Source organism: Zosterops lateralis, assembly GCF_965231275.1.
Source record: "Zosterops lateralis genome assembly, chromosome: 9".
Lineage (NCBI taxonomy): Eukaryota > Metazoa > Chordata > Aves > Passeriformes > Zosteropidae > Zosterops > Zosterops lateralis.
Genome location: NC_139769.1, coordinates 14,495,909 through 14,735,941, shown reverse-complemented (window position 1 = coordinate 14,735,941; position 240,033 = coordinate 14,495,909). Strand labels below are relative to the sequence as shown.

Genomic DNA, 240,033 nt, shown 5'->3' with positions numbered 1-240,033 from the left:
TCAAGTACAAACCAAAATGCAATTCAAATATTTTATTCAGTTTTCCTAAGTTTTTTCAATTTTTAATAAGAAATCAAAATTCTTCATAGTAGTGGTAATTCTTCATAGTAATGAAGTTACTGATTTAATCTGGGTTTATGCACTGTTGTGCTAGGCAGATGGTTTTTTAACACTTTCATAGGCAGTTAAGGAAAGTTCTTAATTTCTTTCTGAGTGACTTAATCTAGAACAGGCACCTTGTAATAAACTGAAGAGAGAAAAAGCATCTTCTGTATTTTTAAAATTTCTGGTCAAGAATTAGAAATCTAAGACATGGAGCTGAGGCTGTCTAGAAGGCTTCAGTTCTGTCCATTTTGAAAACATACTATTGTAGTCATATTACACACAGATCCCTACAGGACTGTGCCTTGATTCAGAACAGATCATGTCTGTGAATGAGAACTGTGTGATGTTGTTTTAATCTTCATCATTCAACACCAGCTTGCATTGAGTGCTTGGTTTTATGCCTACTATGCTTACCCATTTATTTTCCTCTATAAACTATTTGTCACAGAAGGAACAAGCTATTTCTGTGTAGTGTTGTTACAGCATTTCTTTTAATGTTTAGACTTTTCAGCGTGCTTGAGCTGAAGGACTATCAACTTACAAAGAGTAAAGGCTCTTGTCTTGAATGAACACACTACTTCTTAATGATGTCATCCCTTTCACAAACCTTAAAGGACAAAAATAGAGCATAGCTAAGCACACAGCATTAGCTGGGAGGTAGAACTGAGTCAGCCATGGGAGAGAAATTGGTTCTTTTCCTTTTTTGTCCAACTTCCTGGGGGTATGAGGCATAATTGAGTTGTCATGGGTAAACAGCGTTGTATCCCCTGTCAGTGTAACAGCTCAGTTTTCAATGAACACATTCGAATTCTAAGTTTTGCTGCATTTATCTTGGCATTAGGAATTGTTGATCCATAGAGGAAAAGAGGGTCATGCCACAGAATGTGTGGCTGGCATTGGTCCTTGGAGGCATGCTGGACCAGTTTTTGTTACTCCAGTCAACAATAGAGTTTTACTCTGCATTAGAGGAAAACTCAATGTAGAAAGTGGGCTCTAGTCTGAAGCAGTTCATGGATTTCTAAGTTCATGGGAGTGCTGATATCAAGTCCCCGCTACGTGTTGTGTATCAGCATAGCTGGGATTCAGTCCTTGCCCTGCCAGATATGGCTGTTCTCTGTTGACATCTGTAGGAGCTGAGAATGTATAGCACCGTGCAAGAGCAGGCTTTCCAAGTGTAAATATACAGCTGTGATGATGTAACTTAAGGCCCAGTTTAGTCACAAACATTTCATTCTGCTTGAAGTCCCACACTCTTTTCCTGAAAACATTTATTCTTCTGCCCTCCAAAGGAAAAAATATCTTGAATTGATGTTTATGTTGTTGCTATGACATTCAGTTAAACTGTATGCAGATGCAGGTTCTGTTAATAAGAGAAAAAGAAATGAACTGTGTACTTCAGTGAACAAAGATTACACTGTGTTTGTATTAAAATGTTGCTATGGTAGTGCATATGGTTTTATTTGCTGGAAATCTGTGGTGAAATGGAAAGAAGTCACATGTATGCAAAACAAGAAATGGCAGCAAAAATAACTCAAAAGAAATACTGAAACTGAAAGGGAAGTTACAAATGACATGTAAAACCAGGTAAAAAGAGGCATAGTTGTTCTACTGTCTGTCTGTGATTTGGTAACAGAAGTATATTCTCACTGTGCCCCAGCAGCTCTCAGAGACCCATAGTACAGTGACTTTGCTCTAGTGATGTTTTTGTTGTGAGAGCTTCTTTCCCTCACTAGTCCTGTGCATTGTAGCTTTTTTGTTGTTGCTTTGGAAGCGAAGTTCTCTGGTCTGCCCTGATTTCACCACCACTAACTTTTCCTGCAGAAAAGCATTTCTAGGATATCTTCCTATAGTAGGCTTTTTGGCAGGAAAAATCAATAGGGTGATAAAATATGGAAAGCCACTAGAGCTCTGCCTGCCTATGGGGTAAGGGAAAGTCTTTGTGAACTCGCGATAGAAATGGTGGATTTGATTCCTTTTTAATTGACTGTCACAATAGTCCTTGTATTTATCTAATACATTTGCATGAGACTTCTTTTCGTATCAGCTGCATCAGTACAGCTGTTCATGTGGTTGCATGACAAATCAGAATGAGGTCAAAATAATCTGCTAGAGAAGGAAGAATAGAAATGAGAAGGGAGAGGGAGTCTTTTTTTAGAGAATAAATGACTGCACTGCGAGCTGGCTGGTTCCTGCATCATTTCAGCTGGTGGAAAAGCAAAAGTGTTTTTAAAATTGCATTGCCACTTTCTTCCCATCATCCCTGTTCTGCCTCAAGGGGAAGGAAGAAACGACTGTGAAAGCTGCTTTTGCCTTTCCATTCCTTGCTTCTGGGTTCTCTTCTGGGTCTGTATTGTAGCTCCAGAACTTGCCTGTTTTGCCAAGAGTGTCAGAAGGGAGTAGAGCTGGCTAAAGTGGGGTAAACATTAAGTCAGTGGATGAGATATAGATACTAACAAAGAAGAACGGATGGGTGGCATTAAAAACTTGTCAAAGAGTCCCCATCACTTTCATACAGCCAGCAGGGGCAATCACGTCCTGGGGACATCAGGCCCAGCATGGCCAGCCGGGCAGGGGAGAGGATTGTCCCCTCTGCTCTGGGGTGGCCTCACCTCAAGTGCTGGGGGCAGGTTTGGCTGCCACAATGCAAGAAAGACATTTAAAGACATTAAACTATTAGAGAATGTCCAAAGGAGGGAAACAAAGATGGTGAAGGGCCTTGAGGGGAAGCTGTGTGAGGAGCAGCTGAGGGCACTGGGTCTGCTCAGCCTGGAGGAGACTGAGGGCAGAGCTCACTGCAGTCACAACTCCCTCCTGAGGGGAAGGGCAGCGGCAGGCCCTGATCTCTGCTCAGTGACAGCACCCGAGGGGTGGCCTAAAGCTGAGCCAGGGGAGGTTCAGGTTGGGTATCAGGAGAAGCCTCTTCACCCAGAGGGTGGCTGGGCACTGGAACAGCTCCCCAGGGCAGTGCTCACAGCACCAGCCTGACAGGGCTCAAGATGGGCAATGCTCTCTGGTACGTGGTAGGACTCATGGATTTTCCTGCACAGGGCCCAGAGTTGGACTAGATGATCCTGTTGTATCTTCCAGCTTTGCATTTCTGTGATTCTGTGATCTAAATTCTCAGTGGTATCTCTTTGTTGACCTTTTTTCCAACCTCTACTTTCAGCTGTGCTTGGGCATCCATATTGATTTTAGTATCATTGTTCCACTACAGTACAAATACATGCCTCTGTAGAGAAAAACGCATTTTCCTGTTTGAAGTTCCTAATAGACTGCTGTTTTACAGCCATGACATCTTGATGTCTGATTTTGTCAAGTTAATAGACTAAGTAGGAGTTGTTCTCAAACCTGGTTAGTTTGAGATGCTGAAGGAAATGAGTAGTTTCAGAGAAACTGGTGCCTTTGACTTGGCTGGAATACTGGGCTTCTTTTGATCTGACCTTCAGTGGACTCAAAACGCTGCTGAGCTGAAACTGCCATGTGTCAGGAGGTGTAGTAGTTAATGTGTATGTCCCAGCTGGATTCCCATCTGGGCAAATGTGTTTACCCCACCTTTGAATTTCTGACTAGAAAACTTACAAAAAATTGTGTAATGTTTTCCTCCTGGATGGTTGTTACATTCCATCCTGTAAGTGGTTGTACTTCAACACAGATGAAGTTGCTTATGTGAATGCTGCCTTGGGGTCTTTCAGGATCTTCTCCAATATAAATTGTGTACATAGAAGTCATAGCTGTGTAGTTTTATGGGGAGAATCATAGCATAGTGGATGCCATCTATTCAGTTTCTTGGTGTTTGGTCAACATGATAGACAGATGCTTGTATCATTCTGTTGGTTAGAGGGGTTTTTTTGCAAGATTTATATTTTCTAGACACCAAGACTCACTGCAGTTCAATGCATTTAAATTGTCTATGCATTGGAGTGCATTTCTGTGTACCTCCAAAGCTAGTTTTATGTTACTGCTTTCACTGTGACACCTCCCTGTTTCTGTGTGCTGTTTTATTTGTGGCTATGCAATATGCAGGAAAAAAACTGTGAAGGTGAAAATGGGGACATGTCTACATGAAAGAAACTGGTTTGAGGCAGAGCAGCTGGTAAAACTATACAGCCTTTCCTTGCTGTGTGCTAAGCACTTCGAGCCCTGAATCAAAATAGTTTCACTGATTAAACAAGTGAGCTAAATTGTGCACATGCATTTCTGCAGGATCAGCTCAGAAGGGCAGGCATCTAGCAAGAGCAAGCCTCTGGTGTGACACATTTGAGTGCTTCTGTGTAGGTAGGTAGGTTTGACTTCCAACCATGAATGACTGCCCACTGCAATTTTTTTTGTTTCAGTCCTCAAGACGTGTGAGGGATTCATGCAGGTTCAGTGGACTGGAAATCCTCCTGCAGCAATCCCACTGATCAGAGGGTCACTGCCTGTTCCTGCATAGCCCAGTGGCTGTGCAGGAGTAGCAGGGAGATGGGCCTGTTCCCAGACAGTGTCAGCTGGAGAGTCAGACACCCCAGGGTCTGATCTGCCACGGGCTCTGCAGTAATTGATGTGTGCATGAAGAGATTCTCACAGCCCCACGAGAGTTCAGTAGTAGCTTGGTTGTCCCACTTCCAGTACATCAGCTTTTCCTCCACCTGCTGCTGGTTCAGGAGAGCAAGCTGGCAGCATCCCTCAAGGACTTAGTGCAGTCATGGAAGTCTGGCTGCGTGTTCCTGCTTTTGTTGTGTTTCCTGTCGTGGAGCACTTATGGAAGCTGAAACTTTGTCTTCACTGTGTTGCCTTCAATAGTAGGGAAGATTTTAAGTGTAACCTTGGTATTATAGTGCTTACCACCATCAAGCCCCTGTAAATAAGCGGGTGGAATACAAGGCCACGCATTCCTTCGATCCTAAACCTGTAGTGTGAGAAACGCTCCTTGTGGCGGCAGCACCGGATTCGGCCGAGTGCCCCGTCCCGGTGCGGGGGACAGTGCCAGCGGCTGGGAAAGGAGCAGCTGAGGGGCCGGGGCAGACAGGAGGGGGACAGGCAGAGTGGCTGCAGCAGGGCTGCTGTGGAGGGGACAGTGCTGGAACCTGCGCTGAAGGCTGGGACAGTGCCGCTCTCCCTCCTGGCGTGTCTGGGCTCCCCTGGCTCTGATCAGCTCCAGCGAGCTCCACACGGTGCTGGTGACTGTAGTTTCAGGGTTTGAATTCGCTCCAAATGCACAGCGTTTTGGCATGTATATTATTTATCGTGTTCCTAACTCCTCGTTTCTTAGTATTCCTCTGGAAGCAGGATATTGATAATTTAGTTTTTGAGAAGAAATACAATTACAGTTGTGCTCATTACTTTACCTGTAAGCCCTGCTGCTTCACTTCACGGAACCTGAGCTTATAATCCTTTAAATACCCACAACTACTACTTAAGGGTTTGGGGGTTTTTTATGCTGCTGGAACAACAGAGGATACAAAGATTACACACAAAAAATGACAGTGATTCCTTTTATAGTGTTGTAAAAGTAGTTTTGCCGTGCAGTTGTGAAATGCAAAATAGAAGAGAGGACTATCTGGATGATGACCAGTTGATGTGACAGCCCCACTTTGGAAGATTTGCAGGGTGTTTTAGTGGGATTCATTTTACTCTTTGTATCAGGATAAATTAACTTAGTATATTTTACTCTTATGTTTATCTGATCTGCTTCTGCAGCCCTTCTTCTCCCAACACTGCGTTTTTCTAGTGAGCAGGATACAGAAGCACCCTTAACATGGAAAGCCCAAAGCACAGGTTGTAAACCCTGTGCCCTGGCCAGAGGCACACTTAGGCAGGAGTCAGCAGTGTGTCCATGACGTGTTACAGCCGCGGGCTCTGTGTACAGAGCAGTTACACCTACATGTGAATTCTGGGGAGCTGTTACTTACGTTAGCTAAGATGGATGTCATTCAAGTGTGGGTGACAGTGGCGATGGCGAGGAATGTGCCTGCAGCTGCTGGCTGTCTGGGAGCTGTGTATCCCCTTCCTCTCCTCACAATAACCCAATGTGTAAACCCAGTGGTTTCTCAGTGAGCAGCTGATGTAGTGAAGTGTTCAGTGCTGGATCTACATAGAAGCCAAGCAGAAGTGCTTCCTTGCGTTTTACTCTTCTGCTGTCAACAAACACTGCACAGACAAGTTTAGGTACAGCTGAGACTGGTGGCCAGGTGGTGAATTCCAAAACTCAACTTTGGAATGCCTTCAGGGAGAAAACTTGACTGAGCAGAAAAGAGGGAAGGCTGTAATTTCTCAGACAAAACATTAGCTGCCAGAGAAAAGCTTCTCAGATATTTGGCTATTTATTTTACTGAGATATTTATGTCTAATTAATAAAAAATTGACCGTTAACCAATTCTGCTTCCTGGATGACACTCCTTCACAATTCTAAAACCTCAAAATCAGTTATTTGAGCAGTATCTTTCTTACTAAAGATTGTGGGAGAATATTTTGACAGAGAAATACCCACACAAAGAGAAGAAAACAATCCCCTGTTGCAGGTCTCCTGTCATTCTTATCTGTAGCACAGCTTTAGGCTAACCAGAAGTGTACAATGTTGGAGGCTTTCTGAGATCCTGCTGTAGTTCATTTCTTTAAATGTCATTTTTTTACTGCATGCCAGAGAGCTCCCCTGCTTAGCCAAATGTCTTCTGTGTCCCACAACCGAAGTGTAATTGCATATTTAAAAAGTGGGAAGGGGAAGTGAGGAAAAGAGTAGCTCCCTTGCTTTCTACTCTATGGGACAAGTACTTGAAATTCCTCACATTCTTCTCTTGTTAACAGTATGTTTACTTTTCATCACTGGGTTATTAGGATTAACAAAAGTCATTGCTTCAAGCTCATTTAATTTGAATTTAGTGAAAGCAGACTACCTCCTGCAGCCTGTAGGAAGCATTCCTCTGCCATAGAAATGTACTAATTTGCAAAAAGCAGCCACCAAAAAACGTGAGACCTGATGACCATTTTCATCCCAACATTCAACATCACTGTGCATGCACTGCATTCTAATGAAGTGCCTTATGTTGCAAATTCCAGGACGGTTTGAATAATCTGACAGTCTAATTAACATTACAGTCTGTCAAAGATTTGCATTCAGTGCCAAGAAGCTCTTTCTATGTATACTTTCTAGAGCATGGGATTGCAGACTGCAGAACCCCTTCAAAACACCATTTATCCAAAGAATTAGACTTGGCTATTTATTCCATTTCTGCATCTGCAGTAGAACTTGCTTTAATTTTTCAGAGAATCCAAACTGTTCAGAATTCAAAGTTTTCACAGAAACCTCTTGCAGGTGCTGTATTTAAGCCTGTTGCCTATCAGAATGCTCTACTAAGAGTAGTTAGGTAAATATTTCTTTATTAAATGATTAATTCCATAAATAAATTCTTTTAATTAATTGAATATAAAATTAAAATCATTTACAACTTATTCCAGTATTACAGGGCCTGGAAGGGGTAAAAAAAACTCAGAGGAAACAAACGAACAAAAAGCTACAGTTTGATAAATAAAATACTCAGCTTTAAAACAACTGATTTCTGTTTGCCATTAAACTACAGTTGGTACATAATAGCTGCCACTGTGAACACCCCACAAGTGCCCACCTCAGGAAGGAATGTAACTTCCAACTTAGTTGGGAAAGGGTGGGAGAAGATGGAAGGGAGGAGGAGAAGCATAGTGTTAAACTGAACAGGATAGAAAAGTTTTCATAACCGGAACAAAACATTAATCTGATCACTTACAAACAGAAAACAGTATATAATTAGATAAGGTGCTCCAAAAAGAAGCAGTAAAGTTGCTCCAGTATTATGAAGCTTTAAGTATGCTTAAATCTCTGTTGCATTAGTGTCCAGTTGCACAGTGCACTCTTGTAACATCTTGATGTTGCCCTCAAATGGGCAAGGCACCACTTCCATCAAAGGTCCTTTCTCCATGGCTGGGTACTTCAAAATTCTGTTTTGCATCCCACCCCCAAGACACCTTAGTCCCTAAATTTGTGGATGTCGTTGACTAGTCTGTAGTAGGGGTAGGCTTCATTTGCATGCGGGCAGTTGTAGCTGCAGCGGCAGGACTGGATCATCATGACGCTCTTGGTGAAGGTTTCCCCGTCATCGCAGCGGAACCTGACCTTGACAGTTCTGGTCTGCTGGGGCGTGCAGCACCTGCCATCCACGCAGGAGCCACAGTACTTGGGCCGGTACTTCTTCACACTGGAACATCCAGCATAAGTGAACTTCACCGGGGAGGGGGACTTCCTTGTCTTGGTACACTTCTTTCCCTTCTGCAAAGGAAAGGCAATAACATTATTAGCAGGAGATTCTTTTCCAGCCTTTACCCCCTACCTGAAGCAGCTTAGAGAGAAGAGGAACCCCAGAAGAATCTGTATTTACCTTTAGGGAAGCGTAGCTGGGCTGGCCACATGGCCTCACTTCACATATCCTGGTTTCTTTGATGAGCTTGCAGTCAGGATTGTCATTTGTCACCCTTGTGGAGATGCCAGTTCCACACGTCTTTGAGCACTGGGACCAAGAGGTTGTTTGCACAATGCATTTGGGATTCTCAAAAGTTCGGCTTTGTGGCTCGGATCCAAAAACTGGAAAAGAAAAGGAAGGGTTAATCTAAATATATTCTCTCACTGCGTTTATTTATTTCCCTTGAGGTCTAAGGAGTCATATAGCCACCCCCTGGCCTCCTCCCCTTAACTGTCACACAGATAAATCCACACTCACCGGGTAGCATTTTCAGGCCTCCCTTCACAATGGCAATCAGCTCATTGTTCCTGGTTAGTTCGCCTTCGGAATCATCCAGACCAAACTCTTTGCTGAAAAAGCCTTCCAGCTCCTCCAGGGCATCCTTGCTTTCATCACAGACCCACTCCTCGCAGCACTGCCCGGGGACTTTGACCAGCCGGGGGCTGGAGCAGCCCAGGTTGGGAAGAGAGAGCTCCTGCGGGCAGAGCGGGATGCAGCCCACAGCTCCATCTATGCACGTACACTGGTGTTTACAGTTCGGCTGGAAGCTCTCGCCGTTCTGGTAGATTTTGGAGTTATATTCACACGGTCTTCCCTCGGACTGTGCTGCAGAAATCAACAGGAAGGGAAAGAGGGGAGTGAGCAGCGGGAATGGCTGGTTTAAGCGCAGGTATTTGCTGGTCTGTTAAACTCAATGTACGGCGGAGCTCCCTACAACCCCCCGGGGACGCGGGGCCAGAACAATAACTTAGTCAGGAATCACTTTTCCTTATGTGCGTTTAGCGGAGCCCAGACATACTGAATCGCATTCCAGACTGCTGAAGTCATGTGCCTTTCTGCCAAGCTACCGACAACAAAGCATAACCATACAAGGGCTCGAAGTTCCCGAACCCCGGGGGCGCGGGGCGCGGGGTGGCCGCTCACCTCTGCAGATGCCCTTCAGGGCGGCGGGGCTGGCCCCGAAGTTGCACTCCAGCCCCTTGGTGTGGTCGCAGGGCTGCGATCGGCTGCAGTCCTCGTTCAGCTGCTTGGCGCAGACCTTGCAGCAGCCGCAGCCGTCGGGCACCAGCCCCACGCCCGGGGCGCACTGCGGCGGGGCGGCCGGGCACTGGCACACGGCGGGGCAGGGCGAGCCCAGAGCCTGCGGAGCGGAGCGGAGCGTGCGGTCAGCGCCGGGAGCCGGCGGAGACACCCACCCGCCTCCTCGCCCTCCCTCCCTCCCTCTCCGGACCGCGGCGGGACCCGCGGCACTTACCAGGCGAGCCAGGCAGAGGAGAGCGGCGGCCAGAGCGGGCCGGGTGCCCGCGGAGCCCATGTCCAGCGCCGGTGCAGAGCGAGCCGTGTGGGACCGGAGCGGGAGCGCGGCCGGCGCGGTCTGAGGCGGCGGCGGGCGCCACCGCCTTATATAGGGCACGGGGCCGCCGCGTGCGCCGCGGCGCTGACGTCGCGCGTTCCGGGCCGCGGCCGCGTCCAGCGCTCGCGGCATCCCAGGAATGCGGCTGGCGCGCGCCGCGGCCGCCCCGCCCCGCCCCGTCTCCCGGCACCGCCGGCGCGGCCGCGGGGGGTCCGGGCCCGGCCGGGCCGTGCGGGGGAACCGGGGCCTCTCCCCGGCCCGCGGGGTCTGCGCCCCGCTCACACCAGACCGGGCTGTCACCGGGACGGGCCGTTCGCACCGGGGCCGGCCCCGCCATCCGCCACCTGCGCGGGCAGCGGCGGGGGAGCTCCCCGGGCCGCCCTGAGGGCCCGCGGCTGTCCCCCGCGGTGACACGGCCCGCAGGTCACCGGCCTGCCCGGTTCGCTCCGTGCTGCTGCCGCTGCTGTGCCAGCGGGCATCCCAGCGATCCCCGGGAACCGGGCCGTGCCCGGCGGGCCGGTAACGGGATGAGCAGCAGCGAACAGCCCCCTCGGCCTGGGCATCCCCGGGCTCAGCGCCCCGCACTCGGGTTGGGCGCCCTTGGATTGTATGGCCTCCTTGAAGTTCAATATTTGGGGATAGGGAGGAGAGTTTTAGCTTCTGTTGTGGCGTCTTTTCTTTTCCTGGCTGTAAGTATTTCCAGATGGGATTTGGACCCCAGACGTAACAATATTTCCATATTTGGTATAGCAGTAGCCCGCATTTTTCACATTTTTCTGCTCTGTTATCCAACCACAAAGCATTCTTGACAGCTTCAGATGTTGTTAAATATAGCCTTAACTTCTGTTCCCAGGGCAGGAAATTCTTTGGAATTCCTGTTTTTCACGCAATCTGTCTATCATGATTTAGGAGAGCTGTGCTGGAGGAGCCAACTGGCGTTCTGCTGCAGTTCTCCTTTATTGAACAGCCCAGCGGTTGGGTCTGCTGCCCAAAGGCCTTACAATCACTCCCCATTCCAGGCATTTTTCTTTGCAAATGAGATTACTGTTCCCAACACAACTTTGGGGTTTTTCTTGTCGCCTTCAAGGCCGGAAGGTAGAGAAGCGGATTCAAACAGAGGCGAAAACTCGCAAAAACCCCTCCAAAGGCCGTGAAAAGTGGCGGGGGAGGGGGCGAGGGGGACAGCGGGGAGGGAGGGGTGCGGAGAGGAGGGATGTGATTAACCTGGTCCGGCATTCCCGTAGAGCGGTGTCCCTGCGTGCCGCCGGCCCGGGACGGGCACCGGGGAGGGCAGGGCAGGGCAGGGCAGGGCAGGGCAGGGCAGGGCAGGGCAGGGCAGGGCAGGGCAGGGAGCCGCAGCCCCTCCGCTCGGGGAGCCGAGCCCGGTGGTCTCATCCTCTGTCCGGTGCCGCGGCCGAGGGTGACAGCAAGGACCCTTTACCCAGCGGGGCTCCGGTAAGTGCCGCTCCCGGGGCCGTGTGCTGTCCCTGTGCCTTCCCACACCAGCGGGAATGATGAGAATGATGAGACACCCTGTGGGACCCCGCCGGGGCCGCAGGACGGGGGAGCCCCTCCGGGGAGGCGGCAGCGCCGGGTGCTCTGACCCCGCCACCGCGCACCTGCCGCCACGGGGCCCTGGGGACAGCCCGGCTCTGTCCCGGCTCTGTCCCGGCTCTGTCCCTGGCTCTGTCCCGGCTCTGTCCCCGCTCAGTCCCCGCTCTGTCCCCGCTCTGTCCCGGCTCTGTCCCCGGCTCTGTCCCGGCTCTGTCCCCAGCTCTGTCCCCGCTCTGTCCCGGCTCTGTCCCAGCTCTGTCCCCAGCTCTGTCCCCGCTCTGTCCCCGCTCTGTCCCCAGCTCTGTCCCCGCTCTGTCCCGGCTCTGTCCCAGCTCTGTCCCCAGCTCTGTCCCCGCTCTGTCCCCGCTCTGTCCCGGCTCTGTCCCCAGCTCTGTCCCCAGCTCTGTCCCCGCTCTGTCCCCGCTCTGTCCCGGCTCTGTCCCAGCTCTGTCCCCAGCTCTGTCCCCGCTCTGTCCCCGCTCTGTCCCGGCTCTGTCCCCGCTCTGTCCCTGGCTCTGTCCCGGCTCTGTCCCAGCTCTGTCCCCGCTCTGTCCCAGCTCTGTCCCCGCTCTGTCCCCGCTCTGTCCCGGCTCTGTCCCCGCTCTGTCCCCGCTCTGTCCCGGCTCTGTCCCCAGCTCTGTCCCCGCTCTGTCCCCGCTCTGTCCCGGCTCTGTCCCCGGCTCTGTCCCGGCTCTGTCCCCAGCTCTGTCCCCGCTCTGTCCCGGCTCTGTCCCAGCTCTGTCCCAGCTCTGTCCCAGCTCTGTCCCCGCTCTGTCCCCGGCCCCCCGCGGTCAGCAGGGCCCGGGCCGGACGGGGTGGGCTCGGACGGGGCGGGGTGGGCGCTGTGGGCTGTGGGGCCTCCCCGCAGAGCGATGCCGTGACCCCGGGGCCGGGGCGGTGCGGGGGGTGTCCCGCAGGGGATAGCGGTGACGCTGCGGGCCGGGCTGCGGAGCGCGGCTCTCCTGCTCCGCCTCCTCAGGGGTGTCCCCGCGGCCCTGGCCGTGCCCGGCACAGCGGCTCGTGTCCTCGGCACTGCAGAGCCTCCTCCCGGCCCCTGCCCGGGCCAGGCCTGATGGAGTTCCCGTTGTAGGGTCTTGCCTCTCCTCAATTTCTTTCTTCATGTTTTTTTTTTATTTGTTTGTTTTTTGTTTTCTGTTTGGGTTTTTTTGGGGGGGTTTTTTCGGGGGGGGGGGTGTTGTGTTTTTGTTGTTGTTGTTTTTGGGGTTTTGGTTTTGTGGGTTTTTTTATTCAAGTAAATTGGCTTGACGTTTTACTTTGCGGTGGTTTGGAGAGTAGGGAAAGGTGCTGGGATGAAAGCTCCAGGCACACTTTGCCCAGAACTTGTGCTTCAGAAAGCGGCAGTGGTTTTGTTCACTACTTATGTGCCTCAAAATTTGGCCAGAAACAACAGCTGAGAGGGAAAATTAATCCTTAGTGATACACAGCTCTCTGGAGACTGCCAATATGCACCACGTAGTGCCATTCCTGATGACAGAAGTTATTTTATGTGGCCATCAAGAATTGGAGAGAGACCACCAGCAGGCTTTGATGGCTACCAGGAATGGTAGTAATGACTTTCCATCCCTGGTTTAGCTGAGCCCCAGCTGGTGACACAGAGGACCAGAGCTCTAGACTTCAAGCCATCCACTGTGCTGGTCTTCCCTTAGTTTTACAGGTGTATGGGTTTTTCTGTGGTATTTTAGTTTTAAAAATCCAAAGTACTTTTTTAGATAAAGAATCTGATTGCTACTTTTTTTCCCAGGATGAATTTTTACATGTCATCATTATGATGAGGAGGAAAACACTTGTGATTGAACACCTTGATTAATGAAAATTTTCAAAAAAATTCAAAGATTTTGAAAAATAAGAAGCTAACACATTATTGAGTGTGTAAATTGGTCCGTTTTGCTTTTCAGGGATTTATGCAAACACTTGTTTCTTTAATTACATCTAAATTAAGGACATGCACCAAACATTTTGCTTTGATCTATGACTTTCACAACATTCAGCAAATGCCACAAGAAAAGTCAATGAATAGCACCTTTTCTCACTTGGTTTCTTGTTTTACTGCACATTCACACAACTTTGATGGGAAACTAACTGAACCTACATTTGCTCAAGAAAAGGTCACTTCGAAAGCTTTGAAGAACCTTTTAACAAACCTGTCCTGAACTTCAAGTAGTTGACAACACTTGAGATAGGTTGAGTTTCTTTGGAGTTCAGGTTAGACTGTAACCCTTCCCCTGCACACACTTTTCTGTCTCAAACTGTGACCCAGCATTTACACTCTAGGCTGTGCCTACATATCCTGGATGTCCATCAGGAAACAGGAAGGAGTTTGGAGTATCTTCCTTTTTTAGATTTTGTTCAGTGAAATGTCCTGTTCCAGAACTTGTTTGTCCTACATGAACTGGGAAATAGCCCCTGCTTCATGTCATGAAGAGTATTTTACTGGTTTCTCACTTTTTCTGCTGTAAGGAATTGCTGGGACCTTGGCTAATGCGAAGCAGGAATTTGACACTGTTGGCTTACGTAGCATCTATTACAGATTTACTGAGTATATCCTGTCATTTTCACAGGACTGTGTGTCTCCAGGGAAAAAAAAATCAAGAAAAAATAACTGGCTTAATTTTCCTCCACCCAGCAACAGTTTTTCATAGCTGTACATAGGGACCATGGAGCAGCATGAAGGATTGTATGGGACACAGGCTCCTCCAGGTGCTCCCACTTGCAGTAAGTATCCCGCACCAAACTGGAGCACATCAGAGGTTTACAACCATGTGGACTCTGGAGAAATATCTTACTAAATCCAGCATCCAGCTTCTGTACTGTGTTTCATTGCCTCTTTCACATTCTCTCTTTCTTTTGCTGATCCATTGCTGTGTGTTTCTTCCAATCTCTCCTACTCTTTCTTCTGTTTTTCTGCTGTTCCGATCTTTTCACCACGTCCTTCCCTTTTCTGCTATGGGATAAAGTTAATTTTCCTTCTAGTCGCTGGTACATTGCTGGTTTTGGATTTAGGATGAGAAGAATGTTGATTGCACACAGTTTCAGTTGCTGCTGAGCAGTGCTTGCCCTAAGTTGAGGACTTTGCAGCTCCTTTTCCCACCCCACCAACAAGCCTGGGAACCACAAGAAGCTGGGAGAAGTCTCAGCAGGGACAGCTGATCCCAACTGGCCAAAGGGACATTCTGTATGATAGGACACATGGTCAGTATGTAAACTAGGGGGAAGCTGGCCAGGGCCACTGCTTGGGAACTGGCTGGACACTGGTCAGGAGGTGGTGGGAAATTGCGTTGGGCATCACTTGTTCTGTATGTTCCTTTTCATTGTTACTATTACAATTATTATTCCATCCTTTTCTGTTCTATTAAACTGCCTTTATCCAAACCCATGGAGTGTACTGTTTCCCAGTTCCCTCCCCCAGGCCGCTGTGGCTCTGTGGTGTTCAGTGCCTGCCGGGTTAAACCACGGCAGTGTTTACCTACCTCGGGCTGGGCCTCTCCCGCAGCCTCTGCCAGGCCGCCGGTTCCTGCTGCACTAAATCAGTCCTCCCAGAGTCAATGGCTCCTCTCAGTCACTCACAGGAGGTGCAAATCCAGTGGGGCAAATTAAGCATAGCAGTGCACAGGCGGAGCAGCCAAGTAGCCAGGAGGCTTCAGCAGCTAAATTCAAGTGGGTTCAGAAGTTTTCCTTGCTTTGATTTGCTCAGAGTTTATGCTGAATTCTTTTGAGTATGGCATTTCCTATTTGTTTTCTTCCTCTTCCCTACTGCCCTCCCTACAGCTATGCTCATGCCTGTCAGTTTTTGTACAGTCTGTGCCTTGCTTGTGGTTTCTAATATGTGGGGGGTTTGCTTTGCAGTATTTGTGCAGTGAGAGACACTGTGCTTTGTAAGCGTGCTGCATTTTCCTCTGGTTGCTGTCAAGGTATTGTGGAGGTTCCCATTGTGCAAGGGGGACTTGTGAGCCTCCTCATCCAGCAGGGAAACAGAAGGAAAATCTGATGTCATATTCAGTTGTGCTTATTTCTGCTTTGGTGTGTGAACTGCACGGCTCTACCTGCAGCTTACAAGGATACTTGCAACTTACATGGACATTAGGGACACAGCAATGTGACAGAGGCAGGAAGCATCCCTACTGATGGTCAGGGCTGGCATGCTCCTGTTGAACCCCTGTTGGGCTGTGTGTCTGTACTGCATGGCTTCCTCACACCAGGCTGGATGCAGAAATGTGCAGTGCAGCAGTTAGAGCCAGCTCCTGCTTAGTTCCTCCCATCAGAAACTCAAAATTTCTTTGCCGTGGTCATTCAAGGATCTGACATTAACTTTATTTCAGCACCAATGACTACCATTACCTCAGTGAGATGGGTGGATTACTTACATATGTTCACCTACTCTCATGCAGGTGTACTTCAACACTAGGCTACATACAGAAGATGTAGTTTGCATCAAGCACCCCCTATAGCTGAAGTTTGCAATGTGTCACTCCATGCCACAAAATAAAAGTCATCAGGTGGTCCTAACTACACCTGGCTGCACATGTATTTCTCAGTTATATCTGTTTTCATCCCTTGCAGTCATGAAGCTTGCAGAAGGTAGCAATATAGCCTGTAATCTCTGTAAATTCCAGAAAAGAATTCACAGTTGTGTCTCATGACTTTTATGAAGGAGGGTGAGGTGTCAGGCATACACAGGTTCTTTCCCAGCATCTGTTGAGATAAAGGTTTTAGACAGAGACCTCACTGCAGATAATTAATCATCCCAAATGACCTCAGTAGAAATATCTTAACCTTAAACTTTGGTCTTCAGAGTGCAGGATTTCCCAGTGGAGCAATGCGTGTGCACTGACATCTGCAAAGACAAAACAACCAAGCTCAGAAGAAAGTTGGTTGTGATGGCAAGGTGTTACTGGAGCCAGCAGAACCTGAGATTGCAGTCAGTTTGGCTGTGCCCAAGAAATCCTTGATCAAAGCACATTTCCAGGCTGTGATCCATAATGGTTGTCAGCTGCTGCCTGCCTTAGTCTACAGCTTAACTGCACCTCGGAGACCACCAGCTCCTGCTCGTATCTGTGTTGTGGGACTGTCTGCCCAGAGCACACTCTCTTTGGTACATTCAGGTTTGTTTGTTTTCTTTTCCTGCATTTGAAATACATTACAAACTCTTCTTTTCCCAAAGGTGCTTTCTTTTGTTATAATTAATAATCACAACTACATTTCCTTAAGGTTAGTCTGCATTGAGGGCATGGGAACCCTTTGCCTTCCTGCTGATGCTTTCCCTCCCTCTCTCCCTGCTGTTTATGACCTGACAGAATAGTTTGCTGTCACTGATCTGTGGACATTCAAAGCAGTTGCCTAACCTTTGACTTTTATTAACAAGTTTTTGTAGCTGTTTTCTTGAAAATATAAGAGAGTATTGATTAATTTTTTTTTTTTCTTTGCACGCACATGGGAGGAGAGGCCTGCTCTGGCAGGATGCTGAACGTGCTCTGCCACACAGTGCTTTCTGTCACTTACTGCGCTTTCCAGGCTAGCTGCTGGAAATGTCACAGCATTAATTTCAGAATCCCCTGAGGTGCCTGTTGGCTTTGTCCAAAATCATTACTCATTCTCTGCTACGTACTCATTTTCTGTTACTAAAACACAGTGAGATCTTAGCTGTGTTTGCTGCGTTACTGTTCATTTCTATTCTGCTCCATCTGGACTCCCATCCTTTGCCCCCCAGTATGTTATGTGAGCACCTTGCAGTGGTAGCTAGCTGTGGTTTTCTCTTGGGCATGCTTATTTCATGAGCTAAGTGATGCAAGGAAGCCAGCCACAACCTCCTCCAGGGATACTCCACTGCTGGAAATTAGTTGCTTCTGCCTCTTTCTTCTAGTCTGCGATAGTGCAGTGGAAAAAATCAATAGCAGACAAATAATTAGACACGATGTCATCCTTGCAGATAGGGAGGACTTGCAGACAGCAGATCATGTATGTGCCTTAAGAATGCTTGTGGAGATGGAGTTATGATCCAAGAATGTGCAAATAGCTGCCCATCCCAGTGTTACATGCCTGTGATGGGGAAGAAGTGCTAAACCATCTCTAGAATTGATTAGCATCCAAACACCAAAGATTTGTCTTGTTCTGGGGAGCTGGTTGTGATGATTTTTCTAGGTGAGCAAAGAAGAAACTACATGAATGGAATCTTTCTTTACCTTTTCCCTGATGGGGGCTAAAATAAAACTGGAGAGAGCCAGCTGGTGAGAGCTGGTGGGCTGCTCTGAGGAAAGGTCCACACATGGACTCCATCCAGCAGCTGTGTGCAGAGCCTCAGGGAGAAGGCAGCCAGGAAACCTGTATACTGCCCTCTGTTTTCCCCATGACCAATATTCTCAGGAAATAAAAGGTTAGCAGAGGCTATCAGCAGACTACTTTGGTGCAGAGACCTTTTTATAATTGCATTAACATCACTTTTCCTGTTGTTGTACATAAGTTATGGCTCCTAGTGTCAGTGTTGAGATGAAAGCAGAAGCTCTCCTGCATGGAGCAAGCATTAATAGCTACCTGATACACTAATTATAAAAGAAAATTAGTGATGGCCACCAGCTATTTACTTTCAGATAAGTTTGCTTTTGTATTTTAATTTTTTTAACACTTCTCATCTGTGTCTATTCTTTTGTGCACAGTCAACCACGAGTTTGCCACTGTCCTCTCTTACTGCCTAACCTAGAGTCTGCCTCTGTAACCCGCCCATGAGCTCAGATCTCAGACTTACAGGATAATTTAGGATTAGAGAAGAAAAATGGTGGATAAGATGGGTCTTTCAGGTGAGGAGTGTGTGATAACATGAAAATGTTTGTAACTGGTTGTGAGAGGAGAGCCTCTGGTTTCAAGGATGTACCCATGCAGCCTTTAACAGTGCCATGCTGAAATAAAAATCATTGATTAAAATTGTGCCTCGCTTGTGCTGCTAAAAACACTTCTAGATTATACACACTGAAAACAGTAAATATTTAATGTAGAGGTTTACTTTTCCTGGTTTATAGAGAGTCAGTGGGCCTGACAGAGCAGCGAGACAGATGTGTTTATAGCGCGCTCCTCGGGCAGGTACAATGCTGCAGTGTTTGGCCTGGGAGCTCTGCAGGGACATGCTTAAAAAAATAAAAGTGTTCCATTTACACTGGGGGGAGGAAAATCCTGAGAATGTTTCTATTCATGGTGTAAAAGCCCAAATCCTACATTTCAGGCCTAACATACTTCAAAAATAGAGGACTGGATGGTAAGGATGTGCGGTATGAAGTGTTTCCTCACTTATGTAGCCAGGGAAAGGGACAGTCATGGCAGTTCTGGCAGGAGATGGTTGTTGCTGAAATGCCCCTGATGAAGGTGGGGTGTAAAATGAAGAGTTCAGGACAGAGCAGAGCAGGGCAGCAAACCCTGTGCATGGGGAAGCGTGGGTAGGTGGGGGATGCAGGCCAGAATGCAGTGCTTGTGGCTTTCCATGGACAAGGAGCTGGTGCTCAGGACCGTGGCTGAGATCCTGGATGTTTATCAGGAGGCACATTTCTTAAAGGTGAGAGGAACCAGATGCTGTGGGGAAAGCAAAATGTGCAGAGCCCTCTCCACCCCACAGGTTGGACAGACCTCCCACACACATGAGATACTGACAGGAATGATGAGGAACCCACTTCCACCTTCAAGAAGATTTTTTATATGTTAGTTTTGACATTGGTTGAGTTATTTTCTAAGAACTAGCTTATCTTCAATTATACTGCCATTAAGGCAAAATTAGTGCATCAAAATTAATGGCATCAATTAGTTAGCACACATTGATTAACTGAAACAACTGACGTTTGGGTTTTGGAAAATTCCCAAGGAATGGGTGTCTGCATCTGCCTCTCTCTGATTTCCTCAGAAGTTATCCTTGGTTGAGAAGTGAGTTTATTTCAATAATCTTATTAAATAGTTGGCAGCTCTTGAAGAAAAAAAAACCCTAAACTTTTAAAAGGAGATCTCGGGCTGATTAACTTCTCAGAAAAGTTTTCTGTTGAAAAAAAAGTAGAGTTAGGAAGCAGAAGCCTGTCTTTGGGATAGCTGAGCACTTTATGATTAAATATATGCAGGTATGTATAAAAAAAAATGATAGTCTTCTCAGGTGAATGAGAAAGCCAGATGTCCTGGTGAAATGGTTTTGCTTTCTCCCCAGCTTCACCTGCCAAGGACACCTTTTCTGACTGCAGGTGACCTGCCATCCTGGTGACACGTGGGGATGGGGCCATCCCATGGGTACCTGTTCAGTGCAGTGCAGAGCATCATCCTGGTGAAAGCAGCTCAGCACCCCTCCTTCCTGGGGCCATCCAGCACAGGGCTGAGAGGCTGCCTGTACCTTTAAGCCCTGCTGCAGCTCACCTTGCCTGCCAGCTCCTTTTGGGACAACGATGCACAGGCCACCCCATTGCCCAGGGAGCACCAGGAAAGGAGGGTGCCAAGAGGAGGGGGATCCTCGGCCGAGGACTGGCACTGCCACAGCAGCACTCAGGGTCATTGCACATCCAGGAGCAGGGGCAGAGTAGCACTGTCTTTTTTTCACAAGCTGAACCACAGCCCATTTTTCATTTATGGCCCTCTCACACCTCTTTGCTGTGCATCAGTTCTGAGCCCTGACTCAAGTGAACTCGGCCATCCTGGGCTCAAACTGAGAGTCACTGATTCTGGCAGTCCTGCTGGCCTGAGGCAGCCTGCTGGCTGCTCCCTGGAGCCACATTCCCTGTATTTATGACCCTCCTCACATCCCTTGATCCTGGAGTGGCACACAGGGCTGCAGTAAAGCAAAGGCTCCTGCCTGGGCCCCCCAGGGGCAGCAAACAGCACATTAACCCTCTGTGAGACCTGGCAAGGACTGGCGACTCTCAATGGGTTTTATGGACACTCTTGCCCAAGTATCACACATTTAGGAGGCTGCAGAGTTGATGCACAGTCAGCTCCTGAAGGGCAGCTGGCACAGTGACAGTAGCCTTAGAAAATGAACTAATTGTCAGCTCCAGTCTGGATGTCACCATCATTTTAATGTGAATGGACTTTTTCCTCAGCCCTCCTCCTGTCTGAATGGGGAGCACAGAAACATCCCAATATTTATGGGATTTTAACTAGATTAGTTACAAACCTATAAAGTAAAGAAAGAGACAGTTCATCCAGTATTGGGGAGGGGAGTGTTAAAAATGCCACCTCAGATAAAATATTATGGGAGTTGAGTAACTGTAAATAAGAACTTCGTCTATGAAATAGCTTCTTATGTGAGCTTGGGATGAGGGCCAAGAGAATGTCTAGGGCTCAGGGAAATTTATTAGCCCAGATCAACAGGATTTCTGGGACTCAGGAGATGGAATGGCAAAGAATTTACCTGTTGGAGTCTGCACTTACTCCATTCATGCCTGAAGCAGGAGTTTCACTAATAAAACTTTCAAGATGGCTCATTTGCATTTTTTACATTTTCTTGGTTCTCATTAGCAGCTGCAGTTCTGACCTGGAACTTGGGAGAGCTGGGTTCAAGCTCCGAGTTTCCAGAGTCTGCCAGCATGGTCTTGGACAAGTCATTCATCTCTCTGTGCTTCAATGTCTCTCTGTAGACAGGAGATAGATGTTACTGCCTGACTCCTGTCGATCTGGAGGGTATGCTAAGGACGAGATACCTGAAGCAGAAGTGAGAATACAATGGGTGCTTGTGAATGATAGGAGCATATGCAGAGCAGTTACAATACATAGGTTGAACCCTCTCAAGAGGAGGAATGGTATTTTTGTGGGGAGCAATGGGTCTTCCCTTTGATTCCAATAATTTTAGTCAATGTCATCATTTTCACTAGTCAGGTACCTTTATTTTGTACTCTGCCAGAGCAAGCTGGCTGTCCTGATTGGGTCAACGGTATCCTGATAATATTAGGGTCATCTTGTTATGGGTTTATTTTTAAGAAGGGCACATGTACTTCAATAGCACACAATTTGGGAACCCACCACCTTTTATCCCCCCATTTTGCATCTCTCTGTTTCCCGTTTACATCCTTCTGCTATTCTTTGCCTGTATCCAGTTTTCTGTCTGCATTCTTCCAGATGTGTCTTCCCTTTTGTCTTCTCTTTGGTATTTCTGCTTCCACCTCCACCCTCACTTCCATATTTTGTCTGTGTTTTATTTTTCTTATGTTCTTCTTGAAACCCATCCTTGGCCTCTCCTATATATTTCCCTTTTCCTCTCTCTAGAGCCAAAAGCTTTTCAGTAAACAGTGTCCCTCTCCCTTCTGACTCATTTCCCACTGACAGTGGAAAAATTTCATTATGAAAGTGATGTAAAAATCTCCCAGTTTAAAGTGCAGGGTAGGTTAGGATGACCTTGCTCTGCCTGTCACGGGAAGAGCCAAATTCCTCAGCCAGTGCTCATTAGCCAGTGTATCTCTCATTCAGTGGTCCCTTGCTCCCACAGCAGTACAAGCACCTCTGAGTTGTGGGGACGCTGCACCATGCCCTGGATCCTCCTGCTCCTGTTCAGTGGCTGTTGGTAATGTACTTAGCCAAAGTGTGGGAAAACTCTCAGACTTGAACTTTGCTTTGTATTTCCATGCCATATGAAACTCATTGAATATTTGCCGTTCCTTCTCATGGCTGCTGCTCTTGGATTGCACTGACATATGTAAAATCTATTTGGTCCCCTTTTTAATATGCTGCTTACATTATAAATACAAAAGCAGGCAGTGCTTCTGAAGAGAAATAAATGTAATTGTGGTGGTGGTTGTTGTTATAAATAGTGTAAAGGATTTAGAAGCTATTTAGTCTTTTTGGGCAGGATCCACAAGTGTTCTCTTTATTATAACCTTAAAGCTCTTGTATTTAGCTATTGAAATCCTCCCAGTTGTGATTGGTGCAGTTCACTCATTGTTTGGCTCCAGTGCAGGATGAGGATGCTCTGCTCTTCACAGGAGCAGAGCTTAGCCTCCAAATCTGTGCTGTGCTAGATCACGTCTGACCTGTACATGCACACAGTACCTTAATCATGCATTTGCATGTGCAACCAGTCTATTTGCATAAAGAGCCATGGTATTTCCACACAGGAATTTTTGAGGTTTGTTCCCAAAATTAGTGCTGCATTTTTCCTCTGCTGGAGTGAAATGCAAATATCTATTTATTGACAGAGCTGGAGCTGATAGTTTTCCCTGTCCAGGTCTGAGATGTCTGTTCTGTCAGATGAAAACAAGTAGTATTCTGATTTATTTTTAAAGTGCATTTGTTCATAACTGCATTTAAAACAATTAGTGCCTGCACTCTGCCAGTCCCAGCAGAGTTCTATATATATATTTGTGTGTGTATGTATATCAAAAGGGGCTGAACGCCCAGAAATTCTCTTGGCAGCCCTGCTGTCTGGTTAGAAAAGGAAGTGAGCCACAAAATTTGAACATTCAGTTCTGAGACTTGAAAGCTTTCTGGATTTTATTACTGACTCAACAGGGTTTTCATTATGTATGTGGCCAAGAGGAGAGGTTTACGCAAGAGGAACATATTGTAGTTGAATATGTTTGTAATTTTACACATTGTTAAATAATTGGGATAACTAGATGTCTCCTAAATGGACAAAATAAATTAGGTGTTAGTGGCAGTGTCACTGTGGCACAGGCAGTCAATATGAAAGCGTGGCTAGCCCCATCCAAAAGCTGATTTCCAGTGCAGAGGGGGCCTGATTCAGTTGCTGAGGGACATTTTGTTGTTGTTGTGAAGGAGAGCCATCTTTCCCTCAGCTTGTCTTGAAGCCTCTAGCTGACTCTCAGACTAGCCTCTTCTACTCCAGATGATAGCATCTTCAGTTGCTTTTTTTTTTTTTTTTTTTACTTTGCTTTTTAGTAACCCAGGGCCGTTCAAACAGCAGTTTGAAGCTATGTTTCTTCTGCTCTCATTTTTGTGTTAGTCTTAGGAAGAAAAATATTGTGGGAAGCAGATTATCACGCGAAGAAAGAAGGTGTGGGATGCATGGAGTAAGCTGTAAACACAGTCCAAGGCCACGTCCCGCTGTCCTGGTTGTCTCCTGCAGCAGGGGATGTGCTGTTGGATCACACCCTGTGGCCAGTCAGCTCTGCCACAAACCAGCTTGACAGCAAAGTGAATTCCTGTCCCATAGACAACACAGCCCTAGCTAATTTTGCACTTGTTCATGTGATGGATATTTATTCTTCATTGTCTTAAAAAGGTACTTATTTTTAAACCTCTGTGGTCTCTGGTGCCATACAGTCTTAGTGCATGTGTTCTACTGTCAGTGGGAAAAGCTGGCTGTATATGTTTCTGCATTTTACACGTGGGAAGCCAAGCCATAGGGAAAATAGAAGATCACTGGATAATTCAGGCTGGAATTCCGAACCCGGCCTGAGCCTCTTTCATTCCTGTTTATGCCTCGTGTCCCTCTTGTGTGCACCACTGTGATCAGTCTGGCTCTGCCTTATGGATAACACTCCAGAGGTGCCAGGGCTGCTTTGGGGGGGGCTTTTCCATGGTGACAAGCACCCTTCCCTCAACCCAGCCATGTTTGCTGCTGGCTCCTACCCAGTGTGCATGCAGGGAGCCATGCCTGCATCACTCCTCACCCCTACTGCAGCCCCCAGGGCAGGGGAATCGCTGGTCCCCTCCAGCAGGGACTGTGATGCTGTGCTGTGGCTGCACCGTGCTCCTGCCACTGCCTTTGACAGCAAACCCCATGGTCACTACAATGTGCCTAACCTCATTTTCTGTCTATTTAAAAATGATATAGCTTTGGGCATGTGACACCTCCAACATTGTAAATAGAGCTGGGTAACCTCCTGTTTCTGCATCTGATCTGTTCTGTTTATTTTGTCATGTATCTTCATGGTGAAACATTAGTCTCTGTGCCCTTGCAAGAGATGAATGTGAACCAGTGTTTAGTGCAACAACAGTCCATGGCCCTAACCCATGTGCAGGTCAGCAAAGCTCAGTGTTTCCTTGCTGGCACTACATAATTAGTTTCACTGAGGGTAAGCACCATATGCAAAACAGATCCACTTTTAATGTGGGAAATGCAGTGTGCGCCTGCCCAGCTGTGTACCAAACAGATGAATTTACCAGCCTTTTTCCACTCACCCCTGTAGCTGTGCTGGGTGACCTGTGGACTGGCTGGGATGCTCGCTAACCCTCACACCCACAGCAGGAGGTGGAACAGCAGGGCCTGCACTGCTGAGCTTTCCAGAGATGCAGGGGTAGCTTGGGAAGCTAACAGTGCTGATGTCCAGGGAGGTAACTGGGAGCCATCATCACAACTCCCTCCCTCTCCCTTGCTGCCCTGAGTGCTCAGAGGTGTGTGGTACATGCCCAACATCTCCTGGCCCTGAGAAAGTTTTCATTTGTGGCTTCTAGTCTCAAGGATGTGGGCTGCTCCTGCTTTATATTTAATGTTTATGTAAAGTTGTTATGCTGGCTTTCTTACTATAGACATTTTTGTTAGTCACTTCTGCCTGCTAGTTTGCCCTCTATTTTTGAGTCCATGGAATCTGTTTCAGCCAACCACGCAATGGAAGTATTTGTTTCCGAGAGATTAAGCCAGAGGCAGAGCCCAGGAAGAGAAGGTGGGGAGCTGGGGGAAGAGGGTGTTGCCAATGCCCTGGGAGAGCTGATGGCCTGAGCCCAGCTCCAGTTAGAAGCTGGAGGAGGAATCCCAGGTGGGAATGCAGAGGGAGAGGCCGTGAACACCCTGACCAAAGAGAGTGTCTCCTTGGTGCTCATAAGGTCTTCAGACACTGGAAAGTCCAACCGCAAGACACAAATCCATAGGAAATGAAGTCTCATTAGTTCTACTGCCCACGACTTGCTCATGGCTCCACCAGTGCTTCCAAGTGTTTGGTTTGGTAGAAGAGCTACTGGAAAATGGGCACACATTTTCTCTGAGTCACCCTACCTTTCCACCTCCCCAGGGTCAGGGTGTTTCACAGGCGAGGGTGCTGCTAGAAAAGGTGATGTCCAGCTGTCTGTCATCATACAGGCATCCAGCCTGCATCTTGTGTGCTGGCACGTTGCAAGCCATGCAGTTCTTCATGTTTTTGCCAGAGATTTTACTAACCAGAAAAATGTGGCATTATAAGAAGGCTGTACCAGCTTGTTATTCATATCCCTTCCCTGGCAAGAAAGAGCCAGAAAGCATGTTTTAAATGTAGCCCATGGTCAGATGGTGTGGCAAGTGCTGGAAGCTTGGGATGGTCTGGCAGAAAAATAATTTCCCCTTTTAAAACCACTGAGCAGTCCTTGTTCCTCCACACTCCAGTTGGTTAGCTTGGCTGTGCTGCCCGGGCATGGAGACGTGGCTGGACCCACCCCAATGCCTTCCAGCACCCCTGGGTGAGCCTTTGCTGCTGCAGTTTGAAGGAAGGCTCTGCCTTGCTTTTGGCTGCCAGAGAAGCAAGACTGGGGCAGGAGTTCATGGGTGTCCTTTCCTCTTCCCTCGCTGGCATTTTTGCAGCTCGTTTGTGATGCAGAGAAACTGTGGGGGGTGTTAATGTCACCGTGGGAGGGTGAGCATCCACGCTGGGAATAGAGCCAGCAGAGCTCGGCATGGAAGAGGGTCAGGAGTGCTGTGGGTGGTGGTGCTGCCTCTTGGGGTTGGGCTCCTGTTGGGACATTTCCTGCCACTCAGTGCTGCTGTCCTCAGGAGAGTGATGGGAGGTAGTAGTGCAGGACCTGGGAGATGCTGTGCAGCAAAAAAAAAAAAAAAAAAAAAAAAAAAAAAAAAAAAAAAAAAAAAAAAAAAAATAGCCCTTCAGGAGTATTGCTTGGGAAAAATTACCCGAATGCTTGGGCAACCACTGCTCCGTCCATGCTAACAGCAGCTCAGATTTTGTAGAGCTGAAAGCACTGCCAAGATTTTTCCTTCTGCTTGTGTAAAGTTGCACTTCTACCTCTTGTCTCCCCCCTCCAGGAACACAACAGCTCTGTGACACAGAGTTTTCCAAATGTGATACATTTCTCTAAAACTGCTTTCAAATGTTCCTAACAAGAAACTGTACTACTCATTTTGCCCATGGTCCCACACGGCCACCAGCAGCGTGGGTGCACAGCAAGGCTGCGGGTACAGCCCTGCCTTGGGCACAGGGAGCTGCCAGCCATCCCAAACAAACATCCCCAAAGGGTAGGTTATGGCTGGGGAGGTGCCATCAGTGCCCTCTTTGCCCTGCCCGAGCTGTCCTTGCCTGCTGGCCACCTCGCTGCTGGTGTGAGTGCTGGTGTGAGTTCTGTGCCCAGCTGGAGCAGGCAGCCAGCAGCTCATGGCCAAACTGCAGCCCAGAAATGACACATCTGGACAGGGCGTGTGAGCTGCTCCTGGGGATGAACTCATGCACAACCTGGGCTGAGCCAGCTCACCCCTGCTTGCAGGAGGGGTCCCTGGGAGGGTTTGAGAGGCAGGAGGGCAAAGGTAACTGGAGTGGCTCCACAGAGTTAAGGAATTTGAGTGAAATGCTAATGCCATCCTCTGATGCTCCAGCCCTCTGACCTTTCCATCTTCCTCTGTAAATAAGCTCCTTCCTAAACAGGAGGGGAAGGCAGCGCTTCACTATCTAGTCCATTAAAAACAAAATGATGGAGAGATTTACTTCCTCTGAGCCCACCTGTCAGTGTTTACAGTTTTACTATGATATTTTCCAACATCTTCCCAGTGTTTTTCTCTCCTCTGTTGCTGTACACAGAGCCAGAGGAAAAAATGAACCAGGTTTTCTTAGATGTTCTAATAACAGCCTAAAAAAGCTTCACACATTGATCTCATGCCATTTTAGTCATCAGAGGCCTTATTTACAATTATAGCTTGCTTAAAAAAAAACCCAAAGCAAAAGCACTGTAGACCTTCTGTAAGTAAGTACAGATCATGTAGCTGCTTAAACAAAACAAACAAAACAAAAAAAAAACCCTCCAAAGAAAATTTTAAATAAGTTCAAAACAATATTGTTTGTCTGTTTTTAAAAAAACCCAAACATGAATATTTTCTGTAGGAGAAGATGGTACCATTCAAAAATGCTAAATTACTGTTACAGTACAAGTACCTTTGTGGGTCTCCTGGTATTGTTTAAGGATTGTAAATATTGGAATCCTTTGATGCATTAGTCCTTTACAGCAAAGCTATTAGCCTGGAAGGGCTGCAGCCACCTGGAACCCACAGGGTAGTCTGATAGTTCACAAGCAGGGACTTTAAGGAGTGAGATTTGTAAAATCTTTTTATTGCAAAGGAGCATGAGTGGAGGTTGGATGAGAAGGATGGACAGAAGGCAGTGGTGCCAGCAGGCCATTGTGGAGCTGCCTGCCTTTGGCAGGCCCTTGCAAGGGTCTCCAGCTGTCCTCATGAACTGCATGTGGAATTCCTTATTTAGTTTGCCTGTTTGAAGGTAAAAATTAAAACTGCTTCACTGGAGAGGACTGAGGGGGTGGATTCTGATAGCCACAACAGTGCAACAGGGAGGATTAAGCAGCCTCAGAGGATTTGGAGCAGTGCTAAGACTGCTCTAAATTTTTCAAGCTATTAACAAATTGTAGCAGTTGTCATCCTGGAGTGCACTGGGGTGCAGCCAAAATCTCCTTGTGTCCACTGAGCTGCTGGCAGGTTCTCTGCTTGGTGATGGCACAGGATCACATGCAGTAGGGCATCACCCCAGTGTGGGCCAGAGACACAGATCATCTGTTTTGGCCTGCCCCAAAACTCCCTGGTGCAGAGGATGACACAGGTGTTTTTTGGAACATTCTCATTTCAGTTAGAGGAAACAAAAAAGGTCAGAAGGCAAGAAGATGAGGTGATTACAGCATGTGTGTAATCAGATGTCACACTGAAAAGAGCCAGCATGAGATTCTGAGTTCATCTGGAATAGAGAGCAGCAGTATTATATGCAAATATTTTATTTCATTAGGATAATTAGCATCTAATCTGTGTGGGAAATTGTAAACTTTGTTTCCACAGAAGTCCTGCTTTTTAAAAAGTTTTGTTTGCCATCATATGCATTGTGTTAGTTAAAGTGAAGTATTTTAGTCAAAGCAAATGTGATGCAGAAGATTCAGGGTGCCATTTGATAAACAATGGGCTGCAAGTTGTCAAGGGGGAAAAAAGAGACAAGTCTGGCACATGCTGAATCCATTCCTTTCTGTGCAGGAAGAAAAATAACAATTTCTTTCCCATACAGCTGAAGTCTTTCACAATCTGCATTGCTCTAAGTTCAACACTGGCCAGCAGCAGCAGGACATGTGCCTGTAGGAAAGCTCTTTGCAAGGAAAGGCAAATCCAGTGGGACACTGCCAGGGACTCCAAGACCCTGTGGCTGATACAGGGGTTAGAAGCAATATTGGCTGCATCTTGATACAGGGTTAATTAGTTTTTTCTGCCAAAAAGCAGTAGGCAGCATCTGAAACACACTGAATGGTTTCTGTTGGGGCCAGATCTACTCACAGTGCCTGGTGTGGTCAAAGTTTGTTTCTGTGCCTCATATGCCTAAACTGATTTGTTTTACAGCATTACCAATTACTGACTCAAGATGGTGACACAAACAGTGCAAAGTTTGGATCTCATCTTTGTCATGTTGGCTGACAAGTTACTCTTAAAATAGCAATTACCTAATGGGGAAAATCCCACAGATCTAGGCAAGAGGGCTGTAAAAATAGGCACCATTACTGGTAAAAGTCCCAAAGTAATTTTTGAACCATGCTGTGGCTAAAGACTGTGAACATGTACCTGTTATCAAAAATAAGGAGTGAAAGGCTGGCAAGAATTCCCTTTTAGTCTGCCTGGCATCAGTGAGTACCTGCAGGTCAGCAGAGAATATATTTATAGTTTTAACCACATGAAGCGAGAAAGCCTTATGCTTGCCCTGTATTTTTCCATCAAAGAGGTGAAGTAATTCAGAGTTTGTGAATAGATCACTGTTCTTGGACCTTCCTTTTTGACCCTGAATCCCTTTATATAACAGCCTTCTGTTCCTCTTGTGGATATGTTTTTGTACCAGGAAAGTTATTTTTAGGATGATGGTTTATAATTGATATTGAAGTATGCAGTAAGGCTTTTATATATATTCTCTGTGCTCACACTTGTTTTATATAATCACCACCAAAATTCAACCCACTTGCTTTCAATTTTCTTCCCCTGTTTACATCTGCTTTTCTTCCCATTATTAAGTGTTTTTCAAACATCTTGGACATCAAGGGTTCAGTTCAAAGTCCAGAGCTCCAATTATGTCTGTTCTGTTTGTGCACAAGTATTGTTGCCTTAGTAAATGAATTGTCACATGATGCCATCTACCTGGGCTTTTTGTTCGGGGGGAAAGCCAGGGAGCTGTTTTAATGTGTTCATATGCACTCAAAGAGACAAGAGAATGAATCAGTGCATGTTCAGGACCTATTCTGCTTCACCCATAAACACCAGAAGGGAAGGTAGAGTGAGGAAAGAAAATTCTTTCTATTCAGTTTGTGGAATCTATCCTTCTTACAAATAAAGACCAGAAATCCCAGTCTTAAAGTCCTCATGTACAGAAACAGCTGAAATTTTACCAGACTGGGACTTCATAGCACAAAGCCACACCAGTTTTACATAAGAACATTCTGTCTATCTGCATTTGAAGATACTGTCAAAATGCAGGAATGAAAATACATTCCAGCAGGAGGATGGAGACTGGGAGCTTTTGCTGGGAGGGTGCTGTTAAATAGAGGCATGTTTTCTTTGCCTCATTTCTCTGCTTCTCTGGAAAAACCTAATAAACACAGCTAATTTTTCTGTGGGAACTGATACAAGGTCTTCTAGCAAAGGGTTGGGGTTTTTTTAATAAAAACTGTACTCAGACTGCCAGTAGTATTATGATCCTAAATCTTACTTATCCATACCATCAGGTTGGCCTTGCCTTGCAGAAGTATTGAGTATGTAAGTTTCCCAAACTCAGTATGGGGTTCAGAAGCCTTAAGAATCTTTAAAATTCTTGACTTCTGCTTAAATGCATTAAGACCTGGAAACTAAATTTATGGAAAGCTCCACCTTGTTTGTAGTCAGAAGAATGCCTCTTTTAAACAAAATCAGGTCCAATAATACATAAATGAAAAAGTCCTGGAAGTTCATGATGTCAGTGACTTGTCTTGGGCAATACTGGTTTTCTTTAAGGAATATTTTTACTCTTGTTTTGTTTCCCAATTCAAGAGCTTTTTTTGTGAATGAGATAATCTGTTATTTTCAAAACTACAACTCGGTACTTTTTAGACTGTTGATTTCCAGAGCTGAACAGATACTCTCCAACAGGTGGTAAAGTAATTTTGTCTCTAACGTGTATATAGATCATTACAGACTGCATCCCAGAGCAGGTGTTCATGGATGGGAATGACCATTTTCCATCTGTTTGTTTTATTCCCTGTCTTATTTGTCACTATTAAATGATTACTGCAGTGACAGAACTTCCCAAGTATGCATTACTGAATTTCTATTTCAGCCTGGAAGCAAGATGATAGCCCTGTGGCATGCACACTGTCAGGGGAAGACAAATATGAACAAAGTGGGGCTTTCAGTTCTCAAATCTTTGCAAGATCTTTTCTTTAAGCCTTACAGAGTTATTTTAGTAATGAGCCTCTGCCAACACAGGCTCAGCTGCAAAGCCATCGAGGGCAGAGGCAGAGCTGAGCAGAAAGCAGGGCAGGAGAAGGGTGGAGCTGGAGAAGGCAGGAGAAGGAGAGCTCTGCAGGAGATGCTGTGCCCAGGGAGCAGGCAGGGGGACAGATGGACACAAACTCTGCCCAGGCACGGGAGCTGCCTCCCACGTGGCTGAGCCTCTCCCTGGCCAGCGTGCCATGGCCATGCTGTGAGGAGCAGCCAGCTCTGTGCCTGTGCTCAGGGAGGAGAGAGACTGGGAACCTTGTCCTGGGTCCTGGTGAAGGCAGTGGGCACAAGCTCAAGGCACCAGTTAAGTTCAGCCTAACATGTCAAGCTGGACTGATTGAGCAAAATTATATAACCCAGCACTACTTCTTTCTTGGTTACCAGTACTGTCAATTAACAACATAAACTTAAGTTATAAAGTGTATTTTTATTCCACTGCTCTGTTCCATTTGTCTATAAATATTCCACAGTTTTAAATAAATGCCATTATAAACTGAAGCTTCTATAAAAACATGGCATTATTAAGGACCAATCCTGATCCCTTGTCCCTAAAAGCATCTGTTGTTCTCAGAGTGCAGGTAAGAAGCAAATAACCAAACATGCACCAGATTTAAAGAGCAAGCAGATTTAACTGTCAGTTAGCAATGTGACACCTCACTGAAATGGCAGAGCTATGGGTTACAGAAAGTCTGGGCAGGCCAGCACCTGGCTGGCAAAGTGCTCCAGGAATGGTGGGCCAGCTCATCATCAGGGCTATGAGATCCAAGGGACTGGCACCAGCTGCTCTTTTTTTTAGGGTCCTGAGTCAGTGTAGCCTCGAACGACATGGGCTGGTTGGTTTGCCATTGACAGCTGCAGGTGGAAGAGCTGGCTGTTTCCCACGGAGAGGAGCTGCTCCCCATGGGCAGGGGCTGTCTGGCCAGGGCTGCAGCTTTTTGCAGTCCAGAGTAAAGCAGCTAAGAGAAGCATGAACTTTCCTGCATCCCAGTACACCTCTGGTGCTTGGGTTGCTGGTGCTGGTTTTGCAGAAAGGTGGGAACTGTTGGCTTCTGACACGTATCTTCAACTCCATGATGTATTTCTCCTTCCAGATATATATTTTTCATAAATCTTAGATCTTTAGAAATGACAGCATAAAGTTTGATTTCTGTTCAGCAACTTTTTTCCTTTGTGACCCTCTTCCCTGCTCCATTGAGCTTGAAAGCCAATTGGCTTTCCCCACAGTGGAGGCATGGGGCAGCAGGAGGGCTGTGGATCTGGGGGCCAGCAGCAGGAGCAGCCATCTCCTACTGGCAGCCAGAAGACACCTCTGCCAGGGCAGCAGGGAAAGGAAGGAGCTGTGTGCCCTGGCATGGGATGCATTAGAAATGAATGTCACTGAGGGAAAAATCCATGGGAAAGATGTTTGCACAAAACACCTAGAAGCCTTTCATGCATTTTTTGAGGTGGGGACAGGAAGGCATTGGGGAAAAAAAATGTGGGTTGGAAATGTATTTCCAACTATTTTTAAAGTAAACAAATTCCTTTTGAAGTTATGGGTTTGTTGCATAAATTGTGCATTTGACAGAGTAAGTGGTGGGATGTTATGGTAATTACTAATGTCCCTTGAATATTTGGTTAACCACTATATATAATCCCAAATGCAGTAGCCTTTCCAGGGAGAATTTAGATCTACCCTTTGGGCAGGATTAACTGATACTCTCTTGTTTCAGCAACTTTTCAATTATTTGATTCTAGTACAAGAAGTTTTCCATTTTGAGAGGAAAAAGGTGTCCTTTTGACATCTGACTTTTAAAAATAAGTTCCATCCTGTATCTGTGTGTGGTGGACTCTGAGGTGACTGCCTGGGTACTGGGTAGGAGGGGTGGGAAAACTGTCCCAGCTAAAGACCCCCAGCTCTGTTGCAGAAATGGATCCCTGGATCCAGACACAGAAAATGTGTTACTGCAATGCTGAGCTCTGTGTTTCAGGTTAGATTCTTGCTGAGGTATTAACACTTGAGAAGATACCCATCTCTAACCTGCTTCTCCTAATGGCAACCAGAACATATCCACCCTGTCTCCACAGTTTTTCTTTTGCCTGTTATTTTATTCTCACCCTCCTTGTTCAGTTTTTCTTAGGAAAGTCTCCCTTGAGTCAGCACCAGTATGTGTAGGCTCAAGGCAGAAAGGTGATCTGCTCTTCCTAAGCTCAGTTTTCTCTGTAGGAAATTACATATCCTTGGGCTATCACCCTTGCTTTGTCAATTTAAAACATTGCTTGAAGACACAAACAAATACACTTAGGGGATTACCTAAATCAGAATTTTGCTTTTGTGTATTAAAATGCAGAGAGAGACCTACACTTTTAGGGGACTTTCTAGTCTGGATCACTTGCCTAAGCTGGGGCTCTAAATGACACCAGTATCTCTCTGCTTAGCTTTAGAGCATGCTTTTATAAATTTTATTTGTATCCAGTTGTTGCTATTCATTTTCAGCCCATTTGCTGCCTGGCTGGGATACTCATCTTGCTCTTCATTACTGATGCAATAAATGTCTCTCAATTTGCAGGTCCCATGGTGTGTCCTCCATGTGTGGACTCCAAGCACTCTTCCCACATGGGCTCACTCATCCATCCACAGCCACTTCTTCCCTTGTTTTCCATCTTCATGACAGCTTGTCTCATAAATTCACTCAGGCATCACTGGCACATCTCACTACTGCTCTAATACCAGAGAAGAAAACATGTCTGTGATGCCTTGATTTTCAGGACATTAACTACAAATAAAATAGCACATTGCAGCCACTTGCCAAGAGAAATCCTTATAAGCAAGTTAAAATAAGATCTTACTCATTGGAGTACAATTTGAAGCTTAAGAAAATGTCAACCTTAAGTCTTCTGTATAAAATAAACCTGGGTCTAGTTTCAAAAGAAATACAAATTAAATACATATTTCACTAGGGATAGACCTTTTCATAATCTGCAGAGGTTACAGGCTCAAACCTTAAGTTCAAATATAGAAACTGTGACAATAGCTCTGCTGTGTTTTTGGGTGTAGAGCAGGAAAACAATACAGTGTGCAGGATTTCAGCATTTAGATATCTGCACTAGAAATCCAGTAGCTCAAATATTCTAATATGTGGCTATCTTCTTGTTTCATTCTCCATTTTCACATGCTCAGCCTTGAAGGCTTCCAGCACTGGTGTTTTCAATTGGTCTAAGAGGCAGTCAGCTGAAATGATACATAATTCTAATCACACACAAATAAACTGAGCATAGGAATAGTGTCACTCCTAATCAGCATGAGTAAACATTTATCAAACACTGTAAACAAATTTTTCCAAAACTTGCTCGGTGTTTTCAGAGAAACTCTCTTACTGGAAATGGCACAAATTTCCTGGCCAGAGAGCCTAATACTAAAATTTTAAGCATGACCAAGAGCTCACAGAAGAGGGGATGAAGAACCTGGGGATGGGGGCCATAGTGGCACTAAGTGATATGGGTAGCTGGGAGAAGTGTTTAGTTCCTTCTCAGCCTTCCCCTGTGTTCAGGAACCTGTCCTGTCCCCAAACTTGTTCCTTTGGCACCTCACCAGGCAAGCACCCAGGGCAAGAGTTAAGTCATATTGCAATGTGACATAAGGCTGAAGCAAATAAGCTGGCGTTACTGTGTTTGCATTGTGAGCAGGCTGGTGAGAGAGAGTTTGAGGAGGGATTTAAAAGACAAGGTGTGATAAACTGAGCAGAATTAGCAAAACATTTCCTTATGGAGAGGTGGCACAGAAGAAAGAGAAGATAACATCAGCCTGGGTGAGCCTGGAAGGTGCACCAGGGGTGTGTGTATATCAGAGATGGTATTAGAGTCTGATGAGGCCAGGGCTGGATTTTCAAAGGAGAAGCAAGAAGTAGATCTGAAGATGGTAAAGGCATTTATACTGAGCTCACAGGAACCTAGGGCAGCTTCCACTGACCTCAGGCTTACTCTGAGAAGCCCAAACCTGATGAAGGTTGGATGAATCATGGGGAGATGTGGCTTTGAGGGATCCCAGAGTTGGGCAACTAGAAAAGAAACATTACAAACCAGTGGGGTGGCCCAGAGCAAGGGTGGCAGAAGGGGTGCCATGCCCCAGTCATGACCAGATCAGCCCAGACTTCTCAGTAGAATTGTAGAGAAATATTGGAGCCTAGACACATTTTGGGAGGACAGAAAGGGTAAGGAGAAGTGGAAGTTACCTGAATCAGAGACCTTGAATGGAAGGGAGGTGGTGAGTCTACTGGCAGGAATGGAAAGGAAGAGGGGGCGGAGGAGGCAGGTGAGCCAGAATGCAGTACAAGGCACAGCTGCTTCCCACTACTGATTGCATAAGCTTGGAGAACTTTGGTGTCTGTCATCCCACAGCCTTTCATCAACTCCAATCTCAGTCATAAATTTTAAAATATATTATGGCTCTTGTATAAAAGTAACTCCATGCTACTTTTCCTACATATTTCTAACTAATTTTCATTAAAATAGCAGATTTCCAGCAAGTACTGGTGTTCAGCACATGTGTAAGGGAGTTGGTCTCCACTAAACAGATGTACACAAAGCCCAGCTGTGAAGGTGTCACATTTAGAGCAGACATCTGTGCTATTTAACAGGGATAATCCCATGCACACCAAGCTACCATGCTCACAGCTATGCTGGATGCTCAAATGTTATGATTACTCAACAGAAAATAATGTAAAAATTTCAAAGCAGGTCTTGATTCTAGGTTGAGTGAAGGAAGTTCATTTGCATTTAAATACCCTTAAGCCCCTGAAAGAGTTTGAGGTTTTCATTATGTTTGGTACATAGCTTGTGCTTCTTTTCTAGGCCTCAAATGTTATTCTCTTATTTGCAACCAGCCCTTGTTGTTTCTCTGCAAGTCTTCTCATCCATGAGCTGGTCCTTTGCATGCCACTTCTTTCCTAAGTTGGCCACCTGTAGACAGAAGTTTACATATTCTCAAACTTAGCTGTTTGAGAATTTCTGTAAACAACTTCTTCCCTATGGTATGGCAGGTTTTCTTAGACCTTTCTGAGACTGCCTTCACTTGAAAACTTTTTCTTGTTTTGGTACTGCTTGTTGTAGACTGCAGAGCAACAGTTTATGGGTGGGGTGTTTATCCTGGTGGGTCCTTTGTGATACCTCACTTAAAACGGCTGTTTGTGTTTGCCAGGATGATTCTGTGTTAACAGGTTTTTATTATGAAAAGCACAGATGACCTTTAAAGTCCAAAGGCCATATTTATGAATGACTCAGCCTGTTCTCAGTGTGGCTGAAGCTTACAGTATGCAAACAAAAGCCAAAGCATACTTCTCCCATGTAACTTTTTGAGAAAGCAGTATTTGCCTCTGGCATTCACCAAGGGAGCTTTCCCTTTGTGTGCAAGAGGAAAATTGGGCAGGCTACAATAAAAGGCATTGTTGGTCCCAGCATGCAAAGAATGATGATCCAAGAACTGAAATAATAGAAAAGTGTCGGGAGGGAATTTATTTCACAAACATGTCAAGATAGCTTCAGGCTTACTCAAGTTTTGATTCAAGCTTCTCATTCTTTTTAAATTCTTTCCAGGCCAAAATGGATTAAATAGTTGCTAATCTTCAATCATTCAGCATTTCCTTGGGATCAGGGTTTGAGGATGGCATTGGCATGCTGACATTTCAGCCTCCGGTTCCTTAATGACAGTAAACCCCAGGGAACCTCAGAGTATGTACTCTTGCACTGTGATTAGGGTCTCTCTCCTCAAATTCCATTGTGAAGGTCTCTGCAGGAAGGGCCTTCTTGCTTTGTGTCCTGGAGTGTATCTGTCACAATAGTCAGCAAGCATGATAGATATTGCACCCAAAATGTTCATAAGAGGTTATAAGCTATCGCTTTTCATGGAGCTGGTTTCCAGACCCAAATATTGCCTGACAGCAGTGCTTACAAATCATTGCAAATAGGAGAAGAAAACTGGTCTTGCTGTGACATATCTTTACAGATACTGCCAGCCCTAGACCTTAAAAAAAGAAAAAATAAATAAAAATTGTGTCTTTTGGCACACTAGTCCTATTGGGATGTTGTCCAGTTGAACTGACAACAAAACAAGAATTGTATTAGTAAAACATTCCTATGTAGACAGTATTAATTCTTTTTCCTAAACCCCTTTTTTAAAAAATAAAGTCTCCTAAAAAGTTCAGAACACGTATTTTTCCCCCCTCTTCTTCCTCATCACTGCTGGAAAATCTCTAGGAGTTAATGTCAGTTAAGAATTTGCAGTAGCAGCTAAATGTAAAAAACTATGTTGTTTATGTCCTGCGGCCCTATCAAATGTAACTACAAACCACGTTCACAGCACTGCAATTACACAGCACTTCACCAGTGTGAGATATGGCACCTGGCCTATTGTGATAGATGATCCCACATCTAGAACTGACTGGGATATTCATATTTTTTATGAAATAGCAAGGCATCCTTTTGGTGCCTAACTGATGAAGGACAGCTGGTCTTTTTCTCCTTCATGGAGAATTCCCCTCAAGCTTTATTTGCAATGGTTTATGTGCATGTGAATTATTTGTATTAAAAGAGAATCAGTATGGCATTTATTAGTGACACAACATACTGAGATGAAGTGAAATTTTTAACTACTTTTTGCATCAACAGTAGTACCAGCTGTTCAATATTTTTCCTTTCTCTGATAGTGGAGACCATTTTCATTAGCTCTAAGGTGCCTCTGTGCTTCTCTGGCAGTATAAATTTGTTCATGCCTGCCTTTAAGGCCTCTCTGCCCTTCCAGAGCAGTGCACCAGAGGCTGAGAATAAATTGCAACCAAAATGCTATTAAAGTGACCAACAAAAAAAAGTGTAACACAAGCAAATACTTTATAACATTCATAATACTCTTTTTAACCTTCCTCTTCCTTAGATGTAAATTAAAAGGTGGCTCACAGGGACTGATGGGTTCCCTCTGGCCCTTTCTTTTCTCCCTTGATGTTTCCCACAGCTCTAGTTGTTACTTGGTGAATATTGTTGAACCCTGTTCAGCTAGTCTTTTTTAATATAATCTAACCATTTTGTGCATAAACAAACTGATTTATACAACAGGATGTTTTGGGCAATGTGGTCTGGAGCTGTTGAGCTGACTAGAATACTATATTGCTATATTGCCTTTGATTATTTGGAGCTTTTTAGACCCCTTGCTCTTGAATCCATGGATACTAAATGGATTTTCCCATTATAATTCATAAATAAATGTTAATCATCATGATAAAAGAAGAGGCCTAGGATTTAGTGGCTCTTTTTATTATCATAGTTTGCACAGCTTCACTAATAGCATTAGATTCAGACCTGATTTATGGAAAACTTCTGGAAAAAATGCATATTTCTGTCAGGGACAATTAGGAGGAATTCCTGGAAACTGTTTACACTGCTCAAACTCAGCTCTCCATTAGTTACTTTTATTTATACAGCTCCAAAAACATTCCAGGAAAATTAAAGTAATTATAAAATTCTATGAGAAATTTTTGCTATATTGTTCTTTATAAGGGATGTAAAATCTGCTCTTTTCTTAGAACTCAGACCTGCCTCAATTCACAAAAGATGGATGAACACTGTAATTACAAATACATAAAATATTTGGCTTAATTTCCAAGAGAATCAGACAAGTTCATCAAAATGCAATCGGTCTCCACTGCCTTTTGCAGGCTCTCTGCAGGCCCTGCCGTGCCTGCCTGGGGGTTACCTGCCCATGCAGGTAACTGTGGGTGTCCTGCACACACAGTCCATGCACAGTCTGTCAGCACTGCACCTCAGACACAGCCCAAATGTGGGCAGCAATGCAGATCCTGTGCAGCCAGGGTGGTGGCTGGAAAGGATGCAGGGAAGCTCAATGTGAGCAGAAGAAACAAATGGCCAATGAACGAGTAGTCAGGAGGGCAGTGATGAATGGGAACTGCCCTGAGCAAGGGAGGGTAGGCTGAAAAATTCAATGGGAAGTGAAAAACACTGAAAATGAGGTGGATGAGGGAAAACACTGCCCAGAAGGGCCTCATGAAAAATCTCTGTGTGGCACAGAGGCTGGTGACCACCACAGAGCATATGTAGGGCTTCGGGAGGATTCCTCACTGGTGGGGCCAGGTGCAAACAAGGATTTATTTGGGAGTTTTGTGTTAAAATATACATCAGTGCTAGCAACAGCAGGTCTGACTGTAATGAGCTTAATGAATGTGGCACAAGCAATGTTTCAGGTAGAAGGCGAAATATGCGATTTCTTGTGTGTGTAATTAGGACACTTGGCAGCTGGGTAAGCTTTAATTGCCATCCAAAGCTCCTGATCTTGCCAAAGAATGAAGACTGCGAACAGAGCTATTGATTTCCATCTGGACAAACAATTTACTTTTTAGTGCTCATCAGCCTGATGTGTATCTTCATTCCCTGTCACTGCTGTGATCAAGCTAAAGCTGCTTTCATCGGCAGATTTCAGGTGGGATTTCAGCTCAATATGTGGTTAGAATTGCAAGGCGTTAATGGTAAAAACTGACTCACTTACCGCACTGGCAGTGCTCAATGTGCTGTTAGTTTTGAAAATCTCCACCTATCTAGGTCCTCATATAAAACGTCTCTTTGCTGTAATGTCCAGTTGCATCCCAAAAATAAAACAGGCACAGAAAGAGCCTTCTTCTCTCCCTGCTCAACAGGAGAAAGTTAATATTGATTTTATATGATGCATGTTTGTTTATAAATGTGGTGTTACTGAGCAGAGGATTAGATCAAAGAAGTGGATTTTGCATTTCACTTTGAAGACACAGATGTCCATAGTCAACATGATCACTTTTGGGAGAGGCTTCCAAATTTCATGGGCTAAATGCCACATTTTTTTCCTGTCCTTGACAGTTTCATTGTTCCAGGGGCATGTAGCTGATGCAGGTCATGATCTTGAAAGAAAGACACAAAGGGAAAACTATTATGTAGTATTATGTAGCAATGCCACTAGGAAAAAAAAAAAAAAAAAAAAAAAAGTGAAGTATTTTGGAAGGAAAAGTTGAGGAGAGAGAGGGAAGGTAGAATTATTTTTGCAAAGCTATCAAAAAACCCACACTTGCTGCAGTTTACAATATGCAAATAGCATCATTAGGCACCAACATTTTTATACAGCTACTCAGTCTAACGTTGTGCATGTAATGGAAATTGCTGTGCCCTTGCAGGGTAGATGCATGCACAGCTTTTTCTGTGGAGCACCTCTCCTATGAAGACAGGCTGAGAGAACTGAGGTTGTTCAGCCAGCAGAAGAGAAGGCCCCAGGCAGACCTCACTGTGGCCTACCAGTACTTAAAGGGGCTTATAAAAAAGAGACAGCAACTTTTTACATAGGCAAGATAGGGGGCAGGAAGGAATAGTTTTAATTTAAAAACAGAGATTTAGATTAGATGTTTGGAAAAAATTCTTTACTGGAGGATGGTCAGTCCCTGGAACAGGTCATGCAGAGAAGTTGTAGATACCCCATCCTTGTCAGTGTTTAAAGTTGGATGGAGCTGTGAGCAGATGTCCCTACTCATGGCAAGGGAGTTCAAACTAGAGGATTTTTAAGGTCCCTTCCAGCCAAGGACCTTCTAAGTCTCTTTCTATGAATTTATGAAGTGTCTAACTTGGATTAATATGATTATTGACTAGCCATATCTTGATGTCTTTTTTTTTTTTTTTTTTTTCTTTAAAAAAGACTTAACTTGATGTGTAGGTAAAAAAGAATCAATTTCAAATAGGCCTTATTGAAAAGAGTGGTTTTTTCCTGTTGACTTCAGTAACTAACCCCATTAAAGTAGTCTATTGTGGAAAGCAAGCCTTATATGTGAACAAGAGAATCGAGATTAAAATGGTGAAATTTAGATTCATATTTGCCAAATTTAAAATAGGAAAATGACGTCTTTTCAGTTGGTTGATCTTGAATAATATCTTCCATATTAGAATACTTTAGAATCACAATGTTACTTTTGTGTGTGTATATATATCTCCCTTTCTAATCAGGTGACAATGTACACAGCAAAAGTAATCTGGTACCTCACACAGCTGTCAAAATACAACAGTTATTGATATATCCCCTTTGCCAAACAGGGTTGGGTTATAGACTCATTTTATACACAGCAGTTCTACTGTTGGTTACAAAATGCTTCCCACATGACACTGTCTTATCGTCTTCACTGTTACTGGAGAGATTTTGAGAAATGAGTCATGGTGTTCTATGTCCTACTTAGGGTACTTCAGATGCTGCTTTTTACAAGGTGCTTCCCCAAGACTTTGACTTTCAGGTCTTGAAAGAAGACTACTCAGAAGTGGAATCACCTGAAACCATTAATTATCTTTAAAAACGTGTCTTTCTCCTGTGGAAAATAAATGAAAGAATGCTTTCCCCTGTGTTACTAAAAAGCTGTTTTATATTACTTGTAACTGAAAAGAATAAGTATATAGTTCCATTCCTGCTGCTAATGCATCTGTTAAAGTGAGCAGATAATTATACTTTGAATCTATCTATCCATTCTCTACAAGTATGATAATAATCATTAAATAATTATATTTTATATAGATGCATGATAGAATTTCTTCCATTCCCACTTACTGTACTTATTACCATATGGTATTTCTTCCTTGATCCTGAAAGGAGTAAGAATATGAGCATTTTGAGGCACTAGTCTATATGTATTTATAGCAGTAAGGAGTAGAACTGCCAAAGTGCATGAAATTTTCTGTTAGAGCTTTCTGAGAAATCAGTGAGAGGTCTCTGCATTCATTGCTGATTTCTTTGCAGTTAGATTGTAAAAGGCATTACTGGTCTTCTGTATTTGATTTCACAAATACATTTCAAACAGGACTGAATTTATGTGGTCACCAAAGTTACTGGCATGTTCACTATGTGAACTGATTTCTCCTAGCTATTTATTAAGACACCACTCATTCCTTTCCAATAATGTGGTTAGCAGTGTCTGTATGTCTACCTAAAATTAAAGCATTTGGATTGCCACAAAATAGTAAGTTGCTATCAAATGTAGAAGGACAGAGAAATCTAAATATCACAGAAGTGTAAGATTGGTGCAGAACACTTGCAGCACATAGCAAACAGTAATTTACAGGTCATCACAAGTCCTCAGGATTTCAGGGGGAAAAAAGACTTGTAGCGATCACTTTCAAGACAGCACAAGAGAAGGTGATTGAGATATTTTACTGGTGTAACTAGACATAGGTCCCTGGAGCTAAATACAGGTATAGTTCCATGGAACTAAAAGGAAGGAGCTGATTTTGCCTACAATTCTTCCTAACTAAGTGAAAGGATAGGAAAGTTGCTGTTGATTTTAACAGCAGTAAATCAGTTTAATCTACCTTTTTCTCTTTGTAGTTTGAATATACTTGAGGTGGAAATCTGCATTTTTAGTTGTACTGATTGGTGGGAGAATTCAGACGGACCCTGTGAAAATTGAGCACCAGGCTAACAGCAACTTCATGAAGGTCAAAAAGGAGAACGGCAAAGATTTGCAAATGGGTAGATCTGTACACAATAGGAACTAACCAGGAGCCCTGCAGAAAAAGATCTGAGGATTACTGTGGGCTCCAGGTTCAACATCAGCAAATATGCAAATAATGTATCGAGCTGCACCAGGATGATCATGGCCAGTAAACCGAGAAATTGTTATCCCCACCTACTAGATACTGGTGAGGCCATATCTGGAATACTGTCTCTGGTGTGGAGCTGCCTCATGAAAAGAGAGATTGAGAAACTGGAGATTGCCCTGCAGAAGACTACAGTGACAATTAGGGGTCTGAAACATGTGTCATGGAAAGAGATTTGGAGAGCTAGGCTTCTTTGGTTGGGAAATGAGAAGGCTAAAAAAGGAACTAGGAGCAACCTATGGGTACAGTTAAAAGACAGTTAAAAACATAACAGAGACAAATTCTTCTCAATAGACATCGAGGGTAAATCAGGCAGAAGTTATCTCTTGAGTGGTTCAAATTGGACATCATGACAAAAGATTTTGCTCTACAAGGATACATGATTCTAATACCAAATACACAGAGATAAGCTCTGGTCTTTTTACTGACATTTGGAAAACAGACCTTAAAGCCCACAGATGCTTCAGCTCAGCACCCCTCCAGAATTAACCATTAGGTGTATCAAGGATACAGGTTTATCTACTGAAGACAGTGCCCTGCAGATTCATCTGCTGCAGATTTATCTGCTGCAGGCAGTGTCCTCTGTGCTGCCTCGGATCTCTGTCACATGTGGTGGCACTACTTGCCAGTGACATTGTTGAGAGCAGTTTTGCCCCTTTTTTGAACTGCACCTCAACTGCAACATTTCTCCATTCTATTTCAGCTGGTGAGTTTGAGGTATCCAGAAACCTCTTGGTTAAGTGATAAGAAACAGCAGTTCAAATGACACGTGGATCACTGATCACCCACTGCCACTTCAAGCCTTCCAACTGGTGTCACTCACTGTATACTGTCTGCCTCCTATGGAAGCACCTATCCATTGAGCTCCCATGGTGGGGCAAACAGCTGTTAAACATTCCTCTTTGAAGAAGACAGATCATTTCAAGCCTGTTCTGTGATGAATTATAGCAAGAGTTATTGCCACCTGGATACACTAATACTGTAGCTGATACATGTATCCTTCATTGTTTTATAACTTCTTAACTCTGACACTTAGGAAAGCATATTAATAAACTTGGTAGAAAAGCCTATTGGAAATCTTTAACTTTCTTAGCTTGATTTGCAACATATAAGTCTGCTTGTTTGTCTCTAGCACTAATCTTGGTGCTGAGGAAGCTGGCAAAAGAATTCCTTGCCCTTTGCAGGAACACAAAGAAAATCACGAAGTTGTTGGCTTGTGTGCATATAGAAATGTGTCTATCTATATATATGCACGCATATATTGTTTCATGCAGATATAAAAGCTAACTCCACTTTAACAAGTTTCATGTAAACGTAAAGCTTCATAGTTGCATTTGCAAGTTATTGACCAAGTCAACACAAAAAATGTACAAAGCTTTTATAAATCAAGGCAAAAGATGCCTAACTGATAAGAAAAGATGTGAATTAATTCTCAGGCAGCTGGCTCTTAGAAGGAATGAGAAATGCAAACCATGAAAAGCAAAAAACGCTACAGCCAAAAGTCACTGCCTCTTACTGCTGAGCTTGCGAGGGCTTTTCAGGCAATGTGAGGGAAGGACAGCCTGCCACACCTGCGGGGTGCTGCCAGCTGGTCAACTGGCTCTGCAACAGGAAAATGGAGTCTTAGGATAAACATTAAAAGAAAACTCAAGTCACGTTGCAAAGGGCTTGGATCCTTTCAAAAATATTAACTTGCATCCATCAGCATTTTTAAGCGTTTGTTTTTTTAGGCAATCAAGATATATTTTTGATAGTAGATATAAAGGGAAGGCAAGGACACGCATATGCATTTTTTTCTCTTGTATCACTGCAGCCCAGTTTAGCAGCCAGGATTTAGCAAAGGCTTTATCCCACCCTTCCCTCAGCAAGCCCCACAGTGGGCACTTACAGCACTTCACAGCAGCTGGTTTTGGATTCATGAGACCCATTGAACAGTAGCTGCATAAGTATGAATGGCATTTTCATTCCCATGGAATGGGAATTTCCCCTTCTACTGCTAGAGCTGATGCTTTCTTGCCAAGCTTATAAAACAGCATACTTTATTAAAAATGCTGTTGATAGCAGAAATAGTTTTATTGTTGTGTTGCAGTCACAACAAGAACCATTTGCAAGGCACTTATCCCAGTTCTGTCTCCTCCTCTTAGCTGAACTAGCATTTCTGGCGTATTTCTGGGAAGTCTGTCCATCAGGGACATGAATGGTGCATTTCTATCATTTTCTGTAAGAGATACATTAACTTATGTAATTCAGTAAAAATTTCCACAAGTTACTAATCTCATTTTTTTATCATGGTCATACCTGTGGTACCTAACCCATACTTTAAAAAAAAAAAAAAAGAATCAATGAGTGACTTTTCTGCTGCGTAGAAAGAAGGATAAAATTGGTCATAAGGCATGGTGAAGGTGAGGAGATAGGAGCACAGAAGGTAAACAGTCAGAATCCTGCAGCTCTTGCCTCAGTGATCTGTTTGCTCAGCCAAGTAAATCCAGAAGTTGATTCTGGTTGTACACAATAACTGCAATCTATTGTAACAAAACAAGTGGGAAGACTACAAATGTGAGGAATGCCCTGTGCCTCTGCATGTTGTCCAGGCTGCTTGGTGCCCTGTGTCACGGCAACAATGCTGCCAAAGCTTGCAAAGAATCACCCTCTGACAGCTTTGTCTCCCAACAACTGTGTAGCTGTCAGTTCTTGGGAATTCCTCCTTCTCTGCAGGATGCAAAATGTCAGCTGAGGAAACACCCAGATCATTATCCCATAACAGACAAAACAAATATTGTGTTTCCCCTGAACCAGCTATATATAGAATTTATCTGACCCTGGTAAGGTTCTGAGATAGCATGGGTTCAGCTCAGGCAAAGGAAAATGCTGCTCCCCAAAAGGATTTCTCTACAGGCTGGCAGATGCACTGTTGATTTATGCCATCCAGAAGAAGTTCTGGATGGCATAAATGGTCTCTTATTCTGGTCTGGTCTCTCTTTCCAGAAGTGATCTGTTATGTAAAGAATAGATGGCAAACTTCCGTTCAGCATTTGGAAAATGTAAAAGCACTTGGGAGTTTGTCCATGCAATGGGGTGAAGTGACTTCTTGCCTTCCCAACATCTTCAGCTTCTCTAAATGAGGAGCCCAGACACTTAATTATTTAGTAGAAATACTGTCTCACTGAGTCACTGTGGTTTTTTACAGTAGAAGAGGAGAAAGAGAAAACTTCTAACAATTACCTGGGTGAAAACTCCTTTGAGTCGCTGTTTGTGTATCTAAGGCATGATTAAAGTAACATTTTTCTCTTCGATGGCTGTGAGTAAGACCTGGTCATGTACCTCTTCTAAGAGAATGATGCATTAATCATAATGGGAGCTTGTCCAGCAGATCAGTGTTAATAATGGCATTTGGCTGTGCAGTAGTTGCATAGTTTTCTATTGAGCTGAAGAAATCACTTAAACCTGTATTCCTTTTCAAAAGTGAAATTCAGTGTCTCACCATCTTTCTGGTGCAGATTCCCTTTGTTATAGTGGGATGTGCTGGGAACTGAATGGTTCAGTTTCTGTCTTGTCCTGGCTTTTCACTCTCTAGAGTTTCAAGTAGCATTTCATTAATAGTGTGAGAGATGTCCATTAAGGTTTTAGGGACAATGTGATGTTCCAGCATTTCCAAGCAATGGGAAATGTTTTCCAACTTTGCAGCTGCCTATCATGCCTGAGCAATTGCCTGTGTGGTATGCATTTGTATTCAGCAGTGATCGAAATTCTCTTTTGTCATGGTCACACAAACTGTTCAACAGCAGTGGCCATCTCTGACCTTCAGTGTAAAGGTTATGTATTTGCTACTGGGCATGTTAGACTCATTATTGCATAGCTGTTTTCACTAAAATGAGTATCCAGTGTAAAAATAATAACTGAATCACAGGACTGGAAGGGACCTCTCCTTATCCATCCTTCTTCCCCATCTCTGGCTTTCCGCTGCTGGCAGATGTTTCTTTTTCTTAAAAACACCTGGTAGAGAGGCTGCACATTTTTACCAGGCAATCTTTTTCTTTGCTCTTTATTGTTAGAAAGTTTTCTGTACTTTTCCTTGATACAATTTAAGCCTGTTGCTTGCCTTCTGGCTTGTGGAAATTACTCCCTTCATCTTTGTGGTAAATTTTACAGAGATGCAGACTGTTCTCAAGTTGTGGCTCTGAAAAAAAACATAAAAATCTTATTGATATGCTACTTTTTTTTTGTCAAATGGATAAAACTTCACTCTCAATACTCAATACTTTTCTGTCAAAACTTCTAAACCATGTCTCCTGTTTCAGTACCTATTCCTTTCTCTGAAAGTGAATGCACTGTCCAGAAATGCACCCTCAAGTACATTTGCAAAGCAATTTTCTTCTTCCTATCACTGCCAGCAGATGACTCTGTGCAGTGCAGTCACAAAACACCTGGATTTGCATCCTCCTCTGTATGAAGCATTTTCTCCTTTCCAAATATACCTTTCTGTGATACTGATTAAGTGGTCTGTAGTCCATATTCTATTAGAAGCACAGTTTTCATTGTTCTGGATGATTTCCATAGTGTGACACAGCTTTTTTTTTTTTTTTTTTTTTTCTGGGGGGCAGCTTTGTTCTTTTCTACTAATCTCTCCAGCAGGACATAGTTACAGGAAAATACTGGATATTCAACAAGGTAGACAATATTTAAATACTATGTTGTTGCCTGTAGCTTACCTATTTTGCATTACTGCATATGATGGATTTTAACAACACTCCCATAAGACTATATGAACACATTCTATTTTGTAATGTTGATTTCTGAGTGAACTGATATTTTTATAATTTTACTATAAATATGCACAATATTGCTCTGGGTGCATCTGTTCCTAGATTGTTAATGATGCTCTTCTATTCACCATAAGTCATAGAACAATAATCATAATCAGAAAACACATCTTAATTTGTATTTAATCTGCATAGTTTTATACACTTACGAGAATACAAATTACTTTTTTACTGTAGTCATTAGTTCCACAACCTTGTTTAAAGCTACTATATGTATTTTTCAACACACAATTGTGTGTTGCATCACCTCATATCCTGTAATTTCAGTGACATCTAAAAATTGCCATCACTTACAAATTCATAAAGTGATTGCGGATGTCAAAAACATCTGTATTGACTAGAGCTTTCCAATCCATTGGCTGCAGAAAAACTATTTTCAATACTTTTTCTGATAGGAACCCTGCAAGTTTTAAAATTACTGGATAGTAGCCCTTTTTCTTCTGGCTAAAAGTAATGCTAATTAAAAGAAAACCAAACTGTGCCAGTGGCTATATCCCAAATATGGAATAAGTCCAAATAGGCTCTAAGGATGGTGGAAGGATTACATGTTATACCAGATACAGTGCCATACTACTTGTAGCGGTTTTTCAAGAATTTGAAATGTCCTACATGATAGCAACTCAATTATCTACCCATTTGTTTAAGCAAAGTAATATTTGCACATTATTTAGTGAATGACTGTTACTCAAATAACTGCACCTGTGCACATTAAGTAAAAGCAGCCTTACAGAATATTTGGAGAATGTGTGGAAAACGCAGATGAAAATCTAGTGAGCTGCCATTTTAGAAACAAACTTTGGTATTTCCTTTGGGCTATTCATTAATCCTATTCCCAAATGCTGAACATCAGCAGGTATCTGTGCCAGCACGCCCAAGGCAGCTGCCTGGGTTTTGTCTGAGCTCTGAGGAGGGAACACAGAGCTGTGTGCTAGTGGGGTCCCCTCCACGACCAGAGGGACACTTGCAAAAGCCTTTTGCCAGCAAACGCAGAGCTGAAGGATAATTCATATTCCTTGTTTTTTCCTGTCTGCTCTGGTGAGGACAGACCTTGGGTGGCTTGGGAGCAGGAGCAGCGCAGCTGAGGCTGGTGCTGTGGATGGTCCGGCGCGGCCTCATCTGCCTGGGAGAGAGAGAGGAGCTCGGGCAAGGGCTGGCCTCCTTCAGGACAGCCTCCCGTCAGGGTAAAACTGGGGAAAATGGAACCGGGAATAGTGTTTGTTTTAGGGAGAAGTGTGTGCAATCCTCATTGTTTCAGTCCCTGGGGCGGAGGTGGAGCAGAACACCGGTGTCCCTTCTACTCCACGGAGGCGAAAACCTTCATAGTGTAACGGAGTGAGAGCGGGTGGACACGCTGGGCAGGCGAGTGGCCTGTGGAAAGCCATGACGAGAGCGTCGGCTGGGCTTATTTCCTTAGGATTTGTGTTTGGACTGCCCTTGTCATGGGATATGACACCACTGGTTACCCACATGAACCGCCTGTGCCAGCAGGGAAGGCGAAAGTAGCGGCAAAGGGCTCGCAGGTGGCCAAGCCAAGGCACCCTCGAGCAGGAGGGTCATGAACCCTGCCCACCCTGGCTGGAATGGATGTAAGAACGCGCCTGCACTCGGGGGTTAGGACGCTGTCAGGGTGCTCTCGCCTTTGCGCAGACCGGCGGGCTCGGGGCAGTGCTGGCCGCCCCTCAAGCCACCCGCGGGGGCGGGGCACGGGGCCGCCCGGGCCCGCCCGCACAGGTAAGCGGCGCCGCGCGGGGGGCGGCCAATGGCGCGGCCCGGCCGCCGCCGCCAGCCAATAGGGGCGAGGCGGCGGCGGCGGCCCCATGGAAATGTGCCTGGTGGGGAGCCAATGGGGCGCGGCCGGGCCGCGGGCGGCGCTTTCTCCGCTGCCGGCGCCGTCCCCGCCGCGCGTCCCTCGCGTGCCCCTCCGCCCGCCGTCCCCTCACCGTCCCCGCGCGCAGCATGGCCGGGCTGGGCGGCGGCCTGGCCGCCTTCGGGCGCTGCACGCACGCCGTGGTGCGGGCGCTGCCCGAGTCGCTGTGCCGGCAGGCGCTGCGCAGCTCGCCGGGCCCCGAGGTGGATTTCGCCCGCGCGGAGAGGGAGCATCAGCTGTATGTGGGCGTGCTGCGGGGCAAGCTGGGGCTGCAGGTGCTGGAGCTGCCGGCCGACGAGAGCCTGCCCGACTGTGTCTTCGTGGAGGATGTGGCCGTGGTGTGCGAGGAGACGGCGCTGCTGACCCGCCCGGGCGCGCCCAGCCGCCGCAAGGAGGTGAGGAGCGGTGCGGTGCGGAGCGGGGCGGGAGCGGGGTCCGGGCAGGTGAGCTCGGGGCGGCCGCGCCGTCGGGCGTGTCCCCGGGCCCGCCCCAGCCCGGCGGAGCGGAGCGGTGGGAGCGGAGCGCGGTCGGAGCCCCAGCCCCAGCTGTGCTCGGCGGGAGCGGCCCCAGCCCCAGCCCCGCACCCCCCGGCCCGCCGTGCGGGGAGCCCGCCGCGCTGGGCTGGCGGAGAGCGATGCTGTGCTCCCGGAGACAAGGGGATGGACAGTGTAAACTATGACTCATCCATTTTGGGGCGTGCGGGCTTTCGCTCCGTGCCAGCTTCGGCCGTCCGGCGGGATGGGTGACTGCAGGACTGTGCGGGTTTGTGTCCACGGTGCAGCCCTGCTCAGTCCACAGACACCCTATTCAGAGCACCTTGTACCCGAGGTCAGCCCCAGCGGTGCATCACTAGCGCCTGCGATAGTTGTGTCTAATGGTCTGTGCCCAAGAGCTGATGTGTGTTTTGGTGTGCTTGGTGTCAGCCTTAATGCCCTTGAACCGAATGTCTCCTTCCCTCTGCAACCATTGCGGACCCCCTGCATCTATGGGGGGCAGGCTGTCTCACTGGAGAGAGGTGTGGAGGATACACACCCACAGGAGCCTTCCTTTAGGTCTTCTTAGTACTTTCTTAATGTCCTCAGTCCATTCATAAACTAGTTCGTCAGGCATTGATGTGCCACTCAGTTATCTCCTCAATGAACAGTGACTGTCTGCCTTCCTGTAAGCATCTTTTAGCATAACCCTGCTCATGTCTCTTACAATTCCCATCTTTAGTAGCACAGTGCATTGTGAGGTCCAAAGGTGTATGCTGTTGTGCCTCTGGGACTGGCTGCTAGATCTAATACAGCAGGAGCTCCTCTTGGCCATTCAGAGCGATGGCTGAATTATTCCACTTCATTTTGGTGTTTTTTACATAGTGCCTTTCTCTTATCAAGTGCAAAGTTTTCCTAAGTTCTCCCCAATGGTGTAACATCTGAGATACTGCCTATAACTTGTACACATGCACTTCTTGTGCACAACCATGTGTATTTACTCTTTGTAACACACCTGAATGTTCTTTAAGATGACAACACCAGAGTAAAGTGTTTACCACATGTTACTCTCAGAAGCAACTGTTTCTTAGCCAGAATCAAAGCGACTTTTCACTGGTCCTTCCCATGGCACATTGGTATGCAGCTCAGTGGGTCCTGCTGCCATTTGTACCATTTCCCCTTCAGGAGGAGGGATTTGCTTCTTTCCATGGGTCACTTTTCCAGGCAGCGTCATGAACAAGAGAGAGAAGGAACTTTCAGGCATAATTTGAACATTATTAGTGTTCTTGAATGATGGAGCAATCCCTCGCTTGAGTTTTCTACGAAGTAAAAGCAAAAAAATAATTTAACAAGTATCCTTTTAAGGCTATAACAATGCATGACACTGCAGTGTGGTGCTTGTCTGAACATTTAACTCTTTTTACATCAATTCTTCCTCCTGGTAACATCGTTACAGCAGTGTTTTGTGGAAAGGGGCAGAAGGTGTCATTTCTGCAGGATGCTACCTGCCTGTTCCTGATCCCTTCCCTCTCCAAGGCATCCTCCCCTTCCCAGCATGGTTACTGTCAGTTTTGTTTTGCTGGAGTGTCTGTGTTGAGTAGTTAGTGACCAGGATGTTACATTAAAAACAGTGAAATGACAAAGGCTTTAGAAAGCAGGAATCCACACATGCCTACCCAGAGCTCTGTATGCTGTGGTGGAGGGCTTGGTGTGTGCCTTGGACATCTTGGCAAACATCTGTGGTAATGTCACTTTCATGGAGCCCCCCAGAAAGAGCTGCATGAGAGGCTATTTCCTATTATACCCAAAACTTCTCTGCTCTTATTGCCTCCAGCTTTGGTTCTGGAGGTACCAGTCACAGGTGCTTAGGAAGTCCAGGCACTGAGGTATGTGGGCACCCTGTGCTGAGGGAGCCCAGCACCTGCTCCTGACCCTCCTGCTAATCCCAATGTCTGTTAGCAGCCTCCCAAGATATTTTTCTGAGGTTTTTATTCAGTCTCTGAATTCCCCATTGAAATAGTTGCTGGAGTCTGGTGGCGAGTGTTGTTGCTGCAGGGTCTGTCCTACCATCTACCCTGCCAAATGCCTTTATGGGTGGCAAACTCCTGGAGGAGTTTGAGGCATCTTTATTGATCTGTGAGTTGCCCCAAACTGGGGCAAGGGTGAGAAGTGATGCCATTGAGGTCTAGGCTGTGCAGAGGGTCCTTACCAGGCTGAAGAAAGGGAGACCTCATGGTTGAACAGGGACAAATCCAAAGTGCTGCCCCAGAAAAGGATGGATCCTGCATCAGTTGGCTTGGACAGCCTGTTACGAAAGTGAACCAAGGCTATTGTAGTGCGCTCTCACTTGTACTGGGTGAAGGGAAAGAGGGTGGATGCAGTCTATGTAAGCACTAGTTTCTTAAACTGCAATCTCTTATTCTTTTTATGTAACATAAGTGCAAAGCCATGAATATTTTAGCAGTACAGTTGGCGTACGCTTGGCTTAACCCAGTAAAGCCCAGCTCCTGATCATGCACTCCTGACCTGAGCCTCTCTATAAGGCAGGACTCAGCTGGACTTGTCTTACTGGTCTCTTGACTATTAGATTATTTTTATTTTTTAAAATTTTCTATTTTTATTTTTTTCGTCCAGAGCAGGCAGGAGCAGAAGAAGAAGGAAAGGATGAGGGAAACAGGGTTATAGGGCACCGTTTCTGCAAATAATTAATAGAGGGAGGGTTTGTGTCCAAGAAATCTGCCAAAGAGGCATGTGATAGGTTGAGCTCTGAAGCCTAATCAGACCAGTGAAAGTTGAAGAGCACGGGGGGTTGCTGAGGTGCATCCCAAACACAACAGCCTGGCTGCATACAAATCTGGAGCACTGCTGTTTCAGGTGTGTTGTGCTGTCTGATAAACTGTCTGCCAGATGCAAGAACTGAGTAGTACTGTCTTCATCTCCTCTTTCATGCTACTGAAAACCTATAATGCAGTATTTAAAAAGGATATAGCTTTTTCTTTCACTGACTAGACTCCTTATTAAGAAGGCTTGTCACCAACTATGGTAACACTATGCAGTAGACAAATTTCTGCAGTAGTTTGTTACAGCATTGATTGAGCTTTCAGGCTTTATAGATATTACTGCTTATTCCCCCAGCAACACTGGATTCTTTACTGATTGTCTGTCTGGAACAAAGCAAAATAAAATCTAGGGTTATGTCTGTTCTTGCTCCAAGTTATTGTAAGGCGAAAAAAAGAATTGAATTAAATTTGGTCATGTTCAGGCAGTGCTGGGAAAGAGCCCAGTATTTTTTTAGTAAAGTAGAAAAATTAGTCATGCATTTAATGATTTGTTTGCAAGTCAGACTTATTTCAAGGCATTATGTTTCTGTGTTATCAGCTTCTGAGCCTACTTTAAAATTCATAGTTTCTGTGGAGTTTTGAATTTGGCAGAAAGGTAAAGGCTTTTGAAGTGAGCCAAAGGTAGATTGCTAATATGTCTGTGCTGGTGTTTTGCTTAGCTGTGTGCAGTCACCAGTGCATTTGATGGTTAAGTTGAGTAAGTCCAGTGGAAATGTTATGATCACTGATCAGATTGCCAGTTCCAGCACCTTTTGTTCCAGCAGTATGTTCTCAATTGTTTATTCCTCTAGTGTAAACTCTCAACGTCACCTTCTGCATAAGCAGGGTTAGTTGCTGTGAAGAGCCCTCATCAGCACATTGCTCTTGCTGCCTAAGTTGTCTTTATGTGCTTGGGATAGCACAAAACAACATTTCCACCATTTCTGTGCTTATGCAGACAGATGGAAACCGAGCAGCTCAGCAAAATGCACCCACAGTGACCTGGCCTCTTCTCAGCTGTCAGACAGGGAATAGAGAATTAGTTGGTGCTGAGAAAACTACAGGAGCTGCTGCAGAAGAGCTCAGAGTATTTCTTTCCTTGTTTAAGAGGAAACTTCTACCCAAGGCCTTTGTTATTCCCTGCTCCCTCAAGACATACTGGGAACACTTGTGACTGCATTCATGTGGTGTAGGATAGCTGGTCCTTCAGCAGTGAGGGACAGAATGAGCAGCAAAGGACTATGTTTGTCAAATCCCATCCTCTCAACAAGAACTGGAGAAACCACCTAATTGCTTTTTCAACATCTCTGGGTTCCTCTTCCCAAATTTACTTGCTGTGTGGCAGGATTTTGTTCATAGTAGTCCTTCTGGAGAGTTTCCAGCTGTGCTGGGCCAGGTAACCTCTCCTCAGTGCTGAGCACCCTCAGCTGCCACCCCCTCCCACCCTGTACAGCTTCTGTGTCTGAACCACAGCGTGCACCCTACACTGGCCTGTTGTCCCAACCACAGCTACTGCCTGCAGGGATAAGTCTCAGACCAGGAGGTGGAGGTTTTTAAAGAAAACAGAAGGCAAAAAGTTTTAAGTTATTTATGTGTTGTATACACTGAGGTAATACAGCATATCTGGTGCTAAATTTAAAATGCTTTCTCCACTCTGTAGGTATAGATGGTCCTGCAGGTTAATGGTGTCTTTTTCAAAGTAATAGAAAAGCTAGACTCAGGAGAAAGCAATTTAAGGCTCCTGAACTCATGTTATGGGATCTTTGTTTTACATCATATACCAGTACAAGTAAGCCTGTATTTAGAATCATAGAATCCTTTAGATTTGAAAAGACCTTAAGATTGTAGAGTCCAACTGTTAAGCCAGCACCTCTGAGTCCACCACTAAACCATGTCCCTGAGTGCCCCATCAATGCATCCTTCAAATTCTATTCCACTACTTCAATCCTATTCCACTATTTCCCTGGGCAGCCCAAAGCTTGACAACCCTTTCAGTGAAGAAATTTTCCCTAACATCTAATCTAAACCTCCCCTGGCTGAGAGCCTTCCCCCTTGTCCTGTTGCTTGTGATCTGGGACATGAGACTAATTCCCACTTCACTACAACCCACTTTCAGGTATTTGTAAGGTAGTGAGGTCCCCTCTGAGCCTCCTTTCCTTAAGGCTGAGATCCCTCAGCCACCCCTCTTAGGACATATGCTCCAGACCCTTCCCTGGCTCCACTGTCCTTCTCTGGGCTCACTCCAGCCCCTCAATGTCTCTCTTGTCATGAGGGGCCCAGAACTGGACACAGCGTTTGAGGTGTGACCTCAGCAGTGCCCAGCACAGGGGGACAGTCACTGCCCTGGTCCCCCTGGCCACATCAGTGCTGATGCAGGCCAGGAGGCCATTGGCCTTCTTGGCCACCTGGGCACAGCTGGCTCATGTTCATGTTCAGCTGCTGTCAACCAGGGCCTTCTCCTCTGGGCAGCTTTCCAGCCACTCTGCCCCAAGACTGTTGTGTTGCCTGGGGTTGTTGTGACCCAGACACAGGATCCAGCACTCGGTATTGGTGAACCTCATAGAGTGGCCTTGGCTCATCAGATCCAGCCTGTCCAGATCCCTCTGGAGAGCCTTCCTACCCACAGGCAGTTCAGTAATACCTCCCAAGGGATTCTATCAACCAGTTCCTTAAACAGGCCAATTTCTCCAATAATCAAAAATTGTTTCATGATTGCTGTGCCTAGACTGGCCTTCAGCCACCAGGTCACTCACCAGTCCTTCTCTGTTCACAATCACCATATCCAGAGGGACCTAACACATCAGTGTTTGCTTTGCTGCCAAATGGGTCTGCATCCCCTGCTTCCACTGGGACACCAAATGGAAGGACCTCACTAGCACACCATCCTTCAAATATTGGTGTGCTGCCCCCAGGCTTTTCTCCAGTTAGCCTGGTTTTTATCTCTTTTTCTCTTCAAATCTAGTTTAAAGCTCTTTCAGTGAGCCCTGCTGACTCCTCTGCAAGGAGGCAGACAAGTGTCTCCAGTAGACCTGCTGTTGTGTAAACCTACCCATTGTCAAAACCCAAAAATTCTGCTGGTGACACAAGGCTCAGAGCCAGGTATTGATCTGCTGGCTCTCTTGTTTCTTCACTCATCACCCCCCCACAGCTAGAGGAGGATACTACTTGTGCTCCTGATCCTTTAACCAGTTGCCCCAAGGCCCTGAGGTCTGTTGATTGCCCTCAGATGTTGGGACTTCATTGCTGCTCATCTGAAAGATCAATAATGGATAATGAACTGAGGGCTGTATCAGAGGAGGAAGCTTTCTCTTCCGTCTTTAACCAGGGCCTGAGGAGTCAGCAGGCTTCCCTAACAAGTGTGTCTGGTCTGCATGGGGGGTCTTCTGTTCTCTTTAGAAGGGAATCTCCTCTGTCATGTCAGTGACCTGTCCTTTTTTCCTTTTTGGAGGTGGTTTTGATGTTGGACATAAGCTGACTGAACCTCAGTGACACTTCCAAGCTGACTGAACCAAGCAGAGGAGTTCCTGTAGCTGGGCACCCCTCTCACAGGGATGCTCAGTGCTGCTGGCCAGTGCTGGGGGAAGGGTGGGGCACTCCCTGCAGCCCAGCTCAGGGTCACAGTGAGCTCCCTTTGAGCTCTGTCTGGGCAGCTCTGTCAGTCATGTGGGTGCAGAGCTTAGCGAGGCTCTGGCTTTCTGCTGGGGGGTTACCATTGCTCCCTGGTTGAGCTGGCACTGTCAGGGATCTGTCTCCTTTCCATGGACGATTAGCACTGGCTGGTCACTAGAAAAGCAAGAGATTAAATGTTTTATTACCATTTTAAATCATTCATGGTTCTTTAAACTGTCACACAAATTGTGGCAATCTTTCGTTTTCACTGACCCCTTTGCACATCCTTATTGTGCTTTACCCTTGACCCAGACCACCTTGGTGTTCCACCTAGAAAACTTAGAGTAGAAAGCACAGAGGTTACCGCAGTACTTAGTACTTAAAACAGCAGGTATGTAAACATGGGCAAACACTTTACATGAAGGCTGGCAAAAATTAGAGATGGCACTAGGTACCTTTCCACCTTCTTGTTAGATTGGGGTTTTTGATACCTTTCCTATTCTATACTGAGCCATATATACATGCCCCTTTAGCCTATATTTTTCATCATGTTCTCTGTCTAACCTCAAAATTAGAGTGAAAGTGTGCAAGATGCTGTCAGCATTTTTTTTCTGTCATACTGAAAACAAGTCGAGAAGTACCAGCCAGACTTTGGATGAGATGTATACCTGAGTTTTAATGTGGGACTTGGTTGTTCTTTGGGCCTACAATTGGTAAACCCAAATGTAATGATCTTCTACAAAGTTAGAGTCACTTGGAGACTTTCTCCAGGATGATGAGTGATGCCCATCGTGGGTTACAGAACGCAGCAAAGTAACTCATATCAGAATCTGCTTCAGTGTTTTCTTTTATCATATCAAAAGCTTTAATTTTCAGTGTTTTTTGTATTAGTACATTAATTAACTGAAAAGCATGCAGTAAAGGAGAAAAGTTTCTTAAACAGTACTGAGAAGTTTAAAAAACCCCAGTCATTTAGGCAACATCAGGTAGACCTTTATCAGGAGCCAATGCAATTATCAGTATACATAAGAATGGGTGTTCTAGCCTCCTAAAGCAGACTATTTAAAAAATCATCTCCTTCACAGTTTAAGTGATGCCTTTTGTTTTGGGCAGGTGGTTTTTTGATCTTAAAGTTCATTGCTGATATAGCTCTGCCCCTACATTAATAAGGCTAACGCTTTAGATGAACTAGCTATGCCAAGAACTGTATTTTTTTGTTTTCAATTTTGCTTCTGTGATCCCCAGTTTAATGAAAATGTTAGGAAGTCGCTTCTGTCAGATCAATATAAGTGGAGAGTATTCATTATAATTGGTTTCTATCTATAGAACTGTAAAACAATCTTTAAGGACAGTCTAGGAGCAGCTTGGGTTTCATGCATTTCTAGTAGAAACCATATTTAGGCTTTGTAATTGAATTGTGATGTCAGGATTCTCAGAAATATCCCAGTTGCTGACCAGAAGATTAAAAAAAAGTCAGAACCCAAATTAAATGCCTGTTTTTTAATCTCTTGTGGACACTTGATTATTATTGTGCAAGCCCTATATCATCAGCTTCTGTGCTTTGTTAATCAGTGTTCCTTTAGCTGTGATAAATGGCCCTTGGTGAGCTTATGGTTCAGTGCAAATGCTAAGTGGTTAAAGGTTCCAAGTAACCATAAGCGTTTCCACCAAGTAAAAAGATACTTTGCCACTGCTCTGACTTATACCTATGGCTTGGAGGAGCCCTGTTTGTTTGGTGGGGTTTTTTTTGTTTGTTTGTTGGTTGTGGTTTTTTTTTTTTTTTTTTTTTTTTTTTTGTAACTGCCTTACTTAAAAGCATTGCAAAAACTAGTTTACAACAATCACTTCTGGAATGTTGGTTTTAAGATTCAAAGGTGGGTTTATAACAAGATAGTCTCTCTGATGGGCTGTGCACTTAAACTGTCTCCCATCATCCATCTTGGTGAGGTGACTGGGGCATGTAACTCTTCCGCAAGCCTGGCTGATCTTAGCACTGATATTTTTTATTAAAATAAACACATGTGGACTTTAATTTCTGCCACTATTACTGGTTGTTTTGAAGTGATTCTGGAGCAGGTACTCTGTTGCAGGCTCAGCATGACTCTGCTGAGGATGCTGTGGGAAGTGACTGTATTTAGCAAGTTTAACTTGCAATACTCCATTCATGCTGAATATTTGATGAGCTTAGCAGCTCAGTCTGGGAAAGCAGCGTCTATACTTGTGTTGATCAGTTTCCAGAGGATTTCTTGTTTCTGTCAAAAATCTCCTGGTAAATAGTGCTGGATCAAAAATGTAGACCTGATCATTAAATGCTGACCTGAAACAAAAGTTATGTATACAAAACATTAATCATAAGTTACACCAATACACACATACATCTTTGTAGAAGTCATTGTTTATGGCAGGCTTGCCAACTAGAAGTTGTGACTACAGAAAATATGTTCCTAAAGAAAGAAATTACTGTCAGTGATTACTGATCATTCACCCCTTTGAAAAATAAACCATTCTGCTTTCTTTGGTATTTATTATAGAAGCATATCCCTAATCAAGTTTATGGTGTAAGAGAGCTTCACTCTTAGTGTTAGATCTGGTCAGTCATAGTTGTAGGGTGAAGATAAATGATGTATCCACAGCATCAGGTGGCAATATCTTTTATTGCTGCCCTTTTTATACCAGTATTAGGAGTTCATCTTCAAAAAAAAAAAAAAAAAAAAAGACAAAAAGAAATGTTTTATGGTTGGGATGCACCTGAGTCAGGTCTTGCACTCATCCAAGGCTAGTGATCACCTGCACCACTCTGATGTGCCATTTTTCTGTCACTTGGAGTCAATATTAAAACAACACAAGTAGATAAAAATCAGCTTGTTCAAGACATGCAGAACTCATTTTCATGTCAATAGAGATTCAGTATTTGGCATCATCTTTAAAAAACGATTGTGATAATTTGTTTCTGGAGGGTTCATTATGTATGTTAATAGTAAAGGATCTGGCTATTCACGCCTGTTTCCAGATGCCAACTGAAGTTCCCTGGCAAGATGAAATCATCTATCTCAGCTCAGTCCCAGCTGGCCACTGAAGCAAACCAAAACAAAACTGCTACATAATTGGACACTGTTGACAATGTTGTGATTGATTTTGCATTTCTCTTTGCTTTTTCTGGGGCTTTTAATGTAAGAGCTGTCAGGAAGCTGAATCTTGTATCTCAGAAGGGGTGATCTTGCAGGATAAGAATCCTGCTCGTGCAGATGTCTCTGCATTTCAGTGTGGTTGGTGTCCTTTGAGCTGCAGGCCAGCAGCCATGATGATGGTCATCTCCATGCAAGCCCAGCCTAGAAAGACAAGTGTTTTAGAGATAGAGCTGGTTTTTGGCCTGCTCTCCAGAAATAGCAAGCTATGTTTTAAAAAATAATTTAAATATGTAGTGGTAAATTGCAGACCATGCCTCTGTAGAAGTAGAGACATTTAGCAGCCCTATAGAAGTTAATTTTGCAGACAGTAAAAGCACTCTGGAGCATTTCACCTACCCAAATACTGAGTGTGCCTGTCATCACTGTGCTTAAAATAGTAAAAGTGATGAATCTCATGACATTTTGCAGTGGCATGGCTATTGCTAGTCAGTAGGTATTCACTGAAGTTTAATGAACTAGCTCATGTCTTTGAAACTGTTAAAAACCTCTGATGGAAATACTTGTGCCTGTGCTAGCAAGTGAGCAGTGCTCTTGAGAGGCAAATGTGAACTGAAAGAATCAACAAATAGTGATGGAGGATGATATGAATGGAATGCATGTATTTTCCAGTAGAAGGGTCTGATTGAGGTCTTCTGCAAAGTTTGCCAGGTGGTTTTGTTTTGGTTTTTTTTTTTTTTTTTTTTTTTTTTTTTTTTTTTTTTTTTGCAAGGTGGTTTTGGGTGACTCCTGTAGCCACATGTATTCAGAAACTTTGAACTATGGTGCTTTCTTGGAATAGAGGGTGTTAGGCAAGAAGGCGGCACAGGGTTGTCATAACCCTTTTCCACATTGCTTCTGGCTGCAGCAACTTGAAGTGTGTGCAGAGAAATCTGGTTTTGGTCTAGGTTTCTAAAAAAAATCAGGCAGACACTACTCTGGTATTGGCCTTACTGATAATTGTCCAATAATTCTTGATCCTTTTGATCTGAACTGGTTGCAAGGAAGGAGGAAATTGGAAGGTAGCCCCACCAACACCAATGCAGGAAAAGTTAAGACAAAAGTAGGAGAGACACACTGTCAAAGAAAGGAATGAGGAGTGACCTTAGTGTCTACATGGGGGAAAGCCCTTGTCAGCACTTCATGCATCCTATGGGATGCCATGTCTTCACTGATGCTGGCAAGTCCAACTGTGACAATCCAATCCATACGAAACGGAGCTTCTGCACTGCCATACAGAAATCTCTTACTTTTATGACCCTTATAGCAAGTGTTTCTGATAAACTTCATCTTATTCTGGGATGTGATCTTATTGTCATGCCATAAACCAACCAGCCTGCCTTGACCACAGAGCTCTGGTTTAGGACAGTCCCTTCTAAATGAGCACTGCATACCTCCAGTATTACTGAAAGGCCATTTTCTTGTCTTGGCTCAAACTGATCATTCATCTGGACCTGAAAGGCTGTGTGGGTTTCTGGTTACCCATTTTGGAAATGTAGGATAAGCAGAAAAGGTGTATGTATGGATGAGAAGACCTTGCTGCAGTGGAGGACTGTTCCTGGATGAAGTACCACTAATTAGATAAATGCCTTCAGCTCAAAGTTATTTTGGGTATGGGAGGGGAGAAATAGGAGAGTTCTACAATATCTCAAATGGTACAGAGCAAATGAACTGGGACTGACAGTATGAAAATGACATCCAGAGAAGTACCCAGGCAGCAAATTCCAGCAGAAGGAAGTACTTTGTCATGCAGTACACAACTGAACTGTCAGAGTCATTGCCAGGATGTTGCAGGGTTGCGGCAGGCGGGGGCAAAAGTACAGCTGGATGTCAACTATGAAAGCAATACATCAATAGCTGTTTTAACTCTTTGATCCAGATGCAATAGCTGGCTTTGGAAATATGTGCATTGCCTCTTACAATAAGCTGGGGAAAATATACCAGAGACAGCAGCACTCTGTACTTGTCTTCTTGGTTATTCTTTCCTTACGCTGCCAGTCCCGGCTGCTGTTGGAGGCAGGCTGCCGGGAGATACAGGTCTCTGTGACCCACTTAAGCTGTTCATGTATTATGGATAAGCTGTAATACTGATAGCTGTTTAGCAGACTCATAATGAGTCACTTGCTGTGATCCTGAAGGTCACGAGTTGTTCCAAGCACTGGCTGTTTGGGAGGCAGATGCCCTGTCTTAACCTTGCACAGATCTTGCTAGTGTTTTCCTCCCACCTGGCGAGGGAAAACTCGTGTTCAGGCTTTATCAGGGTGTCCAGTGGCATAAGATGGGCCATCACTGGCACCAGCACTGGGTGGTTAGATATCAGATGTTGATTTATTTTTTCTTCCATGCCTCAGGATATCCATCCTAGAACAGATAGAAGGAAATGGAATGATTCCACCATGAAGACAGTCAGAGGTATTTTATGTCAACAGTATAAAAGAATTCTGCAGCCTCCCCAGCCCTTAGCAAGTCAGATTAACCCAAAGAAACAGTGCACACTTTGTAAAGCAGATATTTCTCATTGGGAAATGTTGTTTCTAGCTTTTCCACATCAGCTGTGAAAACATACTGCCATCCAAGCTTTGCAAAATGATTCTTAGAAAGGCCTAGCAGTGAATGCTTGGCAAATAGAAGTTTAATATATTGAGAGTCAGGCTTAAAGGCTTAATGTTATGGAAGAGAGTGTCCTAGAAGAGCCTTTGCAGAAAGCTGCCAGGGGAGAACAGTCTCCTGTGGAGTTTGGGGTCTGTTTTGTTGTGGGACAGCTGATGGCAGCTGATAATCTGCCAATTTGTGCTGTGGAAATGATCAACAGGTTTTTCCTGGATAGCATGTTATAGAATAAGCCTGAAAACACCAGCCATTGGTAATAGGAAATAGGTATTCATTTTCTGGGTGCAAGGAGGCATTTGGGAAAGGTGCCACTCTTTTCTGACCTTGTGCTCTGGCTTCACAGGTAATCCAATCATGGAAAATTTTAGACTATAACTGCTGATCTTTTTTATGCCTGTGAATGGCAGTAGCAAAGCTGTTTTTGGGTGGATTTGATGAATTGCAGGCTGCCAGGAGTGGCATCCATCTTGTATCTGAGATAATGCCATGAACAGCCTGAAAGCCATTTCTGACAGGAGAGCTGTGCCTTGTGCAGGGCTGACTGGAGAGATTTTGCAGGAGCAGGACTAGAGCTGGAGTGGCCAGGGTTGGATGGGTGAGCATTTTTCCAAATGTTTCCGAAGTCTTCACAGACATCAGCTCATTGTGTCGAAGCCTGGTGTAGACCAGTGACACCAGTGATGCCCTGATCAAACTGGGGTAACGAGAGCCTTGGACCTGTGGGTGTTACAGGGCAGGGAAGATGGGCTCTTGTGTTGCAACTCTGCTTTGGTGCCTGTTACTTGGCTGCAGTAACCCTCCCAATAGTTTTGCCTGGCCCAGTAGCTGGAGCTGTGGCTCCCCTGCAGCCCACACGGCTGTGGCTCTGTGTCCTGGCCATTCAGGTTGACTGGGGAGTAGCAAAAGTAAATGCAGGGGAAGATGAAACAAAGAAAGGTGACTGCCATCTAGGCTCTCAACTAAGACAGCGGTGCTTGTGGTACTGATGGGAAATTACTCCCATGACTGTTCCCCCCTTCCAGCTGCAAGCATGTCCTGTCTCTCCTGGGGCTTTACTATTTCACATCCTGACTTTGATATTTCCTGAGCATGACTTTATCCTTCTCATTTCTCCATCCTTAGGGGAACTTTGGCACAGATGTCAGCAGCCACCAGAAACCGCCAAAAGCTTTTGTGCAGTAAAAATGTGCTCTGTCCACGCTTCATCTTAAGGACTAAAGGCACTGCTTATAATTCTGCACCAGACTTCTCTGAATTTAACCTAGTTTCCACTTTGTTTAGTTTCCTTACCCTTGATACAAGATTGCTGCACACAAACCAGAAGCCTAATGGGAGCTTCTAAAGGTCTGCCAGTGCTCTAACATGCTACAGTAGTCCTAACATTTCTTAAGAGATGGGTTTGTATTTTTCTGAATGGAATGTAAACCAAGGGCTGCTAATAATAATACAGTGTGTAAGGTCTTATTCACATTTATATAAACCGTGAAACTGTGTCTAAAAATAGTGTATTGTTTTGCATTCTTGAAAGCAGCTTCACCACACACCTACATATGCCACAGAGTGCTATGCTGGTCACAAACTGGACTTCTCGGGAGTTGTATGAAAAGTGCTGAAAACCTATTTAAATTTTTAATTCTACAAAGTACACATGGACAATCATGTTAAGTATGGTAACAGTTGGAATGAACTGCAGCTGTGGTACTAGCAGGAGGCATAGGGTATGGGAATCATCCTAGAGAAGTGTTCATCAGGGAAGTGCAAGCATTCATTGCCTGATCTGGAACAGCAAGGAGTGTGGGGCAGCTGGATGGAGATTTAGCAAATGCCTTCAGACCAGAAGGAGTGAAAGAATAAAAGCAGGCAATTGGTACATATTCTGTATGTTATGTTAGGTTTCAAGAGAAGGGACTTTAACTGTAAGGCTTGTGCTTATGACGCAAGTGTGTAAGTAGATGGGGCTTAATCCTGTAAGGTGACAGTGCTTAATGTAGAGCTTGTAATCAGTCTTACTTGTTTAAAGCACTTAAACTCCTTCCTCCCTTGTGTCTGCTTACTTACCATCTCTCTAAGCTGGTCTCACGGTCATGTTTTTCACTAGTGGAAAGTCTGAGGTAATGTAATGTTTGAGATGTGGCTGTAGCTTTAAAGTGTTTCTTAGCCTTAAATATTGACTAGGCAATTTTGGGCTGTAGTGTGGTGCCTGTGAAAGTGTGTGGTTAATAGCACAATAGAACTCACATCCATAGTAATCTTAAATAGAGCATGTAGCAGTATGAAATATATCCTGTAATTAGTTTTAAGAACAAGCTAACTCTACTTGGACTGTGGTTTTTTAAAGAACTCATAATCTTTGCCCCTTGCTTTTTGCATTTTCTCCAGGGCTGGGAAAGCTGTCACTTCATTGCTGATTCATAAAGCATCTGTCATGTCTCCTGTATGCATTGACTGCTCTAGTAATGAGATTTTCTGTAGTTTTGCCCCTTTATACCTGGTAGAAAATGGATGCACTCATTTAGCTTTTTGGGAAGGTACTCCAGAGGAGAGGAGGTGACTGCTGTCAAAATCAGCTTTCCTTGTCTTGCATACCTTGTCTGGTGCAAGGCAGTAACAGACACAGGCATAAGAGATAAATCCTGTCGGTGAGATCATCAACAAAATGATTTTAAAGTGTTTTAACATGCCTGAATAAGTGTCCTCTTACCCATGGCTAGAGAGCCCTGAATATCAAATACAGGCTCAGCACCTCTGAAAGTCAAGCTCTTTTCTCCTGAGCCCTGTGCAGGATTTAGGAGCCCAAACCAACTATAAAATCTCATATTGGGAAGTTTGGGGCTCTGTTTCTAAACTCATCCTAGAAATGTGAGCTTCCTATAGGCTAGGAGTGGCATTTTCGTATTTCACAAAAAGTGCTCTTGCCCTCACTTCCCCTGCTTTTGTGACTGTAAGAAAGCTAATCATGAGGCAGAGGAGCATGCAATCACATGCTGGAGGTTGGAAAGGTGATTGAAAGTATCTTGACTGCTGCTTGTATCTGCACAGCCTGTAGGAAGCTGCATTTTCAGTGAAAAACTAGAAGAATGTCTGAGGGTCACCCATCTTGAAAGGTGCCAGGACCTTCCAGTTTCTATTGTGGTCTTTCCGTTGTGCCAGTGGCATGGGCATACATCCACACTCCATCTACTACAGCGTGAGACCAGGGATGAGGAGAAGGTATTTGTTTGAGTGCATCTGTATGTGACCCAAATTCTGAATTTTCAGCAAGGCTTTTCCCCAAGATGATCTGTCAGTGGGGATTTTATTGGTCCAGCAGTGATACCTTGAAAAATGCTCTCTGAAGTACAGGTGTGAGCTGTAGCAGCCTACAAGTGTCTGAAATATTTAGTGTGAGACATTAGTCACACTGAGGAATGGCCTTGTCCAGCTGTAGTGCAGGCTTGCATGGCAATTTAGTAGAAGAACCCAGAAAATATGGAAACTTTGGCTGCCTTAGTTCATCAAACTCTGGCTGCCTTAGTTCATCCTGAGCAGCACTTAGAGGAATATGCATGACAGATCTCTAGGTCTTGCCTGAGGCTCCTATGCAGTTTTCCCCAGCTGGGTCATCTTTATTGAAATGCTTACTGGAAGTATCCCAGGACTTGTGGAAAACCTAATTCAGTGTACTTGGAGGGTCAGTCATTTGTTCTTTCCATAGTATTTGCTTCTCTGGAGCAAACTGCTCCCCATCCCTACTGTGGTGTTGTCCCAAGCTGTTTTCTGGGAAGCAAATTTTTTGGTCATACCTTCAGCACTGTAGTTTCCAAATTCAGTTAATCTCAGTGGAAGCAGTCTTTGAGCATGGAAGCCAACCAGACACTCACAGCAGCAGAGGGAAGAGCTATTTTAAAATTCTAAAATTTAAAAAGTATTTTTTTCACTTGCATTCCTAGGTCTTGGCCTGAACAAGGAATAGAGGTGCCAAAATACTGCGAGAGTGTCTGTTGTTGCAGTATGTCTGGCTGAACCAGAAGCAGGAAATTCTTGTGAGAGACTGTCTCATCAGATTGCCAGCCAGCTCTGAGCCTTGTTGGTTGTGAGTGTGAGTTGGTGAGGTGGGAATGTGGTTGAGAGAAATACTTGAAGGTAGGTAAAATGGTTCATTGGAAGTGATAGCACAGTGTGTATGTGAAGCATGGTGGTGGTTTTCAACATAAAAACCAGAAGTGAATACATGAAACAAACTTGCATCACCCTTCTTCTTCCAGTGGAGGAGGAAATAGGGAAAACTCCCTGTATGGGTTGAGAGCTTCTCTGCCAGAACTGCTCTGCTTCTGTGCTCTGCCTTTGGGTCTCTCTCTGGCTTGAAGGGGGCCAAATCCAGCCCTCTGGTTCATAACTTCCTTCTTAAACTTGCAGGTCAGGAATTTTTTCTTACTCTAGGCTAGACTCTGCTCTAAAACTTTCCATGTTGTTGTGTGCAAAGCTGCCTTGGCAGGAGCAGGGATGCAGGCGCTGCATTAAGAGTCCCAGAGTTTAAACCCCTGACCAGTAGAATTATTCCACCTTGGCTCCATTTCAAGACTGTTTAAACTGTAGCCAGTCTGTGCTGCCGATTTCAGCATTGCTGCTCCTGATGGAGCTGTAGCGGTGCGAGACTTTAAAGAAAAAGGACATAATGGAAACTGATTAGAAAAGCGAAGAAAGTCTTGGGATACAATAAAGCATTGCTTAAAGAAAGGCAGGAAGGTGGGTAAGGTGAGCCCTTAAAAGGCATGTATTCCATCACAGCAGGGCAGGAAATAGCTTTAGGAGATTTTTTTTCTTTGGTCCATTCATAACCTGGTTTGTACCTCATTAACTTTCTGTTAGTGCTTTTTTTTCTTCTGAAATCCAGGGTAGCTTATTTCCACTGAAGTCAATGTAAAGAGTCATTCAGCACCAAGCACATGAATCCTTTTGTGCAAATTAAACAAGAGAAGCTCCCAGTGTTGCTTTCATGCTAAAGGGAGGAGAAGCACATTGAGGATGTGCTGATGATGCGTGCTTTATTTACTCTGTTTCCGTGGAGCTACAATAAGCTTCCCAGAGGTGCCTTTTCCAGGGTGCTTGCACCATTTTTCTGTCATTTACTGGATGATCAAATGACAACCCCTGTGAAACCAGTTGCACTCTTGCCTGTGGTTGCATTAAGCCTGTTAGACTGTTAGAACCTCCTGGTTTATGAAGGAATTGCCATAAAAGCTGCATGGCTTAAAGCGTGCCTGATAGAAAAGTGTCCAAGATCTTAAACACTGTCAGCCATTCCCTGCTTACCTAAAAAGTGCTGGGTTTATGAACTGTTGTTCTGCAGTGCTAAAATTTGATTCCAGGTAGCTGAAACTGTGCTTCATTGTATCCGTTAAGAAAGACAGCTGGGGTTTTGTCTTGCTGATGAAGCCTAATTTGAATGACTTTTCTCATCAAGCCCATTTAATTAAAGATTCATTACATTCTGTATAGTGTAACAGTGAAACACAGAATTGTCCTCTGGGCAGCCAGCTGCCAAAAGGGAGGGGTTAGCTGGAGCTAAAATAGGGTAAGAAGTTGGGGGATTAAAATGCAGCAAGATGCAGATTTGAAGCTGGGGCAGAATGGGAGGATAGTGAAGTGTCTGTGTGTCTGGGGCCCTGGAGGGAGGGTTAGGTGTGCAATTATTGGATGTACTTCCCCTGCCTGTGCACAAAGGGTAGACCTCTCACTGTCTGCTGCTTTCTAAGAAGATTTATTGTAGACAGAAGAAAGAGGATGGACTCTAGCAGCCTTTTGCAAATCCTGTGTGGTTTGCAAACCAGAAGATGTGCAATGGAAATCCATAAAATTATGCTCTGAGTTTGCAACAGGAGCACTGGTTGTACGCCAACTCCTTGGCTTAGTTTTTGTCCCTGTATCACAACTGTGTTTGTGAACAGGGAGAAGACTGGTTTGTCAAGTAGCTGTTGGGCAACAAACACTTCCAAAGACACTGAAAACATTTTGTGATGGGATCCTTGGTGGCGGTTGGCTCTGCACTGGAAATGCTTCATACAATTCCCCTGGATAGTGCAGTGATACCACTGGAGCATCCATACATGCTACATTATAGATCCATCTGCTGCCTCAAGGCAGAAATGAACAGTTATGTGTTGTTTGACAGCAGAGGGGCGTGGGTTAGGGATTTTTTTTTTGCTTGAAAAGGAATATTGTGTGCATCTTTCTTATATTTGAAAAGAGGAACAACTAACTTGGAGAAGAGCGTTTTGCTATAAATCTCATAAGCCTGGAAAAAATTCAAGGCTGCAATTAAAGAGCTTGTTTGTACTCTTTCTCAAGTGCCTGTTCATCTTGTTTGCTCTGATCAAAAGGGAAAATCTTACATTAACAAACAAGCCATCAGAAAGTCTACCATTGCTCATCAGAGCTGCCAATCTGTAAGGAGCCCACTGAAAAACAGCGCTTACTTCTTCTGATCCCAATTCTTTCTGTCTGTTGAGGTTTTTTGTTTAATTGAATATCCCTCCGTATTCAGAGCAACAAAACAGTGGGCACAGGTTCTTCTCTAACATGAGCATTATGGCTCTCGCTTGGTTCCTTAGCACCTTGGAAGGTGCTTTGGTTCTCTGCCTGGATGAGCCACCAGTCGGTGGCCAGGCTTCCCCCTGCCAGCTCCCTTTAAGCAGAGCTGAGCACCTGTGGCTTCCCTTGACTGAGTCAGCAGGGCAGGGATGGACCATTTTCTATCTATCCCTCCAAAATAATGAAGCTCCTGAGCTGCAAAGCTGGGGAGGAATCATTAATTTCTGTAAGAGCACTTGAAAGCTGTTGTTTTATGTGCCAAGTGTTTGTTGATGTGACACTGGAGTTCAGCTTCAATTGGGAATGAAGAGACAGTTATATTTTGGTTCTGTAATCTGAGCCTTCCACAGCCAGTTTCTCTGTCTGAGCTGAGGATGTTCACAGTGTCTTCAGGGGTCTTAGGATCTCTTGGGTTCTGGTAGGTGACAGTGTGCAGAGAGCTTCATGTTACTTTTAATGCTGTAACAGTCAGTATTTGTGGTCTGATTCGGTGTAGCACAAGCCCCCAGTAATTTGGATTAGAGGGCAGAGCATGAGCTTGTCCAAAGACCAGCACCACTGTTTTTGTCAAGGAAAGATTGTGTAGCATTTCATAACCAACACTGGAGCTCCTGTGCTGGAAAGCTTAACCTGTCATACATTTTTAAATGAGATTTTCTTAATTTTATTTTTAACCAGATGAATGGAAACTATCAGAGTCCCAGGCACAAGTGCTGCTCCAGGTGCCACTCCGTGGAAGAGTGGACAGTGGGAAAATTAGGTATCTGAAACTTTTTGTAGCATGATCTGAACATAGAGATTTCAGCTAGAGGTAAAGAAAACACAAAAATAGTGTTTTTCTGTTGAAATCTCTGGCATAGTACAGTGACAATGGCATGTGGAGCATCTCTGCTAGCATGGGGTTACATCAATTGTGGCCCTCTGTCTTGGGCTGTTTCCTGCAGACTGTCTGTTGTATGCAATGGGAACTTGCTGTTCCAGGAAATACTGAAAATTATGTGACATATCTTAGCCTGTGAAAGTTCACTTTTCATTCCCATCCCCATCTGAAGGGATCTTGTCCATACATATCTGTGTTTAGATGTATATATGTATCCATGGGGTATGTAATTATATATATATGTGGCTCTTTTCATTTCATGACACTGTAGAGGTTCTTTCCTGCAGGGAACTCCTCATATGTGCTAATGTCTGCTGAGAATTGAACCTGTCTTTGAGAAATATTATTGCTCTTGGTCTTAGGCACATCTTAAACCTGGGACTCAAAGGTAGGAAGAGGACTGTGCTAAATGATGACTGTAGCTAATTCTCAGAAATAGCATGGTGTTCTTTCTGCCCACCTTTCTCTTTCATCCTTCTCTTTGACTCTATTCCAGGACATCTTGTGGAAAAAGGAAAAGTCGTTTCCGTTAGAACTGGCTGTTTTTCTTTTTCCATAGATGTTTTTTTACCCCTCTACTCTCAAGTTAAAGGGGAAAACAAAGTATGCAGTATTTCTGCTGCAGAGTTAAATATTGATGAAGATTAAGATGCATTAAAAGACTGAGGAAATTCATGGGTCAGGAATAAAAATAAGCAAAACTCAGAAAATTGAAAAAAATGTTCAAGTGTATGAATAGCTCTTTATCTTTCCACCTTCCAGCATTACTTCCAATAAAATGTTTCAGCATCTTGATGCAAACATTCCAATTTCACTGAGCTGGGGACAAGAAAGTGCTGTGCAGTAATAGTTATGGGGGGAAAAATGTTCTGTGCTGTGTTGGTCTTGGACTTCCTCAGAGTATTTTTGTTCCAGATGTTAAACTGCTATTTTTTTCAGAAGCCTTGTTAAGTTGCCAGAACATTAGATTTTTTTGAAGGATTTTCCGAATCCCAGCTGATTATCACAGCACACAAGAATCCAAACTTGGGCTTTGCTTTGCTGTGCTGCAGCAGCTGCAGAAAATCTGTGCGAAGGCGCAGGTTCACAGCGCCATCATCGAATGCCCTTATAGGGTAAAACAGGGAGTGAGGGAATTCTGCTCTGCTGCCTCGTGCAACGCAGGATTTACGTCAGCCAGTGAGTAACATCAAGTTCCCCAAAGCACAGATACCCTCACATACACACTGTGGCCAAGGTGGTAGCAGAGCTCCCAAAAGAGCTACAGCAGAGCAACTCAGGGATGGAAGTAATTATATCCCATCTGCCTCCATCCAGGCAAAGGATAATAGTCTGCTTATAACAGAGGCAGAATCAGTCCCTGGTGTATTTTATTTCTAGATACAACAGCACTTTTTCTGGCTGACAGGACGTGATGGTGCTGGTAGTACAGGGCACAGATCACGTGTTGCTGCTTGGCTGAAGTCAAAATGTCACCTTTGACTCCCTGACCAAGGTGCCTGTGCCCCAGCTCCCCCTGGCCCTGTTGCTCACATTCTTTTCAGCCCTTTGATCTAATCCTTATGGAAATAGATGGAAAAATCTCCTAAGCTCTGTTTTGTCTAGTGAGTGTTGTCAATAGGAAACTTCTCCTTACAAAAGCAGTAAATGGATAAGCACCTTCTACTTTGTACCTGCTTCTCTCCTTACCTATCTAATTTTTGTCTTTGTGCATCTACAGAAATTCTCAGCTATGGTATTTTTGCACTCGATATGTCTTCCCAAAACTTACAGTACCACCCCTGCTGCCTTCATTCTGCTTTAAAGGATTGTCAGCCCATATGAGCAGAAACCTGTGAATATCCTATTATTAAAGACAGCATGGAACTCAATGTGTTCAAATTCTTTTCCCTAACCACAATGCTGTATTTAGAGGTGAATTCTGCCAACCAACCTGGGTGACACACTCTTCTGTGCCAAAGAAAGCTATTTACTTAGCCAAGCATATCTGCCGGAACAAGGCTCCTGCCTTCTCTGGGACACATCCCCAGTCTGCTGGTGGCTGGGGCAACACTGGGCTGCCAGGGCACGTTGCCCAGGTGGTGAACAGGTTTAACACCCGGCAGTGTTTCATTGTCTTGGGTCTGAGCCTGGTCTGTGAGGACATTCTTTCCTGGGAGCGATGTGGGGTCACAGCACTCATGAGGTGCCTGGGATGGAGGTGCAGGTGGGTCTCCCACTGAATGGCACCAGGTTGTCCCCTGCCTCAAGAGAAAATCATAGAACAAGGCCCACTGAAAAAAATGGCAGGAAAAATGGCTAAGAAGTCTGTATTTTGAAATGGGGTTTTGTTTGGTGGGTGCCAAGAGAGTAGCAGCTTGAGGCAGTTAAAGTAGGAAGATAACAGTGTCATCTCTCTTCTGCTGTCAGTATTGATGTCTCAAGGAAGGGATGATGAAAAATAGAGTCCAAAATACGAGAAACGAGCAGATGCAATGGCTAAATCACCATAAAATAGGCTGAAAAGCTTTTCAGATCACCAGAGCTGAAGTTTATGCCAGAGATCCAAAGGGCCCTTTGCTGTAATGGCATTAAGATGAGAGTGTGAGGCTAGATGTGGGCTGTCCCCATCTCCTGGGATCAGGCACTGTTGTTCACAAGGGGTTTCACTCTGGTGTCTCGTGTGCCACAGGAAAAGCTCTGCTCATGATTCATGCTTGTAGCTGAAAGGAAAGAGTCAGTGACTTACCCTGTGTCACTCTGTGCCCTCTTTGTGTGGGCCTAATCCCAGCAGAGCTTTTCTAGTTTTGTTTATTTTTTTCAATAGTATTTCATAAAGGATTTGCTTGAGTCTGGTTTTGTGTAGGAAGATAGCCACATGGAAACCATAGAGGAAACTCTTCCAGAGGAAAATCTGAACCTTGGGGTGAAAACTGGTCAAAGAAGGCAGAAATTTGGCTGTAGAAGTACAAACAATCTTATCTCTGCTGTAGCAGCCTGATCCTCAACTGGGCTTTGGAGGGTGGTAAAGAGAGGATAGCAATGAGTCAGGATAGATATTTGCACTCTGTCGAGGTCCTTCCTGCTATTCCCCTCTGACTCACGGATTGCACAGAGATCTCTAAATATTTTAAATGCCGGTGGCCCCTGCAGCAGTAGGCGTGAGATTAAGCCTATTTTTTGATCAATGTGACTGGACAGACTACCCCCACTAGCATCCTCCCAAGTCTTCCTGTTTCAAAACAACAGAAACAGAAGTCATCGCTTATTTACACAAACTGATGTATTTGAACAGTTCTTCTTGAAAGGTACAATTCCTAATTAAGTGAAAATAACCACCAAAAAGTCTAAATTACCTTAAAATCGAGATGTTGCGGTTCAATTGTATTTCCAGACTTGGGCAAGCTGCTGGAATGCATGCAGTTCAACTTTCCTCTATGATATAATAGTTTAAAAGAGATCAGGGTACATTTTACCATAGTGTCTAGCAATGTGAGTTTATTCAGACTTTTGGCAGGCAGTTCTGCACACTCTTGCTAAAACTGTGAATCATCCATTGTTGGCTGATTGCACTCTAGTTGCTAAGAGATCTGTCAAGTGCATACTGAGGCTTAATTCTACATTTGCTCTAAGAAGGGCTAAATGTATTAAATTGGAACATGTCACATCCTTCCTAAACAAGTAATTAAGGCACTGCTATGAGCCTGTCTGATGGAGAGAAGGAGCTAGGAACAGCTGGAAGATTTAACTTGTGTTGAGGTTGGTCTCTTCTGTCTGGGAACACTCGACTTACTGCGTGTTGGATTTTCGCAACCTGATGCATAGTGGAAATAGAAAGGAGAGGGAGACATTAAAAAAATAGAATTTGCAAAAGAACTTGTTTTTCAGTGTCCTTATATAAACCTCTTTAAATGATCTAATGCTTTTTCACAAAATGTAATATTTAGTAATGGAAAGACAATACGTCAGTGTTTCCCAAGCTGCCTTGCCCCCCGCCCCCTCCCAAGTGAACTCTACCGCTCACACTGCTCCTCCCCAGTTATCCCATCGCTTGGATGTGTTGCAATACGTATTGCAGATGCCATGTGCTTTCATTCAGGAGTGTACTTTAATATTCCTGTTTGCTAAGTACACCAGCAGAAGTGGAGAGTAAGTAATACTACAAGATATCTTTAGCCACATTGTCTGTCCTAAATAGCCACAAGCTTTTCCAGGAGACCTTTTGCTATCCACAAGGAGAAAAGAGATCCATTTATAGGCAATAAACAGACCACATTGCCTGTTTCTGTGAACATGCTCCTGCCTGTGCAAGGATGTGTGGCAGCAATTAAGAAAAAACAAAAGTAAATGAAAAAAGTTCTTTAGTAAAAAATTTTTGACGTATCTGTTCCTAAAATTACATCATTTGCTCTGACATTAACCATGTTCAAAAAGTGGCTTAGTTTCTCACCAGCCTCTGTGTCTTCTACCCCCTATCTGCTTGCTGCAGCCCAGCCCCAATATAGGTGGCCCTCTGCTTGGGCTCTAAAGAAGGGAAAGAATTAAACACAATCCTTACTTTGTTATCTAAATGATAAATTATCTTCCTTTTAAAAATAAAAACACTATTCCTGCATCAACCATGGCTAATGGTTTGCTTATACAGCGCTTCTAGGTGCTGTATTTTGTCAGAGCTTGTTACTGAATTTTGCTTCCGTGTGTAGGTCTTCATAGATACTACTGAAGGCCTTTATAATCCTCTCTTTGATCATCTTTGAAACAGATTGAGCGCTGTGAATGCTGTTTGATAGGGATTTTGGAAATGGTGCTTTCTTTCTGGTGGCTTCTCTCCAAGCTGCTTGTGACTGTTGGATGTTCTTGGTGGTCTGGATGTGGTACTGGGAGCAGCTGTGGCAGTGGCCCACGTTGGGATGGTGGATCTGTCCCTACAGTGTTACCTTGCTGCTCTGTCCAGAGAGGTCTCTAGTTGTGGGGTAGTGGTTGAAGCCCACACGCAGACAATGACCCTCTGTGGTGGCTTGGCTCCCAAAACTAAACAGATGGCCCATCCTCTGGCTGTGGCCTGAGGCCCTCCTGCCAGCCAGGCAGCCCTTGCAGGGGCCATATGGCCGTGTGGGTTGGTCACTTGTACCTCCTGTGCTGTCCCTGCCTGTGACCTGGTTTGCTCAGAGTTTAGCACTTCCTTGGGGTCTGGCCAGTGATGACTGTGTGCCCTCAGGCCATTTCTAAGAAACTTGAGTGACCTTGCACTGAGGGGTTTCTGTTTGAAACACCTATTCAGCAATGATTTTCATTCTCATCAGGTCTTGAGATGTGTGAGAACATTCTGCTTGCATATCAGCAGCAGTGTCACTTGTATCCTGCTTAACCTGGCACACCAGTGCTATCACTGCTAGTTATGGTCAATGTTTCATCCAAAGCTGTTTTAAGCTGTGATGAGATTGACTTGTTACAAACACATGATGATTGGTAGTAATTATTTTTTCCTTCTATTCCTTTTAGTCTCTTGTTAGTAATTTTGCAGATTGTTCTAGCATCCTCATTAGTCTGTAAGGATGATGAATGCTACAGAACTCTTCCATAGGTAGAAATCATCTTGGGTTGCTCTTTTAAAAGTGCTTGTTAATAACTGCTGTGTAATATCTTCTTGTGTTATGGATGGGATGAAAATTACTCTTTAAAATACTCCCTGAATATTTAATTGGCTTTTTACCCATGCAGAGCAGAAATATCTTCCTTCTTGGTGTGAATTTTCAGTTTCACCTTTTCTAGGTAGTAGTAAATCAGCACTACTGTTGCACTTCCTGTTGTTCCTAAGTTAGGGAAAAAGAGGTTCTCATGCATATTGGTTCTGATATCCAGACGTTTTGCTAGGTCCTTTTTCTTGTATAAATTCTCCTAATTTCTGATACATCGCACTAAAACTTGCCATAATTGTTTTGGGGATTATATCTGATTTAATTTCATCTCTATACCAATTAACTTAGACTTTACCTCTGATCCTTCATCTAATAAAGCATTATTTTTCACATGTGAGAGTGGGTTTTCTGGACATGTAATGACATTTTCTTCAAACTGCTCCTAGATATCACATATTTTTAGCATACAAATTAGCTGCTTAGTGATTTAGCTCAACTATTTCAGCTTTATGAAAATAAAGCTTTTGAAAATTATTAAGTCTGTGTGTTATGTAACTACTTTTACTTATTAGGAACATCCATTTTGTCTGTTAAATGTGTTACTTGTTTGGTGGGTTTTTCACTTCATCACTTGGTCTGCAACTGAAAGGGCACAGAGTATCATCTGTATTCTGAACAAATTGTTGTGCCTTTGTAATGTATTATACCCTAACCATGGGTTAGGATTTTCAGGAACATCATTTTTCTGGTCATTGTGACAAGGGGTTTCTGAGGGAGCAGCTGAATGTCTTCCATGGAAGCCAAGGGAGTATTGAGAAGTCTTGATGTGTTCCAGTGTGTTGGAGGCTTGCTTCCTACCTTTGCCCTTTTTTCAGCCTATTACCTGCTGAAGTGAAAGCTGAATGTGGAGCAGGCCAAACAAAATATCATGTTCTTTTTGCTCTGACCTCGCAGACTGTATTTTTTTCTTCAGCTTCTCTTCACTGTTGCATGTCTACAGTTACAACTTTCTTTTGCCAGCCAAAACAGGTAGGAAAACAACATTTCTTAATTTGCCTGGAGCACTTATGACTTGCAGGACATGAGCAGCATTCAGCAGTAGGTAGAGACAGTAGGTAGTGCTGACATCTACAAAGAATAAAGCAGTCATTATTTTCCCAGGTTTCCACCTCATTGCTTGACCCCCAGATCTGTAAGAATGCACAGTGTGAAGTCAGAAGACCCTTCTTACTGAAGATCCTAAAAAACTTGCTGTACAACATATGCTTGTCTCTGGTCTCTGAAGTGTAACTCAGTGAGTGTGAGGAGTGAATGAGAAACTCCTGAGCCATCTTCCTTACTTGGGGCTGCATAAGTAGCAAGTTTTAAAGCTATTTTTAAAAAATATTTGTTCTCCAGGATGCTTGCAGGAGATGCACTGAGTGCTCAATGCCACAGTCAAAGGCAGCTGTCCATAGACCAGGTGCTCATGTTAATGTCCCCTGTGCTTGCAGCATGGTGCAGGCATTGTTTCCCTCCTCCTAGGCTGGGTGACAGGGCAGGTACACAACTGAGTCCCTTTGGTGGAGGGCTGGGGCTTGCCTGGCTGGGACTGTGGTCCTCAGGGCGTCTCAGCCCCCTTGTACAGCAGTGATGGCTTCCCTGGGAGGGCAAGGAGTCCCCAGCAGTCGAAACCAGAAACAGCTGCCAGGTGCTCCTCATGGCAGGAGTGTATTCAGTGGTTTTCATTTGACTTTTTCATGGGTGACTGTCACTTTAGCCCCAAGCTCACCTTTTTGCAGCAGATAGCTGCAGGCTCTGGCATTGTCCTTGCCTGAGAATGCTACAGTTACAAGCTCTCTTCCATACCTCTGATGGTGTTGATAGCATCTGCTTAGGTAATAGTTTCCATTTGGTTACAAATATATAAATTTCAGTGTTTCTCTTTATTTCTGTATGGTGGCGAAGTTGTGTCGGACTGCTCGGAGAAAGGAAAAGCCATTAGACTGACTATAAAGTAATACTAGAGTCTAATGTATCGTCAACTCTTGGCTGTTATTCCAGCAGATGTGCTCCCTATTCCCACGTGAGTCTGGAATGGGCTGATACTGCTCTGTATCCCTGTCAGGCACTGCTGCTTGCCCCGTGCCTGCACTGCTGCTGCTCAGCAAAGGGCACTGACTTGGGTGCAGCAAAACATGCACATGTTCTGCCTCAGATTGAGGAGGCATAATTAGGAAATGTAGGTCAGCAAAAGCAATTAGCCCAGTGCAGTGTAGCTGGGAAGAGTTCTTACTGTATTTACTTCCTCCTCAGGGTAGCTCTTATTAAAGAATACTCTAAGTGAAACCGTTGTTTCTATGATGCACTTAAAAGCCTGCAGGAGATGCTTCCCTCCGAAAATAGCTGTTGCAAAATTAAGGAGGCAGATACTGAAGGAGCTGTGTCCACAGTGCCCCAGGAGTGGGATTGCTGAGTGAGTGAAGGAGGGAGGGCTCAGTTGGCAAAAACACACCTTTCTAAAGGAGCACGATTGAGTTAAGAGTCTCACATCTAAAATGTCTTTCTACTACAAGAGCTTTAATTACGTAGAATCTTTGAACAGTTGCTTTTGACTTACCTGTTTTTCTTACTTCAGGGTTTTTTCCCTCCATCTCTCTGCATTATAAGCTTCCCTTTGTTTAAATCCACTTGTATTTTATGCATGAACACTGGAAGATGTTTCTACAGCGGCAAAGTGCAGACTGAGTTGCAAACATGGCTCGAAATGTGGTTTTTTAAAATGTAATACTGTTTCCACCCCTGATTTCTCTGTACTACTTGCCTGAGTGCAATATTTAGTTCTGTTGAAAGAATGTGGTCTCAGGATCTGTAAAAGTGTGCAGCAGCTTGTTTGGCAGGGAAAGGAACGAAACAATGAACCACATTGCACCTGTTAGTGCTCTGAAAGTGCTTTCCTTACAGGCATGCAGACATATGCATTCTGCATTTATTGTGTAAAATGTAAAGGGATATCTTGGGTGGGGGAGAATTCATCCTCTTCTGCCTGCCTAGAGCTCAGGTCCTGTGTTCAGCTCTGGCCCTTCTAATTCCCACCTGCAACTAAATGCTCTCCTGACAAATCTGTGTGGAATTGCAAGAATATTTAATGCAGGTAATCAAAGCGACAGTGTCCTCTAAAATGACACTGACTTGAACTTAGAAGAAGCACCTAAGCAGCTTCTTTCTGAAAAAGCAAAAAGGTGTAGTATTCTAATCTAGGTTTTGGGTTGAAACTTGATCAGTACATGTCCATCATTGAGTATTAAAAGGATGTGTGCTGCATTTAAAAAAAAAAAAAAAAAAAAAAAAAAAAAAGTTTAAAATTCTCTACCCGTGTTCCTATATTGCAGAAATTGTTTGGGCAAATTGTTTAAATGTCAGTGCATTGAAACTCGTGTAGACTTAAAGGTATTTAAATGCATGGAGGCCGTCAAGGAATTCCTTTGGCTTGCCTTTTGTTAATATTTGTTGCATAGCTCAGGGCTGTGTAGATCAGAGTTTGTATGTGTGCCCCTTTTTGGTTGGGTGAAACATCACTGTGTGAAGAGCAGGTGACTGTCCCTTCTCCAAAGATTTAGATGCTTGTCATAAATAAGAGATCCGCAGTTTTTCAGGAGTGCTGCTGATGTATCACTTAGATCCAAAGTGATTTTTCAGGGCAGACACGTGCCTTTCACAGCGCTTTTAGTGGGAAGGTTTTGGAGCGGCTTTGGGAAGGCTCCCGTGCTCCCTCCTCAGGGCTCAGGCCACGGTTCAGCATCTCGTAGGTTGTTGTCCTCTCTAGGGCAGGAGGACTGAATGTTGTCACGTAGGAACAACCATGAACTCCCTGTTCTGTAACTCTCTGCTCTTGTAACTTTTCTGAGCAGCAGGGTTGCAGCTCCCGTGAGACAGTCGTGAGGGAGGAAGGGGAGGCAGGGTTTGAGCAGGCTGGTGAAAAGCAGGAGCTCAGTTTTCTTAGCGCTGTGTTAATGCAATTAACATGTACATTGCAGTGAAGGTAGTCTATGCACGGTTGTTGATGCTTTTGAATGAATCATTGTAGTTTTATGGCTTAAAAATCCAAAAGGTGTGGAGAAAGCATGTACTGCAGTCCTTCTGTCTCAAGAGGAACAGGGGGGTGAGGAATGTCCTGGCAAAGCAGCCCAAGAGGTGCCATTGTCCCTCTCTGCATTTGCAGGATGCATAGGAAGCTTCTGGGGGACAGGGGCTTTTCTCAGCCCAGTGCTGTAGGCTGGGCTGAGCACAGGGTGAGCCTGCAAGGAAATGCAGGGCAATACACTGATAAAAGTTTCTATCTCTTAAAAGAGACTGCACCAACTGCTGTACTTTGCATGTGCTCTTCATGTTTTACTGCTTGCTGTTTTATCCTTGTTCCCTTCTGATGACTGTAAGCCTCAAGTTGGGCTGAAGTTGGTGCTGAAGCAGGATTTGGAAAACAAGCTCTTTCTTTTCCATTGTCACTGTGAGTTCAAGGAACAATAGCCATATGACTTACTGCATACTTTTCTTTAAGAATTTATTAAAACTTGTCAGGTAGACTGGTAAAGATTATTTTCCGGTCGAAATGTCCCTCCTAGCTCTGTAATGGCAAATTTGATCATTAGATGATTTTCTGTTTGCTTATTTATATTGAGATGTATTATTGACTGTTGAAAACAATTGGTTTGTCTTTGAGGATTTAACTCCAACTTCAAGCAGTTAACTACCAGCAAACTTCCATAGTCCTGCTGGCATGACACTTTTCTTACCTGCCAATGGAAACCCTACTAGAACTAGCTGGCAGATGGAAAATGGTCAGAATTTAATTTTTCTGCCATTATTGTTGTTATATATGTCTAGACACTTCAGGGCACTCTTGCAGGATGTGTTAGCATAGCTGAAATACAGCAGACAGGTCAACTTCTCTGAAAGCATGAATGAAACCTATTATTAGAGGGGAAAAATGCTGGGTTAGTATAACCTCTGCCCGAGGGGCCCTTGTTATAAAATAACATGGGAGCAACCAGCTGCTCCTCCGTGAAAGGCCGTCCATTGAGTGAATTCAACGTGAAGAAAAATATTCTTTGTTGCCTCTGATGGTGGCCATTGCTCCTTGAGCTGAACTGTCTCAAGAGAGCCAGGGCTGGCAGGTGCCCTCTGGAGCAATTGCCTCTCCTCCCTGCCCATCCTTGGTATGTGGCAGTGGACATGTGGTAGCAATCACTGAGTCTTGTCTGGAGCTTCCCACGAGAGAGATTTAATGGGATCAAATGTTTGTGATGATGATTCTTGGCCATTTGTGCAGCTGAAATCTGCAGGTTGGTTCCCTCAGAGAGATGATGGGAAGAGTCAGAGCTGGAGAGTGATGATGCTTCCCTTCTGGGATGGAGCTGGGTGAGAGCTGCTTTTCAGCAGTGTTAGGTTAGTCAGTATAAAATTAAAGCTTTTAAATACCCTCTGAGAAGCACACTGATATGCTTTTCAGTGTTAAAAATCACAAAACTTGGAGCCTTATTGGTACAAGGACATGTGGACGCAGCAGATCAGCAGACAATGGCAGACATGCCAGCAGCTTGACAACTGTGAGGAATCTAACAAAATCCGTTTTCATACCAAACAAATACTCTTAAAGTTTTTTTTTCCAGATTTTTAAAATATTTGATTGATAAAAACTAAGGTTTAGTGAAGGAAAGATGAAGTGAGTTGCTGAACTCAAATGAAAATTCATACCAGACTGAGCTTGGCTGAGCACTAGGGAAGCCTGGAGGTACTCATACCATTTACCATTGTGTTTAAATTGTGGGCACCTTGTTCAAAAAGCTGCAAAGCCCCACATTTCCCTGTTGAGAGTATTTAATTATTTTTCATTTTTCCTCTGAAAAGACTTCTCTACCTTAAAATAAGTAGAGTATCCTTGCCAAAGATCTTTCAGCCTCTTTAGAATAGGGCATTTAGATTACTGGGGACAAAGTGAGTGTCTTGAATGCTCTGTGTCAAGGCACGAACAAATGGCACAGAAACAGTAGTACAGTACAGAGTGAAACCTGACAACTTGGTGTTAAAGGAAAGGAATGCTACTGTATGGTTCGATTGTGATCAACTTATCTTCAAGTGGGTTTATTAGCAATTTAATGGAATATTGGTTATTCAAGAGCCATAATAGCCCTGGTTGAAATGTCCCTTCTGCACGGTTTTCCCATACCCTGTGGAATGAGCAGAATGTGACAGTTGAGCTTTCAACAGGCTTCATGAATTTTAAATACTTTTCAGCTGTAAAATGGGGCACATGGCGTTTGGTCAACGATGGACAAGGAGCTGGCAGCCGCTGAGGGTATTATGGGATATTGAGTGTCTGGGAGATAATGAATGCTTGGCTTATCCAGGTGCATTCTTGGCCTGCTGTGCATGTCCAGACAGAATGGAATATATTTCTCTGTCCAACATTTAACAATTGATCATTTTGTAATTGTAAGCAGAAAGTATTTAGAACATTACTTTCTCAGCATGCCTGTGTACGACTTAAATTTCATGTCATCGTCTTTATCCGGCAAAATCTTCTCTGTTTTTCTCTAACAATGCATTCATGCTACTTAAACTTTTCCACTGATTTTATGCTTAGTGGATCTTAGAGAGTCCATTCTTCTTGTGACTTTAAATCTCTGTCTTTTTAAGCATCCTCTTTTTTTCCCCTTGGATTTTTTAAACCTGACTGAAATTATTTCCAATTGCTGTGGGTTGAAATTTCAGCCCAACCTTTTGTAGCAAGTGAGCTGGTTGCTGGCTCATGCTTTTGGGAAATAGTGTCCTTGCATTTTAAAGGCTAAATGGTGAAAGAGATAAAGGAGAAACTCCTGGTGAGCTGTGTAAAGTTGTTCTTATGCACTTCAGTTCTGCTTAGATATTAAAACACAACATGTTCAAAGGATAACCAGATTAATTGTGGTTTTAACTGTATATACCTGAAAGAGGAGGTTGCTGCTTGAATTTCTGAGACCAGTCAGATTGGAACTCCCCTCTTGCTTGATCAAGAAGCTTTTCTAGGACAAGAAACCCTAGAGGCCACCCTCTTATTCTGGTTTTCCTATATGTGCCAGTCCCAGCTTTTTCCATGTTTCCCCTTGCCTGTTAATCCCTGGAGTGGTACTGTGCTCACCTCAGTCTCAGGTCACTCTCCTGGGGCCATGGCCACTCTACACCAGGTACATCAGCACATCCCTTGGGACTGTTTCAGTAGTAGGGCAATAAGTGGGTTTGGATCCATAATTAGCAGTGCATGGGCAGTAACAAATGGGATCATTATTTCTGTGGCCCTTTCTGAACTCCGTGGTTCATAAATCCCTGAAATTTTGCTAGAAACTGCACCTGCTTAGTGCAAGCTTTGCTTAAGCATGGAATTGTCTCAGGGTTGCAATCTAGATGTATTAGTGTGGGATCTGTGTATCAGGAGAAATTAACAAGTTGTTTTCTCCTTAAAAATACAGTTCCGGAGTCCCTTGATATTCCTTCTTCTCCTTCCTGCAGCCTCGTTTGATGAAAACTGGTTGAGGCATGAGGACAAGCTGTGCTGTCTGTGTGCTGGTTGGTGTTCTGGCACAGCCACTGAGCCAGTGGAGTCTGATGGATGCTACTGTGTAACCGCCCTGCCACCTGGGTAAGGGCCTGGCCTTGGACCTCCATGTTGGCAGAGTGGCAGGCTATGAGCAGCTGAAATGCCAAAAGATCTTTTTCTGGGTATGTGATGTTCAGCCCAGTTTAGTGAAGTCATGCTCAGATTACTCAGAACTGAGCAGTCCAGATGTGATTTGTGTGGGTGTTTTGGGAGCAGCATATCCGCCCGTGTTATCCAGGAGTTTGCTGCTGACCAGCTGGTGGTCCACTTTGGGACCAGGCAACTGCTGGTCCTTTTCTCCCCCTCTCAAAAGAGGCAGTGAGATGGACACAAAGACCCTGTGTGGGTGAAAAGGGAGATTGATTGCCAAAGCAAATCTGTCAGCTGGTGGAAGTGGGAATGGCAGGTAGAGAATGTCCTTACCCAGGGTGTGCTGGTGGCTGTTTGTAGGACAGAACTAACCTTTTTTGTCTTGCTCTTAACACACTCTTACTGCATGACCTTCACTGAATAGTTCTGAGGCGTCGTGTTCTTCTGCTCTTTTCCTGATGAGCTTTCAAGAGCCAGGCTCTTTCTGGTATCAACACTAGGAGCATGAGTTGGAAACTCCACCACAACCCACATCCCACAAATTTCTGAGATCAATATGAACAAGGGTGTGCATCTGACCTACTTAAAGCAAGAAAACAACCAGGAGTGGGTTTTTCTTCTCAAAACTCCTCAAAACTATTACAGCACTGCTTTATTTTCTTTGAAGCCTGTGCAAGTCCAGAAGGGCAGTGCTTATCGTAAAAAGGAGACAGATGTTCCCTCATGCCCAAACAGAGCAGATTCAGGCAGGCAAGAACCTGGATTGTGACCAACATTGGTATCTGATTTTGTAAAACTGCAGTCTACCCTTTCCTGGCTCTGGATTTGTCCATCTCTATTTATAGCCTTTATTCAGAACCTTGCTGAAAAATGTATTATATATTGACAGTGGCACTTTGTGAACTCAGAGCTAATGGCTCCAGAAATAATCACCTTTGAGATTATTATAGTTTAACTTTTGAACATGTTAGGTCTGACATTTGCTTTACACAGCTATGAATGCCTGTTTAAAACACAATTAAGTAAAGTCTGAAATGCAGTATTTGTGATTTAACAAGCTGGAGAAATGGGTGGTGGATGTAAACTTTCAGGAGACAGTGCAGTAGTGTGTCTTGGACTGAGAGCCCTTTTTGTTAGAGCTGCATTGGTCCCTGGAGAGCTGAGCTGTGAGCACATGGAACTGAGCTCTGCTGGCTTAGAAACCTCATCTCATCTCTGGGTCATGGGATGGTCTTCTGCCCTCTGAATCTCTTTATCCTTTCCTTTAAGAAAGGGCTGGAGGCACCTTCCCCCTTTCATCACAAGCTTGGAGACAAAGGCAGATGGGTTGTTGCAGTCATTAGAAGATGCCTGATTTGATACCATCCACAACTTCTGCCAAGCACCAGCTGTGCCCCTGCCCATGGGGCGTTTTGGGAGCCTGAGTGGCGCCTCACCCATGGCCCCACCACCCAGGGGAAAAGCTGCACTGCTCTTGGCAGGTGTGAGATGGTGGCTTGCAAAATCATTTCCCTGTTTCCACTGTCGTTTGAAAAGATAATTTCCTTCTTACTGTCAATAACATAAATCCCATAATATGGTTAGTGCACAGGAGACCAGTAAATAATTTAGGAAGCAGCCTATGTTTAGAGTGCATTAAGTACTAATATAGAGAAGAAAAAAAAATCCCCTCACATCAGTTACAGTAATTGGTGGAAGGCATCAGTCCGAAGGGTAATGAGCTCCATTTTTAAAGCACAAGGAAATTAGATTTTTATAAATGTCAAACGCAGTTATTGTCTTCCTTCCTTGAAACAGAGCTGAGCTGGCTGGAGCCCATTGTCTCTCAATCAGCTTTGCTATGGATTAGACACATCCCATCTCACACCAGGAATGTGCTTATTAGAAAAATATCACTGCACAAAGCATACAAGCTTTAACACTCAACCCATGTACTAATGGATACATGTACAATGAAACCCAATATCATGTTACAAACCTTAAGCTGACCTGAGATAATAAGATACAGAAATCTGAAAGGATACAGATGAGTGCTCTCTTTGTGTGCAAAAGTTCTGACTACCTGAGATTTTAGTTTTCAAATAAAGGAGATAAAATGAGGGAAGGTGACTTTTCCTCTTGGCTGCTTATGAAAAAAGCAAGCAGTGTAAGTCTTCTTCGTAGTGACAATGCCTGTAATCAGGTAGTGTCCAAATATTTTGTGTATTTTACTGGTGTCTTCTGGGTAACTGCAGTTTTACAGAGGACTTTTCTATCCACTGTTTTTTAGTTCTTTCATGGAAAAAAAAGCAAGAAGTGGTTATTTGTTTATACATCAAAGCTGGCTCTGTGAGCTTTCATTCATAATGAATGAAAATGTCACCAATATGTGTTAAGACACCACACTTCAGAAAATGGCTATCAGTTATTTGGAGAGAGTAAAGTGTGAGCAGAATAGAGGGCTTTGTAAAATCAACCCCATTTCCTACATCCCCTTTTTAAACATACTTGAGGCTAACAGTCACCTGTCGGTCTTTAGCTAGAGATTGTATCTTGTTCCCTCTGCGTAGGAGCTCTGGTAGAAAGTAGCACAATCGTTCATGATGTGAGAAGGTTTAAGGGTGGAGCCAAGCTGTAGATTCCCTTTTGTAGTGTTGAGATACAGATTCAAGCTACTTGTGTGGACGTGACCTCATGCTACCTCAACTCTGGATGCTGCATGTGCTGTTTCCAAGGTGGTGCTGTGTCAAACACGTTCCATGGACATGCTGTGTTGGAGACCCAGCTCAGGACTGCTTTAGAGGTGGGATCGTGGGGATCGTGCAAGTGACAGTCTGTGCTGTCCCCTCTACAGGAAACTCAGCAGATGGACTATTCAGTCATAGTTTGTTTTTCTGGAATCCTTTATTTACAAATGTGCTTCTTTATGGATTTTTTTTTTCAGTTGCCTTTTTAATAATGTCAAGTTTTCCCTCCAGTCTTCTTCATCTCAGCTTGTGCTTTTTTCATTTCTGCTTGAACTGATTGAAGTTTCTGGTGTTGCCTGTAGGAAAAAGAAGAGTAACTTGAGACTTCTATTTTACACAAGCAAGGGATATTGAAAGATATTCCTAGCATGCATGCATCAGCAGACATGTGAACAGCACTTCCCAATTAAAACTCTTAAGAATTTCTACTGGTTGCTTAAAGTCTTTACAAAACAGTGTTGCATAGCTTGAATCCATTAAAACCCATCACGGAAAAGCGATCCAGCTATTTATATGGCAATCGTTTTATTTATTTAAATTTGGTTTTATAACCTGAAATGAACCCAACTGTTGGAGGAAAGCAACGTGAGGGTGTTACAAATACCTTTAAAGCCTTGGACACTGTGAAGCAAATTAAACTAGTTTTCTGTGACTTTGGACAACTTTTAGTTCTGATAACTTTTCTTAATGTCTGTGCTACAGCTGCATCAACCCCCGTAAATTAAGTAAAGAAACAATTCAAGACATCTCTGATGTAGCTTGGTACTTAAATGGTAATCAGCAGCTGGTGATTAAAGCATCCATATGATTCAAATCACAAATCCAAAGTCAGCATTTACATTCCACTAGCCTCATTAGCTAGGCGCTTTAGTTAATTGTACTCTAGTGCAAGTGTTATTAGTTGGTCTTCTGGACCAGGGATGTGAAGTGCTGCTGCCTCCCTGCCTGCCCCTCCCTGGGGAGCTCTGTGCTGCCCTTGCTCAATGCAGTGGTCTCTCTTCTCAGCACTGAGCACGGTTTGCAATGCTCAGGTAAAAGCAGGTTTGCCACCTGCTAAAGGGAGCTCATACCCACATTAGTGACTGGTGTGTATTTCTCTCATCACAACAACTGCTGCCCATCCCTGGTCCTGGTCCCAACTCTCATCACAACTGTTGCACATTCCTGGTCCCATTGGGTCTTCAGGAAGCCTTGAGGCTTGAGCCTTCACTACATGAGGCACCTTCTCACATAGTGTCTGCAGGCTGCCCGGGTTTTACACCTCTTTGCTCTCTCAGGTGTTGTTCTGTGGTCCAGAGAAGCTTTTGTGTCTCCCCATGGAAGGTGGGTATGGTGGTCCTGTGCCACAGTAACATGCACAGCTCTGCTGATGCTTCTACTTCTGGAGACATTGTCAGGGAGGAGGGCAGGAGTGGTGTAGGGAGCAGGTGCATGGCAGGGGCAGCCACTGGCTTGATTTCCCCTCCAAGCCCAGACAGCTTCTGTTGGGAGCACCTGCTCGGCAGCACATCTCCTGAAAGGGCTTTCTCTTCGTGGTGTTCTGGCTTTGGGAGCTGCTGCAGGTTGTAGATTAACTGGAGATAGGTGACCACGCAACAGGATGGGTGAACCTGTTTTTTCTTGTTATTTGTTCTTCTGCCTTAAATAATCCCATCTGATGGTTTTATTTATTTATTCTAACTGCCTGTGACTGGTGTCCCAATTGGGAATTTGCCTGTCTGCCTCATGTCGGCGCAAAAGAGTGAATCTGTGTGTTCTTGGAACGGAGCCTTGCTTTTATCATACTGCATCTCCATTACTCCATATTAAACAATTGTTTTCTTCTTTGGGGTCTGTTGATTCTTACTCATGTAGCACCTGTGCAGTAAAACCCACTGGGCTTCACAGACAAAAGAAATCATTCTGCTGTCAGCATATGGATGTTATGAAATATTATCATGTTTGTACAACAGCAACTTTCCAGTATTACCTCAGCTGTTCCCCATTTATTTTTTAAACACTGCATGGGTCCAATCCTCATTATAAACCTAATTTTAAAGAATGCTGGAGGTAAAGCAACAAGACTAAGAAAGATGAAGGCTTTCTACTAAGTCTGGAGACTCTTGAGTGCCAGGCTCTGCCTGAAGTCATTTTCGCATCAGGTGAAAGACAGAAGAACAAAAAAGAAGTTTTAATTGGAAAAGGCATGCTGTAGGCTCATTCCAGGCTGCATGCCAAGACCTTAGATGGTCTTTTGTGTGGGGAGGATGAATCCCCTGCTGTCAGAAACCCTGTGAATACAGTTCTGAGTTGCAGCATAACTCATCAGAGTTCTGCAGGCAGCACAAAAATCTGTCACCGTCCTTCACAAGTTTAAACTGAGGCACCTACTTTAACAGGGTGCTTGTCCAGGGTTTTATCTCTGAAGTGTCTGGAGCATGAGAAGATGTTAGAAAAGAGAAATCTCTAGGGAGCAGATGAGGCTTGGCTAAGGTGCTGCCCCAGTGTATCCCCCTCAGACCTACATCACCTTCCTGACAGCCCATGGGGACCTGCCCTTGCCTTTCAAGCCTGGGCTTTGAAGGTTTAATGGGATCACTCACAGTCACTGCCACATTGCTGAGTCATGGAAAAGGTAGCTTAGGTGGATCATGTCTGTCTCCTTCCTTACTCCCTAAAGCCAGCACTACTTTTAGGAAAGTGTGTCAGCCAGACTGTGCTGCTCTTGCACTGGGGCTGCCACAACGAGTGTTAAGGACCTGTCACCATCATATGTCCTTCCTCTGCTGTGGCACATGTAGTTTTGCAGAGCCTAGGAGTAGGGCTACTAGAGTTGCTTCTGTTGTGTAGTGCTGTAAGACTAGTATGGTGTTACCTGTTTTAGCTTCCTGTGGGTTTTTTTTTTTTAGAAATGCTTAATTTAGCACTTTAAATAGATGAATGACCTGTGGGTCATGCAAAAATATAAAAAGGAGTTCACTGTGTTTCCCATGTTTATTAATGCTTTCTGGGCACCTCTAGTTAACCATGGTGAGGAAGTTTCAGTGAACATGAAGACACTGCTGTGTGGGATCAAGTTCACAGGTTTCTGTGGATGAGCTCTTATTTTTATTGACATACCCACAAGTTATAGGTTTATGCTTTTGGTCAGTGGTTGGTTGTGTGTGGGTCCTTCTTTTGGCTTACAAGGCACCACAGCGATGTTGTTTGAACATAGTGAATGTTGGCCTCTGTTCTGGATGGCCAGTGATATGAGCCTCTATAGAAACAGATTCTGTTTTAGGCATCCTCAGCAGCCCTTACTGGGAAAGAAGGAACCTACTGAAGCTGCATTCCCTGCTCCTAATACAAGCTTCTTTCAGCAGGAAACACGCTCTGACTTCCAGCTGTGCATGTGGCTCTCCATACCAAGCAGTAAGCCCCACAATGTATAGGCATGAAATGTCTTGTAATTCCAAAGCAGGGTAGCTCAAACGTGCAAGGAGAACTAGTGCCTAGTAAAATTGCAAAGCCGTAAGGAATTTGAATGTTTACTGACTAGGAGATTTTTTTTCCCCTACTGACTGAAGAGGGGCTTGTGGTAGAGCTCCCACCTCTGTGTCCGGCAGAGCCACCTCTTGTGTCTGAGCAGGGTGGAAGGAGTGAACATCACTCCTCTGCTGGTGCACATTCTGGCCCACATCCAAGGGACAAGATTTGGAAGAGGATGTTACTGTGCACAGGGACTGGACTTAACATGTGGTTTGGACCCCTTGTCTGTCCCTCCTGAATGTTGCATGGCTCCTGTGCAGACAAGAGCCTCATTTCTTCCATTTGCCAACCCATCCCCCCAGACCACAGAGGTCTGTGAAGACAGGTGGGGAATTGTGACGGGCAGGGCCACAAAGGACCCTGCCATCCATCTTGCTAAAGGTGCATTAAAAGGCTTTAATTCCTATTAATTATATGTATTTCTGGCAAGTTTTAAAAAAATTCAGCAGTACAATATGTCCTTAATAACTTTCTTCTAAACAGGTTGAAGCCATGAAGAGGGTACTAGAAAGCCTCAACCTTAATATAGTTGAGATGGTGGATGAAAATGCAACCTTGGATGGTGGAGACGTCTTATTTACAGGTATAATGGTAGTGAATTTGCTGTTTACATGTTCTGACTGCCTTAAAGACTGCATGTTATCTGATACCAGCATAATAAAATGTCATTCCTGTGGTTTACTAAATCAGTTGTTTACTAAATGTCACAAAGGCAGCTGAGAGATGAGTTCTTGGTGCAACCCTCAATGTCCTGCCTAATACCTGAATAAATGGAGTAGCAGTACACACACTACAAAGAACAGCACTGTGCATACAGATTTTATTTTAGCTTGTAAAGTCCCAATAAGAAAATGTTTTCAGTAGTCAGCTGTCTGGGGTTGTTTCATATTTCTTATTACAAGCAGCTAATGTTCACCAGACTCATTTTCAAGACTTGTAAAAGCTTGATGCAGACAATTGTCACTAGTTCAATTAATTAAATGCAAAAAAAGGGCATTTTTAGTTTATCAAGGATGTTGTGGAGCTGCCTGTCAGATGTCATGAGCCAGACACCTTACATGCATGGTTGACTTCAAAGATGAAGATACTGCCTCTGTTTTTTATGTCATTAAACCCATTAGGCATTTTCTCACATCGGCTGCACACAGGGTTGCTCCCTGCCTGTGCTGAATAAGCCTGTTTGTTTTGATCAGCATCACAGCAGACTGGCTGCTTGCCTTAGTGCACCACAGGGAGGGAAGGGTCTCCTATAGAGGCAGACCAGGAAGGGAGGCCTTCCTAAGGCAGTGCAGATCCAGCACTGATTTTCTCTGGTGCTGGAGGATGACGATGACTGCAGATCTGCCTTGAGACCAGAGGAAATCTCAAAGGGAGAGGGAAATAGTCAATCAGTGGTGTGCTAATCCAGCCCACCTGTTGTCTTTCCTGACCTAATGACCACTGCAGAGATTTAGAAGAGGAAGCTATTTATGCTTCTGGTTAAATGTGTCTTCTGGAAAAAGATTAATTGCTTTAGATTACCAGTTCACAATTGCAGGTTGCATTATTTTATGCTGAATTTTCAGTTTAACTATTCTGCTTGAGAAAAGAAATGTAGAACATGAAAATCCATGAAAGATTGTTTCAGAATGTCTCTAAAGCTAGTCTACTTTTTCATTCCAGGCAGAGAATTTTTCGTAGGTCTTTCCAGGCGGACAAATCAACGTGGTGCAGAAATTCTGGCTGACACATTTAAGGTTTGTAGATTCCTTCAGGCCACAGGAAATACAAACTGTCATTCACTGAGCTAATTGAACAATTGTACTGGCCAAGATGTTTGTCATACTCATGTACTTTATTTGAGCCCTAATTAAAAAACCCAAAGGTACAAGTTGCTGAAAAGGTTGGAGCATCCTGTAAAGTGATAGATGCTGAAGTTGCATCTGAAATGTGAGATTGCTGCATAAAAATCAGTTGGATAGTGGGAGGCTGTTATTTTTTGAGAGCACATAAACACTCACATTCTTCATGTTCTCATGTATCAGCCCTGTGTTCTTATTGCCAGTCCCTGGAGAGGTTTTATGTACCTACTGTTTAATTAAGTATTTTAATGTATTTCTTTATGGTTGCAACAATAGTAGTATTTGAAACATGTTCTGGTTTTCATTCCAGTCTCCAGACAAGACAAGCTGGTCCAGAGGAGAGAGTCATTCTTAAACAGTTGACACTGTGCCCTGGGGTTGATAATTTGCAGAGAGTAAAATTAATTATGGAATGTCTCCATATAATTATGGAACTAGGACACTTTAAAAATATTTAAAGCACTGTTCTTAACTCCCATACAGGATTATGCTGTTTCCACAGTCCCTGTTCATGATTCTTTGCATCTGAAGAGCTTTTGCAGCATGGCTGGACCAAACTTGATTGCTATTGGATCAAGTGAAGCTGCACAGAAAGCCCTCAAGGTAAAGCACCTAAGAAAATATTCTAAATAGCATATCTCTTTCTGGTCTTTTTAAAATGTCTACTTAAGGATGCTGGTATTTTAAAATACATATAGATCAGTGAAAGAGGAAACAACAAGTACATGTTAGGGTCTCCTGTGTATGCAAACCATAGAGAATGTCTATATCAGGCAAGAGAATGGTGATGTAGATTTAACTTTAGTTATCTTAAGGAAATAAACAGAATATTTATTAGCAGGTTATTATTTACAGCTTTGTGGACTAAAAATCTGGTAATTTGGTGTTAAAAGGGAGGAAGGGAGATATAGTCAGACCAGTGGAGATATTTACTTCAGATGTTGCCATGAGGAAACTTGTCTTTAGAATTCACAGAGAGGAAGTAAAAGTTCTGTCATGAAGGAGGAGGGAGAGGCCCTATACTTGTATAGAGTGTTTATAAACATGAGCAAAATTCAACTACAATACTGGTTGCTCAGTGCTGCAATTTGAATTTGAGCCTGGGCTAATCTGAGAACTCAATCAGTTTGATTAAACCCTTCTGCACAGCTTGCCTAATCATGTTGCAGTGCATCAATTTAGCTATTGTAACCAGAAACATTTTTTGTCTAACTTGATCAAATATTGCTGGTAACTAACCATTAAGTAAACGCCAGCATTAATCAAGGTAAAGTAATAAGCAGATACATTTTTAAAGGAACATGATAATTAACAAGATAATCTAGCAGTCTCTGATTGTTGGTGGATATATTTTTAAAAATAAATCATCTCTGTCGGTTTTCAGTGTGTTTCTCTGCAGTGGACATTTAACAGGACATTTGCGTCTGTCTGAGGGTAATGTTTGCTCACACCCTGCCAGCTGAGGTTAGGGAGTGTAGTTTGGAGCAAGGTTTTGTCCCATGGCACTTGCTTTTCTCGTGCTCTTAGAGAGCTGACAGGTTACATCAGGCAGCCGTGTCACAGCAACATATGGAGTTACCCAGAACATGTTCCAGTGAGTTGGGTTTGGCTGTTTCTCCAGGAGTCCAAATCTCTTCAGAGAAATTATTGGCAAACAAATAGGTAAATTGTCTGTCTTGAAAATGATGGCAATTACAGTGTTGCTGATCACCAGCATCCCTTAACATTTGGATTCTTGCTTTTTGACAATATATTTGTATTTGTTTACTTGCCACCAAAGCAAAAAAAAAAAAAATCATTTGGCAATCAGCTTCTTGCAGTCTTGTGGAAATGCAAGTGCAAGAGGACCTTGGAGGTGCTGATACTTGGAATTAAAAGCCACTCCTTGGATTTCAGCAGCTCAGCTGAGCTGTAGCAGTGCTGTCAGCTGTTCTCCTGTTACCCAGCAGAGTCTGTGGCAGTACAGTCCCTGAGCTTCTGCCAAGTCTGTTGCCTGGCACAGCCCAGCATGCCACTCCTTTATTGTAATAGCTTGTTATTTTAAACCCTTCCTTTATGTTGCCATTTTTCATGACTGGAAATGCAATCATACAAGCAAGATGATTGAGTTGTCTTTAACTATCTCTGGTAATAGAGTTGTTTTCGTGTGTCATGTTAGGCAACTACTATGAGTAGCTGCTGCTACATCAGGCTATGCCTAACATTTTACATTTAAAACAGGATTTATCTGCTTACAATCTTGTTTGAAATAGAGATTTTTCTTGATTGCTCTTACTGGTGCAACTTATATATCTTTACTATACTTAAAAAAATAGAAAAAGAAATTGCATCTAGTGTTTGCATATGGCCAAATGCAATTGATTGTGAGTTCAGTGCAGTATGTGTAATGTAAAGCACTGCAAATGAGCTGGGAAATGAATCCACAGAGTTCAGGATAATAGACCACATGCTAGAAGCAGATAATAAATCAGAAATGACATTTTAACCATTAAATCCTCTTCAGGCCTTGGCAAGTGTAGTGTATTTATTTGGACTGCAGCTGAAAAGTGGCACTTGAGGAAACTCAGTGAAAGAAAGAGACAGAGTAAGTGCAGAAAGTACTGGGGCCTCTGGTGACTATCATATCTGAAACTTTAACTTCCCTCTGCTGTTTTCAGCATGCATTTAATTCCTTCTCGTAGTTTAACCTGTTTATAATTCCATACATGTAATTCCACATTTGAACATTAGCCATGGCTGTTGAGATGATGAAGCCTGGGATTATGTTTCAGTTCCCTTGGTGAGGCCAGGATTTCCTATAAACATGTCACCTTTGGGCTCTGATCACACACTGTCAGAGTTGCTGACCTTTACTGTGAACGTGAATGAGGACAGATTTGGGCTGTGACAGTGCAAGTCCCAGTGTAGGAAGTTGATGTGGCAGTGCTGCAGGTGAACACTCTGCACCACTTTTTCCCCAACAAGGGACACAGCCCTGGGGTCTTGATGGGACAGCAGAAGAGCAGGAACTGACCCAGGATATAATCCAGTGCAGGTTCCAGCAGCAAAGGCAAAAGCCAGGCAAGGTGACAATGGGAATTGTGACTCAGCAACTGTTGCACACTCTTTTCTGTATTCTTTTGCACTATACTAAATCCAGAAAAGCCACATTTGTGGCTGTTTGTATAGGTTGATACAGAGAACAATTTCCTTCCACTTTGGGATGTGTGAGGACTTGGACAGCAGCAGATGATTGTGGACACAGTCCTTTATCAGACCATCTCTGTCACCCTTTGGATAACTCAGTGTAATCCCAAGGGATCTGAGGGTTGTACATGTTGTTCCCAGCTTTGACAAGCTCAACTAATCCCTTGCAAGCAGTATGGATTGTATCTGTAGCAAGTTCCTACTAATAAAGTTCTCTTGTCTGGTGAGAAATGAGTCTGTCCTTTGGGTATGCTCTGATACCAGGCAGTGACCAAAGGACCAGCCCTGGGGTCTCCCACAGGACTGGTAGAGAAAGCCTTGGTGCGAATCCACTGATTGGGGTAATGCAGGGTGCATGGGGATTGCTGATGGATCTTGGAAGGGAGGGCACATCCCACCATATGGCCTGACCTCAGTCCTGCAGTCAGCTGAGTCTGGCATATTTCCTCTGAGATCTGGAATAATGGAGGGTCATGTGAAACATGTGGGATTTCAGATGGTCGTTTGAGAGGAGTGTAGGCTAATTACAGAGGCAGTGGGGCCATGGCAGAGCTCAGGACTGAGTGGCATTGCCAGTCAGGGTGCAAGGCAGAGCAGGTGACACAGCTGATACTGTAACTCCTCGTGTCCCCTCACAGACTTGTCCCAGCAGGACCCACAGCAGTGGTGACATCTGCACTTTGGTGCTGGTTCTTGGTATCTTGGAGTCCAGCCTCATTACTCAGTGGGATTTCTTTATGTTCAGGACTCTGTTGGAATATCTACAGTAGTGTAATGCCATGACTTTAGCAATATACCTTGCTTTTTTCCTCTGTTTTCAGTAAAAGCTTGGACATGATTGTCCTGCCTTATTCTTGACTTTCTCATTCAATATCTTCTCTTGGGAGTGGAGCTGTTCATTCATTCCCTAAATTATTCCCTGAGGATGCTATTGCTAATGCAGCTGTTTTCACAGTGGTCAAGGGAGGCTTATCAAAATGACATCTTAGGGATAATGTAGAAAGGAATCTCTTTGGGGTAACTATGCCCTTGGTCTGTATCCAAGCTATGATCAGAGCGGAGCTTTTAAAGACTTGAGCACAAGGAGTTGTTCTCACATTGGCAGTTGCCCCCATTCCTTTGATTAAATGCCTTTTGTTCTTACTCCGTCTTGTGTAACTGAAGTCTCTGCAATGTGCCAGCTTTTGAAGAGCTGAGTACTGTTTCCCTGCATGGGAGGAGGGTTATAGTGCCTGGATAAAGCAGAGGGGTTCCCAGCTCTGCCACAGAAGTGCCTCCAGACACCTAAGGGAAAACTTCATCTCTCTGGTGTTCTTAGAAAACAGCCTGTACTGCCATGCAGCAGGAAAAGGCTTGGCTAAATCTGCTTTTCCTATTGTCTGTATAGCAACTGTCTTTTCTAGTAATGCACAAGTGTGCATGAAAACATTATCTCTTCCTTAAGAATTCATCATTTGTGCCTCTGCTTATTCCCCACATGAAGTCATAATCCTCTATTTATGCTATCACAATGGGTTGCTGTGGAAATCATTACTAATATTAATAACCCAAAGAAGATGACATCAGGTAGGGAATTAGCAGAAAGTGCAGATGAATGCTGACTTTTTTTGTAATGCAGGAACAAAGAAAGGTTAGTGAAATACAAAGAACTGTTGAACAATAAAAAATGAGACTTTGCTTCTCTCAGCCTTGTAGATAGGAAAATTAATCAATTTATGATCAAACAATAAATTCATTTTAAAATTCTATATACTTTCTTTATCTCCTTCTGATTCTTCATTACGTTATGAATAAGGGGTATACATCATCTCAGAGCATGTAGGTCTTCACTGAGTGCCAGATGACCTCCTACCTTAAAAAGTCAACTAGTTGTGTTTTAATTATTTTTAGATGATGTCATAGACACTGCACTTATCTGAGTGTTAGTGCTGTTCAGTTTGCATATGTGCAGAAGAATCTTTGGAAGATAAAGACTCAAAAGTATAAATGTATAGACTAGAGATTATTGTATTAATCGATTTTGTTTGTTTGTTTTTAAAGGGTGAGGAAAGTGTCCTTTTCAGTATATGTTTTCCCTCACCAGTAAGGCTGTCAGCCACAGGAGCTGGGTCAGAGGCTGACTGAGAAGATGTCATTTGCTTTGCGTAAATGGGGACTCATGTTTCTATTCCTTTGCTTCTTTTTTTTCCCTTTGACTGTTCTCTCCCTGGGTTCCTGTTCCAAATGACAGGATGTTCGTGCTTTTGCCTTCTCAGCTGAAAACAACAGCCCACGTAATCCACTTCCTTTTCTCCTTCTCAGGTCATGGTTTCCCTTTGCAGTGGTCCTGGGCAGGGCTGGCAGGCAGGTGACGGTGTGGCCATGAGGGATGGTGGCTCAGAGGGGCAGAGCAGTGCAGGTGTGCACATGAATGACACTCAGTGCCCATCACATCTGTGATGATGCAAAAGGTGTCCCGCGCCAGGAAAAGCCGAGGAGCAGAGTGGGAGAGGTTGCTTAAAAGAACTCCTCTTCTGGAAAACATGACTGAGAGGGTGCATCAGGGAGGCAAAGCCCAGCTGCTGAGACTGTGGGTGGTAGGTGGAAATTAAAGCAACACCCTGGCTGTGTATGGGGTGAGAAATTTGGCATACTGACCATGGCAAACCAGGACACTGCTGGCTTCAAAGAGATCTGTAGTGTAATTTCTGTCTATAGGTCTGTGCTGTCATATCCTATATCTCTATCAGACTTCTCAGTGCCTGACAAGAAGGCTTAGATCATTCTCCTTTGATTTGTGTTGCTCATAGTGGCTGTGATGGTCCCCTCCTACTGAGCCTTCTATGCTGTTGTCTCTTCTGCCTGTCTGCATGTCAGGGGGAACAATCCTGATAGATCTTGACATTCCAGCAAGGTTGCTGGCTTTTCCAGCTCTGCTCTTCTGTCCCCTCTGGCCAGCCTAACCAAGTGTTTCATGGTCACTGCTTTGTTTCAAGGAAACTGTGAGAAGCTGCTGGGTCCCTGTATGAGGCACATTGTGGCACAGCTCATCAGCCCCACTCTGTCCTGCACTTGCTTGCATGGAACCCAAAGGCTCTGCTTTCTCTCTCCAGTGCCAGTTGTCTAAATATGAAGAAATGAGGAAAGAACTTGAAGTACATTCAGGGCAATAAATCAGTGAATGAATTTCATTTACAGTGTAAAGTGATGTGCAGCTGGGACAGAGAGAATGACAACTCTAATGTTATTCTGAACATCATGTATGAAATGTGCTCTGACTGATCATTACTGCAGAAATTAGATCCTGAGCTTGTTGACATTTCTAGCTCAGCTAAAACCAAACGGAGGACATCACTTTGCCACTGATAAAGCTGTAGTGCATCTGCATGTTGTCTGTTGTGTGCACTTTGCAACCACAGACCCTTCATTTCAAAAAAGGTGAAGTATAACTGGAAAGATTCAAAAAAGTTCCATAAGGGCTGAGAGATGCCTGGACAGCTTGCCTAAGGAGACAAACTAAGCAAGCTATGACTATAACCTGGGAAAAAGACAACTAAGATAGGATCATAGATGCCTAAAAAGTCAGGAATGATGTGGGAAAGATGACCGGGAATCAACTGTTCACCGTGTCTTCCAGTGTAAGAATCAGAGAAGCTCTAAAAGTATGTAAAGGTAAGCTCTAAAGGGGGAAATTAAAAAAAAAAAAAAAGGAAAATAAATGTTTCCTTACACAGTACCTGTCTGAACTCTGTAGCTGCCTTTACTACAGGTTCAAAAGCAAACTGGGCAGACTCCTGGGCCTGGGACAGTGCTAAGCTGGTATCACTCTGTATCGCAGCTGATGAGTTGAGGTTCCTGGAAACCATGCACCAAATCTTGGTTACCTCCACTCCCTATCTTGGGATGCAAAAGTGGATACCATTACCTCTCACCTGAGACTGGAGACACCTTACCACGCAGCACTAAAAAAGAAGCTCTTCCGGGTGCTGCAAGAATTTTAAAAAAGCAGATTTGGCACTCAGCAGTATTTTCCACGTGGCCAGCACTAATTTACCTTTCTCAGCTGTCCCTCTAGATGGCAGTGGACTGGCCAGGTGCCTGTCCTCATCTTTTGCCTTTGCTGCATAATGGCATATCCCGACGTTGTTGCCAGACAAGTGGTCTTTCCCCCAAGCAGAAAAGAAACATGTTGACCTTCCAAACTCCTGTCCAGCCTGGGGGCATATGACTGCCTATTGCTGTTACTCTTCTCATCAGTTTTAGTTGCACTCCACCACAAAAACTTCATTTTTGTCATTGTAGGTGAAATCTTGATGTAGTTTAATCTTTTCTCACAGCTTTCATTCTCTTGGATCCCAGGCCAAAGGTTGCTTAAGCATCAGTGTCAAGCAGGCCAAAGTTTAATGTGATTGGGAAGAAATAAAACGGGTGGGATAGAAAAAATATCCTAAATACTTTGACGTGACTAGTTTTCTTCTAAGAATACTTTGATTTGAAGGATTTAAGAAAGGATAGCTGAAAGCTGGTGAGGGAATGATCCCATGGATGTAGGGCTACATACACTCGACTCGAGCTTAGATTTGATTTTTCTTTTAAATGTTGGCAGTCAGGTGAACAGTGGCTAATCAATACAAACATCAAACCCTGGAAATCTGGGCTTCTCTGTCAGCATCACACAGCCATTTTCAAGTGTGGTGTTCAATGCCCTGTTAGCAAGAGGAACATTTAGTTTATGTTTGGTTTTGCTTGTGGGGAGTTGGAGATAAAAATGTGCATTGCAGACGGGTTTGGTCACTCTCTGTCCTGCAGCAATCTGCATATGAGTAGGTCTCAGAGTGGGTAGTCAGCAGGGCTCAGACTAGGGCCTTCCTCATGGAGGGGGAAAAGTTTGTAGCTAGGCTTGGCCTCTTTTAAAAGTGCATGCAGTCATCTTAGTTCTGTCAGTGATAATAGACCCGAAACGCATTCACATTTTTCCTTCGTGCATAATGCTGCTTCATAGTTAGGAATATTTAGCTTATCCATTACCTCAGTTGTCTGAGGACACATTGTAAAAAAACTATAGAAAAGGCATTTTAGGCTATGTGAATGACTTCAACGTAAGGAAAGCATGACTAAGGGCTGAGAGAATGTGCAGTCAGAATTACCCTCTTTAAGCTGAAGAAAATTCCCAGAAAAACCAGGCATGCGGGAAATGCCTGGCTCTTAACGTAGCTGGTTGTACAACGTTTGTGGACAGAAAGCCAGCCCTCTATAAATGCATCATATTTTGGGATGTATCTGATAGAAAATACAATTAAAGGACCTTGCTTTTATCTCCTTTTCTCTGCCCTGGAGTCTATCTGGCCAGGCACATGTACTTAATGACTTCACATAATAGAAAAACAGAAAACCACATGGCTCTGTAAAGTACCCTGATCATATTGGTGCATTTCTGCTGCGTCCAGAGCCTCCCTGTGGGGCAGGTTTGGGGTGTTATTGCCTGGGCACTCTCTCAAGTAAGTGGTTTTTGAAATTTTGCTGCAACAGTCAGGCATAGTTATAACAGTGATGAAAGCTTACAAATATGAATTCCTTTTTATCTTAAGAGCTGAGGAAGAGAATAATTTTGTACTGTCAAACCTCCAGTTAGTAATAAAAGCTTTCTTGTGGTGTTGTTCTGGCTAGCTGAGATCCCAGTCCCACTATCACAGCTGTGTCCTCGAACTCCTGTGCTGCATTGTCTCACTTTCTCACTCAGGTTTTCTAATTTGTTTCTGAACTAATTCACCCACCGTTTGTGTGCTTTTTAATATTGAAAACAGTACTCTTAATGTGCCCTTGGCATCGTCTCCCAGGCTTCCCAAAGCCGGTCCTTGAGGCACTAGAGCCCTGCCACTTGTCCATTATTTCTGCTTGCTGCTCTAGTTCCCACTTCAGCATTTTGCAGAAGCAAATGAATGGGAGACTTGTCTTCACCCTTCTGCTTAAGAATTCTTTTGTAAGTTCATATGGAAGTGTTTCACAGTGATTCACAATATATTTCTGACGTTCCTACAGAAAACCTACAATATCAGAATTCTGTTTCCAACAAACAGTAAAGAAAGAGAAACTGTTCAGGAGCTTAGTGAAATTCAGACATAGTGGCTTTTCTTCTACTGATACATGTATTTTAGTACAGATTAAATAAATGTTTCCTTAGTCAAGACTTAAAAACATTGTATAGGAAGGAAGAGGCAAGCTGCAGGTAGAGGACCTGACTGCTGACTCTGGTTACCATGTAGAAGAGCCACACTAGATGCAGGATGTCTGCAACATCAAGGAAAGCAGAACAAAAGGCATCATAACAAAAACAAAATTATAAAAAAGAAAATCAACTATGCTAAGTATACGAAAATACAAAATTACGTCTAGAGAAGCAAAGGTGCAAGAATTTTTGCCCAGAACAACACATTAACCTTTTAAGGAGGTAGATGTGTCCTTGGGAACTTGGAAGAATTTCATAATACGAGAAGGAACGAGAAATGACAATCTGATAACACTTCCTCAAGAATGCATGGCATTCTTTGTTGTGAGTTTCATGTTCTCCACGGGATGTGGATGACTCAGGCTAGAACATAAAAAATGTAGACCTATAAAGGAATTACTTAGCATAGGTGTGGGCAAGCATGAGTTCTTTGTTGCTTCCTAGTTGTTACAGACCCTGTTATAAATCAGCTAGTATTTCTTTAATGAATGAGAAGTAGTACAGATGAATGACCTTGGAAGCAACTTAATGACAAACTTAACTGTGCCTAAAATTGAAGTCTGCTTTCTGCTATGTGATGTAAATCTCTGGGTTCTCGCTGAGAAGGGAGTTTAGTTGAAAAGTCTTGTTAACAAAAGACCAGATTTTTCTAAAGATAATATGAGGTTTTTTTAAGCTGAAAAAAAGAAGCGCCTTTTCTTTCTGTTTGCATCTTTGCAATGTGTATGGGGAACACAGGTAGGCTGGGGGAGAAAGGGAAGCACTTGCATTTACTTAGGCTTTCAGTAAGACCAAAGTTTTGGACTTTGAGCCTTGTTCAGTTCTGTGTTATTCTTGGTCTCTGTGAAGCTGAAGCTGATGTAAAGCTGAAATGCTGCAACTGGGAGTCAGGCATCTTGTCTTCAGGCTTTTCCCATCCTTACTAAAACAGATCTGATCCAAAACATGGGATTGCATGCTTGTCATGTCCTGAGAGTCTCTGTCTCTGAAATTCCAGCCAGCCAGGGTTTACATTTGTGTTTGAGCCTTATATTTATAACCCAAACCTCTGAAACCCAGCAGCTCTTCTGTTGCAAGGCGAGTATTGTGTTGTCCCCTTGGGAACGAGGATTAGCACAGACGTGCCTGCTCACTCCCCAGCACAGGTGCCTAGTGAAAGAGTAACTGCTTGCAAAGCAGAAGGGAGGTCCTTGAAAAGAATTAAGATTGGGCTGATATCCAAGCTGGGAACCATTCCTGTCCTGTTTGGTTTAATTCATACTCATTATATAAATATTGAACAATGGTTGCTTTTTTTGAAGGTGCTGAGCACCTATAGTCTCAATCAGTGTCAGGAGCAGTTTTGCATACTCAGTGTGCAATCCTTGAGGAAAAGACACCACAGAGGATGCTTACCAAATGCTCTGCTTAATCCTGCTGCTTGCAAGAACCATTTGTACAAAGGTTTTCTACTGCTCCTTTCAGGAGATAGTAGAAGGTTTAGTAGATTCTCCTGTAAAGACAGAGATAAAAGGAGATATCTGTACTTGCTGCGTAGCAAAATGGCCCTTCACTGCCTTGGCAATCACAATTAGCTATTTCTGAAGTTTCTCTTCTCCCATTACTTTGGGACTGCTAAGGTGTTTGATATAAATAGCTGCATTTTACATCTCCTGGCAGACCATGCAACAGATGAGTGACCACCGCTACGACAAGCTGACAGTGCCTGACGATGCCGCAGCAAACTGCATCTACCTAAACATTCCCAGCAAAGGGCACGTGCTGCTGCACCGAGCCCCCGAGGAGTACCCGGAGAGTGCCAAGGTGAGAGCCACCCCGGGGTGCCAGCCAGGCCTCCAGCAGCTCCCCTGCTGCACTTTGGTGTGTGTGAGCCCCAGGGCCAGGCAGCCACGTGAACTGTAAATGTTTGTGGTGGTTAACAGGGATGGGATGGCTTGGCACCCGCTGACAAATCCGTGTCTGATCGTTCTGTAAATACTTAGAGGAAAGGGAGAATGGAGGTGTAAAGTGTAATGATTTTCTCTTATGTTTTCTTTCCTGAACAGGTATTTGAAAAGCTGAAGGACCACATGCTGATCCCAATAGCCAACACAGAACTGGAGAAAGTAGATGGATCACTCACCTGCTGCTCTGTGCTTATTAACAAAGCTTCAGAATTATGAGTTTACAGAGTCCCTCCCTTGTAACTGGCAATAATGTTACACACAAGGTAGACGAATCTGTATCCACACTTTTATTGTTTTTATTGACAATCTACTGTACCACTGTGCTACTAACCCTTGTTTACAAATTTTTTGCATTGTGAATTTTTATTATGTCCTTGCAGATGGTATTTAAGGTGGATGTAGGGTTTGTTGGAGCACATAAATCTGAAGTAAGTTAGTCCAATGGGCTAGCAGAAGACAATTATAATGGCTAACCCTTAGCTTTAGTGATTTAACATATCTGTGTGAAAATTTAATGAAACCCAGCTAATTCTTAATATTTCAAGCACCTCTGTTGTCTTTACACTGTTCTCTTCTGTCTTCTTTTCTCTTGCTTCCTTGCTCTACATTTTTTTTCCTTCCTCAGTCTTCTACTTTCAGTGGTGCAAAATATTAGGGGGACTGAAGAAAACTCAGTGGGCTCATGATCCAAGTACCTTTTGTGGTAGGGAAGCTTTCCATACACTAGCTGGAGCAGTGGGCAGTGGATTGTGCTCACTGTCCTGGCCACATCATGGTGCTGCTGCTGGGCAGAGTTGTGGCTGGAATCCATTTCAGACATCAGGTACCAGCTTTGGAAAAGCTTCCTCTGATGAGGGTGTTCATGGGCAATGGCTGCCTGGGAAACTTGAATGATAGAAGAAGAGAGTAGTGCAGCCATACAAGTTGTCTCCTGCAAATTCAGGTCCCAGTTTCCTGCTAAAACCATGACTTTCCATGTGGTGAGAGTGGGAGAGGAAAGGTCAGATCCTAGGAAGCCTCTGAACCACAAAAATTAAATGTAGAGATGCAAAAGAAATCTGAAGTATGGAGGAGTTAAATCTCTTTGTTTACATCTTAAAATTCGTTTCTCCTTTCTGTTTTCTCCTCTTTTGGAGGTCACTTACTAGCAAAATCCAAAAGAAAAGGGTGATAGAAGGAGTTGAAGGACAGCTATTCCTGGATTATGCCCATGAATAAGGGAAGCTATTTTTTCCTGGAAGATTGTCATTTTTTCTTGATCTGCCCTTGGGACAGTTTTCCTTGGAACAATAACCATCTTAAATTTTTTTTTTTAGTAGCATGAATATTCACTGTGGTATTCAGTTAAGGCAAATACAATTTTTGTAGCAAATTCCTCAACATGTTTACCCACTGAGTCATAGCCTTTTTTTTTCCACCACTGCAAAGTGAAGCATACACCATTGTATTCACATGCTTCTTGTTAAATCACTTGTAAACTAAGGATGGGAGCAATTCCCAAACAGAGGCAGTAGTGGGAACTCTCCAGAGACTGACAAATAGTCTAAACATGTTATCAGCTTCCTAGACATCTCTTCTATGTTTTTTGAACCACTTGTGGCATGTTGCTGAGGTACAGTAGGAAGTGAGTGAGGGGGCTTGGGCAACGTGGTGTGCTGGAAGGCAAACAGGATTAACCAAATGCCCACTGGGATATCCTTTGGAAACCTGCATGCTGCTTTGTGTGGTCATAAGGGAGGAAACACACGTGCTCATACTCGTAAGTTCTCTCTGGCATATCTCACACTGCATCTCAGTGGTAATGAGAGGAAAACTTGCTGGCAGCTACCAGAGTACACCTGATGCTTCATGGGTGCACTGTTTGCTGTGATGACACAAGATATCATGGAGAAGAGAGCAGTGATGAGAAAATATATTGTATGTGAAAGGAACGTGTCCCAGAGGAAGTTCTTCAGCCAGCCAAACAGCAACTTTGGGCGTTTTTTCTATTTATGACTCTTCTGTCCCAAAGGGTTATCCTAATGTTTCCCCTTTGTCTCCTCCATTCCTATGCACCATCATTTAAACCTGAGCCAGGTGATCAGGCTCTAAGGATATAAATGTTGCAGTGGGGAATCTTTTTCTGCCTTCCCTTGGTGCTTTTTAAATATTTGATAAAGTATCACGCATTTCAAAATAACTTGACATTAAACAGTGATTTTTGTGCCAAAAAGTGGCCCTGCAGTATTGAGCTGTGAGCACCTAAAGGCAAGCTGTACTCTGTTAAAAACCTGTGCAGCCATGGGAGCTGTCAAAGCTGAAACACCCCCCACCCCCATCCCAACCTGTCCATGTACCTCCTGGGGCCTGACCCCCATCCATGTCCTTCAGTCTCTCTTCCCTCCTCTTGCTAGGGAGCCAGAGCATCCAGCTACACTGGGAGTGTTAGGCTGTAGGATTTCTATTTTATTTATCATTAAATATTTCTGTAGTGTTCGTTTTGGTTTTTTTCTTCTACTCTCTCTCACCTCTCACCTGTCTCCTTCCTCAGCCTCTCATTTCCAGTTTGCTTATCAAGGCATGATGAGCACTTTTCTCTTTTAATCTCAAGTGATTTTGCCTTGTTGCCTCAGTTCTTACTTGAGTCTTTTTCACCTCTTCACTGTTCACTCCACAGTATCCCAAGCCATGATGGACTATACTAAACTCACTCCCTCCTTGAGTAGGTGCCAGCAGAGAGGGATAACTGAGGGGTCTGCTTTGGGTCTGAGCAACTTCTTTTGAGCTGGAAGAATGACAGTCAGCAGAAGCTGTAGATCCAGAGAGTAACAAGGGTGACTCCTTTTTTTAAGATTTCTCCAGAAAAAATAAAAACATTTCTAGTGATGCTGCTGTTACCCTGTGTCCTTGAGAGCCCTAGAATGGGCAACAATGAATTCCCCTGGCTCCCTAGAGGAGGGAGAGGAGGAGTTGGGATTTCAGAGCTGAGAAACAGCTGTGTAGATAGAGAGGTTGGGTTTTCGTCTCTTATCATTTAGATTTCCTTGGCTTCAGAGCTGCATTTTGCAAGAAAGCAAGGGAGCAGCTGAGGGACCTGAATTCCTTCAGTTGTTTTGTTCAAACTGTCTCACTTCAGGCACAAAATTTAGGTGCTCTATAACCACACCTGCTTTCTCTCCCTTGGCCTCAGTAGGAATCACAGCCTCTTAACGTAGATACTCTAAATTATGTCTTAGTCTGATGCCAAAAGTTACCTAAGTTGATTAGTGGGATCACCCTCACCTCACAGCTTCTCCTGTTAATCTTTATTCTGGCATTAGAGAGAAAAATATCATGAGCACTTCAGTTTATGTATTTGCAGTATGGTACTAAAAACTAAAATCATGCCAAATGCTTCTTGTTCTTGCCGTTTGCTGTTTATTTTTCTGTTGCCCAAACAAAGAGTTCAGTTGTGAGGACATTTCTGCAGTGACACACGTGCATCTAGTGCATGTCCTGTACGTTTTGTCACCAGAACATTTCTCAGATGCCTGATATAAATCATCATTCTTGATTAATATAAATAATAAAATAAAATCCCAAACCAAAAAAGGAGATGAGACACTGTACACTGATAGTTGCCTACATAAAACTCTTGATAACAACTGTCAGGCTGTATGACAGAGTGGACCAGTACAGAAGTTTTTGTGGTAATAGCTCGGCAAGGGGGCTTGAATTACTCATCAAAGGATTTTTCCTTTTAGCAATCAGTTTAGCTCAGTTGAAATGAAAGAGCCAGAATGTGCATTATAGATATTTCATGGATGTTATCTTTGCTGAGAGTTTAGGGAGATTGGTGATACGTGGATTTCTTTCTTCAATGGAATGTGAATACAGTGTCTCTCTCTGTAATGAAAATGTGAATGCATACTGTACCTTATGAGATAAACTTGAATTCTTCCATTTATGTATTTTTGTGTTTACCATGCTAATATTCAGTTTTCAATAGATGCCACTGTGTGAAGCTATGCTCTTGATTTTTTTGGTGATTTCCATGTGATAGGAATAGAGGTCATAGGCACCACTATGTCCAGTTTTGAAAACAAAAAGGCAGAATACAGAATGCTGTTCACAGCAAATTGGAAAATATGGGGGAAAATGAGCTTTTGATTTTGTTCAGCTTCATATATGTTTTATCAATGAAGTCAGAGCCAAATTAATAGAAAACATCAATATCCACATGGACCCATTTGAGGAAAATAATTTACTATTTAAGATTTTCTATTTTTGCTTTTATCAATAAGGAAGCTGAAAAGATAAGCCTGCTTAAAGAATGGTATTTGTTAAGTGATTGTGAACAAAGTATCAGTGGACCTCATGTATTTTCAGAGAAGTTTTAACTGGACGTGTGATGTAAATTGTATAGAGTTGTATGTGAATCGTGTTAGTCACTGTTTTACATTGTATTGTTCTGCAGTGCACAAATGTGACTACTGAGCACGGAAGCGTTACATTCATTAAACTTAATCTTGTTGCAGTATATAATTCCCCACTTTTTGTGCCAAAAACATCAGTACATTCCATAATCAGTTCTAATAGAAGTTTGCACTTTGATTTAATTTTTTTTTTGTGACTCTTGCAGTTTCAATACTATATATCTCCATCATGAAGGAATAAAGTGTCAGTTGTACCGTGCCCTGTGTACTTTGTGCTTCCTGTTTTGGAACTGAAAGTATATGTTTTTATTTTAATACTGTTTAATGCTGTCTTTTTATTTCCAAGCTTATTACATACCTAGAAGTAAAGCCAATTATAGACACTAGCACTAAACCCCTTAATTCTGTTAGGAGAAATCTTGACTTTTTAAAAACAAATTATATTTTAGACTCTACATTTAAGAATAAGGTGTAGAGAGGAGATACTGCCTGTGAGTGGTCATGATGAATTTTATTGCTGTCGAAGGTAACCAGATATTAGCATGCACAGTATGTTTCTCTGTAGTGCCTGTGTTTACTGTCACTTAAAAAAGGTGAAACTACGAAGCTTTAGTGGCATTGCCATTATGGTTAAATTATTTACACAGCTCTTGTGTCTTTTCTCCCCCACAATCTCAGGAGAGGTGACTGCACTCCAGACATTGTTTGAGGTAACATGACAGAGAATTGCATGTCTTGTATCTACAGACTCCCTGTTGTGTGCCACAAATAGTGCACATGGGGCAACTCTCTGCTTGCACCCTTGGGCTCTAATGCCAGTAGGTTACAACATTGGGATCCAGGAGCTGGGGAAACGTGCAGTTACTGCGGGCTCCTTGTCTCTGTGTGTGTGTCTGTGAGGGCTCGTGGGCCATCAGTGCCATCTCCTGGCAGGAGTCAGTCGTTCCAGCCTCAGTATTGTTCTTTCAGCTTCTTGAGAAACCCAAGATAATTTAACAGAGTAGGAATTCATTAATAAACTGTAGCAAAATAATTACATTACTTTAAAACTGTATTTTGCTAGTATAATAGGACTTGAACCAAACCATAAGCTATTATTCTCCTCATCAGAGAAGCAGGGGCAAAGGATCTAAATACAGCCTTTATATTGATTTTACAACACTGGTTAAAAGTATGATTTTTCTACTAATATGTTTAAATCAGTGCTGTGCCTAATGTGAATACATTGAGTGTGTAATTAATATTTAAAACTATTTCATTTACATGTGTACCCATGTCTACAGGAGAGAGTTGGCATCAATTTACTTGAATTTGTTTCTAAATGGCAATGATTAAAAATGAGAAAGTATAGACAAGCCACACCCACTTGCCACATTAAGAAGTTTCTTATAGAATATCAAACCCAAAAAAAGCAAAATCATAGTAATTTAACAAGGGGTGTTCTTTGCAAAACTTGGCTGTAGGATATTACTTCATCAAGTAGAGGCTTCTACACTTGAGTGTACAGATTCAGTCCCCACTCTAAGTACATGCTGCTTAAAAAACACCAGTCACTGTCTCCTGCATCATAAAGCCCAGACATTCTGATGCTCTCAACAACCTCATCCCCAAAGATTCATGGCCTGTAGGTTTATTGCTGTGATTTAGTAGCTAAACATGCCAGTGGTTGCTGCAGGTATCTGTTGAGTGTGGGAAGGGCCCTCGATTGTTCACTAAACAAAACTCCTTCCCTTCTCTCTGCCTGGGAGCTTTCCTCCTCCTCCCTAAGGAATGGTGGTGTGGAGTCCCACAGCTCTCACAGGGGCTGGGCTGTCCTGAGGACCCAGACCCCTGAGCAACGATCAGGAGGAGAATGGGATGGGAGCACATGAAACTTCCAGGGCGAGGCCCCTGCTCAGCACTAAGGACACACTGCCTGGAGAGGGCTTGATCAATGAGGGCAGAAGGGGAAGAAAACCTGGAGCCAGTCACAGCTCTGAAAAGCTGACCGACCTCTTAGAAAGTGTGACAGTGTTAAAACATCTTTTTTGCCTTTACACGAAATTTTGTAAAAACCTCTGGGTTGTAAACAGTTTTCAAATTTTATTTTAGAAATTTAGTATAGAAATATATGCTAGATGGACATTACATATGTGTACATACTCATGAAACAATGCAATGTCCAAAGTCTTCCCAGATGCCTTGAAGAAAATGACCCCTAACTCACTGTGCATTAAGGCTCACTTCTGAATATCAAGTGGCTGTTACTCTCCTGAAATGAGTTTCATGCAGAGAGTAGCCTTCTTCCTGCTGCCTGGACCATTAAATCCTGGAAGGGTGTTTTGGCATTAAGTCTGCTAAAATATATTCTCTTCTTGTATTCTCTAACCACATGCTCACTTCCTAACTGCTGAAGTTAAATCATTCCAGTTTTTCTCCTACACGGCTCAGGAATCAGCAGCCTAACCCTCCAGACATCACATGGCTTTGAACTGCACCTCTTGCTGAGCAAGGTTATTAACAAATATTCTAAATCCAGAATGCATGATAATGTTTTTATCAGCAGTGTATGGAGCCAGCAAAGTCCACAATATAATTAATCTTGAAGAGGAAAACTGAAAAGCATGTGATTTAATAAACAAGGGTGGGAGTCAGGGGCTGGGAAGATGCCTGGCTCTGCTTCAGAAGTGCCACAATCAGTTCTCTTGGAAGCATCAGAAAAGCTGAAAACTTTCCATGTAATTTGGGTTCATAGTACAAATTAGGGAAGATCAGCATAGCCACTTGAACTTGGAAAAAAAAAAATGGTCTGCCCTGCAGCCCTCTGAGCAGGAAAATGGGAGATAAATAGTTTATTTTGTAGAGATACACAGCTTTGAGAAATTCAAATGCACCAGAGCAAAGAAAGGCTTCCTGGGCTGGGAATAACACACAGGAGGCCATGGGCTGTGAGCAGAGGTGTGCCCCCAAATGAGCAGCAATCGGCTGCATGGCCGGAGGAGCCTGGAGGAGTTTTCCCTGGGCAGAGCTCAGAGCTGCCCTTCTCAGCAGCGGCAGGAACTGGGGCCGGCTGGGTGTTCCTGGCAGCCAGTTCGGGGACTGGCCCTGATTTTAACCCCCAGCTCTGCAGCCCTGTCACCAGGTGCCTTGTCCTTTACTTTTCAATTGTTCTGGGCAGGATCTTCGTGTTTATTTTAAGCTGGGACTGATAGCACTGTAAAATAGGTATTGTCACAATTAATATTCCAAGTACGATTGCATTAACAAAGCACGTCAATCAAAACCCTTGCAAAACTGTAAAACTACCAGAAAAACTGGCAGTTTTTCCTTCCTGACAGCAAACATTAGTGTTGATCGCTTCTACTTTATGTTCATCTGCTGAAACGAAAGTTTTCAGAGTGCATGAATAGCCGAGTTCCACCCGTGTCAGCTGCAAGAATACCGATTATTGAAGTTCCAGGGGCTCCCTTTTCCCGGCGGGGCAGCGGCTCCCTCTGGCGCTGCCTTGGAGCGCAGCCCTGTGCAGGGGAGGGGCTGGAACACGGTCAGTGCCCGAACCCCGCGGGCATCCTGGGGGCATCCTGCTGACACCCTGTGGGCACCCTGCGGGCACTCCGCGCCGCCCGGCACCGCCCAGGCCCCAGCGCCGCTGTCACGGCGTGCCGGGAGCTGCGGGCCCCCACACCGCTCCGCACGCTCGAGACCCTTTAGCGGAGGGGCTGCCCCACGTCCCCGGGAAGGGGCAGCTCCGGGGCAGCTCCAAGCCGTGTCCCGGCGGCACAGCGCTCCCCGCTGAGGGGCCGAGCCGGGCCGGGCCCAGCCAGACAGGCCGGGAGTGCCCCGGGCCCGCTCCCGCTCCCGGGGCCGCCGCCCGTGCGCATGCGCCACCGGGCGGGGCCGGGGCAGGGCGGAGCCCCGGTCCTGAGCGCCCATTGGCGGGCGGGCTGGGGGCGGGGCGTAGCGCAGACCCTGAGAGCCCATTTGGCGCACCGGGGGCGGGGCGGGGCTGAGCTGGGGCGAAGTCTCGGCCGGGGGCGGGGCGGAGCGCCGGTCCTGAGCGCCCATTGGCGGAGGCGGGCGGGGCGGGGCCCGGGCGGAAGCTCCGCCCCGCGCGGGTTTCCCCAGCGGCGCCGCGGAGGGTTCGGCCATGGAGGGCCCGCGGTCCTGGCCCAGCTCGGGGGGCGCGGGGCGGCCGCTGACGGAGGACGAGATGGCCGAGGTGAAGAAGGATGTAAGTGGCGGCGGGGCCGGGGGCCCAGTGCCCGGAGCGGGCGCGGAGCGGCAAGTGGGGCCCGTGCGCGGGCGGGGAGCGGAAGCGCTGCGGGAGCGGGCGGGGGACGCGGCGCGGGGGCGGCGGGAGGAGCGGGAGCGGCGCGTCCGGGGAGGCGGCGGGGATTTCAGCCCTGCTGTGGGGTGTGGGGCCATAACGGCTGGGGAGCACTTATCCCGGGCCCCCGAGTCCCGCTGTGCGGTGTGCCCCCGCCCCGCGTGGGCAGAGGGCACAGCTCCGGGGCCCGGCCCGCCCGGTGCCCGCGCCCGGGGGGCGGCACAGAGGGGGGACGGGCAACGTGGTGCCCAGAGCTCGGCTGGAAATGCGTGTGCTGCTCCTGGTGCCAGTTACATTCTTTCTTGGAAAGCGTGGATATCTTCGTTAAGTATACTTAGGTAGTTGTTATTGAGGCTTGTTGTTCTGTATTTTCCTTGGTATTCCCCTATACTTTTTCACTGATGTCGGGAATCTAAGGGAAGACTTCATCCTGATTCATTCTGGATTAATTTATCTCATCGTGAGGTTGGGGAGCAATGTGCTGACCAACCTCAACAAATGATTGCTTAATTAAAAAAAAAAAAAGTAAAATCACAGTTTATCATTTATTTATTTATTGCCACTCCATGGTTCTGTTTGTAATTTACAGTGTCTTATGTTTGACTCATTGGGGTTTTTTAGTGTTCTTTTAAAGTACAGTGAAGACTCCTTGCAGTTTGTTTCTTTCTAGCTTTATGCTTAAGTGATTTCCTTTAAATGCTTTGTCATAGTTCTGTGAGACATGTTTGTCAAGCTCGTACTTGTTTCTGTGGAACCATAGGCTAATACTGCAATACGTGGCATTGGGTATTTACACCAAAAAAGGGTAAAAGCTACCTGAGTCAGACAATGTAGGTATAACATGACGAGTATGTGAGTCTGGGTCAGTGTCTGAACCCACAGCTGCATCTCACAGAAGTGCACAGTTGTCACTTCAGCCCTTAACCTTACAGGTTCTCCCATAGTCCTTGGAAGAGGAAGGATGGAAACCTTAGGTAGAAACAAATAACATTCATTTTATCATCAAAATGCAGTCCCATAAATCTGACTTTAGAGCTTCTGCAGTCAGATTTTAAGATGTTGTGGCTTCACAATCAATATGCTGGTTCAGTGTAAATTCACTCTGCTCTCAGAGCTGTTCAGGTAACTTTGATGGGATCTCTGCAAGGCAGGGTGCTGTGTTAGCAGAAGCACTGTGTGTGACAGGGGACAGCACACCTCAGGAAGCTAAAACTGGCAAGGACATCTTGGTCTGGGCAAGCTTGTCTTGAGGAGTTACAAAGGTTGGATTTGTGCAGTTGAGAGCTGAGAAGGGTGAGGGTGAGCCATATAAAATCACTCGTACAATGGAGTAGGGTTGCAAAAGACAAAAAACAGCCACTAATGTTGTTGAGAGTATGTACATTTATAGATGAAAGTGGGTATCTTTTGGATGTCAGTAATTTGTTGAACTTGTCAATAGTGGGGTTTATTTACAGACCTTTTGAACTGTGAGTATATTCATGCTGTTGCTCTGAGACTGCTTTTGCTCAATGTACAGAAAACACCAATAACTGCAGTATTTTGGAGTTGTGCCTCAAGGATACAAACAGTATGTAAATGTGGCAGTCAGATGATCAGTGAAAATGGGTGTATCTGTAGACAAAGTGAGTAGGTGCCACTTGGTATAATTTCATTTTTACTTGACTGTTTTGAAATGTGCTGACCTCAGACCTTATGTAATCACGTTTTCTATAAGTAGGCCCCTTATTTCTTAACAAGCATTGGAACTCCTGAGTTCAGTCAGAGTTAATGAAAAAGATAATTAGGTAACACGGGTTTTTTAAAAATTTTTACACTGAGAAAAATCTCAACTAAGTAACACAGTGGCAGCCTTAAAAATTTTTTTGCTAACCTGTATCAAAATAATATGGGTTCCAATTACAGCCTTCTAAATAATTTGCAAGGTTGGCTAATACTAGTTTGTTTTGTTTTTCAGGCCTTAGAAAGGATGCGTCCTTACCTGTGTGATAAAATCATAGCCGAGAGACACTTTGATTACCTGCGCTCTAAGAAAATACTCACTAGGGAGGACACAGAAGAAATCTCTGCTCGATCTTCCAGCAGGAAGAAAACTGGGAAGTTACTGGACTACTTAGCAGAAAATCCAAAGGGACTAGATACTTTGGTTGAATCTATCAGACGAGAAAGAACACAAAACTTCCTGTTAGAAAAGATAACTGATGTAGTGTTGAAAGTCAAAAATGAAAAGCTTGAAGCCCTTAAAGGTAACACATTTTTAATAATGTTGTGTAAGGCATGGATTTTGAGTGTATGCAAAATTAAAATCTTCCTCTTGTATTTGCAACAACATGTTTGGAAATATCACCAGTTTGTGTTTAAGATCCTAGTGTATGTATCCTGGCTTTACCTTTTTACTACCTGAACACATCCATCATAAGTAACAAGTTGGAAAAAAAACCCTATTGTATTGTTAGGATGGATAAATCTGTCTTTGTGTTTTAGTTTTGCTTTTCACAAATGGGTGGTTGTCTTCCATCTTGCATTTCTCTTCAAGCTATTTGCTGCAGTGGCAGGATGCTCTGGCTTAGTTAAACTTTGTGCCTCAGCAGAAGATATGCTAACAAATGCAGCTTGAAGGGAGTTCCCCTTTATGCCTTCAATGCCACAGCTTAAAAGCAGGCACTGTAAATACATGTGCATGTTTTTTCATACAGGCTTAGAGGTTTTGTTGACACCCAAACTTTGCAGTGACTATGTGTACTCATATTTTAAGGCAGAGGAAGAAAGTATAGGCTTTCTACACCAAAAGCATTACTTCCCCTTCTGCACCCATCAAAAGGCAAATAAAAAAGGAAGAAGTACATTTTAACTGTAGAGATGAAGGGGCCTGAGGTTTTCTCTGGCTTCAGGTAAAATAGCCTTCAAACGCTGTCCACTTCTGCTGGAGCAGAGCCGTCAGGTGAAGGTCATAAAAGTTTGAAGAACACACTGAGAAAAATCTAAAAAAAGTTGGGCCAGAGGGCTCAAGTGACTTTTTAAAATGAACTTTGAGTTATGGTGCATCTTTGTCAAGTATTATCTGGTACCGAGTACAGAGAGACCATTCACATCAGCCTAGATAACCTGTGTTTGTTCTTTAATTTGTCAGGAATTCTGGATGTCACAGGTGAGGTGAAGGGTTAGTCTGTTAAAAATATGGACAATTGATTTTTGACAGTCATATTGATGTTAAATCAGAGCACAGTTTTAAGATGTCCTCATACTGTAATCAAATTCAGTATCTGTTTTTTGTCTTAGGTTTAAGCTGCAGTACCTGTATGACCTCACTATATGGAGGAACAAATAATCTCTCTAGGTCATTTTCTGATGAATCAAATTTTTTGGATAAAACAAAAGACAAAGAATCTACCCAGATACATCACCCAGAAGAGGATTATAGCACCGCTGCGTTTGTGTCCGCTGTCTCTCTCCATTCAATGAATTTACCAATTGCAGAGATGGGAAACTCACAGTGCAGTGTTTTCTCAGCCACCCTCCCAGGGCCTGGAGACCCTGGTGCACCCCCGCTGCCCCCAGAGCTCCAAGACCAGCAAGAGCCATGTACTAGCTCAAGTGACAATTGCTTTTTGCCTTTAAGATCACGTTCTGTTCAACCACAGTGAACGCCATGACTTTCATCCCTTCATCCGAATGGTACTGAAACCTTGTGTGAAGTCTCAGAAAGGCTAAAACATGTTTTTGAACTGTTAGAAAAATTGGAGGAAATCATCTATGCAATTTCTGGTTTAATTTTGTAATTGTGTGATGCCGGAGCTGCTTGGCTTTGTGTTTGTTTTGTTCTTCAGGGAGCTTTTTTCAAAAGATTGTGGTGTTACGCCAGCAAATGTTTGTTTTTTAAACCAATGTGTATAAGAGTTCACATTTAGTTGCAGATACTTTAGCTGGAATTATAGAACAAATGGGGTTTTTCTCTCTACAGAAACTAACAAATCATCTTTTCTTAATGTTTCTGTGTTGGGTGAACTTGAAAAGAGGGTTAGGAAAAGTACTGAGTATGGAAAAAAAACGTGAACTGAAAGCTTAAGCTTACTTACCAAAAAGCTTAAACTCAGTTATCAAGTGAAATGTTTCTCACTAGGATAAAGTTTGCTCTCCGTGTGTGTGTGCTGCTCCATTTGCAAAAAAACCTCACAAATCTGGCCAAATCCATGCTTGTTTAGCAAGGAGTCTCTCCTTGTGTGAACTTTGTCCTCCTGGGAAATCAAAAGGCATCAGTGTCACAAATACACTTCTGCAGGCTTGGCATACTCTGCTTGTGTATTAGTTAAAGATTCCTGATTTGAGATGCACTTTAAATACAAATTCTCTTTAGTAGTAGAAAAGGAATGTAAACTGCTCTAATGGCATCATGAGGGCTGTAAGAAAACATTATTATAGGATGCTATTAAGGAACAAAGCTTGTATGCTTTGTCCCACTAGGGAAGTGGAGGCGAAGTTGTGTGACAAGAAAGTATCAATACCTGAAGAGCTCTTGGAAATATGGTACTTCAAATACCTCCTCTTCAAAGCAGACAGACAGGTTTACATTTCAAATTGTTTAGAGTCAAATGCATTTTAAACTGTTTCAGCATGGGAAGGTTCTCATTTCTTGCCACCATGTAACATACTGTATTCCTCTCGTACTCGAATTCTAGCCTACCTTTTGTGCAGGTGCCTATAATCATTTCAAAATGACCTGGTGGGTTCTTAATTTGACATGTGTACAGTTGTGTTCTGCAGTACTACACTTTAAAGTGATGGGATGTTTTTAGTATATTGAAGGGTAGGTTTGTATTTAAGGCCCTGAATTATTTTGGCTCTCATACTGTGTATAGCCCTGTAATGCCATTCCAATGCACACACGGGTAATATTACTAAACTGTTCTCCTTTTGTGGAGACAGGCCACCTGCAGGACCTCAGTACAATCTCTATTAATTGTTTTTCATTATTATTCTGGTCTTGGAAGTAGATTAAAATAAAATGCAATGTTCAACTACATTCCATCCTGAGTATATGAACATTTTACATGTGAGAAAGATGTGTTTATAAAAATCCTTGCTTTTCTTGTCTACATCTACAATCATAGACTGTCTGGACAGTGAAAGTGCTTTTCAGTGAAACTGCTTCGATTAGATGGCACTCTGGAAATTAAATGCCTAGATATGCAAGCCAAACTTTGCTCTTTAACATGAAATTAAGGATAGGGTGAACTTGTAGTTGCACATACTTGGGATGTCTAAAAAGTGATTTGTCTAAATGCCCACTGTAACCACTTAAAGAGCTGTGCTTAGGCTTGAGTCCCTTCCTGGGTTCTTGTAAAGAGAAGAGAGTGAGCACAGTTGGCCTTAACAGAGAAGATGCATCAGCTCAGGGTGGAGGCTGCCCTGCTGCTCCCCATCCTGCCCCGTGCAGTGTGCAGCCTGCAGGGAGCCACTTCTGCAGGGACCACTCCAGTGGAGCCTACAAACCTGAGACCTTCAATGAATGTATTATCTTAACAAATGTTTATAATGTGCATTTTTAAAACATATTTTTATCAAAACTTCTGGAATAAATTCTTTTGTATAATTGCCTGTTTTTCTGTCTGTCTCTCTCATTTTTAAAATGTACAGGTTGCAAGAGCAGTTCATGCCGTTACCTTGATGTGTGGTTTTGGTTTTGTGTGTGCGGGAGGCTTTTGTTCTCCTTGTCTTTTTAGAGAGGTTTGTCTTGGGTGGAAAGACTGACTTAATGTGAAACGCCTGTGCTGGTAGGACTGCACTCAAGAGCAAAGAGCAGTCTGTAAGGAAAATATGCATGTGAAAGCAAGAGCTCTGCTGCTTAAGTAGTCTCTGCAGTTCGTGACTACTATTACTAACCTGATTCTTGCTTTTTTTCAAATGACTCTATTGCTCAACTTCCTACGGATGTGTGGAGGGTTGCTTCCAGCCACGCATATCTTGATTTCATTCTTAAATTAAGATTTTTATTTTTATTAATAGCGGGGGAGAAACAAAAACTTTGAGTGCTGAGAAGCATGACTCAAAAAAGGATTTGCAAATGCTGCAGGCACTGTGGTGTCTCAGTTCAGTGCTTATTTTCATTGTAGTTTGTGTATAGGGCTAACTTCAAAATAATGATAATTTTTTTTGAGAGATCAGCTGGATATGGTTTAGTATCTTTAGAGTAAAGGAAGTGATCATAGTATGATTAAAACCCCTTCCTCGGATCTTATCTGGTAGTATAAGTAATCTGAACATAGAATGAATAAAATATGCTGAGTTGGAAGGGACTCACGGAGACCCCCGAGTCCAGTTCCCAGCCCTGCCCAGGACAGCCCCGGCAGTCACCCCCTGTGCCAGAGCCTTGTCCAAACCCATCCTGAGCCGTGTCAGGCGGTGCTGTGCCCGCTGCCCTCGGGAGCTGCTCCAGGGCCCAGACACCCCCTGGGGGCAGAGGCCTCTGATACCCAACCTCAGCCTCCCCAGCTTCATCCCGTCTGAACAGCACCACTGTTTTAGCTGAGGCAGTAATCTATGAATGAGTCAATCACAAGGGAGGTCTAGTACAAACTTGGTCCAACGAATTTGAAAAATCTGTTTGGGTAAGATACCTCCTGGACAGGTGAGGATCGGCGCAGTGTCTGCCCTGGGTTAGCCGCTGATCAGACATTCGGGAAAGCCTCCACTTAGGGCTGCAGGTGTGAAAAGGGAGAAATGAAGGCTGGCCCGGTTCCGTGTCTGATTTTCGGTGTCTGGTGACTGGAAGGGAAGGCGCCCCCGCTCCCGCCGTGCCGCCAGTCCCGCTGTGGGCCCGGGCCGGAGGCGCCGCGGGCCGGAACCCTCGGCGCGGGCGCGGTTTCCGCGGGCGGTGCGAGGCGCGGCCCCGCCATGGCGGCGCAGGGGGAGGACCCGCTGGGCTATTTCGCGGCCTACGGCAGCTCCAGCTCCGACTCGGAGCCCGAGGAGCCCCAGCCCGACGAGCGCCCGGCGGGGGCCGGCGAGGCCTCGGGGGGCAGCCCGGGGCGGCCGCGGCTGCCGCCGCCCGACGAGCTCTTCCGCCGGGTGTCGCAGCCGCCCGCCTTCCTCTACAACCCTCTCAACAAGGAGATCGACTGGGAGAGCCGCGTCCTGCGGGCGCCCGAGGAGGTGCGGGGGGCGCGGGGTGAAGCGCGGCGGCGCTGGGGCGGCCCCGAGCCCCCCGGCCCGGCGTGACGGGCGCTCTGCTCTCTCCCGCAGCCCCCCAGGGAGTTCAAGGTGTGGAGGAGCAACGCCGTGCCCCCGCCGGAGACCTACAGCCCGCCCGAGAAGCCGCCGCCGCCCGCCCCCGCCGTGGACATGGCCATAAAGTGGTCCAACATCTACGAGGACAACGGCGACGACGCGCCCCGCCAGGCTGGCAAGGCCAAGTTCCTGCCGGACGAGGAGCAGGAGCCGCTGGAGTCGGGTGAGGCCCTGCCTGGGGCAGAGTCACAGGCTGTGTGCGCTCCAGAGCCCAGCCGGCCGGGCGGGCGGGCTCCCTGCGCTCCTCCCGGGGCCCGGAGGAAACTGCCGGCTTCTCCTGCATCCACTGCTGCCCAAGGGCAGAGCTCTGGCTGCAGGAAGGGGGGGACTGGGGTTTTGCCTTTCCTGGAATCAACACAGACCCTCGGGCAGTCTCTGCTCCTCTCCCCGCTGTCATTAGCAGGGAAGCATTACAGTCTGTACCAGTGTAGTTCTGTGAAACCAACAGGTTCAGTCATAGTGCTACTAGAACAGAAGGTGGAGTGAGAGCTTCAGGTGCTGCTGTGTTGACCTTAGTCGTGGATGTAGGTCAGATTATTTTTATAACGTTTGCAAAATTTGGGGTGCAAAAGAGGAATAAAAATAGGATGTCCATTGGACAGATTACTGAAGAAAATATTTACTGTCCTCTTTGCCTTCAATGATGGTATAAGGTGTAATGGTAATTTAGGAAGTAAAGAAATATTTGATTGGTAGGAGGATTTTTTTTTTTCTTTAAATTGCTGGAGAAAGAGAATAGCCAGCAACAACCAAGAGAACAGAACCAGAAAAATAAATTCTGGGCTTTTGGAACACACAGTGCTTTTGTTCATTGGTAAAGTTGTCAACCAAGCTTTTCTGAAAGAAGGATTTTTTTGCTGTCTTCCATGTTTTTTGGTTCTGGGTGTTCTTTCCCAGTAGCAGTTTTAATGTCTTGCTCCATGTCTTCTGTATGTTTGCCCTGTCCATGCATTTCTCTTAGTCAGCCTTCATCCAGAGGAAGAAGGTTAAAGGTTAATTGATCTTGACATTATTTCCTGCTTCAAAATTGTCATTTTCTAGCTTTTTCTATTATTTAGTCAAATAATATTTTTTTAGAACAGGTACTGTACAGTAGCATAAAGTCTCTTTTTAGCTAACCTGCAGTGATTTGTGGCAATAATAAGAAGTAACCATTCCTGCTTTGTCCACATATTGTCTACATTCCGTAAATGAGGATGTTGTCAGTTAATGCTGCAGTGTCTTTTTTCCAGCCATCTCAGATGTGGTTAGGTCAGTTGTTTTGAGACAGGATAGTGTTTAAGACAAAAAACTGCCTCTGCTGACTTTGATTAACTGTTTCTTTTATTTAAAGATGATGAAAAAGATGATGAACCAGCTTCTGCTAAGAAACGTAAAGTGGAGTCTGGAGAGCAGGCAAAGAAGAAGAAGAAGGTATAAACAGGGCGTTTTGGATTTAGACATAATGAGAATTTCAAGGAACTTGGATTCCTCTGCTGGAGCGGGGAACAAACACGTGTTTACTGCATTTCTCTCTCGTATTGGGTAGGGAATTTTATTTCTGTAGTATGCTTGCCTTTTGGAAAGCAGAAAATTAAGTGGACAGTGTTGTGGTAGAACTCATTTACTGAGCAAAATTTAACCCTGTTTATTTAAAACAAGGATTTAAAGGAGAGATCCATTGCCATGGATACTTGTGCTCATGCAGGTTACAGGGCTTCACAGTATTTTTGTTTATCAAGAAAACCTGGTAATATGTGTTTTCCTGGACTGACTTTTCCATTGTGTCAAAACCTTTTATAAAGGAGTATATACTAAAGATTTTTTAGGTACTGGTCTGTGATATGTTCACATAATGTTGTTTTTAAATGTATGTAGAGACTGCAAATAGTCACTGGAATAAAACTACATTTGAAAACATCTGTGGTATAAATACTGCATTGCATGCTTGGTGAATAGAAGCAATGAATTCTGTATTATATGCCATTCACTGATGTGTGACTTAACAGATTTCTCAGGGCTTTTTTGTTTAAATAAATACACAACTACAAACTGAAAAAAGTGGACCTAAAAATGGAGTTTAATATTGTATAATTATTTCAATGTTATGGGACCTTCATGAGTGAAACATGAGAATTAACTGATGGAGAATCGAAGCATGTAATATATTCTTCCTGAAACAGAAAATAGAATCAAGATATTTATGTGGACAAAAATTATGACAAAGCTGTGATAGAGTCTTTGCTGCCAAATTGTATTTATTTCAGTACAAACAGTTGGTAGTCTTCTCCAAGTGCTAGTCAGTATATGTTGCATTTGTGGTATGCTGCTGAATGGGTTTTTGGGTCTGTGTATGACAAGGTACCAGCTTGTATTGGATTGGAGAAAAGGTTGCTTTATATTTTCAGATAAATATTCTGTGCCTTAGAAAATCTGCAGTGAGTTTAGCACCTGCTAATAGAAGTTTATGTAATTAAATTTTTAATGTAAAAATTTGTGGTTTCTATTTTCCTTCTGTCCTGGACTAGTTTTACTTTGGCAGAACAGATTCTGTATACATATGTGCTAATATAATGTTAAATTTTTTTAAGTGATTTTAAGAATTTTTTTTTACCTCAGTATAGAGAAAAGTATATTCATTTTTTGTGAATATATGAAGTTGTTAAGAAATTACGCAATTCTAACCTTGGCAGTGTGATAATGCTTTCTCTGGATCCTTGTCTACCTGCAGACTCTGCAGCTGCTCCTTACCAGTTTCCCAGGCTGTGGGGCCAAATCTGTGATATGTTCCCCCCTTCTGTGCTGTTAGTCTGGAAACAATTCAGAAAATGGTTCTGGAAACAGCTGAGGCTCCCTGTGTCCACCTTTCCTAGGGCACACCCAGGTACCAGACACTGTCCTAGCAAGCTCCAGGATGAGGGATACTGTCATGGCAAAGCTTATGGAGTGCCAGCCCTCTGTAGACTTTCTCAAAATACAATTTTGAATCTTAGAGTAGTTCTGCTTGTAGTGCAGTGCTCCTTTAAGAGCGTTACAGCTGAAGGTTAATGTCACCAGCTCTGGAAATAGGATGCATTCTGATGACTGCTGTGACCAAGGAGGCTTTTGTCCCTTTATTTTTTGCTCTGCTGTTCCACAGAGCTACTCAGGAAGTTACTGTGCCAGTTGCTGCTTTTGTTTTCAGACCATATGATAAAGGTCGTTATCTACTGGATACACAGATCCAGTTTCCTTGAAGTTAACACTATTTGATACTCACTTGCCAAGGAGAAAACCAGCATGTCTACCCTGGGAGAAGAACAATTGTATTATTTGTAGGCTGAGAGAATCTTCATGCTAAGCAGTGACCATGGCAGCTTCCCTGTTCAGGAGAAATGGCATAAACAACTCTTCACCTTTTTCTGAAGTAAGACATCTGAAACAAGGGCATGAGAGCCTGTGTGAAGCTGAGTTATCTGGGTAGGTTGGTTCTGTAGCTGGGAGTTTTTTTGGTAGAGATTCTTCAGTGCATTGTCTTCAGAAAGAGATTATGAGAGAAGTGGTACAATGCTGCAGCTTCTGAAGCAACTCAAAAGACTTGAAGAAACAGACTTGGAGGTTTTCTTCAGGTTTGGGCAGCAAATAATGAAAATTTGTTGACACATCAGGCTCTATGAAACATGTAAGTGAACACCAACTGAACTGATAGCTCAGATGTTCAGAAAATCTCTAACTATATAGAACAGTTTATCCTGGATTGTCTTTCAAGGGAAGACAGTGACAGGGAACATACACCCCTGCTGACAAATGGGGAAGATTGCCTCTCAAAATTAGTGCTCTATTAACTCATCATTCTACTGTTTTTATGATGAATCAAATTTGATCACAATCATTGTGTGTAACAAAGAAAAAAAAAGGCAGTAAAAATGCATACAGGTTTGATGTGATGACATTCTCTTTAAAAATTGTTAAAATCAGAAAAACAGTATCTAGAAGGAAATGAATTTGCAATCAGCACATTGTGTTGCTTCAGATGCTGGCACAATAGCAGCTGCAGTACTTGGCTTTCCAAGAGACGCAGGATGATCTGGAAAAGAAAAATTCACGTCAGTATAAAAGTGCAGCTGTTGAGGGCAATGGCAGGCAGTGCTTATTCCCAAAAGAGCTGACAGGGAGGTTGTGATGAAGCATCCCTCTCTACTGTGCTGTTCCTGTTCTTGATGCAGACTACTGTTCTTGAGGTGCTGATTCGTTTACAAATAGTTTGGGATAAGTTTAGTGCTGCCAATATGAAAGTAAATCTAGAGAAATGTAGTGTGTTCCCTAAAAACTGTTGTGAACCTGGAGTCAGCACAGGAAGAGGTGTTTTTATCATTGGAGAGAAAGAGAAGCTGTGTAGTGCTGGCTCAGTCTGGTGACAGGAAGCTCCTTTCCCAGCTTGGTAATCATGGAGAATCATGGCAGAATGAGGACAAAAAGATGCAATGCATTCAGTCACCAGCACAATAACATTTGGATTTTCTTTTCAGGCTTGAAAGGTTCTTGTTCCTGTTTATGTGTTAGCTTGCTGATTTTATCCAAGCCCCTTTGGTCACTGGTCACAGATGTTTGTGCTTTTGCTTGGGCTGTGGATTGGATGTGAGAACAGTGCAGGACAATCTTAAAAGCATGGAAGATGATTACAGCTGAGCTGTGTGTTCTTGTAGGATAAATCGTTGTGCCAGTTGAAAGGGACCCTGGCAATGGCTATAGCTATGCAGCATTTACATTTTGAGAAATGTTGTTTAAGGACACCCACAATTCCTTGTAAGATTGGAAAAATCTGAAAGGTTGTTTTCCCAATAGCTGGACAAATCCCAGGACCCTCAGCCTGGGCACAAGCATGGTGGTACCTGTGCCCTCCAGAGATGAGCTTGCTGTCAGGCCAGTTGCTCTTGCAGCAGCTGAGTGGGAATGGCTGTCCAGGCATGCCTGGGAGGAGATGCCAACCCCTCTGTAATTCACAGGAGGGCAAATGTTACAGAGGAAAAGAATTCTCAAAAACACTAGCATAAGATGTGATTAGAAAACCCTTGAGCAAATGGAGGCACCTTGCTAAGAAATCTGATTCCAAACGCCAAAGGCGTTTTTCTGGCTGCACTGACTGAGGTGAAGTTCAACAAATGATGTAGCAAGAGGCAGTGATTAGCTGGGCAGGCTGTAGCTGTCTCAGAAAGTCAAGACTGAGGCAAAAGCAGGATTTCTGTACGACAAAATGTTGGCAGAATACAGGAAACTGCTGAAAAGAAATACTGTGTTTTCATTGCATAGGAGACTTCCTGTGAAACGTGTGAATCTCAGGGAGTAGTTGTGTTGAGACTAACACATTGGTAGCAGTGGGCTGCTTTCTCAAAGTTTAAAAGTCATATAATTAGGAACCAAGAAATAGCAGGAATAATGGAGGGATAAAGGTTGCAGTGAGCTAGTTCTTTACACTGAGAGTATCACAGACCAAAAGACCATCATCTTCAGAGGAATCCACAGAATTTGTGTCACTGTTAGAAATGTGCAAAGATCAGTTGGGGCTGGAAGGCAGAGTTACAGCAGAGATTGGAATGGGTTTGTGCTGCTGGTTCTTTTGAACAGTTTTCTTCAGGGCACTTCTGAAAAAAGCAGGAATTTTCAGGGAAGTCAGTGCCTGTGGAGCTGGATTGACGAAAGAATGTAATGCATTCAATGAATGGAGATAAGCATTTTTAGTCCTTATCAAATAATTTTATCAGGGCTCTTCATTTAGAAGATGAAGTGGTCTTCATCTTTTGAATGCTTTAGTCTTGGTAGCTTCAGAAGACAAAGACATATTTGCTTTGCTGTAGCTGTGAGCAGCAGCAACACAAGAACTCTGTATTTTCTTGTTTTCTAACAAAGCAAACTTGTTTTTTGGAGCAAACCCTGATTTTCCATCCCTTCCCGTAACTTCTCCGACCATATGTTTCTTGCTGCAGATGGACTGATAGGAAAACAAATACAGGATTAATGTAGGGTAACCCCAGGAAAGTGTAATGGGGAGTTAAACCTAAACCACAGCACTTCTCAGGGGAGGGTTAACACACTCTCCTCAAACCACACCACCAAACAAACAATAACCTTCCAGCAGCAGGCTCACAGCAGAAGTCATTGGGGAGTCTTTCTGTTGGAAGCAGAACATGGTCCAGTTTTGTTAAAAAAGTAACCTCTGGCACAGGCTGATGAGGGATGTTTTGAGGAACCAGGCCAGGTAATGTGAGAGACTAATTTCACTTCTTTTGCACAAAGGATCACTACTACTTAATGAAGAAAGGGGTGTTTTGCACACAATAAAAAGTTTCTCTGTTAGACTTCTGATCTAGAAATGTGTCACTTTCTTTGGTAATTCCTTCCTTAGGACTGATGAAATTTTATTTTGTGATGCTAAGAGCTTATACATTGTCTGAAATGTTTCAGAGTTGTATTATTTGATGCAATTACAAGGTTGGTAATGGCAAGGACTAGTTTAAAACATACTGTTTTAATAGTTAGGAATACTGGGGTTTGTACAGGATCTAAGGTTTGCTTACCAATAGTGACTTGTTTTCACAGGAACCTTTGTGCATGGCTCTCAGATCCTTGTAAAGAAGCTGTATCAATGGCAACTGTGTCACCACGATCTTTGACAATAGTAATGAAATACTGCTTCCCCCTTGAAAACTTTCTCTTTTTAAAGTATTTCTATAAAGGCTGTTTGCAGGTTTTCCAGCTGTGCTGCTCCAGCAGAGAGCGCTTTTGTCACCATTGGCACAGAGCCTGTGGAATCATCTGCGGCTCCTCTGCTCTGCAGAACCCAATTCCCTTCTAATTTTCTTTCTAATGCTTAAGTGTCTCATGAAATAGTACACATCTATTCTGTACTTCCTTGATATCTTGCTCTAGACAAAGGCATTTTAAACAGCTTTTGCACTGTAAATTTCACGTGATTTTTAAATGCTGTGTGGGGAGAGTTACCGTAATCCTTTCTCTTAAAAAATAATCTTATATTGATGGATCATGACGAAAAAAAATTACTTGGCACAAAATTTTAGTCAAATGAATTTGTCTCAACAAAGCAGTGAAAATCAATATGAAAGTAATCAATGGTTAAATGTCATGCTAAATGTCTATTTCAGACAAACTACTGAGTTTCAAAGTTTCTAACTTAAAACAGAAAAGCCCAAAAAGGAGCTTTTGATCTTGTGCTTGTAAAAGGTATAGTTGGTTTAAATTTAAGAATACTCAAGAAAAACTCTTCTTCCTGTAAAATAAGAAAGTGAGGAAGAATTGGCTTTGAAAAGTTGTATTTTTCTTATAATAGCATGGACTTCTAACCTTCTTTCATAGAAGTTTACAAAAATAAGGCTGGAATGTGCCTTCCCAAGGTGACCCAACCCACTGGCTGCCCCAGGCCAGCCAGGCCCACGCCATTCCTGTCTTGGCTTAAAAACAGTGCTGGAAGGGGAGACAGTGATGCAACCAGCCCCACCAGCCCTTCTGCCTGTGCTGGCAGCTTGGTGCTTTAGTGAATCAGTAAAAATCAACAAAAACATGCAGTTAAACAACAGGGTTTAACTTTCTTCATTTTGGGAAAGCATATTACCCTCTCTAGGAACTCCATAGTCTATAGTTTTGTGTTCACACAGAGCAAAGACTCCTGTGTAAGCCCAGGTGTACGTGGCTCAGGATGACATATTCAGGGTTATAAAATGTGATTTACCTCAGGATTTGCCTTGGCTCTTTGGTTGTGGTGTAGCCAAGGGAATATAAAAACATTTATTGCAATTTTTAAAATTAACTAATTCTATACCAAATTACAGAATTATAGCAAAACACATGATTTCTGAGGCCAATTTGTCTGGTCACAGAACCTGCTACAGTGCACTGCATCCAAGTTTCCTTGGAACAGGCTTCTGCTGAGGATTGTTAAATGCTGCTGAATGACAGCATTTAACACTCAGGCCCTGCAGTTCACTCAGAAGTTAAATTTGCCCCTAAACCCAACTTTTTTCTCAAGCCTATTCAAAAGGAATGAAAATGCCATTATACTTGAGAGAAGCAATGGGGGTCCTAGAGATGGAATTGACCCACTGTATGTGTTTAGGATTTTAATTAAAAAGACCCCATTTTATTTTTCACAATATACAAAGCTGAAAGATAATGGTCTTACTCACTGTGAAAATACCTTGTGTGGTTTGTTTACAGGACAAATGTTTCCAGGGCTGGATGTGCCACATGGTAGGAAACTTCACTTGATGCCTGTTTTGGCTGCAGCAGGACAGTAATGCTGGGGGTGTCACAGCTGTCTTCATGGATTGCTCTGAAATTCAGAGTTTGATAAATAATGTGAAGGGGCTTAAATTAATCAGTCAGTTTATATTTGGAATATATTTTAGATGCTGATTTTTTCTTTTCCTTCTCATGCTGGAAAAATCCCTTAGATTTTAACAGCATTCTGCTGAAGTTAACCTGAAGAACTATCACATTTAATAACAGCACTAATTCCCATGAAACTCTCCCAGATCTTCCATCAGAACTATGTTTATATCCCAGATTGTGCATACACACTTGAGCATTAAGAACCAGAAATACTAGCAGCTGGGAAATTTGCTTCCTTGCCACTTGGGAAGTAATCCATTTCCGGTGATCAGTTTCATCTTGAACATTTGTTTGTTCTTTCAACTATATTGCATATGGCTTTTGTTTACTAAATCAGTAACTCTTCTGTTTTTATAAGAATAAGGTTTACTGACTCCTGGTTAATGCTGTAGGGTTTTGAGGAAGCTCTCTGTGACCGGTTCTATTTCTGATGCCATGCTAAAGGATGCTCTTTAATCTGTGGCTCCATCTGCCTTAGTAAGTCGTTCAGCACAAAAGGAGAGTGCCTGTAATGTGACCTAGGCCGTGCTGTGGGCTCGCTCGGCTTCGCTCCCACAGGAGCAACGCCCAGCAGCAGTCCAAGTGCATTCAGTGCACTCCTAGAGTACATCCTCTGATTTGAGTTTCATCTGAAAGGAATCCAGCTGGTGCACTCTGGAAACCAGAGTGGAGTCTGCCAGGCTGATAGGGAGAGTCACTTCAAAAGCCGCCTCCTGCTCCAAACAGAAATACTTGGGCAGGCACACCCTGCCCGTGCGAGGGCCCTGCTCGCTCAGCACCCCAGCCCCTCCAGCACACGCCTTTCCCGCACAAGACACCCTGCTGGGGAAAACACTGTGCCTTCAGTGTTTCTGCTCTTGGTAGCATGCCAGTATCGCCTTCTAAAGTCAGCTCTTCCCTTGCCTTTGATTGTGTCTTTCATATTAATTGATTTGCTGGTTTTTATATTACAAAGGTGGTGGAGAAGAGTAAATTGCAGCCCTGACCATTGCTTGTAGGTTCCCAGAATGGTAATGTTTCTCCTTAGAGATGCTGTGTTCATTCCTGCAGGAATCTACTCGTGTGGATGAAATTCAGCTATGTATTAATGCCACCAAAGGCAATGGAAAAGCTGTTGTCTATGAGCTAATTGCACATGAAAATTTACAGTGCCAGGACAATAGCAGTGAGCCTCTGTTTCTTGATGGAGGGCTGTTGCCTTGTTGTGCACCTTGCAGCAGAGTAAGGAAAGGGATTTGTGGTTTTTTACTCCTAGAAAAAATGGATTCGTTTAAACCTCTATGCTTTCTTCTCAGGAAAACTTAACTGAATTTTGCAAGCTTAAAAATGCCTTTTTTTTCATTTTAATATAGATGTCTTAAAAGATTAATTTCTCCCTGAAGACATTTGGGCAAGGTGGAGAGAGATTGATCATTTCCAGATGTTCTTTGCTGACAGGCAAGAAAAATTCTGGTTCGGGTTAACACTTGTGATTTACTTTAAAAATATACATTTTGTATACAAAATGTGCCAGAGGAGAGCACAAGCCAGTGCAGCAAGGGCTGAGATGCACAGATTTGCAGTGTCATAGCTGCATTAATAAGGTTGGGCTTGCCCCTGCTGACCAGGCTAAAAGCCTTGGGAAGTTCCCTCCCTGTCATCTCCTGTGGGCAGGCAGGGGAGATGGATGTCCTTTTCAGACAGAAACACCACGTGCACTGTGCTTTGAGGTAGACACTTGGCTCCACGGTGTTTGCTGAATCAAATATATTAAAATAGATAATTCACTGTTTCTTCGATGTTTTGGGAACATTTCATGCCGGGATTCCTAAACATTGCACACTAAATTCTGGCAAAACTTGGCACAGTGAATGGCAAGTAGTTTGACTTCAGACTTCTGGGAAGTACCCCAAATTAGGGAAGCAGGAGGAGCTAGTGTTCTGCATGTCACCTGGGAGGACAGCCAGGCCCATGGAGCAGCTGGGCACTGGCATCCTGCTCCCTGTGTGTCCATCTCACTTCCTGCAGCACATGAGCAGCACTCCACATCACACCTGCAGTTCCTACCCCTCTTGCTTCTGCACAAGCAATGGAGGCTCACTCTGATACTGGCTGTCTTGCCTTGCAGTAATCTCCAGTGGCTACAACATGAGGACTTCTTAGTGATGAAGGATAGACATCAATCAGTTCTGTAGGAAACCCTGATGCCTAGGAAGTGCAGATTCTTTTTCAGGTCGTTCTGGTCTCTAAGGCAACAGCAGCCTGAGCATGAGAAGTAACAGAGCTCATGCCTGTCAGCAGCAAAGGAAACGCCTCCTTGGGAAGCAGTCCTTCATAACAACTGTTGTCCTTCTCAAATGGTGTGTGGAACCAGAAACGCCACTGGAGATCAGGATGCCTTTGTGAGTCACAGGCTGGTTTTCCCTGGGTGGGCAGAGGAGGTGGAGGCAGTCAGCGGAACCAGCCCCGCGTGGTGCCTCCTTGCGCACATTGAATCCTGAAGGAATAGGTTTCCATTGGAATGATCAGTAAACCTGTCTGCTTTCAGAGGTTGCTGGCTGCTAAGACTGTTTTAAGTAACTGAGAGACAAAATACTGATAAACCCATTTTCTTATCTAGAGAGGACTCTGCCCCTTTGAGTGGCAAAGCTCAGGGCCCTGGGAGCATCATGGGCAAAGCCCCTCTGAAGGCCCAAGAAACAGATGTGTGATGACTGCAGTGGATGTGAGGGCTAGAGATGGTAAAAGTCCACTTCAGGAAATGAATCTTCCATGGAGCTGTGTCATGGCACTTGTTCCAATGTCCCAAACCTCAGCTATGACAAAGTAAGAGAAGGGAAGACAGGAGGTAAAACTAAGGGGGCATAATTCTTTGGGGTTTTTCAGGCAAAGCAGGTAAATATGTAAGAGTCTTCATTGAGCCCCTGTGCTCTTTAGAAAGGAAAAATACACTAGCTTAGAGCATTAATTGATTTCTTGTGTTTCAGAAGCAGGCAAAATGAAGGCGGAAGATGGCTCTGAAGTCAAATTTTGGAGTGTTTTCTATGAGAGAAAGATGTTGATAGGAAGGGGGGCAGGGCTGGGGAAGAAAAAGGAACATTCCAGTTTTTGTTCATAAAGAAGGACAATGTGCTGTGCAAAAGAGGGCTTTGAATCCTGAGACAAGCTGTTGATGATATTTAGGTGTTAAAGCTCTGAGATTTGATACAAAGTAGTTAACAAAACATCCACTTTAATGCCTCAGTAGTGTTGCTGAACTGATCGGTCAGTTTTGGGATTGTCCATAGAGCTGTGCAGGAGGCAGTTTCTGGTGTTTGCTTAGGGTTCTTTCTTTTCCCAAAATACATGTATGAAGATCTGAAGAAGCACGTTCAGGGTTTCTTAAGGGTTTTCCTTTCTCAGCCTGCTTTGCCACACCAATAGCTGCCCAGGTGGGGTCCTGCCTGTCACACGTGTGTGCAAGGTGCCAGCTCAGAAAGGTAAACTGGTAATGGGATCTCACTGCATCATTTAGCCTGTGACACCTGATGAACTTGATACATGATTAGCATGTGCTATTTGGGGATACATCTTCCAAAGGGATGTTATAATTGGCAGCTTTACAATTTGACCTGATTTTCTTTTGTTGCTGGTTGTGAAGACAGAAGCCGCTACACAGTTAAAATTGTTTTGTTATGTTTGATTGGATTTTATTTTGGGAAGAAGTGGGATAATTTTAGTTCTTCAGCATTAAAAATTAGATCAAAATCCTGGCAACTGTACAACATAAACGAGCAACCTTGTAATAAAGGCATTTTTGTCACCTTGGAAACACAGTTTGAATAAGCTACTCAAAGTAATTTTAGTTTCAGACTTCCCTCTGCCCTTGTCCCTCCCATGCAAATTCTGTTTTTACACTCAGTATATCCGGTTTAAATGTGTTTCTTTCATATATAGACAACAGGGAAAATTGCCAGACAAAAGTGGAAGAACACTGCAAATGACCTTGCACATGATGTTTCAGAGCAGAAACCGGTGTTTGGAAATATACAAAGTTAAACCCATCCAAAAATAGATTTTAAAATCCATAATTTTAGATCTCAGAGCTCAATGTAAAAAACCTAGAAGCTTAACTCTAAATTATTGTTTTTTATATACCAGTGAGTCTTGTTATACTGGAGAAGAATATGGCATTAAGGAAACAAGTTTTAGCACTAAGAAGCAAAGTTGAGGGGTTAAATAAGGAGAAACATACATTGAAAAAATGATGTAATCCATTAGATATACATGGTCTTTCAGAATCTCCAGTATTGCGATAGCCATGTGAAATTTGTTGTATTTAAATGCTGTGGGTCTTTGTTGTGAACATTACACAGATTATGCTGTGGCATAGCTGGAAACTCAAGTAATTAGAGAAGAGATTAGGATAAAGTAGTGCTTCTATCCACTAAAGAATGTAAATATTTTGAATATTTTCAATAGCTCACACTTCTCTAACAGGTCTCACCTGAAGAGTGCCCTTACTGTGAGTGCCCACTAGAGAAAGCACAGAAGCCTTTGTAGCCTTTGCTGAATACTTGGTCAGCTGAGATACATTGACTTTTCACTCCCATGGAGACAATATTTCAAAGTGAAAAGTAAATGGATTTTCAGTTATTTAAAAGAGTAAATTGCATTTGAATGTATATTTTACTGTCCAGGTAATATTCCTGGAAGCTCAGAGGAACCCATGCAGGACTGGCTGTTGTTCCCTGTACCGGTGCCTGGTGTCACTTCTGCCTCCAGCAGTGTGGTTTGCTAGGCTGGGCAGGGAAAGATGCCACCCAGGACCACGTGCCATGGTCTGAGCAGCCACAGAAGACCAGCAGGAAATTACACGAATACATCACAAGACATGATGAGATAGAATAGTTGACTAACATTTGGGTTAAACACTTGGAAATGCTTCCTAACTACATGACCACATGACTGGGGTGAGGTGGTTGGGATAATAATAGGACCGTATCACTCGAGATATTTAAACCCAGATGGATATGTGTATGAGCAAATGGAGGACTTGTGTGATTAAGGGAGCACAAATGAGATTCTAAATCTATTTTTCACCTCCATTTTCATGGATTCTGTTTTGTCTCCCAGGAGTGACTGAATGTTATGATGGACATCAATAATTAAAAGAAGCTTGACCATAGCACCTTCCCATGAGCTGCTGTGCTTTTGCCATTCCTTGTTATCACTGCAGTGAGTGCTGGGAGCAAGCTGTCAGCAGATGGTAGGCAGCAACTCTGGCAAATTTGCAAATAAGGGACTTTCCCCACTGCAGCCAGCTGGCTCAAGTATTAATCTCCTTGCTGCACTGCTCTTTACAAGTCAAGAAAGCTCATCAGGTCAAAACATGTATTCTGTACTGGCTGTCCAAAGCAGGAAAACCTTTTTCTCTGATGAGAAAGTTTTACTTAATAGGTGCATTCCAAAAAAAATCCCTCCATGGTTCCTCACCATTAATGTCTCCTATTGGTCCATTTGACATACACACAGTGGAGAGAAAGAAGAGAATATTTCACGTCTGAAATTCCAGAGATCTCTCAGCAGCCTGTGGTGATAGGCTGTGTTTCTCTGGCTATTTTTTCCTCTGATTTATTTTGGCTTTGTAACATACAGGATAACTATAATGAAATTATCTTATATGCACACATGTAAAGTTTTTTGACTAATAAAATTATTTAGGTTATATAAAAGAGAAAAATATACTAGGTCCTTTCAGCTTGTGAAAGTCATTGCCAGATTTTGCCTACAGAAACATGTGTTACTTAAAATTTAAGATTATGAAAACACATCTTTAAAGGATCTTTGTGATTATCTTAAGTCAAGTACTTTGAGCACAGCACACTATATACAGTTTTTAAAAAAGATCAGTCTTTCAATTTAAGGATGTTTCCACTTTTCTTTCTATATATTGCTTTTCCTGATACCACATTTAGGAGTCTCTTATACTCTGCTCTCATGTGAAACTCAGAGTCTGGAAGTTGATGATTTGAAAAATTGCTATTTCTAATGGTAGAAGTGGAAGAAAGGGGAATCTACTTTCTGAAAGATGCCTAAGAAGATGCTCATTAACTGTGTTTCCCCAATCTGGCATTTTGTTGGCTGATGGTAGGTAATTGGAAATCATTCAATATACAACTTACAGTGTTGTAAGTTTTGTAGGATTTTTAATAAATAAATTTTTTGCATATGCAGCATGTTTTAAGGCCCTGTGCATAATGTGATTTATGATAGATGAACCTTTTAAACATCCCCTGGGCTGTTTTCGGTGGCCTGACAGAGCCAGCTGTGCTAAAGGTCTGCAGGTGTTACAAGCTCCTGTTCACTACTAACAGGGGCTGCTAAAGGACACAGCTTGAAAACCTTGTATCTCCAGCTAGGTGGGGGGTGAGAGTCACAAATGTTACATTTAATCTAAATTTGGATTAACAACCAAATCCTGTGAGAGCCTGAACGCTGGTGGAGACTGTATGAAGGCACAAGTCCAAGGAGGAAAGATGGACCACAGGGAGACGTGGATGAGAGCTTGCTTCTTCACTGTCCTCCTGGGGCAGAAATGGCAGGACCACAAATATGGTCCTGGCCTAAAGACATAGGACAAAACAGACAGAGAAATGCTTAGTTAGTGATTTCATTTCCTTCACAGAGAACCTCCTGATGTTTTGAGCAAAAGTTTGAGGCTGTTTTTCTTTTGACCAAATGTATTGCACTATTTGCTGGTATTTACTTTCACTTCATGCAAGGCTGAGTGCCACCAATCTGCTTTTTTTGTCTCCATGTTAGGAGAAGGTAATTGTGATGGTCACGATACCGACTATTTTTACTCCATGGGTCATGCTTTGGCTTCTTTATACCCAAAATACTTTGGTATTTTTAGCATATCTTCAGTGAGATTGACATCCTACCATAGCACTGGCATGTTGTAAGATTGCAGACAGAGGTGGTAATGACAGCCCTGAAGTTCAATGACATGTTTTGAAAAAATCATAGAAATGTTAACTTGCATTTTCTCAAAAGTCAAATACTAACTTTAAAAAATAAGCTTAAGATGCTAACACGAGCATTAATTACTGTCTTATTTCTGCTTAAGCAAAGCACAGAAAGCAGAGCTGTGAACATTCTGGTACTTAAGTTAGCTGATAACTATGAACAGAAGAATTTCCATCACATTGCTAATTTGAATCTAGGTTTATCTTATATGACTCTTAAAATGCTTTCCTGTTTAATTACAGTTTAACAGGACAGGTAGACCATACCCCTGAAAGCAATAGACTCAGCACTTCTTATAAAGGCAGGGTAACCATCCTGATGCTGTGGGTCACATTTCCAGAGCCCAGGTGGCCCATGCCACTGGAGTCAGAGAAGAATTGATGGTGGCAGTGGCTTCTCAGAGGTGTGTTACCTCCTGGTGAGAAGGCACCCACGTTTTGTTGGACATGGCCAAGCAACAGCAATGCAGGTGTAGCACACCAGGTGTAAGATCTCAACAGTGGTGCCTCTTAAAGCAGTTTTGGTTGAGGAAGGTGTCTGGCAAGGATTATCTCTAGAAGGAGGCAGTGGTGGGAGCCAAACACTTCACTGCTCTTGGAGCCTCTAAAATCTGTTTTTCAAAAAGGCAACTCCAACTGCAAATATTTCCAGTGACCAGGGAGCAGATGGTGGACCCATTTTGATAGTGAATGCCTTCAGCTTTGTCCAGCCTGTTGTCTATCAACCTCCTCAGGTTTAGAATATAAATGTTTTATTCTCCCATTTGGTTTGTCTTCCTAAGATAAGCAGCTGTATTCTGGGCCTCTGGAGTGCCTTGGCTGGCCAGTTCAAAATAGGGTATAGGGGTAACAAAGGTCTGGATGGCTGTAGTGGTGTCTGTGCCTGAGAGAGATCAGTCATTTGGCAGGCTGGAGATAAGACACACAGCTATTAGCTGCCTGATAGGGTTTCATGGGACTCTTATTTCAGTCCATTTTGATGTCAGTGAGGCAGACGCTTTCAACAAAAAGAGTGCTCATAGATTTTATTGGGGCATTCAAATGCTTCCAGTTCCCAGCTGTCATCAGCTCCACTTTAGTCATATAGTTGTCACTTTATCCCTCTGTCTGTGACAGGTCTTGAGAGAAGAAAGATACTGATTTGTTAAGCTTTAATGAAAAGGAGACTCATTCAAGTTTCCAGACACTTTTAGCTTTACTCACACAAATGAATCCCACCAAAGGAAAAATAAAGTACATCTTTCCACAGGTACATCTGAAATTAATAAGAAACTATTATTTCAAATACATCTGAGGAGATCTTGTATGCTATAAGGGATGAAATTTTCTGAAGTCAGACCAGGGCAGTTCAAAACCAGTCCCCAAATGTGTACAGAAATTAAAGGCTGTGTACTTAGGAAAGCACAACTTCTTCAACCTATCTGCTAAGGCAGAGCTTATCTCTGATGCTGTCAGCAAGGCTGGAAAGGTTATTTTTCAATATTTTATGAGGAAATATTTAGCTTCATAATATCATTATTCAACTATATCAGTGCCCAAACATTGCTACCTATGCACAAGCATCTTCAGGGATAACCTTCTAACAAATACATTTTTTTCCAACTTAAGTTGGACTTTTTGCCTGTCCAGTTATTTACAGTTCTCACATTATCAGTTTGGAAAAAGTTAGGTAATTGGTGAAATCTCAACCTGTAAATGAAAAAACTTTTAAAACCATTTCTCTTTGTATCATCAGAAGAATACTGTTTTCTCTTTGCTAAAAGTTACACTGTTTAACTGGTCCTAAATATTTGCCTGTCTCCTAACAAGAAGCCTCTTCAAGTCCATGCAAGCTCTGGTCCCATTCTCTTAAAGTAGTTTTTACGTTTTGTAGAAGGCTGAGTAAAAAGACTCAAATTCAGCACTGTGTGTTTTGCAGCTCCTGAACAAAACAGGCTGAGCTGAAAACAAAAGCTCAGCTTTGACTCTTCCTCCACTGGCTCAAGTTAGTTCCAGACAGATCTTTAATGTTACTTTATCTGCAGGGTTGGTTTCTTTTTTTGTGCAATCAATGCCAACACTGTTGGGCAAATACAGGATGCATAGGGATTAAAAAAAAATCCAGCTGCCAACAAGAAAAAGTGCTTTGTAACCACAGTTTGGAATGGAAACAATTTTCTAAGATACAGATCAAACTGTGTTTATAGACTCAACTATTGGCAGCTTTTCACCAAGCTATTTCCTGTGTGCCTATTGCATAGAGGAATAATCTAAGTGCTTAAACTAACATTTAAAACCATACAGAACATGAAGGAAATACTTTGTGAAGCAGCACAGAAAACACAATGGTGTTGAATTTTCTTTTGTTTCCATAGCTAATACTCATGGGAGAAGGCTGTAAGTACTGCACACCAAATGCCAGTACTCCACTTCTTTGCATGATTGGGTCCTTACTCTGGCCAGTACTTACTTGCTACTAATACTGTTTTTATTGCTGAAATATCCAAATAACAAACATTTTCAAAAATGCCTCCTAAATTAGACAAACTTGCTAGAAGTTACATAGTTACTTTAAGTGCAGCAAGTTATTATTCCTTAGTAAAATAATTCAGACACTCAAGGGCACACAGGAACACAAGAAATCTGATTTCCCATTAGAACAGGTGGAAAATCTGAAGGTCTGAAGATAAGAGTCAAAGTAGATGTAAACTTGTTTGCTCAGTTTATAATGGTTGCAACAAGTGTTTCTTGCAGAAAAAGCCCAGAATTCAGCTGCTAGCTATTTAGAATCCTTTTGGTGTTTTTCAGTGGGGCAGGTTTCCTTTCCCAGGCTTCAAATGCACGCCCTTTGCTTCAGGCATGCATGTGCTGGTGGCACAGCTCACCTCCTGATAGCATCAGTAAGGTCAGGGCAGTCAGGCTGTGGTGCCCATGCAGAATTTTAACGGGGTTTTTGTCGCTGATGTTCTGCTTGGCTGGACTTCATTCCTTCCATCCAAGTCTCAGCAAGGGAGCATGGCAGCTCCAGCAGAGGAAAACTTTATAGTTAGAGTAATTTAGGTTGGATGGAACCTCTGGAGGTTGTCTAGTCAGTCCCTATACAGAGCAGGAGCCATGTAGGTGACTTTGGCAAAGGCCAGACAAGTTTCCAATGTCTCCAGGATAGAATTCCCACAGCTTTTCTGGGCAACCTGTTTTGGCATCTAATTATGACATGCACAACAACATCAAATTTGTTTATACATTTTTTCTTCAACCGTATCCTTACAGATCAGTTCTGGGAGGTATAGTAAAAGGCTAAGCATTACATACTGATTCCAGCTAGAAATCAAACATTTGTGTTGGGAAAGAAAACCACCTAAACAGGTAAGATCAATTCAGGTGAGGTGGCACCGGGTTTTTCCTTTATCTGCGCCCTAAGGTAATGAAGAAAACATAGATGCATGTTGGAGATGGACATGGACTGTACACAGCAAGTGTGCAGTCAGAAAAGCATTGACAGTTTTGGATTTATGCATTTCTTGCACACCAATTTGCCTGAGATGCAATTCCAAACCCAGTCCATGGGTGCTGCAATGCAGCTGCCAGAGAGAGCAGGATCTGAGGCTGTGGGGACAGAGGCCAGGCAGATCCACTGGGACTCACAGCTCCTCATCGGCACAGCAGTGAGTGTTGGGACCATCTCAACCACCATCTGGGATTTTTCCCAACCAAAGGCATTTTGGAATGATTTTTGCTCTGAAACCCATACACAGATATTTCACAATATCTGTACTTAAAGGACTGCAAATGGTTTCAAAAGACAAGATGGCAAAATAGCATTTCAAGTTGTTGTATTGTGACATACGATAACTATTTTGAGATTTATTTTAGATGAAGAGAAATCACAACTACTCTGTAATGAGTTGTTTTTACTTTGTAGAAATACAGGTATTACTGGTTACTACTGTTGGTGACTCACATGTAAAAATTCAAAAAATTTAATCTAATTTTCTAATTTTCTGAAACGAAGATTTTGTTTCAGATGAGCAAATTGTCAGACCTTCCTCAAAATTTGGTGAGAGGAAATCTATGAGTATGTGTGATGCTCATATGCGGCACATTGCTTTCTCTAGAACCAAGTGAGCACTTTAGGATTTGAGTGCTGTGCTGGGTATGCAGAATGCATGGAATGCCTGTCAGCACCTGGCTGCCTTCCACAGTGAAGTGACAGCCAAGCTACAGCCAATGGGTAGGAGATGGCAGTGGGTCCTCTGCTCTCACTCCACGAGACAGGCATACTGCAGATTGCTTGTTATGCCACATGAAAAGCTGCAAAATATAGTCCTGAAACTGTTTATAATGAAATTAAATGTAGGAGATGTAGACTCGGGTACAAATTAATCAACCAATCTCTCAGTACTTTATCTTGGTAAAAAAATCAATGCTATATCATCTCCTAAGATCGGTTTTGAAGGGCTGTGCATTTGCTAATGGAACCAATGCACGATGTAGCTGAGCAGCACGTACACCAAAACTGGATTTTTGCCCACTTGAGCAGCCTCAGCACATTATTTGCCCTGTCCTAATGCTGCCTGCCTTCCACCCGCGTGGCGTTTGGGCCGGGACAGTAACAGCTGCTAAGAGCGAGGCCAGGGCCAGCTCCATCCCCTCACACCAGGCCCGCGGGGTACCGGCCCCAGGCACAGCCTGAGCCCAGGGGGCAGAAATAGGTTTTCAGCTCACAGATTTGTTTTTTTGGGGACGGGGGGAGGCAACATCAAGGGAAAAGAAGCATTTAAAATATGCTGCGATTCCTTTGGTCTTTGTCAAGAAACGCTAGGCACATGGCTGCCGAAGGAGATGATGACACCGGGGGCCGCCGTGGGGAAGGGGGCACTGATGGGGAGGCCGTGCCCGCCCGGGGCCAGGGGTCCGGCATTCCCGGGCCCTTCCGGCGGGCACGGCCCGGGCCCTGCGCGGTTCTGAGGGTCTAACACTCCCTCTGGGGGCACAGCGCGGGCCCAGCGCGGCTCTGAGGGTCCCGTCCCGTCCCGCCCCTCACCCGGCCCGGCTCCCCCGGGGCGACCCCGCGCGCGGCGGGCGGGGCGGGGCGGGGCGCGGCGCGGGGGCGGCGCATGCGCGGCGCGGGCGCCCTCTCACCCCGCTCAGCTATGCCAAGTATGTGCGCGGCGGAGCCGGGGCCGGGCGAGCGCGGCGGCGGCGCCATGGGGCGGTCGGGGCCGGGGCTGCCGGCGGGGCCGCCGCGGCGCTCGGGGGCTGCGCGCTCCCGCGGGCCGGGGGCCAGCGCCCGCTGAGCGCGGCGGGGAGGCAGCGCTAGGCATGGCCGACCCGCTCCGCAGGACGCTCTCCAAGCTGCGGGGCAGGAGGTCCCAGCGAGGCGCGGCGGCGGGCGGCGGGCACCGCCACGGCGGGGTCTGCGCCCCGCAGGGTAAGTGTGCGCCCGGCTCGGCCCGCGGCCGCTCCTCCGCCTGCAGCCGGGCCGTGCTGGGGTGCGCCGTGCCCGCTGCCCGCCCCGGGCCGGCCGTGAGGGCTCTGGGGCCGGTCAGTCCCCGGCGGCGGCGGCGGCGGCGGCGTGCCCGCGGTACCTGCGCCTCCTCTGGGAGCGGGAATCCCTCACCACAGCGGGAGCTGCTGCGGCTCGGAGCTGCCCCGTGTGCGCCTCCTGCGCCTTGTCCTGTGTCCCACATCTGCCTGTCACTCCTCCGCTGCTGTTTGCCCGCTGCGGTTCGTTGGTTTGTTCGCTTTTTAAAGATGCGCTGGAAACATTACAGATCGGTTTGCTGTTTTCTCGTTGTTCCATTTGAATATATAGTAGTTATAGCTTATACTTTTGTTAGGAAACTTAGTGAAAGAGAACACGTTTAAATATCAGGCAGAAGAAGTGAGAATTGTTTGATCCATATATGGAGAAGCTGGATAAAGCTGTTCCCTCTTCCATGCCATCGGCAAAGCAGGGCATGGTATTGTAGTGAAGTATTTGGTGTGCCCACGGAGTTGGCATGAGGTCTGGTTTTGACTTCAGCTGAGGTGAAACATTGACGCTTTGATTTCTGAGCTTACACGTGTTGTTACTATCATGGCTTAACTTGAAATACTGACTTATTTAATTTTTTGTCAATAGAGTGAAAGAAATACCTGACTCTTTTTTTTTTCCCCTCTTGAACACTATATAGAAGCCTTTTAAAAAGGAACTGTTGTCATGTTTGGTATTTGTGTGGAGGCATGGTCTCAACTATATTGAATATAATATTAAATATATATGTGAAAATGCTAATAGCAGGCAGCATTCTTTGAATGAAACAGAAAGTAGGTTCCTGACCTGTGTGTCTCTCAGAGCTTTGTATTTATTTAAAATTGACTCACTCCTGCAGCAGCTAACAACATTGAAAACTTGCTCTGTGATATCGAACCACGGGCTGTGCAGATACTTGTATGTGAAGCAGTTTGTTACTAAAATAAACACAAGGCATAAGGGCTTTCAGGATCAGGGCCAAGTTCGAATAAAGGGGAAGCAGCGCTTGCAAATACTGCTAGCAATTGCAGAAACTGCAGCTGGGAGATGTATTTGTAAGTGTATCACTTGGGCAGGTCTCAGTGGGCATTTCCAGTGGATGCCCCTGGCACATGTGGCCCATCAGAGTTGGGGTCGTCCTGACTCCTGTGGGAGGTGTTGTGACCCTCCCTGGTGGAGGGGGCTGCAGGCTCCTGCTCAGTGATGTTTCTGCACCCGGCTTTTGCAGATGGCTCCTTATCCAGATACCTGGGTGGATGTTGGAAACAAAGTTTTCTGCTGCTAGGACTGAAGGGTAGCCTGAGGACGACAGCAGATGTGTCCTGGGTGTTTGTTTAGGCACAGTGTACTGTTAGAGCCCTGTTGTTTTGGGAATTGCTGTCCTAACCAGTGCGGAAGGACCCATGTTTCTACAGCAAGGCAGGAAGTGGCAGATATTTTTGTTTGTGGAAATACAGCTCTCGGATGCTCCATCTATTTATGTCACCAGAGCGGGGACCATCCTTGGAGTGAAGCAAGGACTTTGGGATAGTTGTCACTGGCAGGAGGATGCCTACCTGAGAAGTCCCTGATCCAAACAGTCTTCTTGGAAACATAGTCATAGCCCTATGTCCATTGCAGATTATTTTCCTATCCTTTTGGTTAGTGCTTACTAGAAATGGTAGTGTGACAGTGTGTAAGGAGGAACCATTAGAGCGGCATGCTTCCATTTCTGGGCTGTGGGTGGGGGAAGGAATATAATTGCTGCCAAATCCCTGAAACTTTGACAGAGATCTTCATTCACATTTTCCTCAGATTCTGTTACCTGACTGACTTAGGCCCTAGTGTAGCAAATCTCTTCAGTGGAGGTGTGCAAAGGCTTCAGAAAGAGCATGGTTAATTTTGTTAATTCTTTAATTCTTCAAGTCACAAACAGTGATAATACTGCAGTTTAACTGAACAAGCAAGCTGTACGCTTTTGAAAAATCACCAAATGATGAATCTTTCATCAAATAAAATGGTGGTGTTTCACATCTTATCAAGGATCTCTTCTATCATTAAAGTACAAACCTAAAAATAGGGTCAAAGGGAAGGTGTTCAAATGAGGTTTTTCATGTCTCCCTTTCTACAGCAAACTTGGCTGGATTTACAGAGAGCTGCTCCTTGAATCCTCCAGAGAGGTGTCCATATTTTAACATCCATTATTGGTCTGTAAATAATTCTTTGCTGAGAATAATGTTCAAGCAGTAACAAATAGCTGCTTCCATCTGGAATTTCCAGTTGCAGAGGGCTTCATGTGAAAAGAGGTTGTGTGTTTCATGCCAACCCAGTTATCCTCGTTCAGCCTCAATGGCTGAGTGAGCCTGGTTTGGGTTGTCCTGTGCAGAGCAGCATGAGGGTTGTCTGACCTGTTCCTTGTTTTTAATTTGGATGTATTTGCAGCTTTTCTTCCAGTCCTAGTGCAGTGGTTGCAGCTCCCTGGCCGACATGTGCTGCAGCCAGGGGGGTATGGCACTGCTGTGCAGTGGAGCTGGGATGTGCTCTGATGGGGGGCTCGAGTGTGAGCGGCGCCTTCCACGCACAGTTAAATGTTTGTCTCTTGCTTCAATGAAACTGGCAAGTTTTGGGAACAGTCAGTGGAATTTGTTTAGGTGTTGCATGAATTTTTTGTTGATTAAAAACTTTTCTACGTTTCTTCTTTCTCCTTCCTTATTTTCGTGATGGTGTGTTTTGTTTTATTTCCCCCAAATCAGGGGATGCTTCTGTCTTGATTGTAGGATAAAGCTGGTGAGAACGGTCCTTTCTGGAGGTTTTTGTGCAAGACATATCCTCACCTTTATTTATACAGAAATCTAGGAATGAATATTGTGTGGGGGGTTTGTAGCCATTTAAGCAGTACGTTGGAGCTGTTTCTTCGTTGGCATGACTAAACTGGAGAAGTACTTGGGAAGTACTTTTCAAATGGATTGCACCTGAACTTGGCAGAAAAAGGCAGCCATTTCTGTGGAAGTATGCGTGACCTTTCAGCAGAGCTGTCCCACCGCCATTTATCTAAATTACGCGGTGTTAAAAATACAGCCAAACAAGCCTGGCTCTTTGTTAGCTATGTGCGCATTCTGCTTTGACAGGCTGAAATCTAATTTTGTGATCATATCACCTTATCTTTTGTCCTTTTGGATGAGGTCTGATGCAAGTGTTATATGACGGTAAATGTGTTCATCTGTCAAAAGCAAAAAGATATTCTAAACATTTTTCTTTCCCTCTCTTTTTGCCTTCCTTTCTGGGAACAGATTTCATAGAAAATGTTTACATAGCTTCGAGAAGCAGGAAGGAGCCCAAGTGCCCCCAGGCCAGCGAGGTGCCCGAGCACAGGCCGCAGGTGAACAGCATAACCGTTTCCAAGAAACGCAGCTGGCTGCAGCAGAGCACCCACCGACGACCTCCTCCTCCTCTGGAAGGAGAAAATGCCTGGAAGGAAGAGCACGGGGCCATCATCCCGGTCCCCAGATCTCCCATCCCGCTGCCCGAGCCCGCGGTGCCGTGGGCTCCCTCCATGGTGGCGGCAGGGCGGGAGCAGCCGGCGCGGAGCTGTGCCCTGAGGAGCGCTGCCCCGGACTGCGCCGAGGACGGCGACGCCGACGATGAAGGAGAAATATGGTACAACCCCATCCCTGAAGACGATGAGCCCGACCTGCCCGGGGTCCCCCCGTCTGCTGTGAATAGCCTTGTCACCGTGGGCTCCCCATCAGTGCGGTACAAAGGGCACCCCGGGGGTGACTCTGGGGTGGCCACCAGTCCCCAAGAGGGTCCCACGCGCTCCGCGGAGGGCACGGGGAGCGGCTGGACGGCGCAGCCCGGGGAGGGCAGTCCAGATGCCGCGCCGCCCAGGGAACACGCGCAGCAGCACCGGCACAGGTTTGCCTGCAAGGCTCCTGGTGTGCCAACAGCAGAGGACAATCCTGCCTTCAAGTGCCCTTCCACAGGTAAGAGTGTTCAGGAACTTAAGTGTTTGTCTTTTAGAGGAATAATAAACCTTTGTTACGTCTCTCTTTTCTCTTTCTCCGCCTCTGATGTTATCAAGCAAATTTTTTGGTGGAAGTGCATGTCAAGTGCATTGAAAAGTGATTCAGGTTTTGAGACTGATGCCTGCTAAGTGCAGCAGAGGTGCTCAATTGTTTCTCAGTCAGTTTGGTCATGGCATGTCCAGGTGTGGTTGGCCTGTGTTCTCTTTGGCCCCCACCTCACTGAAGACAAAGGTTTCACTGAACAAGCTTGCTGAAGCCTGGTAATGTGAGGACACACTGGGTTTCCTTTGTCAGCTGGTGTCTAGCCCTGGCTTTGGATTCCTGCCTCAAAGCTACTTAATGTCTGGAGAAGTTTCTTTAACTTGTTGTCTGGGACTTTTTAATAAAGACTTTTTGGTAGACCATATAAATGCTATTCATCACTTGCTTTCTGTAATTACTGTCTTGTTGACTGTCTCAGGCTAATCTAATAGACTGGGGAAGAGTGGTTTTCACTTTCAGAAGGCAGTTTCTTTGTTCCTTGTTATCTTTGGCTGAGTGTTTGATAGTCTTGTTTCCATAATTCCATTAGTGTGTGAATTCAGCATCATATTAAGGATTTTTCCCAGTCTGTTAAAAAACCCCAAACAAATATAAAACCACACCAAACAAAAGTAAGTAGAAAAAACCCTCCCAACCTTTTCCAAAAAGGTATTGCTTTTAATTACTTATGTGCCTCATATTATCTCGACCTTAACTGTAGTGTCCTGTTCAGAGTTAGAAACGGCAAAGTTCAGGAGACAGGGAATTCCAAGTTCCTTTCTTTGGAGAAAGGTTACACTTTACACTGACATTTAAGAGCCTGTATTTCTGCCTGGTTCATCAGAAGGGAGCTGAAACATTGGTGTGGGAGCCCAGGTGTGCATCACCTTCTGGAGGGGCTTCTTTTTGAGTTGTCTCCATTCAGCCTCATCATCCTGGCAGCCTCTGGCCCCATGTCCCTGTGCTGGGAGCTGCTGTGTCTGGATTCCTGGTGTAGAGATTACTTCTGGGAACAGGGTTTGTTTTCAAAGGCACCAGAGCAACTGCTGTAAACAGCAGAAGAAAAAAACTCTTGGTCTTCTGGGGGCTCACATTTTGTTCTTTTCGTAGAAATGCTGCAGATACAAGCATATTTGTAGTTGCAAAGTGTGTTAAAGTTTTTGGGCATTTATTACAAATAGCTCACTTTATAGCTGTTTTAAATACTTAGACCAGTTTTATTTGCTTGCAAGACAGATGAGATAATATGTTCTTTGGTAGATTTTTGTCATTGTTGGGGCTCTAGATGCTTTGGAGAGGTCAGTAAGTGTGGTTATTTAGGAAGGCTGTGTTTGTCCTGCAAACTTCTTGACCTCCATTTAGTTAGTTAATCTCTCTATGTGTGGGTGACTGTTTCTTTTTTTAGAGAAGTTAGTCCCTTTCTGTAAGAAGAAAAATGTCAAACTTGTTTTAATACCGAAGGTTAATTTATTTCTGAAAGCAAAGTTGTCCATTTCAAGAGTTTTCTGAAACTGAGAGAGAAGTTACAAATTTCACCTGGTTGTTTGTTATGCATTTAGTTAATTAAAGTACTTCAAATGCAGCTCTCCTTCTACATGTGTTGGGTGGTGATCACACTGAATAGATTAATTGATGATGAAGTGGATCCCTGCTGCTCAGTAATTGGCTTTATTATGGAGAAGTGGCTTAGTTCTTTTTAATCCATTTAAAGTATCTACAGTTATTTTCAATCAAATTTAAAATGACAGCTCATCCATATAAAATTACTCCATGAAGGGCACCATGGCCAATTTGACTTTATTTGTGTTAGGACCTTGTTTGAATTATACAGCTGGTATGAAATAGATGTCTCTGTTCGTAGGGAGCTAGGTACATTAAGCAGTAATTCCTGTCAAATAAGAAATTAAAGCTTTGGGGAAAATTCTGCTGACCTTCCTTATTGATATGAGTTATATATGGCAATATTAGTTACCATTGGAGCCTCAGTGTTAGATTTAGGAAGGATAGACAGAAAAAAGTGGGGCAGTACAAAATCCAACTATATATATATTTTTTTTTTTTTTGTTCATTTTGTCACTTGCTGTTTTCTTTGGACAATGAAAACAATTTTACCTTTAAAACCTGAGACATTTTTGCCTTACTTGGATTTCCAACTTTGTAGAGAGAAAATAGTAATGCCTTTTTTTCTTTCTGCTTATTATTTTGAGTTGTTATTAGTCAGGAGATTTTTTTTATTAAAAAAAATAAGTGATAGAATTCTGTTTTTGTCCAAACAGAACACCAAATAGGCATTTCCTGTAGCTAACTGTTACCAGTACAATGGATCATAGTTGTAGAGGTGCTAATTTGTCCCATAGTCTTAATTTACACTGCTAGCTCCTGGTATTAATCTGGTTACTTTCTACAGTAAATACCATTTATGTTAATAGGATTTGTCAGGTAATTCTTTGGTGAATAATTCTAGTCTTGTTGGCTTTAAAAAAAACAAACTGATTAGAAATAAGGCACCCTTATAGCAGAGCTTGGGAAAATAATTCATGTATGTTTTTTATAACACGTACCCAAAAGTTAGGAGTAAGAAGGTAGCTTGATTCCAAGTTATTAATGTAGAAACAGCCCAGCTTGGGCACTTAGGTCTGTGGGAGAAGAATTTAAGTGGAAAGAACTCCGGAGGCTGTTTTTAATTATGTGTCTCCTTACACAGGCAAGATGGTTATATTGAAAAATAGATTTTTTTTTTTTTGTTACAAATAAAATATGAAATTTTTTTCCCTTAAAAATGTTAAAGTCAATTTTTTTTATAACTCTTTGGAACCGAACTCCTAACTGTATGTTTTTATAAATGTGTATATCACCTGCAAATTGTTGAAGAAAAGCACCCCTTTCTAGTGTTGGGTCCTGAGACAGATTTACACCATGGGGCTCTGAATAGTGTCTTCTGAAGAATTTGCAGTATTTTTGCTTTTGGTGAGAATTACTGTTGGTATTAGTGCCTACCTAATGAGTGGAATCATCTAACATATCTGTATCTGAGAGACATCCTGGTAGGACCTGTGCATTGAAGGTTGCCAAGACCTGGATTGTGCTTTTGCTACTAAAAATGTACTTGAGTTAGCTGTCTGGGTGGAAAATCCTGGTAAGAATCACTGTAAACAATTTCTTTCCAATGTTATGGCAAGTGAAGATGGATCCCATATTCCCACTTAACCCTGGTATGTGCCAACTGGAACTTGGCTTAATTCCTATTAAAACTACAGGGCTCTTTCTCCACTTAGACTGTGACCATTATCCTGGTTTCCAAATACATGTTTTGAGGCCAATGCATGCAAATATTTTGCATGCTTACATGTTGCAGGCAAGCTTCCAGCAATATACATAGAGTATACTGGGCAGCAAATGCTATCTACTCCTTTCCTTCCACATGTTACAGATATTATTTTTGAAATTTAATGGTTTTTTTCCCCAGATGGAAGATGCTTTGTGGTTTACCTGTTTCTCAAGTACAGGGAGCTTTGGTTTCACAAGACAGAAATGTGTCAATGTGAAATACTTGCATGATGTTTGAGATGCTGGAATGGTTAGGGATTTGGCAGAAGGATCTCTCTGCTCCCTCTTTCTCCTGCAGAGGTGAAAGCAGTTTTTTGGTGGGTTTTTGGGGAGTTTGTGTGCATGCTTTTGGAAGTCAAGGGCTTATTCATGCATTTGTTTTGGATTCATGGCGTGACAATGCCATAAAGACCTGCTGGTGAAGGAAACAACAGGCTGTAGCACTGTGGAATGGAAGCAGTTCAGTCAAAATAGTTACTGCCTTTTTCAGTTCCTGATTTGTCCTGAGTAACTGTTTATATCCTCTGATGGGGAAAATAGGGCCAAAGCTGCTTTTCATGCTGTGAAAGACCCAGTGAGGAGGAGAGAGATGTTCGTGAGAGCAGCGTGAACAGACAATGCTTGGCCCCGCCGTGGTGCTCTGCGAGTGCCTTGGTGCAGCTCCAGCGTCTGAGCAGAGCTGCCTGTGCTTCATGTGCAGGGTCATTAATGTTTAAAACATCTGCAACAAACTCATGCTGGTTTGGAGATACTGAACTCTTTAAATCTGGTCAGTAAAGTGCTGCTACATGTGCTTGCTCCTCTCTGCAATGAGGTACCCCACGGTGGATGCTCCAAGGATCACCAGCAGGATGAGGAGCAGGCACTGGTCACCCCCTTCACCTCAGCCTTGGGGGGGTTCTGCTGTAACCATCTCCCATTTCAATTAATGCACTATTTTAAGCAGTGTGTTTGCTATCTTTTGCTCCTAATAAAAGTGATCCCCGGGTTGATGTGTCCATCACAATTTTATAAATGTGTATAGTAATGAAAGAAAACAAACTGTCTTTACATAATTCTGAGGATTTTTTTTAACCTTTTTTATAATTTCTCCATTCCTTGACTCTGAAGCATTATGCGAGCTAGGGACTGCACTGGTCAAAGTAGTAATTTATATAGAGGCAAAAAAGACTTTTCTTTACATGTTAAAAGCAGAGATTCTTCCATTCATTTAGATAAGTAATTAAGATGTTACATAAAAATAATTGCTTTCTAACACAGTTTTTTTAAGTGCTTTTTCGTTTTTAATTTTCTTTTGCCCAGTTGCTGATGCAAATAGAGGTGATGCTTACCTTACATCTTAATTGAAGTTGCTTCAATTTGATGTATCATGAGTTGTTCTCTCACTGCCATTTGCAGTTCTGCTCTGAAGTTTTATATTAGAACAAGTCTAGAACTGTGCCTGCACCTGAGATACTTAACAGCCTTTGACATCGATAGGGCTGATGTACAGTTTATGTCAGCTGAGGATCCAGATCAGTATTTCTTGTGGATTCTACCACAGAAAAACAGTAGCCCTCTTTCACCCATTGTTTGCTACAAATACAATTTTGAGATATTTGGGCTCTTCTACTTTGATTTGCTGCTTTTTCACTTTTAATACATTAATTCAGCACTTCCATTAGGTGTGAGAGTGGCTGTTTGATACTTCAGTAGCTTAGTGTAGTAAGCAACGGATAGCTTTCTGACCAACTTAGTCACCTCGACTTGCAGCCCAAAAATAAATTGCAGATTTTCTGAGTAACTTTAAAATAACTGAGAAACCATATCTTAAGCAATGAGGAATGTGACATATATAACAGGGTAGTCAAATGTGCCTGTAAAACAGCATGTGTTGCTGGCAGTGTGGGTGACAGTAATGTATGTGCCCAAACATATATAAACAGCATTAAACAGGATGAGACAAGCATGTTTACTGTGCTAAATCACTGCATATGTCTGGCAGGGGCTGTGTTGTAAGGGCTTGAGTCTGAGCCCTCTCTTCCCTTGGCAGTGTTGTGTAGGGGCAGATCTGCTCGGAGAGGACACTAGTGACTGTCCTGTGGACACCTGTGGGATCTTCATGTTTCTGTGGTCATGGAAAGGCTTTATGCTTTCACAGATCCACAGTGCTGAGCAGAGTAAAAGGTGGCTTCATACTCAAGCTGAACCCACAGCTGATGTTACACACAGGTACTTAGGGTGTCAGTTCATTTTGACTTGGGTTGCATTGTCCTCTAAAAGCTTTTTTTTCCCCCTGTATTTCTATTGCTAACGTGTCACAAGGCACAAAGTACATACATTACAGACAATATAATAGAACAACCCAGCCTGGAGTGGGCATCAGTTGATCATCTGGCTCACCCTTCAGTGGAACAAGGGGCCTAAATGAGACTACCTACCCCTCCTCTTGCAGTTGCAGCTTGGAAGCCTGCAGTGGTGAAGACTCTACCACATCCCTGGATGTTTCAGGGATTGAATGTTCTCACTGTAAAATATAAATGTTTCGTACATATACAGATGGTCAGCTGTGTATATAAAACTGACCATCCCTATGCTGTCCTGCTGCAACAGGTGCCTCTTACGTAGGTCTTCTCCTACCACCCTTCTGTAAGTGTATTTTTCATGTCTTAACTGCTGTTTGCAGCACAATCTTATGACTCAGTTGAGAAAAGAGGTGCAACTCAGTTTTCCTGTCACCCTTGTGAGAAAGCAGTGTCAGATGGGTAGGCTGGGAAGTGAAGTGTTACTGGAGTGTGCTATGACTCCTCCTGCAGCTTGTTCAGAGTTGTCATGTACACTCTTTTAAAATTGCGTGCATACCTCAGCACATTGCTGGCTTTAGTGGAACAACATGTGGCTCAGTGCTGATGGGAATACCATCCTGCATAATGCTCGACTGTTAAGTTTCCTCCAGCCACATATTTCACTTTAACTGTTTGGTGCTGAACGCAGCAGAAGCTGAACACATAAAAGTCATAGTGTTAGATTGACTCTTTGGTTTTAATGAGCTGGGGGGGAAGTTTAATTTGCTGGCCTGCTTTTCCAAGCCTGTGCCAGAGACTTTTGACAGAAAGGAAAGATTAATGTTAGAGGCTGCAGTGTGGCACTGATTGCTATAGAGTGCTCCACGCCAGCCCACCAGTGGGACCGTGCAGTGATTTGCAGTACAAGGGAAGGCTTTGTCTGCCTTTATCAAACACCACATTTCTAACTAGCTGCTTGCCAGAAAAGCACAGCAGGCGTGCTAGAAATAGCCCTTCCCCTTCAAGGGAACTACTTCCATGAGATGCAGGATTAAATGAATTTTCCTCTCTTCCTCTGGAAAACAGATTCTATGCATTATTCTTCGTAACTGAAACTTCCTTTTATAAAGATACTCTTTTAAGCAACTGAGTGCAAAAGTTACAAACTTCTATTGAGACTAGAACTAGCCTTTGTAGGGTTTTTCTTGGAAGGGGGCAGGGGGACCAAAACCACAGCAAATGACTTTAGTCGAAGACCAGATTGCCTGATTTAGCTGTTTAAGCTTGGTGAAGTATAAAAAGTAAGTTACAGTCCAATGGTGAAAATTAATTTGAATGCACAAAGCATTTGTAAGAATCACTTGCTGTGGGCTTGAAGTGATTAGTTTAGAATCAAAGCAGTAAGTCCTTGGCAAATCTGAAGGAGAAACCCCTATAAAGTATGGTTTACTGAGCATCTTGTGAAAACAGCGCTTTTTTCTTTCTTTTTATGTGCTGTAAACAGTCTCCATGGCTAGCAAAGGGGAATGATGGATGGATAAAGGTGTTCGAGTCTCTGTGAGCTGCCAGGGCTAATTGCATCACACAGGGTTGGTGTGCTTAGGGGCTCCATAGCACCCCAGCCTGCACAGGCAAGGCTACTGTGTCCTCCTGGGAGCTGCTAACATTTGAAAAATGATAAGTGATTGGGATGGCTGTTGCTAGCAAGAGGCACTCTTTGTTAAGGGGAGGAAAAGTGACTCTAAGTGAAAATAATAATGTAATTTTGTTTATATCTGTCATTCTGGCTTCAGCTTCCCTCTTGCATGTTTCCTTAACTCAGGTAAATTGATAGATTTTCTTACAGTTATTACTGCCTCATGCTGGGAATAGTGAGAATGGCTTGAGCAAAACTTGGTATTTGCATTTCCTTGAGTATTAGAGCATGAGGTGAGCCACAGGTTCCTGTCTGTGTGCAGTACTGGCTTATGTCTAATTGTGTTCCTTAATTAGCTGTTCTTTACTGCTGAATTGAGGGAGTGTTGTTGCTTTTGGTTTGTTGTTTGGGTGGGTTTTTTTTTTTTTTTCCCTCTCTTTTTAGCATCAGTGCTTGCTGTTTTGTTTTGTTTTTTCTTTTTGGTACCTTGAAAGGGAGGGAGGTTATTTCCTTTGAGGATGTTGCTTGGGAGCTGTCTAACTTTAAACTCTCTTGTGGTATGGTAGTGCCAGGAAACATGGAAAGTTGCTGGCAGGCAGTGAAATGAGGCAGTGCAGGATGCAGCTTTTGGAAGGAATAAATCTTACATCATGCTGCAGAAAGGAGAAGCTGAGAGAAATGAAAGAAAAGATGTGAGACTGCCTGTATCTACACAGGAGAGATTTAGGGCTCTTTGAGGTAATAGAGGGACACAAAGAGCCATATTCCTTACTAGAGACAAGTGTCTTTCCTCTAGGCGTAAGAGGAGTGGCAATGTTGATGTGTTGGCTGTGTAGCTAACTGCCCTGTAGACAAGGATGCCTTTGCCATTTTTCCAGGATTTTTTCATTAAGTCTGGTTTCCTTGCAGTTGTGCCCCAGGAATGTGGCCGTGTGTGCCTGTATGGAATGGAGGGTGCAGCACAAATGGGTCAAGCTGAATGCAGCGAGTGCAATTGCTCATTTGTTTACATGTATTTCCTGGCCCTTTCATCGCCATAAAGCAGAACAAATCTGGCTTTTGACAATGAATTGCCAAATTTGGCTGAACAAGTTAGCAGAGCGCAGCTTTCTGAACACTTGTGAGCATCTGATTGAGTGAATGATGGTTGTCTGAATGAATTGAACTTACCAGGTTATTACAAATTAACATGTTTTCCCCAAGTTCAAGATTGATTTTTTTCATTGCTGAGAATTGCAGTTTGCAAATGATTATTCCTTCTCTTTCCTTTGAAAGGGTTTGGAGCTGCTCTTGCACGCAAGCCTGATATACCCTCCACAGAGGTTTCTCCTCCAAGTCCCAGTCCCCTGAAAAAAAGTGGATCAATCAACTGGCCTTTCCCTGATAGAATTAAATCTCCCAGGACAGTGAGGAAGCTTTCCATGAAAATGAAAAAGCTGCCAGAGCTGAGCAGGAAGCTGAGTGTGAAGGGAACTTCAAGCCATAGTAGTTCAGATAATCCTCCTACCCAGCTGAAAGGTAGCTGCCGGGATACAAGCCATACAGTGTCTTTGCCTTCTGGAAACTCAGCTGCAGCTGCCAGCAGGAATGTGATAAGCCGTTACCACCTTGACAGCAGTGTGTCCTCACAACACACCTACAAAAAGAAGAGCTCAAGGAGCTCCAAATCCTTCAACAAAGGTGGTTACCTCAGTGATGGCGACTCTCCCGAACTTATAACAAAATCAGGTAAACACAGACAAGAAACCAAGTGTGGGAAAGGAAAGGAGAGCCTTCCAAGTAACGGTGGTAAACCCGAAATAGATATCGATGCCTTCAGACACTACAACTTTTCTGATCAACCCAAGTGCTCTCAGTACATCTCTGGACTCATGAGCATTCACTTTTATGGTGCTGAAGACTTAAAGCCACCACGAATAGACTCAAAGGATGTCTTTTGTGCAATACAGGTTGACTCAGTAAACAAAGCAAGGACTGCCCTGCTCACATGTAGGACAGCATTTCTTGACATGGACCACACATTCAACATAGAAATCGAAAACGCTCAGCACTTAAAGCTGGTGGTGTTCAGCTGGGAACCCACCCCACGGAAAAACCGAGTGTGTTGTCATGGAACTGTGGCTCTTCCCACTCTCTTTCGAGTCACCAAAACGCATCAGCTGGCTGTCAAACTGGAGCCCAGGGGGCTTATTTATGTCAAGCTGTCCCTCATGGAGCAGTGGGAGAACTCTCTCGATGGCCTTGACACAGACCGTGAGCCTGTGATGTTTGGGGTAGATGCTCGAAAAGTTGTAGAGAAGGAAAATGCAGGCTTGATGGTGCCACTTTTGTTGCAGAAGTGCATTCTGGAGATTGAAAAGAGAGGCTGTCAGGTACTGTGCATATTTTAATCTCTTTTGTCAATATTTCTCTGTTGAGATAGGTATTGTTGCAGTGTAAATAGTGAGTGGAAATGGGAGAAATTAAGAACATCTTTACAAGTCAATTATTTTCCTTTGCTGCTTGTGTTTGGTGAACACTAGCCATTGTAATGTGGGAAGAATAACAGGGCTGTGTGCAATCAGTGCTTCCAGATTGGCCTTTGTTGAGAAGTACACTTGCTCACAGGAGCTGCTCCCAGCAGAGCTTGAGGCGTGGGGACAGTGAAACAAACCTGCGGCCCCCAGTGTGTAGAGGGGGACAGTGAAACAAACCTGCAGCCCCCAGTGTGCAGAGTCACCCTCAGAAAGCAGAGATCAGTTGAGAACTTGAAAATGCTTGACCCTTGAGATGTGGATCAGTCTGTAGGGACACACATCTAAATGCAAAAATTATATGGTTCATTGTTTGCTCCAACCCAAAGCTGAGATACTGTGTGCAGTGACACAGTGAGCCCATCTTTTTGTGCGGTCTGAAGCCAGTGTGCCTTAGACCCATCTCTGTCATCACTTTGTACACAGCATTAGGATGAGGATGAGTCCCTGAGGGGCTGAATTAGTTCTTTCCCCATGCCACTGCTCCTTGTCTTGCTTCAGGTTGTTCTCAAAATTGGGACTGCTGCAAAGTAGAAGTGCCCAGTGTCTTTTTTTTCATCCTAGTATTGGTTGATGTAATCTAATGAACAAAAATATGTATGAGAAATGAGGTATGGAAACAAACCCTGGTTATGGATGCTAGACAAGAGGTCTATTAGGAAGGACCATGCAGTCAGAAGTTCCCGTTGGCAATTAATTGAAACTGGTGGGAGGACTCTTGCCTGCTCTTCCACAGCGTAGGTGAGTCCTCCTTGTCTTTTGCACCTGTTCTCACTCAGGTGAAATTGAGAAGTAGTGACACCTACCACTGTTACTATTTTAAATTGCTGACAGGTTGAATATGCTTCCAGGTGTGATGAGATTAGCTCTTCTGACCCAGGTCATGAACTATAGAGGGAAATGGAACTTCTCTGTGGCTCTTTTGCCAAAAGTCATTGCTGATGTAAACTGTGTGATTTTTCTTGTGGATACTTCTCCTAACGTCCAAATCACTGGAAAAAAGAAGTTTGTTTTTTTTCCAGTATATGTGTTGTATGTTTTCAGTATTTTATTATGGGCTTATTAGCACCTAGTCATGCAAATGATATTGGGTAATCAAAGCAACGGTGGTAATGAAGCAATTGGGATTTGAGTTATCTGAATGTACGTGATGCTTTTGAGCATGAAATCTATTTTTGTATTTGCACAGAGAGAACCAAAACTGCAAAATATACTGTTAACTTCTTATAACCACGTGCTTGTCTGAGGTTTTTGACTTTCCTATAGACTGCAAATACTGTCATGGTGCATAATCTCCACTCGAATTTCCGATGTGGCATTAGGAAACTTTAAAAGTTTAGAAGAAATTGTCTTAGGTATATTAGATCATATTCAGTCTTGAGAAAGTGGAAGTACAAATTCCATTGGGTAACTTTCCATTTATTTAAACAGGAATGTAATATATGACCAGAAAAATACTTTTGCTTGCATACCTGCATTCTCACGGTCTTAAGACAGTATAGGTGGGGTTCTTTGGTTTGGTTTAGTTTTGGATAATTTTTTGTCTTGAGTCCATGGTAATTTTGTTTTTAATCTTTTAGTGCTCAGTACAGCTGCCTATAATGCTAATTAAAATAAAATTAATATTTCTAAAATTTAGTTTTGTAAGATCATAGGAATGCTTTGTATAAATGGTGTTGATGAAAATGAAAAATAATGATAAAATGAAAATTTCAATACATGAAAGCATGTGATTTAACTGGTAATTCAATTCAAGAGTGGTGTGGGTTTCACTCCTGTCACCTTAAGCATGTTAAATAATACCTGTTTTGCAGAAAACTTTCAATATAATTAGAAACACATAGAAGTCAGCATCTTGTCAACTTTAAAACAACGTATTATAGGTGTAATAATGGAATAGTCATTTTCTTGAAACTCTGGTTTAAGAGTATAAAAATAAATTATTTTTTTTTTACTATATAATCTAATATCATAGGAAAATGTATTTTTAACCCACTTATTTTGGGTTTGTGTTGGTTTATTAATTGATTTTCAACTTTCCTCATTTTTACTATGGAGTCAGTTGTATGACTTTTTCTTCTGCTAATGGTTAATAACTGTATTTGTACTGCAATTTTCTTTACATAAAGCTCTAAACACTTCTCACTTCTTTCTGCTGAAGTTTGAATTCTATTTTGTATAATTAAACAATTACGCCAGGAAAAAATAATGATGATCTGAGTAAGTAGAGTGAGAAAGCAAATATATGTTTAATCTGTATTTCTTTCCTGATTCTGCATAAGAGCAAAAAATTAGGCAATTCCAATTTATTACTTGTGTTATGTCAATAAAACACTGCTCACTCAGCACATTGACTGTTGTGAAAACAGGAGCATCCCTCCCTAACACAGCACCACAGTTCCTGCCTGCTGCCCATCCCCGCTGTGTCCTGTGAGGTGTCCCATGCCGTGTGTGCTGGTGGTTTGCCCTGTGGGGCTGTCCTGCCCTGCATTCCCGAACAGCTGCTGCTGTTGGGCTCTCTGGGGGCACAGCACAGGGGTCAGTGGTCACTCCTGGGCAGGCCAGGGGCTGATGTGGGCCCTGTTTGTGCTTGCAGGTGGTGGGGCTGTACCGGCTCTGTGGCTCGGCAGCGGTGAAGAAGGAGCTTCGAGAGGCCTTCGAGAGGGACAGCAAGGCTGTTACTCTCTGTGAGAGCCAGTACCCCGACATTAATGTCATTACAGGTAACACTTCTACTTGCTTTTCATCCAACAGAGCTGTGCCATGTTCCTCATGTGCCTTAAAAGGGGGAAATTGTGCATTGAGCTCTTTTTCTGTTGTCGTTTTAACAAGCTTTTAACTGCTGCTTAAAGCTGGATGGGAATGAGTGCAGTTACTGTGGGGATGTGTAAGTATGGATGAAGCAGCAGTGATTTTTAGGGAGGGAAGGATATGGAAGGATCTGCTTTCAGTAACTGCTCCACCAGGTACAGAGGGAAGTAAGAGTCTGAAAGGAGCTGGGATCTTGGGGTGGGTTAAACCTCTGCCATTGGTGTGTTTTTGAGCAGACCTGGAAAAGCTTGTTTGTGATCAGGCAGCTCTGCTGTGCTGGTGGCTCCACACCGTGTGACCCAGGGCTGTCTGGGATCAGCTGTTCTTCTCCCTTTTATGTTGGAGATTGCAGGAGTTATGGAAACAGATTTCCTGTTGTATTGTGCAGGCTAGTTAGAGCTGCAGGAAAGTGCCTTCATTTGATCACTGCTTCTAAAAACCTTTGCTAAGCTTTCTCCTGCTCCCTGGAGTGGCCCTTTCCTTGGTGTCATGCAGCAAGCTCCAGGCACAGGTAAGAAGGTCCTGGGAAACCTGTCTGTGTCAGCTCCTTCCATGGCTCTTTTCACAGCAGTTGCACTGCAGAACTGAAATAAGTTGTTAAGGTTTTCCTGGTTTGCTAAAAACTGGAACAGTTTTGTAACTATTGATACTTGTTATGTAAGCTAAAGTTGATCTAATTTCAGGCATCACTGAGTAAGCCAGTTGCTCTGAGAAATTAGTCAGAAGCATTCACTGCCTGTATATCAAGGGTTGAAAAATGTAGCAGTAGTTGGGGTATAAATTTTCTGTGCCAAAACCCTTTCTGTAATATCCAACATCCAGCTGTAGGAGAGTTATACCCTGTTTGGTGGTTTATTTAATTTCAGTGTACTGGGAATTAATTTTATTAATTACATTTTATAATTATGCAACATGTTATCAGAAGATACTTACTACTCAATGACATTTACTGAGTTACATAAACCTCTTTGTTCAGAGTGTGCAGCCAGTCAGTTTGCCTTACTTGCCTTGGCTGATTTTGCTGTGGGGTTCAATGTTGTTCACAAGTACCAGCATTCTCAGCACCAGAAACTTGTATTTATAGAATCATAGAATTGTTTAGTTGAAAAGACTTTTAAGATCATCAAGTCCAGCCATTAACCCACCAGTTTCACTCTGATGTTACACAGCTTTTATAAATGAGGTGTACTATAAAGGTAAAAAGTATAAATGATCTTTTAAACTGGGTTGTTTTCTTCTCTTTACAAATAAATGAATGAGAAAAAGTGGTGGTGACTTAGAAGATCAGATTGTTCCATTAAATTATTGAAGTCCTATTTTCTCAAATTTTTTGTCATCAGCTCATATGGTGGGGTAAAACCCCTCTGTTGCTTTCTGCCAGCAGCAAAAGCTGTCTGATATTGACTTGTAAGCAGATAAATGGCAAACTGCAATTTGGTTCATGTAAACTTTGGGGTTCTGAAAAACTTTGTTGTTGCTTTTTAAAATTTTAGATAATAAAAATGGCATTGCACTTCCATGCTACAAGTAATCATTAAAATAAAACAGTATTTATAGAAATGGTTCAGGAGTATCATGGGGGAAAGGGTGTAGGAATTTAATATTTACCTGTATACAACAGAACCTGGAACATTTCCTAAGCATTTTGATTTTCCTAAGTATATAGTACACCCAGAACCAACCAGAACTGGCTGAAGCCAAAGTCTGAACTGCAGGAGAACTCAGTGCTACTGCAAAGCTCTGGAGGAGCAGCAGCACAGGCTGACTGATCTTTCCCTCATGAGCTTTTGCTGGAGTAGTGAAATTAAAATATTGAAGTACATTTTTCCATATACATTCTTGCAAGCTTGCTGCTGGTGGTGATCTTTTGGTGACCATGCAGGTGTGGCTGGGTAGTAGTACTACTGGAGGATACTATCTTGGATCCAGAGTTTGCTTTGCAAGAGTGAAAAGACTATAGCTTTGTCCTCTGCCTTACAGAAAGTCTACTGGGTGTCCTTTAGTTTGCATTCTATTGCAAGAGTTTATTTCCATGCTTCTTTCCTTACAAGGGAAAAAGAATTTTAAGGAATTAGATTAGAAAAGCAGATTCTTTTCCCTGGTAGCCCTGCAGTCAGTGTTGTGCTGCCAGGACTGACTGCAGGGCTCTGTGGGCTGGGGGAGCAGGGAGAGAGGGGCTGTGGGCATCCCTGGCTTCCACTGACCACAGTGCAGCCTCTCTCATTACTGGAAACTGCCTGCTGTGGATTGATGGGGTAACCTACAGTTTTTGTGGACAACTGAGTTAGCCACTGTGCTTAGTGCTAGGAATAAAACAGCCCACAAAACTTACTGCATGTGCTTAGGGAGTTGGGTTGAGAGGGAATGTTTCCCCTGATTACTTAATGCTGAGGCTGATGCACATGATTTATACTTCTATCAGCCAAAACATGTGTTCCACAGAATGTGAATCCTCAGCATAAATCTTGGCTGATTTGAAGAGAAGTGCTGCCTTATGTCCTTTTTGAAATTTGAGTAGCGCTCCTTTCCAAAAAGATGAATAATTTTTTTTTTGACAGCTCTCCAAAGACTAAAGAATGAACATTTAAAGATTAAATCTTGATTTAGAGATACTCTTGGGATTGGCACAGGCTTAGACACAATGAAGTGGGCTCATGGGTCAAACTGAGGCGTGCAGGCAGTTCATGGAACTGACCTGTAGCCACGTTGTTGCATCGTGTGTGTTGGCATCCACGTGAATTCATATCTCTGCATAAAGCTTGCAATACTCTTAACAGTTCAGTGGGTCAGAAAAACGAGGAATTAATGAAGTGGATGGCAATTTCTGCTCTCTGTCTAAATTTGTTGTGTGTGGTTGTGTCAAGAGGAATGTGCTAGTGGGCTGGCAGCAGCAGGAAGCATAGATTCGTGGAAAAAAAAAACCCAGCAGCCTCTTAGAGGGCTAATTTAACTGATTGAATAGCAAAGGGATTTAGAAAGGTCAAGGGGCATTCATGGCTCCCTGTTATCCAGAGCTGAACAGGAGAAAGTCCTTTGGCAGGTGGTAGCCCTATGGTTGTGGATGCTATTGCAGGAATTCCTGCTAAATAATTATTAATAGACAGTTCTGAGTGTTTAGTGCAAGTTAATTTGATTAGAACATATAATTTCCTACTGTAAGCTGATTTTGATTTCAGCCTCTGCCTCCAAAAAAAGCACAACTGAAACAGAGAACTTGATAGAAGTCAGCATCTCATGCTAATGTTTTGCTTATGAAAAAAGGAAAATATCCCAGACCGTGTTGTACAGCACCAGCATCTGCCACATTTGTTCCATAAATATTTTCACCAGCTTATCCACATAGGGAACATGAGCCTCTGAATTCAGGGAAGAAAACATATTTGGTGGGAAGGGAGGAATATGAGTAAGTTACTAAACAAAAAGTAGCCACTTAAGTGAAGAAGTACCAAGAGTGCATATTCTTTTTAAAACAAACAAAAAATCCCACCAAACCACTAGGGGAAATATTTTTTCAGAAAGAAATGGTTGTTAGCATATTTTGTGTTCCTGAGGGGATGTGTTCCCATTTTAAGCATGGTGTGAGCTCCTGGGGGCCATGTGGTGTCTGCAGAGATGGTTTTGCCTGGCTGCCCCATGCCTGTGCTGCAGCTCAGGACCAGGGCACTGCTGCTTCAGGTAGTGCTGCTCCTGCAGCACAGCTTCAGTAGCTGCACTCTGCAAGTGCAGGATTCTTTTTTAAATGAAAGTATTTGTACAGGTAGAAGACAACTTTTACATGCATTCTGCAAAATGTTGACTTCTGTTCTCTGTACTTTTTTAGAAGTTACCTTCTAACAAAGCCCACACTGTACACTTCGTTTTACAGCTTGGTTACACAGACTTGAGTTAGTGAAAACTGTTGCTTTGTTAAATAGCATAGTGTGATAGTAGTTGCTGTGATGTGAGATTTTACTAGGTTGTGAGGAGTGCTTGCTAAAGAAACCCTCTGCCTTTCCAACTTTACCTGTTGGTAAAGGACAGGCTGCTTTGTTAACTTGCAGGACCTGCTCTTAAACAGTTTCTTTTAATCCAGCATTTCTTCCTAACAAAGTATTTAAATGCAGTTGTTATCTAGCTAAAATTAGTAGTTATTTGTGGCACAGAAAGCAATTTTTTGAGGAAAATGAAAACTGCTGGGAAGCAGGCTTGTTTCTTTCAATTTTTTGTTGGTCGTATTGGATATTGCTCCTGGATAGCATCCTGCCATGTCCTTTCCAGAGGCTGCTGTTAAAAGCCTTAATACTTTGGGTTTTTTCATTATTATTCTTCCAGTCACTGAAACCCCTCTCAAAATGAAGTACCAGCCAGGTTCCAAGGCCAGTTTACAAGAATGCCAACACTCCATTGTTCTTTGGAAAGAATGAGTGTTAATGAGGCACTTGCCTGGTTGTTGCAATCCCTGGAAACAGCCTCTCCCCCAGCACATCCCCAGCTTCAGAAATGGTGCAGTATTCCTCTGTAGCAGGGAGGGCTGAGTGCCTGGGCATGTTAGGCAGTGTCTCCTGTGGGTGTGAACCACATCTGTCACAGCAGGAGTGCTGGGTACCCGGGGCAGCAGGGAGTTGGTGGCTCTCTCTCATGAGGACACATTTGGTTTGTGTTTGGCTGGGTGAGAAGACACCATGTGCTTTACCACGGGCACTGGGATGTTTGCTCATAATTTTATAGCTGAAAATAAACAGAACAGCAAAACTAACTGCTAGGCTTATATAAAAGAGGAGGGGTCATCAAGCTGGACTTTGGTGTTTGTAGGAGCTCCTTGGATGAGAAGTGGACTGCGCTGAGCCCTTTCCTTGCCCCCGTCACCCTGAATGAGGGAAACTGGAGAGGTGTTCACCTCGTGCCCAGTGTCCTCACTCCTGCACATGCAACAGCCCCTGTGCTCCAGCCCCTCTTTGCTGTCCCCTTTTGGTGTTGTCCTCCCAGCCCTCACTCCTGAGTGCAAGGTTTGTCACTGACACAGAAGATTTTCTTATGGAATGGGTGAAGTTGATGCGCTTTGATGCTCCCAAAAAATAGTGCAAAGTGAATCTGCAGCTTGTTAAAGACAGCTGTTGTGTCTCATTAGGTGTCCTAAAGGATTATCTGCGAGAGCTGCCCTCTCCCCTGATAACCAAGCAGCTCTACGAAGCAGTGTTGGATGCTATGGTGAAAAATCCCTTGAAAATGACAGCAAATGGGTGTGAGAATGACCCAAGTGACTCTGAGCACACAGCAGCCCTTCTGGATTGCCTGCCAGATGTTGAGAAGGTGAGTAGTGTTAGCACGTTCAAGTAAATCACAGGCTTCAGAAACTAAGGGAACATTTTCACACTGGATATAAAATGTCTCAGAACTGTTTATCAGATCAAGTGATTCACTTGGATTTGTGATGCTCCACACATTTGAAAATAATTCCATGCTGCAATGAATTGGAGGATCTGCATTGCTGGATTCACTCTAGTTTTCATTTTATATTGTTTCTTTAAAACTGAATGAAAGGCTGTGATCTCCACTTTTACATGATTAGATATACGATTATTCCTGTGTGTTGTCCTGCTCCACTTCTGCAGAGCTCTCTGATATGTATGTTGTAATTACCTGGGCAAATCCATTCCTATTTCTTAAGTATGTGCAATAAAGCCTTTGCTTCCTGTGCTGTGCAGTGTAAGAGAGCTGTGCACTGTTACCTGCCAAATTCCTGTGCAGCAAGCCACAGCCCATTCTGGGGGGAGGGAGGGAGGGAGCAAGGGGCCTGCATGGTATCTGGAATTACCTGGAAGCTTGTTCAGATGCTGACATCATATCGAGAGTTTCTTTATTTTCTAAAGTACCTGGATCATCTGTACTGCCTCTGCAGCTTCTCCTCCCTTCCTGATGTACCCTTTTCACTGTGAGAAAACTCATCTGTGTTAAACTGAGTTCAGATGAGAAACAGACTGAGTTTTACCAGAAAGTCTCTTAATTGGTCTGCTCTGTCATAGTCAAATACAGCTTTTCTCATTCAGCACTTGGATGTTCTGTTGATGGGTGTTGGTTGTAAAACCAGAGCTGTCAGCCTTGATCTTTTTGCTCTAGAGCCATGACCAGCACCGCTGATGTCTAGTGTTTGGTTTCCTGAGCAGTATTTGTTTCTTTAGGCTACCCTGAAGATGCTGTTGGATCACCTGAAGCTGGTGGCTTCTTACCACGAAGTAAATAAGATGACGTGCCAGAATTTGGCTGTGTGTTTTGGCCCTGTGTTACTGAGCCAGAGGCAGGAGACCACCAACCATAACAACAGAGTCTTCACAGACTCAGAAGAGCTTGCTAGTGCCCTGGACTTCAAAAAGCACATAGAGGTTCTTCACTACTTACTTCAGTTGTGGCCAGGTACTGTCATGAATCCAATCAAGGAAAGAAGTCACAACATTGCTGTGTGTTTGCACTGTGTGACACTGTACATTCATTCACAGGATGATTGAGCAGCATCACAATTCTTAAAATGAGATACTATAGTATCACCTATTAATCTAAAGAAATTATGACAGTTACTATTTGGGCACTCCACTAAACAGGAAGTTTGTTGGTTTAATTACTTTCTTGCCAGACAGCAGAGTTTGAGTATAATGTGAGAAACAGTGAAGACTTTATGTGAGTAAAGACACTAGAAAACACAAACCCAGTGGCATTAAAGTTTTCACATCTGAATTAGAGAGGTTGGAGTTTTTTTTTCCTGCTCTCTAGCTTTGTCCTGATGGGGTTAATTTATTTCCACCCTTTTAATTTGGCAGAGTTGAAGACATCCTTAGATAAGAGCTCTGCAACTTCTACTTGTTTTTGCAGAGCTTTGCATAAGGAAAAATATTCCTGCTCCATGATGGGTTTGAGGTGACTGAAGATGCTGCTGCTCATTGTCAGCTGCAGGTGGGCAGCTCCACAGCTGCTGATCACCAAAAATGAAAAGAAGCTTTCAGTCAGATGAGTGAGTCTATGCAGGAGAGATGGGGCATGTAGGTGGAGGAAGAGGGAGACCAAGAGCTGTTTGGGCAGCAAATGCTGTGCAGAAGCTAATCTTGAAACCCTGGGGATGGCTTATGTTCACAGCATGGCTGCTGTGCACTACAAAACCAAGTAGATGTAGCTCTGCTACACACACATGGGAGTGTATATTGCTCTAAGAGGGTAGGAGTAGGGTAAGTAGCAGAGTTTTCCTTCACTTAGAAGAAAAAACCAAGTCCTATCCCTTGGCTTGCAAGAACTGTGCAGGATGTTGTGTTAAAAGGGAGGTAAAATACAAATGCAGAGACTTGAGTAGGTTAACACCACTCAGTGTAAACAGCACACTTGCACTGAATGGAAGGATCACAGTCTGGTCCCTTATATTTAATCACCTGTAGTCTGAGACAGCTTGATAACCAACGTGTTGTGCAATACTTTGATTTCCGTATATTTCCAACTGAAAACAAATAGTCCTTGTTTGGTTAGACCATGTAACACTGGCAAGTTATTGTTAACCCATGGCCCTTCATCTTAATGGAGCATAGTCTAAACAGAAGGCGTTTTGTTATAGTAAGGGGGGTGGGGGGGAAGCAGTGAGAGTTATTGCATGTTACTGTGCAAGACATAAAGTAAAATCCCCTGGAGAGACCTGTAATGTGGATCCAGAAGGAGGACTGGGCACATTTCAGGACTGAATCTTTGTGCTTGTGTGTGGGGAGTTGAACAAGGGGAGGGTCAGATGGTGAGCTGCATGGGTTTGTGTGCACTGCCTTTTCAGTGGTGAATGGGAATAGGAAGTCTGCTCATTACAAGAAGCAATGGTCTGTATGAAACCAGAAGTTTTGCAGCTCAGATACTTAGTAGGCACAGGTCAGTGAAAAGAGCTGTGCTGTTTGCCTTAGGCAGTGGGTTACAGCCGAGGAGCCTGTCAGTAAGTTGTGCTGTGCAGTTGTGAGCTCAGGTAACACTGCCAGCAAACCTGTGTGAGTGTGCATCTGCCATGGGCTGCTTCTTTAATAGTACAGAACATTAGGGCAGTGGAGAAGCATGAGAGCTCACTCAGTGTGTTGTCAGCTCCTCTAGGTGTTTCTCAGTGGTGGTATTTTTGTTGTGTTTAAACCTCTTTTGCTGTGCCTGCTTTCTGTTACTCCTTTGCCTGGACGAAGTGTGTGAGCTGAGCTGTTTGCTTTTCTTTGACCCAGAGCTGGATGGTGATTAACTTCTACAATGAATTTAATTGGTGTTCTGGGAGTTTCTATTTTTAAAAAGGCTTCTCTGCTGAATCTGGCATAAATCTTCAGAATTGAGATTTTACAGTAGTTTTTCCTAATTATTTTATATCACACAGTGACAAAAAATGTGCAAGGTGTTTGCTGTAAGACTGAATGTATTCATTATGCTCTTAGTGGGACATGGAGGGAGGACAGTGGACATCCACCATGGACTCTTTTGTTGCAGCATGGATTCAGTTCTGACTGGTTTAACTTCTCTCTTCTAGTTCATCACTTGCCTGCCAAAGAAACAGCACATCTGAATGCATTTCCTGAGCACTCATCCTCCTTGAATTACCTGAGACCCAAGAGGCAGAGACCTCAGATGCTGAACCTGAGCGGTACCGAGATTTCGGGGGTGCTCAGACCGAGGCCAGCAGGTCTAGACAGCCCCTCGAGCAACCGCTATGCTGGGGACTGGAGCAGCTGTGGGGAGAACTACTTCTTGAGCCCCAGAGACTGCCTGGGTGAGGCAGACTACGATGATGTCCCTTCAGAGGACACAGAGAGTGGGGATGACAGCAGCAAAGCCGAGGAGTTGGAGGCCCCTGCAAGGTGCCCAGAGCCCGGCCCCGCAGAGCATCCCTTTGGGAGCTGCCTGACAGTGCAGGCTGTGGACTCTGCAGTGGATCACAGAGCACACCTCAAGGACCTGCAGGAAAGTATTGATACTCTCATAGGAAACCTGGAAAGGGAACTCAATAAAAACAAATTAAACATGAGTTACTAAATCCTGTCCTGCATGACATCTCCTTGTGCCTCCATGCCCCTCGTTGGGTGTCCCTGGCTGTGTGAGGAGTGATGGTGCCCCTGAACACCTTGGGTAAGGCCACGGCCCACCTAAATGTGTTAGCACATTTTAAGCCATTCCGTAACGTTTCTGCCTTTCTGTTAGAAGGCATTGTCCTGATTTGTGTTGGAGACAAGCTTAGACTGTGATATGATTCCACATAGTGGCATTTCTCCCTAAAAACACTATGCACTTAGGTGGCCTGGGCTGTACCTGATAGAAAATAAAGCAACATCTCTGCTGTCAGTGGCAGCAGAATTCCTCATTCCTGAACTCCTGGCTCCGGTACAGATGTTCCTCTCAGAAGAGGATAAATGCTGCTTGGCCTGAGTTTTGCAGCAGGGACTTTAGATAGATTCATTTTACTATATATGCAATGGCTGCTATGAAAAATGCTTTATATAATATTTATATATAAAGTTTTAATTGTACAAATATTAATGTATTACTGTATTAACACTTTTCAGTAATTATTTAAACAAGCAAAAATAAATATTTTTCTAACCTTGTTTGTATATATCTATGTATAAATGTGCACGTGTCTGTAGCCATCTTTGAAAAGGAAAGATCTCAGAATTATGAAATGTTCCCATTTCTAGGAGGACATGTTCAGTGATGCCAGGACAAGGTTACGCTTTGGGTAACACAGCATTTGATTTATGCACAGAAACATGGCCAGAGAGAAGGTGGGGTGAATGATTAATGTAAATGACCTTGTGTATTGCAGGAACAGCGTTTTGCAGGTGTTGACTATTAACTCTCTCTCACACACACACACACACACACACACACACACCACCTTTTCTCTGTTTGTTTGGTTTTTTTCTTACTTTATTGTTTGTTTCCTCCTCCATGGGTTTTTTCACATATAAGGAAGGTCTGGAAGATATTTACTTTTCAAAAACTATTTTTTTTCCTTTATAACATGTTACTTTATTCTTGATGTTTTGGTACGTTTTTTTTCTTGCCAGAGTTTCATGTATTTTTGTTGTGGTACCCTTGGCTGCTGCTGGTAGTTAGATGTATTTGAGCCCTCTGTAAAGGGTTGTGGCTCTGAAGATGCAAGTTCAGCACAAAGCCAGTTACTTTTTTTTCTTTTTTTTTAAAATTACTCTCCCAAAAATGGACACCAGAGTTGTCACATGAGGTTGAATGGGTGAAGTGATATTACTCCTGGGGAGTTTGGGTGGTTTCACTGTGACCTTATTAGATTCAGCTATCACCATCTGCTCAGAGCCTCTTTTATCTCTGGTCATTTATGGTGAGCTATTAAACATTTCATGTTAAGGAAACACATTCTTGATTCAGTTAAAAATAGTTACCAGATTGTATACATATGCTTTGATTGTCCTACTAACCAAAAGGGCATAGAGTCATTCCTTGTCCTCTACAGGTCATATGCACACCCCCAAGGAAGTGGGGATTTGGGCAGGTGGAGCTGAGGAGGTTTTGGTGTTTTGAGAGGTCAGTTGCTGTCAGCTGGTAGGGTAGAAATTAATTCTACATCTTTTTGGTACGATTTTTGACATCCCACCATGGCTTTCCATTCACCCTGTGGGTAAGTGCTTATCTGCTAACCTGTACTTCCTTATACTGTTTAATGGAAGAGTTATTTATTTACAGTAGCAAGGAATTAATAATTGCTATGGCAAACTTCACCCCTCTTTTCTAAGGAGTTATTTTAGCATGGTTCCAATGGGTTATTCAATCTCATTAATTTATTTTTATAAGTGTTAAAAGATGCAAAACAATTATTGCAATATAATGATATGAATGAAAATGTAAATTTAACCTGAAGCATTTATCAGTAAATCGATGTATTTTTTTAAACTTTTATACCTACAGAATGTGCATACTTTTTAAACTATAAATTTAAATTCTAAATAAAATTTGAATTAAGAACAAAATCTGTCTGTGCCTAGCTCATAATTATTTAAACCTGTCTAAGCTGATGTCATCCCTTTGCACTGTCTGTACACATGAATTAGTTCCATAAGGACATTTAACTTTTCAGATGTTTTGTTCTGTTGTTCATGTCTAGAGTGACCCAATGTTTGAGTTAGATAATTAAAAACAATCCACTACTTCATTAGCACTCTTCAAAAGATGTGTGCATTTAAATTTATTTATTAATCTTTCGTTGCCTGAAATAATCCAGGTGATGTACAGTGGTCACCTCCTGAATGCACATAAGCTTTTTCTCCAGGAGGGCCCTGTAACTTGGGGGAGCAGTGCACTGCTCTGTCAACTTTAATATTTTAATATTACAACAGCGGAAATTAGTGACTTGATAAATTGTTTTCCTGTTAATATCAGGAAGTAATTACATTAACATATTGTATTACTCAAACATTTCCTGGTAATTTAGTTTTAAAAACTTGTAAAAGACATTTTGTATCTTAGAAATCCTCCTTTAATGAGACATTTCCCAAGTGGTATTTTTGTTATGTTATCCCTTATATATATTCTTCTAGATACTGTTATATTTCATATGGTTAGCTATATAATCTGGACAAGCTGCATTCTTTTTGTGATTGTTACAGATTCTTAAGGAACAGGGTTACTGTGGGAAATACCTTAATCTTGGAACACTAAATTGGGAGATTAAAACCAAAAGCAGTAATTAATTTTTTTACACAACAAGGCAGCCTCTGACTGTGTGTGGTTGCAGGGCAGAGCTCCTCCAAACCCTGTGGCCACAGCCGGGAGCCTCCTTTCCTGTGCTGACCTGTGCTGTTGTCTGCTGGGTGAGACTCCTTTGGCATCAGGAGCAGCTCCTGTTCCCCAGGCCCTGGAAGAGGTTAACTGCAGAGGGCAGAGCCTGCAGTGGAGTTGAGAAAGTAAAATGTCCTTGGAGTCTGTGGACTTCCTTCAGGTGTGACCTCTGCTTCCCAGGTAAAGAAATGGGGTGTGGGTGCTTTTACAGAGACAGTTCCATGGCTTGGACCAAAATCCCATACAAATGTTTTTACCCAAGCAGAAGCCACTGATGGCTGTGTATGGGGCTGGGGCACAACCAGGGATTGTAGTTTGTAGTCCCCAGGGAAAAGCAGAAATGTGAAGGTAGGTCTGGGCCATTCTGTGCTGCCAAGTGTTAGGGATATGATACACTCAGGTGGATTTAGGAGTGGACTAGGCCCATCTGTAGAGTTTTAATCCTTTCCTGTTTGTTTAAATAGGATTTTCCACATTCCAAACACTGCTGGTGCTGTGTGGCTGCTCCACCTTTTCACTTCTTCCCCTTTTAGCTTCCCAAAGTGCTTATTACAGGAGCATGTAAGAGGTGGGTGGGGTGGTGTAGGACGTGGAATTGGCATGACCTCAGGCTGGCTTAAGCCACTGGAGACCTACATGTTCAGAAACTTCAGGTTTTTACATTTGTCTTTCCCAAATGTGTAACATATATGTATGTTTGTTGATGCACCAGACAAGAAATGGATCTGCAGCTATTCAACCATGTTCTAAAAATAGAGGGAAACATCCCCAAACATACACAGGATTTTTACAGAATAAATCTATAAATCTGATTAGGCAGAGACACGCGTGGTATTTGCACTGTCAGATCTTAACCTCTTCACCTTCATCCCCATCCCAAGGAATAGGATGGGAGTACCAGTAATTTTGATATAGGAAGCTGTTGTCTCACATTCTGGAGCTAACACCAGCTGAAACGTGGTTATTTGGGGTGGAGGATGTTGCACTGTCATGTAACTATGATACATTTGCTTTAAAATGTCATCCTACATAATGAATTTACTGTTTTCATTTTGCTTGTCTCTTAGAACCAAGCAGGGAAACTGCTCATGTGTCTTAACCTCTTCAGTCAACCTAATTCAGTCAGAAGTGGAACGGCCCAACATGAGATGATGCAAAGCTGACCCTACAGGTATTTGAACACCTAGAATTGTATTAGACAGATAAAAGGATCCTGAGGGGATGTATAATCTCATATCTCCTGTGTTACTTGGTAATAGAAATGAGGAGGACAATGGCTCTCAGGAATATTACTCCCTTTCCATCAGGGCATTCCTGCAGCTCCCCAAATTACTTTGCCCTAGGGAGGGAGGGGAGTTGATAAGCAGAATCCTAATCTCCTGTCTCTTTGGCCTTACTGTTATGAAAACCCATCTGAAATCCCTCTGTCTTTGGGAATATTTTCTTAATTAAAACTCTTAAGAGTGCCTCTGTGGTGGGGAACAAGGCTCCCATTGAGGCTGCTGCCTCTTCTGGGGAGTAGTGACAGAGCTGCAGTGGAGGGCGTTGGCTGGGCTGTCCAGATAAGCCATGACCATATGATTGACCTATTTATATGTAGTTTGCAGCCTTGTTAATCAAAAGAAATCTATGGAAGATGCTTTGAGGTGGTGTACTAATGAAGTCCAAGCCTGATAACAGGTGAGCTTTTTAATTAGTCAGTTGCATGATATTTACATATCTATATAGAGCAGGCTGTTAGTTAAATATTGATTTGGCAGAAGAGCAGTGTTCTCTTCCTGTTTGCTTTCTAACTGCAAACACTGTTCTGCAGGTGCTAGGGATATGCTTGTTGAATTTTCCTTGGTTTTAATTTAGAACTAGTTCAATGTGAAGGACAAGGAATATTGCTATAATATTTAAACTTCAAAGTAGCAAACAAGAGACCATTTTTCAAACCGAGTCCTATCTAGTGGCTGAAAACCTCTCTTAAATCTGACCAAAGTTCAATCAAAGTGCTAAAAGTACGTGATAGGGAGATCCTGGCTGTAGAAAATTCAAGGGGCATGTCTTTTACACCACCTAACCCCAATTTGCAGTGTTTATTTTGGGACACAGGAGCCTCACAGTGATCCTGTTTTCTCTTTGGCTGTGCTTTACTCTGATGAAGCAGAGCACTGGGGCTGGCTATTGCTTTTCAGCTGAAGATCATCTCTCCAAATCCCCTGTGTGTCAGTTGTCTTTTGTGCTTTAGTGTCTACTGTGACCACATGGACATTTGTTTGACAGGAGTCTGTGACCCTCAAACAGTTTGGTGAGTCATGGAAAGAGTGAATTCACCCGTATAGAGTTTAATCTGTCCTCCTCTGATAGATTTAATTTCTGCCTGACAGGCTCTGCTCAGTTACATGGTGTCTGACCTGGCTATTGAAACCCAGTAGCAGCAGAACTACTTACCAAAGAGTCCTCTCTGGATGGAGGGTGGGTATTAATATTCATGAGTTGCTACTTATTTACACTGGTAAATATTAAAACTTCTGTGACAACATTTGATCTCTCTGAGGGATAATTGTCTTTTAACAGAAATGCACAGCTACAGTGAGCTTACTAAAAGCTGTTTGTTCTAAATAATACTGATTTCTTTGAGGGAACAATATATTTTAATGGATTTGGTTTTCTGTTTGTAAGCACTTGCCAGGATTAAGTAACAGTAAGTTTGTAAACTGATGATAGCAAAAGTGGTTCAGAGTCCTGAGAGAACTTTGAAAGCTATTATTTAAAGAGAATATTCATTATAACTGTATTAAGGAAAAATAGTGGGGAAACTGGGTCCAAATCAATTTTCTTTTACCATACTGTGAGCAAACAAATAGATAAGGTTAATGAAACAATAATCTCTTGCTGTGAGATTCTTTATTTCCAAAGCTAAACACGTTCTGCTATAATAGAGGTCTTCCAATATGAAGCTTGCTGGTTCTAAAGGTGATAATGAGCTCTAAGCATCCAACAAGGAAAGTATTTCTTGTCTCTAAATCCATTACTATCTGCTTCTCCAGCTCCAGAAACACAGTATAATGTGCATTTTCTTGATCCTCCATCTCTTCTTTTGTTCTTTGTAGTCATACTCTGAAGGAAAAAAACATACCAGGCAATAATGCAGTTAAGCTTTGAAACCTGTATGTTACCCCATTGCTTTCCAGTAGATTGTGTCAATGCTGTCACAAATTACTGAAAATAGGCATCACCATAGGCTGCATCAATCAACCAAAGAAATGCCAGTCCAGTTATTTAGTATTATTAAACCATTTACCAAAGAATGGATAGGCAAAATTCATATATGAGTAAAGAGTGGAAGGCTGGAATCTGTCCTTGCTTGAAGGAGCAATGTTCATGGGCAAGTTGACAAAATGTAACTTTTTGAACAAGCAACTGGTGTAAAATGAAAAGCAAATTTATAGTTGTTAAACATCCATAGGCTCTAATGCTCTTGCAGGGGGTTCATTTGACCAAGAAATGCACCACATGAACTGGGACCCTCTTTTCCATTAAGAACTGTAAATATGAAATAAAGAGCTGCTAAACAATTCTGATTATGTCCATCCCGATTTTTTGAAAATACTGTGGAAAATCCTGTTTAGCAATACAGGTGCATTTTAAAGATACAAAGAAACAGAAAATTTTCTTAATTCCAAGTATAACATACTGTTTTCTCTGTCTCCAGTTGCATCTCAGTTCTGTTTTGGCTTGAAACTTTTGATACTCTTTAAACTCCTCTTCACAGTACTTCAGATATTTGAGTTCTCTTTCAAAGTAATCAAGTATGTTGGCACGCTGTAAACACAGTGACAAACAAGGATCATTACATGCTCAGAGACACAGATCTCTTGCTGATGATCTGAATGGTATTAATATTTTATCTAAATTGGAAATATAAATATCTCTATTTATCCCAGTGGTTTGCAGCAAAACGATCTAAAGATGTGACCAACTTCAGGCACAAAGAAACCATAAATGACCATACTTTGGTAGTACACTATGCATTTACTTTATCTGGGATTCTGTATTTTAGTTTTTATTAGTCTCTTCAACAGCCTAGTATTTTTCAGTGAATACTTCAGTTACAATGAACATAATCTAAATATTAGTGACTGTTCCTAGGTTGATAATTCTGCACCCTAAAGAGTTTAGTTCCAAACCACAGGTAATCTCTGCAGAAGTAATTTGTTTCCTCATATCACTCAGTTAGCTCCTGCCTTGCTTTGGAGAAGTTATTTCTACTAAAATGAAGGTGCTGACATGATGTTTTATTGCTACCTGCTGCAGCTCTGTGCATGGCAAACCTTTATGGGATGTTTATTAACTAAGTGCCTACATAAACATAAAACTGCAATAAAACGGGAAGATGGTTTTGTGATGTAAGAATAACAGACCAGGCAGCAGCAAGACTGCTAAACTGACACACTAGCTCCATCTTTGTCTGGGAGGTGGAGGAAAAGAAAAACTGCAAACTATGTAGGGAAAAAAGAGAAATAAAACTGCTTCTGTTGTTCCCATGGCATTTCGGTACAGATAGTCCTTATTTCAAGAGTGTGAATGAGTGGAAATGTAGTAACAGTTTTCAAAATGTGCTTTTCACTGAACTAGAACCGGAAACGAAGACATGTAAATTGAATTACCAAATTTAAAGGGAAAAAATTAACACAAATGTGGACAAGAAGGTGTAAAGAAAAAGGAATTCAGTATATATACGTTTCTATGCACTCTAAAACTTTGTTTTACTGCATGAAAGGTGTCATTTTATGGATGTGGCAAAAAAACTTTGACCTTTTAATTGGGTTTTCATGTAGCCAGGTTGGAACAGTGGAATTCTGCCAACTGTCATTGAGCTTTCCTTTAGCTGACTCTTATCTAAGCTCTGTACAAAGCTAGCTTGGCTACAGGTGATCTTTGAAGAATATGGCTATACTGATTCAAATTAATTGCCATTTTTTGAAGGCTTTTTTGTCTAGGCAGACTTGTTTCTGTGTTGGAGATTTCAGGATAAAGTGTCAAAGAGATTTAATAAAAATTCTTACTAACCTCATTACTCGAAGGGTGACATAGTGTTTGACAGATTTCCAAAATATGCACAACTCCAAGATTGTCAGAAACAGCCAGAAAATGCTGCTCTGCTGAAATATATTTGACAAAAAACATATAAACAATCCAAATTCCAACAGCAACATGAACCTCCACCCAAAGACAAGCTACAGAGGGTTCTTTTTTATTTTTCTGGTCTTTTTAGTTTATTGTTCACTGCAGCAAGAAAAGCAATCTTATTGCTGTTATTTCATTAATACCTTAAAAGTTTTTATTTTAACAGACTTTTAAAAATGAAATATTTTCATTTGCTTTTATGCTGTGGTAGTACACTTAGAACTGATGTATCCATTTTTGTATGTGCAGTGTTAAATTTGTAGAATTACATACTTAGATAATTTGTAATAAGATTTAATAAGATGACCTCAGAGTCATGGGCCATTTTGCAAACAGGGTAGCACAATAAAGTGCAATCACCATCCACACACCTGAAGCACTGGAGGGGCTGATGAAAGTGATGATTGATGTGGTGATGTTCTGGAAATGAGATGGCTCATGAGTTTTCTTCAGTAAGTCCCAAATATCTATATTTCCATTGTCTCTGCCAATGAAGAAAACTCCTGGTCTTGTTAAGGACCATTGTCCTGCAGTGTATCTTCCTGAAGAGCAGCTTGACTGAAGGATTGGTCCATTCTTAATTTTTTTTTTTAAAAGAAATAAAAGATAGACCCAACAATCAAACAGTACTATCAGTTCTCTACTTCAGATCTCCCTCTTTGGAGAATGCTCACAATTTAAATGGTCCCATTAGAAACAATTATATCAATGGGGAAATTCCTAGCACCTGCTGCAGGTAAAAAGGAGTGTGGGGAAGTAAAAAACCTGGTATCTCACTTCCACTCTCTTTAGGTAATCTGTCTGTCTGCTGTTAAAACCTGTGGTCTGAAGATTTTGTCAGGTGCAGCTAACCTGGATTTGTACATGAGACAAACTTAAAAACACCCTGTGTTTCTTTGTCTTCACATGATGAAAAACCTTGTCCTAAAATACAAGTTCTTCAGATTTGTTCAGCATGCATTTCCCTAGCAGGAGAAATGAATAGTTGGGAAACCATGTTTTTTACAAGGTTGAAATTTAAGAAAGTCCCTTCACTTTTTCTGTAAAAGACAAGTTTACTAAGTTTTATCTAAAATATTTTTCTGATGTGAAGAAGATGGAAAGCTTCTTTTATATCTGTTTTGTTTCTAAGATATGAAGCTTCAAGACACACATTTCTGAAAATAGTCTCTGAGCCTGTTATGGTCCTGTCTTGTATACCTATCACAAATGTTGCAGCTGTGTTAAAGTAACTTACTGTAAGTCCTTCTTTCCAAATGGCAAACTTCTGGCCTCCAATGCTTAGAAAGATATCTTTAAAAAATGGAGATTTCTGGAGAGTGTTGATGGTTTCTGTGTGGAGGGCATATTTCTCTGACTGCTTCTGACCTAATGGAGGAAAAAAGGCAGTTGCTTGTTACTAGTGCTTTAGGGATCAAGAAACAAGATTGCAGGACCTACCACAGGTGTGGAAGATATTAGCCTGGTTTTTTTGCTCACAAGGTACAGGAATTGGATTTGCCACAATTACTATTTACTTCCATGATTTATGCCAATATCTTTGGGCTACTTTGTCATGCCAGCTAAAGTGCTTGCACTTTTCAGGGTGTACTGTTAAATCCAGGTGTTATCAGTGAGAGAGACTATTAGAGCTGTGAGCAAGAACCTTAAAAAGACAGAGTATAGACACAAATATTTTAAAGTTAGTGATATATTAAGGCTTAAACGGGTATTGAGAAACTTGAACTTACTAACTGGTTTTGCTGAACTAGTACCAATGTTCTTTTTCCACTTAGAATAAACAACTTCTCCATCCTATAAAAAATCAAGCAAAAACAAAAATCAAGCAAATGCTAATATTAGAGCTTGGTGGCTTATTTCAAAATGACTTGTTGTTAAGCTGAGACTTTTCTTAATTATAACCATTGATGCAAAGAGGATTTTTTGCCTTTTCTTTTGTATATCTTTCTATAACTTTTATTATCCTCACTATTCTTAGCATGCTTACTTGTAATTCCTTAGGTTTCATAACTTAACATAGTCCTAGTATTCTGTTAGGCCAGGAGACCAAACATCCTAAAGGCCTCATAGTAAGAGGCCAGAAAACCCAACACTATCTTGGGAAACCAAGGTCCTCTCCAGAACATATCCTGTTAGCCAGAGATTTGGCCCATCCAGGGGAGAATTCCTCATCTGGGGCAGTATCACACCATTTATCCAGGCCTCCCCTTGGGGCACCCTTGTTGGATATGCTCATTTGTCAGGTCTATAAATTGTGTAGGTGATCAATCATGTGTATGCATTGCTGCACATTCCACCTTGGCAAAGTGGTGCTCCAATAGGGATCCTTATTAAAACACCAAGGTAAACCCCTTATCTCTTAACTGTGCCTGGCTCTCAATTTTTAAGGTCAGGGAAAAGCATCACCATCATTAAATATGATCTAATTAAAACCTGAATTTGCAGCCAATGACTGAAAACACAGTAAAGTTTTGCATCATTGTTTTTCAGTTATGTATTGCCTACAGCTGTGATGTGTGTAGACACTCCTTCCTGCAGAATTAGGTGCTTGGTTTTGATAGTTCATGCTTTGCTCCAGTATTTGAGAAAAAAGGTGAGTGGAAGCAAAAAGGTAGCTAAAAGTTTGATTTTCATTTCCATATGAACTCAGAACTAGGAAAGACCCATGAATTTTAGTAGCATAGGGTAGGTAGAGGGCTATGAATAGTTGGGATTTCCTAAAGTGAAATTGAGTTCTGGGGCAAACTGTAGAATAAATGTTTTCACATGACATGGGGGAAAACACAAAAAAATTATTAATCTTCTGTTTTCTGGAATACATTCGTTACTAATACTTTGGTTACTAATGGGTGGTTAAGCTCAACATATTTTGGAAATGTCTTCTAATTCTGCTCTTGAAGTAAGAGTTCATAGTCTACCAAATATTGGAGATTTATTATTTTTTAAGCATGTAGCTAAAAGTATTAAAGTGGAAGTAAAAGGTGGCATGTATAGAGAAATCCTTTTAGTCATACGTGAAAAAAACATGCAAGTCCATACATTTGTGAAAACTCTGTTATTTAGCTGTTCAGTCTTTCAGATGTCTTGGATTAACATTTTAATTAGTAATACATTATTTTCACTTACTTCATTTCCAAGAAGGAACTCTGTGGATATATTCTCTAGTACTTGCAAATTTTTACTTGAAAAAGCACTCATCTCTGTATATGGCTTCTCTTTGATGGGTGTTCTTAGTGCACTCATAGATCTTGCTTTCCCTGGGAGAAAACATTTACATCTTCTTGTTACACACTGGAATTTATTAGACCAAGCAAATCCTTTGTCTCATAAAGGTAGTTTGTGGATAAGGGGGATTTCAATAAGAGATATGAAGAAAGACTGTGAAGTAAAGCAGCAGTTCTGTAGGTTTTCTTTTTCCTGGTGGAGTCTCCCCATTGCTGCAGCTCTGGAGTCAGTGCTTTTTATATCCAGACCATACTTAGGGCAGCACCATCCTGTTCTTTGCCAGTTTTACACAGCACCAGTGTCTCTGTGGGAGCTGCCCTTACACATCACCCATAGCTGCTGCAACCAGGAGCTAACATCTCTGCTCCAGGGAATGGATTATGTTTCTAAAAATAGTTTTCTGTAATGGCTGAAAAGGACATATTGTTTCAGGGATAAAGAGATTGGGTGAGGGATTTGCATGGGCTTTTAAGTGAAACTGGATAGAGTCACTGTGTAGATGGAATTGCTCAGTTTGGATTTTTACATGTACATCTCTTTGTTGTCAGTACATGTAGGTCACACACTGAGTACCACTACACTTTAGAAATCTTTTTCTCCAGGTGTGTTTGGCTATACAGGATTTTGTTGCTCAGCTTTTTTATGTATATACTGAAATACAAGCTTATTAAAAACATTTTCCCCTGTAAGGTGTAATAAAAACGTTACCTCGGGGTTTGTAACGATACTCCAGTTCCCTTAAACTCATTCTGGTGGGACCATACTCTGTGCTGGTCTCCCTTTCACGCAGGTTTATCTGTTCAGACAGAAGTGCATTTGCTAAACCGTTTTGTCAGATCTTTGAGGTACAAGTCTAAATTACTTTCTGCTGTCCCCCAAACAGTATTTTCTGGCTCGCATACAAGCATGGAGAAAATGCTCTTTGTGTTACCTTCTTCCTGTAAGAATTTTGCTTTGTTTCTAGCAAAAAAAGCCCAAACAAACCCAGCTCCAGTGGTCATGCTTGTTCAAAAACTATGCCAGCTGCAGGTATTCTCAGCAGCACAGATCAGCATGCCTAAAATTATTACTGCTTTTTCTTACCTAACATTGTTTTCAGTCTCACCTTTTTTCACAAACTGCTATGACTGTTTTCATGAGACTGAATGTTGGTTTGCTAGTAATTATATTTCTGCTGACCATGACCATGTTTCACCATTTGGGACTGAGATAGACAGCAGAGCATCCAAAAAGGTTGACAGGAACTTACACTATTTACTCAGCTACTTTTGCACATGCTGCAGTTTTTTAGAAGCAGTCATGTTGTTTCTCATGAATTAGCTTTTCAAAATGCATTTTATTGAAGTTTCAAAGGAATGTTGAAGTATTTAATTTCATAATAATAAAAAAAATCACAAGGAAATCACAATTTGCTGGAAAAAAATAGAAATGGGAACCAAAAGAATACTATCCTATGGAGTTCTGGACATATCTACAGCTTGGCTCAATCCCTGTGTTCTGTATTTGTGGACACAACCTTTATGAGAGGTTTCCAGGAGAGATCTAATTCCTCATCAGTATCTGGAGCATCACCAGGCATGTGAGATCTTCTCTCCTCCTTCATTTTCTCGAATAAAAATTTTTCACGATGTTCGATGGATGGAATATCCCAAAAGAATATTGAGCTGCAAAAAAATTATGTCATGTATATTGTGTAGTGTTTTGGTTTGCAGCTACATGCAATTTTCCTTACATTTTAAAGCTTGAGATTTTTTAACCTTTTTTCCTCGAGCTTTATATAACATTAGAGACTCTGAAAATCAGACAAAGGCTAGATAATTAATAGCTTCTTTTTTAAATGATGAAATGTTTCTTTATTGATCCATTCATCAGTTAATTATACCAAAACAGCTGGATAGTATTCATACAGTTTGCTGATGGACAGTTTTTGGGTGAACTTACTGGCACTTCCTGGGTGAAATTCCTGAAGGCTGTAGCAGGTAATTTAGTAACTCAAACTGAAGATCAGTCCCAATTTTCGTGTGTACCAATTAATTTGCTGACATTCAAGGCAAATGGTCCCACTCATATCTGTCATCTCATTGGAATCTTCAGCCCTCTGATTGTTGCTTTTGTTTTACTCTGGACATTCACTGACAGGTTTGATATAGCAAATGAAACTTTCCTCACTGCTGACAACTCTTTCCCTTTTCTAATAGGAGTTGCTCAGGGACCTGTGCTGATCAAGTATGACATTACACTGACTTCACTGTTCTTAACTTCAGGTAAATACTTTCAATTTGGAACCCTGGTGGGTGAGTAGTTAAAATAATTTCTTCTATGTGTATTACTTGCATTACACTGCAAACTTAATAAGAGATGCACTTGCCATCTTCTCATTTAATTCTTCAGAGTCTTCTCTGTTATTTGATTAGGAAAAATAACTTAGCATCATTATAAAATTTTGCTCTCTCTGACTCTCCCTTTGATGTAACTAACAAATATTTGATTGAGCCCAGCCATGCAGCCTTGAAGCCTTAAGCCTTCTGACATCATGAAAGCAAAACATTTATCTCCACTTTTTGCATTCTGCCCTCTTGCTAGTCTTTCACACAGAATAATAATACAGCTATCATGACTATTCAGTCCACAAAAGAGGAGATTCACAAAGAGTAATTCTGCCAGCCAAGTCTCCAAATTTATATATAGTTTACAATAAATCTGTAAAAATAGGCCTTAGAATCTTTTAACAGCTTTTTGTGCATGTCACACAAACAAAGGTAAGTGTGGGACTGTGGCTTTCCAGGCTAATGCATGTGTGATCAACACTCTTCTGAAGGGGGTATACACAGAATATAGACATATGTATGCAAGGGTTTTCAGTTAATAAACTCTTAATGCCATTACTGTAAAGGGTTTAACTGGGCAATAATGCAAAGTGGTTATCCTCTGCAAACAGAATTTCAGCCACTCAGAATATGCTGATAGGAATCCAGAAATGTGCTAGTTAAATCAAAGATTGTGGCTGATAAAGTTTTTGAAAGGAAACTGGAAGATTTCTTGTAGAGTATGTATTGTATTTACCCATCAGGGGAGCAGGTTACAAGCTGCAGGCAATTTTCATCTTTGTTTTCAGAAGTACCACCCTTTTGGTTGTCCTGAAAATAACAGTAATAATTATTACAGGGGAAGTAGATGATGAAAGACAAAAATCACACTCTGATACATAAGTACTCCAACAAATAAAACAGGCTACTAGAAATGAAGACACTGTTTCTGCTTGGGTAAGGTTTGAAATCCAGGACTTATTAATTTATAGTCAAGCAAAAAATAAAGTCAACTTATTTTACAAATGTGCTTCGAGTGAACTGATACCAACTTTGCCTGCTATACACCTAAAATTCTAAATAAACTTAGCAGGATAAATACTTAGTGGTACCACTGCAAGTCAGGCCCTCTTTAATTTGCCATGTTTGTAACTTCTTTTTATGCAGCTTAACCAAAGAGGCAGTAATTGAGAAATTTATCTCCAATGGTTCAGTGTAGGGAATGATGTGTGTCTTTGCCAAGTTTACACCATGGGTCATCTATCTTAAATTATCACTTGGCTAGACCTCACTGTGGGATTGTAGTGGTGCCTTCAAATGTTAATTATTAATAGTTTAGTTTGTGTATGTGGGGTTCTTCAGGTTTTATATTGTTTATCATTTACCAAGTAGTTGTTGCTTTATAGCAAATTAATTTTAATTACTCAGGAAAATAAAGGAAAGGTGTCAGGGGTAACAAGGGATTATAGGCTAATCAAATCTAACTTCCTGTATATAAAAACAAACATATTTTGGCAAAAACTGTACTTATCAAGTATGTGGCAAAAATTCGGCTGTTTATTTTTTTTAAGCCAAATTAGCTGTGCTCTAATTTTCATTCATGAGTTTGTCTACCTGGAATCACAATGGTAGTAATGCAGCCAGGCAAAGCTGAATTAGGTTCTGGATATAACTTTGAATAATTTTTCATTAATATGTAATTATAAAACTGCTGATTTTAGGAACTGTGCCATAAAACTGCTATGTTGTGCAAAGGTTGACATATTCCATGTTTATATAACAAAAAGTATGTCCCAGTACATGTTGCTAAATACTGGCAAAATTACTCCTTTGTCAGTGTTATTTATTAAGCATGAGTCTCCTGTATCTGTTATCCCAGATGAACACAAAAACAGCCTTCTGAGCCTAAACTTTGACTAAAAAACCCCACCCAAACAACAAAAACCACAACAATGTTCTGCTATCCAATCCTTTCTTCATGCTTTACATCTGGTACCAGTTAGTATCCATGACTATTACTGTATAAAATAATAATGAACAGTGGTATCAGCTGACATTTTATGATATATGTGTGCCCCTTTTCTCACTTTTCTGGAAATGCCACTAAAGAATGTGAAGGCTTAATTTTTTATTTCAAAAATGTATTGATGTATAATTTCCATAAACCTTTTAAAGATTACAGTTTTCTTCTTCTTGGCCTGCTTTTCCACTGTCATTATTTTGCACTTGACTACATTTGCATTTCAAATTAATTTAGCAGCATTTGCAATACTTTGATAATAAATCAGCACTCAGTGTTCCTGTTGGATGCTTTCAGTACATGGACTGTACGTACTTTGGAGCTTTAAAACCATAATGGAAAATGTAAGTTTTGAGTACACAGGCAGCATCTAGAAAGATTAAGGTGACTACAATAGCACCATTCTTGGATATCCAGATATTTAGGTAATAGAAATAATTTGTTGGAATTCTTAGTGACATGCTAGATTGCTCATAGTAGAAATTCAATACATTTTAAATATGGAAGGCTTACTGTAATTTTGAATTATACTTTTCTGCAAAGCTAAGTAAATTTTTTCCAGAGTAGATTCATATCAGACTGAGAGCATAGCACACTTGTAAAGCATAACAAACAGGACAAGAGGACCAAATTATTAGTATTTACTAAATACAGTGAGAAATAATGAATACAAATAATTAACTCTTTAGTATTTTCTCTTGAGTTTACATTAGGATTTCTGAGATAGTAGATTAGAAAAGCAATAAAAAGAAGAGAAGTGAATTTTTAAACTCACCTCAGATTTAGATGGTATCCAATGTACATCTGTTGCTGTCCTTGTATGAGTATATGGTAGAGAAGAGGCTGCACAGTGTCTCACTAGGGATGGCTCTGTGCTACTCTGCTGGACATGCATAGGTGAAAGCTAGAAATGTTTTAAGAAAAGATATCCTAGTGTGTTTTCAAAATTAAATAGTGCATCTGTCAAAGAATAAAAGGTTAACACTTTTTCATGTGTTTCAGATCAGTTTATAGAACTTTCTAGGGGTCTAATACCATCTGTTTGGGAAAAAAAAAAAAAAAGGAAAGCATCAAAGCAGGCCTTTGGATATAAAGCTCTAAAAAGAATTCCAACATGCCTCCACACACATGCAGACATCCTTAAAGTCTCCTTGCCTCTTAGGTCTTTCTTCTGCTTATCCTCCTTATTGTCTTTTTCCACTGAAATCATATTCTCATCCTCCGAGCTACCTTTTCTGTGTTCATAAACATCTAGAATGCTTTCAGTATTCCATTCAGTAACAAACAATATCTGTATTTGACAGGCTTTGTAAGGTAAGAGTGGAGGGTATATTGGTGCCAATTAGAAAACAGACTCACTGAAACATAAGTTGCACAAAATGCAGTAAACCTTTTAAGCTGTACTAATGTAGAAATTAATTGTAGGTAGAAATTAGACCACGATAATTGTGATAATGGTTCAATTTCATGAACTCGTCAAGTTTCTTATAATTTCTAGTGTCTTTTTGCAAACATTATCTACTCCTCTCTTTTGAGTCAGGATCCCTTCACTCCTTTTTCTTCCACAGACACACAGATACACTGCAATATACTTAAACAGAAGCATTTACTATATTAACAGCTGTTACCTTGATTTCATAGAATCATAGAATATTAAGGGGTTGGAATGGGCCTTAAACATCATGTAGTCCCAGCCCCCCAGCCATGGACAGGGACACCTCCCACTATACCAGGTTGCTCAAGGCCTTATCCAACCTGGCTTTGAACCTTGTCAGGGTTGGGGCATCCACAGCCTCCCTGGGCAACCTGTGCCAGTGTCTCACCACACTCAAAAAGTAAACAATTTCTTCCTAATATCTAACCTAAAATTCTCCTCTTTTATTTTTTACCCATTACTCATTGTCCTACAACTACAGTTGCAAACCAAGAGTCCTTCTCTGACTTCCCTATGGATTCTCTTCAGATACTGGAAGGTTGCCATGAGGCCTTCATGCAACCTTCTCTTCCCCAGGCTGAACAGCCCCAACTTTCTCCACCTGTCTTTGTAGAAGAGGTGCTCCAGTGCTCTTATCAACTTTGTGGTCCTTCTCTGGACTTGCTCCTACAGTTCCATATCCTTCTTGTGTTTGGGGCACCAGAGCTGGATGCAGTGCTCCAGGTGGGATCTCACCAGAGCAGAGCAGAGGGGCAGAATCCCCTCCCTTGCCCTGCTTTGGATGCAGCCCAGGATTCAGCTGGTGTTCTGTGCTGCCAGTGCTCACTGCTGGGGAACCCCTGTACTCCACTATCCAACCATCAGCCCCAGAATGACTTCAGTCACCTCTACTGCTGCTGCTCTTGGCTCATCCTCTGACGATTCAATTTCATCAGCAGCAGGTTTTGCACTTAGCAGCTTTTCTTCATGTTTAGAAATATCCCACAGTACAACCTACAAAGATAAATTAGTATATTACAAATAATATTTGTATATGTATATTAATATGCTGTGCATTAATACACTTTTTTTTTTCCAAATCATGGAGGTTTGGGGAAAAAGAAGAAATTCATTCTCTGCACTAGAATCCATGAAGTCTAAAGTATTTTCTCTTCAGTCTGATGCAATCAGCAGAAAGATTACATTTGTCTCTAAAAAAAAGTCTTTACAACTTGACCTATTTATCATTACTACAAAGAGGCATCGTACAGTAATGGCTCAGCTATGGAATAACCAGATATAGCTTCAGTCTAGCATAGGAGAGCTTCAGGACTCTGTGACATCTGTCTTCTGTCATTATGTGTTACTAGGGATGTTGAGTACATTCTCTTTACCCTTATTTTTATATTGGAAGAAAATACAGAAATATGCAATTTTATTTTTAAAGAGTGAAAAACCTGTCCATCGACACAGCCACCAGCAATGAAATTTGGATCACTTGGACTGAACTGAAAACAGCAGATATCTTCAGGAGCCTTCAACACCAACTAGAGAGAAGAAAAACAAGATAGTTGAGAAATACAGTCACACCATTTGTTTGTTCTCATGTTATATAAATACTTGGCATATTTAGAAGTCTTTATTGAATACCTGGAGGCAGATAGGGTCAAAAAAACTCCAGACAAGTATAACTGACTTGTGTAGCAATGATTTATTAGAAAGGTTAACTTGCTCTTCATACAAAGGCTGCTCTCTTGCTGACAGTGCTATAATCCCTAATCAAAAGAGAAAATAAATTTTCTCAAAAGAGACACTTCAAGTTTCAACACATTGATAATTATTCTAAATTACTTATATTTATACCTTCTGAATACAGTGAAAAAACTCCACAAAGCAGGAAAGAAACTAAACAAACCAACCATGTATACTTATTTTTTTTCATATCAGCTTTGAGGAGATTATTTTTGTTACTTAACATTAAGTTATTTTAAAATGAGTCATAGAACCTATGCATCAAGATAAAACTCCTCTTTTTTTTGCTCATGCTCTTCAATGGTGTAATACTGCACCTGAAATGATGTGACAGGAGTGTAGTCCTGGCCACCCATAATGAAAACAAATCTTTGTAACCCAATTCATTTTCTTACCCAGGTTGCAGTGTTGGCTAGTAGTATGCTGGGAGCTGGGGCATTTTTACAGAATTTAATTGTGCCTTTAGGTGTGGCTGTGCTGAGCAGTAACCCAGAGCAAGGAGCAGGAGCTGACATTTTGTGTATCTTGTGGTGCTCCCTGGCACTTGGCAGAGCCGTGTCCCCTTGTGGCTGTGACACTCCTCACCAGGATTAGGTGTGCTGTGAGAGCCAGGCATGGGCACAAGCACAACAGTTCTCACGGCCATCTGAAGAGTCTGGCACAACAACCCCATTTAAATGAGCCTCATGGGAGGAAATTTCTCTTACCTATAGTCTCCACTTATACATTATGGTGAAGGACTTTGCATGGCCCATATGAATATGAATTCTGCAAAGAATTTGCCTGTCTCATTTTTCATTTTGCCTCAAACTGGCAATTCAAACAGGGATACTAAATCAGTTTTCATTTCTTTTTAAATTTGAAAGCTGATGATTTTATGAAAGATGCATATTTTATAGCTGTCATATAATACCCATCATTGAAGACTCAGATCAATACTGTAACTGCATTACCATAAATGGTTGGATGCCAGTGAACGCAGCTAATGGTTCTGTTCTTGAGATACTGCACATCTGTAAATGATTGGTATGCTTTAAGATAAACATCTGGCTTGCCTTCTTCTTGGTCTTCTGCTAGGGCCTTCCAGTCATCGAAAAAAACATTCATAATTTCATTTTGCTGCAAAGCAATTTCCATTCTGTTTTGTGAAAAGAACAGTTAATACTTCAGTAATCCAGATGTGACTACTCAATAGTAGAATTGCAAATATTTCTGTAAAGAGGTAACTTCTGTTTTTCAAAAGATTATGATCACATTAATTAAAAAATCAAGTATTAATTCCTAAGTGATGTATCACTGTAAGGAAACACTCTTCTGTTTAAACAGAAATAGCTACTGTACCAAGAATTTAACTCTAGTTCTTTGTGGACCAAGTACAGAGCAATTGTCCAGTTCTTTGCACAAAAAATGTCATTAAGTAGGACTTGTCTCACTTAATGGGACGTGGCTAAGGGCATAATCATGGGTAGGACAACACTTTTGCTCACTGCACAACCCTCTGCTTGAGTGAGCAGTGTTTGAAAGATCAGCTTTGCAGTTTGTTTGAAAAGATGTATCACTATCAACTTTAGCAGTTCTGATATCTATTTAAAGCAACATTCATATCTATATAGCATAGACTTCATTGTTATTTTATAGAAACAAGTATTAAGTTATTATGTGTAAATATTCTAATAATAAAAAGGAAAAAAATTATATAGAAACAAAAATTAAAATTGATATTTGACCTGACCAATGATCCATTCAGACAAGAGTACTTGCTTGTATTCTGTATTATTTCAGGTAGTCTTTAAATGTATTGCTGCAATAATTTTACCTTACATGTACTGTTGTAAGAAATTTTTTCAGCGTCTCAGATGACAGACTCTCTGCTTTTGCTTCATCTGATAACTCCCTAGGACAATACTGCGTGGATGCATTTTTTGGATAGGTCCTACCCAAATGGAATAAATTTGAATGTAAGTATAGAAAATATTTCAAAGACAGAAACCTATGTAATCTGTAAAATTTAAATATATAGTTTTTCTAGAAACTTTTTAGGAAAGATTTAAGAAAAAAGATGCAAACAGAGCATGCAATTTTGTTCTATTAATCAGTTTGTAACTGAGTAACTCCAGAATTTTAGTTAAGAAACAGTGCAGAGCTTATAAATAACCTGATAAATATTTTCTCATACTTACCATTTTGTCTGAGTACTAGTTTCTTTTAGTTTTGGAACGACTTGCACCCCCACATCCCTTTCAAGCATTTTAATACTGAAAGTATCATCCTCATAGGCCGTGCATTCAGCATAGTTGTCTTTGTCAACAGAAACGTTCTTGTCAGTAAATGTAATTGGTGCACCAAACTTCCTGCGAACTCGAGAGATCTTGTACCTAATCTGGAAAAGATACATTTCCATGACTAGCAGAAAATAAAGCTTTTGGAAAGGTCATTCTTTAAAATGGCTGGTAGAATTAGTTCTATCAATGATTTCTGTGTTGAGCTTTTGAAATTTTGAAGTGCTCGTATAAATAAACTACATACATAATAGAAGACAGGTTTGTGTTTGTAAAACAAGAAGTTGTAGCATTTTTGGATTACTACTAGTAGGACAAGAGAATTACATTTTCTAACTCATCCAATATCAAAACTGCACATTTAATTAAAGGATTCATTTGCAGGAAGCCTTATGTAATACTGAATTAGGCTTCCAAGACCTAACTTTTCAGCTCTTCCCTCTTGGTGGAATTCTCAACTTTAAGTGAGGTATTTCAACTTCGCTTGCAGTGCCTAGAGTGAGAAAAGTACTCTGAAGAAGATGCAAAAAAAATTTGGAGGAGTTTCCTTATGTTGAGAACTAGGAAGGATGAAGGGACGTGTCTTGACTTCTGTCCACAAAGAGAAGCAGGCACTTGATTTCAGGCAGTAGAGAAGTATTGCTTTGTCTTGGATTCAGATCCAGGTATTTTTTCCCAGCACCTCCCACAGAACTGGAAAGGAAAGTAGGCTAAAAATCCTTTTGAGTGGACCTTGCCAAACAATGCAGAATACATAATACTTGGACCGTGAATGTGTTAAATTGAATGACTGTGAAATAGCTTTAGAACAATCAGACATCTTTTTAGGTGTAAGCAAGACATCCAGTTCCTGAAAACTATCAAAACTTAGCCAAGTCTTCCCTGAAGAGGGACTTAGGTACTGAATAAAAATCACTCATGGACAATTAGATGCTTAGAGATGCCCTACACATCACATGTTAGGTGACAGCTGTGAGTGGATCTAGTTTTTGAACATACAATTTTCTCTCTCTCTCTCTTTGTATATATATATATAATCTGTAGATGTATTTAATCAAATATATCCTTCTGTACAGTCAGCTTGTAATACCTGTAGATACTTAAAAAGTGTTGCATGCTATTAAATGCCATCCATCCATATACTAGAACAGTTCACTGAGCTTCATGGAAACAGAGCAATGACTCTAATTGTCACCTGGCCATTTGGAAAATTGAACAAAAAGTGGCAGAGGTGCCAGTGACCAAAGATGATCAGGACTTTTGAACTTACACTTTAAAAAGTAGTTATGTCCAATGCAGTTGCAGTTATTTGCAAGACTTAAAGAAAACAGAGTTCAAAATAAAAGTTTCTGCAGCACTTTCAGCTTTTGTTAAAAGTTTTGCTATTTCTCTATTTCTCTCTGTTACTTTTTTTGAAAGACTTCAAGGAAAACTAGTATTGCAGCTTACAATTTCCTGATTTTTTTCTTTTAAAGGAACTGAAACACAGAGGATTTATATTTATTTGATGGACTAACATCTGTTGATTCTGACCTTTGTATCCCTTTCTTTAAGAGATTCTTCTTCAACTTCCTTTTCACTGCCAAGGGAAACCCAAGCTTTATGGCCTTCCAGAGTTTCTTCTCTGTTTTCTTCTGTTTCTTCTCCTTCTTCTGCAGTTGCTAAAGACTGTGATATCAAAGAGTGAGAAATGGTACTTTTTCAAAAATTTGTTACTGAAATTTAAATATTAACTAGAAACTCAATTTTCAGTCTTCACTCACACTTACTTTACTTTTGCTTCAGTGCAGTGGTCGGGGTATGCTGTGCCCCTGGGTAGGTCTGGCTTAGGTCCTGTTCATTTTGTGCATTAGAATTTTCCAATAATATTTAGTATTTAACTACTAAAGAGATACTGTCATCTTGAAAGCAAATAATTTTGTATAAAAAGAATTTATAGTGATTTTTTCCATTAGGCCCTCTGGCATGGAACTGCATTTTACTTTTCTTAATTATTGCTTCTCCTGATTCCCTGGTGCTGGATGGCAAACTCATATTGAGCTCTTCTCAGTATAAAATATATTTTTAAAGTGATACACTTATTTTTCCATGATCAGCCTAACCATTAGAGAAATACTGGGTGCTCAAAAATACCATTCCTGACATCTTTGTTAGAGACTAGATTCTGAAATATTCATACATAAAACAATGTTGTTGTACACTTGGATTTTACCTTTAGAAAGTTTTCCTTGGCTTCTTCAGAAGCAACAATGTAAAACTGTCCATACTGCAAGTTTGGGTCAAAAACTAGCAAGAGTTCTTCCCCTGGATATTCCTATTTTAATGAAAAATATTAGTGGAAAACTGAAAACAAATAATATTCAAAACAAACATAAGGTTGTGACTGGAAAAGCTACCACCAATTTAGTATCTTAGGTTAATTTTGTATTCTTAATGGAAAATTTCATGTGCCAGTTGAAAGGAATAGATGGTATTTATTTTGTACAGACAGACATACAGACAATTAAACAGGAAATAAACTGTTTTAATGATTCTGAATAAATAGGCCATGAGTTGGGGGAAAAGAAAAATGTGAAGCTCTGTCAGTTCACAGAATCAAAACTAATAATATTTATGTTACTTTTAGCATATTTTCAATCTGAAGTTAGTAAGAAAAAAATACATGGCAAGCCATGAGAAACTTTGAGTCTACAATGGTCCATGACCTCTAGCAGTCAGATATTACAGCATCAGTGTGTTTACACAGAGTCAAACAAGAACAGACCCATTCTTCAAAAGAATGGACACTCTGAGAGCATAAGTCTTAAAGTGAGATGAAATATGCTACATACTAGGATAACTTTTTTGAGAGGGTGGAAATCAGAAGTTTTATCTCTTGTTTTCAGGTCTTGAATTATGTCCTCTTTTTTAATACACTTGAAACAATTTTTTTCTGTGACATCTTCACCAGGTCGGCAATTAAAAATTTCTTGGGTCTCTGCAGTCAAAAACAAAGGAAAGCTTTCTGGGTGGCCTATGAAAAAAAGAAAAATTGCATGATATTTTCAGAGCATTGTTTAATTGTGCACATATACTTTGATAACTCTATGTCTTTAGTGTTTCTAGCACAATGCCTTTGAATCTCTCAGCTTTCTTTTAGGTATTTTGGAAGGCATGAAATACAAATTGTATTTACTTTATTAATCTTTGAAAATACTCTACCCAACATTTTGCACATAATTAATATGATTTCCCTGGTATAAGGGGCTTTTTTTCTTCTTGATCAAAAGGTTATTAACAACTTTAGTGAAAAATCTTTAATGAGTTGGTTTTAATATATTAAGAGGAAAACCACATAGTTCTGACTTAAGAAAGCCTTTGAATAAATACTCTGTGGTCCTTCCTTGTAGGGCAGCAGCATATTAAGCCAAAGTTGAATCTAGGTGAGACTTCTCCCAAGTAAGGATGCTTTTCTGATTTTGGACTTTCATCTTTCCCCCATTGAGCTGAGAGTGCACTAGAGACTATTTCTCAGTAATCAAATGAGACTGAAGCAAGCTCACTGAGATTAAAGTCAGATATTTCTTTTCAGCTTTACTGGAGAATATATAGCTGCTGTTTCCTAACACATGATCTCTGTTAGGTACATTCATATTAACTCAGAACAAGACATTTCTTATCCTTGCACTAGCACGGATATCTTCATTGGTTTTGGGGAGGCTGGGTGCAGTTAGGTGACCTGTCAGCTGTGCTTTACAAACACTCCATCTGGGGGTAATACAGTACACACACAATAAGTGCTTCTTATTGTGTGTGCCAGCTGTATCTAAGGCAATGTATGTAATGCTGGTCTTTCTCATGTTACCTGTTCTGCCTCCAGCTTGCATTACAGCTCTAAGTGGCTAAGATCACTCTAGGCCCAGCCAGTTGAGTTCTGCCCCTGAGACTCCTCCTGTGCTATACTGCCCTGCTAGCAGGCTCATGCTCTGTCTCAACAGCCCTAGTAAGAGCATTCCTCATGAGGGCCACTACATTTTTGCCTGAGAAGGTTAGCAGATGTTCATCTTCTTGATGAACTGTAAATTAAAAGACTTAGGGACGTGTATACTGTGTACTGTTTTTCTGTACTGAAATGTGCTGGCTGTCGTGATAATAGCTGATACTTTCTGTCTTTATTTCAATCTCTTTTCTTAGTTTAAATTACTTAGTATTTTACCCTAATTCCCAACACCTGTGGGGTTTTTCCTCTTTGTGCATGCCTTGAAGAGACGTTAACATACCTCAAATGATGATTGTGACCTGCTGTGTCAGCATGTTTTGAGAAGTCATCTCTAATCTAAACCAACAATGACTAACAAAATGATAAATCCTCCTTAATCTCTGCATAATCCTATTGCATAATACACTATGTTAGATGAATTTGACATTTATCCTTTAAAATCTTTCAGTGCTGCTACTCCACTGCATCTGCTCTGCCATAGTCATCACTAAAATTAATGGCATGCCTGATGTTTCTGGTGCATGCTACACTGTGCCAAGTATGGATTACTTAGTGTCCACTAGTTATTTCATCGCACATGCGATCTGTTTGTAGCATGCACAGACCATTAGTTCACTTTCATCACAAGCTGTAATCAATATTGCATGATTTTCCTTTTTGATATCTTGGACATGTCCAGGATTTCTGTGTGGATGCTTCCAAAAAATACAAAATCATAGAGATGTCGATTGGGAAAGGCCTCCAAGTCATCTGGTGCAAACTCACTGTTGTTAATACCAGACCTCAAAAATCCCAGCCAAGAGTAATGCTTGTTTCAGATCTTATTGTTTGTAGCAATAAGCTTTTATGCTACTGTTTTTTAAATGCTGAATCATGTATACAGCCTTGTGCACAAATGCTAATGCTGAAAAAGATCCTTTTAAAGGGATCTAGGTTTCACTGCCAAATGAAACAATACAAGCATGCATTAAAGTTAAGCAAGAATACAATGGGCATCACTACAAGAGGAAACAGATACTCTTACGTGCATTTTTTTCAATGCTCTATTGCTATAAACCCAAGTTAAAAACAAAGTAATGATCAGAATTAAAATATACCTTGGAGTTTAATGAACTGAAGTTCTACATTGCGGAATATTATTTTAAACAGAATCTATAATATAAGGAGCTAATACTGGAGTTCTTACATTATAAACATTTTTACTGAATGACCTTTTCCAGTAGAAAGTGTGACCATAGGCTTCACATTGTTTATCTATTAGTAAATTGTACCTGTATCATTTGTAACAGTCAGCAGCTCTTAGTGCTGCAAGAACTTCACAAAAGACCAAGAAACTCTAAGGAAGAAGTAAAGAACACTTGCAGGCCTAAAGAGTGCGTGCATGGAGTTCAAATCTTGCACAAGCAGCGTTTGCTTACACCGGTGTTGTTTTCCTGCTTTCAGCAGCAGGTTCCCAGCAGCAGTTTAGCTGTAAGAGCTCTAACCTTATTTGCCAGTAGGTGGAGGTATAATTCTCTCTTACTATCTCCTAGAAGACTGAGAATACATTTTTTAAAGTACCACTTTAATCATCTGAGGGATCACTTTTTGTGCATTTTCATGTGCTGCCTGCTACTCAGAGAGCCACTGTAATCACTGTGGTAGCTGCATTTCTAAATAGTTTCTATATTTTCCCATTCATAAAAAAAATTTCTTTTTATTCCTTGCATTAGTAACACTGAAGATTTAAAATACTTTGAGTATTCCAGAACTACTACTTTAAAGCTCAGTCATCATAGCACTTACCTGTACTAGCCATAGAAAGAGCATCTTCATCCTTTTTACCTGAAATATAATGACACAATGTTATCAGTAGTGTTGGTTACAGAACTGTAACAAATAATTTTACCTGTCTCAGTTATTTATATAAAATAGCATATTCTAATTGATCTCATGTTTTGTTTTGCTTTTAATGCATGTGAATTTAATGCATGGAGCCAAAATAATTAATGTAGATCTCATGTGAGCCCAGATTGCTGCTTGTTTCATTGTTGCTGTACCTTACATACCAAGTTGTGTTCCTTCTTATTTTCATGCTTCCTTAGCTTTGGTTTACCTTTTTGTGTCTCTGTGGGTGTTTTTGAACGTTTTAGGGTGGTCTTGCTGGATTTCACACTTTCTGACATTTTTCCAGATTTCTCTAGAGAAAGATACGTATCATCAATAATTTTAAACAGACAACAGAATGCACCATGTATGAGTGAAAATTTGGTCCATGACTATATGTAGCTTATCATTATAGTAATATTTTCATATGCAGCTAAAGGGATGTTTCACAGTTTAAAATCATAAGCTGTATTTTCATATCATATGTGATAAAAATGAAATTTAAAATGTTTATCCTATAATGTAACAGTAAAAAGCCACCTCCGTGGCTTTCCTTCCTCCCAGACCACCTTAAAAACAAAGAACCCGTTCCCGTCAAAAAAACTCTCAAGCACCGCGCCCCCCCCCCCCACCCCAGGTCGGAGACGGGGCGAGGGAGCCACAGCGGAGCCGCCGGCTCTGCCACCGACGGAGAGAAAAGAAGGAGCCGGCCGCCCGTCCGCCCCCCCGGTTCGCCGTGGAAAAGCCCCTCCCCAGCCCCGTCCGCGGCCGGGAGCCGGCGGGGGAAAACCCAAAGTCTGCGAAGCCTCTCGCCCCGGCCGTCCAGCCACCATGCAGCCCGCCCGCGGCCGCCGCCGGAGCGGAGGGGAGAGGAGCTGGCCGCCCGCCCCCCCCCCCCCCGGTTCGGCTCGGAGAAACCCCATCCGCCCCCCGGTTCGCCGCGGAAAAGCCCCTCCCCAGCCCCGTCCGCGGCCGGGAACCGGAGGGGAAAACCCAAAGTCTGCAAAGCCTCCCGCCCCGGCCGTCCAGCCCGCGGAGCCGCCCGCAGTCAGCCGCTGCCGGTTCGGCGCGGAGAGCCCCGGCCGCCCCGTCCGCCCGCAGCCGCCGCGGCCAGATGGCGCGTCCCTGAGCCGGCCGGACCGCTGCCCCGTTTCAAGAGAAAAAAAAAAAACCCCACACCCGCCACGTTCCACCTCCCACCGCACAAGCCCCGGCCCAAACCCTCACAACGTTGCCGCCGCTGTGAAGCAGCGTGAGACCCCCCAAGACGCCATTGCTGCGGCAGGACCACCACGCGGCCGCAAGAGCTCCAAGCGCCCGCCCCGGCTGATCCCGCATGCAAATTAAGGACTCCAAGAGGGTCTCGGGATGAAGTTTAACATCAAAAAACCCTTATCAAATAAAAACCAAGTAAAATTAAAACGGATAAGAACTAATACTCAGCCGTGTGGACCCTGGAGAATCAGAAGAGCTAATTTCTCCGGTTTTGCTTACTAGCCGTAAGTTAAAAAGACCAAACCGGAGATGAGACCACAGGAGAAAACAAAGAACTGTCAGGACTCTGGGATTGCTCCCAGCGAGGGTTAGTCCTCCAACTCTGTTGAATTGCCTGCAGCAGAGCTGAAAAGGACCCTCCTCCTCCACGGCGACCACGGGCAGCCAAAAACCCCTCGAGCAAATATTAATAAGAGCTGATTAATAAAGGCGTTTATGGAGATTAATATTTTCTCCGCCCATTTTTATTCATAACAATATGTAATAGATGGAAAATTTTCTTTTGTTCAGGGTGTTTAAAAATGAATACTGATTGTCCAAAATAGTGGCAGGTTAAATTAGGATAGAGGTTTCCCTTACTGGAAGCTAAGAACCTGAGATAAAAAAAGGAAGAGCATGGGTGGAAATTCACCAGTTATAAATGTTCATCCTAATGTTTGTAAGTGTAAATCATTACTCAGCTGCAAAAAGCATTTCTATTTCCAGTTTATTTTTCACGGTGTAGCTCTAAGGAGCACAAACTCGGAAAGAAGATGTATGCCTAATTAAATGTAGCAACCACACAGCAGGAGACGATATTGTATAGAAGGTACTCTCGTTTCATTGGCTCTCCTTCATCCCAATATCTGGAGAAAGGATTACAACTAGTGCAGGAAAGACTCAGTTCCAAGGCAGGAAGAAATGAAGTTCAGTCTGCCCGCTGCTCAGGCTGGACAGCACCATCGTGTGGGAGGTGCTCACATAACAGCTGATGGAACAACTAAATCAGGATGGGCCAAATTCTCTTAGAAGTGTTAAAATTGTTTGATGTTAGTATTGAAGAGCCAGAGGCATTCAGATGGGATAAGGACAATGGGGCTCTCACTTTGTGTCCTCCCTCTTCCATGTTCACACTTTAAAACTGTAAACTGACTGGGAGAGGAATAATTTTTAAAATCTCTACAGAGCAGCTACAGTATTTGGATGCTATTACAATTTTGCCACTAATGAGAGGAAAGTAGATGCAGATGGGACAGAAAGAGATGACAACTTCAAGAACGCTGGCATGACACAACTATTTCTGATGATCTCTTACAGGAGCTACAGCCCATCTGCTCATGCACGTGAACAGCACATTTACTGTCAAGATGCTTGAGGTGAAAAGGGGAGTTTATAAAATAAATGTCCTATCTTGAGAGTTTTCTAAAAATAGCAAGTGGCAAAACAAACATGCTGTGGCCTGTGCATTTGCAATTTCAGTGGCATACCTAGACTGAGAAACAGTGTTTTATTATTTTGTAACACAGTTCTCAAATACTTCAGAAGCCAGCAATATAATCTTAGCTTCTGATCTAAATTTTAGCGTGGAGATGGGCACTGATGGCAAGATACAAGTCATGGATTATAGCCTGATGGAACAGCCGAGGTTTGGGATACATGTTTGCCTCCCAGGAACTCAAGGTAAATTTCAGTGTTGGCTTTAACATGAGCAGTCTGACACTCTTATTACAGTTATGCATTTTTCTTTTTCACTCCAACCAAAGTAGAAAAATACACTCCATAAATCCTCAGACTCTTTTCTGCATCATACTGGATCTTGCAGATCACAGGTGGCAGGCTGCATCCATGGCACATCAGTGTATTTCTCTCTCGTTTAATCTCTCTTGATTATGGCAAATGCAGTCCCCTTCATTAATCTGTCTGAAGAATGGTAGCAATTTAATCTTCTGCTTCTTCCAAAAAGCAATGATGATACCAATGCAAAGAAAGTTAGTGTTTCAGAATTCTGAAACTTTTTCTGTGCGTGGGATGATGTTTTTAACCACCCTCCCCCAAAATCATATACAATGAATCTAAGGAGAAAGTTGGGAAATTTTTTCTGCCCTCATTCTCATAGTCTTTTTGTCAAGTACGGCAGTAGAAACACTTTTAATATAGTTTTGTGTGATAGTAAATATATTTTAATTTATATATATATGTATTTTATAATTTTTTTATATATGTATAATCTTTCAAAAGTTCCTATACAATATGCTTAGCTTATAGTTCTGAGACACTTATGCCTACCTCACTGAGAGTGCATATGAATTCAGATGGTTAAAAGAGACTACTTTTTCCTTATTTAAGAATGAAAGCTGTGCTAAGCTGTTTCTTATCTATCTTCTCGTATATTTTACATATAAAAATTGTGACCCATTTTGTAAATGGGTTCTGTGACTATTCTAATTTGAAACCAACCTTTATGCCTCCGTATGAGAGAGACAGCCCTCCAGGATAGGAGGTGAGGGCAGCTGTTGTAGAAATTAGTTGAAGGACAATATGAACCATCTCATATATATTCCAGTCACAATCTCTTACTTCACCATTTCATAATTATGCATGGCAACAAAGCCAGTTTGGAAATCTTGAGTGAGTTCCTCTGAGTATCCTGAACTCTAAGTCACATGAATGGAGGAAACACTGAGAAGGCTGACATAAGTCATCCTATGTTTAGTAAAATAACTTGCAATAAAAACATCCCTTTTCTTTTTTCTGATTTCAAGTATATTTTACCTATAGAAATAGTTAAAATTCTTGAAAATGGTGTCCCAGTAATCAGATCCTTCTCCTTCACCGAAAGGACGAGGTATAGAGGTAGATGCAGCACTATAGAGAGAAGGACCGTGGCGGTAAAGCTGATGTCAGTGCCTGGTACATGTATTTACATTTCTTAATACAAAAAGTGCCCCTGTTTAAGGGTTGCAGATGAATAGAGCAGTCAGTGGGACTGTTTGTGCTTCCCTCTGGGATGCACAGGACTCCCAGCTGGAAATCAGATAGAAAGTTACAAACTACTTATCTCCTTTTACAATATCCCCAATACCGTATCACCCTTGCCCCTCCGTCATCCTGTGGCCATATGATTGTCAGTGGTCAGGAAACAGGCAAAGCCTGCAGAGAAAGCCAAGGCAGAGCTTCCAGAAACTTCTCTGGAAGCATAACCAGGCCCACAGCATTTACAGAGTCTATATGCAAAGTTGGGTTTTACACAGGAATATGGTAAGCCCCAGGTGCTCCCTTCAGGAAAAACACACACTGAGAACTTTCAAATATGTGTTGAGGAGCAGACTTTTGCACCTCATCTCTTCCAAAAAGTATAAAAGAACAAAAGTCCCAATATGTAAGTTAAAAGCTACTATTTTCAGTAGTTACCTTTTAGTTTGGGGGGTTGCTTTCCCCCCCCCTAAGTTTTTTATACAAAATACTAAATCCTATTAAGAAAGCCATGAAAAAATCAGCCTATATTAATAATAGACTGTCTGAAAATGTGACCAAAAGGATTAATTTTTTTAATCTATAGTTAGTTCCTATTCTCTTAAGGATATTTTTATACTGCTTATTTAAAGAGGACTTGTCAAGGCACACACAAATGTATTATGCCTTTTCATTATATTTATAAGAATTCATGATTCTATGATTGAGAAGAGGTTGGAAACAACATTTAAATTAACATCATTTGAAAATTTAATAGTGCAAAATCCATATAAATTATAGCTTTTGAAAGTCAATTTTCATAAATATTGCCATGTGTTTTATTTTTGAAAACTAAGTAATGTTTAGATTTCATTATGTTCAGTCTCATTTTTCAGCAGTTTTTCAGTGGAACACAGTGTTACATTTTGTAATTGCTAAAACCTTGGTAAATATTTGACAACTTTGTTTGACATTTTATAGCCTAGTTTGTTTACAGATGGCTCTAATATTTTGAACATTAGGCTTAAGAGAAAAAATAAGATCAGAGTGTTCTCCTAATCATTTAATGTACTGAAACATTTACCGCCATAAACAAATACGTAAAGTTGCTAGGTACTGCAAAAGGCAAAACTAATTAGCTATCAGTTCTACAAAAGATGCCGTCTGATTTGAGGACACTGAATGAGTCATTAGCTGCCTAATTGAATGATTTAAGGTCAAGTTTTGTGTGCATTACTATTTTAGGACTGTAATTTACTATAATTTGGAATGACAGAAGAATTGTATGCGTGTCCTTTTTACAAAAATACTACAAGGAAAGGATCAAAACCATGTGCTAATTGCTTTTTTTGTTGTATCACTAGCAAACTAAAAAACACATTTCTGTTGGTAAACATTTAGGAACTTGTTAAAAATACCATCTTGAAAATACCTTGTCTCTCCAGAAATTCATATGCAATGTTGCCTTTAATTAAATTTATTTTATTTTGCTCTACACAAAGAGCAAATAATACAAAATCATTAAAAATTATTAATAATCCTTGTTCATATCTGGATGTAACTTCATTGTATAAGTTGTAGGGAGTAAAGCTGAAGTTTTGGCAACTGCCAAATCATTTCAGCATATAAATAGTTCATATAAATAAAAAATTTGAATGTATCTGGTTTCACACTTACAACTTTTCATTAAATCAGGCTTACTTGAACCTGGTGTTGATTTTGTTATTTGATAGAAACCAGAAGGTGTAGTTACAGTACCTGGGATGATAAGTACAATATGTGTAAAATTAAGTTAAGAATTAATAAGAACTCCCTAAGAGAACGAAATTGAAAACTTCATTAGAATATTGGTTAATACCCTGTCCTGATTCTCTCCTTTGTTTTACTCAAAAAAGAAATAGAATAAAATTAGAACAGGTATAACAAGGATGATTGAAGATATAGAACATATTTTGTACTGGGAATAAACTAGGATTATTTTTAATCTGAATACGGTATGATATAAGTCAGTGAAATCACAAGAGACACAGAGAAAGTGACCAGGAGCTGCTGATTCATGGTCCTAACACGAGATCGAGGGGGCATCACATGAGCTGATGGATGTGGAACAACAACTGGGAACAAACCACAGGACTGCAGCAGTGTGTCATTGCACAACAGGGGTGTGAATTGTGGAATACACTGCCTGTGGACAGGACAGCTGCCAGAAACACACAATTTCAGAAGGTAACAGGGCAAAGTGACAGATGAAAAACTGAAGGCTACTAAAAATAAGGATAATACATCTAGCTATAGAAATTAAACCACAAATCCAACAAGAAAAGGGTGCAAAGAGTGGAAATCCGGCTTTACTATTATCTTGCCCGGACAGAACTTCTGGTATGAGCCAGTACAGCTGGTCTAGGCTATTAAAATAGTGTAACAATTTGGTTGGTACTTTAAAAGTTACTAAGTATGATATAGAAGTTGTCATAACTTGGTCCTGCCACGAACCAAACAGTAACATATGTTGCATTGTCATGACTTTTGAAACAGAAATGCTATATTGTAAAAATTTACATTAGATAAGACCTCTTTAAGTAGAGGTAAGAAAAATAATCATCTCGTCTTGGAAATGTGAGAACCGGCACAAGTTCACGTGTGGGGAGCGGGGATGGGGGTGTGGGTTTGCAGGGGTTTGCAGCAGCCCGGGGGGTGTGGAGGGGCCGGGCAGTGTTGGCAGCCCCGGTCTGGCCCCAGCCCCTCCAGGGCACGTCCCCTCAGGGCCATCGAGGCGGGCGCTGCCGCCCGGGCCCGCTGCCGTGCCTGCGGGAAGAGAACGGGGCGGCGGCGGGCTCCTTGCCGGGGGCTGTGCCCTGCGCCTGCTGCCCGTGTGCTCCCGGCCCGGGCACCTCTCCCCGCTCCCACAGCGCGGCCGGGCCCCCTCCATGCCCTTTGTCCCCTACCTGCGCGGCCCCGGCCCGGCGCGGCCCCGGCGGCGCGCGGTTGTCGTGGCGACGGGGTCAGCCGTGATTGACGGCTCGGAGAGGCAATCAGCGCCTTGCTCTGCAAACCCGCCCCCGCAGGGGCATCTTGCAGGGACGCGCCAGATAAGAACTATTTGTCCCATCATGCTCTGCATGGGAGACGCGGCCCCGGCGGGACTCCGGGGCGCGGGGCATGATGGGGTCTGTAGGCGACAGGCGGCGGCAATCCCCCGTGCAGCCAGGCCAGCCGCAGCCCCGGCATCGCCTCAGTGTTCGCCGGGCAGTGCTGAGGCGTCTCCCGCTGGGATTGAGGCGGTTCGATGCGGTTTGTTGATATGAAGATTTGTAATCTGTATCTTTTGTATTTTGGACGCATAAAAATAATTTCGTTTGCCTCGCTGCTGCTTCCTCTGTAAAACAAAGGAGCCCCGCAGTATTTTTCTCTCCGAGTGCTTGTCCTTGGTGCCCCTCCGAGGTCCATCCACCCTTATGATAAGCAGAGTTCGTTCTGTCTTCCCCGCCAATCTGCAGAGTCAGGAAGTTCCCTTTCTCGAAATGCCTGCTATGCTCCTTGTTTTGGTCTTGGCCTTATTTTACCTTCTCCTTTTATGCCATAGTTCAGAGTGGTGCTTGCAGCACAAATCAGGCAGCTGAAGGCTGCACAGTCACAACCCGGGGTTTGTGCTCTTGTCAGGCAGCAATGCCAAAGGGATCATTTCCACAGTGCAGTGGGACGGGCACAGACCCAAGGCAAGAGCCCGTTCTCTTTGAAGTTCAGTTAATAACTTTAATAGCTTAATTGTGTATAAGTGGAATGACTTGAGCATATCCACTGTACCACTAGCTGCCCTTCATAACAACAGTGCTGTGACCTGAAAGGGATTTTTGGGTTGTTTTTTTTTAATGCAACGCAGCTATTTACAACATAAACATTATTTCCCCTGTTGGAGAAGCCTGGGTGAATAACTCTGGAGCCGGCATTACCCTCGCACGGGAAGTGCATTACAGCGCGGAGAGCGCCCGTCACGTGCGGCAGGAGGGAGATGAGCATCACAAGGTGTCAGGGGCCGCCAGTGCCGGTGTGCGCGGCTCGGCTCGGCGCGGCACAGCACGGCACGGCAAAACCTAGCACGGCACGGCTCGGCACGGCACGGCACAGCCCCGCATAGCCAAGCCTAGCCCGGCACGGCACGGCACAGGCTAGCTTAGCACGGCACGGCACAGCCCCGCACGGCACAGCACAGCCCGGCACAGCCCAGGCCCGGGGCGGGCTGGCGGAGGCCGCGGCTCCCCCGCGCAGCCGAGCGGGGCCGGGAGGGAGCGGGCACGGCGCTGAGGGCACCGGGCTGGCACGGGCGGCCCCGCAGCCCCCCGGGCCGGGCAGCGGGCACGGCGGGCAGGTACGCGGCAGCCCTGGGCGGCGGGGGAGAGCGGGGGGGAGTGCCGCCTCAGCCCCCGGCCTTGGCCTTTGGGGGGCCGCGGTGAGGGAGCGCCGAGCCCCGGTGGTGGCGGTGCGGGTGCGGATGCGAGCGGCTCCCGCGCCGGCCCCTGTGCCATCCGCAAGGCTGCGGCAGCCCGCGGTGCTGGGAGCCTGCAGCCGATGGCAAGGGGAGGGCGGCTGAGGGAACGGACCGGCTCGCCCCGGCCCGCAGTGACAGCCCCGGCTGTGGCCGCCCAGACCCCGGCCCGGGCCTGGGGCAGCGCGGGGCGCGCTGGGAACGGCGCCTCAGGCCCACGGGAGCGCCAGGAGGGGATTTGGGTGGTGGGTGGTTTGTTGTTGTGGTGGTGGTTTTTTTGGTTGCGGTGGGGTTTTTTTTGTTGGTTGTTTTTTGGTATTTATTTATTTATTTATTTATTTATTTATTTTTATTCGGCACAGATATTGACAAGACTATTGCAGTGGCAGAGTAGGGTTTAATTTTAGCAATGCTGGATCAGCTGTGAGAAAGATGAGTGGATCTTTCCCACCATAGCAGACTCCATCCTGCAGGACAATGGAAGTCAGATAAAACAGGAGCTGAACTTTTTTCAGCCTCTGTACAGGCTTGTTCTCAGTGTTACACTGCTGACTCAAAACTTTTCTTGCTTTCCCTCACAATTGGGGAAATTGAAGGTCTCAAATCGTATCTGAAACAGCCTGTTGTTCTGCTGTGTGCAGGGGCTGCTGGAGGAGACTGGATGTGACCAGACATTTGTAAAGATCAGTCTTGATGATTAATTTTTGTTTGAATTATATACAAAACTTATGGGAATTCTTATGGGAATCAAAAAGAAACTATCTAATAAGGCACACCTTTATTCACAGCCTAGGCTGTCTTCACTGTTCTTAATGTCATCAGTCTTTTATCTAAAACAAATATTCCTGGCTAGTTCTTAAATATTTTATAAAGCATTTGTAAAATGTTTGGGAGTCAGTGAATTTAGTAACAAATCAAAATATAAATAGGCTGAATACTCTGCAGAGTAATGTCTCAAAACGTGTTTATAAAATATCTAATCTTTCCCCCTCATACTGAACTCAAATGTGAGCCTCTTCGGCTAATCATGATTCAATTACCTCTTGTCTTTTTGTTTGGTTCATCTTCACTGGTAGTTTGCATTGGGTCTTTTATGGCAAAGGAAAAAGACATTATCCTGCCAAATGACAAGTTAATGCTCTCAGGTAATTTATCTGAATTGCAATTTGTCATGCTCCGTCTCCATTTCCAAGAGTGAACCATGTTAATAGTAACGTATAAGAAAACTGCTGCCTCTCTTGAAAATTCCATTTCTTTCAGGGACTGGACATGGGCTTGTAGGTGTGTGTGAGAAAATACAGCACTGAATATTTTTTCCGGAACAGTGAATGCTCATGAGAGGCTTCTGGTGCTCTTCTTGAGTCAGGATGTCTTGCACATGTGCTGTTGTTGTCAAGTGAGAGAGGAAGAAGCTTTTGGGAAGTGACTCTGAAATTTCAAATGAACAGAAATGATCAAATATAGTTATTAAATAAGTGTCCTGCCAGCCTAACTGCAAATTTAAGAACTTGCCCATATTTTTCTTGGAGATCCACAGAATGTGTGCAATAAGAGAAAGGTCTGAAATTCAGTATAAAGTGTAAGTGTCTTTCACAGAAGATAAACGTCATTGGAATCCAGGTTGTTAGTGCAGACTGATCTGCTGCTACTATACTGATGCTTGCATGTTTTTCAACTGACAAGAACTACTTTTCTTTTCAGAAATGGAAAATCCTGAAGTGTCTGTGAGCAGCTGCAGTGCATGTGACAATGAAAACCTCTGCAGCTACAAACGACATTCATCAGTATCACAGGAGGGGCTTTTGGAAGACCAGCTTAGAAGGAAGTTAAAATTTTTCTTCATGAACCCATGTGAGAAATTTTGGGCCCGGGGCAGAAAGCCTTGGAAACTTGGGATTCAGTTACTCAAAATAGTAATGGTTACTGTCCAGGTGAGTACCTATGGAAGCAGGGGCTCAGCCTATGGGAAGTCAAATGAAAGCAGGTGACATGCTGTTCATGGTGTAGTGCAGAGAAAGGGAAAGGATAGATTGCAAAATTATCTTATTTGCATATATGTAGCTTAGATCTCAGGTGGCATAATTTTCTCCTAAAACTATGGACTGAAAAAAATAGCCTTCAGGAGTACAGATGAAAGGAACCATGTTCAAGGGCTCAACTTGACTTTTTACTTTACTTTTTTTTCTTTGCCATTTTCCCTCCCAAAGGATGGCGTCCCTACACATTTGTTACCCCAATAAGTGCTTCACTGTTGTGTTTGAGGGAAGGAAAAGTTGTTTCTGTTTCAATATCACAGTGATAAGAACTGAAATTAATGACTTTTTCATGATGCTTGCTTATATCTTGCATATGGCATACAAACTCTTGCATTGAAAAAAACCCTCAGAAATTCTTCCTCACTCTTCCTCTCACCCAGGCTTGAACCACAGATTTCATATGACACATTTATCTGCTGCTCAAAACACAATTGCTTGTCTCAAAGTTCTCTGGTTAAGGTAGAGGAAAGTTCTCATAAAACCTTTCTAAGGCCTCAGATGATCCTTCAGAGTTGCTACATGTGATTTCCCTTTATGGTCATGCCAGTGCTATGGCAATACATGTATAGAAAAGAATGTTTTCTTTCCATTTGCATGGATGATGGCACAAACTGCAGAAATACAAGTTCTCCTGCTGTGCATCTAGCAGCATGTTTGCATCCCTTACTATTTCATTTTTCAATGTGCCATCATTCTCTGATTGCCATCTCTCCCATTTCGCAACTAAAAGTAAAATTTGATGATGGAAGAATCCAAATAAGAAAGAAACTAATGCTGATTTTGTATTTTTGAAGAAAATCTGCCTGTAGGTAATTCAGTCTGAGCAGTGTTGGTTTGCTGATGTATTCCTGTGTGCTGAGCATGCTGAGCTTGCCTACAGAGCATTTCAGTATCTCTGTAACTGAGTTACCCTTATCAAAACCTGCATATCCAGTTTGCACCATGGCCATAAAACTAATCTGTAGACTACTGATTCAGACTTATATCTGATGAGTTTTTTCACAATACACCTGACACCAGATTTGAAACAATAGTCAAGAGAATTGTGAGCTCCCAGAAAAAATACATCATGTACTTCTAAAAACTTTTTCCAGTCTGGATAGTAGCTAAAAGAGTTTCATTTCATGAATGGTTGCAATATATCTTTTTTACCAGCTTCAGGTGTTATCTTGTTACAAGCACAGCTTTGGTGAGTTATTCTCAAAGTGCTTTTCACTGAAACTTGATTGAGAGATGTTTGTTTTCCTGAGTTGTCCTCAATTTCCCTTTTGTGCACTGGAGTAAGGACTTGGAAGAGGGGTCTTGTTAAGTCTCATCCTGCCTTTTTGGCTGAGGAACAATGATATTCCTGCAGGGCAAGTCAGTTGAAGCCAGGCCGAGCTAACAAAGCATGTGTAACAGTATATAGGGAGCTCCAACCTGAGATGGTATCATTTTCTTTGTAAAAATGCCAGTCTTTGTCCAAGATGCTGTAAACATGTTAAAGGCACATTCATGAAACCGATTGTTTCCTTAAAGTCAAACTTTCATTTGACCAGCTGTGGAATGGAGCAGCCTGCATGTAATTGCCATGTCCGCCAGTGAGACAAAAGACTGGCTGTTCATAAAACGGGGTTCATGTGTTAATCCAGAAGTCAACTTTGTCTTTGAACAGGAAATACAAATATCTTTTTCAGCTGGTGGTTTTTGGATTGAGCAATCAAATGGTGGTTGCCTTCAAAGAAGAGAACACTGTTGCATTCAAACATCTTTTCTTGAAAGGATATACGGACAGAATGGATGATACCTATGCTGTATACACACAAACAGATGTCTATGACCAGATATTCTTTGCAATTAACCAGGTAGGGATTGTTGTTGCAATATGTACAATATATATGGTCTTTGTCTGGGTACCTTTTTTTGAATTGAACTTTTGTGTCAATTGCTTAAGACTAAAGCATCAAGTCCTTTTGGTTTTATGTCATTGCTGGAGCACTGTAGTGTGGTAACATCCTTAATCAGTGTACTAGTTCTACACAAAAAGCACTCATTCTGAGCCAGAATTCTTTGCAACTAACAAATTAGACTCTCTAGTAAGGATTGCAAAGAGAAAAACATAATAAGCAAAAAGCTATTTAGATCCAGATTCTGTACTTAGTGTTTTTGTCAAATACCTTAAAATATTTGAGGACTCAGCTGTTTTGTGGTTTAACTTTCACAGTTCTTTAGGTGACCTTTTAAATTAAAGAGGCGGGTTATAATTCATCCAAGCACTTCTGGTTTCTGGTTTTCTTTGGGTTTTTTTTTTTTTTTTTTTTCTTTCTCACAGACTAACGGTTTCATTGCTGTTTGTTGGTTTGTTTGTTTTGAACTTCAGTACCTCCAGCTGCCCAACATCTCTGTTGGAAATCATGCTTATGAGAAGAGGGGAGCAGAAGAGACACCTCTGGCTGTTTGTCAGCAGTTCTACAAGCGAGGAATCATCTGTCCTGGAAATGACACCTTTGATATAGACCCAGAGATTGTGACTGGTGATGAACCTAATCTATTTTATCAGTTCTTTGGGAGGACAGGACCTACCTTTTGTGATAAATTCTTTTAAAAACTTTACAGTATGGTATAGTCTTATCATATGATTTATATTGAATTTACTACCAGCCAAAACTGGTAAGAAAAGTTCTTTTTGTAACTAATGTCTAACGCTCACCTCTAATGTCTAATGCCAGAAAGAAGTGATGAGCCTTTAGCACTGATGACCATCTAATACACGTATTTGGGGCTAATTTTCAGGAGCACTCCCTGTGAATTCATGATGAATAACTTGGCTGGTGTTCAAGGAAGCCAGTGTATTTGTCAGTTGGCTTCTCAGATGACTCCTCACTCAAGTGTGCTATCTTGTCTGGTGTAGCCAACAGCTCATAACAGCCTCGGGAGTGGGACAGGCAGATTACGGTTAAAGAACCTGATAATCCATGAGATATTGTTGTGAGTCCTTATCCATTCCAGACTGCTTGTACATTGAGCCAACGACTCCATTACACAACGCAACAATGGGAAAGCACAATTTGAATTTCACTCTGGATTTCCCCAGGTGAGGAGGCATGGACACCTCCTGTGTTGGGGTATTGGTACATTTTCCCTGTGCAAGGCTAACCTGGAGCTCTGTTGCAGACTGGTGGCAGTGCAGCTCATGTTCAATCTGAAGGCAATCAACCTCCAGACCGTTCGTCACCACGAGCTCCCCGACTGTTACGATTTCACTCTGCGGGTATGTGGAGGCCTGCCACAGGTCTTTCTGTTCAAAACCAGAAAATTACTTGCTGGTTTACTGCGCACAGTCAGCACAGGTATTTTCTGAAGAGTGTTGAGTACCACTGGGTCAGTGGTGCCTGGATTACTCTGTTAAGGCGTAAATAACCAGCAGTTGTCACTGTGGAAGGAATGTTTGAGTGCTCCTGATGTGGTCCTGAAGTACTTGCTTGGTTTACAGCCACTTGTGCTCTAATCCATCTGAAGAAAATGGAAGTGTAAATCTCCTCTCTTTAGAGAGATGCTTCTGGGAAAGATTGTTTTCAGATCATAGAGGAATGAGAATGCAGTTTAAAAGTATTTCACCTAGTAGCTAGTTGATCAAACAATTTGTGGCAAATACATGGTTCAGCAGATTTGTCTTTCATTTTGACAGCATTTATTTGAAGATACTGGAATTACTTTAACATTAGAAAAGTTTTGTAGCTTCTCCTTTAGGAGAATTATGCTGCATCATTATGCAGGTTTAGCGATACAGTGGGCTACATGTGTAATTGTTTAACTTTATAAAGACATGCACCCTTTTAATTTGTTTTTGTTTTTAATACTACAGATTTTGTTTGATAATAAAGCACACAGTGGAAGAATTAAAATAAGTCTAGACAATGACATAGCAATCAGGGAATGTAAAGACTGGCACGTTTCTGGATCAAGTAAGTGACATAAATGTGTTCAAGTTTTCAAATTGTGTCCACTGGCACAATGTTTGTTAATCTTTTTCTTTATGAAAAGGTGAGGCACCAATGACATACAATCTCTATCTAATATGTGTACTCCAAATCTGATTTTCTAGGAAATTGTTCTTCAACCTGTGATCTGAAAACCTGGGAATCCAGCCACACCATTACTTTCTGTAGCAGGTCTCAAGGCTTGCACCATTGATAATGTCAAACCAAAATTTTTCCATGCCTCACTGTACATCCTTCTATCTTTTGCCTCTGAAATTACACTGCTCATTTCTTAAGGCAGAGTTGTGAAACAGTCTAGCACCAGGCAACCGGACACATGATAGTGGTGGAAAGTTGAAGCTGATTCACTCTTATTTCAGGGCTTAGCACTAGGAAGGATAAGCATTTTTGCTAAGGCTTTCTGCAGTGGAATGGTTAGAAACTCTTCTTACTGTTGCTTAAATGCAATTTGCTGTGTATTTGGCTATAACTGAGGTGCACAGGATGGTTAAATATCTTATATAGCGACTGACGAGAATGAGCCATCTTTGCTGGCAGATATTTGGCCTGGTCAAAACATCATCTTTTTTCATTAGCAAAAATAATCTCTGTGATAGTCAGAAGCTTTCCAGCACTTTCAGATTCCACTTTGCAACCGGATGAACCAGGTCCTTCTTTCTACTTTGCCACTTTCTCTGTTGCTATTCCTGCTTTAGGGAATGAAGATCTGGTCGGGAAAAAGGATAAGCGGTGTTTTTGTAAAGGTGCAGACTGAAATTAGTTATTGGGGCCCGAAGGAGGCGCGTTCCGGGGCTCGGCGCCGGTGCCGTGCCGGCAGTGCCCAGCAGGCGGCGCCCCTCCTAGGACCCGCGTTGGTTTCCAGCGCCTCCAGCGCCCCTCAAATCCATCCCCGGGGTGCCCCTCCTGTGGCCTCAAATCCAGGGAAACCTGGACAGGCAGTGGCTGCAGCTGCACAATAACCACTTCTTGCTGTTCTGCATCACATGGCAAAAACAAATGGCAGCGGTGTAACAAAGAAGTACTGGGTGGGCTTTTTCTGAGTAGTGCAATTCGTGAAGTCAACTAGAATTTCAGCCGCCCATTTTGTAGAATTAGTGCATGTTATTGCAAATGTAGCATTTATTTGTTTGATTTTTTTTTTCTCAGTCCACCATCTTTTAGCATTAAAAATCTAATCCTTTGACTGTCACCTTATTTTCAGCTGTATGGTAGATATAAAAACAAACAAGCAAACAAATTTTGTGCAGTGTTTAACATTAGATGATCAAGAATGTGAATTTTAGTAACATAAGAGACAGAGAACTCATGTCTAACTCAATGTTGATCTTGACTAGCTGAGCAATAGTACAAGTTATCTGCACTGCCCTAGGACAGAAAAACTGACTGTCAAATACTGGTCTGAAAGAGAAGATACATATTATAAAGTTCCTAAGATTTTGAAAAAAAAATTCTGAGCACCTCTATGACTCCAAAGGCCATTCCAGTCCCTGTAAAATGATTAACTCTCACCTATAATTCTGCAGGGCTGTAAGAAGCACTCACACTCTGGTATATTTTTATTGTGGTATCAACCCTCCTAAATTTACTGAAATAGTATCTGTAGTGCAGATGCATTTGTGTCTCTCATAAAATATTTAAGATAAACTTTGTGGGAAAAAATGCTAAGATTTTTCTTAATTCAGTTGTATAAATATAGTTAACATCAAAACTTGATTTTTACTTCAGTAATGGTCAACAAGAATAAATATACTATAAACATGTACATTTTTGTTCTTGCAGTACAGAAGAACACTCATTACATGATGATCTTCGATGCTTTTGTCATATTGACTTGTCTGGCTTCATTGATCCTTTGCACACGATCAGTGATTAAAGGAATTTGGCTCCAAAGGGTGGGTACAGCTCCTTCTTTGGATAAGCCTTGTCATGTGTAACCCTGATTAACTGTTTTCTTTCTCTCTTTCCCCTAGGAATTTGTAAGCTTTTTCCTATATTATTATAAGAAAGAAGTATCTTTCAGTGATCAAATGGAATTTGTCAATGGGTGGTACATCCTGATTATAGTCAGCGATGTCCTAACTATTGTTGGATCAACTCTAAAGATGGAGATACAAGCTAAGGTAGGCTTTTCACACTGTCAGATGGAAGCAAAACTGTTTCTGTCCAACCTAGGTTTAAATCTCTCAGAGAACTTAGACTGGCTGTACTTGCTTCTGAGTGGCATGGCATTTTAAAACTCTATCTTCTTCTCCAGAATTGCAACTTATGCATATTGTTTCTAGTAGCAAGATTTAAAACTCCAAATATTACTCTATATTACAGTGCTGAATTATCATTGTTCCCAGTGACTCTGAGGAATAAAATGTAGTTCATCTCTGAAAGTCTGACTGTTGACTTCCTCCCTTTCTCACTTATATTGGCTCATTTGATTAATTTTTTCAAATTTACCATTTAACTTTTGGAACTCTGTTTACAAGTGTTTAACAGAGTCTCCTTAAATATCACTTTGCTGCTTTCCCAGCTTCTGTTTTGCAGCAGGCACGTAACAGTCAGCCACAGCAGGTTCTGGGCTTTCACTTTCTAAAATAAACTTGATATGGACAAAACTCAAAACTTGTAGAACATTGCATTTTACAGCATTAGGGAAGAAAAAATATTATAATATGCTATCCTGAAGCACTCTGATATTCGGATAATACTGATCTTCACAAAATCTCTAGCAGTCTTTGAAGTGTGAAATTGCAACATAGTGGACTTTGGACAGTAGTGATGAAAGGATGGGTCTGAAATCCATCTGCTGACAGCTTGACTATCACAAACACCCCGTACACATTGTCCTGTCTCACCACAGGACTTATAAACTCACTGAGAGTAGAAAGAAGCTGTGAGGAAGTTGGCTAAGATAAGACATAGCTCCATCCTGCTTTAGGAGGAGCAAAAAAGAGAACAAGATTGAAATAAGATCTTGCATTAAGGATTCCTGTCTTATATTACAAATACATTTATTTATATATGTAAGAGTATTTTACTAAACTCCTGTCTACAGGTATATTTTACTCCATTTTGCAGGCCTTGAGAATGATGATAACAAGGTCTTGTTCCATGTTACTGTATGAAAGTGGTTGAATAAGAAGTTCACATTAAAGTAGCCTAAATTTGTTTCTTGTCAAGCTCTAAATGAATTATGCTGATAGGAAAGATCAGCCAATATCCATTGCCAATATCTATTATTTATGTTTTATTCTTAGGAGAATAGAAACAGAAATGAATGAAAACTTCTTTTCAGATAAGCTGTCATGGTCCATGTCAGAGTAGAGCTGCAGTTCAGGAACAGAGCACATGCAAATTTGGATGAAAACAGGCCAGTATCTGTAGGTGGAAGAAACAGCAAAGTGCCAATAGATATAAGTTCCAGATAGAATTCATTAGAAGCTAATTAGTCTTCTCCTTGATAGTTCTATGTAGTTCATAGTTCCCAACTACATAACAAGATCCTCCTGAGTATTTATCTGAGGAATGCTGGCAAGTCATGCTAATTTTTACTAAGGGTCTTTCTTACATACAGGAAGAACTTTCTTTGTTCTGTGTCATGTTTACACTGTCCATTGGGATGCAGTGCAGAGATTCCTAAGATGCTCTGAGGAATCTGTCAGTGCAGATTCCAAAAGCAGTTGCTGCAAGTCTGGAAGCAGCATAAAAATGTTTGCAGTGCCACTGCAGATCTTGGTGAGCTGGGTGCAGAGGAGGTGTCTCTGCTTCTGCAGTGCACCTGCCTTGCAAATAAAGCTCACCTTGTTAGAATCTGTTTTACAAACAGACACGTGTAAAGGCATTTCATGAGTTGCACTTGAAAGTGCTCCTGCTCTTTAGTGGGATCTCTCTCTAATGTATATTGCCTCAAACTAATTTTTAATTGGGAGAGTTTGCCAAAGGAAAAATGTTCTTAACAAATCTTTCTAGTAATGGGAATCACAATTTAGAACCTGTCAGTTGTTACATTAAATAATTTTTTTCCTTTCTTACTTTTTTGCTTCTTTTCTTGCTTTTTTCCCAGAGTCTGACAAGTTACGATGTCTGCAGCATACTCTTAGGAATATCCACTATGCTTGTGTGGCTTGGAGTCATTCGCTACCTAGGTTTCTTTCAGAAGTATAATGTAAGGATCTCCTGGGATCTTCATATTGTTGGTATTTATTCTGTTTGTTGCTATAAGAGGACTGGAAGAAGTATCTGGTTGAATTCTAACTGTCTGCATTGCTTTGTGCAGCTTCTCATCCTAACACTGCGAGCAGCATTACCCAACGTAATGAGGTTCTGCTGTTGTGCTGCTATGATCTACCTGGGCTATTGTTTCTGTGGATGGATTGTGCTGGGGCCATATCATGTGAAGGTAATGCTCTGCCCATGAAAAAAGACAACTTGAATAACAGAATGAGAGATCACTACTGTTGTTTTCTACTTCTCCATGTCAAGGCTTCCCTTAATGTAAAAATAGTGCATCTTCAACATGATGCTGCTCTGTTTGAGGAGTCTGACTTCCATGACTCAATCAGACTTTCCTCAAGTTATGAAAGCTCCAAGTCAGAAGTGGAAGCTGCCGTGACTCTCAATCACATGCTGATATTTTAAGAAATAATTTCCATTTTGCAGAGCACTGGTATCAGACTAAAACTCTGGAGACATTATGCTTGTCCCTCTCAAAAGAGAAATTTGCTTATCTGAATTGAATGTGTGTATGTATAGGAGGTGACAAAGTTTGCTTGTTCCTCAGACGTTTTACTGTTTGCACCTCATCATCCCCTGGGTGTAGGAAGAGGTCTGAGGCAGCCAGTCATCAGCAGTGCATGTTGTTCTTGTTAGGTACAGTCTTCATGTCAAATAAAGCAGTGACATGTCCTCGTCTGCTTCCCTCCTCTAGTTTCGCACTCTCAACATGGTTTCTGAATGCCTTTTTTCATTGATCAATGGAGATGACATGTTTGCCACCTTTGCACAAATGCAGCAGAAAAGTTACTTGGTTTGGTTATTCAGTAGGATCTACCTCTACTCCTTCATCAGTCTGTTCATCTATATGGTGCTGAGTCTCTTCATTGCACTCATTACAGATACGTATGAAACAGTCAAGGTAAGCACAGACTGTTCATCTGGAATAACAGTGCAAGATTGGTGCTATCAAAACTCTCATCTCCCTCAGTATTTCAACTTACAGCGCCTGCCAATCTCAAGAATAAATATAATGACTACTTTTGAGGGTCCAAAGTGATGACAGGAGGGTCTTTAATCCCTCTCTACTTTGTTTTTCTTTAAAAAGTCTGTCTGTTTTTCTGCTCCAATGGAAGCTAAATATCTAAATATCTAAAAAGCAGTATTTTCATATTAGGTCCTATGAATCTTTTAATTTCAGATTTGAGCAGTGTCTCAAAAGTGGTCTGGGGGGGAATTTGGGTTATTGCAGGTTTTAGCCTTGTTAAAGGTTTAACTAAGTTATCAATTTTTAGCACTACCAGCAAGATGGCTTTCCTGAGACAGAACTGCGGAGATTTATATCACAGTGCAAAGACTCACCAAACTCTGGGAGGTACAGGTTAGAGGAGGAAAGTTCTGCATCTCTCTTCTGTTGTTGTAATGGTATGTATCTATATTAAAATTATCTATTAAGGTATATGCAAAAAATGCTAAAAAAATGTCCCTGGTACAATGTTTATGAAAAGTACTTATGAAAAATTCTGGGGGAAGCTGTATATGTGGGGGAAACCCACACGAAAATCCCAAACTATTTCTAATGAACAGGGCACTTCAGCAAAATGTCTGCAGACAGCAAATTTCTTAGAAGATGTGAGGGAACTTCCAAATTAAGAATCACTTAACATGTGAAAAACTATACAGAAATTAAGATAATATTTACAGTAACTTGGGAACCCCATATATGTAATGTGTAAGCATCAACATTTCCTGTGCTCACTGCAACAGGCAGGACTTAGAGAACTCTTACCCACTTTTTAATCACACCTTGTGCAGGTAACAGGCCTGAAACTTGGGGAAAAAAATCAGCTTGTCAAGGTTTTAAGACAGCATGCAGTTTGAGATGCTATTACAGCACTTGGAAAACATTGCCTAACTTCCATTATGGAGAGAAAATGCTTCAGTTATTTGAAGCTGTGTTTCTTCAGCAATACTGATTGCAGGATACGTGGTTTATCTTTAACCTGGCTGGCAGCAAGTCTGAGTCTTCCTTGCTGAAGAGTCTTTTGTTTGGGGAGCTGAAAAATATTTGCCGTTTGATTAAAAAGATCAAAGATGCAACTCCTTGGTGTTGGGGTTTTCTGATGCTGTATTGTTATATGCCTGATAGAACATATTTGTGAGAGGGAGGAGATGGGGCCATATTTTGGAGCAGGGAGATGACAGAGCCTGCTGTGAGCCAGCCCCTGTTCTGACCAAGTGTCTTACTGGAGATAAAAGGGTGGGATGAAACAGAGCAGGGCATCTTGCTCCTGGGTAAAGGGCATGGACATGTTAATATTTCCTTTTCTGCACACACCTCTCAGTTTAACCAGACAAGAAAGCCAGCATACAGTGGGACAGGGTGAGGATATAATAATTTTCCTACTGACTGTACAGTGGGGATCAGGCATATAGGAGAGCAGTCTTGAATTCAAAATGTTTTCTGGTGGTTCATAGCAGTTTCTTGTCAATGGATGTCAAATTATTAATAGTTTATTTGCATTTTTAAGTCTGCTTGTATGGTGAAACTATTATTTTGGTGCATGTACTTGACAACTTCCCCCTCCTCTCTTGTACAGGTTGTAGTGAACATATTTAATGGATTGAGGGAGCATATCATGGAGGCTTTAAAGCAGCACACATTGCAAGAACTGGACAATGGAGCTGGTGGAAAACCTTAGCTCTGAAGACTTAATCTGCTTTACCTAAGAAACAGTGTAAGCCTGTGGCAGAAGTTTATGCTAAACTTAAACTTAGACCCTTTGATTAGACATTCACTTCTAGTTCAGGGGGCTTGGGGATGGTTTTTATTGGTTTTATTTTCTTTGTTTCCTCAGTTAAATTGTGCTAGAATGCAAAGGGAATAAAAACCTGTCTGTGTTCAGAGACTTGGCTAGATTATAAGAGTAGAATATAAATGTAGTAACTGTCAACTATAAGTAGAACTAGTGCCAGACAATTCCAGCTTTGAACACCAACCTAGCCCTCAGTACTGCAGGCATTATCTGTCTATGGCTGACCTGTTGAATGAATGCTCACTAGAGCCCTCAGCAGTTTTTTTTTTTTTTGTTGTTTATTTGCACTCACAGAAAAAATAAATATTATGAAATTTGGTGTAATTTGTTTCTGGAGTCATTACAGTGAGTTGATACACAAGCCACTCAAACATAGCTGAAAGCATAAAAGAAATACTTCTTTAAGCACAAGTACCACTGGATGTAAGTGGCAATCTATTCTCAGAGAGGCTGGGATATGCCAGGCTGAAATGAAGTTTGAGGGATGAGCTGAGTGGAGAAAGGTTCTTATGTATCAAGCACTGGGCAGGGTCAGTTACAGTCTTCAGCTTAACAGTGCTTGGATCTTACATTTTTAAAGGAAAAATCAGAAAAAAACCTTTTCAAAATACCTGTTTTTTAAAATTTGAAATCTTCCCCTCACATACAAGTCTGTAAACCTGAAGTCTAAACTAAGTTAAAGATACAGGAGATATGTCTCTGAGAGTCTTATCTCTCCATGCTTTAGAAACTGGATGTTTCCTAGCAACCTACTAACCTTCTACTGTCAGTGGCTGGCTGAAACATTAGCTCTTCTAAAAGTTCAGTTTTGACAACTTACTTTATATTCTTTGTTGATTGTGATGCTATTTAATGAATGCCTTATTTTCTATAGTCTATTCACTCTGGGAGCAGAATATAAAACTAAAGGGAAGTGTATTTTAGAGAACTTGGATTTGTGAGCAGCATTGCTGTAGCTGTGTGTGACAATGTATAGTGCTGCAGAGGACACTAAACATGTTCTGTCTGAATGCTTACACATTGTAAATGTGCTACAATAAACACTTACAGCTGCAGTAAGTATGGGCTGTGTCAGTATTCATTTTAAGAGTAAATATGTTGCCAGGAGCAACATAGGAGTTAATATAGGAGCTTTGTTTTAATAGTGCTATGCAATTTCTGGCATGAAACGGACTGTAGAGTGTGTAAACTTGGATTTCCTGTAGACATGATAGTTCCTGTGGACCCTGGCAAGGACCTGTTTCCAGCTGATGTTTAACAGCATTTCATAATTTGCCATAGAAACAAATATTCAAGTATTTATCCTTACACTAAAAACACTTCTCAAATTCAGCAAAGGCAAACCAAATGCAAGGCGTAGGCAGAACAGACTATGCAGAGTATCTGAAACTTTTGTGTACTGAGGTCCTTCTGTTTCAGCACTTAGGTACCTAAGACCAAAGACTTTTGAAGCTTTTCAAGAAGACTCAAAGCAGTCTTGCCTCAAAAAGCAAAAATTAAGTGACCATGTTTGCTCTTGATACAATTCACCCCTTATGGATCTTTGACAACAAGATATAATGTGCACATCATTATAGTATAAAGTAATTTATGTAAGGAATTCAGGCAAGGGTGGCAAACGCTTTAAGATCAGTGAAATGCAGAAGGCAGACTTACATGGCTTTTTCATTCAGAGTTAAGAGAAAGCTAAGATTAATAATTCACTTAAAATACGGGTACATTTTGTAAACAACTGTGGAACACTTTGCCAATACAGTTAGAAGGCAAGAAGTGGTCTGATTTAATTTAGAACGGGGTAGAACATATGCTTTGTCACTGTTAACTTAATAAATTGAGAGCAAGTTTTGACAAAATTTGACAGAGCTCCAAAGTATCAAATTCTTACAGAATTTTCCAATAAAAGAGAGAAAGCACATTAATAGAAGCCTGCAGTATGAGCATAAGGTATGGAAAGCTACAATGGGCGACCACAAAGCAGGAAAATATATAAATTCTTTCTATTCCTAATACAAGTGGTGAAGTCTTTCACTGAAGATTGGTTTCTGTTGCCTGAAATGAAGCAGTGAAATCCCTGGTAGAGTTTTTAAGTGATGACCTGTGTTTGTGCTACAGCTAAAAAGTCAATCAACTGAGATGCAGAAATTATTTGGAAAACCGCAGTCTGTGTTACTTCTGCTGGATTCCACAACTTCTAATTTAGCATTGCTGGGAGTTGTGTGGGTTTGGGGAGAAAAGAGTTGATAAATTACAAGTTGCCTTCAGGCAGTAATGGGCAGGGGCAGACTATGAAGCCAGATGAGAGAACTCTCTAAAAGAAGGACAAAGTTGTTTAAAGTGAAGGATAGGATGGGGTGAGGGGAAAAGAAGGGACAACTGCTTATAAATTTAGCAGGGCAGCATTCGTGTATTTCTGGCTACGGGTGCAGGCTGTTACACTGGGAAAGAAGAACAGTATCCTGAGGGGTTACTGGCTTACAGCTGCTCAAAATGTCCAGCTCTGACTGGGAAAAGAAATGCTGCTTGTATTGTATACCTGACACTTACATTCTGTTTTTATAAGAAAAAAGCAGACACTCAAATACACATTGTTCACCTTGATGCCACTGCTGGCAGTCCAACTGCTTGCTTGTCCAGTTTTCTGATCTACGTGATCCTTGGTGTTTAAGATCTTCATCTGCCTGAGTATTTTGCTCACCTGAGAAGTGAGTCAATGCTGTGTTTTCTAGCCTGCTGGCTGCATTTGAGATGAAGTACAGCTCTGCCAGATCTGTGGCTGCTGCTGTTGTGTGTGTGGTGAGGCATTTTAATCTTACCAAGATATGATATGCTGGTTATTGCCTTGCAGACCCAAGATGTGTGACAATGATCTTACTCTAAAAAAACCCCCTCATGACTTCAGAGTGTCAGTGATCTCACCCTTAGCAATGCTGGTAGCACATGTAAAGCTGCATCCTGAAGATATGGTATCTTTATGCTGATACAATCAAGCAGGCACAGATAGAACTGTAAAATGCAGTGGAGGAGAACAAGAAAGCAGATAAAGCATCTGACAAACTCATGCTTAAATATGTTACCCTAAGGGAATTGGGGCTTTCAGCCCTGACCCAGAAGCTATGGAGGGGTAAGAGATTTTCTTTGTTCTGCTTCTCACTGGGCCCTGGAAAGTCACCTGAAAATACTGATAGTATTTCCTCATGAAAATAAGTTGCAGAGTGCTATATTGGGCAACAGCTGTTTTCATACCAAGGCTTATTTCAATACCAATGTTTTGCATATACAGTGAGGGAGAACTTCTTGTTTTCAGCAGAGCCCAGATCTTTTAACATAATGAAGTTACACTGAGAGGAAGAGGTGGTGGGCTTACTTATTTCTAAGTACCGGTTTCCATGGGGGATTGAAGCACATTCTCAAGGGATGTTAAATAGTGTGTGTGCAAAAGGGTAGGAAATCAAATTCAGATATGCTCATACCTATCCAGTATTAAAATGTGTAAAGGCATAATTTATCTGGCAGATGAGGGAACAGGAATGGAGACAAGAGGTAGGACAACACACAGACACTGCTGTAAAAAACAAAACCTGTGGCTGCACCTGTGAGGAGCATCTTCCTGCCTCAAGCAGTAGCTGATACCAGAGGAAGCCTTAAGAAGACTTTCATGCATGAGCTGACACAATGCTCTTGCAGCTAATGTTGAGAAACTGCATATGGATGTTTGTCTGGGCTTTTGTTCCTACTTCTTCCTTGCACAGTGTGACCACAACCAAATACAGCATCATCTGAGAGCATTATGTAAGAATCTTGTGCTGCCCATGCCCACTGTGTGGGCAGGTAGAGAGCTCAGTTGCTGCAATGATGCCTCTCATGAGTCTACATTCTGTTTTGAACATCCTCGTTTGGAGTAACCACAATAAACCACATGCTCTGAGGAACTAAATACCTCTTGACCTGCAAAACGACCAACTCTGTGGTAGCCAATCCCACCTGCAGTCTTCCCTGCATGTTGTCTCCCTGTCTACAGCTATGGCTGGAAGTAAGGCAACTTCTATTATCACAGAATCAGAGATTATGCTGAGTTGGAGGGGATGATCCAGTCCAGCTCTCAGCCCCACAGAGGACATCCCCAAGTGTCACACCAGCCCCGCATGGGACATTCCCAAGTCACACCACGTGCCTGAGAGTACCAAGCCTTACACAGAGCCCCGCTCGGGGCGGAGGCGGCGGGGCAGGGGCAGGGGCAGGGACAGGGACAGGGACAGGGCAGGGGCAGCCGGGCCGGGCAGGGCAGGGCTGGGCTGGGCAGTGGGCGGCGGGCGCCCTCCTCCGCCGGGCCCATAAAGGCGGCGCGGCCGGCGGGGCGGGAGCGGGGCTCGGGCTGCTCCGCCGGACTCCTGCCCCGTCCGGGCAGCGGCCGAGCCCCGGGGCCCATGGAGATCCCCCTCAAGTCCCTCCCCGGCGGGCGGGCCGCCCACAGCGGGTGAGGGAAGCGGGCCGAGGTGGGCGCGGCGCCGAGCCCTGGGGTCATCCCGGCGGGCAGCGGGGTCGGGGCGCGCTTTCCCCGGCGGCTGCGGGCCGGGCCGGGCCGGGCCGGGAGCGAGAGCTCCGGGGGCACGGGGGAGCGGCTCTGGAGCGGGCACGGGCGGGCAGCGGGCAGACAGACACACTGGTGTCGGGCTGTGCACAAGGTAGGTCTGCCCTCCGCAGGGAGGTGGCCGGGAGCGCTCCGTGCCTGCCCCGCTCCTCCCGCCGTGAGCCCTGCCCGGGCGGTGTGAGCCCTGCCCGGGCGGTGTGAGCCCTGCCCGGGCGGTGTGAGCCCTGTCCGGGGGCCGTGAGCCCTGCCCGGGCGGTGTGAGCCCTGCCCGGGCGGTGTGAGCCCTGCCCGGGCGGTGTGAGCCCTGCCCGGGCGGTGTGAGCCCTGCCCGGGCGGTGTGAGCCCTGCCCGGGCGGTGTGAGCCCTGCCCGGGCGGTGTGAGCCCTGTCCGGGGGCCGTGAGCCCTGCCCGGGCGGTGTGAGCCCTGTCCGGGGGCCGTGAGCCCTGCCCGGGCGGTGTGAGCCCTGCCCGGGCGGTGTGAGCCCTGCCCGGGCGGTGTGAGCCCTGCCCGGGGGCCGTGAGCCCTGCCCGGGCGGTGTGAGCCCTGCCCGGGGGCCGTGAGCCCTGCCCGGGCGGTGTGAGCCCTGCCCGGGGGCCGTGAGCCCTGCCCGGGCGGTGTGAGCCCTGCCCGGGGGCCGTGAGCCCTGCCCGGGCGGTGTGAGCCCTGCCCGGGCGGTGTGAGCCCTGCCCGGGCGGTGTGAGCCCTGCCCGGGCGGTGTGAGCCCTGTCCGGGGGCCGTGAGCCCTGTCCGGGGGCCGTGAGCCCTGCCCGGGCGGTGTGAGCCCTGCCCGGGCGGTGTGAGCCCTGCCCGGGCGGCTTTCCCCTCCGTTTGTGAGAAAGGCGAGGCGATGCCGGCCTCTGGCAGAGTGCTGAGCTTAGTGGAGCTCGGGGAGGTGAAGCTGGGGCTGCCCGGGCTGGTATGTAGAACTCAACTCAGTGATGGGGGTTTTTCCGCTTTTTTTCTCCTTCTTGCCCCCTTAACACCCCATCGTTCTCCTTAATACCTCCTCAAGATAGAGCGCTCAGATAAATGGTGCTGATAGGGAGCTCTGATGGACGCTGTCAGTGTCGCTCCAGTAGTGAGTTACTCACTAAGGAAAGTGGCAGCGCTCACTCACAAAGCGCGTTTTGGCCACTTGGTTCAGTGGCGCTTTTCCTGTTGGGTGACAGAGCCGACCACTGCCAATGTATTTCATCAGTAGGTACCTGTAAATTGTAGTCCGGACTGTTGAATCCTCTTTCTTGAATGGAATGTCGAGTTCTAAAATGCCTCGCTACAAAACAGCTGAAAAACTGACTGTCCTACCGGCTACAGCAATAGTGTTGGTTATAGTAATGCGGCTGTTGAATTGAGTTATAACAGTTACTGTATATGAGACACAAGGCACCTGGATGTGCACCAATGCACGCAGTATGCAGTTAGTCTTCATTCACAAAACATTGCTTGTGTCAGACTTCTCAAAACACACCACGGAAACCCCTTGAGTGGTGTTAATTGCACTGGTGTGTCAGAATTTAATTGCTTCATTGCTCTGTCTTGAGCTGGGTGCTTTGTTTCAATTAGGTTTGGATTTTTAGGCTAATGATCATGTGGTAGACCTGAATGGTTTGTTTTAAATATGGTAAGTCACTGGTAATCTCTTGGAGCTTTTGAACTTCTTCAGTGCTTTGGTTGAAGGTTCTAGTTCTGCTGATTTAGTGTGGTCTGTTTGCATGTAATTTTTAATCTGTCCTAGAAATGAATGAATTGAAAAACAGCTGATGTATTTCACTGGTTGCTCTGTTACCTGTTTCACCTGTTTGAGAAATGAATTCTTTCTTAAATAATACACCAGAGAATGCCTGGTTTTTATTGGAAGACAAACTCCAAAAGTGATACTTGGATCTTTCTCTTATGCAAAAAAATGTGTTGCTTTCTTTGACAAATTTCCTGCTCATCATTTCTACAGTTAATTAATAAAGGGAGCTAATGACATCAATGAAAATAATCCCTAGCCACAAATGAGAGTTGTGTAAAAGTGAAAGTGCTGTTATTAGTCAACATCAAGTTTTGGAATAGCTGTAAGGTCTTGATATATATCTTTGAGTAAACCATTATGTTTTTTATGGTATGTATTTTAATATCAAAAATATAATGTTTATTTTAGAGTTTGCTGTTTGATTTGTGGGGGGTTTGGCTGTTTTGGGGTTGTGGGTTTTTTTGTTTGTTTGTTTTTTTGTGTGTGGTTTTTTTTGTTTGTTTGTTTTCTTTTAAAAGATTTGTCACTTCTGAAATGGTTTTACTGGAAGCTTAGGGGAGGATTTTGCTGGAGTCTTGGAGTGGTTCTGATGTCATACCTTCATGCTTTAAAATTTGCCCAGATTTAGATTAACACTGTTCTGTTTCTTCTTTCTTTCCCACCTCCTGCTATCACTTTCACTCGGGGTTAGCTCTTGTTCACTGTGTAGCCACACAAATGCTTCTGCCTATTGGAGAGAATCTGGTACAGAGCAGGGATGTCTTTGGGTGTCAGTGCAGGATTGAAATATGTATGTCCCTGTTTCCTTGATCAATGCTCACAGCTGTAATTATTACATGCTCCTCTGTCAGCTGTGTTTACATCTTTCAAAGTTTTTGTGTCTTAGATGTTACTAAAGTTAGTCCAGTATTTTTTTATTGTAAGCTTAAATAGGGATGCTGCCCACAGTTTCTTTTTCTTGGGAACTTCCCGTGTTTTTCATGCTTCAAAAACCAAAATCATCCTGCCTCTCATCATCTTCATGAAAGATTGGTTTAAGACTGTCCGAGAAAGATAACTTTTGAGCTTTTAAAATTTAAACAGGTTTTTTGTAGTTTTCACTTCCTCTTCTGAGGAAACACCACAGTATCAGCTTTACTGTGCTTTTTTAACCGAAATTTCTCTCCTTGTGGGACAGCTGGTTCTAGAAAATCAAATCTAGCTCACTGTACTTTGTGAGCTGCAGTTTGAGCTTAAATATCTGTGCACTTCAGACAGGTGAGGATACAAAAAGTAAAAACGAAAAAGTATTCTAAGTATCTGAAAACTTGGAATTGATGCTTTTGGTTTTGAGCCTTAGACAAAAGGTTATCCTTTACAAAATTCAGAACACTGGGAATAACATTCTGAATGGCAAATGGGACTGATAGTCAGCTGGTGTCAGATATGATCCTCTTAACATGTAAAGAGAGAGGAAAAAAAATAAGTTTGGTTCTCATCTGTGTGTGAAGTAGAAAAGTTACAAAAATTTATGACACTAGAAAATAGGGTTAAAATGATTAGGAGAAGGGGAAAGTTTTTTCAATGTCCCTTTCAGGAGAAAGGAGAAACTCAGGGTGATTTAAAACACTTAAAGCAACAGTCCTCTGTACTTGGTCCTCTTTTACATGCCCAGATATTTCAATAAATAACTGCCTATGTATTTAGCCCTTGAAGCTGTATGTTCATAACAGAAGTGTGTGTAAAGCCTGGTCTGGTTTAATCTTTAAGACACCTTTTTCTTCTGCTAGAATGTGGGTTATTCAGACAAATACGTTAACAGTGGTCCCTCTTTGTTTCAAATGGATTTTTAAGAGAGTAATGGCAGGTCTACATTTTTCTATTAGAGATTCTCTTATTTAATGTCTGTTAATTATTTCTCTAAATGCTGTGGTTTGATGATCATATGTGTTTGAAATGGTTTTTAATGATGCGATCACAGGGAAGTATTTTTACATTTCCATAAAATAACCCCAAAGCTATTTTGGACCTTTTATGTCATGTGGTGATCTGAGGTGATACTGCAATGAGGAAATTTGTCTGCTAAAACATTCTGTTGGTTTCTAATTAATATGTTATTTGTGGCAGAAATATGATGACTCAGTCAGATTTAGATCTAAAAGAGAAGAATTTGAAAGAAGATCTGAAGTTTTACTTCATGAACCCATGTGAAAAATACAGAGCAAGACGTCAGATACCATGGAAATTGGCTTTGCAGATTTTGAAGATACTTATGGTTACGACACAGGTAATCCTCTGCTTTTACTCTTAGAGTAGCAATGATGTGTAAGAGAAGCAGGCCTGTGCTTCTGGGCCTTTACCATCCCTGGGTATTTATTACTGCCTTGAACTTCCCACTTTGGTCCATAAAGAAAACATATTATGAAAGGTGTTTCATGGGGGAAGAATAACATAAACTACAAAAGCCTCCTGGAGATTTTTGGGGCAGTGTTTGAACAGGTATTTTGTCATTTTTGACATAGTACTTTAAAGCAAATTACCCTTCCCGCTAAGTCCAGCACTGTCTTCAGGCTTGTTCTCACAGTATTGCTTTTTGTTACATTCTTAGATTACAGATTCACTGGACTGTTTCGAAAGTGGTATTTCCTGATATCTAATCTGAAAATTAAAGTGTCCATGTTCAATGTGAAGATGCTATGGCTTATGATGACGATGGGATGGCTGAGCTGCAGGAATTGGATGTGCCTTTTGCTTCTGTCATCAGATAATGTTTGAAAAGTCATTTACTGTTTGAGATTGGAGGCAAAGAAGAGGGTGTTTGTAAACTCTGCTGGTATCACAATGCAGTTGGTTATTTTACACTCCTCTAATAGTGACTGCATGTGGAAGGACGTAAAATGGGACACACATATAGGTAGAAATTACTTTTTCTGAACCTTTGAAATGCAAGACTGACATCTGACAGTTTGCAAGAGCAGCTAAATATCCATGCTGAGTTGTGGGATCCCTGGTTTGTGTTTGAGTTGCCTGCTATGAATGACATGAAACACAGCCCCAGCTTGTGTGTGCTGGTTTTATTGACCATGGCAGGCTCTGGGGTCTGGCCTCTGCTGGTGCTGTGCCCAAATCCTGACAGGCCTCTCTCTGCAGCAGGAGTGGGATGCAGTGGTTGGTCTGTCTAGGCAAAGCTGATTAAAATTAGTGAATTACACTCGTGCTGGCACAATTGTGACCTGTAGAATTAGAGCTGATGGGAACAGGGATTGTATTGGAGTGTGTGAGGGAGGGAAGCAATGTGAGCACAGTGCAAAGGAAGGGGTGCTCTGGCTTTCTTTACTGGCAGCTGCACCTCATATGGAGGTTGTTCCTCTTCCTTCAAAGACAGGACAGTAAACTGCATGTGAATGATGATACAAAATGCAATTTCACATGTCTCTGAAAAGGTTCAGTACTGCCATCTGTCCTAACCTACTGACTTCAATTTTGGGGCGTGATTTCTCTGTCTGCTCCCTCAGTCTCCCACTATCCTTTGTGAGCAGGAGTGCTCTGCTGCTTGGTTTTCAAAGGCCACGAGATTTTCTGGACTGCTGCTTGAGAATTTTCTTGTCAGCCCTTGTTTTTTTCAGGCACATAGCTGGGGTTTCTAGTATGCTTCATAGGCACAGTAGCTGGGATATCCTCCTGCTACTGTGCCTATGGAAAAGGTCTTGCCGAAAACCAAGCAGTTTCTAGGCTCTGATTTTTTTTCTGTGGTGGTGGTGGTGGAAATGGGAACATCCATATGGCAGGAGAACACAGGTATTCAGTAGTAACCCTGCTGTTTGCTGTTCCTTCTTGTTATAGCCTCCTTAAGCAGCACCTGGGTCAGGCAGGTGATGCTTTTTATTGCTGTTGGGTCCCACATAGGTTTGCTGTAATCTGTGCCATGTCAGAGGTAGGAAAGGTGAAGGAATTTGTCCATAGCAAAGCAGACCATTCCAGGGGTAGCAGGTTGTGCTGTTATCTTGTCTGCCATTTGCATCCTCCACAAAGGTTTTTGCAAATCCCAGTTGGAGTTGTTGGTCCATGATATGTAAAAGGTGCAGGTGATGTAGATGTCTGTTCAGGTGCTGCACTTAGATTTCTGTTTCACTTACCCTGCCTGTGATAACCTTGGCTTTGGCAATCTTATGCCATTAATTAACAGGTTCTCAGCTCCTGCTGCAGCAGAGTCACAGCAACAGGCACCTGTCTGGTTTGTATTTATTGTAATTTAAAGCTCTTTCCAAAATGCTGCTGCTTGACCACTATTCAAAACTCAAATCCATTTCTTTTTTTCTTTTGTCAGCTTGTTTTTTTTGGTTTGAGTAACCAGCTGGTGGTCTCATTCAAAGAGGAAAACATTGTTGCTTTTAAACACCTATTCTTGAAAGGCTATTCTGGAACTGATGAAGATGACTACAGCTGCAGTATATATACACAACAGGATGCTTATGATAGCATTTTTTATGTTATTAATCAGGTAGGTGTGAGCGTGTGTTTATAACTGTATTAAAGTTGAAGCTACAACTATAAACTTCTGCTAAGTTTCTGATTTTCTGTTTCCATTCTTGAATTTCAGTTTGGTATTTCACTAAATTAGTGTAGATGGGGTGTCCTGAAGTTTGTGTTGTAGCTGAATTTTTTGTCTCTTGGAGATGAATCCAAACTAAAATTTTACTCAGGTAGTTCTTAATAACATAATCCAGAAAATTTGAAAATTGGTCGTCTTGCATGAACTGGAACCTTGGTTTAGGTCTTACTTTGAAGACCTATGGGCCTGAATATAACTATGCATGCTTTAAAAAACATGTCCATGACAGCTCTTCTGAATTGCAGCTTTGTAGTGAGGGCTGGAGGCCTCAAAGTGAGGAATATGGTACTTAGGAGTGTAGAGGCATTCACCTTGGTGAGGGATGGTATTTTAAAGAACAGTCCCTTTTACAATTTTCAGAGAAAATTGAATAAATCTAGGGTGAAAATTTTGTAAAGGTTTTTCTATTTAGTATTAATACATTTGGAAGGCATGGGATGAAAGACTCTGGAATATGAAATGCCTCTTGCATTGGGAATGATGATAAAGCCAGAAATTATTAACATTGGATGAATAAAAAGTGGCTTTAAACCACCTTTCATTTTCACTGGCCTTGGCACATGAGCCCTGGCACCTGGTTAAAGCAGTGTTGCCACTGCAGCTGTGCCCAGCAGCATCTGGGGCTTTCAGGGCTGTGAAGGACCAAACCTCATTGTCAGTCATCCACTTGTGGGGCTTGCTGCTCTCCTGTCCTGTCCTGTAAGCTACAGCAGAGCCACCAGCAGATCAAATATGCTGGACAAGACCTAAGACTCTCATTCCTGGCATTTTAAATGAATGGTGAAGTAGTTTTCTCGATCTTTCTTTGAACTCTCCATATTGCCACTGTTTCTGCAATAAATCATGCTTGCTTTCTTTTTTTTTTTTTTCTTCCTTGCTTGCTTTGTTTCACTTTCCTTCTTTTGTAGGCACTAAGGCTGAGGTGAATTCCAGATACAAGACAATAGAGAAATGATAGCTTTATATCCTCAAGAATGAGCCAGGCATCAGCAAAAGGTCTCTTCATAAAATGTCTGTGTGATATAAATGTAGTCGTATCCTTTAAGGAGATTTAAAATGTGAATTCTGGGTTCTTTAGTGTCCTATGGCATTCCGGAGACTTTTATATCACATGTAAGAATTCAAAAAGCATGGTTTCAGGTGAACATTATGACTACTGTTGCCTTTTTTTGTCTGTCTTTAGAGGGTGCCTTGTGGGAAGAGCCCATCTGGATGACTCCTAAGATAAAAGTTGGGGTTTTATTTATTTATTTTATTTTGAGGTGGGCAGCTAAAAGAAATGGGATTTAGTGTTCTGGTTTGTGTTTTTAAAATGCGTGGTTGGGTGGGTGAAGCAGAAGGATATGATATTACAGAAAATAGTGATTGTGTACAGCAAAGCTGGAGTTGTATAAACCAAATTTTAGCCTTTGTGTAGTGTACCACTGGGGATATTTTAATACTTCAGAAAAAAACCCTGAACAGACCAGCAACATAAAAGCCTAAACATAAGTTTACACTTGGAAGAGTACACAGGTTTCCCTTGCTTCTCTACTGGGTTCAAGCTGAAGCTTCTATTATGAAGCATCTGTGTGAAGTTGTTACACTTGTGCTCTGCCCTGTGGCAGAGGCTGTAAGACCAGGATATCCTGCTGCTTGTTCTGAGGCTGCTTGGAAGTTTATAATCAGGAATTTTGCTTTTATTGTTTCATAGTGTTGTTTGAAGGTGGCATGTGGGTCACCCAGCACCTCGTGCTGTGCTGTCAGGAGGGCAGAGCCTGAGAGCACACAGGGGTGTGGCAACAGCTGCTGCATGCAGTGATCTGGAGATATCCTCGGTGGGATGAGGAGCTGTGCCTAACTGCTGTTTCCACTCAACTTGACCTGCCTTAGTCAGATGTGGCTTCCTTAGCTTGCTCTGAGTTCAGAGGCTGACAGGGTGAGGGGGCTATGCTTTACTCCTGGGCTGTCTAAACTCTGTACTGAAGTGGTACTGCAAGGCAGAACTTTGCATAGACGTGTGGCAGTTTCTGTTGCAGTTCCAGCTCTGGATGTGGAGTGTGTGGTTGTTAATGACTGATGGGATGTTGTACCTCACAAGATGGGCTAGTGGCCACAGTGCCCACAGGAAGGGGGAAATAGGATGACAATGAATGATGCACAATAGAGAAATCCATGGTTAGGGGAAAAGGGACTAATCTTTATCAAAGCCAGCTGAACAATTTTTTAAGTAATAGGAAACCTTACCTGACTTCCCATGTTTATTTACTTCAGGCCTCCAAGAAGGCTAAATGATTTCTTGAGAGCAGAACAGTGCTGTATGCTGCCCTGAGCTCTTTTGCTAGGTCAGGTAATAACAAAACCTAAAGAATTGCTATGTGTTTATGCCTTCTTCCCCAAAAGGCCATGGGTCTGTCTGGCTTCTCTTGGACGGAGTTAGCTCTTGGGAAATTGAGCTGGCAGGCAGCTGCCTTCATGGTTAGTCATTGATCTCCTGTCCTTCATGGTTAGTCCATTGACCAGCTGTAGAGGAGCCAAGGGCCACCAGGAGAGCTGTGCCCTGGGGGCTTGCCTCACTTGTGCAGCAATGGAAGGTGTGACTCCAGGGGTCAGAGGGAATGTCTTGCTTCCAGTAAACACCAAGGCTGTGTGGAAAGCAAGTCTGGAGGGGGCTGGCCTGGAATGTAGTTATTGGCGTTGCTCAGGGCTGATCTATGTTTGGACAATGCCTGGTTTTGAACAGCTTTATTTGCTTTCACTTTTAGTCCTTGTTTTCAAGCGTATTTTGCAAGTGAAGAAGGTGACTTGTGCTGTATTTTGGAATAAGTGGAAAAAGAAAGTACCTTCCTCATAGGCATGTTTTCAGCTGCTTCTGTGCTTGTATAAAGGCAGGTTAAGTTACTTTTGGAGGCTGCTCGAGCTCTGTGTGTGTTCCCTGGTTGCTGGCTGTGTAGTGGATGCATGGGTTCTCTCTTCTATAGTCACACGGGGAGCTGCTTTGGTTTTGATCTTGGCGTGGACTTGATAAGAACCTTGACTTGGATCACATGTACAACAATCAAGTTTCAAGTGGTGTGAAAACTGTCACCTTCATGGGGTGAAAATATCCCTGGGGGTGTTGGTTAGCAGCAATACAGTGCTGAAGTCGCTGCCAGGCATCTAATTAACAACTGCCTGACACATGGGTGATCATCTGCAGGCAGCCCAGGAGGCACAGGGCTCCTGGTCACTGTGTCACTAGGATGCTGATCACTACTAATTAGTGGCCAGCAGCCCTCTTGTCTGTAAATTGAGGGGGGACCTTTTATGTAAAAGTAAAGTTTTTTTAAAATTTAAAAACCTGTAGTGATACATATAACTTAGTGGTTTCACTTTTTATCTAATGCAAAAAAGATGGTTTTCTCTAACTTCTGTTTTTGTTTTTAAACTAGTACAGGCACTTAAAGAACATATCCCTGGGGACACTTGGTTATGAACATGAAGAATCAGGTTTAAAAGTCTGTAAACAACAGTACAAGAGAGGCACAATGCTTCCTTCCAATGATACACTGAACATAGATGTTTCTACTGAAACAGGTACAGTACTGCTGTACTTAGAATGTCGTGCTGTGGAGTACTTAAATTCTAGTTCCAAAGCTTAACACCGGTACATTTTTGTGTGGCAATCACAGGAACATTACCATACTTCTTGCCTATTTCCCTCTTGGTTTTTAGTACCTGTCTAGAAAAGACAGCTGTGATTATAAGAGGGTCTCGTCAACCACCTACAAATCTTTGCAGTTGATGGTGAGGTGGTGTTTTGTTGTTCTTTTTCTTAAACACATCTCTTCCCCCTCTGTGCAGGAGGTTCAAATACAAAATTCTGGATGCTGCTCAGTCTGTTCCTTCCATGGGTGGGTGCCCTTAGTGCTTCTCAGAGCTGAGTCCTGGCTGCTCATGAGTTAGTACACAAACCTGCTTCTGACCCCACTAGTTTGCTCAAAATTAATGTTTTGCCTGATTGGGACTTGCTATATGCACTGATCAGTTTAATGCTACTTTCAGTGTGAAGTTTTTATGATAACAGTTTCCTCTTGTCTTTCCAGAATGTATCCTTTTAAAGCCAAAGGAACTAACTGGTAAGAAGGCAGAACTGAAGCTGAACTCCTCTTTTTTCAATCTTGAATTTTACAGGTAAAGTGATGGGTTTTCTAAATTTTTTCCAGCTTATCTTTTCATATTATTATGGTGGATTCTGATTTGTGCAATTTGTGTATATTTCTGTGATATTTAAATATATTTGTACACTTTTTCAAATATCCAGGCTTATACAGCTTGAAATCTCCTTCAAGCTGAAAGGCATTGCTCTACAGACAATCCATGCCCGTGAATTGCCTGACTGCTATGCATTTCAAAATACTGTAAGTATTGTGCTGTGGCACTTCCAGTACTGTGTATGTAATGAGAGCATAAGCTAAGGTGTAGGTGTCATCCTCATATCTAGCCTGCAAGAGAAATACAGCTGAGCATGTCCTGGCCCTTACCCCTCCTTCCCAAAGGCTGCTGAAATGGTGTTGCCATGGGACAGTGTTGCTTTGTAACATATTCCAGTTGGCAACTTCCTTACCTGAGGGAAAAGGATAAGGAATTGCTCTTCATCTAAAGACTAGAGGAAGTCATCTTCATCTTAGACTTCACACATCTAAGTGTGAAGTTTGGCCTCTTGTAATACTGCTCATTAGGCAACACATGTCATCTATTCAAATTATGTCCACACCACCATTTATGGTGACAGCTTTCTTAAAGCCTATCTGATCAACAATATTAATTCATGCTATGTCCAAAGCACTTAGCAGGATTTATTTTCTGGAATGCAATCTTGCTAGTCCTGCTTCTGATGTAGCTCTGTTTTTTTCAGATCACTTTCAATAATAGAGCCCACAGTGGAAAAATCAAGATGTATTTTGATAGTGACACTGACATTCAGGAATGCAAAGACTGGCACATATTTAACTCTGGTAGGTATGGTGCATGTGTGTTTGCATAACAGCAGTTAGGCATCTCCCTTTGCTTTCTCTGGTCTGTAGAAGTCTGTCCAGCAAGACCTTCCCCAGCCTCTTCATCCCTCTGCCTGTAAAACAATGCAGCTTGCCTAATGCAAATTCATTTACTCCTGCTAATCAAGAGCTAGAAAATAATTCCTTTTGTTAGGGTGTTGTGAGATGACACAATCATCTCTGCATACCAGTGTATGTTAGCAGTGAGCTCTACCTGCAAGGAGGATGAATGTTTCTTCCATAGATTTTTAATTGTTGTGCTTGCTCTGAGAACTCAATTTAATCCACTAACATTGGATAATTTTCCAACTGAAGCCTCCTACGGCTTTCAATTTTTTTTTTCTTCTACCTGATTGAAGCATACTATTTCTGAAAGTTTGTTTTTCATGTTGGCTTTTTTTTCCCACTGCTGGTAGATTAAATGATGTGTATGAACAAAGGCTGGCATCTGTCATGTATTTCTAGTGCTAAGGTCTGGTCTGACAGTTCAGGAATGTGCACTAAAGGCCCCTTAAAGGAATAGTAGCTGTGACAGCACTGTGCAGCTTCTTCTCCTGTGTGTTGACTTGCTCTAAAGGACTGTGATGGAACAATATTTTTCAGTGTGCTGTATAGTATCTTGATTAATAAATATGTCAAGTGGCCTGCCTTTTCCCTTGGTAAAGCTAGCTTTTCTCTGCTAATGCTGTGTTGTATGATATTAAGGTGGTAATTTATAGGATATTCTGAATATCCTCAAAGTGCCTTGGCTTGCATCTCTGTCCAGTAATTTCTTGTGGCTGCCTTTCAACTTACCTGTTCCTGAGTAGTTTATTTTGTGTGTAATTACCAGCTGAGGGAGCATGCATAATTCAGTAATAAAGGTGAGCTGATGGGCTATTGCAACAATAAGAAATGAGTGTTGTCCTCTATTTCATATAGTTAAAAATGTATGTTATGGAAAAGATAGGGACCATTGATGTGAGGAAGCAAGGGAAGACACCTAATTTGTGTTCACATGGTGGCTTTTAAGCTTGTGGATGAAAAGAAAACAGTAAGGAAAGTTCAACAAGTTTCTTATTGCAGACTAAGGTGGGAATTTTTTTTTAATTTAATGGTGTTGTACAGACCAAATCTGCATTTATTTTGCCTTATGTAGTTGTAACACTGTGGAAGCACAGATGGACAGGTAAAACGGAGGATATCTGTGTTAACATATCCATCTTTGGGTTTATTTTGAAGAACTTGAACATATTTTTCATTCTTGTGGCCCAGTCTCCATGAGTGTCTTGATGTAATTCTCTGCTGTGTTGAAGGTATGCTTGCAGGAATATAGCTTGTAACCCATCTGCTTCTGGGGTGAGAGTATTTGAGCATGAGTTGTTACAAAATGTCACATAACTTGCATTAAAAGAGATGTGAAAAGACTAACCTTACTTTATTTCCTTGGCTCTTTACAGTTCTCCAGAAAAACACTCAATATATTCTAGTCTTTGATGGATTTGTCATATTAAGTTGCTTGGCTTCTCTCATCCTGTGCACGCGATCCATCGTTCTTGCCTGGAGGCTACAGAAGGTGAGCACAGGGCTCAAGACCTTAATGCTTATTTGGTGTCTGCCTTCTTTGCTGCTGGTCTTGTGAAGGGATGCCTTTTGAAACATGGAGTATTAAAGTGAGTAAAGCTGTTGCAAGGTGTCCCTCTTACTGTTATCTCTAGAAAGGATGTGTAGGTATCTTGATGTCTAGGTATCTTGCTAACTGTGAATAAATTTTGTTTCTGTTTGTGTAGTGCTGTAATTTGAAGTATTTTGTTGTATCTCCCAATAGGCAAAAGGAGGCTTTTCCCCCCTCCCCACCCCACCCAGTATTTTAGATAAAAAGACATCCTAGTCTTTGTGCTGCAAACAGGCAATGTATCCTGCACCTCCAAACCACAAATCTTTCTTCCCTGGCTTCAGAGTAGAATTCCCATAGAGGTCTAATCATAAAATAATGCCTTAATGAACATCCCTCAAAGCCAGCTCTAACTGCAGAAAATGTAAAGCATAGCACAGAGTCTAACTCTGGCTGGTTTTTCTATAAACATCTGGCTCATGAGAGTAAGAAGAAGAGTCCAGGGTAGGTAGGATATGAAAATACAAATACGTGTTTATTTAGCTCAATTTATCCTTTTCATAGCTCGGAAACAAGACCAAGAGTCAAGAGGACATGATTCAACAGAGATGTTGTCAAACTGCACTCAGGAATAGGCACTTCACTTTTATTCTGAGCAAAAAGAGCAAGTGAAAGCAGATGGGCAGTGCTGGGTATATTGTTTGAGGTGATATTGTTTGCTCTATTGGAAATGAGAGCTCTTGCCCTGTAGTTGTATTTGAGTTCTTTTTCATTTCTTTAGTTGGGTGGCCTTGCTCTGTTAGAGATGGATGGAACCTATGGTGAAGGGGATAACAGGCCATGGTTAGTGGGAATGGGTTATGAAATCAGGTGTTCTGTGGAAAGTTCATTTCCACTGGCCTAAATTCATCTTAATTTTTTTCTATTTATTTCTGTTGCTATTGAGAATTAGCTTTAAACCACTATTCCAGTGAATACTACAGGAAAAGGGCTTGCATGGAACTTAAACATTGCCACGTTTTTCATCCAAGGCAACCTGTAACTAACCATCTAAATGCTTGTCAATAGAGATTTGTGGATTTCTTCTGGGAGAAATACAAGCGCCGTGTTTGTTACGCTGATCACCTGGAGTTCTTAAATGGGTGGTATGTCCTGGTAATTATCAGTGATGTGATGACAATCATTGGGTCAATCCTAAAAATGGAAATAAAAGCCAAGGTAAGTATTTTATAATTCAGCTAAAATACTAATCTTGCTACAACCATGTGTAATGTGCTTTTAACTTGGGGACAGGTGGAAGTGAGCTATAATAGTCAATAGTCATCTGTTTGCTTATTTTAGTCCATTTCCTAGTGCTATTTTATCTAATAACTACTTTCAGTCACTCTTCCCCAAAATCTTTCAGTAAGACCATGTATGCTATTTAAATGTCTTATTTCCAGAGTGCTAAAACCCCTAATCCCACAGGTTTGGGATCTGTGGGTAGACAGTTCCTGACAGAAAGGCACAACAATTTGAGTTGTTAGTTCTGTAAGTAGTAGCATGTACAGTACTGGGAAACCATGAGTCATCCCCTTGAATGACACAGGGGTCTTGATGTCCTGTAGGGCTGGAAACAAGGCTGTCACAGCCTGCTTTCCTGGCAAGCATAGGCACAGACAGTGTCACCTGCTGGTCCTTCACCTTCCTGCCTGGGCTTGCTGAAATCAATGCTTGTCCAGCTGGCAGCTCTTCAGGAGACTTTTGGGTTTTTTCTAGTGGTTTTTTTATTATTTTTTTTTAATCTTCAATAGTTATATGTCAACAATTTATGTGTTCACAAAACTTTGTATTCTGGGAAGAACAGAGTAGGTCGTTGCTGCTCCTGCTTCATGTGTACTGAGGCTCAAAGGGCAGATCCCAGAGTGGCCTTCAGAGGAAGCAAATGGGAATTACTGGCTGTAGGGTGAGGTGGGGATTGAGGGTAGGAAAACTTGAGCTAGATGGCTCTCTTGTGTTTACTGCAACCAGTACGAGCCTTCTAAAGTAAAGTGCAAGTAGATTTGCTTCTAGTAAAAACAATGCTCAGGTTCTGAACTGCTGGCAAAGAACCTGTTCAGAGATGTAAATGCATGCAAACATGGAAAGGGCTGTAGTCCCAAGAGTCACTTTTCATGTAAATGATGGCTCATGTTTTTTTAAATAGTGAATGAGAGCTGCTTTCCCTAACAGTAGATAGTAACCTTTTTAAACAAAATTTTTGAGTTATTCAATTTAGTTTTGAGACTGTTGTAACCAAACCACCGGCTTTTTTTCTTTCGGACTTTGCACTTTATGCAAAATTTCAAGAATTTCAGCATAGGTGTGCTTCCATTTGCAGCAGTGTTGTGTTTGGATGACCTCAGTAAATAACTGCAGTTCTCATTGATCTGATTTTTGTGATGTAGCAACAGGCTTTCAGTATTAGACTGCTCTGTTTATTTGAACTGCTGGCACTTGAATAGCTGTCAAGCTGACATATCTACTGCTTTGTAACTTGACTACCTGCTCTGTTTGGATCCCTCAGAACCTCACAAGTTATGATGTCTGCAGCATTTTACTTGGAACATCAACTTTGTTTGTCTGGGTTGGAGTCATCAGATACCTGGGATATTTTCAAACCTACAATGTAAGGAGGGAATCAAATGTCTAATAATTAAGGCATATATGTATATATACACACATATACTTGTGTCTTTTTTCTAGATCTCTAATTTTTTGCTTCCTCCCCCCGCCTCTTCTTCTTTGCTCCCCTCTGATTTGTAGGTGCTCATTTTAACTATGCAGGCATCATTGCCGAAAGTGCTCAGGTTTTGTTGTTGTGCTGGGATGATCTATCTTGGCTATACCTTCTGTGGCTGGATTGTCCTGGGACCTTATCATGAGAAGGTACATCAGCAGTATCACTCCTTTTGTGGTGTAATGGCAGGAATGTCTGTATGTGTGTGTGTGTAGCTCCTAGCCAAACCAACAGAAATGTGTCTTAAATGAAAAGGTCTGTTTAAAAGCTGTAATGTGAATGTGGGAGTGTTTCTCATTCCCTCTGTACCTCCTTCTACCTGCTCCTTTTAACAAAATAACTACTCTTGCTTTTACTGTACAGCACCAGGCTGTTTGGTTTGTCTGGGCCACGTATGTTGGTCTGTCTCTTCTGCCCTCTTCTGGCAATCCCAGTTCAGTTGGGTTAAAGAGGCACTAAATAACTGACCGTTCACTGGAACTTTCTTTTTTTTACATCTCCTTGGCTTTGGCCTTGTTTTTCCAAATATTTCCTGTGCCATGTAACTTCAGCTCCTAAACTGTGACTCATAAAGGGATGGATGAATGTTTGTCTTGTTTGCTTTGCTTCCTGTGTGGGGGTGTGTTGTGGGTTTATTTGTTTGTTTTCTTAAAGTTAGTATCAAAGTGTGTGCCTGGTATGCCTTGTCTGAAAGCTGGATGTAGGGGTAAGGCTTTGTATATTCTAGAACATGAGCCAAAATAACCCTAAAGCTTGTTTGCTTTTCCTCTTGGCAGATGCTCTATGTGATGGTTTGAACAGAGGCAGATCCCTGCTGTGGCAAATTCTAAATGTCCACTAACGACTAACAAATGTCTAATTTCTCATTCTTGATCTCTGGGTGCACACAGTGTGTATGTAACAGAGACACATTCTGCAGTGCTTGATTCAGCTTCCTCTGTCCCCAGAGCTTACATTGCTCTAACTTACTGCAGTTCTCTCTTTTGAGCAATGTAGGTATTCAGTCTGCACGTTCCAAGTTGGTGACAATACATTTCTCTGTGGGATGCTGGATGCAGTGGGATCCTTTGCCACACTGGAGGCTCAATTGTTTATAACATTATAAGGAACAGCATAATTACTGTTGTAACTTCCCTGCAACAAGTACATTATCTGAGCCAAAGGGAGGATAGTCAACAACATGCTTATCTATGAAAATGTTACCTCTTACCTAAATATCATGTGTCAATGTCAAGGAAAGCAGCTGTAGCTGTGGAGGGTTCCCATTCCTGCCAGTTCCCCAGTGTCCCACAGGCAGGCAATGTGGCACTGTGCAAGGCAGGCCAGCCCAGGACTGGCTTCTTGGGGCTCTCCAGCCACCCTGGTAAGGAATAGGAATAGTCTTCCCTGATGTGCAGAAACACTGGAGAGCTCCTTATACTCAAAAATATAGAAATACACCCTCTGCTATAGTCAGAGAGAGGGAGTGGGTATCCTGTGTTTTGTGCTGTGTCAGTCCAGGGCCTTCCAGGTGAGAGGTCCTTAGCAGGTCTTTCTCTGTGTCAGTGCATCAAAACTCAAGTTGCTCAGAAATTACCTGTGCCATGCCTCCCTTCTTCCTGGAGAATGTACTGCTGAGTTTCACAATGGCTTTAAAATTCAATTCAAAAAATAATAATAAAATAAGCCATAAGTGTAAACCAGATCTGCTATTCCTGTGCACCAATATATTATCCTCACAAGCAGATACCTCACGACATCTTGTTTTCATTATGGGGCCATAATTGTGTTAGTTCATTGATAATGCACGATGTTTTAATGTAGTTATTACTTCATATTGTCCAATAAATTATAGTTAAGAAATCCTGTTATTTGGAAGGGCAGAGCAAAATGGAAAGTGGGCTTACCTGGTAGATAAAAAGGTTTTAGCCTCAGGGCACATTACAGTTTGGGGAAATGAAGTTTGGAATTTAAGAGAATGATCTTGAAATTAAACCATGATTTTTGTATGGGGTGTGTTCCAGTAGCTTCATAACAGAGCTATAGCTTGTACTTAGAGTTCATAGAGGGCTTTCTGAGTGACAGATTGTTAATTCAGTTTAGACCATTTGAGTTCTGAAGACTGTGATAACACAAGCCTCTTAACACAGTATTGATTTATTACCCACACTCCAGTAATGCTGCAGAATTACTGGAGTAATTCCAGAGAATGTGGGTTGTGTTCTCAGCATACTACCACTAATTTACTGTATAGATTCAGTGAAATCACTTTAGCTCTGCTTTGGGAAATGGAATAATACTTTTCTGCAGGTCCAGAATTGCTTGTAATTCAGGAGCTTTCTGTGGTGGTCAGTTATTGACTGTTTTTCCTGTTGAACATCACAAGTTCGATTTCTTGATAGTAAATATTCTTATGTCTGATGTCAATACATCATGCTTAGTCAAGATGATATTTCTACACGGTTCTGTTACTGACATCTATATTTTGGCCTGAGTGCACAAGAAAGTGTGGTAGCATTTGGTTGCCTGGGTTGGCTTTTTTGTCTGCTTTGAGTAAAAGTCAGACTTTGAGTCTTGATTGATCTTCACATTCTACTAATAATTTGTACTCATTTTTTAGTTTGAAGATTTGAACACAGTGGCTGAATGTCTGTTTTCTTTGGTCAATGGTGACGATATGTTTGCAACGTTTGCTCAAATCCAACAGAAGAGTTCGCTGGTGTGGATGTTCAGCCGATTATACCTGTACTCCTTCATTAGTCTGTTTATATACATGATCCTCAGCCTTTTTATTGCCCTCATTACTGATTCCTATGACACCATAAAGGTAAAGCATTTGTTTTCTGTTACACTTATAATCAGTTTTGTATTCATTCTTGTGAATTGCTCTACACCATGCCACCTACTATTGGCTCTGATGTGTAATAAGATTATTAAAACCTTTTAGTTTAGTCTTTTGCAAAAATTGGAAGGGTGGCTGGGTTTGCTGACATCTCAGAGATGTCCTTTGGCACAAGTTTGGAAAGGTTCAAGCAGATAACTCTAAAGCCATTTAGGTGTCCAGGCTTCCTTAATGTGCTGCTTGGAAATGTGTGGTTAAAAGGAAATGTCTTCTGAGAGATGCACCGCTTCTCGTTCAAGTTAAAATTGTATCATCCATTTCCAGTATGGACTGTCTGAAAGGGAACCAAAGTTTTTGGTAATTACCTTCTGTTCTTGACTTCAAGTGCTCTCTGCCCTTTGTGCTCCTGGTAGCCTCAGAGAAGGCAATGTGGGTCATACCCTTCAGCTCCCATCTCTTTCTTGGCTTGGTGTCAGACACAGGCCAGCAGAGTAAGGCTGGTCTGGCATGAACTACAACTTCCAGGCTGAGCAAGAGCTTCACTTTTGACACACCTCAAAATGCACCTTAATTGTCTGTTCTTAGTTTACTAGATTGTCTGATCTGCAAAAGAGTGTTTTACTGACTCTTCCCTCTGATTATTTCACACAGATCAATTGGGAGCTGTTTCAGTATGCTGGACTTGGTGTTTTTGTAGCGTTTCTTCAGCATGACAATGTTGAATAGTCACACTGGAACCCTTCAAATCCAGAATTAGAGTTCTTAGGGAAAAGGAGCCCAGGGCACTTGCAGTGAGCACAGCAGCTCAGTGTGAACAAGGGAGAATCAATACCATTATGCCCTGAGAGTGCCTGCTTGGCCTTATGGGCAGCAAACAAAACGTAAGAGAATCTGTGAACAATGTGAATTTTCTGTCACATTGTTGGTGGAACAAAGCAAGCTATGCGGTGTTTCTAGGATGGGAATGTTTTTTTTTCTTCCTACAGCAATATTAAATTATTGAATCAAGTAATCTGGTTTAACTGTCACATTCTAGAGGAAATTTTAGAATGTTTCATGCCCAGTAATTTCTCCTGAGTTGTAAATGTAACCTTTTTCTTTCAGAAGTACCAACAAAGTGGTTTTCCAGTAACAGATTTACATGAATTTCTAAAAGACCATAGCAGTGCTGACTACAGAAAAGACAGAACTTCTTTTCCATTCATCTGCTGCTGCAGGAGGTCAGTAGGGTGTTTTTAATGAGTACTTTCCTGAGAAGTACAACAGTTAGCTTCTCACTACAAAATCTGCTTCACAAATGCTGGAGTATCCAGCATTCAGCCTGTGTAATATTTGGATGCTGCTTTAGTCAGCTGATGATGCAAAGGCAGCAGTTCTGAGCTTAAACATGTTTTAACTGTTATACTCTTATGAAAACCACTATGCAGAAGCTGATGAGAGGACTGTGGAGTACAGCATGAAACTACCAAGTGTCCTGGAGCAAACCAAGTCTTTGCTTCAAGTTGTCCGTTTCCAAAACGCTTTGTTACTAAGCTTGGAGTAGTAGCAGAAAGTGAGAGGGTGATTGACCCAGAGGTTGGTGCTTAATCCCAAAACTATGCTGTATCTGAGGCAAACTTTGAATACCATCTGCCAGAATATTGGAAACACACTGGTAAAATGTCTTCTTGTGGGCACTGTGGCAGTGGTCCTTTTTAAGGTGGTGATGAGAGATGAGCATCTCATCTGGTGCTTGCTGGTCTGAGAGCTTATTCTTTGAATTCTGTTTCTGAGACAGCATAACACACCTCTGAAGCTGTGTTAGAGACAGGAGGGATCTTATCACTGTCCTTAGGCAATCCAGGATAATCCATTCATGTGCACAGAATGGTTGTGGGCAGTGTGCAGGGAAGCCTGTTTATGGGAGAAGGAACAGGCCAAAATGTGAACACTTAATCTGAACGCTTAATCACAACTGGTGCAACAAATCCCCCTTTAACAGTTGGATAGTTGTCTACTTATATACTGATGCTTTTGTGAAATGCAATTTTATACTTTTGGTGTACTCTGGCAGAGGGGGACCCCATAGCCAAAAAAGGAACATGTGAGATGATGATGGGCAGGTATCCCAGTGGTTGCTGAGGGCACATGAAAACCAACTAGTTAACAAGAATTCCAGCCAGGTCCAGCTTCAGGTTTCACCTGCAAGTCACTGTGGAGAATAAGAGATTAGTGTGCTTGAGCATAATAAATATACACCATAATATGCTGTGCAGTACTGAGGGCACAAGTCTGGTAGTTGAAGTGAAAATCTAGAGCTTTTGCTACTGTAGCAGTTTTTGCATCGTTGTCCAGTGCAGGTATTAAAGTTGAATGTGGAAATGGGAACAGAAGGATCAAAACTGAACTCATATGGGTAGATGCTTCCTGTTGCATTTCTTGCTGAATGGAGATCCAGAAATTGTGAATTTTTTCTTTGCAGACAACAGAGTGATGACAACTTGATACTTATTAATTGATGGCTGCACACTGAATTTCATCACTGACATATGCAAAGAAAGCATAGTGATATGGAGAAAGATAATCCTCCAAATTGCAGTGGAACTTGCCATCTGGATCTGCCTCCTGAACAGACTCAGCTAATTAAGGTTTTTGGAGGAAGAGAGCTATTAATGTGACAGCAGCTGGCTGACCAACAGGAGACCCTGAAGCTATGTCTGGAGGAGAGCTGTGAAGAATTCTGTATCCTTCCCTCAAGTTCTGTCATATTAGAGAAGACTGATCCTTGAGCACTGCCTGTGGAAGCTCTGTTTGCTAACTGTTTTGCATGACTTTGAGGAGGAAGGAAAATGGCCTTGAATCAACTGTTGTTGTTAATAAGAAAAAGAATTATGTGAAAATAATTTAAAAAAAAATAATCCTGTGTTTAAAAGTATTAAATAAAAAAAGTCAAGAAGGGAGGAGTTTTTCACTTAACTTGATGCATTCAGCCTCTCATTTCTACTTGGCACATTTCATTTATTTGAATTAAATTTATGTGAAACTAAAAAGCTGCGCAAAAGTGAAAAGTAATTGCTGTTTTCCCTCTTGTATATAATTTTAACACAAACCACTTATAGGTCACAGTCTTTTCTTTAACAGCTCTGCTGAAAAGCAGTTTATCCTTTTATCTTTTTTGGCTGTCTTTTCTATTATTCCCACAGTATTGATTTGTACTGTGTCCAGATTAAACTTACTGCTTTAGCTATAGTTAAATACTTTTTTGCATGGTTGGAAACTTTCCTAGTAAGTGTTATCTGAAGGCTGCTGGAAAGACTTTTTTTTTTTTTTTTTTTGGTAGATCATACTGTTGTATTATCATAATCCAGAGGGCAAATTCAGGCAAAAACAGTGCCATGGAATTTTACTTCTATTTCAAACACCTGTTAATTGGAAGAAAATATGTAGCAGCTGAGTCTTGCAGTTGGTTTGTTCAGGTGACTTTCTAGCTGTCTTTGGGATGGTCAGCTATAAGGACTTACCTCTTTACAAACTTTTTTCAATGAGAACAGGGGACTTTGGGGAACTTAAAAGCACTTCCAGGATAGTAGTGCATAAATGTTAACCAGGTATTTCTGGAAACTTTCAGGAGTGCTGACAGTTCCTGGGGTGGGTGTACATTATATTAGATGGTCCACTTTTCTCTCTCCATTTGCTCTCTAAAAACCCCACTCTTTAGTTGATGATGTCAGTGTGTTGGCTCGGACTTGG

The 240,033-nt window shown here is 42.7% G+C and overlaps 8 protein-coding genes across 19 annotated transcripts; 6 read left to right on the top strand and 2 right to left on the bottom strand.

Moving 5' to 3' along the window:
- Positions 1-7,303: 7,303 nt before the first annotated feature.
- Positions 7,304-9,925, bottom strand: CCN1 (cellular communication network factor 1). Of its 2 annotated transcripts, XM_083867089.1 has the most exons (5): positions 9,829-9,925; positions 9,498-9,714; positions 8,832-9,179; positions 8,493-8,695; positions 7,307-8,383 (listed from the first exon to the last, which is right to left on the bottom strand). In XM_083867089.1, the coding sequence occupies exons 1-5, from the start codon at positions 9,886-9,888 to the stop codon at positions 8,084-8,086; spliced, it is 1,128 nt and encodes a 375-aa protein (XP_083723215.1). In that variant the 5' UTR covers positions 9,889-9,925; the 3' UTR covers positions 7,307-8,083. The 2 variants fall into 2 exon arrangements, with proteins under 2 accessions (XP_083723214.1, XP_083723215.1); XM_083867088.1 differs by having other exon boundaries at positions 7,304-8,383; positions 9,498-9,925.
- Positions 9,926-49,509: 39,584 nt separating this feature from the next.
- Positions 49,510-106,932, top strand: DDAH1 (dimethylarginine dimethylaminohydrolase 1; the record flags this gene model as incomplete). Its single annotated transcript, XM_083867595.1, has 6 exons — positions 49,510-49,815; positions 89,585-89,684; positions 90,764-90,837; positions 91,426-91,545; positions 101,993-102,136; positions 102,379-106,932. The coding sequence occupies 6 exons, from the start codon at positions 49,510-49,512 to the stop codon at positions 102,493-102,495; spliced, it is 861 nt and encodes a 286-aa protein (XP_083723721.1). The 3' UTR covers positions 102,496-106,932.
- Positions 106,933-110,773: 3,841 nt separating this feature from the next.
- Positions 110,774-116,566, top strand: BCL10 (BCL10 immune signaling adaptor). Its single transcript, XM_083867188.1, has 3 exons — positions 110,774-110,883; positions 112,937-113,225; positions 114,259-116,566. Exons 1-3 carry the CDS (start codon positions 110,800-110,802, stop codon positions 114,621-114,623), a joined length of 738 nt encoding a protein of 245 aa, XP_083723314.1. The 5' UTR covers positions 110,774-110,799; the 3' UTR covers positions 114,624-116,566.
- Positions 116,567-117,722: 1,156 nt separating this feature from the next.
- LOC310912513 (UPF0690 protein C1orf52 homolog) lies at positions 117,723-124,204 on the top strand. The gene is made up of 3 exons (XM_083867128.1): positions 117,723-118,128; positions 118,219-118,426; positions 119,597-124,204. The coding sequence occupies exons 1-3, from the start codon at positions 117,871-117,873 to the stop codon at positions 119,680-119,682; spliced, it is 552 nt and encodes a 183-aa protein (XP_083723254.1). The 5' UTR covers positions 117,723-117,870; the 3' UTR covers positions 119,683-124,204.
- A 14,710-nt stretch (positions 124,205-138,914) lies between these two features.
- On the top strand, positions 138,915-166,634 carry SYDE2 (synapse defective Rho GTPase homolog 2; the record flags this gene model as incomplete). The annotated part of the gene is made up of 8 exons (XM_083867055.1): positions 138,915-139,007; positions 139,070-139,319; positions 142,377-143,069; positions 151,635-152,731; positions 155,469-155,595; positions 160,791-160,972; positions 161,842-162,073; positions 164,181-166,634. 8 exons carry the CDS (start codon positions 138,915-138,917, stop codon positions 164,681-164,683), a joined length of 3,177 nt encoding a protein of 1,058 aa, XP_083723181.1. The 3' UTR covers positions 164,684-166,634.
- Positions 166,635-170,174: 3,540 nt separating this feature from the next.
- On the bottom strand, positions 170,175-198,685 carry DNAI3 (dynein axonemal intermediate chain 3). 4 transcript variants are annotated; one of them, XM_083867485.1, is made up of 23 exons: positions 198,626-198,685; positions 191,704-191,787; positions 191,394-191,432; positions 188,461-188,642; positions 187,842-187,943; positions 187,163-187,297; positions 185,531-185,730; positions 185,167-185,283; positions 184,304-184,488; positions 183,249-183,373; positions 183,056-183,145; positions 182,505-182,612; positions 180,960-181,088; positions 178,922-178,995; positions 177,375-177,522; positions 176,567-176,654; positions 175,760-175,890; positions 174,364-174,427; positions 173,871-174,001; positions 173,005-173,209; positions 172,517-172,608; positions 171,141-171,268; positions 170,175-170,563 (listed from the first exon to the last, which is right to left on the bottom strand). In XM_083867485.1, exons 2-23 carry the CDS (start codon positions 191,771-191,773, stop codon positions 170,557-170,559), a joined length of 2,550 nt encoding a protein of 849 aa, XP_083723611.1. In that variant the 5' UTR covers positions 191,774-191,787; positions 198,626-198,685; the 3' UTR covers positions 170,175-170,556. The 4 variants fall into 4 exon arrangements, 3 of the variants coding, with proteins under 3 accessions (XP_083723611.1, XP_083723612.1, XP_083723613.1); XR_014590703.1 differs by lacking the exon at positions 173,005-173,209; XM_083867486.1 differs by lacking the exon at positions 191,704-191,787 and having other exon boundaries at positions 198,626-198,675.
- LOC310912714 (mucolipin-3-like) lies at positions 194,315-214,241 on the top strand. Of its 3 annotated transcripts, none has more exons than XM_083867488.1 (14): positions 194,315-194,408; positions 201,865-202,094; positions 203,876-204,043; positions 204,559-204,712; positions 205,188-205,272; positions 205,353-205,449; positions 206,044-206,143; positions 207,959-208,071; positions 208,150-208,299; positions 210,234-210,335; positions 210,447-210,569; positions 211,098-211,304; positions 211,678-211,807; positions 212,983-214,241. In XM_083867488.1, the coding sequence occupies exons 1-14, from the start codon at positions 194,318-194,320 to the stop codon at positions 213,000-213,002; spliced, it is 1,770 nt and encodes a 589-aa protein (XP_083723614.1). In that variant the 5' UTR covers positions 194,315-194,317; the 3' UTR covers positions 213,003-214,241. The 3 variants fall into 3 exon arrangements, with proteins under 3 accessions (XP_083723614.1, XP_083723616.1, XP_083723615.1); XM_083867489.1 differs by lacking the exon at positions 194,315-194,408 and adding an exon at positions 199,546-200,046; XM_083867490.1 differs by lacking the exons at positions 211,678-211,807; positions 212,983-214,241 and having other exon boundaries at positions 210,234-210,366; positions 211,098-211,240.
- Positions 214,242-217,474: 3,233 nt separating this feature from the next.
- MCOLN2 (mucolipin TRP cation channel 2) lies at positions 217,475-239,318 on the top strand. Of its 6 annotated transcripts, none has more exons than XM_083868105.1 (14): positions 217,475-217,672; positions 221,632-221,791; positions 223,832-224,005; positions 227,527-227,671; positions 228,181-228,268; positions 228,399-228,495; positions 228,993-229,092; positions 230,571-230,686; positions 231,794-231,943; positions 233,271-233,372; positions 233,510-233,632; positions 236,083-236,289; positions 237,412-237,524; positions 238,766-239,314. In XM_083868105.1, the coding sequence occupies exons 1-14, from the start codon at positions 217,623-217,625 to the stop codon at positions 238,800-238,802; spliced, it is 1,662 nt and encodes a 553-aa protein (XP_083724231.1). In that variant the 5' UTR covers positions 217,475-217,622; the 3' UTR covers positions 238,803-239,314. The 6 variants fall into 6 exon arrangements, with proteins under 6 accessions (XP_083724231.1, XP_083724234.1, XP_083724230.1 ...); XM_083868104.1 differs by having other exon boundaries at positions 217,540-217,672; positions 237,409-237,524; positions 238,766-239,309; XM_083868106.1 differs by lacking the exon at positions 217,475-217,672 and adding an exon at positions 217,775-217,880 and having other exon boundaries at positions 237,409-237,524; positions 238,766-239,310.
- Positions 239,319-240,033: the final 715 nt, after the last annotated feature.

Excerpts from the sequence above, each read along its gene's own strand:
- CCN1 (XM_083867088.1), bottom strand. The coding sequence starts at position 9,888 with ATGGGCTCCGCGGGCACCCGGCCCGCTCTGGCCGCCGCTCTCCTCTGC. Across the intron at positions 9,180-9,497 it reads CCTGAAGGGCATCTGCAGAG|CACAGTCCGAGGGAAGACCG; the intron begins GTGAGCGGCCAC and ends TGATTTCTGCAG. Across the intron at positions 8,696-8,831 it reads AGGCCTGAAAATGCTACCCG|TTTTTGGATCCGAGCCACAA; the intron begins GTGAGTGTGGAT and ends TTTCTTTTCCAG.
- BCL10 (XM_083867188.1), top strand. The coding sequence starts at position 110,800 with ATGGAGGGCCCGCGGTCCTGGCCCAGCTCGGGGGGCGCGGGGCGGCCG. Across the intron at positions 110,884-112,936 it reads TGGCCGAGGTGAAGAAGGAT|GCCTTAGAAAGGATGCGTCC; the intron begins GTAAGTGGCGGC and ends TTTGTTTTTCAG. Across the intron at positions 113,226-114,258 it reads AAAGCTTGAAGCCCTTAAAG|GTTTAAGCTGCAGTACCTGT; the intron begins GTAACACATTTT and ends TTTTTGTCTTAG.
- LOC310912513 (XM_083867128.1), top strand. The coding sequence starts at position 117,871 with ATGGCGGCGCAGGGGGAGGACCCGCTGGGCTATTTCGCGGCCTACGGC. Across the intron at positions 118,129-118,218 it reads TCCTGCGGGCGCCCGAGGAG|CCCCCCAGGGAGTTCAAGGT; the intron begins GTGCGGGGGGCG and ends TCTCTCCCGCAG. Across the intron at positions 118,427-119,596 it reads GCAGGAGCCGCTGGAGTCGG|ATGATGAAAAAGATGATGAA; the intron begins GTGAGGCCCTGC and ends TTTTATTTAAAG.
- DNAI3 (XM_083867485.1), bottom strand. The coding sequence starts at position 191,773 with ATGTCAGAAAGTGTGAAATCCAGCAAGACCACCCTAAAACGTTCAAAA. Across the intron at positions 187,944-188,460 it reads CTCTCAAAAAAGTTATCCTA|GAATATCCAGGGGAAGAACT; the intron begins GTATGTAGCATA and ends TCATTAAAATAG. Across the intron at positions 171,269-172,516 it reads GTCACCCTTCGAGTAATGAG|CGTGCCAACATACTTGATTA; the intron begins GTTAGTAAGAAT and ends CTGTGTTTACAG.
- LOC310912714 (XM_083867488.1), top strand. The coding sequence starts at position 194,318 with ATGGGCACTGATGGCAAGATACAAGTCATGGATTATAGCCTGATGGAA. Across the intron at positions 202,095-203,875 it reads TAGTAATGGTTACTGTCCAG|CTGGTGGTTTTTGGATTGAG; the intron begins GTGAGTACCTAT and ends TATCTTTTTCAG. Across the intron at positions 204,044-204,558 it reads TATTCTTTGCAATTAACCAG|TACCTCCAGCTGCCCAACAT; the intron begins GTAGGGATTGTT and ends TTTGAACTTCAG.
- MCOLN2 (XM_083868104.1), top strand. The coding sequence starts at position 217,623 with ATGGAGATCCCCCTCAAGTCCCTCCCCGGCGGGCGGGCCGCCCACAGC. Across the intron at positions 221,792-223,831 it reads TACTTATGGTTACGACACAG|CTTGTTTTTTTTGGTTTGAG; the intron begins GTAATCCTCTGC and ends TTCTTTTGTCAG. Across the intron at positions 227,672-228,180 it reads AGATGTTTCTACTGAAACAG|AATGTATCCTTTTAAAGCCA; the intron begins GTACAGTACTGC and ends TTGTCTTTCCAG.